The sequence below is a fragment of the Pristis pectinata genome, chromosome 28, assembly GCF_009764475.1.
Source record: "Pristis pectinata isolate sPriPec2 chromosome 28, sPriPec2.1.pri, whole genome shotgun sequence".
NCBI classification, from domain to species: Eukaryota; Metazoa; Chordata; class Chondrichthyes; order Rhinopristiformes; family Pristidae; genus Pristis; species Pristis pectinata.
In genome coordinates, this window is record NC_067432.1 from 8,134,730 (window position 1) to 8,403,615 (window position 268,886).

Sequence of the window (268,886 nt, forward strand, 5' to 3'; positions counted from 1 at the left end):
ACAGACTGAATAAATTGAACAAGTGTACTTTGCTTTGACTATGCCATTAGCAGGAAAAATAAAAGGTCCGGTGATTCACTATCATCTTTCAGACCCTTTCTGCTGCAGATTATTTCAGCTGCATTCATACTGGGAACAGTTCCACAACTGTATATTCTGACTGAAGCAGCACAAAGAAAAACATTGCGTGGATTTCTGGACAGTTATTGATGGTGTGGATTTTCCAACAATAACACAAGAACGCAAGAAAATAGGAGCATGAGTAGACCTCTCAGGCCCTCACGTCTGCCCCGCCATTCACCGTGACCACAGCTGATCTGTGCTGACCTCATCTCCTCTTCAGTGCCTGTTCCTCGAAACCCTCAGTTCCTCGGTCTTTCAAATATTTATCCATCTCCACCTAAAGTACATCTAACGATCTGGCCTTCACCACCCATCCAGAGGTTCACCATCTCCTGACAGAAGAAATCTGACTTGCATTCTGCTGTATTATCTTGTTATTTAAAAGATTCATAATTTTAGTGCTTGCGTCAAGCTGGTAACCCTGTACATGCATTAAATCAAGAGTGTTGGCAAGCTCTTTAACTCTGGGGTGGAAATGCAAATGAGTCCAATCCTCCAATACCCTTCCACTGCTCCCCCACTGCAATCAGACTTCTGAACCAATCACCCCTATCACATCCCCTTCCCGGTGGTGCTGCCATGATCTCAAACTCTTAATTCTACCTCTTCCATTCTGTCACTTTCGCATTTCTTTTTGCACCACCTCAGTTTGCACTATTATACTTTGCACCGTTCTGTTGTTTTTACATTGATTTATTGCTATGTTTATTATTTTCATGTACATTGTTTACACTATGAGCTTCAAGCAAGCAAGGAATTTCCCTGATGTATGTGAAAATAAACTAAAAAAACTAATTAATCCATACTTGCAAATAAAGCCAATTCTTTCCGACTCACTTTCAACATCGAACCCCTCCCCTGTGAGCCTGGCTCTTTGTAATACTCTATCATCACTGTTGCTAAGAATGGTAAACAGGAGATACCAGGGATCAAGTCTCAGGCTTTGTTGTTTATGCCTCAGTGTCACCAGAGGAAGTGACTATGTCCTCCAATCCAGTGGGAAGCTTTTATCTGCCCCATATTTCTACCAAAATCACAAATAGAATCTTACAGCACGGAAACAGGCCCTTCAGTTCTCCATGCTGACATTCAAGCTTCCATTTTCACTAACCCACTTTTTCGTCGCCCATCCCAATTAAGTCCCTCTGATTCGCCCACCAGCCATCCACATTACTCGGCAGGAGCCAATTAACCTATCTCCATATCTTGGGGATATGGGAGGAAAGAAAAGCACTCAGAGGAATCTCATCGGGCAGTTACAGGGAGAATGTGTGTACTGACATGGACAGCACACCCATGGTCAGAATCAAATCCAGATCTTTGGAGACAGCAACGCTAACCGCTACACCAATGTGCCATCCAAAAGGGAGTATTAAAAACCTTAAAAAAAATCATATGCATCATTGAATTTACAGTTAGTAAGATATCTTTATTAGTCACATGTACATCAAAACACACAGTGAAATGCATCTTTTTGCGTAGAGTGTACTGGGGGCAGCCCGCAAGTGTCGCCACTCTTCCGGCGCCAACATAGCATGCCCACAACTTCCTAACCTGTACGTCTTTGGAATGTGGGAGGAAACCAGAGCGCCCATCTACATGCAACTTGTAGATATATTTGATTAGGGTTGCATAGTTTATGCTTCCATGGGTGAGTAACTTGAGAGATCAAGATCGTTCCCCTTTTCAAGTGACAAGTTAGGTGAAGAGAGGCAGTCAGGAAGAGTTCTTCACTGGGTTGTAAAGAGCAAAGAAAATCTTCCCTGGTATACTTTAATGTGTGCAAAGTAACATGCTGCCTTTTACCTTGTGGTTGTGATTAAAATCTTTGATAAACGAGATTAGATGAATCCATTTATAAATCAGGCATGAAATCTGTGTTTAATTGTGATAAATCTGCAGGGCTGCTTGCACTGAATAATATTCCACACAAAGAAATAATGAAGAGAAATGTAAAATGATATAGACAAATCAACCCTGCACTCCTGATTGATGATTGACAGCTCCTGTACAGACCTGTAGACACCATGCGCTGACATCATTGCAAAGTGCAATAGGAATCAGCTTTGACACTGTCAGAGTCTCCTTATCACTTGAATGGGTAGAAAATTCATTGGAGTGTGGCAAATAAATAGGAATCATTTTGGTACAAGGGTGGTCCGTTTTCCATTGCTTCATTTCAGCGTTCCGACAGAGTTTCACCAGCTTATCAGGAAAACAATGTGATGATAACTGAAGCATTTCGATCCCTCAGTTGTCTGGAATCATGAGAGGACTACTTGCATCGAGGTGCTTTTCAACCTTGGGAGTCTGGGATAATTGCAAATGCATAGTCCTCTTGACATTGAAAGCATATTGCAGCATTGAAGCCAATCTGTGTGTCTGCTTTAGTGCTGCGCAACCTTCCTTCAGCTTGCAAGGAGAGTCAAAGTGTGAATATTTGTGAAAATGTGAATGTAAATGTGAAAAATGTGAATACCACTATCATCCTGGTACCAAAGAAAAGCAAGGTAACATGCCTCAATGACTAATGACCAGTGGCTCTGACATCCACCATCACGAAGTGCTTTGAGAGGTTGGTCATGGCACGCATCAACTCCAGCCTACCAGACAACCTGGACCCATTGCAATTCGCCTATCGCTGAAACAGGTCTACAGTGGATGCCATCTCCCTGGCACTTCACTCAGCTCTGGAGCATCTGGACAGTAAGGACACTTACGTTAGACGATTGTTTATTGACTACAGCTCTGTCTTCAATACAATAATACCAAGCAATCTTGTCATCAAACTCTGAGACCTAGGACTCAACACCTCCCTCTGTAACTGGATCCTTGACTTTCAAACAAACAGACCGCAATCAGTGAGGATAGGCAGCAATTCCTCCAGCACAATTATTCTCAACACTGGTGCACCTCAAGGCTGCATCCTCAGCCCTCTACTCTACTCCCTATACACTCATGACTGTGTGGCCAGATTCTACTCTAACTCCATCTACAAGTTTGCAGATGATACCACCGTTGTAGGCCGTATCTCAAACAGTGATGAATCGGAGTACAGGAAGGAGATAGAGAGCTTAGTGGAATGGCGTCATGACAACAACCTTTCCTTCAATGTCAACAAAACTAAAGAGCTGGTCATTGACTTCAGGAAAGGGGGCAGTGTACATACACCTGTCTACATCAATGGTGCTGAGTTCGAGAGGGTTGAGACCTTCAAGTTCCTGGGAGTGAACATCACTAACAACTTGTCCTAGACAAACCACGTGGATGCCACGGCCAAGAAAGCTCACCAGCGCCTCTACTTCCTCAGGAGGCTAAAGAAATTTGGTTTGTCCCCTTTGACTCTCACCAACTTTTACCGATGCACCATAGAAAGCATCCTATCAGGATGTATCACGGCTTGGCATAGCAACTGCTCTGCCCAAGATCGCAAGAAGCTGCAGAGAATTGTGGACACAGCCCAGTGCATTACGGACACCAGCCTCCCCTCCTTGGGCTCTGTCTTTACCTCCAGTTGTCTTGGTTTAGCAGCCAGCATAATCAAAGACCCCACCCACCCGAGACACTCTCTCTTCTCTACTCTTCCATTGGGTAGAAGATACAGGAGCCTGAGGGCATGTACCACCAGACTTAAGGACAGCTTCTACCCCACTGTGATAAGACTATTGAACGGTTCCCTTATACAATTAGATGAACTATGACCTATGACCTCACGATCTACCTTGTTGTTACCTTGCACCTTAGTGACACTTTACTCTGTACTGTTATTGTTTTTTTTAACCTGGACTACATCAATGCACTCTGTACTAACTTGATGTAACTGCACTGTGTAATGAATTGACCTGTATGATCGGTATGCAAGACAAGTTTTTCACTGTACCTCGGTACAAGTGACAATAATAAACCAATACCAATATTTTGAGACTCAGGTTAACAAGGAGAAGCAAACTACAACGCGATAGACTCTGCAGTGATTAGGTGCTCCAAGGTGTCTGCCTCTACAATCCAGAAGACTGGAGAAATATACAAAGCACAGATTTTGTGTCTTAGAATGGCTTCCACCAAACTTGCACTGCAGACTCTTGAGTAATTGATGATCAGAACGGAGGTCAGAATTCACAATTTAAAACTACCCAGTCAGTACTCTTCTGGACCTCTTATAGGATAAAGATGAACTCCTGATCTCTCAGTCTACCTTGTCATGGCCCATGCACTTTGTCAACTTGCGCTGCACTTTCTCTGTAACTGTCACGCTATATTCTTCATTGTTGTGGTTCCTTTTGTACTACTTCAATGTACTTATGTACAGAATGATCTGTCTGGATGGCATGCAAACAAAGGCTTTTCATTGTTTCTCAGTGCATGTGACAATAATAAACCAATTACAATTACTCCAGAAATGAAAGATTTCCCCCCTAGAACACTGTTACACAATTCAAGCCTTATCTGAATACTCAGCCCTTTTGCCCATCACTCTGCCTTTGTCAACTGCCATTGGTTCCTTGCCATTTAGCACACACAGGTCAGAGTCTGCATCCTCACCTATTAACAATAGGGGCGGCACGGTAGCGTAGCGGTTAGCGCGACGCTATTACAGTGCCAGCGATTGGGGTTCGATTCCCGTCGCTGTCTGTGAGGAGTTTGTACGTTCTCCCGTGTCTGCGTGGGTTTCCTCCGGGTGCTCCGGTTTCCTCCCACATTCTCAAAAGAAAGACGTACGGGTAGGTTAATTTGGGCTTTAAAATGGGCGGCACAGACTCGTTGGGCTGAAAGGGCCTGTTATCACGCTGTAAATAAAAAAAAAACACTACGTCAGGCAATGAGGAAGTGGGAAGGTGTGTATGATCCATGGCAATCAGTCTATTGGACAGCAAATGAAGTTAATTTATAAAGGAGCAAGTCTATTTAAAGAGAAGAGGAATCAAAATCTGAAGCAATTTCTCCCAATAAAAGCAAAGTATATTTTCCAGAAAAATGCAGTGAGCAAAAAAAAGTTACATATAAATTACATGGATAAAGTCAGTCTCAGCCTTTTACAGGAGAGTAGTCAACAAGTTTGATTGGCAAGGGAACTACCCAATCATCCCCATTCTGGCTGGCTATAGCATTGCCATACCATGCCAGCATTTAACAATTTCTCTACAGACTTCCTTCACCTCTGTAATTCCTTCCAACTCCTCATTCCCATCTCCAGCTTTTGGTCAACCACTGCCTTTCACTCCGATAGACCAAGGGATTTCAGACACTATTCTTCCTCCCCAAAGCCTATCCCAAACCCACCACTGCTACACCTCTTCGACAACAACAACAACAAATGTTGAGATTTTAAAACCAGGAACCACATATAATAATAGTCACTGATAAAGCTAATGAATAATTCAGTATAAACCTCTTTACCAAGAGAGTAGAATTTGCTACCACATTGAGAAATAGACGTGAATAACAAAACTGCATCAGACAAGGAAGATGGATAAATCATGAAAAGGGAAGGGACAGAAGGAGATGCAGATAGAATTCAGAATAGAATGGGTGAATGCTTGAATTGAACATAAACACTGGTTTGGATCGGTTACTTCGATTGGCCTGTTTCTATACAGTAAATCCTATCCAGGATCCCCCTCAAAACTCCTTCCCATGGCTTTGTGTCAAACATTGCCAGGAAACTCTGCCGTGAAGTACTTTAGAATCTTTTGATACATTAAAGAGGCTATGCAAATACAAATGTTTGTTGTTTGGAGGCTAAACACTGATCTAGGAGGGAGAGAGAGAAGGAAAGAAAAACAATTTAATTTATTGAGAATATTTTAGCTATTGATACTCTAAGTTAATTATCAAAGGTTTTCAACTAACAAGGCAACATAGTGCTTTTGTTAACTCTGAATTAATTTAAATAATTACTGAGCATTTCCTGCATTATCTGCCTTCTTGTAGAACATACATATCATTAGCTTTCTAATTTACTGTTATGCAATACTGCCCATGGGGGAAAGTGTGTGAAAGAACTCAAGGTGACACTATTGCTGCTGCAGTAATGGTGAAACAGTGGCCTTCTGTTTGATGTGTATGGGCCATTGCAGCATCAGTGACACAGAATGAAGTGATGTGGGCTACATGAAGAACAGGTGACCTAACGAATTTTGCTGTTCAAGTTTTCCAAAAATACCTATAATTTATAGAGACACTTATAATGCCTTTCACATCTCTTCCAGAAATTCCCAAAATGCCTTTTACAAGCTATAAAGAACTTTGAAATATCGCACTGTTGTAACATAGGGAACACAACAGCCAATTTGGGCATAGTATGCTCCCAGTAACAACATTGTGATAGTGACCAGAAGATCTGTTCTTTCAAAGAAGTGTTGACTGGTGGGGATGAATATTAGCCAGGACACTAGTGTTAACTTCCTCGGTTTTCTAGTGCCAAAGAATCCCATTCATCCTAAACATTTTGGTGGTGTCAGAGTTGCTGAACCTTAGTGGGCCAATGGGGATATTCACCTCTTGGATAGTACTTTAATTTCAGTCTTGGTAGCTTTTTGAACATAACTTTTCTTAACAACTGCGTTGATCACATACACATCCATCTCATTCAAAAGACGGCATATCCAACAATGCAGCCGTCCTTCTTACAGCCTGGATTATTGCACTCAATTTACATACTTACATGCTGTATTATACCCCACCCACCATAGACATTCCCTTTTCTCCCCCCTCCCACTGGGCAGAAGACACAAAAGCTTGAAAGCATGTATCACCAGGTTCAAGAACAGCCTCTATCCCACTGTTAAAAGACTATTGAAAAGTCCCCTAGTATATTAAAATAGACTCTTGACCTCACAATCTACCTCGTTACGGCCTTGCACTTTATTGTCTGCCTGCACTGCACTTTGTCTATAACTGTAACACTTTATTCTGCACTCTGTCATTGTTTTCCCTCGTATGACCTCAATGCATTGTTTGTAATGAAATGATCTACACCGATGGCATTCAAAACAAAATTTTTCACTGTACCTCGGTACATGTGGCAATAATAAACCAATTTAAATATGCTGTATTCTTACCTACAAAGATTATTAATAGTTTTGATCTTCTCCAGCCCCTGACTACTTGTGGCATTAGAATAAACAAGGGAACCAGTATATGACATTTCATCTTTCAGCACAATCCATCTTTGTATAAAACTGCTGAAGATTTTACTGTCAGTTACAGATAACAACTTCATACATTGAAGTGCAAGTGTCTGATGGAAGGTGCTTTTGGCCTAGAACCTATCTTAAAAGTTAAAGTCCCGTCATCCCAAGAAGCTCCTCAATCATCAGAAGATTAATCATTCATAGGAATATTAGCTATTTGATTAAAGTAAAATAGATTTGGTGAGGCTGAGCAATAAAAATCTGGTCACGAATTCCATTACGCTGCAAATTATTTTTTTTCTATTTTAAGTTAGCTTCAAATCCTAAAGTTCCGATAAGATTGATAATTCTCAGTGGTAAAAAAAAAACCTTTGATGTTAAAGGAGCGTTAGATTTAAGGAAAACCATTCGGCTAAAGTTTATTTTTGCAGATGGAAAAAGTTTTATTTGCAAATGAGAATGAGTGAGAATCTTGCACCATTATTTGTAAGACACTGCAGGATGGGCAAGGACAATGGATTGTCCACTGCAACCATCTACTGACGTCGGATATGAATAGCATCATTTATCTTTACCAGTTCCTTTCTCCCTAACCTACCCAGTAAGACGATCGATGCCACTTTAACACTTCAATCACCCTTCTCGACAAGCGATTCTGTTCCTTCTGTACTTGTCCATTGAACACAATGCAAGAATAAAAGTTGCTTCTCAGCCTTTTACCTGAGACTCATGAACTTTGAACAAACTCCAATTATTTTAGTTAAAGGGCAAGATTTTCTTTATCCCTTTAATTCATTTCTTAACTATTCACTGGGCAGTGTTTTGTATACCTGTTCATGTAAAGTTCTTCAATCCTCCACAGCCCCAAGTCTCTTGCCATGAAGATCATATAAAAGGTCCCATTAAATTTCTTTGAGGATCCACGGTGTTTAGATGTGAAATGCTGCAATGCAGCAGCATCAAGGTCATTTCTTCCATGATACACTTGGCTTTTGCAAATATCATTGGTTTCACAACAATTCATGCCTTTCACTATAATGAGCAAGTTGTATATTTTTCGATAATCTATCCTTCAATGAGTTTCACAACAGAAGAGATGTTTTACTCAGCGACAGTATCCTGCAGTCAAGCTTATTGCTGCCATCAAATCTTGAATTGTCAAAATACCAAGATATATATTTATAATGATCAGTCCTAGAGGCAACTAGCAGTGCAAGGATTTCACTTCCCATTTAAGTCACTATTCTGGAAGTTCTAAGGAAACATTTTAAAAACCACAGTCACTGGATAAGTCAATTTGTCAATCACCTAAGATTCTCCATTTTTCACTTGCCTGGGATTCTCAAGGTCACAAGGTATGATAATACCTGTTACCAGCTTTACTATAACAGTAATTACATATTCAGAGTTCAGGACTCTGGAACATAAAACTCCCTTGTATCTTCTTTGCCTCCCCTGAAATGACATACAAGACAAAATTATCAAGGAAATCTTCTTGATGAGGGCTTTATTGAAACACTCAATGGGATACAATCTACAAGCGGGAAGAGCGCACTTAATCTTTTGAGAAATTATCTACGACAGAATCAGGGACCTTACCACATGGGAGGCCCTTCAACCCATCGTGTCTGTGCTGTACTCTGAAAGAGCTCTCAATTAGTCTCAATATTTCCCCATAGCCCTGCAACTTTTTTTCCCTTAAGAATTCAATTTTTGCAAACTATTACTGAATCTGTATTTCATCATTTCATGGAACGTAGTTTCAGCTCATAACAATTCATTCAGCTCAGACTTTCTCCTCCCTCTTCTCACCACCCCACCACCACTAACGATATCCCGTTTTGTTTTGTTAATTAAGTGAAATCTTCATTTCCTGCTCACTGATCTTCATGCCATTGCAAACAGGGTCTCTGTTTACTCCATCAAAACTCCTTAGAGTCAAATCTCCCCTTAACCTTTTCTGTTCGGAGAATGTCCCTCATTTTCCCATCTCATCACGTAACTCAAACATCTCATCCCTGGTACCATTCTAGACTTTTCTGTGCTGCCCAGAATTACACAGAATGCTCTGATAGAAGATAAACCAGTGACCGATGAAGGTTTAGCAATACTTCCCTGCTTTGGTACTGTATATGTACTAAATTTCTTGCTGGACCCTTGTGGTTGTTTTTAGCAGAGCACAGTTGTTGGTCTCTCCATGTGTACAAACATTCAGATCAACACATTCAGCTTAATATGCAACTTTCCAGCAACTAGCTCCTGAAATTCCATGGGATTTTCCATTATTCCCACTGTAACTCTGGATGAAATTTTACAGGAATCCTAGAGGAGTAACTTTGGTCATTTTTGTTGTTCCTCCCAGGGTTCTGCTGTTGAAGACTCGGGGAAATCCAAACTTGGGATTTTGACAGAATTCCGTTTTGGAATCACAATCACCTCTTTAACAGGAGGTAGAAAAATTGCAGAGCTTTTTGTGACTTCAGGATGTCCTACATATTTCACATCTTATTAAACATTGTGTGGCTGTACCAGAGGACAAGGTGGCAGCCGTCGTGTGCACAGAGAGATCCCATAAACAAACTGTTAACGTATTTTTACTGCTATTTGTTGCAGACAAAATGCCCGCTGAGGCACCAGGAGTAATCTTACTCTGCTATTTTATCCCATGGTACCCAAGGAAAAGTCCAGAGAAATTAGTGTGCAAGGAAGTGAAGGAATTCTGCAATTACAATAACAAGCAGAAAAGGAGCAGGCCATGTACAAACAAGGACAAGAAGTATTTATTCATGAGTGTGTTAGGTGGAAGGGTCTTGGCCTAGAAATTGAACCCAGCAGCATCCTTTCTTGTGCACAAATCACAAAAAACAGGTGGCTTAGATCCTGTGAGAAATCATTCCCAGTTGAAACCATGCCCACTGCAAGACCAACACAGGCACTTGTGTGTGCAATTTATAGCATCTAAACTTCTTCCTAATGAAGTCCCTAATCACACATCACACCATGTTTCTTGAAGTCATGCAGCACAGAAACAGACCCTTCAACTCATCCAACTCATCACTAATCCAACACAGCTCCTATTTTATTCTCCCCACATTCCCATCAGCTTCCCCCAGAGTGTACTACTTACCTACACACTAGGGGTGATTTACAGCAAATAATTAGCCAAAATATGTGCAGGTCAATAGGTTGTGGGAGGAAACCAGAGCACCCGGGGAAAGTCCACATGGTTACAGGGAGAACGTGCAAACTTCATACAGATAGCATTCGAGGCCAGGATTGAACCCAGCTTGCTGAAGCTTTTCCAGCTGCAACACTGTTCCTCCTCTATCACCATAAACCTGAAGATTTTGAACAGGCACAGCACAGCAAGGAGTATGTTACATAACTCTGTTGCATTTGAACCTGTTTATAAAGGATGCTACTTGCATTGGGAGACCTGATTGGGCAACTTCTAAACTGACTACAGGTTGGTCAATTACCTTCCAAAATCTACAGAACTATCAAGGCATGCTCATTTCAACATCTTGCTGCTGACATATTCAATCAATGGGTGTCTCAGTGACGACACTACTGGCAGCACTCCATCACCGAAAGCCTCAGTATGTCAATCATTGACTAATTAGAGTCCCTCAGGGACCACGTGGCAGGAGACAGGAGACAGGAAACACTCCCATCTGTGGGGAAACTACACCCACAGTGTTCAAAGGCATCACATCCTACCTGGTCCTCTTTGATGCATGATATATTCGCAAGGTTCTCCAAGGCAGTCTCTGGCTGGGTAAAGGATTTAACTTCCCAGTTAAGTAACACTTCCAGAAGTTCTAAGAAAAAGTTTGAAAACCACAGTCACTGGTCAAGCCAATTTTTCACTCATGCTGAATTATCCATTTTGGACCGCTCTCTCTGTAGACGTCAAGGTCATCTTGACTCTCAACTTGCTCATCACAGGATCATTCCAAGTGGCCATGGCAGATCTTGGCAATATCTTGCACTACCCTCGCCTTCCCTGGCTGGTCCTACCATAGCTATTGAGCATAGCTACAAGAGCCGTGCAAGAACCAGAATCATTGTGGACAACTCCACTAGTCTAAAAATGAGTCACCCACCCAGAGTGCCACATAGCACGTACACAAAGATGGTGTGCTTTAATGTTGCACATAAGAGTAATCTTAAGACAGCAGTCAGTGCCAGAGAAAGAGAAGCACATTCAGCCTGAGGAATGCGAGATAGAGGCTGAACAGCAACAGAAGGAGAACGAGGAACGAAATCAGGGAGAAACTCCCACCAGAACATCACCAGCCTCACCTCTCAGTGGACTGGAAGAGGAAGACACTGGCTGCACAGTGAATAAGGAGCTCCCTTACAGATATTTTCATAAAGAACTAACCTGATAGAAGTTTATAAAATTATGAGAGGCATAGATAGGGTAAGACAGTCAGAATTTTTTTCTCTCAGGGTAGAACTGTCAGGTACTAGAGGACATGCACTTATGGTGAGAGGGGAAAAGTTTAAAAGGAGATGAGTGGGGCAAGTTTTTTTTTAAAAAGCAGAGTTGTGGGTGCCTGGAATGGGTGGAAGCAGATACGATAGTGACGTTTTAGATGGACACATGAATATGCAGGGAATGGAGGGATATGGACCATGGGCAGGCAGAAGGGATTTAGTCTGCGCTTGGCATAGACACTGGAGGCTGAAGGGCCTGTTGCTGTGCTGTACTGTTCTATGTTCTAAGAATGCAGCACACGTTTAGCACATCGAAAAAGGGTGCAAAAATCATAGTCGCCAGTACAAAGAAGATTACTCTTTCCACACTATGTTCCTTAAACACCAACATAGTTTACCAGTAATTAGCCAAAAGGCACCCAGCTGACTCATAATATTCCCTCACATCCTCTTTAACTGGAGCACCTGCCACTGATCATAACACATCAATGAGCAAATCTCTGATCCAATTACCCAACTGGCTTGCTACAACTGTTTTCAGTAATGTGCAGCCCATCTTCTTGGGAAGACATGAAATTTATTTCTGCCTTGCTCGAATGAGTGGGGATTTGCACAGCTGGAGGAGACAGCTGGAGCCACCTCCTGCCAGGCTCTTCCTACAGTGGCCCTGGCAGGTCTCCTGGCCTCCTTGGCACACAGGACTTCCTTCCTGGTGTTTATCTCACTGATGAGAACGCCAGCTCTCTTTAACTAAATCTCAGGAGTCTCAATTTCTCCTCTGCAGCCTTTCCTTCTTCCAAAACAGGTGCATTGGTATTGGTTTATTATCGTCACTTGTACCGAGGTACAGTGAAAAACTTGTCTTGCATACCGTTTGAACAGGTCAATTCAATACACAGTGCAGTTACATTGTGTTAGTACAGAGTGCATTGAGGTAGTACAGGTAAAACCAATAACAGTACAGAATAAAGTGTCACAGCTGCAGAGGAAGTGCAGTACAGGTAGACAATAAGGTGCAAGGTCACAACAAGGTAGATTGTGAGGTCAGAGTCCATCTTATCGTCTAAGGGAACCGTTCAATAGCCTTATCACAGTAGGATAGAAGCTGTCCTTGAGCCTGGTGGTATGTGCCCTTAGGCTCGTGTATCTTCTGCCTGATGGGAGAGGAGAGAAGAGAGAATGATCCAGGTGGGTGGGGTCTTTGATTATGCTGGCTGCTTCACCAAGGCAGCAAGAGGTAAAGACAGAGTCCAATGGAAGGGATGCCAGTTTCCATGATGCGCTGGGCTGTGTCCACAACTCTCTACAGTTTCTTGCAGTCCTGGGCAGAGCAGTTGCCATACCAAGCCGTGATGTATCCAGATAGGATGCTTTCTATGGTGCATCGATAAAAGTTGGTGAGTGTCAAAGGGGACATACCGAATTTCTTTAGCCTCCTGAGGAAGTAGAGGCGCTGGTGAGCTTTCTTGGCCGTGGCATCTACGTGATTTGACTAGGACAGGCTACTGGTGATGTTCACTCCCAAGAACTTGAAGCTCTCAACCTTCTCGACCTCAGCACCGTGTTGCAGGTATCTCACCACTGTGTGGAGTGTACTTTTAAGGACTGATTGCTCTCCTCAAACTGGTGCACCGTGCATTGTTGGAAGCGGCCTTCAATTGTGCCTGACCCCACTGAGACCCTCAGGAAGTCCCGTTCTAATGGGTTCAACCATTAGAACATAGTCTTAAATGTAGTTTTGACCAATTTCATAATTTTTGCCAGAGGTCCAAAGGGATATAAGCCCTCCATGCAACGCATGTTTAGCACAGCAAAGAATGGTGAAATTCAACTCTTAGACTTGTGAATTCTCTTCAAGGGAAAACAAAAACAGCAAGATGCCAGGTTACAACACAATTAACAATGTTTCTTATAATTGGCCAAATATATTTGACCATCATTTTGAGCCAAACAGTTTAATTTATACCCAAACAGGTACATGTTTTCTGTTGGGTAGGTGGAATAAATTAATAATGCAAAAGAGGCGCAAATGAACAGAAAAGGTTTAGAGGGATATGGACCAACCTCGGCTCATCGAAGAAAGTTCTGAAGCATGGATGGCTTGCATTATGCAGGATGCAGGCTGATTCCTCAAGCAGGGAACATATTGAAACACAAAGGCATTGGAAATCACTGCGAGGCACGAAGATAAATGTGGCTCTTTTGAAGTACTGGAGAGAGAAATAAAGCACAGCCTCCAGGCACAGGGGTAAAGGATTTAACTTGGGAGTTGGGGTGGGATAAATGAAGAATAAATCCTTTAAACTTTGGGGAGAGGGGAGGGGGAAAATCGATGAACCAATACACAACTCCATAATTATGTTTCTTCCTGTTGACAGATTTAAAAACAACTTCTGGATCTGGAATGCATAATTTTATAGTTTTATTTTGATAGACTCTTACACCAATTTTTGTTTCAGAATATTGTTTTGTGCTTTTAATCTATTTTATGGCTTTGTTTTAGATAAGACTAAGATAAGATTTCTTTATTAGTCACGTCTACATCGAAACACAGGGTGAAATGCATCTTTTATCGTGGCGTGTTCTGGGGGGCAGCCCGCAAGTGTCGCCACGTTTCCGGTGCCAACGTAGCATGCCCACAAATTCCTAACCTGTACGTCTTTAGAATGTGGGAGGAAACCGGAGCACCCGGAGAAAACTCACGCAGACACAGGCAGAATGTACAAACTCCTTACAGACAGTGGCCGGAATTGAACCCGGGTTGCTGGCACTGTAATAGCATTACACTGACCGCTACACTACCGAGCCTGCGCTATCATTGATCTTGAAAGTTACATTAAAATGATTTTGTTCTGATTTTAATATTGTTAACAAGATACCAAATGACATTTCAAGGTCATATTATTTAGTTACCAAGTCAGTCTGTGCTCTATCAATATGGGTGCTGTCCCTAGAAGATCGATGATCCTGATCAAATAATCTGCCTAAAACTACTTGGGTTGAGCTTTTGTTGCTTTGCTGAACAAGCCATGTGAAAATGTGGGAAACTGCATTCTCAGGAATGTGTAACGTAGTGTTATAAAATTTAATTTTTCTCATGGCTTGATTGATAAATTATAATTTTCATGGTCATAACGTCATGCAGCACAGAAATAGGCTCTTTGACCCATTGAGTCTGTTCCGACTACCAACCACTTACACCATCCTACCTAAATCCCATTTTATTCTCCGTATACACTCATCAACTTCCCCCAGCTTCTACCTCTCACCTACACATTAGCAGCAGTTTATAATGGCCAATTAACCTACAAACCCCATGTAGAATTGGTCCAAGGAGGCCAAAACACTTCAGGGGTGACTTCGATGAGCTTTACCAAGATAGTCCTGGAGTTGACCTTTGAACCCTCTGAGCTGTGGAGACAAAGTTCCTATTCTGGTCACCATGGTAGTGATCACTGCACTAGTTAAGAAGAGCAAGACCAGGGGAATAGCATCAGAAGTCTTGCACAGTATACTAACTTACCCAAGCTCATTCAAGGCCACTATTACAGGGCTGCTGAGTGCATAAATATATATACGCATGGAGTTTATGCTGGACAAGTGTGAGGTGCTGCACTTTGGGAGATCAAATGAAAGGAGAAAGTATGCAGTTAACGGTAGGCCCCTTAATGACATTGAGGTACAGAGGGATCTTGGGGTCCAGGTCCATAGTTCACTGAATGTGGCTACGCAAGTGAATAAGGTGGTAAAGATGGCGTATGGCATGTTTGCCTTCATTGGTAGAGGTGTTGAGTGTAAGAGTCAGGAAGTCATGCTGCAGCTATATAAAACTTTAGTCAGACCACACTTGGAGTATTGCGTGCAGTTCTGGTCACCCCATTAAAGGAAGGATGTGGAGACTATGGGGAGGGTGGTGAAGAGGTTTACCAGGATGCTGCCTAGATTAGACGGTATGAGCTACAAGGAAAGGTTGACAAACTTGGGTTATTCTCCCCAGAGTGTCGGAGGCTGGGGAGAGACCAGGTAGAGATTTTTTTAAATTACGAGAGGTATAGATAGTCGGAATATATTCCCCAGGGTAGGAATGTCAAACACCAGAGGACATGTTTTTAAGATTAGAGGGGGGAAGTTTAAAGGCAACATGAGGGGCAAGTTTTTTTTAATTAAAAGCACAGAGAGTGGTAGGTGCCTGGAATGGGTTACCAGGGGTAGTAGTGGAAGCAGGGAGTTTGGTGGCGTTTAAGAGGTTTTTAGATAGACACATGAATATGAAAGGAATGGAGGGATGTGGATGAGACAGGAGGAGGATATTTAGTATAAATTAGAACATAGAATAATTACAGCACAATTCAGGCCCTTCAGCCCATAAAGCTGTGCTGAACATGTCCCTACCCTAGAAATTAGTAGGCTTACCCATAGCCCTCTATTTTACTCAGCTCCATATACCGATCTAACAGTCTCTTGAAAGACCCTATCGTATCAGCTTCCACCACCATTTCCGGCAGCCCATTCCATGCACTCACCACTCTCTGTGCAAAATACTTACCCCTGACATCTCCTCTATATCTACTCCCCAGCACCTTAAACCTATGTCCTCTTGTGGCCATCAATTCAGCCCTGGGGAAAAGCCTGGGGAAATTAGCGTCAAGATTGGCACAACATTGTGGGCCGAATGGCCTGTCCAGTGCTGTACTGTTCTATGTCTATAAAGGAATGTACTCAGAAGGAAAAACTGCACCTTTAGCAGAGAAGGGGTGGGGGTGGGGGGGAGTGATAAAAGATCTTGGTCTCCTTGGTGTCAAATCCTCCCCGAATGCACGTTCAGTGTAAGAATTTCTTAATGACATTGGTACCCCTCTTAGTGCTTTCTGCAGAGCACTGACCTGTTATAGTGCCCTTGGTTTTCCACTCTGAACATCCACAGGTACTTAACTCACCCGATGGCCAATAACCACTGTTGGGTTTGTTACCATGGAGAAAGCTATAGGCTGTGGAGAGCTACGTAGCCATATAAAGATAGTGGGAAAACAAGTGGCTTTCAACTGCCAACCATATGACTGAGAGGGGAAAGGTTTACCAGGAACTTAGGGGGCAACTTTTTGTTTTTACACAAATGGCAGTGAGTATGTGGAATGAACTGCCTGGAGGAAGTGGTGGAGGCAGGTACAATAACAACTTTTAAAAGACACTTGGACAGGTACATGGATGGGAAAGGTTTAGAGGGTAATGGGCCAAATGCTGGCAAATGTGACTAGCTTGGATGGGGGCACCTTGGTTGACATGGACCAGTTGGGCTGAAGAGCCTGTTTCTGTGCTGTATAACTCTATGTCTCTGTGACTCTATGACTGGCTGGTCAACATATGGATTAGATGCTGGTCACCAGCAATGGTCCACAACTCGCCCTCAGGGCCAATGTGTGGCCTTTTGAGCCCTGCATCTCATCACTGAGTGGCCATAACACTCACCAAGGCCTAGCCAACAGCATTCCTCATTATGCAGACACCCCTCCCGCTCCCTCCCTCACTTGCTAGGCATGGACCAATTTGCATGATATTCCCAACACAACAGCATGCAGTAAAAGGGAGGCAGGTCTTTGGGTCAGGTTCCAGGTGTCACAGTAGGGAGGGTGGGGGTTCATGCCATGATCCCAGCACAGCAACACTGCCAGTAGTGCATCTTTCTCTCTACATAATGCTTATAATGATCCCTTTGTGCTAGTTCTTCTCATCCCTGGAAACGCATGCTGAGTGCATGAGAGGTACCAATGAAGTCTTTCACAGTGTCACTATATGTGTCAAACCATTGACCAAAATCAAATGGGGAAGAAAAAAAAAGTCTAATATGAATTTGATTCGATATAGTTCATTGACCCATCTGTTTACTTTCCATTCAACTGGGCAGTTGCTATAGCAACAGCTGGATTAGTTTGCAGACTGACTGGTATTCTATGGTAAATGATCCAGAGATTAATAGATATATCATCCTTTCTCGGAGAAGCAAGCTTCTGAAACCAGACAGGTTTTGTGATACTATCGCAACACCTTAGTCACCTTGAAGAAAAACCCTTAAACATCCTGAACATTCACTCCTCCGAAGCACTGCCAAGGTAGAAGTGTGATAGTTCTCAGAATATTTGTTTCTCTGCCCCCACTTAACAAAATATAAAGGAGCATTAGTTTCTGAAAAATTGCCCCCAGTGGCTCACTTCGTAAAACCAACCCATTGAATTACGTAGATTACTGGACAGGGAACATAACTACTCCTGGAGGAGGTCAAAGGCCAAGAATTCTTGGGCAACTGTCTCACTTCTTCAATCCCTGAAGCTTCCCCACATCTTTAAGGCACAAGTCAAGGCGTGAAACAATCTCCACTTGTCTGGACGTGTTCAACCGCACCAACGCTCGTGAATTCCTCACCATTCAGGTCAATGCAGCCCATTTACTTTGCATCCATCTCCCACCTTAAGCGTCTACTGGTGCAGCATGGACCTGAGGTGCACCATATACACAACATACTGCAGCATCTTCTTTAATTGCACATCCAAACTGTGACCTACACCAGCTAGAAAGAGGAGAGCACTGAGTGCATTGGGGCACCATCACAGCCAAGTCCACCTTCAATTCCTATACCACCCCAAGGCATAGAAGGCTACAGACCTAGTGCAGGTAAATGGGACTCGTGTAGATATGTACAATGGGTGGCATGGACACAATGGGCTGAAAGGCCCGTTTCTACACTGTATGAGCCAATGACTTGCACATGTGCATTCATTCATTCCTTCATGGTTACTGATTCAAATTCCTGAGATTCCTTGCTTGGCTCTATTATGGGATTCCATTCCTATCACCAGCAGTTCAAGGAGGCTCACCACTACCTTTCCCAGGACAACTTGTGATGATCAACAAATGTTGGCTTTGCCAGTGACACCCTCAGTTAAAAGACCAAGGAGATCTCTGGTCCATTCCCTAGTATTGAGGTGGCTGACCTCAGCTGGGCATTTACTGGAGACTGATAAAACTGGTTACAGTAACACCACTCCTGACCACCATCCACATCAGTGAGTGCCAGGTTCCAAAACCTATTACTGTACCACCTCCCACAGTGGAGACCTACCTGACCGAGCTCATACATGAAGTAAGGCCACTGGAAAGTTTCATGAAACTGTACCACAGAAAACACTGTGGTTTTGGGCAAAACATGAAAATTAAAGAAAATTAAAAGGGGGACCCGATGAATGTTGGAACAATCACGTCATGCCATCCTTTGAGGATGATGGTTAAGTATAAAGTTTCACTGTCCTGGCCCTGCGTAGTCAGACGTGCACAACTTATTCTCTGAAAGAACCATGTGGAACCAACAGGATTCAACTGGTGACTTAACCTCATCATCATCAATGGACACAAAATAACTAACAATGCCCAGAAAACTGTAGCTCAATGATTTTACTTGGCATCACAGGCCACTAACTACAAGGATGGATGAAGAATTTGGAGATTCCCCTAATATCCAAGGAGATCATGGAACACTCAGTTAATATTCTTTAGGAGATCAAGTGGAGTAGAAATGATGATGGCTCTGGATACGTTCAAGTTGTGGAAAGGGCAGGGCCAGAGCTGAATTGATTGGAGAGACAGTGTGATAGGAGAGGGTAGCCAGGATTTTATAGAGGGTGGACAATACAGGCTACTGTTCTGCTCTCCTCAGTACATTATCAGGAAATATTATACACATTGAATAGCAGACGTTTGGAAATCTCTTTCCTGGAAATAGCTGGATCAATTGTTAGTTTCAATACCGAGATTGATGGAATTTCGTTAACCAAATGATGTTAAGAGGTGTTACAGGCCAGAGGAACGGAGACAAGAGACTGCAGATGCTGGAACCCAGAGCATAAAACAAACTGCTGAAGGAGCTCAGTGGGTCAAGCAGCATCTGTGGAGGCAGAGGGATGGTCAATGTTTTGGGACCCTGCATCAGGACTGCTCCCTGACCTGCTGAGTTCTTCTAGCGGTTTGTTTTTTGTTACAGGCATGGAGAGGTGGGTCACAAATCTGCAATGATTTCTTTGAACAGTGGAACAGGGACTGATTGGCCCCTTCTTGTCCCTGTACATCTGATCCTCATGACAAATCAGAGGGAACCTGTACTTCAGAAATCCTACAAGGAGTGTCAAAACAACTCGAGTTCTCAACAACAAAGCACATCTGTCACATCACAGCAGCAAATCAATGATACCTTCAGGCTCAGCTCTTCCTGTCCCACCTCATGCCTTCTCACACTGGTGCTCTGACCAGTGACAGACTCAGACACACAACGTGTAAATCAACTGCAGAGCACCCATCCACTCTAATGTAGGCAGCTTGAGTTGAGCAATTTTTCTTCTTCGCCCAAGCCATAACTCAGTCCTTCTACAATTCTTCAAAGGAAGTCTACTAGATGGTTGTGAGGGCTTCTCAAAGAGTCACATGGTATTCTGCACAGAAACAGGCCATTGAGCCCAACTAATCCCTACCAATATATAGACTCCACCCCAGCCTCCTCCTGTCTTTCCTTATCTCAATCTATCTGAGTAACCTACCCTTCCATTCTCCCTCATATTTGTCCAGCCTACCCTTAAAACGTACTCACACCATTCACTCCAACCACTTCCTGTGGGACTGAGTTCCACATTCCCATTGTCCTTTGAGTAAAAATATTCCTTCTGAATTCCTGTTTCTCTTCCCACAGATGCTGCCTGACCTGCTGAGATTTTCCATTTTTATATCATGTTAACTTATCCTACTCATATGCCTGAGTTGCTGGGCAGGTCCCAAAACATCAACAACACATTACACAGACCAAGAAGCTTAATGTGCTGGTAACTGCTCCCACGATGGCACTTTGACTCACTCTATCACAGACATTCTCCTAGTTCTACACTTCCCTTCCCCACCTTCTCTCCTACTGAAAATTAACTTTGACCATCCCTCTGCCTCCACAGATGCTGCTTGACCCACTGAGCTCCTTCAGCAGTTTGTTTTATGCTCTGGGTTCCAGCATCTGCAGTCTCTTGTCTCCGTTCCTCTGGCCTGTAACTCTTTTTCCCCAGTTCTGAAGGGTCGCAGACCTAAAATGTTGAGTCTTTCTCTTTCCGCAGATGCTGCCTGACCTGCTGAGTTTCTCCAGCAGTTTGTTTTTATTCCAGATTTATAGTATCTGCAGTTCTTTTTAAAATTTTCCATTACTCGTCTCTCTCTCTTTTTCCCAGTTCCATTTCTCTTCCCACAGATGCTGCCTGACCTGGTCAGTTTTCCCCCAGCATTTACTGTTTTTAAATTCCGAATTCCCTAATGGATGCAGGGTCTTGACCCAGAATGTCAACAATTTCTCTTCCCCCACCCCCACCAATGCTGCTTAACCTACTGAGTTCCTGCAGCAGTTTATTTTTTGCTCCACATTCCAGCCTCTGTGGTCTCTTGTGTCTCCCTGTTGGATGCCTTCGTGATTACCTTATATTGACAACCTCTGATTATACTCTCCCCCACATTTCCTCTCTATCCACAGTGTCAAATCCCATCACATGTTTGAAAACACTCCCATTAGATCACCCCTCAGACTATTTTTTTTCATTTTTTTCTTCCAGGTCACCCTCTGTGAGCTCTACACTGTGATGAGCCTTTTTGTGGGGCCTCTGACAGAGAGTGTAGGGATTGGTGTTTTAAAATATTTCCTCATACAGCCAACAGCTGATTCTAAGCAACAAATTACCAGAGGAACTCAGCAGGTTGAGCTGTATCTATGGAAAGCAAGTGGCCCACAGGACCCGAACTTGCATTCATCCTGTCCCTACAGAGGGACTTGCTACTCCAGCCATTTCCTTCCCTTTCTACCAACCTCAGAGACAAAACCCTTGCCTCTTCTCCCCAATACTATCCAGCTGTTTAACTGTCATCTTATTGCATTTCACAACTCATTTAGTGAATTGGAACTCATCCTTCATTGGATGTAAACTGATGTGTCAATTAGCAAGAGTGAGTTCTCTCACAGAATTGTAATAACCCCACAAAGTGCATGCTGATAATAACAAGAGATAGAAACAATAGCCCTGCAAATGAATATACAAAGGAGAAAAATATTAATGAGTTCAGGAAAAGATCAGGGAACAATAATTAGAGAGGAATTAGTGTGAGTATCAGCTCTATAAGACCAGTGAGCTCTCCTCTGAGTTGCCATTTCACCAGGGATTTCTTGGGGACTCCCAGTCATGAAGGAGTAATCCCCAAGACACCAGTGCCTGAAGAGAAAAAGCGTGGTGATACTCAAAAAGAGTATTTCATTTTTTGACAACTTAATTTATTACTTTAAAAAAGGTCTGTGGCAGATTGGGAAGGAAGTGGTTTAAACCTCTCAAGATCATCCAATAGGGTAACGGAGGCTTTGTGGGAGCTGGCAGTAGTCAGTGAGGATGGGGGAAGAATAAGTTTATGAATGGCAGGGTCTGTGGTAGGGTCTGAGGTAAGAAAGCACGTGATTAAACTTTCAGGGGAACATCCCGCCAAAATCAGCAACACTACAGTGACTGAATCAAGTTCACTACCATATCCTTCTGAAATAGCTGACCAAACTTCAGAGCAGGTCATTCACAAGGTCAGTGAGAAACACAAGAACCATTTCTCTTCTAATAAGAAAGTGCTTAAATAATCGCAGAATAACTCAACCTGATTTACAAACTAACCTGAAGAAAGAATTTAAGGCAGAAATCATTTGAATTCAGCCTGTGAATAGAAACATGATTTTTTTAAGATCCTCTATCAGTTCTCTTGACCTATAAATTTATTCTGCACGTTTACTGCAGAATAAAGCTCCGTCTACACGGTCCTAATAACGGGCCTCAATTCACAAGATCAGAAGAAAAACAAATATTATGAAAATTATTTTCTAATTTTTTAAATTAGCTAGCCTATGGCAATTCTGGGTGACAATACCGATTTAATAAGAGTTACATTATGGACGATGTCAACTAAAATTGGCGGTTAGACTCTGACATCTTAGCAGGAAACCTTAGAAAGACATTCAACCTCAATTACATCTATCACATAATGCTCCATGTATTATGTAAAGTCAACTTAAAACATAATAGCACTTAAAGAGTTAACAGGTAGTGAAGAGAGAAAAAAAGCATTAAGATATTTTACATCATTACCCATTACCTCACCATCCATTTTATTTGACATTAACACAGATCTATAATGGCAGAAATGAAGATCTGTTTTGAGTTAAAATGACTCTGGTTCTTATTTAAAACCAAACTCAAAATTGCACTGAGCAGTTATTAGTTTCAGGAACTGTTTTGTCCATGATATTAAACAGTCCTGCTTAACGCAATGCCATCTTCAGTATAGTGGGGATGGATGGCGACATTTCTTCCCAGATGACACTTTAAACAACTCCACTCAGGAATGGTTTAGAATTTGGCAGAAGGTAAAAAATTACGCCTTTGCAAGTCATTCTGAGCTTAAATCCTGCCCTAAATGATGAGATTAAAACTGTTGTCAGTTCTAAGAGTTACTATGAAACGAGTGTAAGTCTAAGAGTGTAAAGCGTCAGCTTTGTTGAGGAACAGCTGTTCAAATATCAAACTGTGCAGCTAAGGAATAGTGAAAGAGAAAGTGAATCCTGGGCAAGTACTTCTTCGTAAGGCTTGTAGAGCTCTTTCATGGCAGGTTTGAAGGTACCATGCTGGCAGAAAAGTGGCAAGTGAAAGTTGATCTGAAATTCTTCTTGTTACCTCGGTAAAGCAGCCAGCATAACTAAAGACCTCACCCACCCTGGACATTCTCTCTTCTCCCCCCCTCCCATTGAAAAGAAGATACAAAAGCCTGAAAGCACGTACTGGGCTCAAGGACACCTTCCACCCTGCTGCTATAAGACTATTGAACGGTTCCCTAGTACGATAAGATGGACTCTTGACCTCTCAGTCTACCTTGTTATGACCTTGCACCTGTTGTCTACCAGCACTGCACTTTCTGTGTAACTGTTACACTTTATTCTGCGTTCTGTATTGTTTTAGCTTGTACTACCTCGATGCACTGTGCAATGAATTGATCTGTATGAATGGTATGCAAGATAAGATTTTCACTGTACCTCAGTACAAGAGACGATCATAAACCAATTCCAATTCCAATTCCATTCAAGGAGGGCAAATAAAGTAGGAGGTGTACACAGTAACTGATGGGATACGGAGAAGATAAAAGGGACCTTGGGGTGTATACCCACATGTCCCTGAAGGTAGCAGCAGATAAAGTGATTAACAAAGTATACAGAGCGCTTGATTAGATAAGGCGTGGGAGAAAAAGACCAGGGAGAACTCTTAAGAAGCACTGTTTGAGATATTGTGAACAGGTATGATCATCATATTATGGGAAGGATGTGATTTCTCTTGAGAGAAGACAGAGGTATACCATGACATTGTTTAGAAAAGAACTTCAGTGCCAAGCTGAGGCTGCATCTGGTGGGGTTGCATTCTTTGGATGCGAGGAGACTGAAGAAAATTGGAATAGAAGTGTGTGAACTTTTGATGCAATGGATAGAGTCATCGAGTCAAAGACCGATACAGCAAGGAAACAGACCCTTCAGCCCAACTTGTCCACACCAACCAAGGTGGCCACCTAAGCTAGTCCCATTTGCCCACGTTTGGCCCATATCCCTCTAAACCTTTCCTGTCCATGTGCTTATCCAAATGTTTTTAAATATTGTTATTGTACCTGCCTCAACTACTTTCTCTGACAGCATGTTCCATATATGCACCACCCTCTGTGTGAAGAAATTACCTCTCAGGTCCCGTTTAAATCTTTCCCCTCTCACCTTAAACCTACGCCCTCTAGTTTTTGATTCCCTTTCCCTGGGAAAAAAGACTGGGCCCTATCTATGTGCCCACCCACAACCCCCCCACCCCCGATGATTTTATACACCTCTGTAAGATCACCCCTCAGTCTCCTATGTTCCAAGGAATAAAATCCTAGACTGCCCAACCTCTCCCTATAACTCAGGCCCTCAAGTCCTGGCAACATTCTTGTAAACCTTTACACTCTTTCCAGCTTAATGACGTCTTTTTTCCAGATTAAAGACGTGTACTTCCCTCAGCACAGATAAATGGGGCATAGGTTTAAACTAATCAGTAGAAGGATTAGAGGGGAAATGCCAAGAATTTTTTCCACCTAATGCGTGATGGGTGTCTACAATTCACTGCTTGAGAGGTTTATAGAGGCAGAAATACTTATTACTTTCAAAAAAATACCTGGATGAACACTTGAAGTGCCATAACCTGCAAGACTACAGACTGAGCTGGAGAGGGGGATTCGGCTGGGTGTTTGCATGGATGGCATGGATACTCCGGGCTGATTGGTCCCCTGTGCTTTAAATTTCTATGATTCTCTGATTTCAGCATGGCATTGACTTTAGGGTAATAATATTTGTCGCAACCTTCACGGAATGCCAATCACAAGAAACCCGCAGGAAGTAGGTACAACAGTGAGCTGCGATAATCCCACTCAGCGAATTCCACGGAATGCAACTCCAATGTCACAGGTTTCAGGTGCTGGTCCCACTAAACATCTGCTATTCCCTGCACCATCTCTGCAAATCAGACCCGCCATCCCAACCCCCGTCACAGCCTGAAATTCCCCTTCCTTTGAGCCTTTCCCCTTTGGTAGCATCTTGGGCTCCACATCCTTGAATTCCCTCCACAAGCATCTCCACCTCCACAGTTCCCTCTCATTGAAAGGGCCCGTTAACACACACGTCTTTAACCAGGCTTTTCCTCACCTCTCCTAATGTGTCCTTTCGGCTTGGCTGATTTGTCAATATGGCACCTTAGGATATTTATTATGGTAAAGTCAATACAGATTATTATTTATATTTTCAGGCTTTAATTATCTCAATAATCTGGATTTATTAACCTGGAGACCAAAAATTGAAAGGTTAACTTGGTTGCTTGTTATGTATCTTCCTAGAACACAGAACACAGAACAGGCCTTTTGGCCCATGATGTCTGCACTAAACATGACGCTGAATTAAACTAAATCTCTTCTGTCTGTGCATGATCTATATCCCTCCATTCCCTGCATATTCATGTGTCTATCTAACAGCTTCTTAAATGCAACTATCATATCTGCCTCCATCACTGCCTCTGGCAGCCTGTTCCAGGCATCTACCACACTCTGTGTTAAAAACTTGCCCTGTACCTCTCCTTTAAACTTTGCCCTTTCACCTTAAATGCAATTCCTCTTGTACTTGACATCTATGCCCTGGGAGAAAGATTCTGACTGTCTACTCTATCGATGCCTCTCATAATTTTGTAAACTTCTATCAGGTCTCCCCTCAGCCTCCGACGCTCCAGAGAGAACAACCCAGGTTTGTCCGACCTCTTCTTATAGCTCAGTTACGCTTTTTGGTTGCATTAAACACGGAAACTTCACTTTGCCTCTAGCCTGGGCTATTCCTTGTTTGGAATCCATAAAAGTCCAAGTCTAAGAGACATCCTGTTTTTCAGAATGACCGCCCTTTACCTGATGGATCCTTAGTTGGAAATATTTTAAGACGTTAACATTTGCTTTTATCAGAAGTAGCCTTGCAAGACTCTCAGTCTTGACAACAGTAAGTGCAGTAGTGGTGACAGGACCCATCAGTATAATTTAGCAGCTCTGTGTAGAAGCAACAAAACCTTACAAAATCACCCACAGCCACTAAGAGAAAATGCCAGGTCCTGAAGTAATTTAAAGGCCAATGGAATATTAAACAATATCACAAAGTGCTGGAATGTGAAGTGATCTGCAGAAATCTGGCTAGGCACATTCACTTCTCGGATTGGACCTCAGGAAATAATGAATGAAGTAGAATTATTCTTTTGAATTTATTCATTCACAGGATGAAGGTAATTAACCAAGGCAGGTACACTAACAACATTAAATGACACTTGAACAGGTACATGGATAGGAAAGGTTTAGAGGGATATGGGCCAAACACAAGCATCTTGGTTGGCATGGACCACTTGGGCCAAAGGGCTTGTTTTCATGCTGTATGATTCTATGACTCTTTGTGGATATCACTGAAGGTGCCAGCAGTGTCTATCCCTAATTGTCTCTAGTCTGAGGAGGCAGTTAGGAGTCAACCACATCGGTCGTATATAAGTCAGACCTGTCAGGGATGGCATATTTCCTTCCCTGAAGGACATTTGTGAACCAAATGCATCTTTGTGACAACCTAGCAGTATCATGAATGCTTTTACAGGCAACACCATGCTTCCACATTACAGAAAATCACAATACGGACTGTTTTCTAGGAATGCAACCCCTCTGTAATGTGGGCGTCACTTATACTGAGGCCTGCTTTAATCTCAGAACTACTTAATTAATTGAATTTAGATTTCCTGGCCACCATGGCTGGATACAAACTGTTGGTCCAGAATTCTGGCTGCACCTTGAATAACTTAACCACTACGCTGCTGTACGCCAGGATGATACCAGCTCCAAAAGGGTTACACTGTTTATGGACTGGACTTGGACTGGAAAACTGACAAAGAATCTGTGAGAAATTGAATGGATAGACGCAGGAAAACGGTTTTCATTGGTCAGGAACAAAATTGGGTGGGGTGGTGAATTAGGGACATAATTTTAAAATCAGTGCTTGGCCACTTATTGGTGATGACATACAGCATTCCTTCACACAAAGTTTAGTGGAAGTATAGAACTCTCTTCTTAAAAAAGCTGCCAATGCCATAATTCAACAGAAAACTTCAAAACTCAGACTGATAAGATATTTGAAAATCAAAAAACTGGAAATGTTGCAAAATACTCAGCAGGTATGGCAGCATCTGTAGAAAGGGAAAAAGAGTTAACGTTTCAGATTGAAGAACTTTCACCAGAAGTTCTGATGAAGGGTCTTCAACCTAAAATATTAACTCTGTTTCTCCTCATAAGATTCCTGTTAGGCACAGTTATGAGAAAAGTGAGCCAATCTGGAACCAGCTCCGGGGGGAATGGGCTACTTCTTTGTTTGTCTTGAACTCTTAATATTAAATGGGGTGGGTGAACGTTAATTGGGAGGAGGATTGGGCCCTCTTGCAGTAGAGTTGAGAATAGGGATACAAGGATTAAGGAGGTAACACTAACAACAATGCAGGTTGTAGTTGAGGCTGTTCCAGGGTTGGTTCATTGAGCTAATTCCTTATAATAATGAATTTTATGTCATTGTGCTCCTTAGGAGAGTATTTGTGTGACATCATAATCACATTAGTTAATCAATACTTTGCGTAATGCAGTTTTCCAGTGTCTGTAATGTTGAATGCTATTACTTATGCCAGTGACTAACTAGTGAACTTTATGGCAATTAATAATTGGATTAAATGAACACAGGTTTCTGAATCCAAATTATTTCCTGGGCTATGAGGAAAGAGGCTGAGGAATGTTTAAACTGAAGAATGGTGGCTCGGGGGATCTTAGCTAGGATAAAGAAGCAGTTAAAACAGAACATCAAAAAGCTCTTTGATGTATCTACAAATTGTGTCCCTATGGGGCATAAATTCAGATGTATGGTGAACAGTTAACTTTATTGAGCAAGCTCGCACAGAGAATGGTTGGCATGCACAGCTGTTGGCACAGAAAGAATCTGGAAATCGTGGATCATGTTGACAAATCAACAGGGAGCTGCATGGTTGTGAAGGAAGAAATCCTGAAAAAGATCTTCTCAAGTAGAGGAAATAAACTATGGCATATAGAAGGAGCTCAGGGTAAAAGCATTACGAACATTGGGGGAGAACGGTATCGAGCAAGAGTCTGATCAAAATTTAGTACAACCTAGTCTGTCTCTGTGTACACTATCTGGGGCAATGGGGAAGGGGTTTTCTACTTTAAATGCCAATGATGGTACATCTCAGGCACTTATGAATGTGAGTTTTGGGGGCAGGGCAAAGAGTCACTCCATTATCTCCCACCTTCCTCTCCGCTTCCAAAGGGTTAAAATGTCACATGATTTACTCTACATGTGATTCTTTTATCTTCGTGAGTGTTCAGCATGAAGCCTTGGAGGTTACATAACAAAATTGTCCCACTAACTTCTATCGATCTCATGTTGCTGATACTATCAGATTTTGAAGTACAGACTAACAATGGATCTAGCAATGAGTCTCTTTGCAAACTTGATCCAACAAATTTGATGAACTACAATCAAAGGCAAGAGTAGGCATTCAGAAACAGATTTCCCAAGCTGGAGATGGCTCTCAGAAGTCTCCAGAGATCTGAGTATATAATCCAGTCTGATATTGCAATAACTGTGACAACTTGCTGAGACTTCATTAATAGCGTGCCCCAAACCTGTAAGCCTTACCACCGAGAAGGACAAAGGCAATGGGTATTCAGGAACATCACAACCAGAAAACTCCCCTTATAAACATACACCATCATGATTGGAAATATATCGCTGTTCTTCCAAGATCTGAATCCCTCTCTAACATTATGATGAGTGTGCTTCCACTCCCTGAAATACAGCGTAAGGACATATGAACTAGGATCAGGAATAGGCCTCTTGGACCCTTCAGCTTGCTCCAATGCTTAATGATATCATGGCTGATCTGATTTTAACCTCAATGCATTCCTATTTACCTGTAGTGACCTTCCACCCTCTTACTTAACAAATATCCAAAACCTTTGCTTCTACTGATGAAGAGATTTCGAAAGACTCATGACTTTTTGAGAAAAAAAAAATCACTTCAGCTGTCTTAAGTGGGTGACCCCCTAATTTCAAACAGTGATTCTCTCCACATCCACCCTGTCAAAGCCTCTCAGGACCTTGTATGCTTCAAGAGGGCAATTCAAGAGAGTGGCTCCTTATGATCTTTTCATGACTAGTTATGTCACTTAAGTAGGCAAGGGCATGGTCCTAATGAGGGCAAATGAAATTAGTGTAGATGGACAAAGAGATCAGCATGGATATGGTGGGCCAAACAGACCGTTTCCGTGCTGTATGACTCGGTGACTCTGGTCAGGATCTCAGCGATGGTAATAATAAGGAATGTGGTTGACTCTCAGTTGCTGGAGATGGTCATTGTTTGGCATAATTACTTGCTACCATTCAGCTCCAAACCTGCTGCATGCAGGCGTAGGCTGCTTCGTTATCTGAGGAACTGCGAATCAAATCGAACATTATGTTAGCTCGATGGATTTTTCCAGCCTGTCTGGTAACTTGCTGGGTTAGCACTGCGAAGGAGCAGCTGTCAGGGTTTGGATTATCCATAATCAAAGATGCTGTCAGGGGGACTTCAAAGCAGCAAATGAAGTACATCTTTTTAAGTGATCACTGTTGTAATGTCAGAAATGCAGCACCCAATTAGTACACAGCAAGCTTCCACAAACAGCAAGGTGACAATGACCAGGAAATTTGTTTTTTCCAGAAATGTCGATCGAAGGATAAATATCAGCCTGGACATCAGGGATGACTCACCTGTTCTTCTTCAAACTGGTACCACCGTATCTTTTACATCCACTTGAGAGAACAGAGCTTCAACAACTCATTTGAAGGACAACACTTCCATCAGTGTGGCACTCCATCAGTAATTCATTGGATTATCAGAACACCAGTCTAGATTATTGTAAATACCTATGATCGTTCACCCCAGATGGGATGGACTCCACACTCAACCCTTTCCCTTGCCCACCCCCCCAATTATGCACCCACCCAATCTGATTTCCTGAGATCCCACACCATGGCAGTATACTGCCAAATTTGAGTAGCTGTGACTAATGGAGTCACAGAGTCATAGAAATAGGCCCTCTGGCCCAACTCGTCCATGCTGACCAAGATGCCCATCTAAGCTCGTCCCATTTGTTCGCATTTGACCCATATCCATCTGAACCCTTCCTTTCCATGTACCTGTCCAAACGTCTTTTAACTGCTGTTATTGTACCTGCTTCAACCACTTCCTCCAGCAGCTCGTTCCAAATACGTACCACCCTTGGTGTGAAAAAGTTAGTTCACGTCATTTGCAACCAGCTAATATTATTCCTCTAGATGCTGAGACAGACTCATTCAAGAAAACTGTCAATGTCAAGGAGAATCAAGTCGACAGCCATCCTACAGGGTTGTGTGTGGGGGAGATAAGTTGAACCTGACTGTAATTTTGAACCAAATTGATTCACACTCACAATGATTACAAATTTCATAGCTGGGCAGAGGATAATGACACCCAGATATGTCTGCTGTAACTGCTTTGGTACAAGATTCATTCAGTTTGTTCTGAAAATGTTATTTTGACATTTCATGCCCTTGAGGTCCTTAATCAGCAGACTAAATGGGTAGAAGACCTGTTTCATTCTTTTTTGATCAGAAACCTACTGCCAACATTCTTCTGTTTTTGATATTGTTTTATAATTTGAAATTATTTAGATAAATTGCGTGAGTGGGCAAATACATAGAAATGCAGTTTAATGCAGGAAAATATGAAATGCAGCTTAATGCAGAAAAATATGAAATTATCCACTAAGATAAGAAGAAACAAAAGGCAGAGTGTAGCGACTCACCGCACTGGCATCGAACCGGCTCCCGACATCGTCAACGTCGTCGGAGGCCCCGATCCAAGATGGTACGGAGCCCTCCTTCTTCCCCATCATCAGGCTAGGAAAGCCCGCACGCGGGAAGGTCAGGTGACCCACGCGTGATGTCAGCACGGGAAGTTTTGGGATATTAAAGGCGCACCGCGCCCTGTCGTTCATTCGACTTCTGATTTCGAACCAGCGACTCTGTGTCTTCATTTTGTAGTGTGTAGCTAGCCGCTACAAGAGCATGATTTAAATGGAGATATTCATGTACAAAGGGACCTAGGTGTCCTTGAATACCAGTCACAGATAGAAACCATGTAGATGCAGCAACCAGTTAAGAAAGGCAAATGGCCCTCATTGCAAGAGGTTTTGAGTACAGAAGCAAGAGTGTCTTATACAATTACAGCGGACATTGGTGAGACCAGTCCTGGAATATTGGCTGCGTTTTTGCTCCCTTATCCAAGAAAGAATAGAAAAAGTGCAATAAAGATTCACCAGACTGATTTCTGACATGGCAGCAGTGTTATCTGAGGAGTGATTAGGTTGACTAGAGCTGTATTCACCAGTTCAGAAAAGTGAATGGAAGTTTCATTGAAATGTACAAATTCCTGTCAGGGCTTACAATCCACCGGAGGAGTTCAGCAGGTCAAGCAGCATCTGAGCGAGGAAAGGAATTGTCGACGTTTCAGGTCGAAACCCTGCATACAGATTCCAGCATCCGCAGTCTCTTGTGTCTGCCAGGGCTTGACAGGTTGGATGCAGGGAGGATGTTTCCTCTGGATGAGGAGTCTAGAACCAGGGGTTACAGTCTCAGATTGCAAGGTAAGTCATTTAGGGCTGCAATGCAGGGAAATGTGCTCACCCAGAGGGTAGTGAGCCTGTGAAATTCTCTATCACAGAGGATTGTGGAGGCCAAGTTCCTGAATACATTTTAAAAAGATGGATAGATTTCTGAATGCAAAAGACATAAAGAGGTAATGGGGAGAGAGCTGGAATATGGTATTGGAAGAAAGAATCTATCATGATCAGAATGAATGGTAAAACTGGCTCAAAGAGCCAAATGGTCCATTCCTTTTTCTATGTTTTTATGTTTCGATATAACATACTGGTTTGGTGGCTTTTACTTGTATGGTTATGACTGCTTGTCTTCGGGATGTTGATTGTACAACCACATAGCATTCTGTACTGCTTACGGGGGCTACTAAAAGACATTGAGGTGAAGTAAAACAGAAAATGGTGGAACACTCATCAGGTCAGGCAGCATCTGTGGAGAGAGAAACAGAGTTAATGTTTCAGGTCAAATACCCTTTGTCAGATCTGTGAAAGAAAACAAGTTAATTTTAAGTTACAAAGAGGATAGAGGGGAATGGATGGAGCAAAGGGAATAGCTCTGATTCGGTGAGGCCAAGGTTGTTATAGGGATAAGCTGTAGAGGGAGTCATCCAGTTGATAGGTTAATGAAGGTAGTTAAATTGGTAAATTGGTAATTTAAAATTGGTTTATTATTGTCACATGTGCTGAGATTATTTTGCATGCCATCCATACAGATCATTTCATCACATCAGTACATCGAGGTAGTACAAGGGAAAAGCAATAACAGATTGCAGAACATAGTGTTACAGTTACAGAGAAAGTTAGAGTCAGAGAGACAGCATGAAGAAAGGAGCAGAAAAGCTGTGATCAACTGTGTAACTGAGGGAACTGACTTCAGGCCAAGCTGTGCCTGTGTGTTTATGGATGCGTGGAACCATCTTTGTTTCAGTCAGATGGTGGCTCCTTCCCTCAACTCCTTTTCCACTACATCAAAGATTGCATTAGTACTGCTTCCTGTACACATACAGAACTCAAATATTTCTTGCCAAATTCCACCTCCTCTCAGCTTCACAAGTTTCACCTCTATTCCCATTCCTTTCTGGATCCCTCTGTCTCCATGAAACAAGCAAACCCACAGACCCCTACATTTATCTTGATACTTCCTCCCACCCTGCCTCTGTAAGGACTCCAGTCCCTTCTCCCAGTTCCTCTGTCTCTGATGACAAGACTTTCCACACAGGTGCCTCTGAAATATCTGCCTTCTTCCTGAACCATGGCATTCCCCCCAGTATTCGAGTACAGAACCCGTGACTGCATCTCGTCTATTTTCCACACATCTAAGATAAAATAAGATTTCTTTATTAGTCACACGTATGTCGAAACACACAGTGAAATGCATCTTTTTTTCGTGGAGTGTTCTGGCGGCAGCCCACAAGTGCCGCCACGCTTCCGGCACCAATATAACATGCCCACAACCCTAACCCGTATGTCTTGGAATGTGGGAGGAAACCAGAGCACCCGGCGGAAACCCACGCAGACACGGGGAGAACGTACAAACTCCTTACAGACAGCGACGGGAATCGAACCCCAATCGCTGGCGCTGTAATAGCGTTATGCTAACCGTTATGCTACCATGCCTGCCCTCATCCTCACTCCTCCTGGTCCTCACCTTCCACCCCACCACGCTCAACATTCAACAGATCATCCTTTGCAATTGCCACAATCTTCAGTGAGGTTGCACCACCAAACACATCTTCCCTTCCCCTCACCTTACACCATTCCCTTCTTTATTCCTCGGAACAACCTTCCAGCTCCACCAACTATTCCCATCCTCTGGCACGTTCCCATGCGACGCCAATCTCTTTACTTCTTTCCGTCTACAGGTTTGCAGATGATACCACCGCAGTGGGCCATATCTCAAATAACGATGAGCTGGAGATAGAAAGCTTAGTGACATGGTGTCATGACAACAATTTTTCCCTTAGTGTCAGTAAAACCAAAGAGCTGGTCATTGGCTTCAGGAAAAGGGGCGGTGGTGCACATGCTCCTGTCTACATCAATGGTACTGAGGTCAAGGGGGTTAAGAGCTACAAGTTCCTCGGAGTGAATGTCACCAGTAGCCTGTCCTGGTCCAATTGCGCAGATGCCATGGCCAAGAAAGCTCACGAATGCCTCTTCTTCCTCAGGAGGCCAACGAAATTTGGCATGTCCCCTTTGACCCTCACCAATTTTTATTGATGCACCATAGAAAGCATCCTATCTGGATGCATCACAACTTGGTATGGCAATTGCTCTGCCTGTGACCGCAAGAAACTGCAGAGAGTTTTGGACACAGCTCAGCACATCATGGAAACCAACCTCCCCTCCACAGACTCTGTCTATACCTCACTGCCTCAGTAAAGTAACCAACATAATCAAAGACCCCCCCCCCCCCCATTCATACAGATCAATTCATTACACAGTGCATTGAGGTAGTACAAGGTAAAACAATATGGAATGCAGAGTAAAGTATTGCAGCTACAGAGAAACTACAGGCAGACAGTAAAATGCAAGGTCATAACGAGGTAGATTGTGAGGTCAAGAATGCATCTTATTGTACTAGGGAACCATTCAATAACCTTATAACAGTGGGATAGAAGCTGTCCTTGAGCCCGGTGGGACGTGCTTTCAGGTCTTTGTATTTTCTGCCCGATAGGAGAGGGGAGAAGAGAGAATGTCTGGGATGGGAGGGAGGGGGGGTCTACCTACCTGTGCACATGACAATAAACTCAACTTGATTTGACTTCTATGGTTCCTTCTCAAATAAACCAGGTGGGTTTCCACAGCCAACAGCCAAATGGCAATACTTATTGATTCCAATTCTGTAACAACTCTGGTAGTGTTTAAACTATTGATGGTTGGATTAGCGAAACCAATATGCAAATATATCCATGCAGCTCTAAAACACTGGTTAACTGGGGGACTGAAGCAGGCAGCAACATCACTGAAGACCCCCTAGAGATGGCTTTGTTTATTTCATTCATCCAGTGCTTAATGTAATGGTTCTATGGGAAGGGGTTAGATAGTCTTAGGAGTGGTTAGAAGGTCGGCACAACCTGATGGGCCAAAGGGCCTGTATTGTGCTGTATTGTTCTATGGAGATGGTGGCTCAGTGGCAAAGTCAGCATGCTGAAGGAATATTGTTCCTTCAAATATAAAATCCACTCCTGCCCAATGATTTCCAATAACTTGAAAGGCAAGGGTTGCATCCAGTGCTCAGGGAGTTGTTGGGAATGTTCACCTAAATTGGTAAATCTCATCTGTCCCTGGAGCTTACATCAGGAAATCTCTTCCGCAACAGTACTAACTAATATAATACTACTACCAAGAATACGAACACTAATCCCAACATTTTCTCCAGTTCTGATGAAGGGTCTCGGCCTGAACCGTCGACTGTTTATTTCCCTCCATGGATGCTGCCTGACCTGCTGAGTTCCTCCAGCATTCTCTGTGTGTTGCTCCTTTTTTAATCGTGCATTTGTTTGTGGGCTGTGAGATCAGCAATTACTGTCAATCCCTAGCTGACCCATGAGCTACAAGGCTGAGTGGGCCATTTTAGAGAGTCAAACATATTGGTGAGTCTGGAGTTACACATAAACCTGACCAAGTAAAGATTTCTTTCCCTGAAGGATATTAGTGAACTGCATGGGTGCCTGTCTCAGTTGGCTCTGATGGAAGAGAGGTGAGGCAGGGAATTGACAGAGGTGTTCAACATCATGGAGGTTTTTGATGGATTAGATAAAGAGAAACAAGTGGCAATGCAGAAATGTCAGTAACTACAGGGCACAGAATTGAGGCCAGTGATTAGAACTGAGGCATTCTTTAATGCAGTGAGTTGAAATGATCTGCAATATACTGCCTGGAAAAGAAGTGGAGACAGGCTCAATACTTGGATAAAGGAAAAACATTTGCAAAGCTGTGGTGATTGGGATCCAACTGTTAGCATAAATTTGATGGGCTGTATAACCTCCTTCTGTGCTGTGATTGGCACATTTTATGATACTAATTGTTTGAGAACAAAAGTGTCCAGTGTTACTTCCCCCGTCTTTGGTATTCAGTTGATAGCAGATACCAACACCCTCCTTCCGCCCAATCCAGTTGTTTATTTAGAAGGAGAAAATCATGTGTCTGTACCAGTCAGAAGTAAAGTGGCCTTGGTGTGATTCTGTTTGCCTGAGGCTCCTAATTACTCTGTGTTAAGTGGTTGCAGTACTGTTCCATAATCCCAACAGGCAATTGTCCTCACTAACAGGAGGAAAACGAGGAAACATATCATGAACACAGGTAATTAACCCAGAAAAGGTAGGATTCATAAACCCAATTTGGCCAGAGTGTTAAACATTAAAATGATTCACTCTCCCAGTTTTAATTTAAGAAACAAAATTCACTAATTGTGTTCGTAATTACCAATTAGATGAAAACTGTAATCACTAGAAATGTTAATCACATTCGTTGTGAAACTGCCTCAGCAGCAAGGCTTTACACGGTGCAGAGAGATGCTCTGAGTCTTGGTGTCGTGACTGAAGGCACATGAATGGTTTGAAAGTTCTTCTTGAATCATCTGCTGGACAAATTGCGTTCTGCACATCCACAGATGGCAGGGGACTTACCTGCATCATCCTTCCTTTTCTTACAGAACAGAAAACAGGCCCTTCGGCCCTACTCATCCATGCCAACTAAGTTGCTTAACTTAGCTCGTCCTATTTCCCTATGTTTCGCCTGCATGCAAAAAAGTTTCTCCTCATGGCTAATGGCTGCCAATAGCCATGGCTAACACAAGGGGACATAATTTTAAGGTGATTGGAGGAAGGTATAAGGGGGATGTCAGGGATAAGTTTTTTTTACACAGAGAGTGGTGGGTTCATGGAACACACTGCCAGCAGAGGTTGTGGGGGCAGATACATTAGGGACATTTAAGACACTCTTAGATAGACACATGAATGATAGAAAAATAGGGGGCTATGTGGGAGGGAAGGGTTAGATAGATCTTAGAGCAGGATAAAATGTCAGCACAACATTGTGGGCCGAAGGGCCTGTACTGTGCTGTAGTGTTCTATGTTCTATCTTTCCCCTCTCACCTTAAACCTGTGCCCTCTAGTTTTGGACACCCCTTCCCTGGGGAAGAGACTGTGGCTATTCACCTTATCTATGCCCTCATGATTTTATAAATCTCTATAAGGTCACCCTCAGCCTCCTATGCTCCAGGAAAAAAAGTCTGCCATCTTCTATGAGTATTGCAAGTTGCTCAACCACAGAGAACCAATTATATCCTGATAAATAAAACTCAAAAATGACAGGAGGTGGTGTAAGCAGATACAACAGAAGCATTTAAGAGGCATTTAGACAAGCACATGATCAGGCAGGGAATGGAGGGAATGGACCATGTGCAGGCAGATGGGATCTGTTTGGGTTGGCATCATGGTTGGCACAGACATTGTGGGCTGAAGGACCTGTTCCTGCACTGTACTATCCTAAAAATAAACTTGACACACACGTTGCCTCAACGCTGGATCTGCTAGCAGTTCCTGGGAGTACCTGTGACAACCTGAACTCCTCTGAAGGAGTGACCTGTGGCATTGTCAGACACTTTGTGATAGAGGGGGTTGGTGAAGGGTTGCCTTTATTTAACCCAGTGGGAATAAGTGGGGAATTCATTCACAAAGGTGAGGAATCCCTGGGCTAGACTACCGAGTAAACACTGAAGTGTCGATTGGGTTCCATCGTGGAACATTTGGATTTCGTATTTACTCTCTCTATGTTTCTCTACATCTTCGTCTTATCTTCAGACAACGGTGGTTGTTGAAGAAGCCCTTGCTCACGTTTCACCTTATGGCTTGCGGAACTGAACTTTAAGAACCATTCCGGAACTGGGAGTTTTGGACTGCATTCTGGGAGAATAGTCCAAAACTGGGAGTTTTGGACTATTCTGCATTCTGTTATTGTTTATACTACCTCAATGCACTTGCATTTGGAATGATCTGTCTGGATGGCACGCAAACAAAAGCTTTCCACTGTATCTCCGTACACATGACGATAATAAACTAATTACATAAAGAGTGAGACATGCCCTAATAGTATAAATAAATGAATAAACTCTAAAATATACTTCATGAATAAAGTATAGTTTTGAAAAAATGGATCAACTCAAGTGGGGTTTCTAATATTAATGTTGATCCAGCACGTGTGACCTGAGAGAAGGTCATTTGAGGGAGCAATTACGTTACCCTCCACAGATTGAAATGGCCATTGTCACCTACTCATTCTTGAGACCTCTAGTTTCTTCACTTGTCATCACTTGTATTAAAATGTGAACATTAGCTTGTGGCAGGCGGAGACAGATTTCCTCAGAGCAAGTCCACCCCAGTCGGCCCAACCATCGATCCATTTACACTGATCCCACTTTATCGTCCCCATATTTCCTTCAACTCCCTGCAGATTCCTCCCACGCACAGGGGGTAATTTACAGCGGCCAATTAACCTACCAGCAAGCACATGGGAGGGAAATGGAGTACCCGAGGGAAACACTGATCACGGGGAGAACGTGCATACTCCACACAGGATTGATCCCGGCTCAGCAGAAATGTGAGGCAGTGGATTGCCTAGCTGTGTCACTGTGCCACCCATTAAACTTCAGCATAGGGTCCTCTCGCATTTGGGACAGATCTGGGGATGAGACCACTCCAGTGTTGTACTGAGGGAGTGCCACACTGTGAAGTGCTGGCTTTCACATGAGCCAAGAAACCAAGTCCACAGCTGCACTGTGAAAGATCCAATGACATTACTTCCAAGAAAATGGGTAGATTCCCAGTTCCCTGCTTAATATTTAACCTTGACCAGCGTCATTAACAATGAGATTGCCTGATCATTATCTCACTGTTTGTGGGAGCTGGCTGCATGCAATTTTTCCAACACCTTTCTTAGAGTGTCACAGAGTTATACAGCACAGAAGCAGTCCCTATGGCCCAACTTGTCCATGCTGACCAAGTTTCCAAACTGAACTAATCCCATTTGCCTGTGTTTGCCCCATATCCCTCTAAACTTTTGCAATCCATGTTGCATTACAACAGTGCCTACATTTCAAAGGTAGTTCATTACCTGCAAAGTGCTCTGGGATGTCCTGAAAAAAAAGGGAAAGGTACTATAGAAATGCAAGTCCTTTTTTAAAATAGTTCAGTAGATCAAGTGATTGGTCATTTGAAAAATCCGTTAATCAATATCTGTCCAAGATAAGGAAGAGGTTTCACAATGGCTTCCCTGTTTTGTCGTTACTAACAGGCAATACAGTCCCATACCTGAATGTAAACCAGTAACACCTTCTGGAAAACATCTGTGGGGGTGAAGTTGATTTTTGGGCAGAAGCGCAGGACAGGGGGGAGTAAATCTACCACTCAGGGACTTCAGGTTTCTGTACTTCCTGCCTTACGGTAGCCATGGGAAGAAGGCATGACCCAGATGACAGGGATTCTTGATGATAAATGCTGCCTTCCTGAGGCAGCGCCTCCTGTAGGGCTGTGCCCGTGATGGTCCTGCCTGTGTCCACTACTCTCTGCAGCCTCTTGCATTCCTGTGTGTTGGAATTGCCATGCTAGGCCAGGATGCAACCAGTCAGTTTTTCAATTTATTGATTCACGAGATGTGGGTATCACTAGAAAGGTGTCATGCATAGACCAGATGAAGGTATGGGGAACAAATTTCCTTCTCAAACGGATGTTAGTTGTCCAGGTGCTTTTTATGCTCATCCAGCAGTATTATGGTAACTATTACTGATAGTTTTTAACTATAGATTTATATAACTAATTGAATTTAAGTTTCCCAGCTGCAATAGTTGAATTTGAAGTCATACCTCTGGTCAATAGTCTAAGTTTCCCAACTACTCCAGCCACGTATCCATATTGCCTGTACACATGCATGAATGTGCATGTTTTAAGTTTTATGTGTGTGGATGATGTTGACTTATGAGGTGGAACAGGATTGGGTCCAAATATTAAGAAAGACAAACTTAGTGCACATTGGAGGGTGTCCATGAGGCTAAGAATTAGTAAGAAATCAGGAGCTTTAATAGAGGAGGAAAGGAAAGTGGTGGATGAGAAAGAAAATCTCCATAATGCAAAACAAAATAACACAAGGATTTTGAATAACATGTTAATGTCATAGTGCAAGAGCCGAATTCTGGAAAAACATTCCAACTGCAGAAAATACAGGAGTTAAAATGGCTGAGCCCATTTGATCTATATCCCCCCAGCTTTAACACTAAACTGTGTGCATTAATAAAGTCTAACTGAAACAGATAGTAGCACATGTGAGGTATAAATTGATATGTCTCAGTGCTAGGCAACGGCAAAAAATAACAACGGCTAAGATCCACTTAATGAGGTGGAGACACAATGCAGCGGAATAAAGTGGGAGAGAATTAAAGATAATCCTCTGTAAGTATGACTATGTGCATTAAGTCTAGTAAGTGCTTGAATTATATTTAATGCATTTGGCTATCTCTCCCTGACACCATGTGACAAAAGCAATTTTCCCATCTCTTTATAGAAAGTATAAAACTAAATGATTTTAATTTAAAAAAAAGAAAATTGCTTTTCTGAAAAGACCAGGTGTAAATAGAAAATGCTAAAGATCCAAATGGTTCAATTCCAAGCATTCGTACTTCTGGAGCAGAAGGGGGTGGGGATGGGGTTCAAAGGAGCCTTGACCTGGGTATTTAAAGTGACACTCCATTACAGCAACAATGAACCTGTGCTTCAGATGAGGCATTAACCTGAGAGCTATTCCTTGTGGTGCAGATGCATGTTAATGATTCTACACCATTATTTGTAGAACTATGGTAACCCTGTCTTTCTCTTTCCCCTCCTGAGGAAAGTTTATTGAACCAGGATGTTAACCCTTCCTTTCCTCTCTCCATGGAGCTTGCCTGATCTGCGGGCAGCTGCCAATATTTTCTGCTTTTGCTTCCAGCTCCACTGGAGTTTTAGCCGACATTCTCCATTCAAACAACAACGCCTAAACTAAATTAGTTGTTGACACGTCACAGGACTGTTTGTGAAAATGGAGCAGAGCAGCAAACACCCACCAACATATTTGCAGCTCCAAGTAATTGATTAAATACAAAAACATTTATCCTGTGACTCTCTCTGAAAGGCTCAGCTGCTGAGTATATTCAAGGCAGGGATCAATAGATCTTTAGACACGAAGGGAATCAAGGGGTATGGGATTAGTGCAGGGAAGTGATATAAAAGATCAGCCACGATCTTTTTGATTGATTGGGTAGGTATGAGGGCTTAAGCTTTTATTCCTAAATTCTTATGATATTGAGACAAACCTGATGAATTGCAAGCTTAGAAAAGAGAGTTCAGCTTGGGAGTACTTGATGTAGACATGGGTGGAAAATAAGCATTAGAATTTATAGTCATCATATCCATCTTGAATGAAGATAGAATTACTTAGGTTACCCTCACTACCCAGCGCTCAACATATAGCCTTGTTGATTACTGTTCTTCAGATGTCCATCTAGGTATCTTTCAAGTGTAATAAAGGTTTTTGCCTCCATCACCCTGTCAGGCAGTTAGTTCCAGACCCCATCACCGATATCCATGACCACACATACAACAAGCAGCTTTTTTCTTAAAACCAGGTTAGTAAATTGAATGTCATTTCTATTTCAGATGCTCTTTCCTGGAGCAATGGACTGGTGAGATACAAGGGTGGTGCAGTAAACAGCTCGTACGGGACTCAGCAATCTGTATACAGGTGCTGCCTCTAGTTGAGAAAAAAATTAAAACCTGCTGCATTCAGGTTGAACACTGAATATATTTTTCCAAACCTTGAGTGGTTTAGCATAGAAATAGGCCATTTGATCCAACTAGCCGGCACTGACTGTCAAGCACCCATTAACACTAATGAACGAATCATATTTTATTCTCCCCACATTCCTGTCCACTTCCCCAGATTCCACCATTCCTCTACACACCAGGGACAATTTACAGTGGTCAGCTGCCAACCGACATGGCTTGAGATATGGGAGGAAACCAGAGCACCTGGAGGAAACCCCCGCAATTACAGGGAGAACGTGCAAACTCCACACAGGCAGTGCCGGAGGTCAGGATTGAACTGGAGTCATTGGAGCTGTGAGACAACAGGTCTTCTATCTGTGTCACCGTGCCACAGTCAATGTTGCCTTAAACAATACATTCCTTTGGTATGACTGAAGAATTACAGCACTGGAGTGGGTCTTGAACCCCTGGAATTCTGGCTCAGAGAGAAACTATTGAACTATGCCTAAGAGTTATGAAGGATTGTGCAGTATGTTTGCTCCAATTACATTGACCCTGGTGAGGCTGTATTGTGTGCAGGTCTGGTTTCCCTATCTAAGGGAGGATATACTGTACTTGCTTTAGGTTGGAGGTGTAACAAAGGTTCACCAGAGTGATTCCTGGGATGGGAGGTTTATTTTATGGGGTGAAGGTAAGCAGATTAGGCCAATACCTCCAGAGTTCAGAATAACCTATGGACATCCCGATCTCCTCCTTCTCTTCCACAGGGGCACTGGCAAAGTGAACCATTACCTCTCCCAAGCCCCTGATGGCTATTCAGGAATGTCTGAAGTCTTAGACCCCAGACCACACTCAATAATATCATTGACACATCGAACATTAACCATATTACATGCCTACACTGATGGGATGTGAACTAGCCTCTTTGTCCCTCATGTTCTCCATTCTATAGTACATGCACAACTTATCATTTTATGGAACAGATCCAAGTTTAAAAAGGATTATAATAAATTGCCATTTTATTGGCCCTAGTTGCACATTGAGGAAATGGCCACTGCGTAACTGAATAATCTGTCTCTGAAGACCAAAGCCACACAGTGTGAGACCTCAAGGTGAGGCAGTCTTCCAACCACTGGGCTTGGCACATCAGAAATTTTCACTCCTTTTACAGGAGGAGGCCATTTAAAAGATCATGGCTGATCCTTTACCCCAGCAACACTTCCCTGCACTGACTCCATATCCCTTGATTTCCCAAATTTCTAAAATTCTGTCATTCTTTTTCTAAAATATACTCCGTGACTGAGACTTCACAGTCATCTTGTGTAGAGAATTCCATAGATTCACTACTCCCTGGGAGGAGGAATATTTGCAGCTCAGTCACTCATTCTGAGACTGTGACCCTTGGTCCTAGATACCACAACCAGGGGAAACATCCTCCCTGCATGCACACTGTTGAGCCCTGTAAGAATTTTCTATGTTTTAAAGAAATCACCTCTCATTCTTCCAAACTCTAGAGGGTATAGGCTCTGTCTGTTTATTTTCTGTTACACATTCTCCTTCACATTTTATGGAGCACCTGAAGGAAAGTATGCCATTTGGGAACTAAGGTTTAGGGAGATGGGGTGAGGGGAAAAAGAGACTGGCAGTCAGAAGCTCAGCCAGGGCCTGGGATGGTGAGGAGGGAACATGCAGTATGTTGCAACAAAGGCCCATTAGGTGCTTTGGTGGGGTCATCGTTCAGTTTGCCAGCAACTGAAAGAAGGAGATCGAGAGCTCCAGGAGATCAGTGAGTGTCAGGGAGTTCCAGGCTGACATTCCAATGAAGTAACGAGAGAGCTGCACTGCCAAAGAAGCTCTCTTTTGGACTGGCTGAGCTTCTGACTGCCAGTCTCTCTTTCCCCTCACCCCATCTCCCTAAACCCAGCCTTAGTTCCCAAATGGCATACTTTCCTTCAGGAGCTCCATAAACTGTGGGCTAAGCTGCTCTCTCAAAATTCCCATGTACTATTTCAAGGAGCAGTGGACTTCTTCTTGGTGTCCTTGACAGTATGTATTCCTTGCTCAAAACAGATAAAAACATCACTTTACTCTTTTGGGAATTTGCTTTGTGAAAATTGGCTGCTTCATTTCCCACATCAAAACTGGCTACTCTACAAAAAAACATTTCATTGGCTGTAAAACACTGTGGGATGTCCTGAAAGGAAGGTGTTGGGCACTATAGAAACGCAGCTCTTTTCTCTCCAACAGATGCTGGATTGCTAATTGTTAGTTGTACGATAATGATTTACAGCTCTCCTTACTAATAACAAAAAAACTTCCTTCCCTTACTATGGTGTGTTATGCAATTTGCTCAGCCAGCATCCTGCCCCAGCAATCTCGAATTAGATTAGATATGATGAAAAGACAGCTGTGTTTTTCGGAAGAGATCCTACCCAACAGCTGAAGTCTACTTTCGATGTGGAACTCACCCATGCAGACCAACCATATCTCTGCTTCAGTCCGAAGTCCAAGCTGAGTTAGAACTGAACAACATAACAGCCTCAGTATATTAAAATATCACAAGCAATTCAAAAGTTAAAAGCAGCTGGCGCTGGAAATCTGTAATAAAGACAGGAAATGCTTGAAATATGCAGCAGGTCAGGCAGCATCTGTGGAGTTAAGGTCACAGCTTGATGATATATCGTCAGAATTGTACCATATTGAACACTGACTGTCCATTTCCCTCCACAGATGCTGCCTGACCTGCTGAGTTCCTCCAGCATTTTCTTTGTTGCTCCAGATTCCAGCATCTGCAGCCTCTTGTGTCTCCATATCGAATAATGCTTTGTTTTTTTATCTTAAAATATACATGCCTCATTTCAGATCCAAGGGTTTCAGGAACGTCTTAAAGGAAGAGTAAAAGCTAGAAAGGTGGAGAGGATTGGGGAAAGAATGCCAGATCTTAGGGCCTTGGTAATTTAAGGCACTGTTATCAGTGGTGCAGAGATGAATATCAGGAATGATCAAGAGATTAGATTGGAGGCATGTAGACTTCTCGAATAGTTTAGACAGTAAAATCCCAACATCGGTCAGACAGTCACATGAACACAGGCTTGTAGGCCAGGTAGATAGGTTCAGAAGCTTGTGCCATTTTGACTGTCCCAAAGTAATCCTTAATATGCAGGGTAACAAGACACACTCCTGGTCACTGTGCCAGCAAATCCAGCTAGGAACACAGATTCTGAGGAAGGCAGCATTGGATGTGGCAATCCAAGTTCAATCCTGACATCCTGTGCTGTCTGCATGGAATCTGCATGCTTATCCAGGTGCTCTGGTTTCCTCCAGTGACACCTGGGTTGGTAGGTTAATTGGCCACTGTACATTGACCCTAGTCTGTAGCTGGGTGATGAGAATGTAAGTTAGTGCAGATGGGCTCTTGATAGTTAGCATTGACTTGGTGGGCTCAAGGGCCTGTTTCCATGGTGTATGAATGACTCTATGACTCTATGAATATAGCTCTTTTGATTCCCCTCCCTGGCAGTCAACCCGCCAGATTCACATGTATCTTAGTCTAGGTACTGGATGCCAAACAGTGACAGTGGTCTGCAAACATAACTCTGCAACGGTTAGTGTTAACGCCAGGACCTCACAACTATATCACCCCAAGTTACTGATTTGACCCAGAACATAAGAAATAGAAGCAAGATCAAACAATTTAACCCTTCATGCTGGCTCTGCCATTCAATAAAATCATGGCTGATCTTTTACCTCAGCACCACTTTCCTGCACTAATCCCATATCCCTTGATTCCCTCAAAATCCAAAAAGTCTATCAGTCTCTTCTGTTACTATGCTCAGTAACACCTGCCTCCACAGCCCTCTTAAAAAGTGAACCCCAGAACTTCCAGTAACACCTGCCTCCACAGCCCTCTTAAAAAGTGAACCCCAGAACTTCACTAGCATCTGGGTGAAGACATTTCTTCACCTTCCCTGTATACCCACCCTGACAATGAGAATTTTGTACATTTCGATGAGATCACCTCCCAACTCTTCTAAATTCTAGAATGTATAGATCAGTTTGCTAAATCTCTCCTCACGGAATTACCACCCCTTCCCAGGAATCAATCTGATGAACTTCCAATGCACTCCTGCTAAAGCAGGGATAGCCTTCCTTAGGTATAAGGAGACCAGACCTGCACACAATATTCTAGGTACAATCTCACCAGGGCAGTATATAACAACAGTAAGGCATCTCTACTCCTGCACAAGCCATTTGCCTTTCTAATTGCTTTCTGTGCCTGAACTTTCGGTAATTTATCTACAAGGACACCCAGTTTCAATCTTTCACCATTTAAAAATTACTCTGCATTTCTATTTTTTACAGCCTGAGTGGATGACCCCATATCTTCCACCTTATATTCTATCTGCCGTGCCTTCACCCATTTACTTAACCTGTCCACATCCCCCTGCAGCTTCTCTGCATCCTCCTCAAAGCCCACACTGCCACCCAGCTTAGTTTCATTAGCAAACACACATCAGATCTGGTGTCCTCAGACAAGTTATTGATATGGATTGTGAACAACCTGTGGACCCAGTACTGATCCCTGTGGCAGTCCAGCAGTCAAAAGCTTAACCCCAAAAATGACCTGTTTATTTTTCTTCTTTTTTTGTTCATTAACCAATGTCCATCCACAGCACCATATTACCCTTGATACCATTTTCTCTAATTTTGTATAGTAATTTTTTTTGTGAGAACTTACCGAAAACCTTCTGAATGTCCAAATGCACCACATCCATTGGCTCCCTATTATCCATTCTGTTACATAAAACCTCAGAAGTCTCTAACAGATTTGCTAAACATAATTTCCCTTTCATTGATCCATGTTGACTGTGCCAATCCTATTATTTACTAAGTGCTCTGTTACCACTTCCTCAATTACAGATCCTAGCATTTACCCGATTATTCCTGTCAGGATAATGGATCTATAGTTCCCTGTTTTCTCTCTCCGTCCTAGAGCTGGGGATAATGGAATGCAGGTCAGCAGGTCCTGGGACTTATTTCCTTTCCATCTCATTAATTTCTCCAGTATTATATTTTTTTTATTGATGACAGTTTCTTTCAGTTCCTCTTTCACTCTGGTCCTGTTGTTCTTCACTATTCCTGTGAGGTTTACTGATACTTCTTCTGTTACATTGTCCATCTCCATTCCTCCTTCTGCTGCGAAACCCTCATCTTCACCTTTACCAGCTCTAGACTTGACTGCATCAATGCTGGTCTCCCTTCCCCTACTCTAAGAGAGCTTGTCATCCAAAACTCAGAGGCCCGTGACCTGGCTTTGCACTTTGTCACTAACTCATCGTTCCTGTGCTCACTGATCTGTGATGGCTCCAGTGACTTGATTTCAAAATGTTGCTCTTCCTCAGAAGGCTCTGAAAATTTGGCACATCCCCAATGACCCTCACCAATTTTTACAGATGCACCAAAGAAAACATCTTGTCCAGGTGTATCAGAGCTTGGCGTGGCAACTGCTCCACCCAAGACCACAAGAAATTGCAGAGTTGTGAACGCAGCCCAGTCTATCACTCAGACCAGCCTCCACTCAACTGACTCTGTCGACACTTCCCGCTGCCTCGGGAAAGCAGCCAACATAATCGAGAACCCCTCCCATCCTGGTCATTCGCTCGTTTCCCCTCTTCTCGTTACTACCATTGGGGAGGAGGTACAGGAGCCTGAAGACCCACACTCAATAATTCAGAAACAGCTTCTTCCCCTCTGCCATCAGATTTCTGAACGTTCCATGAACAAATGAACACTACCTTGTTATTCTTTTTGCATTATTAATTTAATTTTGTAATTTATAGTAATTTTGCCTCTGCACTGTACTGCTGCTGCAAAACAACAACTTTCATGTCATTTAAGTCAGTATTAAAAATCTGATTCAAAAGCTACAAAAGCTTGAGAACACGTACCACCAGGCTCAAAGACAGCTTCTATCCCACTGTTAGCAGACTCTGATATGATAAAGGTGAACTCTTGATCTCTTAATCTGCCTCGTCATGGCCCTTGCACTTTATTTGTCTACCTGCACTGCACTTTTTCTGTAACATTATATTCTGCATTCTGTGTTTTTCCCCTTTATTATACCACCTTGATATACTTATATGATGGAATGGCATGCAAACAAAAGCTTTTCACTTGATACATGTGACAATAACAAACCAATTACCAATCTATGGTATTAGGACAGACCTTGATATCATATTTTTGATTTAACCTTCAGAAACAACTCCCAAGTCAACAAAGCACAAACAGGGTTCTTTTCAGAACCAAACTTACCCAGTCACTGTAATCCTGACGTACATACCATGTCAATGACCCATCTTTTCTTTCAGTGCATCTGAATCGGGGTAGAGGTGTGGTAAATAGTTCAATTATGTTTGTTAGCAGTAAAAACCCTTCAGATGACCAACACCCCGTTCAAATGATAAGGATAGTCTCGGGTTAAAAGTAATTAAACAGCTCCAAGAGTGCTCGATCCCAATTGGCTATCATCCTCCGTTATGGCGCCACCTCTTGATGCAAGACTATTATGAAAATACCCGGCAATATACATTTTTGCTTTAGACATAATTCTAGGGTTATTTGGTCACTTTCAGCTCATTATTGTGGTTGACGTAATTTGCACCGGGGCCCTTTCTGACAGTGGGATTGCAATTAATGCCATGTTTTACAGTGATAAATTCGATCCCCTGATCACTATTCTGCTTTTATCAAACTTATTGGTTGGAAGTATTGAATCTAAATAATTCCTTAATGTTACACACTTACCACCCTCCCCTCACACGCCCCCACCTCATATAATCTGGTTACAAAATACAACAGTCGTATCGAACTGTTCAAGGCAGATGCATAACTTGAAAGTATTGTATTTGTAATATTTAATAACTATTAAACAGCTGTTGGAATGAACAATCAGACACTGCAATTAAGATATGAATTATAATTTCCAAAATATTAATTCTAAACAACTATTCCCGTTTTAAATTTCAATTGCAATGGTTTAGGAAGGGTGGTTATTTTTGCAATAAGGGGCAAAGTAGGTCTCGTGTTACGCAATGCAGAGTGAACCTATTCCTTCTGGATTTGGTGAGCTGGTGTGGCAAGGAATTGGTTGGACTGCAAGTTTCTCGGTTGCGCTGTGAATTCACATACAGATATTACACCAAAGAGTAGCCCACAAACGTTGAACACAGCAACCGCAGGCTGCAGCATTGGGACACTTAAAACAGATTGTGCCATCGTCAACTTTACAATAGAAAGAATTTTTCAAGACAATATTTGAGAGAAGCTATGCATTGATTATTGATATAAAAATTGTTCAAATGTTGAATCAGTTTGACTTAAATGTTAAAGTGGATGAACAGTTACTTGTATTAAATTCAAGTAACAAGAGATATATATTTGGAGATTGCTGTATTAAGGTGCAAATAGCCAGCATCAATCAGACCAGCGGAAAATGACAAGGCGTTTTCCAGCTTTAACTAGGCTCGCTGCCCGTCTCTCTCCTTCGCTGTTGAGGACAACGGGAAGAGGCACCCCCTCTCTCCTTTATATGCAAATCCAGAACTAAAATAACCCCCCTTTGTCACACAGTGTGAACTGCAGGCTGCGTGTTACAGGTGAATGCACGCTCGGCTGCATAACTGTTCTTATCACCCCCCCCCCCCCCAACACTCCGCCCTTCCTGGTTGAGGAAGCGGTTGAGTGGCAGCCAGGGGAGGATTAAGGAGAGCGATGGAAGCTCTCTGCCGCTGACGGCCTCCCGATTCCCAGCCAGGAGAAGGGGGGAGAGATGCAGGCAGTATCCAGGGTCCGCAGCTCGGAGGATTAGCATGCCTCTTCCTTCCCCACGGAGGCGAGCGCCCTTCCTGCGGGGAGGGTAAAAAGAGAGAGAGAGGGGGGGTGGGTGGGTGGGTAGGAGGGGGAGAGAGGAGGTTGTCCTGTGTGTTGGAGAGGAGGAGGGTCCCGAATGAGGTGACAATGGAAGGACATCAGTGATGAGCAGGATCTTGGAGCGGGGTGTCTGAGAAGGACGGGGAGACCGGGGCAGGATCGGGACGCTCTCTCTCTCTCTCTCTCTCTGTTTCTGTGTCTGTCTAAGGGAGAAAGCGCCTGAGACAAGCACAGGAGGATGCAGAGTGGACAACTGCGGAGTAGCGGCGCCAGCAATGTCCAAAAAGGCGAGAAGAAATCTTGCTTTTCCAACATCAAAATCTTCCTGATCTCGGAGTGCGCGCTGATGCTGGCACAGGGGACTGTCGGGGCTTATCTGGTAAGGAGAATTAAGTATCTGTGGGACGAAATCTTTCGAGAAACCCCCATTGTTACTATCTTTTTTAAAAAAAAGTTGATGTGAGACTTTGAGATCTCAGGCACGAAGCTGTACCGAAATGAGATAGAAGGTTATCTTACACAACCGTTTCGCAGAAATATGGTTTTGTAAATTTGTTCAGTACTTCCGAATTTTGCAGTGAGCAGATTAGGTGTTTATTTAGAAGTGAAATCAGGTAATAATGTGCCCGCACATGAGATGCAGAAAAGGATTGGCCTGTATAAGAATTTCATATGTTAATATGGATAGCTAAATCCTATTATTAGCTGAAGCGTTATAGTTCAGTGACTGATAGATGTTAAGCATCTGATAGGGTGATCTGTCAGCAACTGGTTTAAATAGCACCTTTAATAGAGAAAGCCCAATTCAATATAAAATTCATTGGACTACATTGCAATTTTATTTGAAAAGACCTTAAGCCTTATTTCATTCCCAGTATCCTACCGCAGTGAAAGGAAAGGCTAAACTGATTTAATTCACTCAGTCCAGGTAATGCGATTCTGTTAAGATTTTCACTGTATATAATGCGTTCATGCATGTTCAGGGACATGACACATGTATGGTTACATACAAACACGAGGAAACACAATCATTTTGGAACAAAGAATTGGGATAATCGTTAGCTAAAGCATGATAGATTGCTGTTTCTATGGAAACATACAGTGGTTGCTGGGGACTCTTACATAACTGTTATCAATCAGCTACAAAGTATGGTCCCAGGGTTTGTATCTCATCATTTTGTACTATTTTGCTTTCTGTTTGCATTTCCACAGCTCACAATTGTATCTTTTTAGAAGAACTGAATAATGTTTATGTTAGGATCATTTGGTAACTTTAAATTCAGGATCGTTATATGCCTGTTTATCTGCAACACTGTCTCTCTCTGTTGGTCTCTCTCTCCCAACCTGTGAGTGCCTTTCTGTTTTTCTCTTAATATTCTACTCCTTGTATCTGTCCCTGTGCGCACCTTTTACTGTATTCCTTCTCTTGCTGGCCTGCTCCCTCTCCCATCTCCCCTGACTCTGTGAAAGGTGCATTGAGTCATGGCGTAATACAGCAAACAGGCCCAACTCGTCCATGTCAACTAAGATGCCCATCCAAGCTAGTCCCATTCGCCTGCATTTGGCCCATATCCCTTCAAAACCTTCCTGTTCATGTACCTGTCCAAATGTCTTTTAAGCGTTATTGTACCTGTCTCAACCACTTCCTCTGGCAGCTCATTCTATATACCCACCACCCTCTGCAAGAAGTTGCCCTTCAGGTGCCTTTTAAATCTTTCCCCTCTCACCCTAAACCTATCACGCACCTTACATGAGGAACCCTTGCTGTTTTAAATTTGTCTCCAAGATCTGCTCAGCAGTTTATTTTGCATTTGCTTGCTGCCAGTCTGAAGATGCTGCATTCAGCAGAGTTATGGCCTTATGCTGATCTCCTGAAGAACCTGAATGCTTCAAGGGCCTGCATGAAAATACCCACAAGAAGTAAGACTTTGACAATGATAGCAAATGGCCCTCAAGCTAAATTTTCATATCACTCACGTGTTTAATATTGGATGACTTGACCTTTATCCAGAGTGATAATTTCACAAATCTGAACAATTATCTTCACTTCCTATTTCTGCTGCTGCTTTCAAATAATACATGAAGATTTTTTTTAGATCACCAATGCTGTCCCTAGGTGCTGCTTTTGTTCTTTGAGGTTCAGGCAGTAAGGCTCACCTACCTCTGAGTCAGAAACTTCTCAGTTCAAGTTCTCTTTGACACTTAAAATGAAAGAGCCATAGAGCCATACACCATGGAAACAGGCCTTTGGCCCACCATATCCATGCAGATCATCCATCCATGGTAATCCCATTTGCCAGCACTTGGTTCATAGCCCTCTATGCCTTGGCAATTCAAATGTTCATCTAGATCCTTCTTAGATGTTGTCGTAGTTTCTGCCTTGACCATCCACCACCCAGTTGTGCTTTCCAGATTCCATCTACTCTTTGGGTGAAAAAATTCTTCCTCAGTCCCTCTCTAAACCTTCCGACCTTACCTTAAACCTATAACGGAGACACAAGAGATTCTGCAGATGCTTGAATCTGGAGCAACGCACACAAAATGCTGGAGGAACTCAGCAGATCAGGCAGAATCCATAGAGGGATTTCCCCCCACAGCTGCTGCCCAACCTGCTGAGTTCCTCCAGCATTTTGTGTGTGTTGCTCTTAAACCTATAACCTCTGGATTTACAAATGGCAGCTAGGGAGAAACATTTCTTACTATCTAACTTGTCCATGCCCCTCATAGTTTTTTTTATACCTCAATCAGCACCCACTCCCCCTGCCCCCCCCACCCTCCCCCCCCCCCAGCCTCTGCTCCTTGAAAACAAACCCACCCCATCCAGTCTCTCCTCATTATTGAAAAACACAAGGACGCTGGAGGAACTCAGCAGGCCAGGCAGCATCTGTGGAGAAAAGCAGGCAGTCAACGTTTCGGGTTAGGACCCTTCCTCAGGACCTGTGGCCTCCTCTACATTGTTAAGACCAAATGCAAACTAGGTGACAGTTTCGCAGAACACCTGCGCTCTGTCCGTAACTGTGATCTGCATCTCCCCATTGCCAGTGACTTCAACTCCCCCTCCCACACTATCACTGGTATGTTAGTCCTCGGCCTCCTTCACTACCAGGAGAATTCCAAGTGCAAACTGGAGGAACAGCACCTCAGTTTCCGTTTTGGAACCTTGCAGCCTAATGGCATGGAGATTGAATTCTCCCACTTTAAGTAATCCCCACACCTCCCCCCCCCCCCCACACCTACTATACCTCTTCTTTTCTTCCCTTTCCTAGCCTATCACTCTTTTTTCTACCCCCCTTTTCTCTCCTTACCTTTGACCCATCCCCCGGTGGATCTGCCCTCCCCTCCTCCCCCACACCTGCCTATCACTATAAGTTACCTGCATCTACAGTACCTATCACCAGCCCGTACCTACCCCACCTCTCCTCTTTTGTCCACCTATCACTGCTCTGCTTTTCCCTCCTATATATCGGGCTTCCCCTTTTCCTATCTTCAGTCCTGAAGAAGGGTCCTGACCCGAAATGTTGACCGTCTGCTTTTCTCCACGGACGCTGCCTGGCCTGCTGAGTTCCTCCAGCATCAGAGTGTTTTTCATCTTGATTCCAGCATCTGCAGTCCTTTGTTTCTCTCCTCATTATTGAAAAGGTCCATACAAGGTAGCATCCTGGTGAATCTAGTATGACACTGCAGTGTGGGACTGAAGGAGCCCTACACTGTTGGCGGTACTGTCTCTCAAATGAAATGCTAAAATGAGATTCTCTTTGCACAGTCAGGTGGAGAAAAGGGCCCCACAGCACTGTTTTGAAGAAGTGCAGAGTTTAGAAGAATGAGGGGTGATATGAGCATTACAGCGTGGATGTTGAGATGTTTTTACTAGTGGGTGAATCTTGAACGAGGAGACACACTTACAAGAGTAGGGGGCCATTGTTTAACATGAAGTGTGTAGGAACTTCTCAGAGAGTGCAGTGAGTCAAGAATATAAGAATATAACATAAGAAATAGGAGCAGGAGGGGGCCATATGGCCCGTCGAGCCTGCTCTGCCATTCAATGAGATCATGGCTGATCTGGCTGTGGACTCAGATCCACCTACCTGCCTTTTCCCCATAACCCTTAATTCCCCTACTATGCAAAAATCTAACTGTGTCTTAAGTATATTTAATGAGGTAGCCTCTACTGCTTCCCTGGGCAGAGAATTCCACATTTACTACTCTCTGGGAAAAGCAGTTCCTCCTCATCGCCATCCTAAATCTATTCCCCTGAATCTTGAGGCTATATCCCCTGGTTCTCGTCTCACCTACCAATGGAAACAACCATCCTGCCTCTATCTTATCTATCCTTTTCATAATTTTATATGTTTCTATAAGATCCCCTCTCATTCTTCTGAATTCCAGTGAGTATAGTCCTAGGGGACTCAACCTGTCCTCACAAGCTAACCCCCTCATCTCAGGAATCAATCTAGTGAACCTCCTCTGCACCACCTCCAAAGCCAGTATATCTTTCCTCAAGTAAGGAGACCAGAACTGCACGCAGTACTCCAGGTGCGGCCTCACCAGCACCCTGTACAGTTGCAGCATAACCTTCCTGCTCTTAAATTCAATCCCTCCAGCAATGAAGGCCAACATTCCATTTGCCTTCTTGATAACCTGTAGCACCTGCAAACCAACCTTTTGTGATTCATGCACAAGCACTCCTGAGTCCCTCTGCACAACAGCATGCTGCAGTCTTTCACCGTTTAAATAATAGTCTGATCTTCTATTTTTCCTTCCAAAGTGGATGACCTCACATTTACCAACATTGTACTCCATCTGGAATTCTCCACCTTAGAGGGTTATGGAAATAAGAGCACTGGGGCATTTAATGAGGAATTAGGTACATTTTGGAAACATCAGGGTATTGGGGGCTGTGGGGAACTGGCACAGAAGAGGAGAAGATCCTTGGGATAAATCAGCCATGCTCATATTGAATAGCAGGGCAGGCTTGAAGGATCAAGTGGCCTTATATTTTTACATTATTCCCAGTGGCCTAACCAATAAGTATCACTATGAAAAAGATTATCTGGTGATCAATCTGTAATAATGTATAAGAGCTTGCTCTGTGCAAATTGACAGCTATTGTTCCTTATATAATGGTGACCACACTGCAGAAGGCTATAAAGTATTTCAGGATATTGTAAAAGGGTTGATATAAAGCATGTCTTTCATTTTCTGTTTCGTAAACATTAGAGTCAAGTTCTGATCCAGAGGAAAGATGTGATAACATCATGCTTGATATAAACTATAGGAAGTTATGAGGACCCTGTTCCAAACTTCTGTTGGTCCTGCTTGATGTGCCATTAACTTGTTTGGATCAGAACGGCTCATTGCTAATCTCAGTTAGAATGGTGATAGAGATGTTACTGAAGGCAGCCTGAGATAAAAGAGTGTATCGGAAATAAAAACAAAAAATGCTGGAAACACTCAGCAAGACAGGTAGCATCTGTGGGAACAGAAACAGCATTAACATTTCAGACTCAGGAGCCTTCATCAGAACTGGAAAGAGATAAAGCAAGTTAGTTTACAGTAGCAGAGAAGGGATGCATGGAACAAAAGGAATATCTCTGAGAAGTTGAGACCAAATGGGTTGACGGGGACAATTAGAGCAGCAGTTACAAATACATTATGCTACTTTATCTGTGTAATCTGTTGTTAATGGGGTGAGAAATGCCCAGACGGTACTAATAGAAAAAGAACTGAACCAAAATGATGGGCAGCCAGTCCTGTCTGCATCAGAACAGCCAGTTCGATACAGACAGAAAGAAGGAATGAGTTATTTAAACTTGAGGAATTTGATATTGAGTTTGGAAGACTTTACAAAGTGCCCAGTTGGAAGTTGAAGTGTTGTTCCTCAAGTTTGTGCTGGGCCCCATTGCAACAGTACAGGAGGCCACACGCAGAAAGATCAGAGTGGGAGTGGGATGGTGGGAAGGGACAGGCTGCTCAGGATCACTCCGGCAACTGAACCATCCAGTCTCCTCATAATATGCACGGTTACCTAAATTCAAATTACAATCACAGAGAGTGGCCAGTGGACCCATCAGGCATGTGGTGAATGCTACCGATTAGTCCCAGCACTTAGCCATCATAGAGTCAAGCAGCACAGAAGCAGGCCCTTCGGCCCACCACGTCCATGCTGACCATTGAGCTCATCTATTCTAATTCCACTCCTGAGCCCTGTCAGTGCGTGCTTGTTAAGTACTCTTGAGACTTCAAACTTTGCTCATCACATCACTCAGTGAAGCAATTTCTCCTTGTGCTTCCTCCTCTCGCTATCCTGTCAATTATTTTCAACTTGTATTTGTCGGTTGCTAATCCTGATGCCACAGAAAAATACAGTCACAAAAAATTAACAACACAGAGGAGGCCATGTGGTACATTGTATCCATGACGGTCAAGAAATAGCTACCTCCAGCACTTGACCCATCGCCTTGCGAGTCAGGGCTCCTCAAGCACAAATCCAAGTGTTTTTAATGTCAATAGAGAGGGTTTCCATCCATGTGCACTATTAAAACATTTTAAATAGCTCCACTAAATTCTACCTTTACCTTCTCCTCTCAATTATTAAATGAAGTGCATTGCTCCTTTTTTTTAAACTGTCAAAATTAAACCAGAAAATACTAGCAACGTCAGTCAGCACCTGAGACAGAAGTACAAGCAGAAATGTTTTGCACTGTTACTCCAGACCCACACAGGGACCATATCTGTGAATTCCCCAAGGGTTCAGTTTATTGCCCAGGAATGCATTGGTTGCAATGAGTAGCTCCAAGTCATTATTGACTCATTCTCTGAAGCATACAAGTGAACTGACCTGTTCTTAACATCCACAAACTAAAGGTTCTCTAACAGCCTGTCCCCGCTGCACAACACTGTCCTCTGACAATAAAGGTCCACAACAAGACCTTGGAAAACGTGGACCATTTCCCATTAGTCGGGAGCCAGTTCTCACTGAAGGCAGACATTGATGATTCCTGTAGCTTTTGGCTCTCTGAGGTGAAGAATGAAGATCAAAGCCTCAGACCTGGCACAGAATTTATGGTCTGCTGGCCAGCAATGATTCATGCTTTCTCATAGGCTTCTGAAACTTGGACGATCCACAACAGGTATCTCAAGCCACTGGAGAGATGTCACCAACAATGCCTCCACAAAATTCTCACAGTCCACTGGCAGAGTGCATCCAACAACAGCTCCTCTCCCAGGCCAGTGTACTCAACTTTGAGGCCCTACCTCTGTTGGCTCCAATTGTCAAGCTGTATCATTCACATGCTCTACACTCTATAAGATTCTGAGGGGGATTGACAGAATGTATGCCGGGATGATGCTTCCTCTGGTGGGAGTATCTAGAACAGAGGGGGGGCCATAGTTTCAAAATAAGTAGTTGCCTATTTCAGATGGAGATGAGGAGGTTTCTTCTCTCAGAGGGCAGCAAATTTTTGGGATTCGATACCTCCTGAGAGCTGTAGAGGTAGAATCATTGACAGACACTTAAACCATGAGAAACTCAAGAGGTATGAAGAGAGAATAGGAGAGTGGTGTTGAGGCCAAGATTGGATCAACCATGATCGTGTTGTATGGCGGAGCAGGCTCCAGAGACTGATTGGCCGACCTGTACTCCTGTGTTTTGATGTTCATGTAGACTTCTGAAATAGAGACTCTGTTCCGAGATCCATCATGGCAAGAGATTATCAGGAAGGCAGAGGATACGATTCTGGGATGTTCTCAAAGTCCGCTTGAAATAGTGGAACATCCCCACTGACATGGCAGCTTCCAGCTCATGATTTCTCGAAACAGAGAAGGAGCATACAGGCTTGAACACTACAAGTCTATTCATCAGGAGTACACAGAAGCCTGGTGTAAACAGTTGAAGAGACGCAACATTGCCCAATCTACCCACCCACCCAATTCCATCAAGCATCTCTTCCCCCATTTGTGGCAGAGTCTGTGGATCACACTTTGGCCTCATCAGTCACCTCAGAGCCCAAGGGATTGAACTGGAAGTAACTCATTCTCAACCCCATGGGACTGGAGAAGAAGAAGATATTCAAATCTGAGCTCGATAGATTTTTGGACATAAGAGGATCAAAGGATCTAGGGATTGTGTGGAACAGTTTTTAAATTTTATTTTCACCATATTAGTACTCCTGACCATCCTTAACTGCACTTGAGAAGATGGTGGTGAACCACTTTGCTGAAGTTCTGCTGATGAAAGGACTGCATTGAGTGAGAAGGAAGATCCAAAATTTAAACCCAGCAGTGACGAGAAAGTATATCCAGGGGTCCATTTTAGAGAGGCACCCAAGGATAGTGGTGGTCCTGTGTGGCGGCTGCCCTTGCTCTTCCTGGTGATCAAGGTCTCGGTTTGGGAGGTGCTGTCAGAGTAGAATGGATGAGTAACTGCAGCGCGTTTTGTGGGTGGTGCACACTGCAGCCATGGTGCACTTGAAACACGGGGTCACCCATGCTCTTATCGAAAGGTGTGTCCATTCGAGGGACCACGTGGCTACTCTCCTGCTCCTGTTGCTTAAGGTCTTGTCCTTTCAAACTGGACGCTAGAAACACCAGGGGAGGATTAATGTCTTGGGTAAGACCACTCATCACCATCGCTTCTGACAAGAGGCACACCGTAAAGGTGAAGTGGCTCTGCGGACACTGGAAGGAAACATTTGCAGCTTTTCTTTCTGGCTCAGCTACGTGAATATTACGCCTGTTATTTCCAGTTTACAGGGTGTAGATGGTGCAAGTACAAAGGGGGCATTGTTGCCCATATATGACCTGCTGAGTACAAAGAGATTTATGTCAAGTGGGTCTGGAAGTGAGTGGTCAGGAAGTAGGAGCTCAGCTTTACTGAGCCCTGAGCCAGAAATACTCAACAGGTCACAGGTCAGGTAGCATTTGTGGAATGGGAAATGGAATTAATGATTCAGGTCAAAGATATTCACCTGAAACATTAACTCTGTTTCTCTCTCCACAGATGCTGCCTGACCTGCTGAGTATCATCTGCATTTCCTGTGTTTTATTTTAGATTTCCAGTACCTGCAGTTTTTTAAAATTTCCATTTGAGCAGTCTCCACCCAGACTACCGCAGTCTCCACCAGGACTACCGCAGTCTCCACCCAGACTACTGCAGTCTCCACCAGGACTACCGCAGTCTCCACCAGGACTACCACAGTCTCCACCCGGACTACCGCAGTCTCCACCCAGACTACTGCGGTCTCCACCCAGACTACTGCGGTCTCCACCTGGACTCCTGCAAGTCCAACTGAGTTGCCTCTAACTGCATTATGTTTGGAGCAGTGAACCTCAGCAACAACTTAGTGACTTTGAAACGGGGCAGAATGCAGATCCACAGATTGATGCTGGGCCTCAAAGGATCAAACTCTGCGGGCAGGTGACACAGATAGGTTTTGTTGCTGAGTTTAGGAGGTTGAGTAATGAGTTACTTAAGATTCAGGGATTTGATTGGGCAGGTGCAGAGTAGCTCTTTCCTCTGGTGATGGAAACAGGGAAGTTTACAGAAGAAGCCGATCAACTTATCTGTACCCATGCTGGCGAATAATGGACTTCAGTGAAATCCTACTTTCCTGCTCTTGGTCCACAAACTCAAAGTGTATGGCTGCTCAGAAGCTCAACCACATTTTTTAAATGTGAAGGTTTCTGCCTCGACCACCCTTCCAAACCGAGAGTTCCAAAAGACCGGCAGAATTGACTGGAATCATTTTTACTCATTTGCTCTCCAATCTTTTGACCAATCACTGCCCCTATTAACAGACCTCTCTGCAAAGGGAATTAGGTCCTTGCTGTTTATCCTCCTTTGGCCCTTTATAATTTTCTTCACGCTGGTCTCCTTTGTTACAACCCTAGCCCAGACAGTCTCTCCTCATAACCATAACTCTCTAGCCCTGGCAACATCCTTGTAAGTTCCCTCTGACGCTCCAGAGAAAACAACCCAAGTTTGTCCAAACTCTCCTTTCAGCTCACATGCTCTAATCCAGGCAGCATCCTGGTAAACCTCTTCTGCACCCTTTCTGAAACCTCCACATGCTTCCGGTAAAGGGGCAACCAGAATTGCACACACTACCCCATGTGTGGCCTAACCAAAGTTTTAAACAGCTGCAAACTCCAATAGTAAAACTCACATAGTAAAACAGACAGTAATACTCTGATAATCTGTCCTGCAGATACTACAGATGGTGGGAAGGAATGTGCCCGTGATGTATTGAGCCCACGACTCTCTGCAGCTTCTTTTGTCCTGTGCATTCGAATTGCCGTACCAGACCATGATGCAACCAGTCAGGATAACTTCAACAGTACATCTGTAGAAGTTTCTATGTTTCTACGTTTCCATGTTCCTGACCCCTTGTGTGTTTTCAACTGCAACCCTGGCTCCTGCCACACATCCTGCTGACAGTCCTGACCCAACCCCAGCTGCACTCCAGACCCCGTCTCCAGCTCCACACCCCACTTGCACTCCACTTACTCCAGGTCACATTCTGGACTAATGAGTGAGCCAGATGCCAGACCATCAGAATTTCTGAACAATCAGATGCCGGACATTTGGAGTTTTACTAATCGGGTACAAGCAACCACAGGCTTGCTATAATTCTTGTTTTGAATTGAGTCACGGGATTAAAGCATCACTGTCAAGGCCAAGGTTTGTTGCTCCTAACAGGGTGGCTACCAAAACCATTTCAGGTGAGAGTCAACCTCCAGGTGTGGGCTCAGGGGCACATATAAGATGTCAGCTTTTCATCCTCAAGTGTCATTAGTGAACCAGATGGTATATTCCTGATCGCCATTACTAATGATAGTTTATTTTTATTCTGGGTTTACTAAACTACTTGAAAAGACATTTCTAGTTCTTGCAGTGGGATTCGAACTCATGCCTCCTATCAGAAGCCCAAGCTTCTGGATACTAGTTCATAATTTAACCAGTAGTCCACCACACTCGTTACTGTAATGATAGAACATAAAACAGTACAGCACAGGAACTGGCCCTTCGGCCCACGATGTTGTGCCAAACGAATTAATCTAGTAATGAAAAGCCTACTAAACTAATCCCTTCTGCCTACACAAGTCCATATCCCTCTATTCTCTGCACACTCAAATGCCTATCTAAGACCCTCTTAAATGCATCTATTGTATCTGCCTCCATGTTCACCCCAGGCAGCGCATTCCAGGCACCCACCACTCTCAGTGTAAAAAACCTGCCCTGCACATCTCCTTGGAACTTACCCCATCTCACCTTAAACGCATGCCCTCTAGTGTTAGACATTTCAACCCTGGGAAAAAGATTCCGGTTCTCTACTCTATCTATGCCTCTCATAATCTTATAAACTTCTATCAGGTCTCTCCTTAGCCTCTGCCGCTCCGGAGAAAACAACCCAAGTTTGTCCAACCTCTCCTCATAGCCCCTGCCCTCCAATCCAGGCAGCCTCCTGGTAAACCGCTTCTGCACCCTCTCCAAAGCCTCCACATCTATAATTGCTCATCCATAATTCAGGTTACCAAGTGGTAGTTAGTGTGAATTTTAAATGGGAACATAAATTCAGGTGGTGACACTGTTTAGGAGACAGTCACAGAGGGACAAAGTGTGTGAATTTCACTCACAGTATTGCACTGATGAATGGAGAGTGCTGAGGGTAGCTGCATCAGCTCTAGTGTTCCTGACAAGTGAGTATTGGAACAGTGCCAACCGCTGAGCTTCTCTGGCCCTGATTTATGTTAGGTTGGTCGCCTGGCACCTTCTCCGACATTTTCGAGGTGGAATATGCTCATCCAATCAGGCACATCTGCAAAGCCCGATGGGATTTGCCCAGTCCATTGTCAGGGGCATTTTATCTTCGTGATGTACAATTGCAATAATTCAGAAATAGTTAATATTCCCTCTGGGGTTATTTATGTATCAGAGCTTCTGGTTTGCAGTCACGTGGTCAGAATCTCTTTGGGGGTGGTATTTTGTGTACATCATCTAGATACTTGTGGTGATTCGACCTCTTATCCCCCGCCACAAATTGCCTAACAATTAAAATCACCACTATTTTGCCTGCAAATCTTTGTCTAACTTAAAGATCAGGCTGCATGGACACAGGCGAGTAATCCGTCCTGATCCATGCAGTGGAACTGAACTTAAACAGGCAGAATCTTCAGGAAATAGCTTGTAAGATTATCTTTGTTTCCTCGCAAACAGCATAATTAAGGTGAACTGGGCACAACATGCCGAAGAGGTTTGCTTTTGGTGCATTTACTGGGATAGTTCCAGAGAAGAGGGATGAGGATATTTGGACGTTGCAGCAGGATATGGATCAGTTGAGTGAGTGGGCAAAATCTTGGCAAGTGGTGCTTAATAAAGGAAAACGTGAGGTTGTGCAGTTTGGGAGGAGGAATCAAAAGTCAGACTATTATCTAGCTGGAGAGCGATTGCTGATGAGTGGAGTACAGAGGGATCTGGATGTTCCTGTACATGAAACACAAGAGGTTAGCAACATCGTGCAGCAAACCATTAAGAAGGCAAATGACATATTGGCCTTTATTGCTCACGAGTTGGAGTTTAAAAATAGAGAAGTGTTGTTATAACTGTACAGGGTATTGGTGAGGTTGCGTTGGGAATAATGTGCAGTTTGGTCCCTTTATTTAAGAAAGGATATACTAGCATTGGAGTCAGTGCAGAAGAGATTCACTTCGCTACTCTTGGGATGAGAGAGTTGTCCTGTCACAAATAGCTAAAGGAGTTTGGAGTTTAGAAAAACAAGGGTGATCTTATTGAAACATATCCTAGAGGGCATGGCAGGGTGGACATTGAAATATTTCCGCCAATGAGAGAGTCTCAAACGTGGATCATGGTTAGAAGTTAAGGAATTTCTTCGGTAACAGAGGGCAGTTAATCTCTGAAATTCGCCAGTTCGGAAGATTGTGGTGGCTAGATCACTGGAGGTATTTATGAGAGGTATATTTGTTTGATAGATCAGGGAATTGGCACAGAAGAAGAGTTGAGGCCTGAGGTAAATCAGCTGTGATCATATTGAATGGCAAGGCATGCTTGTGGGATCAGGGCCTACTCCTGCTCCTAGTTTCTTGTGTTCCTCTGTTCAGCTGCAAGGTCAGACTGGGGAAGCAGGGGCTATTCTGGCAGTAATCAAAGCTGAGAGGAGATTTGCTAAGGGTGTGGAAGACTGTGGCTTGTATAGGGTTAAAAGAAAGAAGCTTTATCCTATTAGTGGATGATTCAAAGAACAGGTGGCACAGATTTACAGTGCTGGGCAGAGATACAAGGAGAGTGTGTGGAAATACGCTGTAACTCAGAGAGTGGTTATGTCCTGAAACTCAATGGCTGAATTGTGATAGAACCAGAATCAGATTCAATTCTAAAGGGAATTTGTGCAGGCACTTGAGACAGTACAATTTACAGAGTTATAGGGAAAGTATGATCTGATCAGATTGCTCCATCAGGACCCAACATAGTGATGGGTGGAATGGCTTCCCTCTAAGCTGTAACAATCCTACGATCCTCTGGTGCATCTGTGGGGCACATCACTCCTCTTCCCAGGAAATGGTGCTGCCAAAGCCTCACAGAAACAGTCGAATTGCTAATTTTCGGGAGGTCTGCTCCCATTAAAATTACGTTGAAATTGAACTTGCTCTTCACTTCCATGCAGCGTGTGACAACGTTGTTTAAATCAGGCTGAAATAACACCATCCAGACCACCATAGTCACTTAGATCACTACAGCTTGGCTTTGGTGGGCTGAGTGTGCAGAAATTACAACAGCAATACACTGACAAAGAGCAACGTTGCTGCAGGGTATCATCTTAATGTTGCTGTCTTCCTTCTACATTTTCCTGGTCAGATTGATTGCAGCAGAAGCTACATTTTTGAAAGTTTAATATAATGTGGATGGAGATGGTATTTTTATATTTCTCACACTGCTAAATTCGGCAATCAAGGTAAGAAAAAACATAGTGTAATCCTTCAAATATAGTGGCCCCGGGGGTAACTGTTATGTTATTCTGATATCAATCACAGATGAAGTTCTTCTTAAATCCACATTTCCCAGTAAAAGCTTCAAGTCATAGCAAGACAGCCACAGAAGTGTTCATTCTTGTATTAATTCAACGTTGTGTTTATTCAGCGTTAATAATCTTTGACTCTTTTGTGCCAGGTTTATGAGTTGGGTCATGGTAATATTATTTGACCCTTGTTTATTTTCTGGAGCTCCTCAAAATTAATAACCATTTGGTCTCAGGAACAATCAACAGAGATAAAATGGAGCTTTAGAAAGGTTCCAACCAATTTTAATTAGAAAGTGAGCCATATGCTTGGAATAAAAATTAAAAGGGTAATTACTTTAAACATGATTATTGTTACACTGTCACAGATCAGTTGAAGTTGCTGTAGAAGTTATCTGCAATTGAATATGCAATTTAATCTTGGCACGTGCGAGATGATGCATTTTGGGAAGTCACGCAGGGGCAGGACATATACAGACAATTGTAGGGCACTAATAAATGATGGTGAACAGAGGGACCTTGGGGTTCAAGTCCATTGTTCTTTGAAAGTGGCACACACAAGTAGATAGGGTGGTGAGGAATGTATATGGCCTGCTTCATAGAACGTATATGACCTTCACAGGTCAAGGGAAAGAAGATAAAAATTGGGACGTTATGTGACAACTTTACAAAAACACTCCTAGTTCTTGATTCCCCAACCCTGGGAAAAAGACTAAGTGCGTTCACCCTTTTTATGCCTGTCATGATTTTATACACCTCTATGAGATCACCTTTCAGTCTCCTACACTCCAAGGAAAAAAGTCCTAGTTTATCCAACCTCTCCCTATAACTCAGTCCCTTGATTCCTGGCAACATCCTTGTAAATCTTTTCTGTACTCTTTCCAGTTTAATCACATCTTTCCCACAGCAAGGTGAGCAAAACTGAACACAGTACTCCAAGTGCAGTCTCACCAGTGTCTTGTACAACCACACCATGACCTCTCAACTTCTATACTCAGTGCCCTGACTGATGAAGGCCAGCGTGCCAAACACCTTATTCACCACCCTGTGATTCACCCTTCCTCCTAACTTTTCATACTGGCTTCTCCCCTGTTTCTTTCCAGTTCTGATGAAGGGTCTCGACCTGAAACGTCAACTGTCCATTTTCCTCCATAGATGCTGCCTGACCCTCTGAGTTCCTCCAGCATTTTGTGTGTTGCTCCAGATTTCCAGCATCTGTAGTCTTTCTTGCGTCTGGTATTCACCACTCGGTCTACCTATGACTCCACTTTCAGGGAACCATGTACCTGAACTCCAAAGTCCCTCTGTTCTACAACACTTCCCAGGGCCCTACCGTTCACTGTGAAAGTCCTTCCTTGATTCGACTTTCCAAAATGCAACACCTTGAATTTATCAGAATTAAACTGCTTTTGCCACTCCTCGGCCCACTTACTCAGCTGATCAAGATCCCCCTGTAATCTTTGATAACAAAATCAAGACCAGGTTAACTGTGTGTACAGTTTACAAAATATAAACTTCTTTGTCAGGATCTCCCAAACGTGTGAACTCCACTAACTCAGAATAGAAGGGCAGAGGTATACGGGAAAGCTACCATCTACAGATTCTCTCCCAAGTAATGCAGATTCTATACAACATATTACCGATCCTTTATCTTTGCTGGATGTAAACAATCAAACTCCCTACTTCAGCATTGTGGGAGAACCATCAGTACATAGGCAGCAGCAGTTCAGGGATGGCTCGGTAGCATCTTCTCAAGGACAGTTTGGGAAAGGCAATAAATGCTGGCTTTAGTGAATAAAAAAGATCTCTCAAGACAATTCCACCGTTCAACTTGTTTATGGTCCTGGGGCTCAACTCCCATTTACCCCTCCTTGACTAGTTAATCCCTTAGTACCCTCACCTGACAAAACGATTAGTGACTTCTGCATTGTTCATTTTAAACTGGGATTGATTGATTTTTGTTTATTAATGGGATCAAGGGACAAGATCATAGAGCCACGATATCAGTGAGTGGTTGAGCAGGGACTGAATAGCTTCCTTCTGTTGCTTTATTCCTGGACCCTCTGTAGAGATGAAATTGGGGGGTGAAGTTCTGAGGAAGGGTCTCCGATCTGAAACATTAACTCTTTCCACCATTGCTGCCTGGCTTGCTGAGTGTTTCCAGAATTATTTCAAATTTCCAGCTTCTGCAGCTTTTGATTTTCATTCAAATGTGGGGAGAGAAGGAGTCTGCAAATTGAGAGCCAATGGACAAGATAGTGACAGATGGAGGAGAACGTGAGGCTCTTCATGTCGTAGGAAGGGTAGAAAGTCAGAGTACTTCTTGGATCAGGAGAAGTAGAGGGTGGGATGGTGGCAGTTTGCGTTGTTGCCCCACAGCTCTAGAGATCTGGGTTTGACCCTGACTTTGGGTTCTTACTTTGTGAAGTTTTCTCATTCTCCCTGTAACAGTGTAGGTTTCCTCTGGGGGCCCCAGTTCCCTCCACATTCCAAATATTTGCTGGTGGTTCGATGGCCACCGTCGAAATAATCCATTAGTGTGGGCGTGTGGCAAAAGAATCAAAGTGGGGTTGATGCAACACACAAGAGGTGCTAGAGGAACTCAGTGGGTCAGGCAGCATCTATGGAGGGAAATAGACAGTCATGTTTCAGGTCGAGATCCTTCATCTGGACCCAACCCGAAACATCAACTGTCCATTTCCCTCCATTAAAGTGAGAGGGGGTAAGTTCAAAGAGATGTGCGGGACAAGTTTTTTACACAGAGACTGGTGGGTGCCTGGAATGCGCTGCCAGGGCTGGTGGTGGAGGCAAATACGATAGACGCGTTTAAGAGGCTCTTAGATAGGCACGTTAATGTGCAGAGAATGGGGGGATATGGACACAGTGTAGGCAGAAGGGATTAGTTTAGTTGGGCATTTAATTACGTTTAATTAGTTTGGCACAACATCGTGGGCCCAAGGGCCTGTTCCCGTGCTGCACTGTCCGATGTTCCAGATGGCACCAGACCCTCTGAGTTCCTCCTTCTCTTTGTGTGTTGCTCTAGATTCCGGCATCTGTAGTCACTTGTGTCTCCAAACTGGAGTTGTTGATCCTCTGAGAGAGAGAGAATGTGGCAGGGTCATGGAGAAACATGGAGGAGGCGATTGGGACTGATATTGCTCCAGTGGGAGGTGGCATGGACTTGATGGGCTGAAGATCCTCCTTCTGCAATAACTAAATAAACAGGCAAATGTCAATGGACAGAATGATCTTGGTGCTCTTGTTCAGGTGCCACAGAGAGTAAGCCTGTAGGTTCAGCAAGGCAAATGGAATATTGGACTTTGTGTTGGAGGGGTTGGAGCAAAAAAGTAAGATTGTGCAGGGCTTTCATGAGGCTCCATTTGGAAACTGCATGTAGTTTTGGCATCTGCACCTAAGGAAGGCTATACTGCCCATGAATGGTAGAAATAGTCAGCAGGTCAAGCAGTTGCCATGGAGAGAGAAACAAAGTTTGTATTTCAGACTGATAATCTTTCATCAGAGTTGAGAATTGATTCACAAGAAGTTTAATGATGCAGAGATAAGAATGAGGAGAGGAGGGAACAGAAGGCAAGGGCTTAATTTATCTGAAATACAAGCAGTTTTTCTGCATTTATGCTTCATCCAAACTGATCCTTATTACCACTCTCTTTCTCCTCAGCCCTTTAGTCATTTAATCTCTCCCTCCTTCTCTCAAACCTTCCCTTTTGTTCTCTCCTCCCCATCCATCTTTATTTGGGACCTGTGGAGGGGATGCATGTTGGCAAATTAGGACTTCAATAAGAATTTCTTTTCAGAGATGCTTGTAAACGGTCAGAATTCTCTGCTCCATAGGGCTGAGGATGTTCAGTCAATGAATGTGTTCAAGGCTGAGATCAATAGGTTTTGGACATGGTCCACAGATTGCTACTGGACTTGAAAGCCTGAACTAATAATCTGGAATTTAAAAGAAGGGCAGTCATTAGTAATGGTGGCCACAAAACTACCGGATTGTCATAAAACTCATCTACTTCACTAACATCCTTTAAGGGTGCAAGTCCTCCGTTGTTACTGGATCTGGTCTATATGTGACTCCAGACCCACCAATATGGTTGACTCTTAAATGGTCTCTGAAATGATCTGGCAAGCTTCTTGCTTCAAGGGTATTTAGGGGTGGGAATAAACAGTGGCCTTGCCGATAATGCCCAGATTCCCCCTGCCCTCCCCCAAAATATTCTGGATTTGCCAGCATTGTCTACATTCTGAGAACACGTAAATTCAAAGAAAATATCTTTGAACTTGACAAGATATTGGTAAAGTTGGGGAATTAATCAAAAAATTCTCCTTTCCTGGCTTTGCATATACTTAAGTTCCTGTACTCCTGGGAACAATAACTTCCGGGTTTTGACCTGAGATGTTGACAATTCCTTTCCTCCCACAGATGCTGCTCGACCCGCTGAGTTCCTCCAGCAGATTGTTTGTTGCTCCAGATTCCAGCATCTGCAGTCTCTTGTGTCTCAACAATAACTTCAACATGTATTTATGGAGCATTCTGTAACTTTCCAAGGTCCTTTGTGAGAACATCATTGGGGAAATTATGACACCGAGACACATGAAGAAGTATTGCGTCTGTGATCAAAAACTTGGCCAAGTAGGTCAGTTTTAAGGGGAAATTTAAAGGAGGAGAGAGAAGTGGAGAAGTTTAGGGAAGAAATTCTATTTTCAGATGTACAATACCTGACCAGTAAGCCGTGTCTAATAATGACAGTTTAATGCAAAGAAAATATCTGTGTGACTGGGATTCCTTGAGTGGGATCATTAGCTCAGGCTTGGGATGAATCCTCCAACCTGTGTCCTTTGCACATTATTCAACACTTCAGAACTTAAGATAACTGATCTAATTATACCTCACGGAACAAAACAGTGCCTCGCTTTCACAATGGAAGCTGCCATGTTGTTCCTGATGTCTGAAAATATTAAAACAAAGAAACAAAATACAAGGTTTCTGTGCATTTTAGGTCAAGAAAGGGAAGAATGCACGATGAAGCCTGTCAACTTTCAGAAGAGTAAAGGTTAACATTTTCCAACAGCTGCTCCATTGAAGGGTGATACCAAGTTCGATTGCGCTCTTCCCATACACCGGTATGAAACTCAACAAGGATAGAGTGAGGATGGTTATTGTGTATCTTACTTCAGTCATGGAGAAGATTTGAGAGGATGCTCTCATCACATTCCACAACTGCTTCTTGAAAGATCCCAGGGATTTTGCTTCCACTAATCTACTTTGAGGTTGGTCACCATAAACAGATTACAGAGGAGGATGACCTTGTTAACAGTTTCAGGAAAAGAATAGTTCTGTTCAAAACTGAGAAGCAATACAATTTTGGTCAGTTTTATTCCAAAGAGATATACACCAGAGAAGGTGCTAAAAAAGGTTTATAAGACAGGCCTCAAAACCAGAGATTGTGGCTCTTTGGAAGGACAAAATAAACTAATTTCCATGTTGGATAAAGACCGTTCTCAGCATTTTATTTTCGTCAATATATAAAATAAATGATAATAATCCAAAATAAAATTGTCCATAATGTGGCACTCAGAAGCAAAAATGGCAGTCATATCTTCCCTAAATGGGGCAGTCACCCACAAAGGACCATTAGACATTTGAAAGGTGATTTTAAAGCATTGAACTTTTGTAGAAACCCACTGAGTTTTATTAATGTAGCCTGGATGGAGATGCATTTAAATGCCCACGTATGTCCCAATACACTACTCGCTCTGGTAGATCATTTCAAACATATATCGACATTTGAGAAGGTTATAGTTTAGGAAGAAGGCATTTGGCCCATTATGCCTGGAATGGTTCTTTGAAAAAACTATCCCATTAGTCTCATTCACTCTTTCCTTGAAGCCCTGCCATATTTTATCCACAGAATATATTTTGTTCATAAAATTTGCAATTACACAAAAGGACATTCATCCAATATCATTTACTTTACCATATTATTGCATTATCTTACAGTATTTACATTAGGTCAAGATAGCATCAATTATTCATTCTGAAACATTCCATCAAAGGTAAGAACAGAAAAGTTAGAACAGTACAGCACAGGAACAGGCCCTTTGGCCCATGATGTCTGCATCAACCATTATGTCAACCTACACTAATTCTATCTGCTTGCATTTCCATCCATTTCCTGTCTGTTCATGTGCCCGTCTAAATGTTTCTTAAAAGATGGTATTATATCTGCCTCCAGCACTTCCCTGTCAGCACATTCCAGACACCCACAACACTATATTCTGCATTCCGTTTTCTTTTTACTACCTCAATGTACTTAGGTGTGGCATGATCTGTCTGGATGGCATGCAAAACAAAAGTTTTTCACTGTATCTCGGCACATGTGAGAATGATAAACTAATGATAAGCCTACCACTCTCTTTGTAAAAATCACCTTGCAAGGTTCCTTAACTCCCCCGCCCCCCCCCACCCCATCTTAAATCTATGTCCTCTCACATTGACAATTCCATCCTGGGAAACAGACTGACTATTTACTCTGTCTATGCCTCTCATTATTTTATATACTGCTATCAGGTTGCCCCTCATCTTCCAGAGAAAACAATCCCAGTCTGTCCAACCTCTCCTTATAGCTAATACTTACTAATCCACGCAACATCCTGGTGAACCTCTTCTGCACCCTCTCCAAAGCCTCCACATCCTTCCTGTAATGCGGTGACCAGAACTACACACGGTACTCCAAATACGGCCTAACTAAGGTATTCACAGCTGCAAAGTTTGAGGGGTTTTGGCATATGTTCCATGCTCTCAGTGTCCAGTGTTGAAAAGGGCCCTAATCTGGTCTTTTCCTCATAGTGCCTCAGGTCCAATGTGTCTCTGAGTGTAGTCCTGTACCTTGGAATGTGCTGGTTTGCAACACTGAGTTGGAAGACCAGTAACTTTCAGGCAGGTTAGAGTACACCTTTCCAGCAGTAGATGACGTTCAAATCAGTGTATGTCTCTGAGAACAGCCCATTTACTTTTGAAGTATTGATCCTTTAACTTTTTGAAAGGCATTGTTGAATCTGGCTGTATCTTCCAGATACCAACAACTCACTGTGTTTTAAAAAAAATCCCCCCCGTTCACTTATTATTGATTTAGTTCCACTTTTCACTAATTTATGTCTTGTAGACAATTGTCCTTGATGTAATATTCAAATTTCTCTTTATCAATACCATTTGATACTTGTCGGCCAGGAAATTAAGATGCATCGCCTCATTTCTTCCAGTTACGTGGCTGAAAACATTTTCATTTCTCAGACCAATCATCCACTTCAGAAATTCCACCAGACACTTCCAGTCCCAATCAACGGACTTCATGCTGGGGAAATCAGTACCAAACTCAAACCAGGATCCACACAAACTGCTGAATTAATCAATGACTTTTTGCAACTTACCAAAGATGTTACACCACTATATTCTAAACGAATCTTAACCGTAATGGAGACACATGAAATTCTGCAGATGTTGGAATCTGGAGCAATACACAACAAGTGCTGGAGGAACTCAGCAGGTCAGGCAGAATCCATGGACAGAAGTATAGTTCTGATGGATGTGCCATTCAGTTGCTGTCAACTCCCCGTGATCCAGTGGACCAAGAGGACCTATGACCAACTACAACCCAATGCTCCAGTTGTGATGCGCAAGTAGCTTCCTTGGTCTCTTCCATACACCTTGCTTAGTTGTCTTATTTTCCATTTCCTTCCAGGGATGTATTATTTGCCCACATTACAATTTCAAACCTTGTCATCTTCTGTGAGAGCATCATAGCTCAAGGGACCCAGTGAGATTTGCAGTAATTATTGTAGGCAGCACTTAAACATAAAAATTAAACTAACTTTGAATGAAAGTGTGGAAAAGATAGCCCAATTCAGTTTTCAATCAATTATCCCATATCAATCTACTTCAGTATTGCTGATTTTGACGGCCTAGAATTCAAAATTAATACCATTGAGGATACTCATAATTAGCAGAAGGGGATAATTGATGGAATAACTAATAGAAGGTTACAGAGGCAGTTTAGTTACATCTCGATAGTTCTGCATTAGTCGCTTCCTGATTTAATTTGCAGTTGAGATCAGTGTTCAAGACACATATAAATTGGAGAGATTAATTTAGGATTAAACACCACAGATAGCTGATGTTAACAGCAACAGATAACCGGCCGATTGGCTGCATTAGATTCTGTATGCTTGAAGTCTCCAGAGCTCACACAGCCTCACCCTTAGGAGTTGGCTTGCTGCCTTTAAGCTTAACAGATGGAGAATCAGGGGACATGATCGTCTACATGATCAGTGTGCACCAGCTACTGGCAAACCACAGTATTAGGAGCAAGATTTCCTGAGATGGCTTCTCCGGGCCAAGTATTGTGACATGCCTCTGCTTTCAATGGGCTTTGGTTGACTGCAGTATTCAAGAGGTATTCTGGTGAAATCGCCTCACAGTCCCATGGAGTCTTACAGCATGAAACAGGCCCGAAGTCCAACTTGTCCATGCCGACTGTGTTGCCCAATGAGCTAGTCCCATCTGTCTGCATATGGCCCACAGCCCTTAAACCTTCCATGCACTTATCTAGATGGCTTTTAAACATTGCTAATGTGCCCGCCTCAACCACTATTTCTGGATTCAATGAAACAAGTTTGATGAATGGTTTGAATTTCAAGAGACCTCCCAATCTTGACAATACCACATTTGGTGGCATCATTTAGCTCCTAAGAAGCACCAGTTGCTATTTTCTTGTTATTGTTAACTAGAACATCAAGAGGCAATTTCAGTGAATGGTCTAAATAATCAACAAATTATACAGTCACCCAAACTTTTCTTGGGTTGTGGTCGGTGTTGTAATGTAGGCAGGCATTTGTACACAGCAGAATCCCACAAAGAACAACAATGGTCAATTCTTCTATTCGCTTAAGTACTGAAGAGATGCATAAATGTCAGTATTAGACATCTGAAAACTCACCCACTGTACTTGATTGCTTACATCCACCTGAGAGGACAGGCTTTGGCTTCTTAGCTTATCCAAAAGACAGCACCTCTGATAGTGTGGCGTCCCCTCAGTGTGGGGATATCTGTCTTGAATATTTGGGTGACTGGGACTCTGTGGGTTGGTCTAGCATGAGCCAGTATGAACCAGAAGGGCTGAGTGGCCTCCACCAGCGCTGTAACCATTCTGTGATTCTGTGTATTTAATACATGCAGGTTCTATCAAGGAAAAGGCCATTCAACCCAGCCAGACTGTGCCGGCAGTTATCCTCATTAATGAGTGGCGCAGCTGGTAAAGCCGCTGCTTCACAGCACCAGGGCAAGAGTTCAATCCCAACCTTAGATCCTGTTTGTGTAGAGTTTGCACGTTCTCCCTGTGACTGCCTGCGTTTCTTCCGGGTGCTCCGGTTTCCTCCCACAACTATAAGGCATACAGGTTAAATATAAGTAGAGAGAATCCAACTATGTCTTTCTGGCTCAGGGATGAGGAGACCATAACTCAGGTGTACTGATCACCTTGGTGGCAGAGTCCTCTGGTAGAGAGCCTGGCATTGTCCATAGTGAGTCTGTGAGTGGCGTTGGTGGAACAGGGCTGGCAGTGTGCTAGGAAGTTTCTCAAAGGGCCCCGAACTGCAAAGTAGGCCCCATTTACATAGGCAGTGAGCCAAAAGCTGTCTCACAGTGATGACTTTCAGCCGCACCAACCAGTCTCACTCACTGCGCTGTTCTGACAGACACCATGTTGGACCTTCAGCAGCCATTTTCCAACTGCCCGACAGACACATCATGATCCAAGGTATCGGCCTCTTTAAGAGAAGGGAAGTCTGATGCATTTATACGAGAAGGACTTTCTTTTGAAGGTGTTTTTATGGGCTAAGCACTTTGCAGCAGTTGCTATAGAGACAAGAACACGCCAGTGATGTTATTTGGTGACTGCAAGCAGTATTAGCAGGCCAGCAAGCCTATTGAATGTGTCACCGAAGCTGCAATATTACCTCCCATTATAGCTGGTGCTTGAATAATCCAAGGCGGAAGCTGACAATAATAAAAACAAAATGTACTCAGGGTTTAAAATATTATAGTCTGCAAACAATATTCATAATTTTATGTTCTCCCATAATGAACAATTGCTAATGTGCCCTTTTCAGGAATGAACATTGATGCAATAATGTGGCATCAAGGACGTTATGAACACATGCATTGATGCATACATTCGTGCATAATGTTCTGTTCAGATTTCTGCTTATCAGGGTGTTTGACCCTTGAGAATGAAAGTTCCCCCATTTCAAACACCCTGAACTTTTAGTGGCAGCAACTTCAGGATCATCACCAAGCTAGGTATCTCACGCCCAGTCTGGGTATCTCACCCCTGACCTGGGTAGAGTATCTCAACTCCCACTGCCCTCTCCCACCAGCTGAATATCCCACTCCCAGGCTGGGTATCTCACCCGTCAAGATTGGGTATCTCACCCCTTTGGCTCTGTATCACAGTCCATGGCTGGACATCTCACCCCCAGCTAGATAGCTTACTCCCAAGCTATTCATCTCACACCAGCCCCAAACTGAGTACCTTACTCCAAGGCCGGAAGCTCAACTCTAACCTGGGCACCTCAAGTCAAGTAAAGTCAAATCAAGTTGAATTTATTCTCATGTGCCCAAGTACAGTGAGGTACAGGTGCAATGAAAAACTTGCTTGCAGCAGCATCACAGGCGTGTAGGTACACATAACAAACAGAATATAAAATTATACAAGACAGTGAAGAGAGAGAGAAAAAATGACTGTACAAAAACAAGATCTCAGTGCAAAAAAAAAGACACAATCAGAGACACCCTTGGATTAAATATCTTGGAATATTTTTCCATTCTCTGCATTGGCCAACCAATTCCATGGTTTTCTGGGTTCCAAACTGTCAGTTGAAAAGGACAGATCACTTACAACATTTGATTTCTATGATAGGTGTTTTAATGTCGTTCCAAGTATTAGTGAGAAGGCCATTAGTTCTGTCCTTCATCTGAAGGAAGCCAGCTCCAGTGTTGCCCTTGTGTTACGACTCCAGCTGGGGTGTCAGAATGGGGGCTTCAATTCTCAGTGCATGGCTGAAACTTCACACTCCAGTTTGATTACAGAGAGAGCACTGCCTAATCAAGGTTACTAAAACAGCTGGTGAGATCATTTTCAAATTACTCTTTGTGGGACCTTGCTGTGCATAGATTGGCTATTGCTTCCTACAGTGTTCCGTATGCACACATCGAAAGTACTTCATTGTCTGTAAACTGCTTTAACATGTCCTGAGTGCTGAACTTTGAAATGGCCACGCTTTGGAGGAGATGATATACTGAGGCTCTCTCAAGAGTATGTCAAGAGGGAAAAGCTGAGATATTGTCCCAGTCGCCAGTTTCTCCTAACCCTAACTTCCCCCACGTATCACCAAATTGCTGCTATTGTGAGAAGCTGCTCTGCTCACATTTGTCTTTCAACAATAGTAAATACACCTCAAAAAATAATCCAGTAGCTCTGAACTGCTTTGGGATATATTAGGGTCAGGAAGAGACCCTTTAACCTTAATTTAAGCAAATGTGGTTGACAGTTAAGCAGTTACAAAGACCAATGGAATTAAGGACCAGGTAATTTAATTACAGTGCTGTTATTTGGAAAAAGAATGTTGCCTAGAAACAGCAAGATCTCTCTTCTATTCTTTAAGTAGTGCCTTGGGATCTTTTATATTCATCTAACTCATAAGGATGAATAGACAAACCATTGCAGTTTTAATCCGTATCACATTGTCGGTGCTTTCAACAATGCTGCAAACCTTTAATATGGCTTTGGCATATCACTCCGAACTGGGAATTAATTGACATCCATCGGGAGTGGCACAGTAAGTGGAGCTGCTGCCTCACAGTCCCGGGTTCAATCTTTACCCTGGGAGCTGTCGGTGTGGAGTTTGCATGTTCTCCCTTTGACTGCGTGGGTTTCTCCTGGGTGCTTCAGTTTCCTCCCACATCCCACAGACATGTGAGTTGGTAGGTTACTTGATTACATTGTGAGTTGCCCCTAGTGTCATGAGAGTCTTCAGGGCAGTTGATGAGAATGTGGGGAGAGTAAAACATGGGATTAATGTATGATTCGTGTAAATGAGTGTTTGTTTGCTGGTGTGGATTCGGTGGACTGAAGCACATTGAGTGGTGTATGATCCTATGACTATGAGATTCAGAGGGTAAGTGTTTCCAGTTTAGTCAAGGTGGTAAAATAAGAAATGCTGGAGATATTTGTGGGAGAGAGAGATAAGAGTTAATGATTCACGATGATGATCTTCCATCAGACCTTCAGGCCATTTCAGTCTGATGACCTTCTGATGCAAGGTCATTGGCCTGAAGTGTAGCTCTTTGTCTCTCTCCACAGATGCTGCCTGACCTGCTGAGTGTTCCTAGCATTTCTATTTTTATCTCAGATTTGCCATATCTGCAAGTTTTTGCTTTTGATTTGCTATTTTGATGGCATTTTCAAGAGGTGATTCAGTGCTGAAACTCTGTCGCATGTAAACTAGAATTGATGTTTCAGAATGGATCATGAAGGGATAAGTACTGACTTGAGACTGAGTTCCATTCTTTGGATCGTTCTCTGGGATCTTTTAATGTACCCTAAAGTTCAGATCAGCAAGGCAGAGCCATTGGTTTTGTGCCAGGTGTAAAGGATATCAGCTCCAATAGTCCTGCTCTGGAGTGTCAGACTGTTCTGGAATGAGACAAAATCACAGGCGAGTGGGCTTCATTCCACACTCTAGGCTGAAACCCAAGTTGCTGTGGTGAAAATCAGTAGCCAGTGTGACAATTGTTTTAGTCCCAACACCAGACTTAAGGCCATTTCCATGAATAAGGGTGCCATGTGGTGAGAAATTAGGTGTGGCCTTTAATTAAATGGGCATTCGGAGTTAGAAAAGGGACTGACCCATCTTGAATCATTGTTGCATAATATACCAGACAGGACAACGTGAAACTTGGGTTCGCGGTGCTTCATTCTGTCTCAGTACAGTATGGAGCTCGTCTGTGTGAAATGACTGTTAGCATTTTGTTGTTGAATGCTTTGTGGTAACTCCTTTGTAACTCTGGACATTTTCTTCAGGTGAGCGTGCTGACGACATTGGAAAGGAGGTTTAACCTGCAGAGTGCTGATGTTGGAGTCATAGCCAGCAGCTTTGAGATTGGGAATTTGGCCCTGATTTATTTGTGAGCTACTTTGGGGCGAAAGGACACCGGCCACGTCTGATAGGATGCGGGGGCATCGTGATGGCCCTGGGGGCTTTGCTGTCTGGCCCTCCAGAGTTCCTCACCCACCAGTATGGAGTACGAATCTGGGGAGATTCCCTGGGGACTGGAAGGAAAGGACCTGTGCGTTGGGAATGTATCAGCCAGCAACCAAGGACCAGAGGCAAAATAATCTGCAGGAACAGGACTTCACAACAACAGATGTACCTCCTGTTAAGTGGAGCCCAAGTGTTACTGGGTATGGTGCTACTCCTGTCCAGCCCCTGGGAGTCTCCTACATTGATGACCACGTTTCAAAGGAAGGACTCCTCCCTGTACATAGGTAAGATATTTGGATATGAACAGTATTGGGGAATACGAACTTAGCTCAGGAAAGTGCTGAGATAAAAGGTCAGCATGAGGGACCAATAACCTACTCCTGCTTCAATTTCTTATGCTCTGAGATATATTAAAGTTGTTAATTAAGTTCTATTTAAGATATTGATGCAGTGATTCTGAAGGTAATGATCAGTGCTCATTGCCACATCTTGCTGTTGTGGAGCGGGAGAATCACTTGTACAATTCATTTTTAGGTCAACCACGTATTTATTTAATCAAGCTTTCATGTTGAGGAGGGAGAGAGAGGCCTGTTCATCTTGTTGGTGTGGTCCACATACAACCTCTCTCATTCTTGTGCAAAGCGTGGCATTTTTATGTGCATTTGGAAACCAATGTGTAGATGTTCAGTTATCACTACTTGACCAACCCAAGACAAGAAGGTGCCTGGATTATCCCTTCTGACATCACCCACCAAGCATGATTATCTTTTGCCTCACAGACCCCTGCCTTTGGTAAAGGTCTGGTGGTTTCATGTCTAAAAGCCATCTTTGTTCAGCCAAGGCATTGGTTATCTGGTGATGGTACTAGCAGGCATTTAGCTCTAATTATGAGATTTCTCATGTGAGCTTTCTAGTATACCTTAAGATATATTATGTTGCATGAACCAGTTCTGGCCTATTTACTTGGGTAGAAGTACATTTTGTCTTATACTGTACTTTATAATATTACATATTATGTAAGCTAACCCAACATTTCAATACTTTGGTATTGCGAAGTTGACAGCTTTGAAATGAGGTTTACTAAAGTAATATCAGTCCTCTAACTGGAGAGTTAGTTCTTTGTCATTATAGAGAATTCTTTTTAACCATATCCATCATGACAAAGACCATAAGACCATAATTCCATAAGATATAGGAGCAGAATTAGGCCATTCTGCCCATCAAGTCTGCTCTGCCAATCATGGCTGATTTTTTTTCAACCTCACTCTCCCGCCTTCTCCCCGTCACCCTTAACCCCCTTACCAATCAAGAACCTATCAATCTCTGCCTTAAATACACCCAATGACTTGGCCTCCCCAGCCCTCTAGGGCAATGAGTTCCACAGATACACCACCCTCTGGCTGAAGAAATTCCTCGTCATCGCAATTTTAAAGGGACGTCCCTTTATTCTAAGGCTATGCCCTCGGATCCTAGACTTTCCTACCAATGGAAACAACCTCTCTATGTCCACTCTATCCAGACCTTTCAGTATCCGGTAGGTTTCAATGAGATTCCCCCCCATCCTTCTGAACTCCGTTGAGTACAGGCCTAGAGCCATCAAACGCTCCTCATACATTAAGCCTTTCATTCCTGGGATCATTCTGGTGAACCTGCCCTGGACCATCTCCAGGGCCAGCACATCTTTCCTTAGATACGGGGCCCAAAAAGAATGAGTTTGAACTAAATCAAATGTAATTTGATATTGTTTTACTATGGGGCTAGAGTCAATTGTATAACCATGGTCTTTCACGTTTCTTTGAGTGTCCCAAAGTGTTTTCCAAACTATGCTTGAAATATTTAGGAGCTACTGTGCATTAGCAGCTGATCCTCGCAATGTTTGCACATTCTTTCCTGTGTTTACCTGAAGTGCAAAATTTTGAAGTTTGACCCCAGCTGAAGAAACACCATTTGGAAAAAATTCAGGCAGCTCTCCAAATGAGAACAAATTTCTGCCTTGCTGGCAGTGGCCCTCAAACAACCTGGGATTAGACTCCAGAGTTTAATCATTAGTACTTTAGAATCCAGGTTAGCACACCTCATGAACACCCTTTGTTCTATCTCTGACAGCATTAAGACAGGGTCAGCTGAAGTCCACACACAAATTATGCTATGTTGATCTCCACTTCAAATACATGTTATCCAAAAGCATCCAAAGCTTCATGAATCAAGGGAATATATCCAAATGTTAACAAATTCAATTAATAAATATAAGGAATTTTTAAAAAATCCAATATGGCTTCACAGTATTTATTTACTTGTGAAATATAATGATACATACAACTGATGTTTGAAAATCAAATTGAGTGCAGAGAAACACCAATAATCCGTAATCTAAAGATATCTGTAATCTGGATAATGCCTGGCTCCAAGGATTTTGAGCCAGAAATCTTCTGTATTCTCTTTTTCGCACCAGCGTCTATCCATGTGTGGTAAATAGTTCTGGGATGGTTAGATTTCTCTCTCCATTTTGGTCTTCATGGTTCCTTGAATGCTGGATCATTTTGGCTACATAAAATAATTTACTTTTTACTTGGTACTTTTAATGTGATATAACCCTTCAAGGGACTTCACAGGGTTATTAGCTTATGCATCTAAGATTTTGACCCTTAAATGCATAAGGAGATAAGCTTGGACAATGAACCTTCAGGATGTAGAGGGAGGTCAAGAGAAGTGAGGACGTTCCTTAATTTAGGGCCTTTACAGCTGAAAGCATGGTCACTGGTTGTGAAATGGTGAACTTTGACAATCCTCAAGAATCCCAAATTTGGAAAGTTCGAAGAATCAGAGCCAGAGGGAGGATTGCCCATGTTAAACTGACAGTTGGGAAATCAAGAATTTGTCCAAACAGTGAGCAACCTGTCGATATATAAGGTGACTTGGACTGACTTATTGAATGAGATGCTAAGTTCATGGTGTGGAAGGTGGTGAGGGCTTGACAAGCCTGAAGCGATATTTAAACCCAGTAAAGTTTAGAATTTATGTAATATGAGTTAATTACTGATAACATGAGCTTTAACTGTAAATAATCTGTGATGTGCCCCAGAAGCAAAATGGTCAAGACTCCCATATAGAATTGAACAGTATTGTGTGTACATGATACTGGGTCCAGGTTCCGAAACAGGGAGGATCTTCGAAATGCGGCTTAATACAAGTAGATTCTGTCTCTATGCTTTCTCATAATTTCTATTAATGTTTGCTTGCCTGTGTTTATACTTATCTTGTAGCATAAATTTTTTGAGTAAATGTCTCTGATGCGGTTTTCAGATATAGCACAGAAATTTTACTGTTGCTAGTGTTTAATAATATTTATGTTTCTAGATATTTAGATAATCTCAGGCGCCTAGTGTTGAACACATTTGCAAAGTGCTCTCTTAGCTCCACTTATGCCTAGGGGTTTATCCTTATAAATCCAGAGGGTCCCAGGTTCAATGTTTGCTCAGTGGTGTGCTCATTAATATTGTCCAGGTTGAATGGTGAATGTGCTAGTGGTAACATGCAATGGTTGGAGGAAGGAGAAGTTCCTACTTCTGATCACCACCCAGCAACAACAGGGGTGTGGATCTCATCAGAAAATTGTCCTTGGCGATGACATCCTTCACAGTCAAGGAGTCTGATGTTACTCCAGCAGTCCTCCGGTTATGAACAACACCCTCAGCTGAGAGGACAAGAAGAGGAGGCTGGTAAGAAAAGTGAGGAGAAAAGTGGCTGAGCATCTGCTACTTAAAGAGCATAACACTGCTGGCACAGTGCCCTCATGTGCTGGTGTTCTGTTCCACAAAATAATAGGTGGGAATTTAATCTTCAGGACCCCACGTGTTGAGTTTACAGTCTCAGTTATACCATGAGGAATATTTGAAGAATGGCATTGATGTGTATTGATGTGTATTGATGCAATAGAGGGCAAAGTTCTGACAATGAATTTGGGTTTACCTTTATCTTCACACTGACCTATGCTGGAGTATGCTTCAGATGGTGTCAGCAACTCTGAACTTTATTATGTAATGTACAATTTTGACAATTAAATTGATTTATGTCTTGTTCTACCATATGCAAGAATGGGCTGGGATGGGGCTAGTGGAGTTCAAGGTGCAGGATAATTGATCCTTCTTTTGTCTTATCCATGATGTGTGCAGTCTAGCAAGCGATCACTTACTGGACGCTGCCTGATTTATGTTTCTCCTCAGTTCTGTTCCATGCATCTGTGGAGATTGCTGTCCCCAATTGCCCCTCCAACAGAAGTCGGCTAACCCAATATATTGTCAGACATTGGTGGCTTGGGCCATCTGAGTGCCACTGACTGGTTGAACCAATCCAGCTTGCTCACAAGCACCTTCACGTAAAATAATACAAAGAACCAGAAATAGGATTACAGTTAACATCTGAGTCAGAGCATGAGCAAAGATAGCAGAAAACAAACAATAAGTGGGTTAAGTCGGAAGCGAAGTCCCCACATTCTCTGCTAAAATATATTGAACTCCCTAAAACCACATGAATAGCCATTACAAATAATGGAATTCATGTGGCTTTAGGGAGTTCGAATTGCATTTGTATATCAGTGACCAAGTGTAGGCTTGCCTTAACACTTGGATTACAATGTAGATATCTTAATTCCTGTGTTAATGTGTGATTGTGACCTTTATCAAAACAAGTGCTCAAATTGGTTCCAGATCTCTCTGTTAATCAGAGATTTTCATTTTGATTACATCTCCAGATATTAGAAAACGATAGCCATGCAGTACTTGAGGCCATTCCACCATTCAAGTATATCAAAGCTGATTTTTAACTCCAATAACTCACCATGGTTCAATATCCCTCAATGTCCTTCAAAGTCAAAGTCAGTCCTGATGCTTCTGCAGCAGGTTATCCACTATTTTAGATGCTGCAAAGTTTTTTGCATCATAGGTGACCGTGCCCATTTCCTATCTGAGTATTAATACACCTACCTAACAGAAGTCTGTTCATTAAAAAAACCTCAACCTCCAAAGCTTCTTTAGAGAAAAGAGTTGCAAATCTCCAGTCCCCTTTGGTTGTAGTTGTGCCTCTGGACATCACATTGAATAGACTTGTTCTAATTTTAATGTTATGCTCCTTGACTCAACTCCTACCAGTTTTTTCTTTATCCCTTCTATTAGAACATAGAATAGTGCAGCACAGGAACAGGCCCTTTGGCCACGATATCTGTGCTGACCATGATACCAAATTAAACTAATCCCATCTGTTTTCACATGATCTATATCCCTCCATTCCCCGCATGTTCATGTTCTTGTCTAAATGCCTCTTGAACACCTCTATCATGTCTGCTTCCATCATCACCCATGGCAGCGCATTCCAGGCACCCACCACTCTCTGTGTAAAACACTTGCCCCACACATCTCCTTTAAACTTTCCCCCTCTCATCTTGAAGCTATGTGCTCTAGTATTTGACACTTTCGACTATCGACCTTGCATAATTTATGCTCTCATAATATCAGGTCTCCCCTCAGCCTTCAACGCTCCAGAGGAAAGAATCCAAGTTTGTCCAACCTCTCATGGTACCCTCTAATCCAGGCAGCATCCTGGTGAACCTCTTCTGCACCCTCTCCAATACCTCAGCATCCTTCATGTAATGGGACGACCAGAACTGCGCACAAAACTCCAACTGCAGCCTAATTAAAGAGTTATACAGCTGCAAAATGGCTTCCTGACTCTTATAGTCATTGTCCCGATCAATGAAGGCAAGCATGCCGTATGCCTTCTTTACCATCTTATCTACTTGTGTTGCCACTTTCAGGGAGCTTTGGACTTGCACCCCAAGATCCCCCTGTATATCATTGCTCATAATGATCCTGCCATTTACTGCATACATTTCTCTTACATTTGACTTATTACATGTTTTATATATCTTAGACACTTCAGTTTTGATCACTGCATATCCTTCAGTACTGAAAGATGTACAAGCCACAGTCTGTGTTACCTCTTCTCATTATTTTATCCTTTAACCCTGACAGCATTCTGGTTAACCTACACTACACTCTCTCCAAGTGGGTTTGATTAGATGACCCTGGGAGGCCTAATACTAAATGATACTTGTTGTGCAGACTTGCTTTACCAAGCCCAGTGCAGTTTTTCTAGGCCAGTCGGGTTTAAAGCATGTTCCAACGATAAAGGTTATTGTGCATAATCAGCCTTCAAAAAAAAGGGGAATTCCAAATTTAGCATGCAACCTGCATCAATGCTGCTGCGGTTCTGGTATAGATCACAGACCAGCTGTCTCTATCTAGTGTAAGACATGGTTCATCTGTCTAATCAAACAGGCAGCACTAATGTTGAGCACACCTTTGTCTGCTTTGATTCACACCTAGCGGAACAAAGTTTTGCAGGTGGGTGTCTCTGCTCCTGACAGAAGCGAATTCCCTCTAGCCTCAAACTTTTGTGCAGATATTTTAGTCACAGCTCCCAGCATCTACATCCTAACTAAAGCTGGAGTTTTCTGGTTGTGAATTTTTGTTTCATTTTGGACTGAAATAACCCGCAGAAGTTGCTTGCAGCTGCTTTGAAGTGAATTGTGGAAAAGAATTAAAACTGGAAAATCAACAGGGCCTTATACAAGAAATGTGTGTTTGGTCCAAATGAACTCAATATGAATAGGTGCAAAGTACAGGAAGCCTGCATAGTGAATTGGATGCAAGGCACACTATGTGATATACATTATTCCATGTATAACTACTACAACACATACACACACACACAAATGCAAAAGTACAATGTTAGATATATTTCCATATGTGTGAATTAATCATACTTCACCAAGTTGTATTACTCACTAACAGTCATGAATTAGCACATAGTAACATCCAATATTAGAATTTGGTACTTTGTTATTCCATTGCAAGGTTGAGGGATTGTTGTGTTGTCGGGAGTTCCATCATTCCGATAAGTATTAAACTGAGGCCCCATTTCTTTAGTCAAGTGCATATATTTCAAATAGGGGTCAAGCAGTTTATATAAATGTTGAGTGTTTCTGGTAGGAAGTGAGAATACTATGTGATAGAACTTTTGATACATCTTCGTACCAGGCATTGCTTTCAGTTAAGAGTTGATGCTTTCAATCAAGGATTTTTGTTGGTAGCTCTAACCCTGTTAGTTTCTTTTGCAAACAGCAATACAAAAGAGTCCAGAAATACTACAGGATATGTTAACTAAATAGTTAAGTTACTGGACTAGAAGCTGGAAGTGAGTTTGTATCTCAGTGTGGCAACAGGGAAGTTTAAATTCAAGTAATTAAATAATATGGACCACACTCGAAAAGATTGTCTCAGTACTGCTGACCACTTAAATGCCTTGGGGGTAAGTTAGGGATGGACAATAAATGGTGTTGACAATAAATTGACAAGGTGTTCTATTTCCATAAATGGATACATGTATTAAAATGCAGTGGAGTTTTACTGGGGTCCTGGATATTGTTCGCCCCTCAACCACAGTTACCAGCATAGATTAACTCAGTTTGCTTGTGGAACTTTGCTGTGCAAATCCACCTGCAATATTTACTGACACTGCGCTGCAGAAATAATTAATTGACTGCAAAGTGCTTGAGGGAATGTGAAAAGGGCAAATTTTTTGTGCAATAATTTGAAAATGAAGGACTTTGTTTTGAAATGGTAAAACTTTATAGAGATGTATCATGGATAGCTAATAAAATTGGCTTGCTTGTGATTTTTTTCTGTTTTATAGATCTGATATCCAAGGAAAAGGAACATAGAAGGAGAAAAGTCAGAGATTTAGGAAAGTGATTAGCTAGGCTTCTGGTAGAACGTCTCTGAGCTGGTGTCAGAATTCATCAGTCATTCCCACCGAACCTCTCACACTGCATGACTACTGATAACCTGGCTCACAGACAGCTTCTGTAGGTAACCAGCTGAGGAATGAAACTTTGATATCAGATTATGTCTCTAAATTATTTAAAAAGTAGTTTTTTGAAAGCTGTGGGATTTTAATAATGAATAAGGAGATAACGTGCAGAGGACATAGTTCCAACCACCAGGAATCAGTTGCTACATCTGCAGTTCAGAACAATGTAGTGTTCAATGTTGTCTAAAAGTGTTGAATGTGGCAGGAAGCCCATTAACAGTTGAAAGGCAATGAATAGGTTAAAGTTTCAGATGCTGATTTTTAACCAGGGTAGACTGAGCTTCTCATATTGGCACCTTATGTTTCAGATTTTGAATGTCCGGAATTCATTGGATCAGCCAATGTATGGCATGGCAGGAGACTGTTCTGCCCACCACTGCTGTGCCAAATCCACGAAAGCACTGTCCAATTAATTCCCTGACCTTTCTTTATAGTCACACAAAGGTTCACCTTCAAGAGTTTGTCCAATTCCCGTTTGAAAACCACTGCTCAATCTTCTTCTACTGCCCTTTCATAAAAGCATAATAAGCCAAAAACAGAAGTAGGCTTCTTGGTCCTTGTACCTGCTTTGCCATTCAATAAGATCATGACTGATTTTTACCTCAGTGACGCTTTCTGCATTAATCCCATATCCCTTGACTCTCTTAATATCTAAAAAATCTATTGATTCCCACCTTGAATACACTCAATGACTGAGCTTCCATTGCCTTCTTGGTAGAGAACTTCAGATATTCACCACCTCCTGGGTGAAGAAATTTCTCTTCATCTCTGTCCTGAATGGCCAACCCCTTATTTCGAAAGTATGCCCCCTGGTTCTATCCTGAAAAGACCCTTTCAGGATTTTGTTCTTTCAGACCATGCATATCGATCAGAAGAGCTTGATTTTCTATGTTTTTTTTCAGCACCTTTCATCAGTTCTTTCCTTTCTGATGTGTTTGAACATCTACAGTAAATAACTTTCCTTTGAAATCTCTTTGATGAACTCAGTGCTTGAAGCAAAGTGTTAGAATATGGAACGCTTTTCCCATTTTAACTACCTGTTGGTTAGATATTGATTAGTTACTTGCAGAGTAGTACTTACTTTAAACAACCCCAATGTGATATCTTAATCCAAAGAATGATATTTTTTAACCTTCTGCACTCACACCATATTCTCCATGTCCCTTTTAGTGAAGTTACCTTGAAAGAGGTAAATTAAGACGTCGAAGCTATCACCCACAAGATCCTTGCAGTTGACAAACAGAGAAGACTTTGGAAATCAACTACATCTTATGAAATGAGAAAGGAAATGACTTGAGTCTAATTCAAATTGTTACTGTACATCGCCTCTCTCCTCTTCCCTCACCTCTGGCCCCTTACAAGCATATCTAAAAAGTTGATTTCTACATGAGTAGTTACAATAAATTTATTTGCCGTGTTTCTTTTAGTTCCTGTTACAGGAAAATTCCTAGTTAACTCCGAGTTTATTCCTTAACCAACACTAACTTTGCAAAGGGAACAGATGATTTGGCCATTACTTCTTTGCTGTTTGAAGGAGTTAGTGTCCAAATTTGCAGCTCTGTTTTGTAAAGTACAATGATGTCTACATGTCTAATAAGGTGCACATTGAGGTTGGGAGAAGCACCTGGTTAATGCAATTCTTTCTTTATACATTCTTGAGCTTTCTCTGTGCATTGGCATTTATTACAAAAGGGTTGGAGTTTAGAAACAGGAAAGCATTGTTACAATTGTACAAGGTATTGGTCAGGACACACCTGGAGTACTGTGCACAATTTTGGTACTTTATTTAAGAAAGGATACACCGGCAATTAAGGCAGTCTAAAAGAGATTCACTGGAGACACAAAGAGATTCACTTGGCTAATTCCTGGAATGCCAGCTTGTCCTACCACGAGCAGCTATATTGGATCCTACCACAAGCAGCTGTATTCACTGGAGTTTAGAAGAATGAGGGATGATCTGATTGAAATTTATAAGATGCTCATGGGACATGGCAGGTTAAATGTTGAGATTTTTTCACTGATGGGAGACTTCTGAATGAGGGGCATAATTTCAAGATTAAGAGGTTTTAAAACTAAGGTGCATAAGAACTTCCTGCAGAGAGTAATGAATCTCTGGGAATTCCCTAGCCCAGAGGGTTGTGGAGGCTAAATCTCTGGGGGTATTTAAAGAGGAAGTAGATACATTTTGAAGAGTTAGGGAATTGAAGGCTAAAGGGAACTGGCACAGAGGAAATAAAGCTTGGGGCAGATCGGCCACAATCATATTGCATGGCAGGGCAGGCTTGAAGGGCTGAGTGGCCTCCTCCTGCTCCTTTTCTCTTATGTTCTAACTCTGTCCTAACCGCAGCAACCCTCTCCTGACCACAGTAACTCTCTCCTGACCGCAGTCACTCTCTCCTGACCGCAGTAAAATCTGACCACAGTCACTCTCTTCTGACCGCAGTCACTCTCTCCTGACTGCAGTAACTCTCTCCTGACTGCAGGAATCCTGCCCTGACCACAGTAACTCTGTGGTGGAGAGGTCCCACATTTAAGGTAAAATATCTCTGCCAAGAACGATAGGAGCTGCAGTTTTACCTTTGATCTAATACTGTTTTCACGCAGCCCTCTGACATCTTGGATCTCCAAAGGAGCCTCTGTTTTAGGACAATATTGTGAATGCTCATACTTTGGATACACTTGTAACCCAGGTGCCCAGAATTGCTAATCCTCACTACCGCCCTGTGCTTCTATTCCTCACAGCTCACAGCCAGAATTCAAAGCCTTCTAATGTTTGGTTCATTCAGGTATGATGGGAAGGGAACTCCTGGGTCATTTTCTGGACTGAACATCCAAACTCTCTCATATTGTGCACTGTTTGTACAGCCCTCCAGTCCTATTGATGTGGGTACAGTCAGCCACCCTTCCTGCAGGTTTTGATACAGAAGACATCAGTCTTTTTCTCTGTTAGTATTGTGGAGTGTGCTGCAGGTTGTACTCAGCAGGAAGGAGGCAAAGGAACTTACAGTATATCATTTTATTTTAGTAGAAAGAAGCAGTAAAGGCTTAACTGAAGAAATAAAGAGCAACGTTCTGAAGATTTCTTCTCAACATTATCTTCATCTGTCTTTTTCAACAGTGAATATCTTGGACTGGAAATAGTCTTTCCAAGATGATGATGGGATTACAGTTCACATGTGTGTAGTGTACGGAAGGACATCTCAAAGTGACCAATAAAGTAGTCGTGAAGAGTTGACACTGTTGTAATGCAGGAAATATGGCAGTCAATTTATTCACAATAAACTCCTCCAATCACCAAGGTGAAAATGGGCAAATAATATGCTTTTAGTGATCCCTCGCTCTACACTGAACTAGTGCCATTGGCTACTTTGCATCCATTTGGGAGAGGAAGTGGAGGGTCAGTTTAAAATTTAACTTGACAAACAGCTCCCCTGACACAGCAGCACTCCTTCAACACTGCACTAGAGTGCCAACTTTGATCTTCAAGCTCAAGTCTCAGAACAACAAACAATCTGCGGGTCCTGATGCAGGGTTTCGACCCAAAACGTCGACAGCTCCTCTCCCTCCCACAGATGCTGCTCGACCCGCAGAGTTCCTCCAGCACGTTGTTTGTTGCTCCGGGTTCCGGCATCTGCAGTCTCCCTTTGGACCAGAACGTCTGACTCAGAGAGATAAAGAAAAGTCAGCAGATGATGCAAATTCACTGAAATGAGAAGTTCCTGTGAATGTCTCACAGCACCTACTGTCCTATTACCGCTTCACTCCTGCCCCCTCACTTTCAGCCCCTCACCCTTCGCTCACTGTTCCCCTGGCTGCTCCACCCACTGCAACCACACTACTCCATTCCACCCTCAAAATGACACCGATGTTACCCACAAGACAGAAAATTCAGGAAGTGCTCAGGAGCTGGAGTGTTGGACCATTGATCCAGGGAGATGAATACCACCAAGGTGGCTGGGATTTAAATTCAAGGAATTCAATTAAAGCTAATCTCAATAATATAACCGTGACGTGACCAGATTGTTGTAAAACCCTTCTTCCCCTCCCTCTTTGGGGAAGAAAATCTGCCTTCCTCACCGTCTGCCCTGTGTGCCCAGACCCACCAATGTCTGGTGGGTCTCTTATTTCAGGGGCAGTGAGGGATGGGTAGTAAATGCCAGTGACATCCACAGCCTGTAAGTGCTTTTTTTTTTTGACAGAGGAGTTCCATAGCGTTTTGGGGGAGAATTTCATTAACTGTTGCTGGCATTGTAGTGAAGCTGGAAGACACACTCCATGTCCTGGCTCCCCATTATGGCTTGCATTGGTTAGGAACCTTTCTGTCTTGGTGTCGGCCTCAGCCCTGGACTAGTCAGGCTGCAAGCAGACTAAGTTTGGTTGAATGAAATTAGCTGTGCAAAACTTTGGTTAGGCCGCTTGTGTCCAATCCTGGTTGCCCCATCACGGGAAGGATTGTGGAACCTTTGGAGAGGGTGCAGAAGTGATTTACTAGGACGCTGCCTGGATTAGAGGGCATTGTGCTATAAGGAGAGATTGGACGAACTTGGGTGTTTTCTCTGGAGCGTCGGAGGCTGAGGGGAGTCCTGATTAAGTTTATAAGATTATGAGAGGCATTAATTGGGCAGACAGTCAGTCTTTTTCCCAAGGTAGAAATACAAGTACTAGAGGACATGCATTTAAGGTGAGAGGGGTAAAGTTTAAAGGGAATGTACGGGGCAAGTTTTTTACACGGAAAGTGGTAGGTGGCTGGAACGGGCTGCCAGGGATAGTGGTGGAAGTAGATGCGACAGTGGCATTTGAGAGTTTGTCAGATAGAGACATGAATATGCAGAGAGTGGAGGGATGAGGATTATGTGCAGACAAAAGATATTTAATTTAATTCAGCGTCACGTTCGGCACAGACATCATGGGCCGGAGTGCCTGTCCCTGTGCTGTACTGTTCTATGTTCTGTGTCCAGACCATGGTTGCCTATGGTTAGGACGGCCCAACAGGCATGTGGAACAGGAGAGGGATTTAGATCCTATTTCAGGCTTGAATGAAGAGCCCTTCAGCATCACGGCAGGCGGTAACGGTCTCTCATGTGCTTGCAAGCCCCAGATGGCATCCTGGATGTCTAAGCGCTGATTCTGCACCTGAGAAACAGATGCTGCACTGTTGAATTTCTTGGCCTTTGTGCCTACGGGCCTTTCAACTGTGGGAGGCATTGTGGCTGAGCTTGAGCCTGCTCCTAGCTGATGCAGTGTGGATCAGGAGCAGGAGCCCTGGCTGATCGTTGTCAAGCCCAGAAGCACAAAGGGCAACTGTAGTACCCTAAGCTCTTTGTTTCACTGACTCAAAGCAAACCAAGTGACACAGTCCATTCACAATCTATTCCTGCACATTTGTCACTGTGCTGCGTTTGACCTGAAGCTTCCTTCATCCACTGTCTTTCCCTCCCCGTGCTCAAGTTGGCCGTCCACTATTAAGTGTTCTCCCTGACAACTGATGTGATCGAAAAAGACAACTGAACTCATTGCCAAACGTACCAGATGGATCATTGAGGAGAGCATCGAAGATAAAAAAGATATTGCCCAATGTGAGTTCTCGTTCAGTCCTATGTAGTGTTAAGAGATGCAAACATATGATGGTATTTTAGAATTTAATCTCCTAACCAGTTACTGTGAGCCTGTAATCTGCAGAATGAGCCATTAATAAACACAGGGTGGACAGTGAGGTACGTTCACCTACAGGTTATGTTAATGACACTAGCAACCTTAAGAGTCAGGGTCAACCACTCCAATTCAATAAATCTGCAGAAAATTACATAGAAAGCTGCCACAAGCAATTGCACTGTGCAGTTTCTGACCTGAGTTGCCTGTTCCCACTCAATGTTGTGCTGGATTCACTGTAATTGGCAGTCTTGTGGGTAAGGGAGGAGAGAGCTGTCTGCATTCTGTATACAGCTGAGAAGTCAGGGTTGTTAACATGGAGAATGAGTACATGGTTCCCTGAAAGTGGAGTCACAGGTAGATAGGATAGTGAAGAAGGTTTTTGGCACCTAACGCCAGGACATTGAGTATAAAAATTGGGAGGTCATGGTGCAGTCGTACAGGACACTGTGATGCCGCACTTGGAGTATTGTGTCCAGTTTTGGTTGCCCTGCTGTAGGAAAGATGTTATTAAAGTAGAAAAGAGTGCAGAAAAGATTTACAAGGATATTGCCAGGACTTGAGGCACTGAGTTATGGGGAGAGGTTGGACAGGCTAGGACTTTGTTCCTTGGAGCGTAGGAGACTGAGAGGTGATCTTATAGAGGTGTATACAATCATGAGGGTCATAGATAGGAAGAATGCACTCAGTCCTTTTCCCAGGGTTGGGGAATCAAGAGCTAGAGGGCATAGGTTTATGGTGAGAGGGGAGAGATTTAATAGGAATTTGAGAAGCAACTTTTTTTTACACAAAGAGTGATATGTATATGGAATGAGCTGCCAGAGGAAGTGGTTGAGGCAGGTACAATAACAACTTTTAAAGGACAGTTGGACAGGTACGTGGTTAGGAAAGGTTTAGGTTATAGGCCAAACACTGGCAAGATGTGGATGGGGCATCTTGGTCAGCATGGACCAGTTGGGCCGAAGGGCCTGTTTCCGTGCTGTATAACTCTCTCTCTCTCTCTCTCTCTGTGAAAACCCCAACTATCTCACTGATGTCATTTAGACAATGAAACATTTCACTCATTCAGCTGCCCTCAACCACATTTTTACTTGTGCGTTTTTCTGGATTTGGGTGTTGCTGGCATTTATTGACCATCCCCAGTTGCTCTTGAGAAGGTGGTGGTGAGCTGCTTTCTTGAACCACCACAGTCTCTCCTGTGAAGGTGCTCCTGCAGTGCTGTTGGGGAGGGATCCAGTGAGGATGAAGAAACAGTGATGTATTTGCAGGTCAGGATAGTGAGCAATTTGAAGCGAATCCTATGGGTGATGGTGCTCCATGAAACCGCTGCCCTTATCCTTTCATGTGGAAGAGGTTACGGGTTTCGCTGGGCAGCACAGTGACACAGCTGGTAGAGCCGCTGCCTCACGGCTCCAGTGACCCAGGTTCAATGCTGACCTCTGCTGCTGTCTGTGTGGAGTTTGGTATTGGTATTGGTTTATTATTGTCACTTGTACCGAGGTACGGTGAAAAGCTTGTCTTACAAACTGATCATACAGGTCAATTCATTTCACAGTGCAGTTACACTGAGTTAGTACAAAGTGCATTGCTGCAGTACAGGTAAAAACAGTAACAGTACAAAGTAAAGTGTCACAGCTACAGGGAAAGTGCAGTGCAATAAGGTGCAAGGTCACAACAAGGTCGATCATGAGGTCATAGTCCATCTTATTGTATAAGGGAAACGTTCAATAGTCTTATCACTTAGTTTGTAAGCTCTCCCAGTGACTGCCAAGGTTTCCTCTGGCTGCTCCAGTTTCCCCCGCATCCCAAAGATGTGTGGGTTTTTGCTTGTGTGGTCAGCTTTCCTCCCGTCCCAAAGATGTGCTGGTTGGTAGGTTAATTAGCCTCTGAATTGCCCCTAGCATGCAGGTGAGTAGAATTCACCTGGGGAAAATAGGTGGAAGGGAATATGAAGTGGGGAATGGATTGCTCTGTGAGCCAGCATAGACACAGTGGGCCAAATGGTCTTCAATTTCATAAGGAAATATGGAAATTTGGTTTGGTAGGTGCTGTCGGAGTAGTCCAGGTGAGTAAATGCAATTCATTTTGTTGATAGTGTGCACTGCAAGCACAGTGCACCACTGCTGGACAGAATGAACATTTAGGGTGGTAGATGGAGTACTTGTAGTACAGTGCTCACAATCGATAGAACCAGATGCAGAGAGTTGGTGGCTAGTACTCTTGCACCAGTATAACACTGGTGACCAAAGATGAACTTTCTCCCGTGTTCCTGTTCAATTTATTCAATGATTTCTTTACCTGCCTTACACAATTGTCTCAAGTACACAGCATCAGTTCTGTTTGTCACAGAGTAATACAACACAGATACAGGCCCTTCGGCCCACAAGTCCACACTGACCAACAACCACCCATTTGTACTACTCCTATGTTAATCCTATTTTGGGAAATGGACAGTCAACGTTTCGGGTTGAGACCCTTGGAAATGGAAACGTTGGCTCCCCATTTCCCCCCACAAATGCTGCCTGACTTGCTGAGTTCTTCCAGCATTTTGTTTTTTGCTCCAGGTTCCAGCATCTGCAGTCTCTTGTGTCTCCTTTTGTTTATTCTTCCTCCAGCAGGTGAGCTGAGGCTTGGGCAGAATCAAGGTCCTTTATGGAGATGGAAATGAACCATCCCCTTGAACAGAATGGAGATGCTTCATTATTTTAAGCTCCACGGTTGCATCCTAACAAAGTCCACTTTGTTGCAAATGAAACGATGGAAAGCTGTTCTGTTAAATGGGCATCAGTGAAGTGGCACTGCTCTCCAAACCTTACCCAGGACTGTGAATTCCCCCTGCTGAAGAGGATGCTGGTAAAAGTAGCCTGTCCTGGAGTCAAGAGGGTTTAACAATATGAATTAATTCCATTGACAAAAGATACAGATCAGTTCATTACAGTGTTTAAGCAATAGATTAAGGTGCTGAACTAGATCTGTGTTACCTGGTCAGAACTGGACTGTGCAACTTGCAAGTGGCTGCCTTCTTTGTCTTTACTACCACGCCTATTCCTTGCTGCTATGACTATTCATGCTGTTATCTCCCCAGACCCCTGCCTGCTGATCTCTTTATGCCATCCGTATTTCCCGCCTGGCCCATTATCCTGCCTTGAGATTAAAGACATCGATTCCTGCTTTGTCTCTCATCCATCGAACACCTCTAATTGGTTAACCTAGGTCTATTGAGAAGAGCCATGTTATCATCCCACTGTAAGCCTGCTCTTTGTCAACCAGGCCCCAGAATCCCCAGTCTCTGATATATATTGACATATGTACTTTTGGTGAAGCACCATGACCATTGCGGGCAATCAATAACAGAGATTTTCTAGCCACTAACTGGAGCACAGTGGTGGGAAATGTAAGCCTGAAGGTCCCATGAGTGAGTGTTGAGGGAGATGAGATTCATAGAATAGTTATTGAACGAAGGAGGCTATTAAATCCTCTATGCCAGCCCCCAGTAGAACAATACCATAATCCATACCTTGCTCTTTCCCCACAGACCTGCACTCTGTTATTGCTTTTCCCTTGTACTACCTCAATGTACTGATGTTGTGAAAAGATCGGTATGGATGGCATGCCAGACAAAGTTTTTCTCTGTACCTCGGTACATGTGATAACAATAAACCAATTACAATTACAGATTAGAATCATAGAGAGAGACAGCACAGAAGCAGGCCCTTCGGCCCACTGAGTCCCTGCCAACCATCAACCAGCCATTTAGACTATCCTGCACTGATCCTGTTTTTTTTTGTTCTCCCCACGTTCCCATCAACTCCCCTCAGATTCTACCACTCACCTACACACCGGGGAAAACTTACAGTGGACAATTAACCCATCAATCAGCAGATCTTTGGGATGTGGGAGGAAACCAGATCATAGAGCAATACAGCACAGAAACCGGCCCAACTCATCCATGCCGACCATGGTGCCCATCTAAGCAGGTCCCATTTGCCCGGGTTTGGCCCATATTCCTCAAAGCTTTTCCTCCCCATGTACCTGTCCAAGTGTCTTTTAAATACTGTTATTGTACATGACTCAACCACTTCCTCTGGCAGCTCGTTCTATATACACAACTACCCTCCACGTGAAGAAGTTGCCCCTCAGGTCCCTTTTAAATCTTTCCCCTCTCACCTTAATCCTAAGCACGTGGATGAAACCCACGTGGTCACAAGGAGAACGTGGAAACTCCACGCAGACAACACCCAGGGTTGGGAACTCGGGTCTCCCATGCAGTGAGCCAGCGGCTCGACTAACTGCACCACTTGCTGTGTTATCATTCTCCCTTGTGCCTTTTGAAGGCCTGTATTGATCCCCACTTCCATTATCTTCACAGGCAGTGAATTTCAGAAGACAATCATCTGCATAAAAAGATTTTCCTCACACCTTTCCCCTGCATCATTTTCCCAGAACTTTAAATAGATATCTCCTGAAAGCGGCTTCCGTCTGTTTACCCTGTCCAAACCAGTCATCATCTGGCACACCTCTATCAAGAACAGAGAAGTGGAGACCCTAACAGGACCCCCACTTCAGGTTGTTAGAGGGACAGGTGGCTGGCTTATTCTCCAGGGACAGGCAGACAGCAAGGAGCCTAGGGTTCCAACTCTGTTGCAGATTGACACCGGCTGGCAGTGCTTGGGCATCACAGCAACAGAGGGCAGTAAAAGTGACTGGAAGGGACAGCTGAGTGCTGCTTATGGGTCAGAGAGAGCAGGAGCGCATCTCAACCCACTCCCTTCCATGCTGCTGATCACTTCACCCACATAGAACATATAGAACATAGAACACTACAGCACAGTGCAGGCCCTTCGGCCCACAGTGTTGTGCCGACATTTTATCCTGCTCTAAGATCTATCTAACCCTTCCCTCCCACATACCACCCCCTCGCCATTTCTCTATCATTCATGAGTCTCTTAAATGTCCCTAATGTATCTGCCCCCACAACCTCTGCCGGCAGTGCGTTCCATGCACCCACCACTCTCTGTGTAAAAAACTTACCCCTGACATCCCTCTTATACCTTCCTCCAATCTCCTTAAAATTATGTCCCCTTGTGTTAGCCATTGTCGCCCTGGGAAAAATTTCTTGACTGTCCACTCGATCTATGCCTCTTATCATCTTGTACACCTCTATCAAGTTACCTCTCATTCTCTTTCTCTCCAAAGAGAAAAGCCTTAGCTCACTCAACCTATCCTCATTAGACGTGCTCTCCAATCCAGGCAACATCCTGGTAAATCTCCTCTGCACCCTCTCTAAAGCTTCCACATCCTTCCTATAATGAGGCGACCAGAACTGAACACAATACTCCAAGTATGGTCTAACCAGAGTTCTGTAGAGCTGCAACATCACCTCGCAGCTCTTGAACTCAATACCCCGACTAATGAAGGCTAACACTCCATATACCTTCTTAACAACCCTATCGACCTGCGTGGCGACCTTGAGGGATCTATGGACGTGGACCCCAAGATCCCTCTGTTCCTCCACACATGCATCCATCCTTCTGATTGGACTGTCCAAGATATTATACTTCTTATATCGTCCAACATAGATGGAAGCTTTTCAGCCCGTCGAGTCTATATATTGGCTCTTGGAGCAGTCCCTTCAGTCCTATCCCCCCACTTATTTCCCTGTAACCTTCTCTCTCACATGCCCATCAACTCCTCCCTGATTCTCCAAGCTCCTGCCTACACGAGGAGAATTTACAACGTCCAATTAACCTACCAATCTGCACGTATTTGAGATGTGGGAGGAAACCAGATCACTCAGGGAAATTCCCATCGCTACAGGGAGAACGTGCAAACTCCACACAGACAGCAATGGACGTCGGGATTGAACGCAGGTTGCTGGAGCTGTGAGAGAGCAGCATGACTAATTGCAACATTGTGCATTCCCAACCCAATCCCCTCTCTCCAAATCTCCAGAACCTGGTTACTGTAGAACAAACAACTATTTTCCTCCTGGGAAAAGATGAAATTTTTGGGAAAAGATGAAATTTTTTGAAAAAGATTCTGCTTCTAAATTTCTTTCATCTAAAGTCCTGTTTCAGAACATTTCGTTCAAAACTGGAGAGCCACTTCCACTAATCCATCCAAAGTCAAGGCTTTTGAGACTGCGGTTTTCAACATCTAAATACTCTCTTGGTTCGTCACTCTCTTCTGCCTTTTCCACTTAATCAGGGTTTCCTGCGTTTTGGGTTTCAGTCTGAGTCCTTGATTTCCCAACCATCTAAAGATGTAACTTTGCTGTACTTGCAAACAGGAACATTGCTGGGCAACTGTCTGAGGGACTTCACTCTAAAAGACTTTATCTGCGGACAGAAAGATGCTTCCATTGAGAGTCATTTGTGTGGTGGCATTATCTTAGCCTGAATGTGTAGAACTGCCAAGAAGTCTGGAAGTAAAGGATTAACAGAAATCAGTATGAAATGCTATTTATATCACCCAATGGGCTATTACCTAATCTATTTAATTTGTGTGCGTTATTGCTGTTCAATGTTTCTAACTCACTAATGTACTCATCAGAAACCACAATTGGATTTCCCACATGCATTGTTTGTTGTGTAGTGGTTTGCCAGAATCTGTGAAGCAGTGAGTGGATTTATGTAAGAACACCGGAAACAGGAGTGGTAGTGGGCCATTTGGCCCCTCAAGCCTGTTCTTCCATTCAATGAGATCACAGTTGACATGATCTTCTGTATTGACTCCACTCTCCATTAGATCCTGACCACCCAACCTGAGCCTGCAAGGACCTGGCTAAAGCTGTTGGGGTTTAGAGTCATAGAGTGATACAGCATGGAAACAGGCCCTTCAGCCCAACACGTCCATGTTGACCAAGATGCCCACCTAAGCTAGTCCCATTTGCTTGCGTTTGGCCTATATCCCTCCAAACCTTTCCAATCTGCCTACACGGTTGAGTGGTCAGACCAGACACCTTGCGTGTGACCTATCTAAGCACATTTGCAAATTCAGGACAATCTTCCACTGTGGAAAAATCAAGACTGCCGACATCAGAGCCACAAGAAAATAGAATATTTTGGGTGAGCACATTGGTGCAACAGGTGGAGCCACTGCTAACAGCTCCAGAGACCCAGGTTCAATCCAACCTCTGTTGCTATCTGTGTGGAGTTTGCACGTTCTCCCTTTGATACCATAGGTTTCTCTGGTTTCTCCAGTTTCCTCCCACAACCCAAAGACGTGCAGATTGTTGGTCGTTAATTAGCCCCGTAAATTGCCTCTCGTGTAGGTGAGTGGTAGAATTTGCACAAATTGATGGGACTGTGGAGGGAATACAATATGATTAGTGCCGGATTAGCTGCATGATCAGCACAGGCTTGGTGGATTGAGGTGCCTAATTCCATTCTGTATGACTTCTTAACAGCAAAATATTGAGCTAATCTAATTGTCCACGATTACTGGTTGGTGTGACAGGGTTATTGTCAACTGGTGCGTGTTTGGCAATGAAGTGAATTGTCATGAAGGCATAGTGGTATGTCGGCTCTCAATCACAATTTGAGCCCAGCTCTATTCAGTGGGCTTTGCATATCCCTGCTGCAGTTCTGAGAGATCGTAAAATGGTACCACAAGGACATTAGGAAGGGCAGGAGTACTGAAGGATGAGTCATCTCAAAGCTAATCTGGTGAGTTACATTGTGATCTTTGGGGAAACCTGGGCAGAAAGCACTAGCGTGGTAAATGTTGGCAAACACTCTCATATCCTGATTTAAATGAGCCTCAGTGCAATTTTGTAATGTACACTGAAATGGTGTTTCAGATTGGTGTCACTGGTGTGAAAATGATGCAAGTGTCCTTTGATTCTTCACCAATCCAAAGAAAGGTTTGCAAAAATATCTTGAGATTATCAAAATCTTTTAAAATGGTGCCTATCATTCTGCGTCCAGTTGCCGTGCCTTCAGAATAATGCAGAAACTTTTCATGCCCTCACATAAAGAACTGAATAAATCTTCAGCCCCACACTTTGCTCTCACTTACAAAACACGAGGCAGATTTGAGTCCTGCTCATGCACTTTACCCACTGTTCATCGAGAGCAAACGTGACCAGTCACTACTATGACTTCCTGTCAGCAGTCTGAGTATCAGTTCACTTTGTTAACCCTTACACGGGTTACAGCAGCAAGGGAACCAGTTAATTACTATTGCCTTTGCTATGAAGGAAGGGTTGGGAGTTGCGGGGTTTGTAGAGAGGAGGCTTGTAATCAATATTCTCATCTGCCTGCTCTGTGCATTTAATTACTTGACATACCCCTGGGAGATCTCAGTCACGCTTACCCAGGTTCAAGTGTAGGTCAGTAGAGTTCAGTAGGAGACTAACAGTATTCTGAATGATGGAATAGAATTTCAAGAGCATTCCTAAAGTTCAGTCATTTTAATTCCTTTGAGTGGTTTTTAAGAGCTGGGGTTATTATTTTATAGGAGCATGTTCTTTGTATCATTCATATAAACAAGGAGAACTGCAATTTAAGGGACCTACAAGTAATTGCACTGTGCAGTTTCTGACCTGAATTGCCTGTTCCCACTCAATGTTGTGCTGGATTCACTGTAATTGGCAGTCTTCTGGGTAAGGGAGGAGAGAGCCGTCTGTTAATAGTCAGATCCTTATTGTTAACTTGGAGAACAAGTACATGGTTCCTTGAAAGTGGAGTCACAGGTAGACAGGGTGGTGAAGAAGGCTTTTGGCACCTAAGTCAGGGGCGTTCAGTATAAAAGTTGGGAGGTCATGGTGCAGTTGTACAGGACATTGGCGAGGCTGCGCTTGGGAGTATTGTGATCAACTTTGGTCGCCCTGCTGTAGGAAAGATATTACCAAATGGAAAGAGCACAGAAAAAGATTTACGAGGATGTTGCCAGGACTTGATGGACTGAGTTATAGGGAGAGGTTGGACAGGTTGGGATTTTATTCCTTGGAGCAAAGGAGACTGAGGGGTGACCTTATAGAGGTGTATAAAACCATGAGGGGCATAGATAGGAAGAATGCACTCAGTCCTTTTCCCAGGGTTGGGGAATCAAGAGCTAGAGGGCATATGTTTATGGTGAGAGGGGGAAAGATTTAATCAGACCTTGAGGAGCAACTTTTTTTACACAAAGAGTGATATGTATATGGAATGAGCTGCCAGAGGAAGTGGTTGAGGCAGGTACAATAACAAATTTTAAAGGACAGTTTGGACAGGTACGTGGTTAGGAAAGGTTTAGGTTATGGGCCTAACACTGGCAAATGAAACTAGTGTGGATGGAGCATCTTGGTCAGCATGGACCAGTTGGGCCAAAAGGCCTGCTTCCATGCTGTATAACTCTCTGACTCTATGTTAGCACTCATCGTTTTTCTTATTACATCAGGGAGAGAAAATTGTGAGCAAAAGATAGACTGATTACCCACTGGCTGAAGACACCAACAGTACAAAATAGGACTGAATTATATATCCTGATAGAAGTTAATAAGATTATGAGGCATAGAGAGGGTAGACAGCCAGGAATCTTTGCCAGGGTAGAAATGTCGTGCTAGAGGGACATACATTTAAGGTGGTGGTTGGGGTGGGGTGGTTGTTTAAAGATGTGTGGGGCAAGTTTTTTTACACAGAGAGATGGTAGGTGCCTGGAACAGGCTGCCAGGAAGTGTGGTGGAAGTAGATATGATAGTGATGTTTAAGAGAGTGCTCGATAGACACGTGAATATGCAGGGAATGGAGGGATATGGATCATGTGCGGCAGAAGAGATTTAGTTTAATTCGGCATCTTGCTCGGTGCAGATATTATGGGCTGAAGGGCCTGTTCCTGTGCTGTACTCTTCTATGTTCTATATATCCCCTGAGTCATAAAATAATGGCCTTGCCATCAGTGTCAATATCATGTGTTTGAATGAAGAAGATTCAAAGCTTTTCATGGTGTCGAGAGCACTTGCTTTTGGCAGGTTACCAACATCTTTATTGTTGCTTCATGGCCACTCCTGTGAGAGTCTTTGATGAAAAGAATCTTCTCTTGGGGCACAATCTGATCAAGTATTGAAGCTTCAAGACAACAACATTTCCCACCAAGTCCCCATCACAGTGTCCTATTATCTGAAGAATTTACTTGAGATTTTTTTAAGCACACACGGAACATTATTTAGACATTGTCTTGAGGTGACAGTAATGTGTATTTCTTACTGGTGGGGTTGTATCTCTAACATTGCCAATTTAACCCCCATTTGAACTGATTGTGCAGCACATTTCTCACCAGTACACCATACTACCTGCACTGGCTTAATTTCACCTCCGCAATGACTTCCTTTTCAGTGTCTCCCACCTTTTATCATCAGCTTTTCAGATTCTCTTTATCAGCTGAGAAAAATCTTGTGCAAAAATTCCCGATGATGGAAGGTATTGCCTGCTGTTGTAACATGCATGAGGCGTGCATCCTAGAAGGGTTCGATCCACAAGATGTCCTTGACCAAGAGGACATGCCTTTGACTGGCCAGGTGCTTTGGAAAGTAGCAGCAATGTAGTCAAAAGCTTCCAAACTCTCTCCCTCTCTCTCTCTTTCTGTTTCTCTTTCTCCCTCTTTGCCTCATGCTTCTTTCACTCTTTCCCTCTTCCCTCTCTCTGTTCCAGATCGCTCTCCCACCACATACTCTTCGTGATCCTCACTCTCTAACCCATTCTTTATCCTACTCTCTTTCCAGCCCATCTCCCTACCAACTCTCTCTGCCACTACCATCTCTCTCCACTAACCTCCCCTCTCTACCACTCTGTCTCCACTCACACTCTAATCTTACTTTCTACCCCATCTCTCTCTCTCTCTCTACCCCTGCTGTCTCTTACTCCTTCTCCGCCCCATTTCTCTTGCTACCTCCTTTCTCTGTACCCTTCCCTCCTTCTAAGCTGCTTTCTTTCTCTCACCCATCTCTCTTTTTCCTGCCTTTCTTTCTACCTTGTCTCGACTTTTCTCTCTCTCACTTCTCCACACCCCTTCCCTTTATTCCTCCCACCTATGCTTTCTGTCACAGTGCCATTCCAGAAAGAATTGAGGCACTATTCCTATCAGAGTATAGCAGTCTGTTCGCACTCAGTTGCATATGTAAGGTTATTGCACATTTGTAACCCTGATTATTGATAGATCTGCACATGTTCCTGTCTAGATCAATGGGTCTGAGGTCGAGAGGGTTGAGAGCTTAGGAGTGAGCATCACGAATAGCATGTCCTAGTCCAACCACATAGACACCACGGCCAAGAAAGCTCACCAGTGCCTCTACTTCCTCAGGAGGCTAAAGAAATTTGGCATGTCCCTTTGACCCTCACCAATTTTTATCAATGCACCATAGAAAGCATTCTATCTGGATGCATCATGGCTTGGCATGGCAACTGCTCTGCCCGTGACTGCACGAAACTTCAGAGAGTTGTGGACACAGCTCAGCACATCATGGAAACCAGCCTCCCCTCCATGGACTCTGTCTATACTTCTCGTTACCTGGTAAGCAGCCAACATAATCAAAGGCCCCACCCACCCCAGACATTCTCTCTTCTCCCCCCTCTCATCAGGCCAGAAGATACAAAAGCCTGAAAGCCGTACCACCAGGCTCAAGGATAGCTTCTATTCTGCTGTTATAAGACTATTGAAAGGTTCCCTAGTACTTTAAGGTGGACTCTCGACCTCACGATCTACCTCGTTAAGACCTGCATCTTATTGTCTACCTGCACTGTAACTGTAACACTTTATTCTGCATTCTGTCATTGTTTTGTGTTGTACTTTCTCAAATGCACTGTGTAATGAATTGATATGTATGAATGGTAAGCAAGACAAGTTTTTCACTGCACCTCAGTACATCTGACAATAATAAACCAATTTACCAATCTTGCAAAGGCTTTATACACAAATAAAATCCAATATATCAATGTGATCAACTTAGAAAGCCTGTGAGCTATTAACCCTTCATTCATAACTCCATGATGTTCCTTTTAAGGACGTTTGATAACCAGAGCATCAGTGGCAAGTTATTTTCACTTGCATTATTGAATTTGCAGTTACGGGGTCACTACTTCTTTGCCCACTTGAAAACGTTCTGGATAAGACCACTGCATTAGCTGCCCATATTTTATGTTGAACCTGAGACGTTATTTCCTGCAAGATAAATTCCTCCAAACTAGAATAAATGACTTGTGTTATAGATTTAACCAGAGCTACAATCCTTATTGGCCAATGACATTTAATTTCTCTGCCCTATTTCATGAGAAAGACCTTTACACTGACTGATGAAAACAGAGAGACTCTGAGCTTTTCTCTAATACCCATTTAACCCATTGATTGCTGGACTGTTTGATCCAATATGCTGGCAGTAATTTTCGGTGAAAATACAGAAAAAAGCAAATAGGTGCTGGCTATTTTAATTTTGGTTTGCAATTTCCGACAAATCAGGGAGGTTACTTACGACTACAAGATGGAAATGCTGAAACAGTCAAGAATGTGTCATCTGCAGAAATTAACCTTTGATTGACCTAATGGTACACCTACTGTAAAAATCAGTCTATAATTTGCACTAGTCAATGAGTTGTTCCCCATCATTCAGAGACCTCAGTTTAGGAGAACACCTTATCTGGGGTTAAAGTGCTTTCAGCTTTGCCTCAATAAATGAAAATCAAAACAGCTGCAATAAAATCAAATCAGAAATAAACTCAAAAAATGCTGGAAACCACTCGGCAGGTCAGGCATCATCCAGGGAAAGAGAAATGGTGTTAACATTTGGGTCTGAGCCCTTTTTTCCAGTTCTGACAAAGGGTCTCAGGCATTAAACATTAACTGTTTCTCTTTTCACAGGTGCTGCCTGACCTGCTGTGTGTTTCCATAATTTCTGATTTAATTTTAGTTTTTGCTTCTGCAGTTTTAAAATCAAAAATGAAAAAAGAAATCAATTCAGCTTTGAAACTCTATTTATTCCATTAAGAATGTACTGTTATGTTTTACAATTTCATTGCTTCAGGTAAAGTTTAGTAAAACATGAATGATGTGAAAAACACAGACACCAATAATTTGTGTTTTGAAAAATAAGCTTTGAATTCTCCTTGCTTAATTTCAACAGATGAAAATACCAGTGCACAAGTCTCTCTTTTGGGTTCCTTCTAAAAATTTGTCAGAAAGTAGATTTGAGCACCAATCTTTACAGTATTTATTTCCACTTCTGCCTTGTAGCTGTCAACAGATCTGTCCATTTTGTAAAGAGATCTGTGACCTCACTGTTACAATGCTGAGTGAGTTCATATGAGTAAGTTTGTTTACTTACATTGTTCCACAGAGTTCTTGGCTGTGTCTCTATGAAAGTAGTAAATAAAGCAGTTTGCAACACCTCATTTTTCTTTATAGAACATAGAACGTAGAACATTACAGCACAGTACAGGCCCTTCGGCCCACAATGTTGTGCCGACATGTTATCCTGCATTTTATCTAACCCTTCCCTCCCACATAGCCTCCATTCCTCTATCATTCATGTGTCTATCTAAGAGTCCTCTTAAATGTCCCTAATGTATCTGCCCCCACAACCTCTGCCAGCAGTGTGTTCCACGCACCCACCACTCTGTGTACAAACTTACCCCTGACGTCCCCCTTATATCTTCCTCCAATCACCTTAAAATTATGCCCCCTCGTGTTAGCCATTGTTGCCCTGGGAAAAAGTCTCTGACTGTCCACTCGATCTATGCGTCTTATCATCTTGTAAACCTCTATCAAGTCTATTATGTCATAGAGGTAGGCCATTTGGCCCATCAAGTTTGTGCCAGCTCTCAGTACAATGACACTGAGTTCTTCCAGCAGATCGTTTTGTTGGTCCAGATTCCAGCATCTTGTGTCTTGACATTACTGTGTGTCTGGAGTCGCATTATTGCCAGACTGAGTAAGGATGGCACTTTTCCTTATTAAATCTGGATATCCAGAACCCTTGGGAGGCAGGAAGTTTCAGATAGTCCATGAGTGTCGGGGATATGATAGGAATACCATCCAAAGGGGCCTTTGGAGACAGAGAAGAGGCTACATTGATGAACTGGTTACTTAAATCAGAGTTTAATTCTCCAGTCCAAACCCTATGAAGACGTCTCTGTTTTTGGCTTCCTACACTATTCCTCAGCTTCCTACTTGGCACATAACACCCTTTAGGATTCAACGTTCAATTCAATTATTTCAGATAATCAGCCATCCTCAATGTAATTACAGATTTGCTTTTTTTCTCTGTCTCCTTCCCTGGTATTTTAAATGTCACACATCTCCTCTTTTCTCCCCCAATCCCCTCTCCCCCACCTCCTCCAGAGAAGCCTATAAACACTGTCTTTCAGCTGGCTCCGTAGCAACCTGTGTCATTCAGACTCTCTTGGTCTCCATCCTACCACAGCCCTTTCCTTTGTTCCTTGCCCTGCCCGCCCCATTTTGTTGCTATTTAAAATTTGTTCCATTTCTAACTTTCCTTGTATTGATGAAGTGTCATATATCTCGCTATGAGGCAAAAAAGAAGAGAGCAGAGAAAGTGACCCAGTTGAGGTGATGCAGAGAAATTACAAAATAGTATTAGGTTAAAGGAAAAGGCTTATAACATTTCCGAAAGAATCTTTAAGCCTAAGGTTGGAAAACTGTCAGAATTCAGCAAAGAATGAACAAGGCATTGGTCAAGAAAGGGAAAGTCAAAATAAGAGTCGGTGAATGAAAAACATAAGAACAGTCTGAAACAGTTGGAAACAGAAAAGATGAGCTGCAGATCAAGAAAATTAAGGAACTGCAGATGCTGGAAATCTGAATTAAAATCAGAAAGTGCTGGAAACACTCAACAGGTCAGGCAGTATCTGTGGAAAGAGAAACAATTACAGTTTCAGGTCCGGAACCCTTCATCAGAAGTAGGAGAGAGTGAGAAGTTAAGTTAGTTTTCTGTAGCGAGAAAGGGCAGGGAGTTTGATGTGCAAAACAAAGGGAATATCGTTGGTAGGGTGAGACCAGATGACTTAACATGGCTGTTAAATAGCATCTGATCTCACCCTATCAAATTTACTCCCTTTTCTTCTACCCATCCCTCACCCATCATCTCTACTACTTAAAACTATCTTGTTTCTTTTTTTCCCCATTCTAATGAATGATTCTGGAGCTGAAGCTTTAATTGTTTCTCTTTCCACAGATGCTGCCTGACCTGATGAGTGTTTCTCGCACTTTTTTGTTTTCATTTAAGCTAAAATAAAAGACATAAGATGCTGGATCGACTTATTACTTCAACTATAATCATTTCTACTCTTTTAAATTTAAATTCTATGTCACTAAACTATACACTGTATTCTGTTATTGTTTTTACCTTGTACTACCTCAATGTACTGTGTAATGAATTGATCTGTATGAACAGAATGTAAGACAAGTTTTTCAATGTACCTCAGTACAAGTGACAATAATAATGAACCGATACCAATACCAACACTCAGCAAGTCTCAGTGTGGGCCCCTTATATACTGAGGCAGGATAAATTACGTTGGGGAATAAAGAAATAGCAGCAACATTAAGCGTTGTGTCTGCCTTAAAGGTAGAAGATATAGAAAACCTTCTGGACCCAATGGAGGACTACAGGCCAAAGTAAATAGGAAGGTCACAAAATAAGCATTATCAAGAAACTAGTATTAGAAAAATTAAATGGGGCTGAGAGGCAAAAGATCACCAGGATCTGATGATCTGCATCCTAGGGTTTTGAAGAAGGTGGCGATGGAGATCGTGGATGCACTGGACAACTTTCCATAGATCCAAGAGTGAGTGGTTCCCACAGAGCAGAAGATAGCAAATGTAATGCCAGTATTTAAAAAAGAGGAATGGAGAAAACAAGACTTGTAGACAAGTCAGCCTAATATCAGTTGTAGGTAAAATACAAACAGGACACTTGGAAACTAATGGTTGGATTGGGAAGAGCCAACATGGAATTATTAAAGAGAAATCATACTTGAAAAATCTGGTTGGAATTTTTTGAGGTTGCAACCATCAGAAGAGATAGGGAGAACAGTTGATATGGTGTATTTGTACTTTGACAAGGCCTTCAATAAGGTGCTACACAGGAGGTATTAAACAGAATTGGTGCACACTGTATTCGGGAATAATATATTGACATGGATTGGGATTGGTTAATGGATGGAAAATATAGAGGAAAATATAGAGGAGGAATAAACAGATCATTTTTTTGGGTGGGAAGTTGTGGATACCACAGGGATTGGTGCTGGGGCCCAAGCTGTTCACAATCTACATCAATGATTTGGATGGAGGAACCAAATATGATAATATAAGTTTACTGATGATCCTACGCTGGGAAGCAGTGTGGTCTGTGAGGAGGATGCAGAGTGGCTTCAGAGGGATACGCAAAGTGAATGGGCAAGAATTTAATGTGGATTACGTGAGGTTATCCACTTTGTTGGAAAGTAGAAATGTGGAATTCTTTTATAGATGGTGAGAGATTGGAAGGTGTTAGGATTCAAATGTACCTGGGTGTTCTCATACACAAATCACTGAAGTTAACATGCAGGTTCAGTAATTAGGAAGGCAAACATTAGGTTGGCCCTTAGTGCAAGAGGGTTTGAGCACCAGTCCATAATTATATAAAGCACTGGTGAAACTGCACCGGGAATATCTTAGTCTGGTCTCCCAATCTGGGGAGGATATGTTTGTAAGGGAGGGATGGCTGGTCCATCGTATAGATGACTTGGATGGCAGGTTTGTCATTTGAGGAAAGTAAGTAGACCCAGCTTATATTCTCTAGGATTTAGAAGAACAAGAGGTGATCTCATTGAAATGTACAAAATTCTTAATGGACTTTGCAGGGTAGATGCAGGGTTGTGGCAGATGTTAGGTGAGGTTGATGTGGTACATGCATAGATGAGGTAGATGTGGTAGGTACATGCATGGATGAGGTGGATGTGGTATATGCATGGATGAGGTAGATGTGGTGCATGTGCAGATACAATAGAAGCAGAGTTGATAGATGGTGTGTTTAGAAGCAGTGATCATAGTCTCAAAAGGTGGCCATTCAGGGCAAGGGTTCAGAAGATATTTGTTCCCCCACAGAGTAGTAAATCTTTGGAATTCTTCACCCATGAGGAAACGTGGGAGGTTCAGTCGTGGAAGTCGGAGAAGGGAACCAAGGCACTTAGAGTAATTGCAGGAAAAGTGACGCTGGGGTAAACATCAGCCCTGATCTTATATTGAAGCAGGCATACGGTGTCGAATGACCTACTCTGCTTTTATTTCTTGTGTCATCAACCTGAAATATTCAGTCAGTATCGTACTTATACTTACAGCCAGGGTCTGCTCTGTATTCCTGTTTTCTGATGGTGCTGGGTGGCACACTGTGGAATTGCTTTTACTATGCAAAGTAGCTGCCTCCATTTGAACTGGGAATGAGTGGTGTCCAACACAACACCCCTCCCATTAAAGACCAAATGTAATTAGCATTTCTTCTATAAACAACAGAACTCTTTATGTGGGCCGGTCTGTTGGGAAAGCGATTGGATCTGCAAATCCAGTGTGATTAATGAGAATTGCATGTGATCCAAGATATATTCCTTGATGGATGATTCAGCGAAAGTGGACGTTAATAGCCTACCAGATATTTCAAGTATTCCACGAGTGACAAGATAGAATGTGCAAGGTCATCCTAATTATAAATTACATGCAAGTAAAAGATGGCTGTTCGTAAAATGCCGTCACATTGAGAACACGGTCTTGCATTTTATCACCACCGATGTCAAAAAGGAACCACTGGAAAGGTTGAGTAGCAATGATTACTCTTTGACCTTCAAAGACTTGAATTGCAAACAATACTCCAGATAGTGGCACAGGATGAAGGGACTGTACCCTGGTTTTTTTCCCTAAAAGAAATCAGGCTCCATTTAATTAGATAACACAACATTCAAACAAGGGCATAATAATTAACAGAAGGGTGGAAGGAGAGGGTTGATGATCTCTGCCTGCATTCCTTTCCATTCCTTTTATAAGGTTTTTTATATGGAATACCGATATTTCCCCTTTTTTTATTTCTACTCAAACTTTAAATGCTTTCATTCAGGCCATTTTCTATTATGGACTATCAAAATACAGAATGATTCAATATAGACTGAGCTGTAATATGGGGTCAGTATTTTCGAATTATTCTCTCTCTCTCTCTCTCTCTCTCTCTTCCCCCCCCCCCCCCCCCCCCCCCCCCCCCCCCACCCCCCCCCCCCCCCCCCCCCCCCCCCCCCCCCACCCCCCTTCCTTCCCCCCCCCCCCCCCCCCCCCCCCCCCCCCCCCCCCCCCCCCCGTCTCTCTCGCTCTCTCTCTCACTCTCTGGAGTTAGATTGGACCCATGTGCTCCCAGTTATTTCTGTTAGGTCTCATGACTTTTGGTAGCCTACAAAAATCAGTGAGTGAAGAAATTGGTTGCCCAAGGTGTTTTGGACTAATGCATACCCACACCAAGTGCACACACATTCACACTCACACATGTAGGCATGCACACAGACACGCTCACACACACATATGTGTGCACACACATTCATACATGCTCACATACGCACATGTGTATGCTCGCTCTCACGCACATGCACATGCATGCACACTCACACATGCACATACACGTGTATACATAGAAACATAACTGCATGCAAATATATATGTACATACATATACAAACAGACTCATTTGCACAAGTAACAATAACGTGTTTAACTTGCATTTTTAAGATTCTAAAACAGAGCACTTTACATGGAGTTTTCAAGCAAGATTTTGATGCTGTGCCACTTAAGGAGATGTTAGGACACATGATCTTAAAAGAGTAAAGAGAGTTAGAGAGGTAAAAGGTTTAGGGAGGGTATTCCAGAGTTTAGAGTTCAGTATGAGCATCAGTGATGGTGTGATTAAACTCTTGAATGTCTAAAGAGCCATAATTGGATGACTGTGATGGATACACCCACATAAATACACACACAGTTCCCAACAGAGATTCCCAAATCTTGTTCAAGTGGACACTGAAACGATGTCTATTTTTCTTCTCTCCTATCTCTTGCCCAGGGCACAAAAGTCATTTGTTGCGTGCCTGTAGCCATGTCTTCTATCATCAGGACATTTCAGAGGTTTGGCCGAGATACTGTGCGAAGCACAGTATCATGCAGGATGATGCTTTAACCCACTGAGGAAGTGCCTGAGAAATGCTTATTGACTAAGCAATAAGCATTAATATCTCACAAGAAGTAGCAAAATGATTTTAAATGACTGGTCGGTCAGTTTTTTCAGCCCACAAGGTAATACATTGTCATTACACTGTAGGTCCAAAAGGATTAACTAAACAGTGCCCACTCAGAAACTTCAATTAAGTACAATTGCTGATGGCAGAACAATTTTTTGAGAGTAATAATATCCTCATTTCAACGGGTAACATCAATTTCAGGTGGATTTTGTCAATTGGAAGTTGGTCATCCTGTGATTCCCTCTTTACTGGGGCCCATTTAGAGCAGTGAACCCAATGGAAGATTGACCACAGTCTCCAACCATTCTCAGAACATACATCGTCAATGTCCCTCACTGAATCATGAAATATTTACCCTTCTGGGGACTCGATTGCATGGAATAATTGCAAATTTTCATGTCAACTACATTTTCTCTGCTACTTCTTCCTATGGTGAGAGCTTCAACTTGTGGTAGGACAGGCAACTCAGGACAAGGGTTCAGGGTAAGCTCTTTCAAAGTAAGAGAACAGAACAAATACAATAAAATGCAACAATGATGCAAGAAACAGGAAAGCATTTTACTCTGGCGTCAGTGCAAGTACAAAGTCTGTTTGGTGATGGCAAGCTTTCCTCCTATGTATCAGTGACAACCTGTCTGATCAGTAACATTTTGCTTTGCAACTGTACTTTCTATAACCCTCACATTGGCTGATTACCCACATAGCTAAGTGACCCAGTACAGATTGTGTTTTTCTTCGATTCAGTTTTCATTATCACACTCTGAGATGATGTAAGCAGTAGACATGAACATTCGTTCTCTGGGGAGGCTTGAGGTCAATGTCTTGGAGCTGTAGTAATTATAAAGTCTGTTTTGCCACATTCATTTGCAAAAGCTCTAAGTCATAATTCTCAGAACATGATGGTTAGTTTGCAGAAAATATGCCCACTATTAGTGTAAGAACAGCACTACATGATCAACAAAACAGAAAAAAATTAATAGTATGCTTAATTTTGCCCAAAGCACTCGGTGAGTGGAATGATGACCACAGTTGGAGATGTCTTGTTGTTTTCTTAGTGCCAAGAGAGTGATTGCACTTCTGCAATGGATTAAGGTTCTTGCCAACATACTGCCAATGGCCATAATGTCAATTTACACCCTGCTCGGGAATGCAGCAACAGACAGCTTTATGTAGGGATAGGGTGGAGAGACTGTAGAGTTGGGGCTGGGGGTCCACACTGCCTGGTTTTAACCATACCATAGTGGCCATTTACCACATGGAGGCCTTGCTCCCCCTACACAAGAAGTGAGAAAATGCCCAGGGCCAATTCTTCTGTGTTACTTAGGACCCTTATACTTGCTGTCCAGAAGTTGGTTTAACTTCCCAATAACTCTCTTCCCTTCTTCTACTGAAAGAGTGTGCTTGAGCACGATCTTGTATAAGACCAATGAAGTAATGTCTACCCAGAGTCATTGGAATAGAAACCTCAGGCCATGAATTTTCCTTCATTTGTATGATGAGTATTTTTAAAATTTCATTTATAGGAATGATCAGAGGCCAGCATTGATTTACACCTCCAACCCTGAGAGTGCTTGCTGGGGTCATTTAAACAGGCCAATGAAGAGTCAACAACATTGCTGGAATTGGAGTCCCATATAGAGTCATTGAATCATGCAACATGGAAACAGGTCCAAGTCCACACTGGCCATCAAGCGGTCATTTACTGTCATCCTACATTAATCCTATTTTATTCTCCCACATTTCCATCAACTCTCCCCAGATTCGATCATTGTAACCCAATGGGCAATTTACAGTGGTGAGTTAACTGACCAACTCCCATCTCTCTGGGCTGTTGGAGGAAACAGAGCAACGGGGAAAACCCATACGGTCACAGGGTGAATGACAAACTCCACACAGGCAGCATCCGAGGTCGGGATTGAACCCAGCAGCTCTACTAGCTGTGCTACTGTGCCATCCCCATATAGATATAGATATTTATTTACTAGTCATATGTACATCGAAACACACAGTGAAATGCATCTTTTTGCGTTACTGAGAATGTGCTGGGGGCAGCCCGCAAGTATCATCATTGTTCCAACGCCAATGTAGCATGCCCACAGCTCCTAACCCGTACGTCTTTGGAATGTGGGAGGAAACCGGAGCACCCGGAGGAAACCCACGCAGACACGGGGAGAATGTACAAACTCCTTACAGACAGCGGCGGGAATTGAACCTGGGTCACTGGCGCTGTAATAGCGTTACGCTAACCACTACACTACTGTGCCGCCCCCCCATACTACCAGACCAAATAAGGATGATAAATTTCCTTCTCTGAGGCTGAATGGAGAACACACATTTTTACATCAATCTGGCATTTTCATGGTCACCATTACTAATTAATAGAGATTATTGAAAAACTTGAACTTAAATTCCATAGCTGCCATTCTGAGATTCAAGGTGCCGTTTCAAGATCAACACCAACCCTTAGAAGCTCGTCCAATCACTTAACCATGGTGTTACCAGACCCAACCAGGCCTCAGTAGCCACAGGATGTCTTGCCGGTTCATTTCTTCTTCACACCACCGTCACAGTTAATCTGATTAATTCACTGAACTATTGGAGAGGATGGGCCTGCAAAACAAAGGCCTCTGATCAACATGCCCTGGGTGTACAACACTGTCCTCCAACAATGAAGGTCCAAGGTTAGATACTGGAAGATGTGCATCACCCCATATCTCAGAAGTCACTTCTTATTGAAAGCAGACATCATTGACAAAATGCAACATTGCCTTCAGTACACCAACCCAAGCCTTTGGTCAACTGAGGACTTCATATCTGGAGCAAAGCTCACAGTCTACCAGGCAGCAGTGACCTCTGACCTCCTGTACACTTCTGAGGCATAGGTTATCTACACAAGCAACTCCAAACACTGGACAGGTACCACCAAGCATGCAAAATCTTCCAAATTCAACGTCACTGTCAACATCCCCATCATCGAGACCCGAGTTATACTCAGTCAGCCCATTTGGGCAGGCTACGTCACTCACATGACCAACACAAGACTTTTGAAACAGACCCTCGATTCCGAGCTCCGTCAAGGCAAGAGATTATCAGGAGGACAAAGGAAAAGCTGCCTCGAGCAATGTGTGACATTGATGTCAACATGTGGGAATTCCTTGTCCATGTCTGCTCAAAATGGAGAAGGGCCATTTGGGATGGCATTGAGGATCTTGAGTCGTCGCATCAGAAACATACAGAAGTCCAGAGTAAATGTTGGAAGGAGCACGCCACCTCCCCAATTACCCACCTGCCTCCCCCATCAAGCACTTTGTCCCACACTGGGGCAGACTCTATACGTCCCATTTGGCATTATCATTCACTTCTCTGCCCACAGAACTAGTGCGGAACCAGGTTATCCTCAGGCCTGCCTCAGAAGCAGAAGATAATGCTCAAATACTTTCTACTCAAAAGAAACGAGTGGAAAGCTTAAAATTCAGGTAGAGAGTTCACTTTGCAAGCACTATGTCTATTTAAGCCACACAAGCTGAAAATGACCAATCTGCCAGGTGACAGGGTCTGATGTAGAATGGATTTGAGCCATTGTGATCCATTACCAAACTTGTTTTCTTTCTCTGCATGGGACTACTCCCAATTCAGTAAGAGTCAATAGCATGGGTGGTGTGGGATTAGGAGAACTGTCACACTGGTGCCCTTATGTATTTGGGGCTGGTCAACAATGTTCAGCCCACAGAGAAATGGAGACACAGACATGACTGGAACTGAATGCGTAAACCCAAGAACACACGAAAATAGGAGCAGGAATAGGCCACTCGGCTCCTCAAACCTGCCCCACCATTCAGTAAGATCATGGCTGATCTGCCCCAGGCCTCATCTCCTGTGCATTTCCTCTTGCCCTCAATTCCTCGATCTTTCAAATATTTATCTATCTCCACCTTAAATATATCTAATGATTTTGCCTCTACCACTCTCAGGGGCAGAGAATTCCAGAGATCCACTGCCCTCCGAGAGCAAAAATTCTATGCACCTCGGTTTTAAATGGCCAGCTCCTTATTTTGCTGCTAAGTCCCCTTGTTTGTGACTCTCCCACTTGTGGAAATATATCAATGTCTTTCCTGCCAAGCCCTCTTAGGATGCTATATGTTTGAATCAGGTCACCCCTCATTCTTCTAAACAAACTGTACAGCCTCTCCCAATAGGACAACCCTTTCACCCCAGAGTCAGCCTGGTGACTCTCCTTTGGGCTGCCTCCAATGGTACAATTGTGGTGACTCACTGCACCGGCATCGAACCGGCTCCCGACATCGCGACGTCGTCGGAGGCCCCGATCCAAGATGACACGGGGCCCTCCTTCTTCCCCAGCTTTGGGCTGGGAAAGCCCGCGTGCGGGAAGGTCAGGTGACCCGCGCGTGACATCAACGCGGGAACTGTAGCGCAGGAAGTTTTCGGCTACTAAAGGCGCACCGCGCCCAGGTCGGCATTCGACCTCTGATTTCGAAACCAGCGACTCTGTGTCTTCATTTCGTAGTGTGTAGCTAGCCGCCGCACAATATCATTTTTCAGGTAAGGAGGCCAAAACTGTGCACAGTATTCCAGGTGTGGCCTCATCGATACTCTATACAACTGTAACAAAACCTCCTTATTTTAAGGGGACACAAGGAACTGCAGATGTTGTTTGTTGCTCCTTCTTATTAAACTCCAACCCCTTTGCAATAAAGGCCAAAATGCCACTTACCTTCTTAACTGCTTGTTGTACCTGCCTGCTAACCTTTTGTGATTCATGCAGTGGAACACTTCGTTCCCTCTGAACTCATTTGTAGTCTGTCTCCATTCAGATAATAATCCGCATTTTTGATTCCTCTTACTGAAGTGTGTGTCCTTATACTTCTCCACATTAAACTCCATTTGCCAGATTTTCACAGAATCACAATATCCTCATCACAATATGTCCCTTCACCTATTTCAAGTGAGAGGGTTTACATGAATATAAATGTATTTATATAGTGCCTTCAACATTGTCAAACAAAATTCAATGCTGACCTATTTAAGGAGAATGGAACAAAATCTTTCAAAGAGAATCTTAAATGATGAGTCAGAGAGAGAGAGAGAGAGACAGAGGGGTTTAGAGGGAATTCCAGAGGTTAGGTCTCAGCAGGCATGGACATTGATAATGGTGGAATGGAAATTAGGTACACACTAGAGCCATAAAGGTGACCGTACAAAGATGTCAGAGGATTACCGGGCTGGAATAGAATACAGCAAAATGGAGAGGTGAGATTATGGAAGGGTTTGAAGGGAATGAGATTTTTAAAATTGATGTTTCATCAGACCAGCAGCTAATGTAGGATAGAATAGAACATTCACACTCCAGCACTAACATCACTCACTGCCTGTATCAGGCGCTTGCTAATATTGTATTTAATTTACAAGCCCTGACTATGACTGATTATTTCTGTCATATCAACGATGATCTTTGCAGCAGTCACCTTTGAAAGAACTGGACATTTCTTCAGCATGCAGTAAAATCTGACGGACATTGAGTCTCTGTGCAACATCTCACTTGGTCAATTAGCTTTCCACGTGAACTCTGCTGTATAACTAATTAGTGGTTCATGGTGACTGTGGCAATATGTTCCTTTATTCATTCATGGGATGTGAGTATTGTTGGCAGAGCCACTTTGTAATACCCCTCTGTAATGCAGTGTGAGACACCATATTGAACTGCTGCTATTTTCACAGGGTAGTTTGGTGCACCTTAGTGTCTTGTTGGAGAATTTCAAAACAACATTCAAGAGCAGACCAAGCAAGGATGCCGAACTTCTTTCATTAAAGGATTTTAGTGAACCTACTGGAATTTTACAATATTCCTGCAGTTTCATCGTGGATTCGTTCTTTTAATCTTGAGTTGTACCACATAGAAACAGGCCCTTCGGCCCACCATGTCTATGCCAGCCATCAGGCCTGTCTATACTAATCCCACATGCCTGCATTAATGCCGTTTTCCGCTATACCTATATTAATTTAAGTACCTCTCCAGATGCCTCTTAAATGCTGCTGTTCTTTTAAATGTTCTCTTAAATGCTTAACTGTTCCTGCCTCCATCACCTTCTCTGGCAGCTCACTCCAGATACCAGCTAGTCTTTGTGAGAAAAAAAATTACCCCTCAGATCCCCTTAAACCTCTTCCCGCTCACCTTAAGCCTATGCCCTCTAGTTTTAGACACCCCTACCATGGGAATCAGACACTGGTTATCTACCGTATCTATGCCTCTCATAATTTTATATACCTCTATCATGTCACCTTTTTAAAAGAATGAGAGGCGATCTTATTGAACTGTGCAAAGTTCTTACCAGGCTTGCGGGGTAGATATGGGGATAATGTTTTTCTTGACTGAGATGTCTAGAACCAGGGATCACAGTCTCAGTAGTAAGGGGTCAGCCATTCGAGACAGAGGTGTGGAGAAATTTCTTTACTGAAAGGGTAGTGAACCTTTGGAATTCTCAACCCATGAGTGTTGTGGAGGCTCATTCACTTAACCTTTTAGAACTTAAAGGGATGAAGGGACATGGTGTTACTGCAGGAAAGAGTCACTGAGGTAGAAGACCAACCATGATCTTACTGAATAATGAGTAGCCTACTCCTGCTTCTGCTTCTGCTTCAGAATCAGTCAGGTTTATTATCACTGACATATGTCGTGAACTTTGTTGTTTTGCAGCAGCAGTACAGTGCAAGACATAAAGAATTACTATGTTACAAAAATAAATAAATAGTGCAAAAGAGGAATAATGAGGTAGTGTTCATGGGTTGATGGACTGTTCAGAAATCTGATGATGGAGGGGAAGAAGCTGTTCCTGAAATGTTGAGTGTGGGTTTTTAGGCTCCTGTACCTCCTCCCCGATGTAGCAACATGAAGAGGGCATGTTCCGATGGTGAGGGTCCTTGATGATGGAGCTGCCTTTCAATCACCTCTGGCAATTTTCCTCCTCAATTATAAAGAAGGACTGTGACTCATTCCTTCAGCCAGCAGTGACGTTCTCCAGTGTACCTGTAATTTGGGAGCCACCTTGGTTCTTTTATGTGTGTCTCCATCATTAGACCATGTAATGTTTGTTCACCTTTGCCAGCGTCACCAGGGAAGGGTGAGGGTCATGTTCAGTGCTTAATGACGTGTTGGCTGACATTCTTTAACCCAGATACTTCCTTTGACATAAATGTCAAATTCTTTCAAAAATAGAATGCTATTACGGGGGCAATCAAACAAATTTAACCTTCTTATGGCATTTTTATTCAATAAGATTGTACCACAAGAAGGTCAAATCATCCTGTTCCCAGCATGTCAGTTTAAAGCATATGGGTTTTCATCATTATATTTTCCTTCTGTCTTGCTGAATCCTGGCTACACTGTGGCCCTCAGAGACACCCCAATTGGCTGGTCAGAGCCTCAACTGTCTTGTAATACAGTCACGTGTTCTTGCAGACTGCATTCTGCCTTCCCCTAAATATCCCATTTGTCCTCATCACCATCCTGCTGCCTTGAGTTGTGGACCTTATTTCCACCACCTCTTCATTCCTCCTGGTACCTCTGTGGGTATCTCTGAGACCACCAACCCCACCCCACTGTCCAACTCTCTCAGACTGTGCCTCCTGCTTCCCCGGGTCTCCATTTTGGTTTCATTCATTCCATCAACAACCTTGTGGTTAAATCAGCGGTGATATCACGTCCCACAGGAGATGGAGTGGGAACGATCTCTGGCAACAACTCCTAAGCACTTTGTGCTGTCACCTGCAGAAATGACCCTGGAATCCCTCGCCAAGGCATGCATGTATCAGAATTTCTGACATTGAAACACACAGTCTTACATTTATAGTTTGCTTATCACTTTGTTTGTCATATCATAAGACTAAACACTGCAGTGACTTTACATTCGACAAGTAAACAATATTTCTGCTGCAGGTTCTTCTCATCTTGAAAGGGCTGCAACAGCCCTTAAAGTACTTTGCAGAATGCTCCAGAAATCAGTCTGTATGTCCTCCCACATCACTCACAGGAACTCACCTTGAATTTATAACTTGGCAATGAGCTGAAACGTTCTGCCTTGCATCTTTCATTTCCTTAGAATTTGTGTCAATGATTTCTTACCCCAGGTGTTTTCTTTAAAACTTCACAAACCAGTCTATTAGGAACTTTACTGAGGTTAAGTTACAAGGACCGATTACACCATCTGGGATTATGTTCCTGGAATTTAGACCGTTAAGAACTGATGATTGAAGTTTCCTAGATATTAAGTGGATCACATAAAATAAAAGCTATTTGTGCTGGCTGTAGAGTTTAGAACCAGGGGAAAAAAAAGGTAGAGCAAGCCTTTTGAAACTGAATTTGGGAAACATTTCATGCATAGTTGAAATTTGAAATTCCCTCCTTCAAAAGTCTTTGGATGCTGGGTTAATATTTTGTCTGAGAGGGAAAACATTTTATGATCCAAAAGTATTAATGGATACAGGGAGCTAAGTTGCAAATTAACAATTCAGTGAAATGTAAAGCTTCTAAGGGCTGAACAACTTCATATACCCATTTTACAGGCTCTTATATTCATTTGATTTAGCTCCATATAGTTTTCAAATGCTGATTAATTCACTATAGTTTTGGCATAATTAGATTTCTTTTAGAACTGATTTTACATTTTCCAAAGATCTCCGAAGTACAAAAGGAAATGAAATGCTTGGCAGATCATTTGTGCTTTCTCTCAAACGTGGAACACAGATTCATATAACTATTGATATGATATTGTTTGTTTAACTCTATCACTGAAAGCCAGTGGTAAGCGAGAAAAACAGCCAGTGAAGATAAACCCAACCTTAATCCAGTCTTATTTCCCTTCATTTGAGGATAAAACTAGTTTCCTCCGTGCCTTTGATGCTGTTGTCTCACAGAAATGTCAAAATCTTTGCAGTCTTCAAAACTCAAGGATGAAATTTCATTCTTCTGCCTTTAAGTCGTGTTCACAGCGAATCTCTCATCACTGATTTCACCTTGTTTCTGTTGAATTTCAGAATGACTCAAATGTGCAATGGTCCAACCACAGGTTCTTTAACCCTTCAGACGTGGAAAGAATTGGTTTGAAAACACTTAATATTTTAACCACTTCAGTCTTCTTGAATGGACTCTTTCTGTCCTTGTTTTCTCTCTCTCTCTCTCTCCCTCTCTCTCTCTCTCTCTCTCGCTCTCGCTCTCTCTCTCTCTCTCAGGCACAGATGCTGTGCATCTTCTGCATATTCTCCTGTATCTTCCCTCTCTGTCTGCCTCTTCCTCTTCTTGGCTCTTGCATTTTCTGTGCTGGGTCAACTAGGCACCAGCTCAGTGGGCAGTTTCTCCAGCCAAACAGCTTGGATAACTCAGCAGGTCTGTCCTGCTCCGTTGATACCATAAGGAGTCCACCAGCTCAGCGTAAGTGGAGACACAGGAGACTGCAGATGCTGGAATCTGGAGCAGCGCACAAAACGATGGAGAAACTCAGCAGGTCGAGCAGCATCTGTGGAGGGAGACGGGCAGTCAACGTTCAGTGTAGGTGTCCAAGGATCAGAATTTAGCTAGTTGAGAAGGCCACACTTCAGTCTGTGCTTGAGAGATCTACACTCTTGCCCATTTGAATGGGTATATTCATATTATTCATATTTCCAAACAACATAGAAGAGGCCATTTGGACCATTAAGTCTACGCCAGCTTTCAGAGTATTCCCATCAATGCCATCCCCCCCCCACTTATTTTCCTGAAACATTTTCCCATGCCCATCAACCCCACACCCACCTACATTTGGGGTAACTTACAATGCCCAATTAAACTACCAGCCTACACATCTTTGGGATGTGGCAGAAAACCGGAGCACTCGGAGGAAACCCACACAGTCACAGGGAGAAAGTGCAGATTCTACACTGACAGCACCGGAGATCAGGATTGAACCCAGGTCACTGGAGCTGTGAGGCAGCAACTCTGCAAGCTGCACCACTGTGCTATCCACTGTAAAAGTTGGCAGGTGCCCACAGATCTGCTGGTTTTACGCAGAAGATTCAATAGTTATTTATGTAGGATGCGAGATAGCTGGATGAGGAACAGACACTCTCCAGATTCATCTGAAAGGCACACACAGGCTATTGAGCTCAGTCCTTTGTAACTACATCAGGATTCCCGAGGAGAGGCACAAAGCCCAGCAATCTGACATGAACAAGGCAGCACATACAGAGCTAGCTCTGCATTCATCATTCTCCGTAAAAGGCTAATGTGAAATTTAAAGCTGAGGTAACAAACTGGTAAATACTGAGCTGCCCTGGACACTAAATTGAGTGGCAAAGCAAATTATGCAAAGGATACAGAGAGTCTGCAGAGAGCTATAGATAGGTTAAGTGAGTGGGCAAGGGTCTGGCAGATGGAGTACAATGTTGGTAAATTTGAGGTCATCCACTTTGGAAAGAAAAATAGAAGATCAGACTATTATTTAAATGTGAAAGATTGCAGCATGCTGTTGTGCAGAGGGACTTGGGACTGCTTGTGCATGAATTGCAAAAGGTTGGTTTGCAAGTGTAACAGGTTATCAAGAAGGCAAATGGAACGTTGGCCTTCATTGCTGGAGGGATTGAATTTAAGAGCAGGGAGGTTATGCTGCAACTGTACAGGGTACTGGTGAGGCTGCATCTGGAGTGCTGCGTGCAGTTCTGGTCTCCTTATTTGCAAGATATACTGGCTTTGGAGGTGGTGCAGAGGAGGTTCACCAGGTTGATTCCTGAGATGAGGGGGTTAGCCTATGAGGAGAGATTGAGTTGCCTAGGACTATACTCACTGGAATTCAGAAGAATGAGTGGGGATCTCATAGAAACATATAAAATTATGAAAAGGATAGATAAGATAGAGGCAGGAAGGTTGTTTCCACTGGTAGATGAAACTAGAACTAGGGGACATAGCCTCAAGATTAGGGGGAGTAGATTTAGGACGGAGATGAGGAGGAACTGCTTTTCCCAGAGAATAGCGAATCTGTGGAATTCTGTGCGTAGGGATGCACCAGAGGCTACCTCATTAAATATACTTAAGACACAGTTAGATTTTTGCATAGTAGGGGAATTAAGGGTTGTGGGGAAAAGGCAGGTAGGTGAAGCTAAGTCCACGGCCAGATCAGCTATGACGGGCCAGATGGCCTCCTCCTGCTCCTATTTCTTCTGTTATTATGACCTGATCCACAGGGTCTGATCCACTCTGTTCTCTCAAAGCCGGTGGGAAGGGCAAGGTGGCACAGCAGTTGGTGCTCCTGTCTTACAGCTCCAGCGATTCTGATCCCTGGGCACCTACACTGAGCTGGTGGACTCCTCATGGAACTAATGGGGCAGGGCAGACCTGCTGAGTTATCCAGGCTCCAGAGTTTGCCTGTTTTCCCTGTGACTGCATGGGTTTCCACCAGGTGCTCCTACTTCCTTCTCAAGGCATGTTGGTGGGTTAATTGGTTTCTAGGAGTCACCCCTTAGTGTAGGTTAATGGTAAAAAGAACCAAAGGCAAGTTGACACACACATGTGAGAGTGATTAGTTGAGTCGAGTTTATTGTCATGTGCACAAGTACGGTGAGGTAGTACAATGAAAAACTTGCTTGCAGCAGCATCACAGGCACGTAGGTACGGACACACAGAATATAAATTATACATAAATTATGCAAGACAGTGAAGGGAGAGGGAAACAAAATGCTGCAAAAAGAAGACAGTGCAAAAAAAAAGAGATACAATCAAACAAGTCCATGGTGGTGCAAGAAGTGGTTCATAGTGTTCCATTACTGAGGTAGGGTCAGGGTTGTGCAGATGGGTTCAAGAACCTGATGGTTGGAGGGAAGTAGCTGTTCCTGAACCTGGTGGTGTGGGACTTCAGGCTTCTGTACCTCCTGCCTGATGAGAAGATCAGTTGCAGGGGTACAGGGAAATAAGGAGAGGGGGAATGGAACAAATGGGATTGCTCATCTGGGAGTGAGCATGGACTAGATGGGGTGAGTGGTCTCTTTCTTTGTCTATAAAGATGAAATCCCAGAAAGACATAAATCCATTTTGCCTGCCAATCCCATTAATATTAGTAGCACACCAAGACCTGTTGGAAGGAACAACTTGAGAATCTCGCTTGGAGCACACAATAGTTGGTGAGTGACGTGATTACATCACTCTGATAAAACTAGAGGCAGATTTTACTGGGCTTGAACCTAGATTATTTTATTCCTTTTATACTCACCCAGAGATGTCAGGGCGCATTTTTTCTGTGGGATTCATGTGTTGGATTTTTCACTCACTGGTAAAGAGAGAAGGTATCTAGAGTTAGTGGGAAACAGGAGGAGTAGGGTAAGTTTGGATGTGGCGATTCTGTGATGTTAAGCTTTGCTTTTTAAAGGATGAAAAGGGACGGGAATTCTGGGCAAAAGAGGTATGGCAACTGCTCTGCCCAAGACGACAAGAGACTGCGGAGAGTTGTGAAGGCAGCCCAGTCCATCTCACAAACCAGCCTCCCCTACATTTGCACTTCCTGCTGCCTCAGTAAAGCAGCCAACATAATCAAGGCCCCCTCCCACCCCAGTCACTCTCTCTTCTCCACTCTCCCATCGGGAAGAAGATACGAGCTTGAGAGCACATACCACTAGGTTCGAGGACAGCTTCTATCCCACTGTTATCAGACTCTTGAATGGACCTCTTAAACGACAAAGATGAACTCTTGATCTCCCAATCTACCTTGTCGTGGCCCTTGCACTTTATTTGTCTCCCTGCACTGCATTTCTCCGTAACTTTAACACTATTCTGCATTGTCTTTTTCTTATTGTTACCTCGATATAATTATGTACAGTATGGAATGATCTGTCTGGATGGCATGCAGACAAATGCTTTGCACTGTATCTTGGTACATATGATAATAATATTAAACCAAACCAACCCACTGGAGATCCTGGAAATCAATAGATCGCTTGAGTCTCAATTTCAAAACTGTGAGGATTTATAGAGGTGAGAAGTAATTGGAATGGAAGGACCCTTCCCATTGAGAGCGACATATTCCTAGTAAATTAAGTAGGCAGAATATTCAGAATAGATGGAAAATAATCTTTCAATTCAATAGATTAGATAAGGTAACAAAATCAAATCAATCCACAGTTTTCAGCAGACACCCACGTGATAAGGCACTGAGCCTTGTTTGTAAATCTGGGGAAAATATGATTGTTCTCCAGAGTACAATAGATGTATATGTGTGCTAACTGAATGTTTTGTGGTAGAGTATCTGTAAAAGAGGGTAAATTTGATACAATTGGGTGATTATAATATCCATCAGCTGGAAACAGTGAGAGGTGCTGCTGGGGCCAAAGACATTTATACTTACCTCCTTTCCTGGTGTATCTGAGCCCTTTAACACACCTGCTATGAGTAAGAAACCAAGGGCATGAAAATCACACAAGGTGTCTTCAGAGAGTAACAGAGAAAATGTGCATTGGGTGCAGTAATCCTGAGGGCAATCTGGATACTTGTGTCTCAGTCATTAGACTGAAGCTGTATTTGCCTAAATGTATCTGGCTTTGTGTGTGTATACACACACATGCATACACATGCGTGTGCATTTGTGCACACACATACATGGACATATATACAAACACATGCCCAAACACATGCACGTGCAAACACACACATGTATATACATGTACATGTGCATAATGTGAATATACAGATACACTGATGCATGCAAGCATACGTGTGCAATCATCAGTTTCAAAACCAAGGCCAGGGGTGACCCTATCTCAGGACAAGGGTAATGATTACTGAGGAAATTACATTCACCATTGTAAAGAAGAAAAATATGAATAATATAGAATATAGTTTATTTTGCGTCTTTCACATCCTTCAGATGTTCCAACACTGATCAGCTACTTTGTGAAATGTAGTTACATTATCTACACAACATGTGCACACAGCAAGATCCCACATGAGCAGAAAGATGAATAAGTATTTTTACTTTCTGACTTTAGTTGAGCGAAAACAATTTACTGGGGCTAAATTTTACCTCTTCTTCATGTAGTGCAATCACAGTGGACCTCTGCAAAACTGTCTAAGATATTCTTCCTGTAGTGTGAAGACCAGAAATGTACAAGGCCTCTAACTGTGGCCTCACTAATAAGAACATCTGTCAGTGACTTTCCTTCTCTTATGTTCTACACTTCCCTGCATCAGATGTTTGCTCTGTAAACAAGGATTCTCAAGTTATTTATAACAGCATGCTCACACTGAAGTAATATAACACCTTTATGTTTTATGACTTACCTCTAATAGCTAATCATGTTTTAATGCACTCAGTATGTGTCTTTACAGTGATGGGGAATAGTTTGTATCTGTGCAGTGTCAAACATCACACGTAGGATAGACACTCTGCAGTGAGAACCAGACACTAATATCTGTGCACAAATACCTGTTCCCTTAAAAGAAAGCAGTCTTATTCTGCAGGACTTTCTTCTACAGGGTCATATATAGGGAAGTCCATCATGTCCATTCTGACCTTTTTGCCCATCGTGTTATATTTTGGTCGGGAGCTCCCTGATTTCGAAGCCATTTGACAAACTTCCTTCACTTGGAATGGTCTGAGAATTGTTGTACAATGGGATCCTTCATATCTACCAGGGAGGACTTCAGCTTATCATTCTATCTCAGGACAGCCCCTGCAACAATGCAACACTCCTTAGTACAGAAAGGTCATATTTCCAATGACCTTTCTCAATATCCAATGTGCTCAACAACCAATGAAACTTTTATTTTAAATATAATCCTTTTTGCAATTTAGTACATTGAAACATAGCTTGTCTTCTCCCAGAATGTGAGAACCCATGAACACAACCTTGTTGTTCCTTTTTTGCACTACTTATTTATTTTTTGGAACTTATAGTAATTTTTTATGTCTTTATGTCTTGCACTGTACTGCTGCCACAAAACAATAAATCTCATGAAATATATCAGTGATAATAAACCTGATTCTGATTCTAGTTTTTCAGGTGCTAATGAGAGAATTGTCTTTCTCTTCTTCAGATAGGGCCATGGCTTCTTTTATATCATTTTGAAACTTCAGATAGAACCTTAGTTTAACATCTCACCTGAAAACAGGAGTGGAAAATTCTTGTGTATGCTAAACACACAATGCACTTTGAGCTTTGCTGCTGAAATTCAGTTCCCTGGATCTCAATGTAACTCAATGTGACAATGTGACAGGTTAATAGGGTTATTAAGAAGGCTTATGGTGTGTTGGCCTTCATTAGTCAGGGTATTGAGTTCAAGAGCTGCCAGGTAATGTTGCAGCTCTATAAAACTCTGGTTAGACCACACTTGGAGTATTGTGTTCAGTTTGGTCCCCTCATTATAGGAAGGATGTGGAAGCTTTAGAGAGGGTGCAGAGGAGATTTACCAGGATGCTGCCTGGATTGGAGAGCATGTCTTATGAGAATAGGTTGAGAGAGCTTGGGCTTTTCTCTTTGGAGCGAAGGAGGATGAGAGATGACTTGATAGAGGTGTACAAGATGATAAGAGGCACAGATCGAGTGGACAGTCAGAAATGGCTCACACGAGGGGCACAATTTTTAAGGTGATTGGAGAAAGGCATAGGGGGGATGTCAGAGGCAAGTGTTTTACACAGAGAGTGGTGGGTGCATGGAACGCACTGCCGGCAGAGGTGGTGGAGGCAGATACATTAGGAACATTTAAGAGACTCTTAGATAGAGACGTGAATGATAGAAAAATGGAGGGCTATGTGGGATGGAAGGGTTAGATAGATCTTAGAGCAGGATAAAATGTCGGCACAACATCTTGGGCCGAAGGGACTGTTCTGTGCTGTAATTTGCTATGTTCTATTACAAGTTTAGCATACACAGCAGTAGACTAGTGTCAAGCCCAGCATTTCTAATAGTGCACATCTCCCTTAAAAAAATACTCTTAAAATGTACAGGTCTTTCTTATATACAGTTATATTTTGGCTCTGTGCTCCATAATCACGAAGCCATTTGACATATTTCCTTCACTCACTTAAGGGCAGGAGCAGGATTTGAACACATCTTCCTGAGTTAGCGGTTTGAAAGCCATCATTAAGTATAAAGGAGCAACACACAAAAAGCTGGAGGAACTCAGCAGGTCAGGCAGCATCCATGGAAGGAAATGGGCAGTCGACGTTTCGGGTCGAGACCCTTCATCAGGACTGTCAACTGTCCATTTCCCTCCATAGAAACTGCCTGACCTGCTGGGTTCCTCCAGCTTTTTGTGCGTTGCTCCAGATTTCCAGCATTTGCAGAATCTCTTGTGTCTCCATTAAGAATAAAGGACTCGCTTGGTTTGCAGTGCTATTGTCCCTTGCCTGTTTAATAGGCTTCCTGAAGAATTAAGCCCTATGGGATGCTAACCATTATTTTGACATAAATTTTGCAAAGAAAAAAGCCAGTTCTAAACATCAGGCAATAAAAGATTTATTTTCATAATTATCTTCATTGTTACCGAGATGCGCATGCCTCTGGGGATCTTTAGCAATCGTAGAGCTAGGACAGAGATAGGAACAGGCCATTTGGCCCCTTGAGTCTGTTTTGTCACTCAGTAAGGTTAAGAAGATACCTTTATCAGTCACATGTACATCGAAACACACAGTGAAATGCATCTTTTGCGAAGAGTGTTCTGGGGGCAGCCCACATGTGCCGCCATGCTTCCGGCGCCAATATAGCGTGCCCACAACTTCCAAACCCATACGTCTTTAGAATGTGGGAGGAAACCGGAGCACCCAGAGGAAACCCGCGCAGACACAGGGAGAACGTACAAACTCCTTACAGACAGCAGCTGGAATTGAACCCGGGTCGCTGGCACTGTAATATTGTTATGCTAACTACTATGCTACCAATCACAGCTGATGTGCCATTCAGCGCAATCACCCCACTTTGAACTATATTTCTTGATTAACTTAGTATAGAGATGGAAGAATGTGCTGGTTTTATTTACAAAGCACATGCCCTCAAAGAGCTCAGTGGCCTTCAGAACTTCCAACAGTGTGTAATTTCTGATCCTGAAACAACTTTAAAAATAAATACCTGAGTTTAGAAAATGAGGTGTTCCCAAGTGGAACATGAGCACAATGTGGGTTAAATTCATCCACTGGTGTAAAGGTAAAACTGACAGTGAATTGGCTACCTGCTCTACGCTCATCTTGTCCAAGATGAACTTCACCCGCCAGAGCGTTTCCTGGCTTCAGACATCCAACTGAGGTGCCCATGTTGTTGGACAAAGGTGAAATCACTGTGGTCCATTATATCGTTCTCACAGATTCAAAATCAAATATTATTCAGTCCTAGTGGACTGACACACCAGCCGCAGTGGTTCTGAACCTCATGGATCTGTAAGATCCGCTTTTGGTTCTCTGTTCTTCACTGAGGGAGCTGCTCATAGTTGGGAAAGTTGAGGTGTATAAAATCGCGAGGGGCATAGATAGGGTAAATGCACTCAGTCTCTTTCCCAGGGTTGGAGAATCAAGAACTAGAGGGCATAGGTTTGGGATGAGAGGGGAGAGATTTAATAGGAACCCGAGGGGCAACTTTTTCACCCAGATAGTGGTCCGAATATGGAATGAGTTGTCAGAGGAAGTGGTTGAATGAGGTACATTAACAGCATTTAAAAGGTACTTGGACAGGTGCATGGATAGGAAAGATTTAGAGGGATATAGGCCAAATGCGAGCAAATGGAATATGTTTAGATGGCAAACTTGGTTGGCATGGACCAGTTGGGCCAAAGGGTCTGTTTCTGTGCTCTATAACTCTAAGATAAGACAAGATATCTTTATTAGTCACATGTACATCGACACACACAGTGAAATGCATTTTTGCGTAGGGTATTCTGGGGGCAGCCCGCAAGTGTCGCCATGCTTCCGGCGCCAACATAGCATGCCCACAACTTCCTAACCCATACATCTTTGGAACGTGGGGAGGAAACCGGGGCACCCGGAGGAAACCCATGCAGACACGGGGAGAATGTACGAACTCCTTATGAACAGTGGCAGGAATTGAACCCGGGTCGCTGGCACTGTAATAGCGTTACACTAACCGCTACACTACCATGCCTGCCCTGGTTAGGTGCTATTGAGCTGTGCTGCAAAGAATCAGCTTGGAATCCCACTTGTGATCAATGAAGAGTGGGTACAGAACCAGCACATGGTTGGATTTGTCTGTAGGATCCCCTCATCACCAGCCCTCCCACCCTGAGCCATAATTGAAGAGCCAACTTCAACGCATCCATGAAGATTAACATTTTTATTCATTTTCAGGAGTTGGGCTTTGCTGACGAGGCCAACATTTATAGCCCCTCCTGAGCTGCTCTCGAAAAGGTGGTGGTGAGAAGATGATGGTGAACCTCCTGGTGAGGGTTCTCCCACAGTGCGGATGAGGGTGAAGTTCCAGGATTTAGACCCAGCGAAGATGAAGGAGCTGCAATATATTTCAAAGTTAAGATGATGTGTGGCTTGGATGGGAACCTGCAGGTGGAGGTTTTCCAGTGTGGCCACTGCCCCTGTCCTTCTTGGTGGTAAAGTTCACTGGTGTGAGAGGTGCCATCACAGTAGACCAGATGAATGACTTCGGTAGATGTACACAGTGCGCCAGTGATGGAGAGTAGTGAATGGAGCACCAATCTATTCAAGATGTGGTTGGATTTCTTAAATATCTCTGGAGCCCTCATGACCTGCACATCTGTTCCCCACCTCCTTCCTTTTCCTCCCTGGTCTACTGTCCTCTCCTACCAGATTCCTTTTTCTTCAGCCTTTTGCGTCTTCCACCTATCACTTCTCAGCTTCTTACATCACTCCCTTTCATCCCCCCTCCCCCATCCATCTACCTTCCCCCTCTCACCTGGACTCACCTATCACCTGCCAGCTTGTGCAGGTGATAGGTGAGTCCCGAAATGTCGACTGTTTATTTCCCCCCCGTAGATGCTGCCTGACCTGCCGAGTTCCTCCAGCATTTTGTGTGTGTTGCTCCAGATCCCAGCATCCGCAGAATCTCTTGTAGCTCTGAAGCTTCAGTCTTCCTGGAAACTGGGGAATATTCCTACACTCTCCTGATTTGTGCCTTGCAAACAGAAAAATGTTAGGATGTCAGGAGGGAGTCACTTGCCAGAGGACACCCAGCCTCTAAGTTGCTCTTGGTTATGTGACTGGTCCATTTGAGTTTCTGGCCAATGGTGTTAACTGTCAAGGTTAAGTGGTCAGGTGCTCTCTTTATTTGGAGATGGTAACTGCCCAGTGATCTAAAAGAAGTACTGAAGGTGAGTTGATGCCTTCGAGCCTTAACACTCCCTGAGTCATCATCACAAGGACCAAGGGGAGGTGTGCTGGGGAGAGTATTGGGGGAAGATTTAATTTGACTGAAGGTGATGGAGATTTTGGAATTGGGTGGGGAAGATCTATAATGGAGATGTGTACTTCAACGGTGAAACAGTGAAACATTCACAGATATTCTGGGGTCCACATCCGTGGCTCCCTGAAGTGGCTGCACAGGTTGATGAGGTGGTAAAGAAGGTGCATGGTGTGCTTGCCTTTATTTGTCATTTCAGGCATTGCGTTCAAGAGTCAGGAAATTATGTTGTAGCTTTATAAAACTGGTTAGGCTGCATCTGGAGTATCGCATTCAATTCTGGTCGCACCGTTATAAGAAGGACGTGGAAGCTTTGGAGAGGGTGCAGAAGAGGGTTACCAGGATGTTGCCTGGGTTAGAGGGTATGAGGAGAGGTTGGACAAACTTAGGTTGTTTTCTCTGGAACATCGGAGGCTGAGGGGAGACCTGATTTATAAGATTATGAGAGGCATAGATCAGGTAGATGCTGCCTGAATTAAAATTATGAGGGGCATGGATAGGGTGGACAAGCAATACCTTCTTCCCATTAGTGAGTGATCCAATACCAGAGGGCATGAACTTAAGGTGAGACGAGGTAGGTTCAGAACAGATGTGAGGGGGACTTTTTTACTGAGAGAGTGGTGGATGCCTGGAATGCGTTGCCTGATAGGGTGGTGGAGGCAAATTCATTGGGGGCTTTTAAGAGGGGCTTGGATGGGCACATGAATGAGAGGAAAATAGAGGGATATGAGCATTCTGTAGGTAGGAGGGAATAGCTATGTTGGCACAACATTGTGGGCCAAAGGGCCTGTTCTGTTCTGTACTGTTCTATGTTCTGTGTAGATAGCCAGTATCTTTTTCCCAGAGTTGAAATACCTAATACTAGAGGACATGCATTTAAGGTGAGAGGGGGTAAGTTCAAAAAAGATGTGCGGGGCAAGATTTTTTCACAGAGAGTGGTTGATGCTTGGAATGCGCTGTCTGGGGTGATGGTGGAGACAAATACGATACGGGCGTTTAAGAGACTCTTAGATAGGCACATGCATGTGCAGAGAATGAAGGGATATGGGCCTTGTGTAGGCAGAAGGGATGAGTTCAGTTAGGTTTAATTAATTAATTAAATTAGTTCAGCACAACATCGTGGGCTGAAGGGCCTGATCCTGTGCTGTACTGTTCTACGTTCTATATTCATCATAGGTAACTTTGATCACTATGTTCTAGGTTTAGGACAATGTGCTAGAGGTGGTAGGAGATTTAGAGGGGGTCTGAGAGCGGTGAGTACCCTAGGATGCATTGCCGGAGGGAGTGGTGGAACCAGAGTCATTGACAGCATGATCCATTGAATTGGCTTGGTAGTGCAGTTAGTGCCTCTCCCTCACAACACCAGCACCCTGGGTTTGGTCCTAACCTCAGGTTGGATCTTTGTTGGAGGTTGCATATTCTCCCCATGACCACACGAGCTTTCCCAGGTGATCCAGTTTCCTTCTTCATCCCAGAAATGTGACTGCTGGTTAATTAACTGCCGTAAATTATCACTTAGCGTCATTAAGTGTCAAAAGGCTCAAAGGAGAGTTGATGAGCGGGAATAAATTGAAGAACAGGACTGATGGGATTGTTCTGCTGGGAGCTGGCATGGACCTGTTGAGCTGAATGGCCTTCTGTTCTGTAGTAAGTAAGTAAGCTCTTTGGTTCAGTAATTCCTTCCATCGATTTCCTTGCTGAGCTTATGGATTTAGTGCAGAGTTTGGAACTTTGTGTTGATAAGATGTGGAGCAGGCTAAGGTATTGTGACCCTACTCTGTCTTGTGAGAGCTAAATGTTCGTTTAATGTCTTGCTGTTAGTGGTTTCAGCTTATCTCTGCCTGGCTGCATACAATGCTGAATAATGTCCCCAGTGTTATACAAGATGCCTAGAAGGAAGAGAGATTCTGGAATACTTACATTGTACAAGACTGATTCTGCCGTTACAATAGCTGGAAGCATGCAACAGTTCATCTGCTCAATTTGACATGGAAGAGGCCAAAATGAAGCCGGCATGCAACACTCTCCAGTAGGTGCTGTTGTACACTGAAGACTTGGGAATACAACTGACACAAACAGGCTGGTTCTAGAAGCAGCAGGTACCCATCGTCTGGATCTGAAATTACGCAAGTGAGGGCACAGGAACAACATGAAGCCATTTAACTCATTGGTATTACTATCCGTATATCATTCTCACATGTACCAAAATGCAGTGAAAAGTTTTTGTTTGTGTTCCATCCAGCTGTATCCAAACAAGGCTCAGTGCCTTATCGTGTAATTTAATGTGGGTATTTGCTGAAAACTGTGGTTTGGTTTGATGTTGTTAGCTTATCTAATCCATTGAATCGAAAGATCATTTGCCATCTATTCTGAATATTCTGCCTATTTAATTTACTGGGAATATGTTGCTCTCAATGGGAGCGGTCCTTCCATTCCAATTACTTCTTCTCACCTCTTTATAAATCCTCACAGTTTTGAAATTGAGACTCAAGCAATCTATTGATTTCCAGGATCTCCAGTGTGTTGGTTTGGTTTAGTTTGGTTTATTATTAGTGTCACATGTACCAAGATGTACTGAGAAGCTTTTGTCTACATGCCATCCAGATAGATCGTTCCATACATAAATACATTGAGGTAGTAAAACAAAACAGAATGCAGAATATAGTGTTACAGTTACAGAAAAAGTGCAGTGCAGGCAGACAAATAAAGTGCAAGGGCCACAACGAGGTAGATTGGGAGATCAAGAGTCCATCTTTCTTGTATTGGAGATCCATTCAAGAGTCTGATAACAGCAAGATAGAAGCTGTTCTTGAGCCTGGAGGTACCTGCTCTCAAGTTCTTGTACCTTTGCCGACGAGAGGGAGGGGAAGAAGAGTGAATGTCTGGATGGAAGGGGTCCTTGATTATGTTGCCTGCTCTCCTGAGGCAGCGGGAAGTGTAGACGCAGTCAGTGGACAGGAGGCTGGTCTGCGTGATGGACTGGCTGCATTCACAAGTCTGAAATTTCTTACAGTCTTGGGCAGAGCAGTTGCCGTACCAAGCTGTGATGGATCCAGATATTGATCTCAATCTGACCTTCAGTTCAATTGAGATTGATCTGCATCTGAACTTTATCCACCTATCTTGATCCGGTAACTCGGGCTATCCTCTTATAACAAAAATCCATCAACCTCAGTGTTGAAATTTTGAGCCCAGCCACAATTACTATTTAAGGGAACGGAAATGAAACAATGAGCCAATTGTGCAGGCTAGAAAAAAATCCAATGGTGGAGAGTAGGTTATCAGCACAAGGATGCAATAAAGCTGTCTAAAACCTCAGTGTTCTCTGGAGAAACTTGCTGAGCCATGTCTTTTAATGTTTCAGCTTCCTTCTTGCACTTTTTAATTGGATGTAAGTCATCGTGTTGGTTTGAGTAGAAACCAGTTCCCCAAACGACCAGCTGTTGACTCATCATTAGGTAAAATCACGTCATTGAGATTCAACATTCCCAGCTCTTTTATTGCTTTCATCTGCCGGAGGTGTGGACCATTGCTGTAGCTACAATTCAGCCCCAGAAGCTCTCCCAAGTCACCAGCGCCTCTACTTCTTCAGGAGGCTAAAGAAGTTTGGCATGTCCACTTTGACACTCACCAGTTTTTATCAATGCACCATAGAAAGCATCACGGCTTGGTATGGCAACTGCTCTGCCCGTGACCACAAAAAACTGCAGAGAGTTGTGGACACAGCTCAGCACATCATGGAAACCAGCCTCCCCTCCATGGACTCTGTCTATACTTGTTGCTGCCTTAGTAAAGCAGCCTGTATCATCAAAGACCCCACCCACCCCAGACATTCTCTCTTCTCCCTTCTCACATCGGGCAGAAGATACAAAAGCCTAAAGGCATGTACCACCAGGCTCAAGGACAGCTTCTATCCTGCTGTTAGAAGACTATTAGAAGGTTCCCTAGTACGATAAGATGGACTCGACCTCACAATCTACCTTGTTATGACCTTGCACCTTATTGTCTACCTGCACTGCACTTTCTCTGTGGCTGTGACACTTTATTCTGTGTTCTGTATTGTTTTACCTTGTACTGCCTCAATGCACAGTGTAATGAGTTGATCTGTATGAACAGTATGCAAGACAAGTTTTTCATTGTACCTCGGTACAAGTGATAATAATAAACCAATTCCAATTCCAATGTGTGAGCAGCGATACCTATATCAGGATATGTAACTGAGGGTGTGCACATTGCATAGTGACTGGTATAGATGTGACAGTGGCTGATGATGGATTCTTGACCTGTGTGTTTAAATGCCATAAGGGTGGTCCAGTCACCCATTGTCTTGAACAGAGGGAGTAAGCAGCCGGTCAGATTTTTTGTTCCAAGAAATTGTCTCAGCTTTATTCAAGTCTCTGTCATGCAGATGGTATGGGTGCACAATTTTAAATCAGTACTCCTGTATGTTAAACATCACTTGGAAGAAGAACTGAGTAAATTGGTAAATTGGTTTATTATTGTCTTATGTACTGAGGTACAGTGAAAAACTTTTCTTTGCATGCCATCCGTACAGATCATTTCATTACAACAGTGCATTGAGGTAGTACAAGGAAAAACAATAACAGAATGCAGAATGAAGTGTTACAGAGAAAGTGCAGTGCAGGCAGACAATAAGGAGCAAGGTCATAACAAGGTAGATTGTGAGGTCGAGTCCATCTTATCGTTCTAGGGAACCTTTTAATCATCTTCTAACAGCGGGATAGAAGCTGTCCTTGAGCCTGGTGGTACGTGCTTTCAGGCTTTTGTGTCTTCTGCCCAATGAGAGGGAGGAGAAGAGAGAATGTCCGGGGTGGGTGGGGTCTTTGATTACATTGGCTGTTCTACCAAGGTGTAACAAGGGCACAGAACATACCTTGGTGTGGGACTTGATGTCCGTCACTAAAAGTAGCTCAGTAAAACTAAGTCAAGTCAAGTCGAGTTTATTGTCAAGTGCACAAGTACAGTGAAGTACAGGTACAACGAAAAACTTGCTTGCAGCAACATCAGGTTCAGACAACACACAAAACATAAATTATACATGAATTATACAAGACAGTGAAGAGAAAAAAAGAATGTGCAAAACAAATTAATTGGTAAATTAGTTTATTATGGTCACATGTACCGAGGTACAGTGAAAAACTTTGATTTGCATGCCATCCATACAGATCATTTCATTACAACAGTGCATTGAGGTAGTACATGGGAAAACAATAAGAGTGCAGAATAAAGTGTTCCAGTTACAGAGAATGTGCAGTGCAGGCAGACAATAAAACAAGATATTAGTGAAAAAACCACAATCAGAGACAAGTCCATGGTAGTGCAAGAGTAGTGTTCCATTGCTGAAGTAAGAATATGGTTGCGCAGGTCAGTTCAAGAACCTGATGGTTGTCCAAGCTGGCAAAATCCCAAAGGACATAGCTGTCAAAGTGGGTCTGTGGCTGGTGCAGAGGTAACCAACACAGGATAAATGTCACCCTCACCAATCTACCTCTTCCAGGCGCATCTGCCCTTGGGGGTGTCGGTTGGAGTGACCACCACACAGTCCAGGGCTTCCGTCCTAAACATCGACAATTCCTTTCCCCCCCAACAGATGCTGCTCTACCCTCTGAGTTCCTCCAACAGATTGTTTGTTGCTCCAGGACCCAGCATCTGCAGTCTCTTGTGTCAGGTACAGGATTAGAGTAAAGTTTCGTTTACATTGGTTATGCAGATACTCTGGATCAGCTACCAGTTATGTGATCAGAGAATGTGAATGAGAAGGGATGAAGGAAAAAAAATCAATAACAAGAAGGGGGACCCTTATCTATTTTGAATGGGGCAACCAACTTTTCATTTAATTACACATTTGCCTTGTGAAAGCAAGATGCTGTGAACCCAAGGTGCAGCCTGTTCTGGATGCAAGGTAACATTCTCTATGATTACCTCAGTCACATACTCCAGATCAGATAAAGTAAGGGTTAGATGCAGAGTTAAACTCCCTCTGCACTGCACTGTCAAATATCCTTACAATATCTATCAATGCAGAATAAAGCTCCCTAATCCAATCTGTTTTGGAGACCATCCTTAATGGACCAAGATGTTTTTTCCCACTTCTAGCTTTGGTTAACTTTGTGGTTTTTCCAAATAGAGTTATCAACTGCAGAGAAATATTCAGATTCAGAGTTGTGACCGAGAAAGGTCAGGTCACAAACACATAGAAACACAAGGTGTTGGTTCATTTTCCAAGAGTGAAATATATCTTCAGTGACAACATTAAATTGACAAGTGGGGAGGTCTGGCCCTGGATGATATTGTGAACTCATTGCTGAATGAGGAATGGTTTCTGCTACAGACCCGTGTTGACAGTAAACAAGATTGCCTCTGTCCAAGTTCATTTGAAGCAAGAACAGAACTCGCAGCAAAGAGAGCTGATGTACATCCTATCGCAATGGAACAGTTTCAAATGTGATTTGTAAAGACAGTGTGATAATGTCTCATTTGCAGACAAAACAATGACATTGCTAACAATTTCAGACATTCCTTTACTACCTAGGCCAGCCATTTTGTTACTGCTTCATCTCATTGCCTCTTACAATATAAAGAATAGAGTGACAGGAAGCTTAAAACACAACTGAGTTACAGCAGTATCAGTGTAATAGTTCAACCCTAAAAAGGGACTTACTTGAAAAAGAAGAATCTCACACAACTGATTTTGCTCTGCTTGTTTGCATTTTCTTCCATGCTTCTCTCCGCTTCAAGTTCTATTTTATAATACTTCAGCATTAAGGATTATTACTCTGCTGTACGCCTTCATTAACTGCCTTCCTGTTCATTAAACCTGATCCCAGATTGACTGGGAAGAACGTTGAGTAGCTCTGGGCTTGGCCTTTGTTGGCACATCTGCCCTTCTGCCCATAGCAGGATTTACCGCTGGGGCCAGTGGTGAAGTTCAAGTGCACTGTGACAGGGGGTCGGGCACTTCCTTTACACTTTCCCTCAGCTGCAGTGTTCAAAGTTTAGTCCTACTCATTGGAATGAGGCTCCCCACCCTGTAAACAGAGGTATATAAAGGCATTTAGTTTACATTTAAATCTTTTGAATTTTCTTAATTATTTGCTAGCATTTTATAATGGCATTGCTTTTTGTTACTCAATTTTAAATTATTTAAATCCATTTGAATAGTTTTTAAATGTCACTGATTACCAGAAACATTTCAAAACAGTTCCAAAAGTCTCTGATAGCATTGAATTAGCAAAGGCATTCAGAGAGTTCTGGTGGGGTTTGATGGGGTGGTGTTGGGGAGGTAGGATCTCAGGGTTTGGCTCATGAGACTTGTCTAAAGTATGGAGCCTGCTCCACCTCAGAAACCCCTAATATATGGGGGTGTTGGGGGAGGCTGACAGGTTGAAAGGGGTGTAAGTGGTCAACCTGTTCCAAATTTGGAGGGTTATGACAGGCAGGTGGGTATCATGCACGGAGGTTTTGGGGAGCGGGCCAACTCTTGGAGAACCCAGCCCTTTCTTTTTCTCTCTATAATATTGACATTTGGCCAAATTTACTGAATGAAGGTGATCAGCTCAAAATCTGACGCAATTTCTCTTGACTGATGAAGACACGAGAGACTGCAGACACTGGAATCTGGAGCAAAAAAATAAACTGATGCAAAACGTCGACCATCTCTTTCCCTCCACAGATGCTGCTGGCCTGCTGAGTTCTTCCAGCAGTTTGTTCTTTTGACTGATGTTGGTGTTGTGGTGTATCTAGTTGACATCTCATTGCCATCCAAATGGTCAAAAGGCTAATTTAAGGTGGTTAGAAAGTTCTCTGCATATGGAAAGGTCTAGAATAAGTAAAGTGCAAAAAAAAAACAAATAATTTTCATTCCAAGTTGAGACACATTCTGGATATAGATTCAGGATTAGTTTAATACATTTTCTTAAGTGCATCTTGTGATACTGAGTACATTGTGTTGAGTTGTTTGCAAACATACAAACATGAATCAGGAACAGGAGCTGGCCATTCAGCCCTTCATTCTTGTACAGTCATTTAATAAGATCATGGCTGATCTGATTTTAACCTTCACTCTGTGTTCCTGTGTCCTACGACCCTCTTTCTTCACCCTCTTTCTTATCAAATATCTATCCACCTCTTAGTATTCATTCCACTTTGAGAAAGCTGGTTCTGAAGACTCACAGCATCCCAAGGAAAGAAAAAGTTGCTTCATATCTGTCGTAAGTGGCCTCATATCTTAAACGGTGACCCCCAAGTTATAGAGCTACAAACAATCTGCTGGAGGAACTCAGTGTGTCAGGCAGCATCTGTGGGGGGGGGGGGGGTAAAGAATTGATGTTTTGGGTCGAAATCCTGTATCTGAGATCATAAAATTATGTGGGGCAGAGATAAAGTTGGACAGCCAGTATCTTTTTCCCAGGGTCGAAATGTCTAATATTAGAGGGCATGCATTTAAGGCGAGGGGTGGGGGGGAGTAAGTTCAAAGCAGGTGTGCAGGGCAAGTTTTTTTTTATACAGACAGTGCTGGGTGTCTGGAATGCGCTGCCAAGGGTGGTAGTGGAGGCAAATACGATAGAGGCGTTTAAGAGGCTCTTAGATGGACACATGAATGTGCAGAGAATGGAGGCATATGGACATTGTGTAGACAGAAAGAATTAGTTTAGATAGGCATTTAATTATTTGTCTAATTAGTTCGGCAAAACATCATGGGCCAAAGAGTCTGTTCCTGTGCTGTACTGTTCTGTGTTCTATGTTCTATATTCTGCCTGGACCCCCAGTTCTAAATTCTTCGACAAAAGGAAACATCCACATTCACCTTGCCAACACCTCTCAGGATTTTATATGTTTCAGTCAAGTTCCCTTTGCCTCTTCAAAACTCCAGCAGACACAAGTGTAGCTTGTCCAACCTTTCCTCATAACGACAACCTGCCCACTGCAGGTATTAATGTAGTCAAGCCTTCTCTGATCTGTTTCCAGCTCATTAAAATCCTTTCACTGAAGGGTTGCAGTTCTTTGACATAGAATTTGGAGGCAGATTAGGTCTTTGGACCCATTGGGCCTCTGTCAGTCTTAATGCTTCACACAGACCTCATTGCAGATTCTAGCCCCGTTAGCTCTTCCTGTTTCTTTCTCCTTTATCACATGACTCATATTTTCCTATGACATAGAAGAAGGCATTCAACCTGTCAAGTCTATGCCAGCTCTCTGTGCAATCCCATTCCCTCTCTTATTTCCCTGTAACCTATTCTCTCCCACATATCCATCTATTCCACCCTGCTTCCCCTACCATCTAGCTACACTCCAGATTTACAGTGGCCAACTAACCTACCAACACCTGTTTGAGATGTGGGAGGAAACCAGAACGCCCAGGTCAAACCCAGTGAGAACATGCAAACTCCACGCAGACAGCACTGGAGGTCAGGATCAAATCTGGGTAGCTGTAGCTGTGAGATAGCTGCATCATCTGCTGCTTCACAATGTCAGTCGTAGCTCGCTTCCCAATAAATAAGTCAATTCTAATTCTGTGTGCGAGCAATTTCCCATTTACAGACATTTTCTGGACAAAGAAGTTACTCCTCACTTCCGTGTAAGATTTCATTGTGACTGTCTGTTTCTGACCCCTAATTTGGGTGTTGCCTGCAAATGAAATCCTTCATAATCACAGTCACTGCTTAATCAGAAATAGAGTCCAAGCCTGTTTTGTTCATTCTATAGAGGGACTGAATACAATGCAGCTTTAAATTTTAATGTAATTTAAAGTTTCGTGTTCCCAGATAAGATGACCTGGTTCAGGTTTGGGATCAGAAACTTTCCCTTGTGATTTAGGTTTACACCATCCTCCACACTCTTCCTGTGATGTATCTGCACTTACTCTTACCCTGCTGTTAACACAAAGAGTGGGCCAAACATGGGCAAATGGGACTAGTTTGGTTGGCATGGATGAGCTGGGCAGAAGGGCCCATTTGTGTGTTGTGTGACTCTCTGTGACTCGAAATAGGTTCTTACTTATAACGGTGAATAACCTTTGTTGAAGCTTCTTTTCCAGGCAATTTTCTGCATTAATAAAGCTGAAAAATATCAAATTGTGCTGCCAGCCACAAACAATTTTACTTTGGATAAACCATATTAAAAACCTAAGGCACATTTCCTTTATGCCAGTTGATTATTCTAACTGTCTACTGAAATCTAAAAGAAAATGAATTTTCTGCTGAGACTATTTGAAAAAAATGGAATATTTCTGTAAACTTAGTTCAATGACAGAAGCAGTTTTTAAAATAGCAAGGGTAACCCCAGCCATTGCACAAAGGAACATGTATACTGAGTGGAAGTTCGGTGAAGTATTGGTCATGGAAAGGAGATCAAAACCATGATTGAAGATGGAAGTTCAAGGCAAGATTTTTGGAAATGTGGAGATATTGTGAAATAAAGGAGTGGTGGACAGACAAGAAAGATAAAAAATAAATTTTTGATTTTCTGTAGCTCCTTTGATATCCTCTTCTAGGCAAGACATTACTTCACAGCCAATGGAGGACTTAGGAAGTGCAGTCACTGAGGTGGTGGGAAGGGTTTTGAGCTTAGCTGAGCTCTAAATGTAACATAATGTTTAGTTCTGCCTAAGACACAACAGAGAGGTGAATGGAATCATTGTCCAGGGAATGGGAGTCTGTTGTTGGAGCCAGTTACTGGTCTTCAGACAAAATTGGAGGCAGAGGTAAGGTGAATGGTCTTTCCTCAGTGGAGGGGAATCCAAAACTTGAGGGCATAGGTTTAAAGTGAGAGGGGAAAGATTTAAAAAGGACCAGAGGCGAAACTTTTTCAGGCAGAGGGTGGAGGGTTTATGGAATGAGCTGCCAGAGGAAGTGTTGTTTTAACTTGTAAGAGGAATCAGAATCAGGTTTGTATTCACTGACATAGGTCGTGAAATCTGCTGTTTTGCGGCAGTAGTACAGTGCAACACATAAAAATTACTATAAGTTACAAAAATAAATAAATAATGCAAAAGAGGAATAATGAGGTAGTGTTCATGGACTGTTCAGAAATCTGATGGCAGAGGGGAAGAAGCTGTTCCTAAAACATTGCGTGTGGGTCTTCAGCCTCCTGTACCTCCTCCCCGATGGTAGTAACGTGAAGAGGGCATGTCCTTAATGATGGATGACGCTTCTTGAAGATGTCCTCGATGGCGCGGAGGGTTGTGCCCATGATGAGCTGGCTGAGTCTACAACCCTCTGCAGCCTCTTTTGATCCTGCACATTGGAAGCCTCCATACCAGGCGGTGATGCAACCAGTCAGAATGCTCTCCACCATATATCTGTAGAAATTTGCAAGAGTCTTTAGTGACATACCAAATCTCCTCAAACTCCTAATGAAGTAGAGCCACCAATGTGCCTTCTTTGCATCAATGTGTTGGGCGCAACATGTGTTGGGTAGAGAGGGGTACAATTATGACATTTAAAAGGTATATGGACAGATACATGGATAGGAGAAGTTTAGAGGGATATGGGCCAAATGCAGGCACATAGGATGAGCTGAGTTAGGCAACGTAGTGGCACAGATAAGTTGGACCAATGGGCCTGTTTCTGTGCTGTATAGCTCTACGACTCTACGGAGGAAATTGTGACTCATCATTTATACCAATCTGATTTATGTCAGAGGGATAAGGCAGGGAAGGGAGGGGGCGGCTAAGAATTAAGTCACGGGGGCGGTTTACAGTGTGAGATGGAGTGATAAAGTTGTGGGGGAGGCATCAGCAAACTATTGGAAGATCACCCATACCGCTGGGTTATGTTGGCACTGGGCCAGAATCAGAGAATGATCCTTTAGGGACTCAGAGGATGACAATGTGGGGAGGGACAGGGAGTAAAAGGATCTTAGTTAAGGACAATTCAGTTGCTTTGGTAAAGATGCCCTTGCGATTATCTGCATTTACAAACCTTTCAACATGGGTTGTGAAATATCATATCATGAGGACAAGAGCTCTTTAAGTAAAGCAAAACTGGCAATTAAATCGAACAATAGTATTTGTCAAATTAATGTATTTTGCAGTAGTTCCTTTCAGTGCTTATGAATAATTCAACTAATTAACATCCTGCACAACTGTATATTTTTACTGTTCAAATGAAAATTTGCTCAGTGGCCAGATTCCTTTCCAGCTCAGTGTTATTTAATAGGGTTCTTACATAACACTTCATTACTGTTGCCAGAGAGAAACCACCTAGAGCTCTCAAAGACATTCTGCAGAAGCTATGTGGTGGCCTAAATTTATTTCATGTGAGGCCTAGGGTTAGCCATCTTCTCTGTGTTACAGCGAAGGAGTCCTTGATACCGAAGATAGTTCCAAAATGTATGACAAGTACGAATGTAGCAGAAAGGCCCAATGTCCCAGCATTTATTGCTGTATCAATTTCTCTATCCTTGACATCTGACCAGCACCCCAAACACTTGTTTCTCCAGGAAATTAATGTAATTGGGGTGGAGAGGAACGTTCCCCACTTTCCCAGCTGGTGGTGACTCCAGCAAAACTTGAGATCCGTACTACGCAGGGAAAAGCCAAATTGACTGATTTGCACCCCAGCCACTACTCTAACCATTCATTCCCCCATTGCAATCTACTGCAGCTTCAAAATGGAGACACAAGAGACTGCAGATGCTGGAAATCTGGAGCAATACACAAAGGCACTGGAGGAACTCAGTGGGTTGGGCAATATCTATGGAGGGAAATGGACAGTCGACGTCTCGGGTTGAGACCCTTCATCTGGACTGGAAAGGAAGAGGGGAGATTGCCTATCTCCCCCCCCCCCCCTTCACTTGGATCCACCTATTACCTGCCAGCTCTTGCTCCACTCCTTCCCTCCATCTTTTTATACTAGCCCTTCCTCCTCTTCCTTTCCAATCCCGATGAAGGTTCTTGGCCCGAAATGTCAACTGTCCATTTCCCCCCATAGATGCTGCCTGACCCGCTGAGTTCTTCCAGTGTCTTTGTGTGTTACTGAAGCTGTAATCTGTATCACCTGAAAATCACTGGCACCAGTATCAACCACAGCAACCAAGGTGCAGTAAATCTCATTAAAGCTTGGTACCTTCACCCAGATCTTTGTTGTTTGTTATCTTCCAGTTAGCTGCTGTTTCATACATTGCAACGGTATGACACTGGCTGTAAAGTGCTGGGGCTGTATAGGTGAAAGAAACCTCAGTCAGTGGTCAGCTCAGGAACCTGCTACAGTTTCTGCGGTTGGAACAGATGGCTGAGACACAACACAATCCATCTGTGACAGCACAGAAAATCATCCCCAAGTCAAGGGATTACTGTTCCAGCCAAAGAAACACAAACTCTTCTCTATGTAACTAACAGCGCCAGGGGAGATGAACAAGCCCACGGGGGAAGGAGGTAAGATGGTGTTGTACCAGTTGTGGGACATCACAGCCTTCACGGGCTGCTGTGTGGAACGATGCTGAACATTTCACCAATGCACTGCAGTGGAGAGGTTCCACTGGGATGAGAGATAATTCCACATTGTGGTGCAGCTACGGCAGGTCCATTCCAGACAGCAGCTTGTCAGGCAGTTTACAAACGTATAATAACGTAGAACATAGAACAGTACGGCACAGGAACAGGCCCTTCGGCCCATGATGTTGTGCCAAGCTAATTACACTGGCAATTAAATGCCTGACTAAATTAATCCTTTCTGCCTACACAATGTTCATATCCCTCCATTCTCTGCATATTCATGTGCCTACCTGAGATCCTCTTAAACACCCCTATGATATCTGCCTCCACCACTACCCCTGGCAGCACATTCCAGGCACCCACCACTCTCCATGCAACAAACTTGCCCTGCACATCTCCTTTGAACTTACCCCCTCTCACCTTAAATGCATGCCCTTTAGTATTAGACATTTCAGCCCTGGGAGAAGTGATACTGGCTGTCTACTCTGTCTATGCCTCTCATAATCTTATAAACTTCTATCAGGTCTCCCCTCAGCCTCCACCACGCCAGAGAAGACAACCCAATCCTGTCCAACCTCTCCCCATACCACATGTCCTCTAATCCAGACAGCACCCTGTTAAAACTCTTCTGCACCCTTTCCAAAGCCTCCACATCCTTCCTACAATGGGTTGACCAGAATTGAATGTAATACACCAGATACTCTTGTTGAAATTATGGAAGTTCATTGAGTGTCGTGAAGCGAGTGCACTTCACACCTGGCGGCACGGTACCGTGGGGGCGGCACATTAGCGTAGCAGTTAGCGCGACGCTATTACAGCGCCAGCGATCGGGATTTGATTCTCATCGCTGTCTGTAAGGAGCTTGTATGTTCTCCCGTGTCTGCGTGGGTTTCCTCCGGGTGCTCTGGTTTCCTCCCACATTGCAAAGACGTATGGGTAGGTTAATTTGGGTTTAAAATGGGCGGCACGGACTTGTTGGGCCGGAAGGGCCTGTTACCACGCTGTAAATAAAATTTTAAAAAATTTAATATAGGAAAAAGTTCAAGTTCAAGTTTATTGTCAAAAGCAAACATGCCCAACAAAAGCAAACATGCCATGAAAATTAGTGTTTTACAGCAGCAGCACAGTACATTAGGAACACGATAATGTAAGTTGACATAAACTTAAATTAACATAAGATGTACATAACATACATGACAAAATAAGCATAACGACATCAGTACAAGTTTGCGAAAGAGAAGAAAGAAGTACAGTCCGAGGTGGTGTTTGGATTTGTTCAAGAACCTGATGGCAGTGGGGAAGAAACTGTTGTTAAACCTTGAGGTGTGGGTCTTCAGGCTCCTGTACCTGATGGCAGCATTGAGAAGAGAGCACGGCCCAGATGGTGGGGGTCCTTAATGATAGATGTCACCTTTGTGAGACAACGCCTCTTATAGATGTCCTCGATGGTGGGGAGAGCTGTACCCATGATGGAACTGGCTGAGTCCACCACTCCCTGTAGCCTCTTGCATTCCTGTGCATTGGAGTTGGACCAGGCCGTGATGCAACCAGTCAGAATGCTTCCCACAAAGGCTTTATATTTCCATTGCTCTGTCTCTGTCTGCCATTCCCCACCCTGCCCCATTCTCTAGCTGGAGGACCACAGGATGAGATCGACTACAGATCGGTCTTTGATCTTTGGCCCAAGGTGTCTGCTGTTCAGAGCACTTAAGGCAGAACTGAGGACCTTGAGTCCACGTGTCGGAAGCACACAAAAGCAAAGTATGAATGGCAAAAGGAGCACTCCACAAACCACCCACCCAGTCCTCTTAACAGCCACCTCCTGCCCTATCTGTGGAAGAGTCTGTGGGGCCCGCATCGGCCTTGGAGCCAGAGTGGAAACAAGTCACACCTGATCCTGTCGCAGATGAAGGGCACAGGGCGAGGGACACAAGAGACTGCAGATGCTGGAGTGTGGAGCAACACACGATCTGCTGGAGGAACTCAGCAGGTTGAGCAGCATCTGTGGAGGGAGGGGAATTGTCAACAGCCCTACACCAGGACTCTAGGCTACTCTTTCCTCTGACAAGTTGCTGTGACACCATAGGACAGGGATATTTTAAAGTAATTAGCAATAGAAACCGAATTTTCTTTTGAAGTTGTGCTCTGCAATGTCAGGATTATGTTAACAAAGGAATTGAATGAATAGTCGTAAAGGAAAAATTAGCAAGGCCATGGGGAAATAGGACTGAGTTTACAACAGGCTAACCCTGGAGTGATGGAGCGAATGGCCTGTCTTATGCTATGATTAAATAATGTGCTTTATTAAGATGATATATGATGGTTGTCACTTATTGGAAATGTTGCTTCATCTCCCCACAGTAATGCTAAAATACTGTAGGTTTGGGTATGTAATTAGTATGGCAAGTAATTGGTATTATCACTGCCTTTGGGAACTTCTATGCAAGTTGTGACTCCATCAATGAGCCAGGGTCTGCTTGTTCTTTCCACAAGCTGCTGTGTTTGCTTATCTCTGTGAGAGTACTAGTAGAGACCCCTGGGGAAGGGAGTGAAATCACACACCAGGCTCCAGCTGCTGCTAACTAACTGGCAGAGAATTGCCCAGATGTGGTCTCAAACCAGGTACAGCTCCCATATCCTCCACAGATAAATGATCTACTCCAGCTCAGAATTGTCAGCACAGATGTAGAGACTCAGGCTGAGGTCTCTAAGGACCTCGGGGGAGGGTGGATAATTGGGAAACCGTGAAGTGATATCCACAATAAAGCAATTCACCGTGCCACAGTTGGTGACACACTCTTGCCTGAAGGTTTCAGGTTCAAGTCCTGGTCTGAACTTTGCGGACAAAATTCCCAGTTGAAATTCCCCTGCAAATGCTGAGGGAATGCTGCACTTTTGGATGAGGGACTCCCTTCTCTCTCAGGCCAGTATGAAGGATGTCACGGAAAGAGCAGGGGTGTCGCCCTGGGACCAGTATTCATTCTTCCAAATCACTAAAACCGATTATTTGGTTGTCACTACATTGCTCTAAGTGGGATCTTGTTGTGTACAGATTTGTGGTTGGGTTTCTTTTGTTACAATAATGATGACTTTAAATAAATTCATTGTCAGTAAAGTATTAAAAAGGGGGTGAAAGTTACTTTAGCAAATCTTTATTTTTTGATAATCGGTTGCCTTTGATAAAACTTGGGCAAAACTCTGTTTCTTTCAGACAGATTTGCTTGGCTGTAGATAGAGCCAATTCCAATTGGAATTGGAATTGGTTTATTAGTGTCACATGTACCAAGGTACAGTGAAAAACTTTGTTTTGCATGCCATCCATACAGACATAAATACACTGAGGTAGTACAAAGGGAAAAGCAATAACAGAATGCAGAATATAGTGTTACAGTTATAGAGAAGGTGCAGTCCAGGTAGATAAATAAGGTGCAAGGGCCACAATGAAGTAGATTGAGAGATCAAGAGTTCATCTTTATCATAGAAGAAGTCCATTCAAGAGTCTTATAACAGCGGGATAGAAGCTGTCCTTGAGCCTGGTGGTGCATGTTTTCAAGCTTTTGTACCTTTTCCTGATGGAAGGGAGGAGAAGGCAGAATCAGTAGGGTGGGAGGGGGTCTTTGATTCTGTTGGCTGCTTTCCCAAGGCAGCGGGAAGTGTAGACAGAGTCCATGGAAGGTAGGCTGGTTTTCCTGATAGACTGGGCTGCATCCACAACTCTCTGTAATTTCTTGCGGTCTCGGGTGCAGCAGTTGCCATACCAAGCTGTGATGCACCTAGATAGGATACTTTCTGTGGTGCATCTGTAAAAACTGGTGAGGGTCAATAGGGACATGCCAAATTTCCTGGAGAGAACTACAAAATTAAGGTGATCCTGAATTTAACATCGACTTTATCACAGAGATAAATGCACCAAGTATGAATTCATTTGTAGCCTCAGGGGTTGCTTTGACCTGGAAAAAGTCTAGTCTGTTAAAGTGTGATTCACCCTTTATATAATTTAGATTTCTGGATTCAGCTACAGTGCCTGACTTCGCCTAGTATTAAAGGGACCTCACTTCAAGTGACATGTGTCTGTTAAACCTCCATCATTGATTCACAAACATACAAGCCCGGAACTCACCCGATTTTAGTTCTGGAACCATGCTGCAGTTCGGAGCTCCCAGACAAGACCCAGCGAGCACTAATTTCCTGAACTTTGCCAAGGCTAATGGCCACCAGCAAATCCACTTCATTTTAACGCTGGACTGCTCTGACGAATGATCTTTCACTTGAAATGTTAGCTCTTTTTCTCTTTCCACAGATGCTGCCTGACCTGCTGAATGTTTCCAGCATTTTCTGGTTTCATTTCAGATTTCCAACATCTACTGATTTGTTGATTTTCATTTAGTTGATGACTTTGCCATGTAAGGAACCCCATGAATAAATTCACATTCACACCCAATTAGATCTGTTCAGTTTAAGATGAGGCCCCCTGAGGAGATCAAGCCATTGCCCGCCAGCACTCATTCAACTTCTGCTTAAAATAAGCCATGGTGAATTGAATCTCAACTGTGACTATCTGATTAGAATCTAAAATTAAACTGGTTTTGTGCCCTTTGAACAGAAGTTGGCAGTTTCATCTGTTTTATAACTTTGCAATCTGTTGGCAAGAACATTGTAATCAATAGGCATGTGGAGCTCATTCCACCAGTTTTTCCATACAAGGAGATATTATCCCAGTAGGAAAGAATTTTCCAATCTAATGCTGCAAACTATGCACAGACAAGAGCTCATTTCTACTGGAGCAACAAACAATCTGCTGGAGGAATTCATTGGGTCGAGCAGCATCTGTAGGGCGGAAAGGAATAGTGTACGTCAGGACTGATGAGGGCTTTGTCCCAAAACGTGCACATTTCCTGTCCCCCCTCAGATTTGCTGAGTTCATCCAGCAGATTGTGTGCTACTCCAGATTCCAGCATCTGCAGTCTCTTGTGTCTCTGAATTCTATTGGAGCCTACAAATGAACACTATCATTATTGCTCTCAACATGAGTAAAACCCTCATGTTTGGTTCTGCCACTTCTATGCTCAACATCTGTTCTCTGGGCAGGCACGGTAGTGTAGCAGTTAGTGTAACGTTTTACAGTGCCAGCGACCCGGGTTCAATTCCGGCCGCTGTCTCTAAGGAGTTTGTACGTTCTCCCCTTGTCTGCGTGGGTTTCCTCCCAGTGCTCCGGTTTCCCCCCACATTCCAAAGATGTACAGGTTAGAAAGTTGTGGGCATGCTATGTTGGCGCCGGAAGTGTGATGACACTTGCGGCTGCCCCCAGAACACTACGCAAAAGATGCACTACACTGTGTGTTTCGATGTACATGTGACTGATAGATATCTTATCTGATTTCCTAAGATTGACACCACCATTCAGAACCCTAACAAACCTACCTGACAGAAATCTTTCCTTGCCCCAAATCCCCGAATCTGTTGACTGCCCTTTCCATATTGCACTAGGTATGAAATCTCTCCTCCAGATCAACAGAAGCAGAGTACATGTACCATATGCAACTAGTTCAAAAGAACGAATTTCCACCCTATTGATAAAAAACCCATATCCTTCTTTACGAATCACAAAAGCCATGATGTATCCCATCCCTACATCCTACATTGTGCACTACACACTGAACACAGGAACAGGAGTGGGGTCACTGAAGCCCTCAAGTCTCTTTCATGACAGATTTGCATCAAGTATCACCCTCATTGATCTGCCTTTGCTTCATATTCCTTGATACTAAAATCAGCAAAAATTGATCTCAATCTTGAAATCCTGAATTTTCCCGGAGTGCAGAACCTCTTGAAGGAGAGGGATGCAAATTTCCTCCACTGGATGTGTGGAAACTGAAAAATCAAGAACAAAAATACTGGGAATCTGAAAGAAAAACAGAAAATGCTGGAGGCACTCAGCAGATCAGCATTTGTGGAGAGAGAAAAACAGTTAACGTTTCCAGTCCAGGACCCTTCATCAGAACTGGGGAAGGAAATGACAACAAAGATGCTGAAGGAACTCAGCAAGTCAGGCAGCATCTGTGGAGGGAAATGGACAGTTGACGTTTCAGCTGCAGGCTCTTTACCTGGACATCATTTGCATGTTAAAGATCCCATGGCACTATCTTGAAGTAGGGGATATACCTCCATGTCCTGGCCAGATTGTGTTCCTTAATCAACATTCCTAACAGACCGCAAAACTGGTCATTCATGCACTACAATTTGTGTGAGCTTAATGTGTCCACTTTGATAACTTTGTCTCCTATATTGCAACACCATTTTCCGTTTTTACTTCAGATTTCCAGCATCTGCAGTTCTTTTTCTTTGATTTTCCGATTAAATGGCTATTCATTTCATTTTCAATTTTTGGGTTGTGTGCAAATTGGCTGTAATTTTTTTTTGATTAATAATCAGTTCAGCCTGGATTTCCAATATAGACTATAGGAAACTGAAAACCCCACCCGACTCACAAAAGTAGGGAACCAAATTCCTAAAAAATGTTTTATGCTTCTTCTGCTTGGAAACCTACTTGCTTCACAGCTTCAGCAACTCAGGTTCTATTGTGATCTCGGGTGCTGTCTGTGTGGAGTTTGCATGTTCTCCCTGTGACGATATGGGTTTCCACCAGGTATTTCTGTTTCCTCCCATGTCCCAGAGACATGCTGGTTGGTAGGTTAGTTGACCACTGTAAATCTGTAGCATCCATGGAGGGGAATAAACAGTCAATGTTTCAACTCTAGACCCTTCATCAGGACTGGAAAGAAAGAGGGCAGAAGCCAGAATAAGGAGGTCAGGGAAGGGGAGGAGCACACGCAGGCAGGTGAGAGGTGAGTTCAGGTGATAGGCGAGTCCAGGTGAGAGGGGGAAGGTAGGTGGGCGGGGGAGGGGGGAGAAGCTGAGAGGCAATAGGTAGAAGAGGCAAAGGGCTGAAGAAGGAGGAATCTGGTAGAAGAGGGCAGTGGACCATGGAATAAATGGAAGGAGGGAGGGAATAGATGGGCAGGTCCTGAGGGTGGGGAAGGGGAAAGAGAAGGGGGAGAGGGCCACAGGAATGAGGGAAGACAAAGGGGGAAAGGAGGGAGATAAAAGGGGGGATAAAAAGCGGAATGGGATTGATGGGATAACTCTGAGAGCCAGCATAGACTCAATGGACCAAATGGCCTCTGTCATTGTTGGAAGAAGATATGAAAATGTGTGTATCCTCCCTCCAAGGTTCAGTACCAGATCCACAGAGCCATAACCAGAGTGAGATCACATTCCACTGACCTGTAATAAATTTGATGTCACTTGCTATTACAGTGTGCTGCAGTTCTCACCAAAGCATCATAAATTGTGTCAAAGTACGTTCAACTTTTAAGCTCTTCAAAATTAAAAATTCTTGGGATGGTCATTACATATGATGGATGATGAGCCACCCTCCTGGAGCACTGCAGTGTGCACGGAGAAGCTGTTCCATGGTATTATTCCATAAGGAGTTCCAGGATTTTGAGCCAGAACCCATTTTGTTTTTCATAATGTATTCATGGGACACTTCATGCCAGTTTTGATGCCCATTTCTTGTTACCTTGACTGAGTCACCAAGTAAGAATCAACCACATTGGTGGGTCTGGAGTCACGTATAGGCCAAGCCAGATAAAGACTGGCTGATTTCCTTTCTTGAAGATATTGAAGAATTAGATAAGTTTTTACAAGAATCAAATATCCTTATAGCTCCTGGATCTAATCATTAAGTTCAGGTTTTCAGTGGAATTCTCCCACTTTAAGTAATCCCTACATCCCTTCCCCACACCTCCCCCCCATCCATGCTTCTTCTTTTCTTCGCTTTCCGTCGATCTCTCTTTTTCTTGAGCCCTTTTTTTTTCTTTCTCCCCTTACCTTTGACCCACCTCGCAGTGGATCTGCTCTCTTCCTCCCCCACACCTGCCTATCACGATCTCTTACCTGCCTCCGCCCATCACCACCTTGTGCCCACCCCGCCTCCCCTCTTTTGTCCACCTATCACTGCTCTGCTTTTCCCTCCTAGATATTGGGCTTCCCCTTTTCCTATCTTCAGTCCTGAAGAAGGGTCCTGACCCGAAACGTTGACCGCCTGCTTTTCCCCACAGTTGCTGCCTGACCTGCTGAGTTCCTCCAGCATCATTGTGTTTTTCATCTAGATTCCAGTACCTGCAGACCTTTGTTTCTCAGGTTTTTAAGTTAAATTTAAATTCCTCAGTTACCATGGTAGGATTTGAACATGTCACTGATTCAAAGGTCCAGAACTCTAGTCCAGTAATTTAATTGCTGGGCCACTTTCTACTGTAAAAGGATAGCAACATATTTACACTGTGTGATCGGAATGGGACTTGAAGCTGATGGTGCTCACATAAAATAGCCACATACCCTCAGGAAGAAATACTTAACACTTGGTGAATCAAAACTGACCACAAATTGACTGAAAATTCCATCCCAAGACACTGTGCTCAGCCCATTGTCAGTGTTGAAGTTTAGGAAATCCTGAAATGTCTATTTAGACAGATAGAAAAATTTTTTCTGGACCTCCACGATGTGGTAATGTCTTAAATAAATACAGGTCATTGCACAACTAACAAGATGACTCCAGTGTGTCTGCCTCTCTCCTCAAGAGGCTTTTAAAAGTGGTAAACATAAAAAAAGTCATAACCTTTCAGAAGGCTGATCAGCTCAAACCTTTTTCAACCTCAAAGCATCGTTGTTGGTTGGACATCAAAGATTCCACAGTTCATCACAGCAGGGAACAAGATGAAGATGGTGCAATCAAAAGGGGAACTTTGCATCAGTTAAGAAAGTCATGGGTATAAGTTATTGATTGTAAAATAGAGACAGTTTGCAATAACCTTTGGTAACTTGGAGTACTGTGCTCAGTTCTGGTCGCCTCACCACAGGAAGGATGTGGAAGCCATAGGAAGGATGCAGAGGAGATTTACAAGGATGCTGCCTGGAATGCAGAGCATGCCTTATGAAAGCAGGTTAAGGGAACACGGCCTTTTCTCCTTGGAGCGAAGGATGAAGGGGGACCTGATAGAGGTATATAAGATGATGAGAGGCATTGATCTGGTGGATAGTCAGAGGCTTTTCCCCAGGGCTGAAATGGTGGCCACAAGAGGACATAGGTTTAGGGTGCTGGGGAGTAGGTATAGAGGAGATGGCAGGGGTAAGTTTTTTACTCAGAGTGTGGTGGGTGCGTGGAATGGGCTGCTGGCAACGGTGGAGGAGGCGGATACGATAGGGTCTTTTAAGAGACTGTTGGATAGGTACATGGAGTTGAGAAAAATAGAGGGCTATGGGAAAGCCTAGTAATTTCTAGGGTAGGGACATGTTCGGCATGGCTTTGTGAGCCAAAGGGCCTGAATTGTGCTGTAGGTTTTTTTATGGTTTTCTAACTTGCAGGAACTGTAGACAGAGCTATCCTACATTCTTAGAGTTTATCAGATGAGCTAATTCCAAGATCATCGAAGGATATCAAAAACAAGAGGGCGTCGGTTTAAGGTGAGAAGAAGGAGTTTTAAAGGGGATCTGAGGGGATAGTTTTTTTACACACAGAGTGGTTGATCTCCAGGATTCGCTGCCAGAGGAAGTGATGGAATCAGATACAATCACATTTAAGACATTTAGACAGGCACAAATCAGCAAAGCAGAGTAGGATACAGTCCTAATGAAGGCAAATGGGACCAGTGTTGATGGGCATGGAGATTGTGGGCCAAAGGGTCCAGTTCTGTGTTATCCGCACACCTCGCCCCCTCCCCCCCCCCCAACCATGTTTCTTCTTTTCTTCCCTTTCCTAGTCTATCTTTTTTTCTACCCCTTTTTTACCCTTTCTCTCCTTACCTTTGACCCATCCCCCAGTGGATGTGCTCTCCCCTCCTCCCCCACACCTGCCTATCACTATCTCTGTCCAACTCTTATGTCTCCAGGACTTTAGTCAAAGAGTGAGTATTATCTACATTTAATGAACAGCTTGCAAGGAAACTGTGCATGGGTTGATCTCCATTGCAGAGGGGCAGGACTGCAGAGGTGATATTGGTGTGTGACAATTATCATGGAATGGTTGTAGCATTGAAGGAGACCATCCTGCCTATCACGTCTGTACCAGATCTCAACTGGTACAACTTTCAAATTCCATCCCCTCCCCTTTCTCTGTCACCTTACAAATCTTCACTAATTTCACATAACATCATGTGTTATATTATTTGTAGTTTTTGTACTTATTATTTTCTTTGTGGAGTTTGCTCAGTTTTAATAAACTTCTAAATGAGTTCTGGGTCATGCTGCCTGGGAACCTTAACTAGTTTTACCCCTTCTGCAGGTTCAGGTTGAACTCAGATGAAAGGAATCAGAATCAGGTTTATTATCACTGACATATGTTGTGAAATGTGTTGTTTTGTGGCAGCAGTACAGTGCAAGACATAAAAATTACTATGTTACCAGTAAATAAATAAATAAAATTGTGCAAAAGTGGAAATAATGAGGTAGAGTTCATGGGTTCATGGACTGTTCAGAAGTCTAATGGTGGAGGGGAAGAAGCTGTTCCTAAAATGTTGAATGTGGGTCTTCAGGCTCCTGTACCTCCTCCCTGATGGTAGTAATGAGAAGAGGACATGTCCCAGATGGTGAGGGTCCTTAATGATGGATGCCAACTTCTTGAGGCACCGCCTCTTGAAGATGTTGTCGATGGCGGTGAGGGTTGTGCCTGTGATGGAGCTGGCTGAGTCTACAACCCTCTGCAGCCTCTTTTGATCCTGCACATTGGAGCCTCCATACCAGGCGGTGATGCTCTCCACCATACATCTATAGAAATTTGCAAGAGCCTTTGGTGACATACCAAATCAAAAAGCACCTCAGGTTGTAGTCACAGGTTGGGACGTGCTGTTCAAACAGACCCATGTGTAGCTGCAGGCAGGCTACTGAAGGCAAAGAGAGGAACAGCCCTCCCCACCATGGACAGCATCCACAGGAGGTACTGCCTCAAGAAGGCAGCATCTATCATCAAGGATCCCCACCATGTCTTCTTCTCATTGCTACCTTCAGGCAGAAGGTACAGAAGCCTCAAAGTCCCACACCACCAGGTTCAGGAACAGCTACTTTCCTACAACCATCAGGTTCTTGAACTGACGTGCACAACTCTAACCCTACCCTCAGTAATGGAACACTGTGACCACCTCTTGCACCACCATGGGCTTATCTTCGATTGTGTCTATTTGTTGCACTGAGCTCTTGCTTTTGCACAGTCTTTTTCTCGCACTTTATAACTTATGTATAATTTATATTCTGTGTTGTCTGTACCTATGTGCCTGTGATGCTGCTGCAAGTTTTTCATTGTACCTGTACCTCACCGTACTTGTGCACATGACAATAAACTCGACTTAACTTGAGAATACAAGACATCCACTGAAATGAGGGAGAGTTTTACACTGTCATGAATGGCTTCAGAGATTTTTCCAAACTGAATTTCCACATTCTCTGCATGAGTCATCACTCCTAATCTCTTTCAACTTTCACTAAATGCTCTTAGATGTTCTTGGACCCTTCTCCCAATGTTACTTCTGGTGATTGAATGGATCCCCATGGAAATAATCTGACCACGTCTGCATTTTCGATTCATAATTCTAATTGTTTTGTCGTGCAATCCATGATAATGATAACTGCCAAAAGTGCCAGGTTCTGCTCGATTCTGGCATGAGGCAGGCACCACTGAGCTCCATCTCAACCAACTTTTCAACATGTTTGGTTCACTTGTCTGTAAGAATCTAGTGCAGAAAATTGGGCCAAATGAGACATAATCACATGTCAAGCGTGTGCACAAAATGTCACAATTCTAATATGTAAAAATCCAAGAGAATCAAGGAGAATTTTAAACTGAGAGAACCATTTTCTTTTTATAAGTGATGCAGCAGCAAGCAGCCCTAGAATTTATGTTGGTAATTGGTAAAGATTAAAATTAATGATCCCTTCTTTACTTCCAACTGCATCTCAGAGAATGAACAGTTGTTAAAACCACCAACCAGAAAATGTTCTTGTTCACCTTTGAACTACCTTAGAAGGCCTCGGTGACACTTTAGAAGTCTTGCTCTCGGGAAAGGAACCCATCTCAGATTTATCTTCTTTTTCTTTTACGTGGGAACAATCTGCTTGCCGAAGCCTCTGCACTTCATGGCACAACTGATAAGTCAGGAGATTCTTCATGGTCACTCAACCATGGTGCCGTAGGCAGACAGTGAGACTCCAGTTCTGCAGCTGCATCGGTAGAACTCTGCTCTGTAATTTTCCAGGGGTGACTCATTTTGTATCTATGATAAAATAAATCTGCTTTATTGCCTCTCAAACAACATCTATTGCCATTCCCGCTCCCATTGTCATCCCCCAGGCTTGGATTCTTCACCTTCAAGCTGGGATACACTTCCTGCAAAGATCTACTGCAATGGATGTTGATTAGATGCTTGCCTCATTGCTTGTCCTCCATATATCCTACAGCTCCTCCCCAAGTTACGGCACGGTTCCATTCCTATGAACTGTTCGTAACCCGGACTGTTTGCAAGTTAGAAGTGCGGCTGCAACCGAGTTCCCATGTGGCAGAAGATGCCTGCAACCCCGCAGCTGCAGGCAATTCCATCCTGCCGGTCTCCCAAACGCTCGTTCGTATGTCCCAAGTTGGTGTTCGTAAGCTGGGGTAGACCTGTACAGAGATTTGGCATACATTCATTCACTCTTACTCTCCAGAGGCCTTTAACTAAAGGGAAACAACAGTTATTGCACTGTACAGCAGCAAGAAGACAATGCTGATTATATTAAAAGGGAAAATATACAGATGATATTTATTTATTTATCACACGTACATCGAAACACACAGTGAAATGCGTCTTTTTGCGTTACTGAGAATGTGCTGGGGGCAGCCCGAAAGTGTCGCCGCTCTTCCGGTGCCAACATGGAAAGACATAATTAATGACACAAAAGCAGGTCGTTTGGCCCATTTGGTTCACCCTGCTGTTTATGTTCCCCAAAGGCCATCATACGCAGCTCTTCACGTTCTTCTCTTAAATGTTTCTCCTTAACTACCTCTGTGCTGGTTGCCTGAACTGTTCCATGTGATCACTTGTTCCACGTTACAACCAGTCATACAGTGGAACCCTCCCCACCATCGACAACACCTTCAAGAGGCGGTGCCTCAAGAAGGTGGCATCCATCATTCAGGACCCTCACCATCCGAGACATGTCCTCATTATTACCATTGGGGAGGAGGTACAGGAGCCTGAAGACCCACACTCAATGATTCAGGAACAGCTCCTTCCCCTCCACCCTCAGATTTCTGAATGGTCCATGAACCCATGGACACTACCTCGTTATTCCTTCTTTTTGCACTATTTATGTATTTTTGTAATTGTAATTTTATGTATTTGCACTATACTGCTGCTGCAAAACAACAAATTTCACGTCATTTTAGTCAGTGATAATAATTCTGATTCTGATAGGTAAACAAGGATTCTCAGAAATTTGTTGTTAGATTAATTGGTGGTGATCTTATATTTATGGACTGTCCCACAAGGGACTCCGATATCCTTTGTAGACATTAGGATCTCCCAGTCCCAATTTGAACAACACTGCACCACATACACTTTGAAAACATGGTAGCCCTCAAAGATAAGGATGATCCCAGTGTTCATCCCACATATCACACACCCACTGGTTACAGCAGAAGTCACAGCAGGATGCAGCTCCACAAAACTCTGGTTAGACCACACTTAGAGTACTGTGTCCAGTTCTGGTCACCTCATTATAAGAAGGATAATAAGACAGCTCTGCCTTCAATACAATAATCCCAAGCAAGCTTGTCACCAAACTCCGTGACCTAGGACTCAACACCTCCCTCTGTAACTGGATCATTGACTTTCTAACCAACAGACCGCAATCAGTGAGGATAGGCAGCAATACCTCTGGCACAATTATTCTCAACACTGGTGCCCCACAAGGCTGCGTCCTCAGCCCTCTACTCTACTCCCTATACACTCATGACTGCTTGGCCAGATTCTGCTCCAACTCCATCTACAAGTTTGCAGATGATACCACCGTTGTAGGCCGTATCTCAAACAGCGATGAGTCGGAGTACAGGAAGGAGATAGAGAGCTTAGTGGAATGGTGTCATGACAACAAACTTTCCCTCAATGTCAACAAAACAAAAGAGCTGGTCATTGATTTCAGGAAAGGGGGCGGTGTACATACACCTGTCTACATCAATGGTGCCGAGGTCGAGAGGGTTGAGAGCTTCAAGTTCCTGGGAGTGAACATCACCAACAGCCCGTCCTGGTCAAATCACGTAGATGCCACAGCCAAGAAAGCTCACCAGTGCCTCTACTTCCTCAGGAGGCTAAAGAAACTTGGCTTGTCCCCTTTGATTCTCACCAACTTTTATAGATGCACCATAGAAAGCATCCTATCTGGATGTATCACGGCTTGGTACGGCAACTGCTCTGCCCAGGACCGGAAGAAACTGCAGAGAGTTATGGACACAGCCCAGCGCATCACGGACACCAGTTTCCCCTCCTTGGACTCTGTCTTTACCTCCAGTTGTCTTGGTGAAGCAGCCAGCATAATCAAAGACCCTACCCACCCGGGTCATTCTCTCTTCTCTCCTCTTCCATCAGGTAGAAGATACAGGTGCCTGAGGGCACGTACCACCAGACTTGACAGCTTCTACCCCACTGTGATAAGACTATTGAACGGTTCCTTTATACAATGAGATGGACTCTGACCTCACGATCTACCTTGTTGTGACCTTGCACCTTATTGCACTGCACTTCCTCTGTAACTGTGACACTTTACTCTGTACTGTTATTGTTCTTACCTGTACTACATCAATGCACTTTGTACTAATGCAATGTAACTGCACTGTGTAATGAATTGACCTGTATGATCGGTTTGTAAGACAAGTTTTTCACTGTACCACAGTACAAGTGACAATAATAAATCAATACCAATACCAATAGGATGTGGAAGCATTGGAAAGGGTGCAGAGGAGATTTACCAGGAGGCTGCCTGATTTGGAGAGTATCGATTATGAGGAGAGACTAAGGGAGCTAGGGCTTCACTCTTTGGAGAGAAGGAGGATGAGAGGAAACATGATAGAGGTATACAAAATATTAAGAGGAATCGATAGAGTGGACAGCCAGCGCTTCTTTCCCAGGGCACCAATGCTCAATACAAGAGGGTATGGCTTTAAAGTAATGGGTGGGAAGTTCAAGGGAGATATCAGAGGAAGGTTTTTTACCCAGAGAGTGGTTGGGGCATGGAATGCGCTGCCTGGGGTGGTGGTGGAGGCAGGTACATTGGTCAAATTCAAGAGATGCCTAGATAAGCATATGGAGGAATTTAAAATAGAGGGATATGGAGGAGGTAGAGGTTAGATAGTCTTAGGCGAGGTTTAAAGATCGGCACAACATTGTGGGCTGAAGGGCCTGTATTGTGCTGTACTGTTCTATGGTTCCATGGTAATCAGGAATAGCACCTTGGCCCATTTCCCCTACAGCCCACCCAAGCTCAGAGATGTGAAGGTCGTCACAGACAGAGAACTTGGTGCCTGACTGAGCCTTATAATTAACCTCAGCTCTAGACATTGTACTTAAGAAAAATGTCATGAGGGAAGCTATCTTACCTGGTCTTTTATTGCTGCATCTCATTTTTAGCATTCTTTTAAAATTCTTCCTAAATGTAAGGGCACTCTCTCCTACCCACTCTTCAGGCAGCAGAATAAACAAATAGCAAAACCTCCATTTATGTGATGTGTATAAAGTCCCACGATAATTCATTCAAGCAGTCATTAAAGTTTCATTCCAAACAACAGAAGGAAACTTTAAGGCAAATACCCAAGAGCTTGACCAAATGAAACAGGTCTAAGGTTTTAAGGCTTTAAACTAAACTGTAGGGTTAAGGGAAATTTAGAAAATTAAACAGAAAGGACAAGGTAATAGTGCAGGGAACCAAAACGGGTAATGCTGACCAGAATAGGTCAGAAAAGGATAGAGTATACGAATGTAAAAGTATATCTCCAATTAGAGCCAGAGCAGGAAAACATGTCAAAAAGGCAAAATTGAAGGTTCTATGTTTGAATGCACAGTGGCGCAGCTGCCTCACAGCACCAGAAACCTGGTTCAATCCTGACCTCTGTGTGGAGTTTGCAAGTTCTCTCCATGAATGTGTGGGTTTCCTCCGGGTACTCTGGCTTCCTCCCACATCCTAAAGACATGTAGGTTAGAAGGTTACTTGGCCACTGTCATTTGTCCCCAGGTTGAAGGCGAGTGGTAGAATCTGGGGGGAATTATAAGAATATGGGGAGAATAAAACGAGGTTAATGTAGGATTAGCGTAAATGGGTGGTTGATGGTCGATGTGGACTAGATGGGCCAAAAGGCCTGTTTTCATGCTGTAATTCTATATGACTCTAATACAGATGAATTAAGGGCACATATAGAAAAAAAGGGTACAATTGAATGGCAGAGGCATGTTTGCAAAGTGACCAAGATTGGGAATTAAATATTCCAGGATACTTAACTTTTAGGAGAGATAAGTAAAAATGGCAAAGGAGGGGTTGCCCTGATAATGGAACATAGAACAGTACAACAAAGGTACAGGCCCTTCGGCCCGCCATGTCCGTACCAACCATGATACCAATCGAACTAATCCCAATTGCCTGCAAATGGTCCGTATCCCTCTATTCTGTGCCTCTTCATGTGCTTGTCTAAATGCTTCTTAAATGTTGCTATCATATCTGCTTCAGTGTGTTCCAGGCACCTACCACTCTCTGTGTAAAAAAAACCTGGCTTGCAAATCTCCTTTCAACTTTCCTCCTGTCACCTTAAAGCTAAGCCCTCTAGTATTTGACATTTCCACCCTGGAAAAAAAGACTGACTATCTACCCTATCTACGCCTTTCATAATTTTTTAGACTTCTTTCAGGTCTCCCCTCAGCCTCCAGTGCTCTAGGAAAACAATCCAAGTGTGTCCAACTTTCCCTATAGCTAATACTCTCCAAACAGGCGACATCCTGGTGAAACTCTTCTGCACCCCTTCAAAGCCTCCACATTCTTCCTGTAGTGTGGCAACCAGAACTGCACACAATAGTCCAAATGTGGCCTAACTAAAGTTTTATACAGCTGCAACATGACTTCCCAGCTTTTATACTCAATGCCCCAACCAAAGAAGGCATGCATGCCATATGCCTTCTTTACCACCCTATCTGCTTGTGTTGCCACTTTCAGGGAGCTCTGGACTTGCAACCCAAGATCCCTCTGTACATCAATGCTCCTCAGGGTCCTGCCATTTACTGTATACTTTCCTCTTACATTTGATCTCCCAAAGTGCAACACCTCACGTCCGTCTGGATTAACCTCCATCTGCCATTTCTCTGCCCAGATTTCCAACTGATCTACAGTATATCCTGTCGTGTCCTTTCATAACCTTCCTCACAATCCACAACTTCACCAATTTTCATGTTGTCTGCAGACTTACTCATCAGCCCAGCTAGATTTTCATCCAAATCATTTATATATATCACAAACAACAAAAGCCCCAGCACTGATCCTTGTGGAACACCACTGGTCACAGACCTCTAGTCAGAGAACCCCCCCCCCCCCCCCACCACTAATCCCTAATGAAGGGATAGGTTCTGAGCTGGGAAAGTCAAGAAATAGAATCAGTTGGGTGGAGCTAAGAAAGACCAAGGGGCAGAAAGCATTTGTGAGAGCTGTACATAGGCTCCTAAACAGTAGTGGTCATGGAAGGCAATGTATACATCAGGAAATTAAAGGCACATGTAATAACAGTAATACAATAATTTTCAGGGACCTTCATCAACATATAAATTAGGTAAACCAAAGCAACATTAATACTGTGGAGGATGAATTCATGGGATATATAAGAGATGGTGTTCCAGATTTGTAAGTTGAAGAATTAACAGGGAACAGACAATTTTGGATCCCATACTGGGTAATGTGAAATAGTTAATAAACAATCTGGAAATAAAGAGACTTTTAGAGAAGAAAGATGATAATATGTAGCAGTTTGTACTTTATAAGGCTGAAAGTGATTTAGTTCCACCTGAAACTAGAGTCTTAAATCTAAAGAAAGGAAACTGTGAAGGCATGAAGTATGAGTTGTTCATGATAGATTGGGAAATGCAGCAAGAGGTCTGACAGTAAATGAGCGATGACTAAATTTAAAGGATTAATACATAGCTTACAACAAATATATATCCCTTCGAAGCAGAAAAACCCAACAGTATAAGTGGTCCAGCTGTGGATATCATGAGAAGCGAAAGAAAGTAATAGATCAAAGGAAAAGGCTCATAATATTACCAGAAACAGCAGTAAGCCAAGTATTTGGAAAATATCAGATTTTAGCAGAGGTACAAGAAACTGATAATAAAAGACAAGCCAGAATATGAGACCTGTCTCGTGAGACTGCAAAAGTATTTATCGACGTATAAAAAGGAAAATTAATATGGGTCTCTTACAGATTGCGATAGGAGAAAATATATTGGGGAATAAATAAATGGTAGGGAAATCAAATATTTTGTGTGTCTTTATGGAAGAAGACACAAGAAAAAGTTGCCAGAATTAGGGGAGAACTATGGTCCAGAGTAAATGAGACACTGAGTGAATTTAGCATCAGTAAAACAAAACAAAAAGTACTGGAAAAATTAATGGCACTGAGAGGCAATAATCCCCAGGACACGATGACCAGCATCCTAGTGTTTTGAAAATGGTGGCAATGGAGAAAGTGAATACACTGATTGTCATCTTCCAGAATTCCTTAGATTCAGGAATGGTTCCCTCCGATTGGAAATTCGCAAATGGAGCCCCACCAGTTCTGACAAAGGGTCTTCAACCTGAAGCATTAACCGTTTCTCTTTCCACAGATGCTGCCTGACTTGCTGAATGTTTCCAGCATTTTCTGTTTTTATTTTATATGAATGAAAGCAATAATTTAAAGATAATTTTTTTTAATGATGCACTAAGGACATCCATGAGGCCAAATAACTGTCACATATCTTACTGGATAGGACAGGCGTGTCTATTGGTAAGGTCAGCCGATATGGAAAGAGGTGAAGCCAATCTAGGGTAATAATTTTCTGCAGCATTTTACTCTTAACTCAACAAGGATGTGTGGTCCATATAACGCACCACTGGAAACCTGGGGAAAATGTTCTTGGTAACTGCCTTATACATACTAGCGAGAGACAAATGAATTGCAATTAAGAAGCTTGGACTGCAGTCCTGTTAATCAATAATTAAGTGCCAAACTTGGTTACCTTTGACAATTTAATCTTCCAGTTCGAGTTGTTACTTGGTAACATTTGCACATTTCCTGTTGCAGAAGTGAAGACTACCCGTCACAGAGAGAAAAAGAAATTAAATCAGAAGTACTGAGTTGGCTTAGGAGTCCCCAGTGAGGTTAATTTCAGGGGGGAGGTGCTGGTGGTGGGGAGGATGAAGATCCTTTTTACCACAACATTCCTTTAAACTTCATCGAAAACACATTCTCTACAATAATGTGTTACTTTACGACATACTTTTAACTTACTTGGGAGTTCAAAGTCCTGTTTGAATCTTATCTTGATTTATTCTTTAGTGAAGCTGCTGCATTTATTTTTATCGCCCATTCCATGTCAAACTTAGAACAGTTCCATTCACCATGGTTGGTGATTGAAATATAAACCTATTCTCATGATGGTTAACTTACTGGACTAACAATGACACTGTGTTACGGATAGTAGAGATGGTGCCTCATCACTCCGGTGACTTGGGTTCAGTCCTGACCTCTGTGTGGAGTCTGCCTGTTCTGCCTGTGGGTTTCCTCCAGGTGCTCCTATTTCCTCCCACATCCCAAAGACGTGCAAGTTGGTAGGTTAATTGGCTGCTGTAAATTGCCCTTAGTGTGTAGCTGAATGGTGGAATCTGGGAGGAATTGATGGGAATGGAATTGATGGGAATGTGTTGAGAATAAAATGAAGTTAGTGCGGGATTAGCTGTAAGTGTGTGCTTGATTGTCAGAACAGATTTTAAAAGCTAGAATTCTGAACCATTGATCCAGAGATATGAGTTCAAATCCCACCATGACCACTAGGAATGTGGTTTCCAGGATTTAGACCCAGCGATGAAGGAAGGCGACATATTTATAAGTCAGGATTGTATACAGCTTTGCGGGAAACTTGCAGTCGGTGGTGTCCCCATGCACCCTGAAGCCTTTGGTCTTCTTAATGGTAGAGAAGCTGGGTTTGAGAAGTGCTTTCAGAGTAGCCTGGGCGAATGACCTTGGAGGAGGTGGTCATTGCCTGCACTTTTGTGGCAGAATTGTAATGTTTCCATTATCAGCCCATGACTGGACGTTGTCTGGTTCTTGCTGCATTCAGCCACGGACTGTGTCACTTGCTATAAGGAATTGTGAATGGAATTGAACATTGTGCCATCATGAATGATCCCAGCCTCTGGCTTCACCATGGAAGGAAGATCATTGATGAGGCCACTGACAGTGGTTCTGCCTGGGACACTGCCCTGAGTATAAATCATTAAAATTATTTTAAAAAACATTTAAAAGTTCACATATAAAAGTGATTGAAAATACCTTAAAAATAGGAAGTAAATTATTAATATGGAATAAGTAAAAAGCAACTTAGCTTTTTCCTCTTTTCTCCAGGTCAAAATCTCTATTCAGGTGAATGGAGATTCTGATCCTATGCCAGGCTTGGCCACTGCAGGATCCCAGCGGCAGATTTCCCTGCATAATGCTGGGAATCCTTGCATGATTTGGCTCCATGTGGAGTCCAGCACTGAGCAGAGTGACAGATGTGCTGTTCGCTCTGTCCAGAATGTATTTACCTGGGAGCAGCTGAATGCCAGCCAGTGGGGTTTGATCCAGTCTCGTACAGGGTACACACTGTATTCAATTTACCATTCACATCCATCGTAACCTTAATACAGTGAGAGTATTGCTCAGTCTGATTTTTTTTGAGCAGCCTTGGATCTGTTGTGAGGTCCTCAATCAGCTCCAGAGCATTGCTTCTACAGAGGGAGGCGTGACGGGATGAGAGGGAAGATGAGTTTAGTGTGATCTTCTTTAGACAATACATGAAAGCTGATCCAACAAAGCTACCTCCTCAGAAAAGTAGGGGTAGGCCTTTGTGAGGAGACCTCACTGACCACCCCTCTCCCATTACACTTGTGAGAGAGTGCAGCAATAGCATTTACAGTGAGTTCGTTTCATGAGATGCCGTGGGAACAAAGAATTGCATGCTATATAATGAGGGAGGTTTGGAAAAGAGAAGCAATTTGTTTGTCTATTCTTTATTGGTAAGGGAATTTGACCTGGAGAACAGAGGATAAAGCTAAGTTGCTTTTTACATATTTTATATTAATACATTAAATTATTTAAATTGTTTAAGGTGTTTTCATTCAATTCTATATATTAATATTTAAATATTTTAAATAGTTTTTACTTTAATGATTTATACTGCAGGGGTTCCTCGGGGCAGTGTCCCTGGGCTGGATCCCTTTCAGCAGCCTCATCATGATCTTCCTTCCATGGTAATGGCAGAAGAGGGGATATTCACTGATGATCACACAATTCCATTCACATGAAGGAATATCGCAAATTAATGGGTAGCAAATAATTAAAACAGGGTAAAGTTATTTGTCCTAAAGACTTGACATCAATTAAGCTTGAGCTTTTGCTAAAGGTGACCTGTAATTGATGTTACATTGAAGCTGGATTACTTCCAGCTTTCAGTGCAGGTTATCAAGAAGCTTGACAGACTATTGAAAGATCATTAATCTTAGTTTTTAACAGGTGCCCCTAGAAAACTTCCATCACCACTGAAATCTGACAAAAATGTTGACATAATGCCATAGACATTTCCATTGCCCAACTGCCTCCTTTTCCAAAACCAGCCAATTTTCCCAACTTCCCTGAATATAACATGCTCACAGGAACTTCACAGGAACATCATCAAACAAACATTGATGATGACCTCCAATAAGGAGGCATCCAGGCATTTGACCAGAATCTGAGCCAAGGAGAGTCTTCAAGGAGAACAGGGTGGTGAAGAGGTTAGGAAGGGGGTTCTGGGGCTTAGGGCTCAGGCAGTTGCAGACTCAGCCACCATTGGTCTGTCATCACGGATCCCCACCGTCCAGGTCATGCCCTCTCCTCGCTGCTACTGTCAGGCAGGAGGTACAAAAGCCTGAAGTCCCAGGTTCAGGAACACCTACTTTCCTACAACCATCAGGTTGAATACTATGGACTACCCCTTGCACCACCATGGACCTGTCTCTGAAAAAGACATTCTTTGTTGCACTAATATTATATTTTCGCACAGTCTTTTATAATTTATGTGTAATTTATATTCTGTGCTTTGTCTGCAACTATGTGCCTGTGATGCTGCTGTAAGCAGGTTTTTCATTGTACCTGTACCTCACCGTACTTGTGCACTTGACAATAAACTTGACTTGACTTGAAATTCTTCAGATTCTATGTTGCTCCAGTTTCAGAACAACCTGCTGTACAGCTGAAAAGAAGCTTACTCCCAAACAAGGTGATCGTTTGCTCATTTTTAACTTCCACCCTTTTATTCTTACCATTTAGTTGTGAGTCAATTGAAGGCATCAATAGCCTGCTCCTGTTTCTGATATTAAATGGGAGCAGAGTATTTGGATCTGAGTACCAGGATGCAGATTGGCTAAAGGTCCTGCTATCCGAGACAGAACCAGGAGAGGGATTATGTTGGAAATCTTCCAACCCCCACTGAAGCCTCAACATAAAGCCATAAGCCATCACCCAAGCCCTTCAAAGGGATTTAGTTTCCTTTTCCCTAACAACCAGTTCTCCACTCAAAAACAACTTCCCATTGTACAGCACCTTTGTTGAAACTTCTCTGCAGCATCATCAAACAAAAATAAGTAAACGTTAGGGCAGTTAACCAAGAACTTAGCCAAGGAGGCAATCAAGAAAGGTAGAAGAGAGGGGAGGGGGTGGAAAGGTGAGGAAGGGGATTTCGGATTGAAGGGTTTAGCTCACCAATGATGGAGTGATTATTTTTTTTATTTATCAGGCCTTAACTTTCTGTACAGCCAAATCTGTATAACTAAGGCACAGCTTCCTCACTTTTTTTATATCTCACTGAATCTTTTTCTTCAGGTCCACTCTTTGCTGACAAACTTTGCACTGATGCTGCTGCAGAGAATTTAATTCAGAGGCAATATCAGATTGTGTTTGTCTGGCATTCTGCGCCCTCTAATCACTGTCAGTTACTTCCCTCTCTGTAAGCTGCATTATCCTGGCAGAATCACTACACTGCGGCTAACACGTCAGTTGGAGAAGGCATCCTGGACCAAAGGACTAGTGAAACTCATTGAGCTCTAATGGGATGAAGGTCATAGAGAGACTTGGTACATTGTTCCTTAGACCATTCTGCAGCACTTATAATGCCTGATTTAAATCAGGTTTGGATTCTGGTGCAGGCCATTGTTAAACTGGGATACAGAAGTTTTAAACTGATTGCCTGAGTCACAGCTCAGTGCAGGTGTAATCATCCATTACATGGAGAATTCCAAATGTTATCTAATATTCCCCTGAATTTAATTCTCTGTAGCACCAGCATCAATGTAATATTATGTTTTATTGTCAATGTTTTTGATCTCATTGAGTCTACAGCACAGAAACAGGCCCTTCGGCCCATCATGTCTATGCTGACAGTTGTGTACCTATCTGTACCTTTTATGCCTTGGTGATTCAAGTGCTCAACCAGAAGTCTCTTAAACGTGAGAGTTCATCCCTCTGCCACCTTCTCAGGCAGTATGTTCAAGATATCAACCATCTTCTGGATGAAAAGAATTCTTCCACAGATCCCCTTCTAAACTTCTCACTCCTCAACTTAAACCTGTGCTCTCTGGTCTCAGAGACCTCTGCCATGGGAAAAGTTTCTTACTATCTACCTGATCTATCATGCTCATAATTTCTTGTACCTTTCTCAGGTCCCCCCTCAGCCTCCTCTGCTCCAAGGAAAACAAACCCAGCCTATCCAGTCTCTCTTCACAACTGAAATGTCCATCCCCGGCAATATCCTGGTGAATCCTCTCTGCAGCCTCTTCAGTGCAGTCACAAGCTTCTCTCAGAATGTGAAGAAGAGGTAAAGGGTATTCTGCACCTGGAGTGTGCAATGAGAAAGTAGAACAGTACATCACAGGAACAGGCCCTTCAGCCCATGATGTTGTACCAAACTAATAATGATGCCTAATTAAACTAATCTCTTCTGCCTGCACGTGGTCCATATCTCTCCATTCTCTGCATATTCATGTGCCTACCTACCAGCTTCTTAAATGCCTCTATCGTATCTGCCTCCACCACCACCCCGGCAGCACATTCCAGGCACCCAGCACTCTCTGTGTAAAAAACTTGCCCCGTACATCACTTTTAAACTCCCCCCCCCCTCACCTTAAATGCACACCCTCTAGTTTTGGACATTTTGATGCTGGGAAAAAGATACCGACTGTCCATCTATGCCGCTTACGATTTTATAAACTTCTATCAGATCTCCCCTCAGCTTCTGCCACCACAGAGAAAACAGCCCAAGCCTTCCTACCTCTCCCCATAGCACATACCTTCTAACCTAGGCAGCATCCTGGTAAACCTCTTCTGTATCCTCTACAAGGCCTCCACATCCTTTCTATAATGGGGTGACCAGAATTGAATGCAATACTCCGGATGCAGCCTAACCGGAGTTTTAGAAAGCTGCAACATAATTGCCTGACTCTTGAGCTCAATGCCTCAATTAATAAAGTCATGCCAACATAAAGGCAAGCATGTCAAATAAAGGTTGCCAAGTGACCATGCCAGATAAGTTTGTAGCTTAAGCCCCTTTTCTATCTTCTGTTCTATATTAAACACACCTCCCCAAATTGCATCTGAATCAGAATCAGGTTTATTATCACTGACATACATCGTGAAATCGTTGTTTTGCGGCAGCAGTACAGTGCAAGACATAAAGACATAAAAATTACTATAAGTCACGAAAATAAATAAATAGTGCAAAAGAGGAGTAACGAGGTAGTGTTCATGGGTTGATGGACCGTTCAGAAATCTGGTGGCAGAGGGGAAGAAGCTGCTCCTGAATCATTGAGTGTGGGTCTTCAGGCTCCTGTACCTCCTCCCCAATGGTAGTAATGAGAAGAGGGCATGTCCTGATGGTGAGGGTCCTTAATGATGGATGCTGACTTCTAATTATCCCTTTTGAGGGACAGATTTCCAGACTTCTACTACTTATGGAACAGTACAAACTTCTTCCTTATATTCACTCTAAACCTCTTATTCCTGACAAACCTATGATTATAAAGACCTCTGTAATGGGGATAAGTTTCCTACAGTTTACCCCATCTGTGCCCCTCATTTTGTAACCTCCATCCGTTTCCCCCTTCAGCCTCCTCTGCTCCAAGGAAAACAAACCCCGCCCATCCATTCTCTCCCGCTAACTGAGACACTCAGTAGAGACTGAATCAGGCTGTGGGTAAGTGAGGTGCTTCCAGCAGAGAGTAACGCCGACATCCCTGATGTGGATTTCTCAGCAGCTTACCTTGGAGGTCATGGAGTCAAACAGAACCCCCAGACCACCGAGCGCATGCTGACCCTGAAGTCCCTTAAAGAGGGGGATGGGCTTCTGTACCACCCACGTGGTCTGCCAGCTAAGAAACGGACAGGTCCAAACAGTGAAACAAAGTGTGCAAGAACAGGGGTGTTATGCTGGAGTTCCTACAACACGAGTTAAGCCACAACTTTGGTTCTGATGGTCACTTTACAGGAAAGACTGATGCACTAGATAGGGTAGAGAGAAGGTTTACAAAAATGTAGCCAGGACAGGAACATCTTAAGTATTAGGAAAGACTGGTTTCAACAGAGTTATTTTATTTGTAACAGAGGGGGTTTATAAGATTATGAGAGGCATGGACAGAGTAAATAGGAAGGATCTACTTTCCTGATGGGAGGGTTTGGAAAGCAGGAAAACAGATTTATAGAAACTGGTAGAAGGTTAGAGGGGAGATGAGGAAAAGATGTTTCACCCAAGAAGTGATCGGTCTATAGAACTCACTGGCTGAAAGGATGGTGGACTCAGAAATCGCCATCACATTTAAATGATACTTTGATGTGTATTTGAAGCACTGTGTCATAGAGTCAGAGAGTCATAGGTTATACAGCACGGAAACAGGCCCTTCAGCCCACCTGGTCCATGCCCCACCCAGGCTAGTCCCATTTGCCAGCATTTGGCCTATAAACTTCTAAACCTTTCCAATCCATGTACCTGCCCAATTGTCTTTTAAAAGTTGTTATTGTACCTGCCTCAACCACTTCCTCTGGCAGCTCGTTTCACATACATACTACCCTTTGTGTAAAAAAAGTTGCCCCTCAAGATCATGTTAAATCTTGCCCCTCTCACCATAAAACTATGCCCTCTAGTTCTTGATTCACCAACCCTGGGAAAAAACCCTGGCATTCCCTTTATCTATGCCCCTCATGATTTTGTACACCTCTATAAAATCACCTCTCAGTCTCCCACGCTCCAAGGAATAAAGTTCCAGCCTGGTCAACCTCTCCCTATAACTCAGTCCCTCAAGTCCTGGCAACATCCCTGTAAATCTTCTGTGCGCACCCTCCAGTTTAATAATATCTTTCCAGTAGCAGGGTGACCAAAACTGAACACAATACTCCAAGAGTGGCCCCACTTATGTCCCATACAAACACACCACGACTTCCTAATTCTTATACTCAATGCCCCGACTTAGGTGCCAAAAGCCTTCTTCACCACCCTGTCCACCTGTGACTTCACTTTCGGGGAACTATATACCTGTTCTCCAAGTTAACAACCCTGACTTCTCAGCTATATACAGGATATAGGATCTGACTATTAACAGACGACTCTCTCCTCCCTTACCTAGAAGTCTGCTAGTTACAGTGGATCCAGCACAACATTGGGTGGGAGCAGGCAGCTCAAATCAGAAACTGCACAGTGCAATTGCTTGTAGGTCCTTAAATTGCAGTCCTCCTTGTTTATATGAATGGTACAAAGAACATGTGATCTGCAGAGCTACAGACACAGTGCCAAAAAGTGGGATTAAATTAGGTAGCTCTTTTGTTTTGGCTGCCATAGATGTGATTGCACTGGAAAGGATGGGCCAAATGACCTCCTTCTGCATCTTAAATTGTATGATTCTATGAGTGAGGTAGGCAGGGAGGTTGAGGTAGGTGGGGGAAGGATGTTTGGTGGTACAATCTACCACTTCTAGTTGACACTTTGCCTTATAATGGAAGGGCTTGGCCAGTCATCTCTGTAGAAGGTTCTATCTTTTTAGTTGCAGGTTCTCATCCTTTGCCCATTCACACATCCAGAGAATGTAGCTACAACCTGACACATAATGACTTGTGGTCTCCCAAATGTGCCTGGCAAGCTTTAGCCATGAAGAACGGTCCTTAGGGTGAGGTGCTGAGAAGTCAGTGACTTCAGAAGAGGTGAGAAATTTAAGAAAGGAAAGTTTTCACTGACAAAAAAAGTTCAGTCAGGGAACAGCCAATAAACCACGGGAAAGGGTGATTCTTGAAAGACAAAGAAAAACTGCAGATGCTGGAAATCTAAAATAAAGCAGAAAATGCTGGAAAACTCAGCAGGTCAGGAAACATCTGTAGAAAGAGAAACAGTTAATGAACCTGAATAGTTGTTCTGTTTGGCAGGCACAGTAGTGTAGCGGTTAGCATAACGCTATTACAGCGCCAATGACCCGGGTTCAATTCCGGCCGCTGTCTGTAAGGAGTTTGTACGTTCTCCCCGTGTCTGCGTGGGTTTCCTCCAGGTGCTCCGGTTTTCTCCCCCATTCCACCAGTTGTGGGCATGCTATGTTGGTGCCGGAAGCGTGGCGACATCTGCGGGCTGCCCCCCAGAACACTCTATGCAAAAGGTGCATTTCACTGTGTGTTTCGATGTACATGTGACTAATAAAGGTATCTTATCTTAATCTTATCTTAAGTACAGGCCATCTCCTCTTCTGTGGCTGTTCCCCATAGCCTTCAATTCCCCAATGTTTCAGAACCTCCCCTTTCAACTCCTCCAAAGATCTCGACTCCACATCCCTCTGGATTAGAGAATTCCAAGGATTCACCACCCTCTGTGAGAAGAAATTCCTACACACCTTAGTTTTAAATGTCCGCCCCCTTATCTTGTACCTGTGTCCCTTTGTTCGAGACTCTACCACTGGTGGAAACATCTGAAAGGGATTGGGGAGCTATGGGGAACCTGTAGAGGAGAGGAGTCGAGGCCTGGGGCAGATCAGCCATGATCGTATTAAATGGCGGGGCAGGCTTGAGGGGCTGAGTGGCCTTCTTCTGCTCCTTTTTTCTTGTGCAGCCTCATTGGAGGTTACCACAAGCTGCTGCAGATAATATTCACTCTTCCTTTCCTGCTTTCATGCAAACGGGTCATAAAACCAACACTCCATGTGAAAATCAGACACTGCTGAACAGCAGACCAGATGTAGATACCAAAGCACTCTCTGAAAGTAAACCCCTGAATCCATTAGGTTTTGGATACTTATAACTATTAATATAAAACTAGATGATCTCTTGGGGTTCATGGAGTGTGGTATGTGAAGTCTTGTTGCTTTTTCTTTATGTTCAACATCAATAATGTAAAGAGGAGAGGCCTGGTGTCATGAATGCTTTGTTTCCCTTCTGCTGTTCTAGGTGACCCAGCTGCAATACATAAATCTCCTGATACTGCTTTGGGAGCTAGCATTTGTTTTCGGAGTTCTATCTCTCCCCTGTTGCCCAATGCAACACAGCAACAAAGGAAGAGTAGTGAAAAGGCTGCTTAATTTACCAACAGGCCTCTACCAGCATGTCCTACCCAGTGTCCAGCTACACAGTAAACACTGGACAGCTCGGGTTTCATCCCTAGTTTAATCTGCATGATCTCAGATTGAAAAATGAGCAGCTGGAGGAACTCAGAAGGGTCAGGCAGCATCTGTGGAAGGAAATGGACCATCGAAGGAGCAGAGGGGAGATAGTGAATATAAAGAGGTGAGTGGGAGGGGTGCGGGAAGAGCTGGCAAGTGATCGGTGGATCCAGGTGAGGAGGGGTTGACAGGCAGTTGGAGTCAGCTGGAGGAGGGCAGAGGGGATATAACAACAGAGGCTGGGAGGTGATGTGAAGGCTGGGCAGTTCAGGCAGCACAAGAATCAAAAGGATCTAAAAAGGCAAGTCTGTTTGGCTCTGGGCATGTCATTACTTCAGGAAGGCTGGGCTCATCCTTGGTCTGTGAACCACCCCCCCCCCCCCCCCACCTCAACACCTCGTGCTCCATCCTCAGTCTGTGACCCTCCATGTCCAAATTCCCTCTGTGTCCTCATCCCAAATTATTATTCATACCTTATAAGATAAAAGATAAGATTTCTTTATTAGTCACATGTACATCGAAACACACAGTGAAATGAATCTTTGCGTAGAGTGTTCTGGGGGCAGCCCGCAAGTGTCGCCACACTTCTGGCACCAACATAGCGTGCCCACAACTTCCTAACCTGTACGTTTTTGGAATGTGGGAGGAAACCAGAGAACCCGGAGGAAACCCACGCAGACACGGGGAGAACGTACAAACTTCTTACAGACAGCAGCTGGAGTTTGACCCTACAGAAATAAAGGGGCAGCCAGCATGTTTGCAAGTCAGTTGGTGTCCAAGTGGGTGGGGAACCTGCAGATGGTGGAAACTGTTTCTCTGAATTTATTCAATTATTAATTCTTAGCCGCTTTATTAACTCACCTCATAACCTTCTCTGGTCCATGGAGAACAAGCCCAGTGTCTCCCAGTGACTGAACAGAGTGCATAGTTCTTTGAAAGTGGTGTCACAGGTAGACAGGGTGACGAAAAAGGCGTTTAGCACACTGGCCTGGCATTGAGTTCAGGAGTTGGGACGTTATGTTGTATAAGTCGTTGGTGAGGCTGCACTTGGAATACTATGTACAGTTTTGGTCACCCTGTTTTGGGAAAGAGGTGGTTAAAATAAAAGCGTGCAGAGAAGATTTACGAGGGTGTTGCCAGGACTAGAGGTCCTGAGTTATAAGGAGAGGTTGGCCAGGCCTTGGAATGTAGGAGAATAAGGGACAACCTTACTGAAGTGTTTAAAATTATGAGAGGTATAGATAAGGTGAATGATAACAGTTTTTTCCCCAGCGTAGGGGAAAACTCGGAGGCATAGGTTTAGGGTGAGAGGGGAAAGATTTGAAAGGGATCTAAGGGGCAACTTTTTCACGCAGAGGGTGGTGAGTGTACAGAACGAGCTGCCAGAGGAAGTTGTTGAGGCAGGTACAATAGTATCATTCAAGATAGGTACATAAAGGGGCGGTGCTTGGAGGGATATGTGTCGAACACAGGAAATTGGGACTAGCTGGGTGGGCACCGTGGCCGGCATGGACTGGTTGGGCCGAAGGGCCTGTATCCGTGCTGTATTGCTCTATGACTGTAAGTTACTCACCCTCCTGCTGAATCTTTGCACCAATCCTTTATACCCTTCCAGTCAGCAACTTGTCCTAACTTGTTGACACTAGAGCCCCTTAACTAACGAACATTAGTGAACCAGATAGATTTTTAATGGCAATCGAGTAGTTTCGTGCTCACAATTACTGATACTGTCTTCAATTCCAGATTTATATTTTATTTGAAAACACAAATTGAAATTCTGCAGCTGCTGTGGTGTGATTTGAACACCTGCCCCTGAATCCAAGGTCGAGGTATCTGAATATTACTCAATAAATTGCCCACTATGTTAGTGCATTCTCATAAGTAGAACCTCTGAGATGCCAGATTTTTCAAAGATTTGGCATTGCTGTGATGGGTGAATGGTGTTTGTCTGCTTTAAGAGTTCCAATGAATATAAGCACACAGACTACTTTCTGTGACGCTGGTGTAACAGTAGGTAGCTGTGCATTGCAGTATTGTATTTCTGTGGCTCCCTCTGAGACCAGACTCCAGGTCTATTGATGGAAATCTATTCTGCTGTGTTCAACTTCCCCTAATTAATTAAGTCAAATCATTTTTCTTTTTAAAACGACTATTAAATCATACCACAGTAATTTATTTGCTATCTATAATGCCATTAAATCAGGCTCAGTACATAAAATCAATAAAAGGCTAATCTTAAATGCAAAATGCAAGAGTGGAGCATTGAAAATTGAGTTGCATTTTTGTAAATTTATGCTTCTTAAGCCAGATATTGCCACAGCTAAACTTAGATGAAACTTAGGGAATAAGACGAGGAGGTATAACTTGACCAGTTTTGGATTCATGGATCGTTTGTGGCACTTTCATAAGCTAATGGGTTCTGGCTGTGACCCAGCCTCTGCTCCTCTGCTGCTGAAGCCTTCACCCATGCCTTTGATACTTCGAGACTTGACAGTTCCAACCTACTCCCAACTGACTTTACTCATTCTACTCACTGTAAGCTTGAGGTGGTCTACAAACCAGCTGTCCCCTACCCTAACTCGCACCAAGCCCCACTGCTTGCTGGCTTACACTAGCTAATTAATGCTTCGATTTTACAATTCTCATCCTGCTTTTTAAATCCCTCCATAGTCCAGCTCCTCTCCCTATCTCTATATCCTCTTCCCACCCTATAACCCTCCAAGGAACCTGCTCTCCTCAATGTTAGCCTCTTGAGTGTCCTCTCACTTAATCCCTCCATCACTGCCTGGAACCCCGGCCTTAAAATTCCCTCCAGAAACTCTGCTTCTTTAAGATGCTCCTCAAAACGTAGGTGTTTTACTAACCTCTGGCTCATATCCATTAATATCTCCTTATGTGGGTGTTTCTTTGATAACTCCTAGGATGAGAGGGTAGTCCTAACACGATTAGCTGGAGATGTATTCTTTGGAGTTCAGAAGAATTGGGGGGGTCATCTGATTGAAACATATAAGATCCTGAGGGAAGTTGGCAGAGTAGATGTTTCTACTGGTGGGAGAGTCTCAAACAAGGGGACAAAGTTACAGGGACAGTCATTTAAAAACAAGAGGCATAGGAAGTTCTTCTTGCAGAGCGTGATGAATCTCTGGAATTATCTTCCAGGGTTGTGGAATATAGATCACTGGATGTACTTGAAGGGGAGCTAGATAAAATTTTGATGGACTCAGGGAATTGAGGGCTTGGGAGATGTGGCACAGAAGAGGAATTGAGCCCTGGGGGCCAAGTGGCCTATTCCTGCTCTGATTTTCTTATGTTCTTGTATTTTCTGTATTCCTGTGAATTACTTTGGGAATGTTATATAAGATAAGATATCTTTATTAGTCACACGTACATTGAAACACATGGTGAAATGCATCATTTGCATAGAGTGTTCTGGGGGCAGCCCGCAAGTGTCGCCACACTTCCTGCGCCAACATAGCACGCCCACAACTTCCTAACCTGTACGTCTTTGGAATGTGGGAGGAAACCGGAGCACCCAGAGGAAACCCACGCAGACACGGGGAGAACGTACAAACTCCTTGCAGACAGCGGCTGGAATTGAACCCGGGTCGCTGGCGCTGTAATATCATTACGCTAACCGCTGCACTACCATGGCTGTCAAATTAAATATTAAAATGTTAAATTAAAGATGCTAGATAAATGAAAGATATTATTGTTGAATCGCGCCGGCCTTGGGGAATGGTCCACTTTAACGCTGTATGTTTAAAAGCACAAGTTGATTTCATCTATACTGCCTCATTAAGCACTCACAGTTGAAGCTTAACTTTGATCCAGATTATATCTCTCTCTACATTGCACTGTTAAGCACTTCCAGGTCAGGGAGACATAGTTTGGACACAGTGTAAAAGCCTCTTCTAAGTGAACTAAACAATATGTGGAAGTTTGCCCCACTTCACGACTACCCTGTGTATAAAGAAAGCATCAGGAGATTCACAAGAAGAAAGTTTGTATAACAAAGAGTTAATGTGACGTTAGAAACATTCATATAACCACTGCTGATAAGTGACTGTCTCCTGTGAACCAACTGCTGACAAAGCAGCCTGATTTAACAGACCACAATGAACAGATCTGGTTCCTTTTTGGGCTGCAGTGTGACCCAGTGTCACGAGCTGGGGAGTGCACTGGGTGAATGGAGTTGGCTACTAGCCTTTGTCACAACGTGGTTACTCCCACGGATATCCATGGCCATTGTTGAAGAGTGAACCTGGAGGGTGAGGGTGGAGAAACTTAGTGATTAGTTATTTGCAATTTACACAAGCACAAGTATCTTAATTGATTGGACTATTAGTTTATTAATTGGATACAGTGAAAGGCTTTGTTTGCATGCCATCCAGACAGATCATTCCATACATAAAATAAGATATTTATTTATTAGTCACATGTACATCGAAACACTCAGTGAAATGTGTCTTTTTGTGTTGCTGGGAATGTGCTGGGGGCAGCCCACAAGTGTCGCCACTCGTCCAGCGCCAACATAGCATGCCCACAACTTCCTAACCCGTACGTCTTTGGCATGTGGGAGGAAACTGGAGCACCCGGAGGAAATCAACGCAGACACACGGGGAGAACATACAAACTCCTTACAGACGTCACCTGGAATTGAACCCGGGTCGCTGGCACTGTAATAGCGTTATGCTAACCACTACACGTTGAGGTAGTACAAAAGAAAAAAAGACAGAATGCAGAATATAGTGTTATAGTCTCAGTTAAAGTTCAGTGCAGGTAGACAATAAAGTGCAACTTTATTGGCCACAGGTTCCTTTTACAATCAGGTGTAATGAACGGCTGGTACTCTGTGCCTGCACCAAGTAAATCTAGAGCCTAATCAAGAACTCACTCAACATGTGGCCTTTGCTTGGACTGGAGAACCACTGGTTTAGTGAATAGTAATGACGTTGCAACTGATCCTCCGTTAATCTGGTTTCTCTGCGGCTAATTATGGTGCTTCCAGTATTACCTCAGGTGAATCCAGCCAACTCGGCACAAGAATCAGTACTGATCTGCATACCTGACACCGTTTTCACAAAACGCTGCTGAGGTGCCTTTTACAAAGCCGCAGAAGGCTCCAAATCACCATGGTAGCTTTGTAAGTAATTCAGAAATCTGCACTAATGATCTGAGAACAAGGGCCCAGAAGTTGTTGCCTGCCACTTTATTTTGGCGCTAAAACAGAGTTGTGTGTCGCCCTAACAATGTGTATGAGAGTTGTATAGAGAGCCAGAGCTTCAAATCTGAGCAGTTGTGTGTTTCCCAGTGTAAAGCCAAGCTGAAACAGACATCGTTGTTGCAGTCCAGCATTCTCCCTTGATGTGTTGCAAGTTGTCACTGTTGTTGCAATATAACACAGCAGGCGCAATGTTTGCAGGCAGGTCTTAAAGGAACATTACACTGTACAAGTAACACTTTTCCCAACAGCAGTGCAGGGTCATCATAAATGACTGAATGCTGTATTGGTATTGGTTTATTATTGTCACTTGTACTGAGGTATAGTGAAAAACTTACCTTGCATACCGATTGTTCAGGTCAATTCATTGCACAGTGCAGTTACATTGAGTTAGTACAGAGTGCATTGATGTAGTACAGGTAAAAACAATAACAGTACAGAGTAAAGTGTCACAGCTACAGAGGAAGTGCAGTGCAATAAGGTGCAAGGTCACAACAAGGTATATCTTGAGGTCAAAGTCCATCTCATTGTATAAGGGAACAGTTCATTAGTCTTATGGGAGGGGGCTGTATTCTGGGGTCAGAGAGTCATACAACACAGAAACAGGACCTTCAGCCCAACTGGTCCATGCTGACCATGATACTCATCCAAGCTAGTCCCATTTGCCAGCATTTGGCCCATTACCTTCTAAACCTTTCCTATCCATGTACCTTTTAAAAGTTGTTAATGTAAGATAAGATATCTTTATTAGTCACATGTACATTGAAACACACAGTGAAATGCGTCTTTTGCATAGTGTTCTGGGGGCAGCCCGCAAGTGTCGCCTCAACCATTTTCTCTGGCAGCTCGTTCCATATACACACCACCCTCTGGGTAAAAAAGTTGTCCCTCAAGTTCCTATTAAATCTTTCCCCTCTCACCTTAAATCTATGCCCTCAAGTTCTTGATTCCCTGACCCTGGTGATTCTGGTGATGTTAACGTGCTCACAGGAGGCTGTGGGGCGGGGGTGGGGGAGGAGTGGCAAGGAAACGCTGCTCAAGCCATCGTCAGGTACTCCCAGCTGCAGTTGTCAAGGGGGCTCTCTGTAAGGACTTGAGAGCAGTCTCTGAATGCCTGCACTTTGGGAAGCCTGCAGTGGAGGTTCATCACTGTGGCTGCTCCTGAGGACAGAGGAAAGGTAAATAAAGATCTCTCTCTGTGTATGGAGTTTGGGTGACCTCCATAATACAGCAGTGGGCAGCAGACTGTTAGGTGTGGCAGAGATCAGCAGCCTGGCATGATCCTGAGGCTTGGAAGCTGAGAGTCACCATGATCCATACCCGGCAGTGCGGTACAGCTCATAGAGCTGCTGCTTCACAGCTCCAGCGACCCAAGTTCAATCCTGACCTCTGGTGCTGTCTGTGTGGAGCTTGCAGATTCTCCCTGTGTGGGTTTCCTCCGGGTGCTCCGGTTTCCTCCCGCACCCCAAAGGTGTAGACACAGAAGACTGCAGATGCTGGAATCTGGAGCAACACACAAAACACTGGGAGGAACTCAGTGGGTCAGGCAGCATCTGTGGAGGGAAATGGAGAGTGGATGTTTCGGGTCGAGTTTGGACTGAAAGATAGAGGGGAGACGGCCAGTATAAAAAGGCGGAGGGAAGGGGTGGACCAAAAGCTGGCAGGTGATTGGTGGATCCAGGTGAGGGGGTAGGTGGTTGACCATTGTAAATTGCTCCTAATGTATTGGGGAGTGTTAGAATCTGGGGGGACTTGATGGGAAGGTGGGAGAATAAAAAATGACATGTGTGTTCATGGATCCTTGATGGTCAGTTCGGACTTGGTGGACCAAAGGGCCTGTGTTCAGGCTGTATTACTCTTTGGCTCCATGGCAACATGGACAAGGTACCCCTGAGATTGTATTTCAGATCACAGGGAATCTCAACGAGATAATTTGAGTGTGGCCCCTTTAAATATTCGTGAAGGCTGGAGACGCAAAAAGGCTGGTTGTTCGGTGAGTAAGTAAGAACTTTTTCTCAGACCGGCAAGGTTCTGCTAACCAGTTTTGTGTGTTTCATTACCTTTGATGCCATTTGGAGGAGCTTAGAGAAAAGGTCCCAGAGGCAACAAAAGTCCCTCCATAAGTAAGGAGACAAGTTTCCCAGTGCACATGAAGACACTCAGTAACATGCACAACACTGCTGTCCTCCGGGTTACTCAGAGTTGTCTACCTGAATTTTTAGGCCAAGGTTCAAGTATCACTGTGACAGCTGGAAAACAAACTCAATTCATTAAGTAACCTGGACTCCAGTCCCTGACACTCCAAATGGTGCTAAAATCCAATGGGTTCAATGATGACATTATGAACCTATAAGTGACTCTAGTCCCATTCCAGTGCAGTTAGACTGTTGTCTGAAACAGTCTGGCAACTCAGTCCCTTCAAGGACAATTCATGATGGGCAATGAATGTTGGCTGTGCCCACTGACACCCACATCCTGTGGGATCATCCTGATCCTCACTCCAAGTGTCTATCCACAACATAAAACAGCAGTCAAAGGCGCTGGAGGGACTCAGCGGGTCAGGCAGCATCTATGGGGGGAAATGGACAGTTGACATTTCGGGTCGAGACCCTTCATTAGGACTGGTAAGGAAGAGGGGAAGATAGTCAATGTAAAAAGGTGGGAGGGGGAAGGGATGGAGCAAGAGCTGGCAGGTGATAGGTGGATCCAGGAGAGGGGGTGAGTTCCTCAAGCACTTTTGTGTGTTGCTCCAGATTTCCAGCATCTTGTGTCTCCAGAAAAACAACAGTGTACTCCAAAGGGACATTGTTCAGTGATCCCTTTCAAAGCCTGGACACAGCCCAAAGAGACCGCGTTAGTATTCACATATAACATGTACCTTCTGCTACCTTCTCTCCATCCAACCCAATCAGCGAAACCAACTCAGTATAATACTGAGAGGGAAGTTGCACATTGATCCAGTAGCCTTTGGTACCTACCTAATCAACTTGACCATCTGCAACCGGAGGATAAAACTACCTGTTAGAACTCCTGAGATGGAGGTCTGTGGCTGCCTCCTGTCTGTGAAGGTTCCTCTTGTCTGTATCTTTAATCAAGGCTTTTCTCAATTGTAGTGGATGCTGGGATAGCTGCACCTCCATTGCTCCCTTTCGTTCGGAAAGGAAGAATTATGTAAGTGCCCCCTTCAAAGCTCCCACAGCCAGCTGAGCTCGGAAGTAAAAGGTAAAACTCTGATAATCCGGAATCTTTGGGACTTTGGTGGTGCCAGATTAGCGGATTTTCAGGACTATTGGGTGCTACTCCTACTAGTACCCAAAGACACTGTCATTTCATGTTTTTCACAAGCTGTGCAGTAGTATAATAAATTTTCCAATGAATGCAGTGAGTTTAAAGGGAGCTGGAAAGATACAAGTATTCCAGACTCTGGCTCCACCTTCTAGACTCCCGGTGTTCTGGACCCAACCCCAGCTCCATCCCTGGCCCACAGTCTGGACCCCCAGCTCTGGCTGCACACCCCACTTGCCCTGTGGACCCCCGGCTCACATTCCGCACTGATGAGGGAGCCAAACCCCAAACCATCAGGATTTCCAAACAATCGGATACCAGATATTTGGTAGAAGGAAAGGAGGGACAAAAATGAATGTGAAGGAAAAGAGCATGAAAGAAACAGTAAATGATCCTCGGATGCCCTTCGTGAATTTGGAGCTGCCTTTGATTCAATAGGTTGTACTTGACTGATAACTGAAAACCTTTCGGGGGTTCTGACCAACGTCTCCTTGCTCAAATGGTCCTGTGGGATGAGAATTCCAAGCAATGCATTCTTTTAGTGTTTGCATTATCGAACAGCTGGACTCAAAAGAGAAGTCTGTATTTTCCCCTCAGTCCCCTTCAACTGGGTCACCCTACACCAGCGTCTATTTTCAGCAGAGAGTGTCAGCGAAACCTCAGTGCACCAAATGTCCGTCCCGACAGAGGGAAACACTTCATCAAAACCTCTCCTTGTTAATGGGTCAAGTCATGTTCAGCTGCCCGTGTCTTTGCTGTGTTCTTACACTGCACCCTGCAGCCTCCTGCTGGAAATAACTATTAATCAGAAGTGAAATGCAGCAACTGCACTGTCTCATTTGTGTTGCAGAGAGACTGCAGTGCAGCCAAGCTACACCATTTGCACATGCACGTGCCCATCAATGGCCTTTCATCGTAACTGGAAAAGGAAAGGTGCAACAGGTTTTCAGTAAGTGCAGAGTGGGGAGGGGAGGAAAGGATGTAAGGGAAGGTCTATAGCTAAGAGGGAAGAAGGAGAGACACTGCCTCACAGCGCCACAGACCCAGGTACAATCCTGACCTCATGCCCTGTCTGTGTGGAGCTTGCAAGTTTTCCCTGTGACGGTGTGGGTTTCCTCTGGGTGCTCCAATTTCCCCCCCACCCCCCAACTTCCCAAAAAATGTGCTGGTTGGTACGTTAATTGGCCAGTGTAATTTGTCCCCCGTGTGAAGTCGAGTGGTGGAATCTGAGGGGAATTGATGAGAACGTGGGGAGAACGAAAAGTAAGGTTAATGGAGGACTGGTGTCAATGGGTGGTTGATAGTCAGCGTGGACTCAGTGGGCAGAAGGGCCTGGTTCTATGCTGCATGACCCAAGAAATGAAAAAGGGTGCGAGAAAAAGGGGGCAGCAACGGGAAATATCATGAAGTAAAAGAGATAAAAATGGCAGTGGCAGACCTATCACCACCAGCTGCTATCGTGGGGCCTCCTCTACACTGGCGAGACCCAACACAGATTGGGTGACCGCTTCATCGAGCACCTTTGCTCCGTCCGCCGCAACAGTCAGGATTCCCGGTGGCCGGCCACTTCAATTCCACTTCCCATTCCCACACTGACATGTCTGTCCACGGCCTCCTCTACTGCCACGTTGAGGCCAGACGCAGGTTGGAGGAGCAACACCTCATATTCCGTCTTGGTAGTCTCCAACCTGACAGCATCAACATCGATTTCTCAAACTTCCGGTAACCCCTCCCCTCTGTTTTCCCTTCCCCCACCACCTCTGTTTTCCCTCATTCCTGTGGCCCCCTCACTCCTCCTCTGCCCTCACGACCTGCCCATCACCTCCTTCTGGTTCGCCACCTCCTTCCCTTTATTCCATGGTCCACTGTCATCTCCTATCGGATTCCTTCTTCTTCAGCCCTTTTGCTTCTTCAATCTATCACCTCCCAGCTTCTCGCATCGTTCCCTTTCATCCCTCCTTCCCCCACTCAACTACCTTCCCCCTCTCACCTGGACTATCACCTGCTCCTCCCCCTCCCCCTACCTTTTTATTCTGGCTTCTGCCCTCTTTCTTTCAAGTCCTGATGAAGGGTCTCGACCCCAAAACGTCGACTGTACATTTCCCTCCATAGATGCTGCCTGACCTGCTGAGTTCCTCCAGCGTTTTGTTTGACAGTGGGCTGAAGGGCCTGTTTCTATGCTGTGTGTCTCCATGACTCAAGCAATGAAAAGGGGTGCAAGAGAAAGGAGCAGCAATGGGAAATATCATCAGATAAAATATTAGCCTGGAGGAGATAAAAATGGCAATGGGAGATTTATCACCACCAGCTGCTATCTTGAAAAGTAGAACTTTTTTAAAATTGGTAATTAATTGATAATGGGCTTATTATTGTCACATATACTGAGATACAGCGAAAAGCTTTTGTTTGCGTGCTATCCAGTCAGATCATTCCATACATAAGTACATTGAGCTAGTACAAAAGGAAAACAAGCAGAATACAGAATATAGTGTTACAGTTGCAGAGAAAGTGCAGTGCAGACAAATAAAGTGCATGATGAGGCACAATGAGAGATCAACAGTTCATCTTTATTGTATAAGAGGACCATTCAAGAGTCTTATAACAGTGGGATAGAAGCTGTTCTTGAGTCTGGTGGTACGTGTTTTCAAGCTTTTGTATCTTCCGCTAGATGGAAGGGAGGAGGGGGGAGGGAGAAGAGAGAGTGACTGGGGTGGGAGGGGTCCTTGATTATGTTGGCTGCTTTCCCAAGGCAGTGAGAACTGTAGACAGAGTCAATGGAGGGGAGGATGGTTTTCATGATAGACTACAGTGTGAAATGTTGAACTCAACGTTTAATCCAGGAGGCTGTAAGGTATCCAACTGGAATTTGAGCAGTTGTACCTTGAACTCTGTTGCAGGAGAGTTAGAAGTGGAGTGGGATTGGAAGAAAGTAAAATGACTCGAAGATCAAGGTCAAACCCTCGGACTGAAAGGAGATGTTCCGCTGAGTGATCACCCAACTCACGATCTCCTCAACCTAGGGGAGATCATGAGTGATGTCAGAGCGACAAATGCACTATGCTAAATTTAAAGGAAGTAGTTTGCTGTTCCACCACTGAAGAAAATTTGGGATCAAGAATAGCTGGAAAGGAGAAGGAAAGAAGATAGGTAATGCATCTCTTGCAGGGTCATGGGAGGACCCTGTGGGAAAATGAGGAGATCGGAGAATGGGACCAGGGAGTTGAGGGAGTCACCCCTTCAGGACACTGAAAGAGGAAGGCCTGTGGTGGTGGGGACTGGTAGGATGGAGAAAAGGATCAAGGGAACAGTTCTGAAAGAAAGTGAGTGTGAGTTCCTCATACCCAGTGATAAGGCACACGCTCTCCCCATCTTGAGGAAGTCCTCCTCCATCCTACTATCTTCCACAATTTTGAGTGTCCCCCCACCAGCTCACCGTAGGAAAGTAACGGACAGTATGGATGGTCAAGGTTTGGCCTTACACAACTTGAGCACTGGACTGAAGCGCAAAACAAATTGTGCAGATCAGATTTAATCTTCGAAGGTGGTTATTGCCCCTTTCATACTTGTTCTCCTAATGCCCAGAACATGACACCCCGTCACAGAGTCAAACAGCATGGAAACAGGCCCTTTGGCCCATATCCCTTTAAACTTTTCCTATCCGTGCACCTGTCCAAGTACCTTTTAAATGTTGTTAATGTACCTCCCTCAGCCACTTCCTCTGGCAGCTCGTTCCATATACTGACCACCCTCTGGGTGAAAAAGTTGCTTCTCAGGATCCTTGCATCAGAAATTAACTCCAACACAGTCAGAGCCTAAAACCCTGTCACAATTTTTCCCCTGGTGAATATAAATACAATTCGGGCTCTGTCTCTCTGTCTTTGGAAGGTGGAGAGCTTCTCCGACCTGTGTGTCACCAGATACGGCCTGACTGCAGGGAACTTTGATTCAGATAGTATTCCTTTCTCTTCAACAGAAAGCAGAGTTGGATATTTATGGCTATTGTTTTTGGGAAGCAAGATCATTTCTGTGCCCATTGAACACTGAAAGGGCAGTGATAACACTGCAAAGCATTACTGCATTAATCAATAGTACATTGGTAAAAGGTGCTCCTTAACCAAGAGGTGAATGTAACTGCCCCTCGTAAAGGCAGTTTATTCCGGCTCAGATAAAACCTACAGTTAATTCAGATGACCTGTCTCACAGAAACAAAGCTGAGTTTGCCATCACTTAGAATAAATCCAGAAGTGCCAATCAGAAGAACTCTGTGTCACATAATGACTAATTTCCAATGCTATGCATCGAGGGCAATGCTGACACAGTGAGACCTGTTGTAGGAGAGTGAAGCTTCATGTCTTTAGTCAATTCTTTAAAGTGAATATACCAGGCACTTCAGCAATTAAGAGCCAACCACATTGGTGGAACTGGTTCTTGTATCAGCCTAACAACAGCAAATTTGTTTCCCTGAGGGACATTAGTAAATGAGCTGGGATTTTACAATAATCCAGTAGTTTCACCATCACTAAGATTAAGTTTTTTTAAATTTAATTCCAAATTTATTTAATTAACCCAAATGAAATTCCCCACCTAACATGAACCCATGTCTCTGTAAATTGCCTTGTGTTAAGTGAAGTGTTTTGGGGATGATATTCAAGGCACAAGCTAATTTTTGTGGATTGCTTGCTGCCTATCACACTGAAGATCAGCCTGTCCCATCTGATTTCCTTTTCGTGAAGAAAAATCAGCCATGATTGAATGGCAGAGCAGAATCGATGGGCCAAATGGCCTAATTCTGCTGCTATATCTTATGGTCCACATGTAGGAATGGTGTTGGTAATTCCTACCATTTCCCTTCTCTTCCGTTCTGGAGAGTTTTAGTATATGGGTGGCTTTAACAGAGGGCTCCCAACAGCTCCATCACTCCTGCGGTAGATTGGCTTCCATTGCGGAATTGTGGAAAAGACAATAACAAGAAAGGCTAGCATTTCTATAGCAGCTTTTATGACCCCTGCAGCACTCCAAATTGTTTCACAAGCAACAGAGGAGTCCCGAAGGATCTTGACCCAAAACGTCAACTGTCCATTTCCTTCTATGGATGCTGCTTGACCTGCTGAGTTCCTCTAGCAGTTTGTTTTTCGACTTTCTCAGTCACTTGTAATTTAGGAACGACAGAAGCTTGTTTGTGTACAGAAACCGCCTGCAAACTAGTGATGGTGGTCGAGGAATATAAGGGTGAACATTGCACTTCTTTGAAGTAGAGCCACAGATCTTTTATGGGCAGCTGATGAGGCTAACAGCATCTCTGTTTAACTTTAATATCTGAAAGGTGGACCCTCCAACAATGTGGAGGGAAAGGTGAGTGGGAGCAAAGATGAAGGAATGCATTACCCTCACTGTATGGGAGAGGTGGCTTGCTAATGCAAGTGTTCTAAGCAAGACGATACAGCTTGAGAATAAAAAATCAACAGCTCCAAGCTTTGAGAAAGGCACAGAGGCACTGAGAATGTGTGCCTGAGCATTCTTAAATGGTAGCAGGACAAGTCAATAAGATAATTAAAAAAATACAAGATGTACAAGAGGCACGGTAGTGTAGCGGTTAGCGTAACGCTATTACAGCGCCAGCGACCCGGGTTCAATTCCGGCCGCTGTCTGTAAGGAGTTTGTACATTTTCCCCGTGTCTGCGTGGGTTTCCTCCGGGTGCTCCGGTTTCCTCCCACATTCCGAAGACGTACAGGTTAGGAAGTTGTGGGCATGTTATGTTGGCGCTGGAAAAGTGGTGACACTTGTGGGCTGTCCCCAGAACACTCTACGCAAGGATGCATTTCACTGTCTGTTTCGATGTACATGTGACTAATAAAGACATCTTATCTTTCCTTTATTTTCTAAGGTATGCAGTGAGGCTGAGAAGTTATGCAAGAGTTGTATACAATACTAGTTCAGCCCCAGCTTAAATACTGTGAATAGTTCTCGTCACCATTTACTTGTGACCAGAACTATTCACCGGAATAGATGTGACTGCACTGGAGAGGATGCAGTGGAGATTTATGAAAATGTTGTCAGGACTGGAAAATTTTAACTATGAGGAAAGATGGTATCAGCTTGGATTGTTTGCTGCGCAACAGAGAAGGCTGAGGGAGACCTAACTGGGGTGTGGGAGGCCTAGATGGAGTTATTGGTATTGGTATTGGTTTATTATTGTCACTTGTACCAAGGTACAGTGAAAAACTTGTCTTGCAAACCGATCGTATAATAGGAAAGGCCAATTATCCCTCAACAGAGAGGGAACAAAACAAGCAGCATGGATTCTGTGTAATTGGTAGAAGGGTTAGAGGGGAGGAGAGCAAATTTTGTTTCACCTGAAATTTGGAAGTCTGGAACTCACCACCTGAAATGATGAAAGATGTAGACATGCTCATCAGATTTAATAAGTGATTAGATGTACACATGAAGAGTTGTGACTGACAGGAACTATGGATCTAGTATTGGAAAATCCAATTAGATCATGTAAATTTTAAATTTTATTTACAGCATGGTAATAGGCCCTTCTGGCCCAGTGAGTCCACACCACTCATTTTGTGCCCAAGTTAACCTACCCGTACGTCTTTAGAATGTGGGAGGAAACCGGAGCACCTGGAGGAAACCCACGCAGACATGGGAGAACGCACAAACTCCTTACAGACAGCGACGGGAATCGAACCCCAATCGCTGGCACTGTAATAGTAGGTCTTTTTAAATTGATAAATTGCTTTATCATTGTCACATATACCAAAGCACAGTGAAAAACTTTGTTTTGCATGCCATCCATACAGATCATTTCACATGTCAGTGCATTGAGGAAGTACAAGGGAAAACAACAACAGAATGCAGAATAAAGCGTTACAGTTACAGAGAAAGTGCAGTGCAGGCAGACAAGGTATAAGGCCCTGATGAGGTAGATTGTGAGGTCAAGAGTCCATCTTATCATACTAGGGGACTGTTCAATAATCTTATAACAGCGGGATAGAAACTGTCCTTGAGCCTGGTAGAAGCTGATCCTTGGTCCTTTGAAACAACATGGACAAGGAGGGCCGAATGGCCTCCTTCCATTCCTTAAGTTTTCTATGACTCTTTGAATAACTGCTAGACTTTTTGCCTCAGCACACAAGATGCTGGAGGAACTCAGTGGGTCAGGCAGCACCTATGGAGGGAAATGGACAGTCGACGTTTCGGGAGTCCAGATGAAAGGTCTCGACCTGAAACATCAACTGTTCATTTCCCTCCACAGATGCTGCCTGACCTGCTGAGTTCCTCCAGCATCTTGTGTTTTGCTCCAGATTCCAGCCTTTGCACTCTCTTGTGTCTCCCTCAAACTTTTTGCCTCATTGAGAAGTAAGGACAAGTGCCACCTACTGGAAACATGCATCACTGTGGAGTGCCATATGGTGCGGTGTGTCATAAATTGCAAACTGTGCAAAATTTTAGAGGATTTTTCCCATTGCAGTTGTGTTTCTAGTCCCTTGCAATAGAAAACCATCGACATGTGTCATGTGCTCACTCTGTGGATTACTGTGCTTCTAAGGAAGAAGGCGCCTAACAGAATAGATAAATTTCATGCTGCATTCAATGCAGTTAGAAAAGCTTTGATCTCGAGTCTGGATAATCTCTGAATATTAAAAACCTGGCATTTTTAGGGCAGTCATAATTAGAAGCCTCCGGTTTTTCTAAACAGCTGTCATCCTCACATTAATATGCAATTTCTTTGATGGGATTGACACACAGAGAGAAGCAAATCAGAGCACAATTTTTGAGTAATGATCATGGAGGAGAGCAGAGGTTGGAGGGTAATTCTTCTGCTTTGATTCATGGACGAGCGCTGATCCATTAGGAAATTCTCTTGATTTAAGTGAACTCCAATATATAAGGAAGGAGTTGTGATATTCAGGAAGGTGATTTTGCCTTCCAGGATGTCAATCAGATATTCAATATTCTGAAAACTGCATGTGCCCTCAATTCCACTCGATATGACGGAATTAGGCAGAGAGAAAGACGAGGGTGTGAGTGTATAACCAGAAAGGGTGGGGGGGGGGGGGGGGAAGAGAGAGAGAGGAGAGAGAGAGGGAGAGGGGGAGAGAGAGAGAGAGATAGAGTGACAAGGGGGAGAGACAGAGAGAGATGGGGAGAGAGGGAGAAGTGAGGAGATTGAAAGAAGGAGGGGGAGAGTGAGAGAGGGAGAGGAGAGAGAGAGGGAGAGGGGTAGAGAGAGGGGGAAAGAACATGGGGGGAGAGAGAGAAAGAGGGAGAGGGGAAGAAAGAGAAGAAAAAGGAGAGAAAATTCCATTCCTATACAATCATGAGGAGAAGGAATTGGAATTACTTGTAGTTATAACAGAATGAAAAATGAAAATGCTGGAAACACTCAGCATCTGTGGAAAGCGAAACACATTTACATTTCTAATCAAAGACTCTTTCCACAGATGCTGCCTGACCTGCTGAGTATCTCCATGTTTTATTCCAGCATCTGTTGTTTTTATAGTTCCGCCTTTTTACAGTTCTGTACCTTGTATAACCACAGGGCGTCCCAAAGTGTTTCACAGCCAAGGAAGAACTTTTTGAAGTGCAGCCATTGTTGTTGTTTTAGAAATATGACAAGCAACTTTACACACAGGAAGATCCCACTATCACCAATGCAATAAGGTAGTGTGTTCGTGGTTGACACTTACTTATTAGCCCAGGACATTGGGGAAAACTCCATTTTGAATTCAAAATAGCACCATGGAGTATTCTTGTTCACTAGGGTCTTCAGTTTAATGGTGGCAGTATTATGAAAAGAGTATAAAGGTGCTGGAGAGGCTGCAGGGAAGATTTACAGAGATGAGACCAGAAATGTGATGGTATTTATACTGGGAAAGGATTAGACTGGGTCCTTTTTCTCGAGAGCAGAAGGCTAAGGGGTTACCTAGTAGAGGTCATTTAAATTATAAAGGGTTTTGGCAGAGTGATACAGAGGGAATGTTTCCACCTGTGGGAAAAGTATAACTAGAGGCCGTCAGTAATAACACAGAAGCATGAAATCTAACAGGGAGTTTATACCCAAGAGCATTGAAATACGGGGAACTTCCTCCCACAAAGAGTGAATGAGGAAAAAAATATTTGAGACACACACAAGAGGGAGAAGGGAATAGAGCACTTTGCTAATAGACTTAAAGGAGGAAAGTCAGAAGAAATGAAGTGCTGGAATGGACTAGATGGGCTGAGTGGCCTGTTTCTCTCCTGTATATTCTGTGCAGAAGTCTGGAATATCCCCATTAGAGAGCTTTGAAGTATCAATGCGTAAATCTCTAGTGTTCTACCACATCCTGTGACCTTCTGACAAAATATGGTAAAGTGGGTTCTTCGAACTCAAGTAGAAGCACTGCCCACTGGATGGACTAATGATCTGAAGACATGAGTTCAAATCCCACCATGGGAGCCAGAGAAGAAGTGTTAAAACCATGAAATTGCAATACAAAGTTAATGTCAGTGATGCTACTCCATTAAGTTGCCAGATTGTCATAGAGACAGCACAGAAACAGACCCTTTGGCCCACTAGTCTACGCTGACCGTCATACACCCATTTCTATCAATCCTACACTAATCTCATTTTATTGCCCATCAGCCACCCACACTTTCTACCATCACATACAAGGGGTAGTTTAGAGTGGTCAATTTACCTGCAAACCTGCAATCACAGGAGGAACATGCAAATTCCACACAGTCAGCAGCCGAGGATTAAACCTGGGTCACTGTAACATTGTGCCACCTTTGGTATTGGTATTGGTTTATTATTGTCACTTGTACCGAGGTTATTGTCACAATTTCACTTGTGAAAAACTTGTCTTGCATACCGATCATACAGGTCAATTCATTACACAGTGCAGTTACATTGAGTTAGTACAGAGTGCATTGAGGTAGTACAGGTAAAAACAATAACAGTACAGAGTAAAGTGTTACAGCTACAGAGAAAGTGCAGTGCAATAAGGTGCAAGGCCACAACAAGGTAGATTGTGAGTCCATCTCATTGTATAAGGGAACCGTTCAATAGTCTTATCACAGTGGGGTAGAAGCTGTCCTTAAGTCTGGTGGTATGTGCCCTCAGGCTCCTGTATCTTCTACCTGATGGAAGGGGAGAGAAGAGAGAATGACCTGGGTGGGTGGGGTCTTTGATTATGCTGGCTGATTCACCAAGGCAACGAGAGGCAAAGACAGAGTCCAAGGAGGGGAGGCTGGTTTCTGTGATGCGCTGGGCTGTGTCCACAACTCTCTGCAGTTTCTTGCAGTCCTGGGCAGAGCAGTTGCCATACTACTTTTAGTCATTAAACATAGTTGGTTCACCAATGTCCTTTAGGGAACAGATTCTACTACACTTGCCTGGCCTATCCTACAGCTGACTTCAAATCCCCAGCCTCCTGGTTGATTCCAACCTACTGTTCAAGGGCAATAAATGTTTGCCTAACCAGAGACACGTGCCTCTCTTGACTGAAAGAAAATAAGTTAACTTTATTTCAGGTGTGATCACCACCAATGCAATAATAAATACATAACTAATGTGGAAAATTCCCAGGGCAGTTTATCTAATAGAGGGCTTTTCCTACTGCTAGGAATGCTGGGTTGTCCGGGCTCCCTTACAGGAAACAGCACCTCTAATCCACAAGAGAACCATACAAAGGCACAAAACTACAGTACGAGAAAAAGGTAGAAGGACAGGGAATAAAAAAGAAAAATTATGTTTTATTGATGCAGACGAAGCCCATCTCTAGAATTCTGTGCCCTGGCAGATTGTGGAAGCTAGATCGTTGGGAGTATTCAGAGGAAGCAGATAGATTTTGAAAGATCAGGGAATTGAGAGTGTGGGTTGAGGCCTGGGATAAATCGGCCATGTTGTATTCAATGGCGGGGAAGGCTTGAAGGGGCAAGTGGCCTACTCCTGCTCGTATTTTCATTTATATATTACCTTACATATACATAGGACATGCCTTGTTTATACTCATAGAGTCATAGAGCAATACAGCATGGATATGGGCCCTTCGGTCCAATGAGTCCATGCAAGCCATGGTGCCCACCCATATCTCTCTAAGCCCCACCCCTGCATGTACCTAACTAAGTGCTTCTTAAATGATATTATTGTACCTGCCTCAACCACTTCCTCTGGCAGCTCGTTCCATATACTCACCACCCTCTGTGTGAAAAAGTTGTCCCTCAGGTCCCTTTTAAATCTTTCCCCTCTCTCCCTGAATTATGCCTCCTAGTTTTGGAACTTCCTACCCTGGGGAAAAGACTGTTACCATCCACCTTGTCTATGCCCCTCATGATCTTATAAACCTCTATAAGGTCACCCCTCATTCTCCTACGCTCCAAGGAAGAAAGATATCTTTATTAGTCACACGTACATCGAAACACACAGTGAAATGCATCTTTTGCGTAGAGTGTTCTGGGGGCAGCCCACAAGTGTCGCCACGCTTCCGGCGCCAACATAGCACGCCCACAACTTCCTAACCCGTACGTCTTTTGGAATGTGGGAAGAAACCAGAGCACCTGGAGGAAACCCACGCAGACACGGGGAGAACGTACAAGCTCCTTACAGACAGTGGCGGGAATTGAACCCGGGTCGCTGGTGCTGTAATAGCGTTACGCTAACAGCTACACTACCGTGCCTGCCTCTCCTAGCCAGACCAACCTCTCCCTATAACTCAGGCCCTCTAGTCCTGGCAACATCCTGATAATTTCTTTCTGCGCTCTTCCCATTTTAACCGTCTTCCCTACAACAGGATGACCAAAACTGTACAAAGTACTCGAGGTACACATTCATCCTCAGTCAGTGAATATCGCTGGTAAAGCCAGACTTTATTGTCTATCCCTGATCATCCTTGAATTTTGTGGACTTTATTAACAGTCTTTGCTTGACCAGGAATCACATTCTGACTGGATCAAATAAGGGCAGCAGATTGAAGGACCACAAAAACAGATGCTGCAAATCTGAAATAAAATCAGGAGAACGCTGGAAACACTCAGCAGATCAGGCAGCATCTGCAGAGACAGAAACGGGGTTCAGGTTGCAGGTCGATGAGCTCTCATGAGAACAGATGAGAGATCTGTTTCTCTCCCCTAAGGAGTGCAGGTTTCTTCCCGTGAAGGGCATCAGTGATGGGGTTTTAATGATGTGTTGGTAGATTCGTTATCAGCAGCCGGAGCTCAGCTTTCTTCTCATCTAAGTTCCTGACTTGAATTTAAATTCTCCATCTCCCATGTTAGTATTCAAACTCATTTCTCTGGCTCCTGGATGCAAATGATAAACTCCACCACTGTCCTAACATCCGTCATCAAAGATCCCCCCCATCTGGGCCGTGCCATCTTCTCGCAGCTACCATCAGGTAGCAGTTACAGAAGCCTGAAGTCCCACACCACCAGGTTCAAGAACAGCTACTTCCCTTCAACCATTCTGTTCTTGAACCAACCTGCACAACCCTAATCACTGGAGTTTAGCAACACTATGACCACTTTGATCATTTTGCACTAACATGGATTTTTGTTTTGTTCTAATTGTGTTCTTTCTTGTAAAATTTGTGTTTAATTTATATGAAATTTATGTTTTTCTTGTGAATGCTGCTTATATGATGCTCTGTGCCTGAGATGCTGCTGCAAGTAAGTTTCTCAATGCACCTGTGCATACATGGACTTGTGCATGTGACAATAAACTCAACTTTGACTTTGACTTTAATAAACCCTGTGCAAAGCTGAAGTGCAATTATCGCTGTAATGTAGAGGACACAGCAGTATGTGCACAGCAATCTCCCACAAAATGGCAATTGGGAAAATAATCAGAATTGGAATTGGTTTATTATTGTCACTTGTATTGAGTTACAGTGAAAAACTTGTCTTGCATACTGATCGTACAAATCAATTCATTACACAGTGCATTGAGGTAGCACAAGGTAAAACAATACAGAATGCAGAGTAAAGTGTCACAGCTAGAGAGAAGTGCAGTGCAGGTAGACAATAAGGTGCAAGGTCATAACGAGGTAGATTGTGATGTCCAGAGTCTATCTTATACTAGGGAACCATTCAATAGTCTTATAACAGCAGGATAGAAACTGTCCTTGAGCCTAATGGTACATGCTTTCAGGCTCTTGTATCTTCTGCCTGATGGCAGAGGGGAGAAGAGAGAAAGTTGGGTGAGGTCTTTGATTATGCTGGCCGCTTTACTGAGGTAGTGAGAAGTATAGGCAGAATCCATAGAGTGGAGGCTGGTTTACATGACGTGCTGGGCTGTGTCCACAACTCTCTGCAGTTTCTTTTGGTCCTGGGCAGAGCAATTGCTGTACCAAGCCATAATGCATCCAGATAGGGTGCTTTCTGTGGTGCATCAATAAAAGTTGTTGAGGGTCAAGAGGGACATGCCAAATTTCTTTCACCTCCTGAGGAAGGAGAGGCGCTGGTGAGCTTTCTTGGCCGTGACGTCTACGTGGTTGGACCAGGACAGGCTATTGGTGGTATTCACTCCTAGGAACTTGAAGCTCTCAACCCTGTCAAACTAAGCATTATTGATATAGGCAGGTGCATGTGCACCACTCCCCTTCCTGAAGTCAATGACCAGCTCTTTTGTTTTGCTAACATTGAGGGAAAGGTTGTTGTCATGACACCATGTCACTAAGCTCTCTATCTCCTTCCTGTACTCCAACTCATCGTTATTTGAGATACGGCCCACTACGGTGGTGTCACCTGCAAACTTGTAGATGGCGTTAGAGCAGAATCTGGCCATGCAGTCCTGAGTCTACAGGGAGTAGGGTAGACGGCTGATGATGCAGCTTTGTGGGGCACCAGTGTTGAAAATAATCGTGCCGGAGGTATTGCTGCCTATCCTCACTGACTGTGGTCTGTTGATCAAGAAGTCAAGGATCCAGTTGAGGAGGGAGGTGTTGAATCCCAGGTCTTGGAGTGATGAGTTTGTTTGGAATTATAGTATTGAAGGTGGAGCTGTAGTCAATAAACAATAGTCTAACGTGAGTGCCTTTACTGTCTAGATGCTCCAGAGATGAGTGTAGGGCCAGCGAGATAGCGTCCACTGTGGACCTGTTTCGAAGGTAAGCGAATTGCAGTTGGTCAAGGTAATCCTTTTCGGTGACGTTAAGTAGGGGATATATTATCCCCACAACAGGGAAATCTTCCCCTTCTTCAATGTAATGTCACAGAATCTTTTGTAATGAGAGAGAAGAGGACAAGATCTAAATGTAACATATCTTGCATGTGGTAGCAGTGCTAACAGTTCTGCACTGGAGTGTCAACTGAGATTTTGTGCCCAAGCCTCAGAAGTAGAATCCACAGCCTTGTGACTCATAGGTGAGAGAGCTACCAACTGCGGCTATAATTGAACTGTATCCTCGCTTCTGCTGTGAAGCAACACCTCTGCTACATAACCCTCACGGCCAGGGCTCATCCAGCGCTGACATCTCTGCATGAAGCTACTTTAATGAGCCAGTTAATTCAACACATGCAGCCTTTGACATATGGAGTAAAAGCTCTGTCGAGATGGGCCACTGCGAGCAGCAGGTAGTGACAGGACACTGTCAGATGTTGTTAAGTATCCTTGGTGAACCACCAGTTCTTGTATCCAGGAGGGATCTGAGACACACTCCATGGCTCCAGCTGCTTTAGTCAGAATCTCTCCCCAGTGCACTTAAAGTAAGAATTGTCTCAACTCCAAGAAGCACTGACTCAGTGGCACATCTAGTAGAAGCTGCTGCCTCATAGCTCTAGCGACCCGGTTTTAATCCTGACCTCTGATTGTCTTGTGTGGAGTCTGCGGGTCACAGGGTGGGTTTCCTCCGGATGCTCCAGTTTCCTCCCACACCCCAAACACATGCAGGTTAGTAGGTTAATTGGCCGCTGTAAATTACCCAAAAGCAAATGGTAGATTCTGAGTGGAGTTGACAAGAATGTAGGGAAAATAAAATGGGATTAGTGTAGGATTAATATAACAGGGAACGTGATGTCTGGCACGGGCTGAAGGGACTGTTTCTATGGTCATCGATTCATAGAGTAATACAGCACAGGAACAGGACCTTCGGCCCAACTCGTCCATACCAGCCAAGATGTCCATTTGCTTGCATTTGTCCCCAGTCCCTCTAGACCTTTCCTGTCTGTGCACCTGTCCAAACGTTGTAATGTTATGTCCTCTTCCACTTCCTCTGGCAGCTCATTCCATAAACCCACCAACCTCTGTGCGGAAAAACTTGCACCTCAGATCCCCTTTAAATCTTTCCCCTCTCACCTTAAACCCATGTCATCTAGTTTGAGACTCCCCTACCCTAAGAAAAAGACTGTATCTACCCTATCTATGCTCCTCATGAGTTTATAAACCTCCATCAGGTCACCCCTCTGCCTCCTTCACACCAGGGAAAACAGCCGCAGCCTGTCAACTTCCTCCTTATAATTCAAGCCCTCCAGTCCCGGCAACATCCTTGAGAATCTTTTCAACACCTTCTCCATCTTAATCATCTCCTTCCTGTACTGTGACGACCAGACTGCGCACAATATTCCAAGTGCGGTCGAGCCAAAGTTTTGTACAACCGTAATGTGACGTCCCAACTCTTGTACTCAGTGCCTCGACCAATAAGAGCGGGCATGCCAAACACCAACTTCACCTCCTTGTCTACCTGTGTCGCCACTTTCAAGGAACAATGTACTTGTACCCCAAGGTTTCTCTTTCAAGAACATGGTGTCTGTCTCTATGACTCTGGGACACAACAGGGGATCTGAAAGCATCGGAACAGCTGGAGATTAGGGACACCAGAAGATCACAGGTACCAGCTGGAAGCTAAGGCACCCACAGAAGGTTGGATGCAAGATAGAAGATTGACCTGAAACGTTAACTCTGATTCTTCCTCCACAGATGCTGCCCAACCTGCTGAGTATTTCCAGTACACTCTGTTTTAATTTCAGATTTCCAGCATCTGCATTATTTTGCTTTTGTTTGATAGAATGACTTGTTTTGATGCTTTGATCAGAAACGTTGCAAAGTATGATAAAAGTTCACTGCCAATATTTCGGTTTTCACCTCTGGAGAATGGTTGGAGGGATGATACAGAGGAGTCCAGTTGTTCATAAAAGCTCCCTTGCATTATTTTCAAAAAGCACAGAGGAGTCATCCCCACTGTTGTGGCAACATTTATTTCTCTGGCATTGTTGAAATCAGGTTTTACAGCCATCATTGTTGCTGGAGATACACGTGACTGCGGGTGCTAGAACCTAGAGCAAAGAACAAACCGCTCAGCGGGTCAGACAGTACCTGCGGAGGGAAATGGACAGTCGACGTTTCAAGACCCTTCATCTGGATGCTGACTGTCCATTTCTCTCCACAGATGCTGCCTGACCCACTGGGTTCAGCCAGCACCTTTGATGTTTCTCCTTTTGTACTGTGTGAGCAGATGGGGTGTGTAGAATTTAAATTGGTAATTTGGTTTATTATTGTCACATGTACCGAGGTACAGTGAAAAACTTTGTTTTGCATGCCATCCATACAGATCATTTCACTACATCAGTACATTGAGGTAGTACAAGTACTGGAAGGGGCTGCTGCTCAAGTTCTGACTGCACTTCAGCCCGACGCTGCTGATCTACAGTCACCCAGTGCGACGGGGAGGGGCAGGTCATGCGGGGGATCTCCTGATGGGTCTTCTCCTGGGCCTAGCCGAGCCGGCCATCCACGGGTCCAGGCGGCGGGCGGCCGAGGGTTCCGGCCGGTCCGCCTGCCTGCCTGTCTGTCTGTCTTCTGGGCTTACGTCCGCGCACGGGTGTCCTTGGAGAGGGAGCACGCTGTCTCCGCGGGCACCCTGGTTGAGTTCCGTGCTCGGTGGACCCCTCGGGATTGCATGTGTCGTGGATGATGAAAATGCGATTCTTCTCTGAAGTGTTGCGTGGTGCTTTTAGCGGGTGTTAGTTAGTGTTACTGCTGTAGTTATGTAGATGCTTAGTTTGTTTTCTTCTCTTTTCTGTATTAGAATTGTAGTATTTTGACACTGGATGTCCTTTTATAGTGCTTTTAGCTGGAGAAAGTGCAGTGCAGGTAGACAGTAAGGTGCAAGGCCATTACAAGGTGGACTGTGAGGTCAAGAATCCATCTTATCTGTGGTATTTTGGAGATCATTATTTAGCTTGAGGAAATTTCTGACCATTGTCTGGCGACGTAAACTTTTATCTCACACTGTTCTTGATTACCACTAGGTGACAGCAAAGCTCCATGTCAGGCAGAGGGGATCCCTGAATGCAGTAACCAGGGCTCAATCAGTAGTAACCACCAGAGGGCACAGCACTCCACATCACAGAGAAGGCTGCCTGCAGACGGGTAATGCTGAGCACATTCAGGGCTAAGATCAATAAATTGTAGGATTCGGGGAATTGAGAGTACTGGGATCTGTCAGGAATATGGAGTGGGAATCTAAATATTGGTGATAGGACAGGAATGTGGAGTGGGAATCAGGATATTGAAGATGGGGCAAGAATACAGAATGGGTATTGTTATTGGAATTGGTTTATTATTGTCACTTGTACCGAGGTACAGTGAAAAACTTGTCTTGCATACCATTCGTACAGGTCAATTCATTACACAGCGCAGTTACATTGAGTTAGTACAGAGTGCATTGATGTAGTATAGGTAAAAGCAATAACAATACAGAGTAAAGTGTCACAGCTACAGAGAAAGTGCAGTGCAATATGGTGCAAAGTCACAACAAGGTAGATCATGAGGTCATAGTCCATCTCATTGTATAAGGGAACCGTTCAATAGTCTTATCACAGTGGGGTAGAAACTATCATTAAGCCTGGTGGTATGTGCCCTCAAGCTCCTGTATCTTCTGCCTGATGGGAGGGGAGAGGAGAGAAGAGAGAATGACCCAGGTGGGTGGGGTCTTTGATTATGCTGGCTGCTTCGCCAAGGCAGCGAGAGGTATAGACAGAGTCCAAGGAGGGGAGGCTGGTTTCCGTGACGCGCTGGCCTGTGTCCCCAACTCTCTGCAGTTTCTGTCCTGGGCAGAGCAGTTGCCGTACCAAGCCGTGATGCATCCAGATAGGATGCTTTCTATGGTGCATCAATAAAAGTTGGTGAGTGTCAAAGGGGACATACCGAATTTCTTTAGCCTCCTGAGGAAGTAGAGGCACTGGTGAGCTTTCCTGGCCGTGGCATCTACATGATTTGACCAGGACAGGCTATTGGTGATGTTCACTCCCAGGAACTTGAAGCTCTCAACGGATGTTAGGATCAGGCAGAGATGTGGATCTGGAAATCCAGGGAGACTGCAGATGTTGGAATCTGGAACAACACAGGAGATCTGGAAGAAGTCAGTGGGTCAGGCTGCAGGACCTGCAGAGCTCCTCCAACATCTTGTGTGTTCCTGGAAGTCAGGATATATTGGGATCAAACAGGAACATGATGAGGTGAAGGATCAGCCTCGATCTTACTGAAAGTCAAATTAGGCTCAAGGACTGAATGGGCTCCTCCTGCCTCTACTTCAGGTTGGTGTGTGTGTCTTGTTGCTTCTTAGCCCCAGAATGTTTCTGAAAACAGAGGGTTTGTGGTGAGCCGCTGCCAAAGGGAGGGGCTGCTCTTTCTGCTAGACCCTTGGAGAACTTGGAATGGAGCTAAACCTTTCCAAACGTAAAAATTATCAACTACACCGTTCCAAATGTAAAACTTACGGAACTACACCGTTCCAAATGTAAAACTTATCAGGTGACCTCTCGATACCATTAAGCAGCTGGTTATAAGGGGATTCAGGATCACTCCACTGAGCAATTGGAGTAAAGCCTGACGTTGAACAGGCTGTCCAGAAATTTCTGGAAGGTAAAGTGCACCTTTAAATCCCTGTGCCTTTTCCAGCCACTCCCAACGTCTGGAACTGCCTCAGGTTTTCAGTCGATTCTTTTATCAGGCACAAATGAAATGGTGAACATCAAGCCATGGTCCAACTCTGGGTCAGCTCTAACCTTTCTGCCCATTACTCCCCTCTGAACTCTGACCCTGCCACCCCTCATTGACTTTGCCCTCCACAAATCTGCCCCATCGCACTTTGACCTCACTCTTGCACCTACCCTTGACTGTCCTCCTTGACACAGAATGACAAACTCGACCACCCTGCTCTCTGGATCCAGGAACTCTTCTCTCAGTAATCCCAGACTGTTTGTTCCCATTTCTTATCATTTCTTTTGTATCTTCTGCCCGATGGGAGGGGGAAGAAGAGGGAATGTCCGGGGTGGGTGGGGTCTTCGATTATGCTGGCCGCTTTACTGAGGCAGCGGGAAGTGTAGACAGAGTCCATGGAGGGGAGGCTGGTTTCCGTGATGTGCTGAGCTGTGTCCACAACTCTCTGCAGTTTCTTGCCGTCTCGGGCAGAGCAGTTGCCATACCAAGCCGTGGTGCATCCAGATAGGATGCTTTCTACCGTGCATCGATAAAAATTGGTGAGGGTCAAAGGGGACATAACAAATTTCTTTCTTGCATACAAACCTTCGTTCCTGTGAACTGCAAAACTGATTTCCTCTCTCTCTCCACTTGTCCTCTTATCAGCCTGGTGTGCTTTTGATGCCATTCATTACAACACTGCGGAAGTGCGGTTACCATATCGAGTGATTTTTGGGCATTTACCAGCTTACAGACAAAATTGACTGATAGACGTCTGTAAAAGCAGAACCTGTTCGTTACCTGGGCCGGAGGCAGTGCCTGAGGCCTAGATTTTTACTCCTTCCACTGGGAAGTTTCCCCACTGTTTTCACACTCATGTAACATCCCCATAGAAATGGCAGCTGATCCCAAAGCAGCCGCCCAGAAGTAGGGGTGGCAGACCTGGGGGTGGGGGAGGAGGTGAGGGGGGGCTGGGGGGGAGGGGATTTCGGATTTGTTTGGCCCTGGGGCTTATCAGATGAACAGTCTTACTGGGCAGAAGTGTTACTATGACATTAAGCGGATATAAGTCCTGCTGTGGTGGAGGGTTAGACCTTAAGACTATAAGATATAGGAGCAGAATTAGGCCATTTGGCCCATCAAGTCTGCTCCGCCATTCGATCATGGCTGATTTTTCTCAACCCCTTTCTCCCGCCTTCTCCCCGTAACCTTTAACCCCCTTACCAATCGAGAACCTGTCAACCTCTGCCTTAAATACACCCAATGACTTGGCCTCCACAACCGTCTGTGGCAACAAATTCCACAGATTCACCTCCCTCTGGCTGAAGAAATTCCTCCTCATCTCAGTTCTAAAGGGACGTCCTTGTACTCTGAGGCTGTGCCCTCAGATCCTGGACTCCCTGCTGATGGAAACATCCTCTCCACGTCCACTCCTAGGGCAAGGGGAAGTCTTCCTGCCTCCCCTGACCTAGAGTTTACTTCGGAAATGCTAGTCAATTACTTGAGACATTGGAGGAACCAATGGACTCCTCAGGAATGAATTGTGGTTGTATTGAAATAGTTGGCCAATAAGATAGAAATCCCCTGAGTTAATGTGGAAGACAAAGAACATAAGAAATAGGAGGAGGCCATCTGGCCTGTCGAACCTGCTCCGCCATTCAATAAGGTCGCGGCTGATCTGGCCGTGGACTCTTGATCCACCTACCTGCCTTTCCCCATAACCCTTAATTCCCCTACTATGCAAAAACCTATCTAACTGTGTCTTAAATATGTTTAATGAGGTAGCCTCTACTGCTTCCTTGGGCAGAGAAGTCCACAGATTCACTCCTCTCTGGGAAAAGCAGTTCTTCCTCATCTCCGTCCTAAATCTGCGCCCCCAAGTTCTCGTTATATCACAAAGCCCTGCTGTACTTGTGCTTGCCATGACTGTAATAGCACTTAGACAACCTCAAAGATGCTCCTGAGCACTTTACAGCCAATGAGAGACTTTTGAAGGATGGTCCCTGTTGTAATTTAGGAAGCAAGATAGCCAATTTGTGCCCAGCAAGATCCCACAAACAACGATGCAGTAATGAGAGTGACTTTGTCCTCTGTGGTACTGATCGAGGGGTAGGAACCGGCCAGAGTTCCAGACAGACCTACTCTGCTGTTCTGCAGAAGGTCCACAGGACCTCTTCCTCCACCTGAAAGGAAAGAGTCCCCGGTTTAATACTCCATCAAACATTTAGCGTCTCTGACACAGTACTGCCAATGGGCGTCAGCCTGGATTTGCAACCTCAGCTCTCTGGGGCTTGAATTGGGGGTAGAACTTCTATCCATTGAGCCATTGTCAAAGATCAGAGCAAAGCTCGCTACTTGTACCCCTGCTGAGTTTGTGTTTTCTCCCGATTTTCAGGAATTCTCTTCACCACCCTGGTCTTTGGTCCTGCCTGTGGCTTCATCCTGGGATCGCTCTGCACCAAAGTCTACGTGGATGCAGTTTTCATCGACACCAGTATGTGAGGTGTATGTGTGTGTGTGTGTGTGTGTGTGTGTGTGTGTGTGTGTGTGTGTGTGTGTGTGTGTGTGTGTGTATCTGTCTGTCTGTATACCTGAGTGTGTGTGTGAGGGAGTCTGTTAGAGCAGGCTGGGGGAAAGTCACTTATCCCAGGCACACAGAGGGAGGCAACGTCGCATCAGGTTCAGAGGGGAAATGGTGACAACAGCCCAGAGACTACACGTCCAAAACCACTCTGCTGCAGATGATAGAACAGGAATTTAATAAATCTTGCAGCTGAAGGGATCAAAGTTAGAGACTGACATAGAAATTAAATTGTTCTTGAATACTAACAACAAGTTGCACTTAAGTGACACCTTTAACTTTGCAAAACAGCACGAGGTGGGCAACATTTGACTCTGAACCACATTAGGGCAGGAGGGCAAATATTGAGGCAGGGGGGTGGTTCTAAAGAGGATGGGGTAATGACAAAGCATTTCCAGGGCTTCCAGTGGCTGAGAATTGGAATTGGTTTATTATTGTCACAGGTACCGAGGTACAGTGAGAAACTTGTCTTGCATACCGTTCGTACAGGTCAATTCATTACACAGTGCATCAATGTAGTACACGGGAAAACAATAACAGAATGCAGAATAAAGTGTAACAGCTACAGAGAAAGTGCAATGCAGGCAGATAATAAGGTGCAAGGTCATAACGAGGTAGATTATGAGGTCAAGAGTCCATTTTATCGTACTAGGGAACCGTTCAATAGTCTTATAACAACGGGATAGAAGCTGTCCTTGAGCCTGGTGGTACGTGCTTTCAGGCTTTTGTATCTTCTGCCCGATGGGAGGGGGGAGAAGAGAAAATGTCCGGGGTGGTTCAGGGTGGGATTAAGCTGGCTGCTTTATCAAGGCAGCAAGAATGTAAGGTCAGTGGGATGATCAGATTGGACGAGTTTGGAAATCTCGACAGAGGGTGGTTACAGAGACCCAGGAGGAAATTTGAGCGGAGGAGTGGAAATTGGTAAACTGGGACCCCCCCCAACAAAAGAAAGGCTAACAGCGTTGCAGCTAGTAGAGCTGCTGCCTTATAGCTCCAGCTACCTGGGTTCAATCCCGACCTCCAGTACTGTTTGGGTGGAGTTTGCACGTTCTCCCTGTGATCACTTGGGCATCCTCTGGGTGCTCCGGTTTCCTCCCACATCCCAAAGACGTGCAGGTCGGTGGGTTAGTTGGCCGCTGTAAGTCGCTCCTGATGTGTGAGTGAGGGGTAGAATCTGGGGGGAGTGAATGGGAATGTGGAGAGAATAAAATGGGATTAGTGGAAATAGGTCAGCATGGACTTGATGGGATGAAGGGCCTGTTTCCGTGCTGTATGGATCTGAGGGTCTCTATTCTAAGTGGGCAGGAGGTGTTGGACGGATTTGGTTGTTTCTCTGAGCGGTTCCTCTCAATCTGCAGGTAAACTGGACATATCTCCCGAGGACCCTCGCTGGATCGGGGCCTGGTGGGGAGGCTTCCTGCTCTCCGGTGCTTTACTCTTCTTTTCCGCGCTCTTCATGTTTGGCTTCCCGCAGTCCCTGGTCGTCAAGAGTGACAGGCTGCCGGAGAGCGAGACGGCCACACTTCCCCAGAGCATCCCGCAGCAGTTCGAGAGGTCCAAGCCCGGCAACGGGGTGATGGAAATGCGGCAACCAGCCCACTCCCTGTCCTGCTTCCAGCAGATGCGAGGTCAGTGAACATGCGCCCTCTCTACCAAACTCCCACCCCACCTGCCCCCACCAACCCCCCGAAGGAAGGAAACTCTGTTTGGTTTCCATGGGGGTTCATTCAATATTATAGATCAGCCAAAAGATACTATTTTATTCAAAAGCTGTTTATGGGATCTTTCTATGTGAAAGCTGGCTGTCACGTTTACTTCATTACATTAGTGACAGAAACAGCAACAATTACATTTGTGAATTGTATTTGATTGTCCTAAAGCTGCGACTCGTGTTATAGAAATTAAAGTGCAAACGTAAAGTGCTGGGGATACTCAGCAGATCAGGCAGCATCTGTGGAGAGAGAAACAGAGAAACAAAGGACTGCACATGCCGGAATCTCCCCTCCCACAATATCACAGGCGAACTGCACCTCCCCGTTGGCAGCCACTTCAACTCCCCCTCCTACACTATCACTGAGATGTCAGTCCTCGGCCGCCTCCACTGCCAGGAGAATTCCAAGCACAGACTGGAGGAACAGCACCTCATTTTCTGTCTTGGAACCTTGCAGCCTAATGGCGTGAACATTGAATTCTCCCACTTTAAGTAATCCCCCCACCCCTTTTCCCCACCTCCCCCCCCACCATGTTTCTTCTCTTCTTCCCTTTCCTAGCCTCTCTTTCTTCTACCCCCTTTTTCCTTTGTCTCTTTACCTTTGACCCATCCCCTGGTGGATCTGCTCTCCCCTCCTCCCCCGCACCTGCACATCACTATTTCTTACCATTCATCTACCTATCGCCACCTTGAGCCCACCCCGCCTCCCCCCTTTTGTCCACCTATCACTGCTCTGCTTTTCCCCCCTATATATTGGGCTTCCCCTTTTCCTGTCTTCAGTCCTGAAGAAGGGTCCTGACCCGAAACGTTGACCGCCTGCTTTTCTCCACGGACGCTGCCTGGCCTGCTGAGTTCCTCCAGCATCAGCGTGTTTTTCACCGAGGGAGTAACAGGGTCTCATTTTCAAATCTGATACCACCCAGAATGCGATGTTGATTTGAGATCCGGGTACTGTCTGAGAGAACTTGCCTCCTTCACAGGGGGTATTTTACATATATCTGAGAAAGTCAACTGAGAAAGATTGGGTTTTTTGTCTCAAAATTTAGGACCTTCCTGGAGCAGGGCTTGGGTCTGATCTTACACCTTAACCATGCTCTAGTTAGCAATCCCAAATCAGAATCAGATTTATTATCACCAACTTAGATGACATGAAATTTGTTTTGCAGCAGCAGGACAGTACAATGACATAAAATTACTACAAGTTACAAAGATAAATAAATAGTGCAAAAAAAAGGAATAATAAGGTCGTTCAGAATCAGGTTTATTATCACTGACCTATGTCGTGAAATTTGTTGTTTTGCGGCAGCAGTACAGTGCAAGACATAAAGACATAAAATTACTCTTAAGTTACAAAACTAAATAAATCGTGCAAAAAAAGAGGAATAATGAGATAGTGTTCATGGGTTCATGATCGCTCAGAAATCTGATAATGGAGGGAAAGAAGCTTTTTTCTGAAATGTTGAGTGTGGGTCTTCAGGCTCCTGTACCTCCTCCCTGATGGTAGTAACATGAAGAGGGCATGTCCCGGATGCTGAGGGTCCTTAATGATGGATGCCACCTTCTTGAGGCACTGCCTCTTGAAGATGTCCTCGATGGTGGGGAGAGTTGTGCCTGTGATGGAGCTGGCTGAGTCTGCAACCCTCTGCAGCCTCTTTTGATCCTGCACATTGGAGCCTCCATACCAGGCGGTGATGCAACCAGTCAGAATGCTCTCCACTGTACATCTGCAGAAATATGCAAGGGTCTTTGGTGACGTACCAGATCTCCTCAAACTCCTAACAAAGTAGAGCAGTTGGCATGTCTTCTTTGCGTCAAAGGCCCAGGACAGATCCTCTGAGATGTTGACACCCAGGAACTTGAATCTGCTCATCCTTTCCACCTCGACCCCTCAATGAGGACTGGTGTGCGTTCTCCCGACTTCCCCTTCCTGAAGTCCACAATCAATTCTTTGGTCTTGCTGACACTGAGTGCGAGGTTGCTGTTGTGACACCACTCAACCAGCCGATCTATCTCACTCCTGTACGCCTCCTCGTCGCCATCTGAGATTCTGCCAACAACAGTGGTGTAATCGGCGAATTTATAGATGGCATTTGAGCTGTTCCTAGCCACATAGTCACGTGTAGAGAGAGTAGAGTGTGGGTATTCAGGCTGTTGTACCTCCTCCCCGATGGTAGTAATGTGAAGAGGGCATGTCCCGAGTGGTGAGGGTCCTTAATGATGGACCAGCGGTGGTAACGAGAAGAGGGCATGTCTCGGATCATCAAAAATGATTTCATAAAGTCATCGAGATTTTGAATGTAATAGGAGACCATTCAGTCCATCTGTCCATACTGACCAAAAACTAGCTTAACCTTATTTCCCCACGCTTGGTCTGTAGTCCTGCATGTCACTGCTATTCAAGAATTCATTCAAGTATTTCATTAACATGGTGAGGATTTCTGCCTCTTCTGCCCTTTCCGGCAATGAGTTCCAGACCTTAACATTCATTGACTGAGATAATTTTTTTCTCAACTGCCCTGTAACCCTTCCACTGTAAATGTAATCCTATGCCCCCTAATTACTGACAGAAATAGTAGTATAGCGGTTAGCGTAACGCTATTACAGCACCAGCGACCCGGGTTCAATTCCGGCCACTGTCTGTAAGGAGTTTGTACGTTCTCCCCATGTCTGCGTGGGTTTCCTCTGGGTGCTCCGGTTTCCTCCCACATTCCAAAGACGTACGGGTTAGGAAGTTGTGGGCATGCTACGTTGGCGCCGGAAGCGTGCCGACACTTGTGGGCTGCCCCCAGAACACTCTATGCAAAAGATGTACTTCACTGTGTGTTTTGATGTACATGTGACTAATAAAGATATCTACTGACCCCTTTGCTTTGGGAAATCGGTTCATTCTGTTTTCCTTGCCTTGTCTTCACATCTTGTAATGTTACATATTCATGTTCAAAACTCAGGCCACTTTTTAGGCCGTGAATCTCATGTGGGCTGTACCTCTCTTATTGTCATGGTGAAAACTGGAAACACTCAGCAGGTCAGGCAGCATCTGTGGTGAAAGAAACAGAATCAATATTCCAGGTTCAGAAAGCATCTGTGGAAAGAGAGACAGAATTAACGTTTCGACCTGAAACATTAGCTGTTTCTCTTCCCACAAAAGCTGCCTGAACCTGAAATATTAACTCTGTTTCTTTCTCCACAGACGCTGCCTGACCTGCCAAATGTTTGATTTCAGGTTTCCCAGCATCTGCAGTTTATGGTTTTCTCACTGTTGGGGAACTTGCTTGTGTTTCAGTGATTCCGAAGGTCACCAAGCACTTGCTGTCGAACCCTGTGTTTACCTGCATCGTTCTCGCCGCCTGTATGGAGATTGCAGTGGTCGCTGGGTTTGCTGCCTTCCTGGGCAAGTACCTCGAGCAGCAGTTCAACCTCTCCGCTTCCTCCGCCAATCAGCTGCTGGGTGAGTCGAGCCTCAGGGTCGCCTGCAGTACCAGGCTGTGATGCCAGGGTTAGTTCAGGTGCTGGTGTGAAGTCAGAGGGTTATCACCGCCCGTAGTTGTATTGGAAAACCCAACCCAACCACAGCCAATCCCATAGCCTTATGACGACCCAGTCAGAACCAGACCCACACAATTGAGTCCCGTCAGGCCCAGACTGAGAAACCACACTCAATGTTATATTAAACCTTTTAGAATAAACTTGGTTAAAGTAAGGGGTAAGTTGCCTTTTAGAGACATCTCACATCTGATCTCTACCTGTTGTTAACTGGAGACACGAGACTGCGCGTGCTGGGATCTCGAGCAACAAACAAGATGCTGCAGGAACTCAGTGGGTCAGGCAGTATCTGTGGAGGGAAATGGACAGTCCACGTTTTGGGTTGATGCCCTTCATTTGGACTGAAAGAACGAGAGGAGATAGCCAGTATAAAGGGGTGAGGGGAAGGGGCAGAGCAAGAGCTGGCAGGTGATTGGTAGATCCAGGTGAGGGGGATGGCTGGCAGAAGGAGGAGGGAAGAGTGGATATCGCGACAGAGCCTGGGAGGTGATCGGTTGGATTACTAATGGCTTCACAAGTGCGCAGGACCGCAAGGGTAGCATACACCATCACTCCTGCCCATTCCCAAAAAATGAGGCGGAGGGGAGTGACTGTGTATGTTCCTGGAATAAGGACCTGCCCAGCCGCCAGTTTAACTGGCCACTGGCTTAAGCATGTCCGATCCAGAGAGGTCCCAACAGGGTGAAAGCAGGGAGGATGTTTCCTTATCAAAGAATCAAGTACAGAAGCTCCGCGGATTACAGATGATCTAATTTACAGAAACCTGACTTTATGCAAATTCTCCCATAAATTTTTTAAGCATTTTTCAAGCTCGTAATAATAATATCTTCTATGGTATTCATTAATGACAGGATACAATATATATTCTATTAGTTTAATTATGGGGAGTTAGAGTGATTAATCAATAAAATAAAAGATTTATAGCAAATGTATGTCGAGTGAGACGATATGGGTTACGATAGAAAATGGACATTTGTGATTTACAAAGAAATCTGCTTATGGACAGCTCTCAGAAACAGAACCCTTGTGTAACCTGGGGACTGTCTGTGCCGGAGCCACAGGTTAAAAATAAGGAGTTGTCCACTTAAGGGAAAGGATTTTTTTCTTGAGTTTCATCCGTCTTTCAAACTCTCTTCCTCAAAGGGCAGTGGAAGCAGAATCTGGAATATTTCTGAGGCAGAGATAGACAGATACTTGATAAGCAAGGGGGCAAATGGTTACTGAGGGAAGACAGGAATGCAAGGGTGAGATTACAATTGGATCAGCCACAATCGAATTAAATAGTACAGCAGATTCAAGGGGCCAAGTGTCCGAGCCCTGCTCCCAATTCATAAGTTGTTCTGATGTCACTTGTTGAGGCTCTTTTGGAACATGACCACCAGTTTGATCTGGTTGTACCACCAGCCTTGTTATTGTACTGATTTATTTTTTTTTAATTAATTAATCCAATTTAACTATCTCACCCACCAATGTGACCTTCAAACTCCTCTCTTCAGTTTGGCCTCCAGATTATAAGGTGCTGACCCATTACGTTACATACTTATCAAGTTATGAAAAACACTCAGGCAGCTCAAGTGGAAAGAGAAACAGCATTAATGTTTCAGGTTGCAGATCCTTTGTCAGAACTGGGAAAGAGAAATAAAAAGGAGGGCAGATATAACTGCAGAGACGGTGGTGGGAGGGGATGGAAAGGACAAAGGGGATATCTTTGAGCTCCTGGCAGTTCTAGGGTGAACTGCTTGGGACACCCAGTAATCTCTGTGTTCCCGGGTCGGGAGACGGTAACTCAACCAAAGGTCCCATCACTCCTTGTCATCCTGTGACTCCTTACAGAACGCATAGTGGTTGCTAAGGCAATGTTAAGCATCTCCCACCTTGCTCATTCCTCCTGAAAAGGCCCGCAGGACCAAAAGTTACGGTTGCAACTGTGTCTGGAACCACACTGGTTCAGCCATGCCCTTGGCTTAACACATCGAGCAATACTGGCCCCTACATTCTTCTCCCAGTATCATCAATCAGTTCACGCTTGTGATCAGGGTTGACGTGTTTTGACTTAAACTGGTTTTATTTTGATGCCTCTTGAGACATTTTTCTATGTTGCCGGTGTCATACACAAGTTGCATTTGTTGTCGGCAGTTGACTTTAAAAGGCAGAGAGGTTAGTTCCCCATCACTTTCACTAGGCACAGAATTTAGTCGCAAAAGCACGTCATTCTCCACTTCTGAAATTTGGTTCCATTGACTCCAATGCTGACCCCATTGACATAAACTACTATATCAAACATTTAGGGCAAGTGACTACAGATGAATTTTTGCCTTATAACCTGGCTGTCGTATTAATTCTGCACTGTGTTATAAACATAGAAAAACAGGAACAGGAATAGGCCATTCGGCCCTTCAAGTCTGCTCCGCCATCCAACATGTTGATGGTTGATCCTCTATTCCCAACGCCACCAACCTGCTCTCCTCCCAGACGTGGTGATGCCCTCTGTGTCTAGAAATCTACCTACTTTCTCCATAAGCATATTCAGCAATATGGTCTCCTCAGCTCTCTGTAGTAGAGAATTCCACAGGTTCACCATCCACCATGGGAAGAAATTAATCCTCATCTCAGTCCTAAGTTTCTTGTCTTATATCTTGAGTGTGAGACTGTGAGACTCCTACAACTAGACCCAGGAGAAACATCCTCTCTGCATCCAGCCTGTTACACCTTGCCAGAATTCGGTACATTTCAATAAGATCTTCTAAACCCTGATGAATACCAGCCTAGTTGCCCCATTCTCTCCTGATGGGACAGCCCCACCATTCTAGGAATTAGTTTAGTGAACATCCATTGCACTTTCTCTGTGGTAAGTATATCCTTTCTTCAGTAAAGAGACCAGAACTGTCATCATACTCCAGGTGTGGTTCCATCAAAGCCCCGTGTAACTGTAGTAAGTTTTCTCCTCCCAATCCCACAGGAATGACAGCCATTCCCTGTGCATGTCTGGGAATCTTCCTTGGAGGGCTGCTGGTGAAGAAGCTCAGCTTGACAGCCCTTGGTGCTGTTCGAATGGCCATGTTAGTCAACCTCATCTCCACCGGATGCTACATTTCCTTCCTCTTCCTTGGATGTGATACAGGACCCATAGCCGGAGTCACTGTTCCTTATGGAAACACGTGAGTAAAAATTGTGAAACCCATTGTGTTGGACCTGAGGATTTTGGAGGCTTTCTTTCTTAGATTTGGGGAAAAAAAGATAACATTGTTCTGCAAGCAAATGCATATTCAGAGGTATTCCTCAATTTACGAATGTTTGATGTATGAATTTTTGCTATAACGTCATTGACTCTTTGGGATACAAGTCTTTGGTTTACAAAGTGATTTTTCGCTATAACAAACAGTGCCCTTCTCCATGAACAGAAACACATTGTACCAAATTCCCAATAATATATTTTGCCCAGCCTTTCCGATTCATAAAACTTTGCTAAACAAAATGTTTTCCAAGAACACACCCCCTTCGTCACTAGAGGAATGGCTGTACTCCAGTGCCCTCCCGAAGACCCAAAATGAAGTTAGGGGAGGTGAGAGGATATTAGGTGGAAGAGTGTGACATACAAGAGCTTAGCTCAGGTCAGGCCCTAGAGTGAAGCGTCTGGATTAACATAGATGGGGCAAAACAGCTAGATTCCACTCAGCGCAGCTACCAGTAGTAATGCTGTACATGATCCTCCTCCACATGGCATAGTGTTGACACTTTGAGCCTCGACCCTGACTGGTGATGCACATGCTTCACCTGTCTGTAATGCTGGAATAGACCAGGAATGAGGGGTTACACACATCTGTCCCCATTGTGCATCTGCACAGTCATGAGCCCTCAATAGTACAACCTTAAGTGCAGCAGTGTTAGGGACATCCCGAGATAAGGAAAAGTGAAACTATCCATGGGCATGAGGAGGAGGAGACAAGTTGAATAGGAGAGGGAAGCTAAATGGTAATTTAACAAAAAAATTGGTATTGGTGAATTATTGTCACATGTACTGACACACAGTGAAAGGCTTTTGTTTGCATGCCATCCAGACACATCATTCCATACAGAAGTACAACGAGGTAGTACAAATGGAAAACAATAACAGAATGCAGAATATAGTGTTACAGTTACAGAGAAAGTGAAATGCAGGCAGACAAATAAAATGCAAGGGCTATGATGAGGTAGACTGAGAGATCGTGAGTTCATATTCATTGTGTAAGAGGTCCATTCAAGAGTCTTATAACAGTGGGATTGAAGCTATTCTTGAGTCTGGTGCTATGTGTTCTCAAGCTTTAGTATCTTCTGCCGAATGGGAGGGGGGAGAAGACAGAATGACTGGGGTGGGAGAGGACAGAAATTGACGGAAAGAGCATCTCAGGGCCAAGAAAGTTTAAGAGCGTGACTATAGTCCCCACCTTGTGTGGAACAGCCTGGGAGATTCACTGGCATATATTACTGGTTTGGAATCAAGCACAAGAAAGGAAATGTATTGATGTTATATCAAACTGAACTAAAAATAATAAACTCTGCAATTAATCTGTGTTGTGTAAATTTAAACTCTGCTTGCAAAAGTTAGATAATATATCAAATGATTATGGTTTGAAGAATGCAAATGATGTAGGATTCAATGATCAGATACCAGTTAGTATTTAAACTTTTGATATTCAGTGATAAGGGTTACAAAGGTACTAACACATCTAAAGTTGGATCTTCCTTGTATTGGAAGCAGGTATCTGTACGGTTGCCTGTTTGTTAATTTAGGAGAGATAAAGAAATACAGGGTGAGTACGTTACTGATAAAATAGAAGTGAGCATTTGCAACACAGAGGGGAGTGAAGAGTAAAGATTAAAGGGGGATTATTTAGTAGACAAATTAAAGATTGCCAAATGAGCTTTAGCCCTGGCCGTTACCTCTCTTAATCTATCCCATCACCTTGACAACAATTGCATTTATATCGAGCCCCTCATGGAAAATTAGCCTTCGGTGCTGCGTAGGGCTACAGAAGACAAAAATCAGAGAAACATAGACATGTATAGCACAGGAATGGGCCCTTTCGGCCTCACTCATCCATGCCAACCCTGATGCCCATCTACACTAATCTCATTTGGGTGCTGAGCAAAGAATTAGGCAGATTACCCCTGAGTTTGGTCAGTAGGGTGGGTCTTAAAGGGGAAGAGGAATGCAGAGCAGCTTAGGAAAGTTCAAGAGATTTGAGGCCCAGATATGTCAAGGTCTGTCCACAGCTGGTGGGGGAGACTGAACAAGGCAAAAAGGAATGGAGATCTCTGACAGAGCGGGAGGACTGGAGGAGGTTACAGAAACCATGACGGGATTTAAACTCTAAGCATGAAAATATTAAATCTGGTTCTTCAGTAGGTGAGGGTGAGGGGAACCAATAGACAGTGTGGATTGTAAGGACATCGCATTGGAGGCTGTACAACTGCAATCTAGAGACTGTCATTCAGAGGAGGGTTATTGCATTTCTCTGCTTTACTTTGCAGTACTGTGTCAGATGCAGATTTGGACCCTTATGCTCCTTGCAACAGTGACTGCAATTGCAAGACGACAGCTTACAATCCAGTCTGTGGGTCAGATGGAGTTACCTACCTGTCTTCTTGCTTTGCTGGCTGCTCCAGTGTGGTAAGTTAATACCCATTAACATCGAGAAAGGTAGTTGCAACGCGCCTCACAGCCAATAGAACTTGACAGCTGGCACCCTACAAGGCAGCACTGTCACATCTGTAACCAACTCACTGTCCACCAATTTACAAGCTTTGCATGGTGTCCATCAAGACCTATGACTTTGAAGCATGAGAATGAGAAAGAATTATCATCTAGGGAGTAGGTAAAATGAAGCCAGTTTGAACAATTACAACCAAGAACCACTGCAGGTAACATCTTGTAGAGCTGGGGCAAACCAGAGTGGAGTTGCTGGTCTGTTTAAGGTTTCTCCCCTGATCCATGAATCATCTACTGGTAACAACAGTTTCCTCTACATGATGTAAACTAGTTACAAGCTTGTACGCCTACATCTAAACTTTTTTACTCCAAGGAGAATAACTGCACAAGAGAGCGGGAGAGGGCTAGTATGAAGTATAACAGTTTGAAGCCACAAACAATCTGCTGGAGGAACTCAGCGGGTCGAGCAGCGTCTGTGGGGGGAGAGGAACTGTCGAAGTTTCGGGTCGAAATGCTGACATTTCCTCTCCCCCCAGCAGACGCTGCTCGACCCGCTGTTCCTCCAGCAGATTGTTTGTGGCTTCAGATTCCAGCATCTGCAGTCTCTTGTGGGTCCATATAACAGTTTGAATCTGTGTGTAATTTCTCTATTATCCCCTGAACTTAACCTCCAATCTGTTCAAAATAGAAAAAAGAACATCAGACACTGGGACTGGTTTTACTGAATTAATTGGGACTTATGAAACAAAATCATACTTTTTTTCTATTTTTATGCACAGATGAAAATTTAATCATAACACTTGGGCATCTGGGCCTCTCTTTGTCACATTGACTCACAGCCCTGATATTCATTTGCTGTTTTAAAATTACTTTCACACGTAATCAGAAAATTAATGAGCCATTTTATATTAAATTGCAGCTGCATGAAACCTTGGCATAAAAAATTATTCTCTTTGTTTCTATTGTTAAGTAAAATACTTAATTTTCTTTTTTTTTTGCTGCCTGCATCAGACAGTAGATGTGCATTGTTGATAATGCGATGCATCAGTATTCAGCAGCATGCAAACTTACTCATTAGCCAAGGTCAATGAATAGTTTAAGGCTAATATCAGCTTATGGAATACAAGAATGATCATCCTGGAATTACACTGAGAGGTTATTAACTGTCAATCCACCTGTTACTCAACAGGAATGCATTCACTCCTTGAAGGTTTATCATAACAACAGCAACACTACATTTATATAGCACTGTTAATGGAGTAAAATCTTTCCAAAGCACTTCATAGCAGTGTAATTAGTCTAAAAAAAATTGAATAACAGATTAATAAATGTAAAAGACAGATTTCTGGAGCCCCCTTCCAAATTCTCATGATGTGCCAAAGCTTTATATAGCCAATGAAGTATTTTTGAATCACAGTCTGTGTTGCAATGAACAGCACTGTCAATCTCTGCACAGCAAGCTCCCAGTTTGATGACGAGTTACTCTGATAACACTTGATTTCCCTGTAGAAATGTAAAAAAAACTTTTCCCTGTGAAAAAAGAACCCCCACAAACAATGAGATAAAAAGTAGATGTTCTATTTCGACAGTAAAGGGGAAGGTATTCACTACACAGGTTCCAGAGATATGGGTTTGCTATTGAGGAGAGGCTTGAGAGAATGAATTTCTTTTAATTTCTGGCAACTCAATGCCATGGGAACAGGAGTCGCCCAATCAGCTTCTCAAGCCTTTTGCTCCATTCAGTAGGACCACATTATATCTTTAGCTTTGGTTCCATAACTCATAATACTGCTGCCTAACAAAAATCTCAGTCTTGAAATTTTGGTATTGGTATCGGTTTATTATTGTCACTTGTACCGAGGTACAGTGAAAAACTTGTCTTACAAACCGATCTTACAGGTCAATTCATTACACAGTGCAGTTACATCAAGTTAGTACAGAGTGCATTGATGTAGTACAGGTAAAAAAAACAATAACAGTACAGAGTGAAGTGTCACAGCTACAGAGAAAGTGCAGTGCAATAAGGTACAAGGTCACAACAAGGTAGATCTGAGGTCATGAGGTCATAGGTCATAGTCCATCTCATTGTATAAGGGAACTGTTCAATAGTCTTATCACTGTGGGGTAGAAGCTGTCCTTAGGTCTGGTGGTACGTGCCCTCAGGCACCTGTTCACTGTTTTTCAGTTCACTGACAAAAACATAAAGTCACGGAATCAGAGAATTGCTGCCTGCAAGGAGGCCATTTGGCCCATTGAGGTTATGCCAGCTCCTGGTGGATCAATCCTGTCAGTCCTATTTCCCCCCTTCTTTTTCCCCACTACCCCCCCCCCCAAATTATCCTTTCTCGATCCCCAACAATGCGTATGTTGTTGGAGCAGTCTTTCTGTTATTCGCCTCTCTCTTTGTAAAGGAGTGTTTTCTGATCTCACTGCTGGTGGCCTAACTCCAGTTTTGAAATCTTGTCTTGGCCCCTTTCACCAGAAGAAATGAATTTGCTTGATCCACCTTTGATCGCCTTAGAACCCCTCGAATAGATCACCTCACAATCTTCAAAAGTCAATCCCACCAACCGGGCCAAGATTAAGAACTAAACTGAGAATACCAAATATTAAAATGAATTGATGTGGCTAACTTGAATATGTAGGACCTTCACAGAGAAGGGTTTGGATTTGAACCCTGAACTAAGAGACAGGTTCACACTTACCATGAAAATTGTCCTTCTTTGAATATCCTTCCATGGAATATGGGCACCACAGACAAGGCCAGCATTCAGAAGGATGAGAGGATTTCTCATTGAAACCAATAGGCCTGGATGGAGTGGGAATGGAAAGATGTTTCCATTAGTAGGAGAGTCTAGGATCTGAGGGCACAGCCTCAGAATAAATGAACACCCATTTAGAACTGAGATGAGGAGGAACTTCTTAAGCCAGAGAGTGGTGAATCTGTAGAATTCATTGCCATGGAGAGCTGTGGAGGCTAAGGCAGAGATTGAAAGGTTCTTCATTAGTAAGTGGGTTAAGGGTTACGGGAAGAAGGAGGGAGAATGGGGTTGAGAAAACAAAATCAGCCATGATTGAATGGCGGAGGAGACTCGATGGGCCGAATGGTCTAAATCTGCTCTTATATCTTATGGTCTTATTCATTTCCCACCCATAGTTGCCTTTAAGAGGTCTTTTTGAACTGCTGTGATCAAGCAAGGTCGAGTTTATTGTCATGTGCACAAGTACAGTGAGGTACAGGTACATTGAAAATCTTGCTTTCAGCAACATCACAGGCACCTAGGTACAGACAACACACAGAATATCAATTATACATAAATTATACAAGACAGTGAAGAGAAAGAGGAAAAAAACTGTGCAAAAACAAGACATCAGTGCAGAAAAACCACAATCAGAGACTAGTCGTTGGTAGTGCAAGAGGTGGTCCATGTTGTAATGCCTCTCCTGTAGTGCAGTTAAATATTTGGTGAGGTTGCAGACTGGTGTGCTGTTTCTGTAGTCTCAAGATGAACGTCAGGTGATCAGCACAACTTCATTCTTTTTTTTTGTCGTGGCTTAATGCACCGAGTGATTTCTCAGGTCATTCTCAGAACAGTTAAGTGGCAACCAGGCTGCTGTGGGTCTAAAGTCAGTATTGGCGAGACTGGGCAAGGACTGCAGACTTCCTTCTCCAGACTGAGTTCAAGGTAATTCAGTGGCTTCATTGCTGTTACAAGCACTCGTAACATTTCAGAATTTTAACCAGCTGAATTTAAATTCCTCAGCTGGTGTGATTTTAACTCAAGAAAATTTTTTAAAAACTGCAGTTGTTTGAAATGTAAAACAACATGCTAAAAATACTCAACAGGTCGGGAGGCTGAGACCCTTCTTCGAGCTGAAACTCTTACCTCCGTTTCTTTTCCCATAGATGCAGCCCAACCTGCTGAGTATTTCTCGCATTTTCTGATTTGAACTCATATTTCTCGATTATATTTTTCCACACCTCTGGATTACTAGCGCAGTAATATAACCATCATGTTAACCTATACAATGACTTGTGAAGCTGACAATGATTTTGCTCAGTTTTTTTAAAAAATGTTTAATCGGAGATCTACTCTATAATTATTTAGGGTAAAAGGTATTATGAAGAACATTGGTAGCTTTTTTAATTAATGACTACACACTATTGAAGGCTATTATTTCAGTGTCTCAACTGGTGACAGACTCATAATGGGTTAGTTATAAAGGATAACATGGAGAAAGTTCAGCTGAATAGTTCCCCTTTGTCGTGTTGATCACGGAATGCGTCTCTCGTTGGGTAAACCACATGAATATGCCATGCTACGCAAAGAATCGTTGTCGGTTGCTGTTCCAACTTCTGATTCTGCTCTTTGCAAAATATGAGAAACACTTCAACAAAGTACATTGTACCTGTATTTCCCTTCACACCTCCATGGAGTTCTGTCTTGCTGAGGATCCCCATCACTTACACTGGGCAATCAGCTCTTGCTTCCATCGATTTCAACGGGGAATGCAGGATTTCAGACATGAAAGAATGAGAAAGGAGAGTTCCTTTTCTAAATTATTTTGGCTTTGTTTATAGTACAACAATTGCTTAATGTTTAGCAGATTCTATTTTTCAAAATAAGTTAATAATTTTTAGTTATGTATTTCAATAGTATTTAAATACTTCTCAATGTCAGCGAAGTTCAGAAACATTTATAATCCCTGACACTGACAGCTGACGATGCTTTGGGAGTAGGCTTTGCCAGCTGCTAAAGCTCTTCAGAGGATTTTTAAACTTTACAGTTGTGCTGCTGGAGGCTTTATCACTCTCAGAATAACCTGCTGAAGACCAAGAGGGTTTGCGCCAGCAAGGGAGGACCCCCAAATCCGAATCAGGTACAATTGTGCTAAGAATGACCATGGGCAGTTGACCATGCCAGCAAAATCTGACCCAATGCTTAAGAGATTTTGTTTCCCTAATGGTGTTTGTTGTAATGCATAGAATCACAGAAAGTTATGGCACTGAGTGAGGCCATTTGACCCATTGTGCCCTTGCTAGCTGACAAGTTGAGACTAATATCACTTCCAACCTTAGTCCATAGTTGTATAAGGGTCATGTATGAGGGACCTACCAAATGTGGGGTAGAAAATGGACCTTTGTCCATCTGCTTTCAAAATGGAATTGGAATTGGTTTATTATTGTCATGTGTACTGAGGTACAGTGAAAAACTTGCCTTGCATGCCATTCATACATATCGATCCATTACACAGTGCATTGAGGTAGTACAAGATAAAACAACAACAGAATGCAGAGTAAAGTGTAATAGCTACAGCGAAAGTGCAGTTCAGGTAGACAATAAGGTGCAAGGTCATAACGAGGTAAATTGTGAGGTCGAGAGTCCATCTAATTGTACTAGGGAACCGTTCAACAGTCTAATAATAGTGGGATAGAAGCTGTCCTTGAGCCTGGTGGTACGTGCTTTCAGGCTTTTGTATCTTCTGCCCAATGGGAGAGGGAAGAAGGGAGAATTCCTGGGTGGGTGGGGACTTTGATTATGCTGGCTGCTTTACTGAGGCAGAGAGAAGCGTAGACAGAGTCCATGGAGGGGACGCTGCTTTCCGTGATGTGCTGAGCTGTGTCTACAACTCTCTGCAGTTTCTTGCGGTCACAGGCAGAGCAGTTGCCATATCAAGCCAGGATGCATCCAGATAGGATGCTTTCTGTGGTGCATCGATAAAAATTGGTGAGGGTTGTCGGATCCGGTTATTTTCGAATCCGCAGGTTCTTTCAAGAGTCCAAGAATGAGTTGAAAACAACTTGGTACTTCACAAAGTTTTATTGGAAAAGTTTAAAACAAAGAAACAGTCACAGAGCACACGGCACTAGCTTTACTGCTAGGAGATGAGCCGAGACGAACTAAAGATGAGCTAGGGCCAGGGTGGGGGTGGGGGGGGGGGGGGGGAAGGCGGGGTGGGAGAGAGCAAGAGAGAGATTAACAAAAAATGACACCTTTTATACCTGAGATAAGAGGTACTCCTTAGCTAACAATAGTCCAATCAGAAAACCTATTTGATACCTGTGGCCAAACCAACCAATGAAAAAGCACATATTCACTTGATGGACAAACCAATAAGCTAGGAAGCAGCCATTCCTTGTGCAGCTACCTGAGGTATATTAAATACTTTACATGTTTAAAGAAACTACTTAAAACAGTCGAATCCAACAGGGTGAATGGGGACATGCCAAATTTCTTTAACCTCCTGAGGGAGGTAGAAGCACTACTGAGCTTTCTTGGCAAATAATGGAAAATAAGACCAAAAAGACCAATTTTGTAAGACTCCTGTATCATGAAGATGTAAGAGCAGCAACCATTTATAAAGGACATTAACCATAAATTCTCCCTAAACTTTTCACAGAGGGATCGTCAAACAAAAGTTGTCACCAGGACAATATTAATGCAGTTGACACAAAGTAGTAGCTTTCTAAGAAGCACCTTAAAGGTGATGAAGCTCAAAGAAATTCCAGCCTGATACACTTCAAGCCCACATTTGTCAATATCTTTGTTTGGTCCCTAAACAGGGAATGTTTTATCCCAGGCAACAGATCTCCTTAAGTCTGTCAAGCCACACTCCCCTTATCTCCAAATTATCACAATCCCTTCCCCAAAACCCCCCCCCCCCCCCAAAGTACCATCACATTATCTCTCCCTACCACTTACCTGAAGGTCAAAGAGGGCAACAAGTAGCCAAGTTAGTTCAGGAAAAAACAACACACTGACTTTAATTTATTGCATACTTGAAATAATCATGAAAAATGAGGCTCAATTTTGGATGAACCTTAAGTCTCAAGGTTCAGATAGAAATGGAAAAAAATCCTGAAGTAATCCTTTGCAATCCTTGGCAATCTCCCGGGAATAAAACGCGGCTGCTGCCATCGTACCTAGACCAGTGGTGGATGAGTTGCCGTGTCGCATTTTGCTTGAGAAAAACCCCTAGGTCCAGAAGCAGGCACTGAGAATCCACACCTTTTGACGGCAAAGCTCTTTCATTTCAGCATTTAGGAACAAGCTCTCCTTTTCCCATTGTTTAGTCTTTGATCTTTCATGAAAGCTTTAAGAAGATAATGATAGGTTTTGTGCCAAGGAATCTGTCTGAATCTTCCCACACAGCTTGAAACCTGTCTTGGCAAAGCTCTCCCACACTAATTCTTCATATTTCACCCCTAAGTACTGCATCAGTCCAACTCTCTTTGCTAGTCCCAGACCTCTCACAGATATCTTTGCTTGTTCGATTCTGACATCCTACACATCCCCAGATTCAATTGTTCCACAAACAGCAGCCATGCCTGTAACTGCCAAACCCCTTGGCTCTGGAATTCCCTCCTTAAACCTCTCTGTTTACCTTTAAAATGCTCTTTAAAACTGATCTGTTCAACCAAGCCTTTGGTCACTTGTACTGGTGTCTTACTACATTCCGTTTGACAACCCTCCCTTGAAGGACCATCAACCAAAGGTGTCTAAATGCAAGTTATTACTAAATATTTGTAACTTTGCCTCCTCCATTCCAATATGGAACGAGCTGCCAGAGGAAGTGGTTGAGGCAGGTACATTAACAACATTTAAAAGACACTTGGACAGGTACACAGATAGAAAAGGTTTAGGGGGATATAGGCCAAATGTGGGCAAATGGGAACAACTTAGATGGGTGTCTTGGTCAGCATTGACCAGTTGGGCCAAAGGGCCAGTTTCCGTGCTACGTGACTCTATGACTGTCTGCTGTGTAATTCTGAACATCATTCTGTTCCAAAGCTGCATTATATTTATTCAGTCACAGGATAAGGGTTTCATCGGCAAGGCCAACATTTATAACCCATCCATAATTACCCTGAACTGAGTGTTTATTGGGCCAATTCAGAGGGAAGGTAAGGGTCAAATATTCAGCTGTGGGTCTGGAATCACACACAGGCCACACCAGACTGGGCTAAGCGACAGACTCCTTCCTGAAAGGACATTAGTGAAGCAGATGGGATTTTAACATTGGTTTAATGGTCACAGTGTGATACTAGCATTTTTTAAAATTGGTAATTGGTTTATTATTGTCACATGTTCCAAAATACAGTGAAAATCTTTTGTCTGCATGCCATCCAGACAGATAATGCCATACGTAAGTACATTGAGGTAGTACAAAAGGGAAACAATAACAGAATGCAGAATACAGTGTTACAGTTATAGAGAAAGTGCAGTACAGGTAAACAAATAAGGTGCAATGGCCAAGGCAAGGTGGATTGAGAGATCAAGAGTTCATCTTTATTGTATAAGAGGTCCATTCAAGAGTCTTATACATTTGTGTAACTAACTAAATTTAAATTCCTTAGCTATCATGGTGGGATTCAAATTCATCTCTCAGGATCATTAACCCCTTGCTGTTCCTGTGATAACTATGTTACAGCAAGGAAGTTTACCCTGAGGCAGCATATTTCCCAAGGGTTGGACAAGTCTTTCCCTGGTCTTGGTTTGTGTGTAATAGCATGTTCTGTGGGACTGGACGGATATTCCTTAAACGCTGTCTGGTTTTTAATTATAGGTTTTTTAAGGCTCATTGCTTTTTTACAGATGGGTTCAGATTTCTTTCCACTGCCACAGATAAACGTTGGAACATCAGTTGTAAGAGGAGCAGGACCAGGCCAATGGCACTCAAACCTGCCCACCATTTATTATGGCCATGTGTAGCAGTTAGCATATTGCTATTACAGCACCAGAAATCCATGTTCAATTCCGGCCGCTGTCTGTAAGGAGTATGCACGTTCTCCCCATGTCGGCATGGGTTTCCTCTGGGTGCTCTGGTTTCCTCCCACACGCCAAAGACGTAGGGATTAGGAGTTGTGGGCATGCTATGTTGGCGCCAGAAGAGTGACGATACTTGTGGGCTACCCCCAGCACATTCCCAGTAAGGCAAAAAGTCACATTTCACTGTGTGTTTCAATGTACATGTGACTAATAAATAAATATTAATATTAAAAGTCCACATTTTAGCACAATCTCCATATCCCCCTTTTGACCTAAATCCATTGGTCTCAACTTTGAATATACTCACTGACTGTGTATCCACAGCCCTCCGGAGGAAGGATTCTGCTTGTTTCTTTGGAAGTAGACTCCTTGCCATTATACAATTTACTCCTCAGCCTTTCTGTCTAAAAGTGCACCCATTCCCTGCATTCCTCCAAACTAGATCAATCTCACTCTTTCCTCTGTCCTATCACATAAATCATTGTGAGCCCTGTATCTGAGGAAGGATGTGCTGGCCCTGGAGAGCGTCCAGAGGAGGTTCACAAGAATGATCCCAGGAACGAAAGGCTTAAGGTATGAGGAGCGTTTGATGTCTCTGGGCCTGTACTCAACGGAGTTCAGAAGGATGAGGCGGGATCTCATTGAAACCTACTGGATACTGAAAGGCCTGGATAGAGTGGACGTGGAGAAGAAGTTTCCATTAGTAGGGGAGTCTAGGATCCGAGGGCACAGCCTCAGAATAAAGGGACGCCCCTTTAAAACTGAGAATGAAGAGGAATTTCTTCAGCCAAAGGGTGGTGAATCTGTGTAATTCGTTGCCGCAAGGGCTGCGGAGGCCAAGTCATTGGGTATATTTAAGGCACAGATTGATGGGTTCTTGATTGGTAAGGGGGTTACGGGGAGGCGGGATAATGGGGTTGAAATAAAATCCAATATGATCGAATGGTGGAGCAAACTCGATGGGCCAAATGGCCTAATTCTGCTCCTATGTTCTATGGTCTATAGTACCCCAGAAATGCACCCCACTCAGTCACTCACACACACACCAGTGGATGTGCACACACTTGCACACGCAAATACACACTTCTTCTTAGACAGTCCCTCAGGACGACATGTAAGTTCTTGGGGTGTGGATAGTGAGGAAGGTTGTCTAAGTCTACAGCAGAATATAGATTGGATGGAAAATTGGGCAAAGCCTTGGCAGATGGAATTTAATCCCGATGTGAGTTAATGTATTTTGTAAAATCAAATAGGGATAGGACATATACAGTAAATGGGAGGGCGCTTAGGAATGCTGATAAACAGAAGGACCATAGGGTTCAAGTCCATAGCTCCCTGAAAGTGGCCACACAGGTAGATAGGATGGTGAAGAAGGCATATGGCATGCTTGTCTTCACAGAGTTTGTTTCTACACTGTATGACTCTATAACTGAGGATGACTTATTACAGATATCTCTTCCACAGATGTATCAGGAGGTGGTTGATGGGGTGGACAGGTGGGTAGTGTGTGAGGTCATGCACTCTCTCCACTTCATACACAAGGCTCCTGTGCGCTCCTGATGCATGGCCTTAAGGTCTCAATATCATCCCGAATGCTCCTTCTCCACTTTCAGTGGTCATACGGCAAAGGGAATGTTGCATTTCTTCAAGGAGGGTTTGAGCGCGCCCTTGAATCTTATGCACAGACACAGACAGACACACAAAGACACACCCACACATGCCCACACACACACACACACAAATGCATGCATGCACACACAGACACACACAAATGCATGTCCACACACACAAATGCATGCACGCGCGCGCACACACACAATGATTGGGAATGTGGTATTTTGCCATTTTATTTTATTTAGCTACTAAGGGTAAAGTTATCAGTGAACACAGAAATTGTTTGTACAACATGAATGATGAATAATACAAGAAAAAAAAACATTTAAAAAGCTGAAACTTGACACATTGACAAACTAGACTGAGTGTAAATGAAAGATAGGCTTATCATAAAGAATTGTCATTTATACAGATGTTGAAGTTTCATCTTGAACAAGAAGTATCTTCCCACAAGAGCTTCTTGCCTCCTTAATACGACTGTATCAGTGGGATTCCTCAGAGGAGAGAGAGAGACAAGGTGCAAGGATGGATACCAACATCAGAAATTTAGTCTTGGAGGAAAGGATAGGGAAGCTGAACTTTTTGGAGGAACAGAACACTTTGAAGCAATCCAGCTGATGTTTTAAATATGACCAAATTAGTGAGATGAAAGCTTCAAATACTAGGGATCTGCAGGTAAAAATTAGATTAAAAATGGAACTTAATGACTGAAGATATTAATAAGCTGTAGGTCAACATATTAGGGAAGGCTCTGCCATTCAGTAAGATTGTAGCTGATCTTTTACCTCAGCCCCACATCCCTGCACTAACCCCATATTCCTTTAGTCCCTTTATATCAAAAAAAAATTGCATTCTGTCTCGAATGTACTCAACAATATAGTACTTGTGGATAGAAAATTGGCAAGAATCACTACCCCTGAGTTAAGAATCTTTTTCTCCTCTCTCTTTATGGCTACACTTTAGTTTGGGCAGTGACCCCAGTCAGAGGACATATCATTCCTACTGTCAAACCCTGTAAGAATTTTTTATATTTCAAAAGTAATGGAATTACCTTCCAAAATGGTAGAATGGAAAAGCTGAGTTATATCGCATGGACATTTCTGGTCACCGTGTTATAAAACAGACATGGAAGTGTTGGGGAGCATGCAAAATGGATTTACTGGGATGATATCACAAAGGCAAGCATTTGTTCATCAATGTGTTGGAATCTTTTTCCTCTTGAGACATAAGGGCTGTGGGATAACCTATGAGATCTTTAAAATTAAATATTGATGGAGTAGATACAGTACTTGTTCGATTTTGAGGATGAACAGAACAGAGCCCATCAATACTAGGTGGTCACCAAGAAGTGGCACAAGGAATTCACAGAAAGCATCTTCATCCCAAGTGGAGTGTTAAGTTTACTATCATATGTTTTCCACATAACAACTGACCTAACTTCAAAAGTGTTTCATTGGTTATAAAATGCTCTGAGTAAAGCAAAAGGGAGAAAGGGCACTATATAAATTTTACAGAGAATTATTGATGCATGTAGGCTGGTCGCATTTACTCAGCAGGCAGATGAGCATGTGAGGGAGAGGATTAAATTCACAGAGTTAATTTGACAAGATTTGAGTGGAGCATAAAATTAATTAATCATTGCACTCTATGTAATATTTACAGCTCAATAGTTAAATCAATTAATTAATCATATTGCTGGAATGAGCTATTCATTGGGGTTCTGGCATGTTTCTGTTCCTGAACATCCTTACCTTCCCTTAAGTCAAGCTTCTTTGAGTAAATAGCCAATGTGTGTACTGGAAACATCAGGATCATAAGGAGATTGTAGTATCCAACAATAGGCACGTCAGTGATGGAAAGGCTTACTGTGATTCCTTGGTACTGTGGTACTTTCTTTCATTACCTGCTGTGATTCTATGTTTTCAGAATCTCACTGCCTGTGCTTGTCTGAACACTGGCCCCGTTAAGAACGCCACTGTAATCCCTGGCAAGTGCCCAAGCCCAGGCTGTCAAGAGGCGTTCCTCACCTTCATGTGTGTGATGTGCGTTTGCAGTCTCATTGGGGCCATGGCCCAGACACCAGCCATCATTATACTCATCAGGTAGGACCCCTCTCTGCTGCAAAGCTTTAACTGTGAACGTTATTAGCTTATGGCCCAATGGGAAAACTACTAATGTTTAGTGTATTACGAAAGCCAAATAGACCAGGTGTCAAGTTCAAACACTGGCCTATCCTCAATGGTTTATTACAGCCAAGAGGAATGGTTTGTACATAATACAAAGTCCAGGATATCCCCTTGCTCACATCTGTAATAGGCCTCACATCCTCAACACCAACACACGTGCTTCACATCCCTGCACTTCTCTTGGGGCCAAAGGAAATCCATAAGTAGAATGTTAGAATAGATAAAGGGATCAAATAGTGGGCTAAATACAGGGCTTTTGTTTCTGAGATCTTGGTTCAAATCCAACCTCATCTGATGAGCAGTGAAGATACTTGCCCAATTACTTTGTGTGAAATTAGCCAGTTTCAGGACATTAATTCCAGTTCCTGAGGGGGCTGTAGGACCATCAATTGAAAATTGCCCGAATTATTTGTTGACCTTTAGATATGCCCCACAATGGCTGGAGGCAGCAAATGTTGTTATAACAACAAACAGTCTCATGCGTGTGGGGCTGGGGGACATTGTTGAAAAATATCTCCACACTGATTTGAACACGTTCTGTTTCTGACTGGTAGAACAGTACAGAGGGATCTTTAATCAACATCACACCATATACAGATTTTGGAAACCTTAGAAGCCTTAATGGCATAGTGCAAACAAGCTCTTTATATAGCATGCTGTACCTGAACTGAAGGTTAAGGCTGTTGCTTAGTGCCTGAAATTGAAGAGTATCCCATTCCTTTGATGCAATTATATTGTTGACACTGAAACCAGCTCAAACACTAAGATTTAATAATGTCATTGTAAACTCCAAAGATAAAGTCTCATTACGATTTTGAAAACTCTGCTCGTGAGTGGCAGTGGAGGTGTTGAACCACGTGTTTATTTTCTTAATTTGAGTTAATTCTTGGCTGCTCCTTTTAACACACACACACACACACATCTAAATCCGTCATTTTGTAAAGAATCACAGTGACAAAAGGTTTCAAAATATCTGAGATATCATAGCTGGAAATTAATGACTTAGAATGTAGCAAACATCCATTCAGAACCTTTGCTTTCATTATTTTATTCCCTTTGGCTTTGGGTCATTTAGTTGAAGTGGTTTGTAATTTGCTGAAGGATTAATAGCAATGGATATAACCATTTGCAGATAAATTGATGGTGAGCATGTTAATTAACTTCCATTCAGTCACCCACTGTATTTCCTGTTTCCTTGCAGGGCAGTTAATCCAGAGCTCAAGTCATATGCACTGGGAGTCTTGTTCCTCCTCTTGCGATTGCTCGGTGAGTTCCCGGTATATCTGCACCTTTTTTTAATAAAACTAAAAATTGAGAAAGTTAGGTGTTGAACCGAGACTGTAAAAAGTACGCACAAGGATGATGTAAAGCAAGAATTAGTGGCTAAGTGATGCCAGGTATGGTTATTACAATTGAAGGAGAGGCCAAAGTTGGGCAATGGTCTGGGCCTTGAGAAGGTCAATGAACAAAGAGTGGGAGATAAGGCATTGAATTTTGTTATTAACATAATGAGGAAGAGCTTATTCCATGATACATTGAAGGAAAGGAGGAAATCTCACAATGACCATAAACAAAGTCGTGAGAGAGACCGGAGATTTTAGCCAAGAGGGCTGGACATCAGGCAAAAAGCTTTTGATGCATCTTGGCCAGAAAAGTGAAAAGTATTAAACATGGGACAGAATTGGGTTTTATAGTGTGGAGTAGTTCAATGGCAAAAATGTATGTTGGTCAAAGTGGAAGCGAGTTTTTAGAAGCAATCCATTTGAGAAGTTAATCAGAAGGTAAGAAATATGTGTGAGATTGGTAAGAAGTCATCCCATGGTAAAAGCAGTCTCTTGTGCAAACTGACCCATTAGTTCAGTGTTAATACTTTGACCTTCAAATCACACTTCTGAAGGTTCAACCTACATACCAAAGTTTTGAGGACGTAATCTAGGCTGAGGCTCCAGTGACATGTTGATGGACCACTATGATGTTGGGGAGCTTGTTTTTCAGAGGAGGCAATGACCTTCTCGTGTGGGTGTAAGCAAGATCCCGTGGGACTATCCTGAGGCGAGCCAGAGATTTCAGATTGAGGTCCACCAGTGACACAGCACTGTCAGTACTAGGAGTGTTCACTTGGCTGTACTGTTCATCTATCTCTGCAGTAAGCTTCCTTTCAGTGAAATAGTAGGTTAGATTTAATGAATTTATCCTTTTTATTTCAATTGTTATTTACCAACTCAATTATACCACCTTCTCAATTATATTAACTGTGCCACATTATAAAGGTTAAAGACCTGATTGAAATCAATTACCTACATAAAGCTGTTAAAGGACATTTGCTGAAAGAATTCAACAATTTACATTATGCCCCTACAGTATTTATTAATCAATTCTAAATTATTTGCTTTATAGTAAAAGCCATTAAATAAACTGCTTACCACTTCAGGATTCCTGCTGCATAGCTTGGAGTGCTCCGTAATGTTTATGGATATGCTTACTTCATGTTGCCTGCAGAAGGACCAACATTTTCCATTGATTAATCAAGCTGATCCTAAAGTGATCGCTCACCTCCCACATTTGCAAGTCTTTTCCACTTTTCCCTCATAATTCAAGCATGAAGTTCAATGGGGACCTCTGGGATAACTGCATTTAACTGGCACGGAGACACACAGCACGGAAACAGGCCCTTCAGCCCATCGAGTCTGAATCTACAAACAACTACCCATCTACATTAATCCATAGACTCCTCTCAACCCCTCACCCCCGCTAGATTCTACCACTCACTTACACGCTAGGAGCTATCTACAGTGGACAATTCACCTACCACCCCGCACATCTTTGAGATGTGGGAGGGAGCTGGAGCACCCAAAGTAAATCCACACAGTCACAGGGAGAATATGCAGACTCCACACGGATAGCACCGAAGGTCAGGATTGGGCTCGGGTTGTTGGGAGCTGTGAGGCAGCAGCACTACTGGATGTATCAGCCTTCCTTGGCTGATTGCTCAAGCCAATCCTGTCTCATTAATCCTTAAATATTTCCCCCCAGTAAAATACGCAATGGGCCATTCGTCAACTCCAGAAAAATGGGGAGAGGTTCCTTTTGAATAAACAGCAGCATCAAGGAAGCTCATTCAACATGGGACAGTATCACTGAACAAATTAATGTAACATCAGGGAACTTAATTGAAAGTTTTTCCCTATCCTTGCCCAGCACCCACACCTGGGTACTTCTGGCAGGAGTGGGAGCATTGACAGGTATAATGTAAAGTGTTGAGGTAAACTGTAGAGACATTACCATCAATGTGGACAAGAATAGCAAACACAACACAAACTGATTGGCATGTTCTTTCATTAATATTGTCAGAGCCACTTTTTAAAATCTGGTCTCAATGCAATTAAATCATCCACAAGTCATCACTTTGGCCTTCAGATAAATAATGTTCCCCAGATGGTGGCTAATCTATCTGATTTTTTAACAAACTTTAATTTCATCTAAGCGAAAGCACACAGCTGCCTGTTTGCTGTGACTCAGAGTCACCCCTCAATCTCCTATGTTCCAGTGAGATTAAGCCCAGCCTATACAATATTTCCATGTAACTACAGCCCTCCATTCCAGGCAGCATCCTAATGAACTTCTTCTGCACTCTCTCTACTGCTACCACATCCTTCCTGTAACGTGGCAAACAGAACTGTACACAATACAGTGTTACTAATGTTTTCTGCAACTGCAATGTGATGTCCCAGCTCTTATACTCCTTGGTCTATGAAGGCAAGCATACCAAATGCCTTTTTCACTACCCTATTAATTGGGTCACTAGAGTCGAGCAACACTCAGAAATCATTGAATAAAATGTTGGTTGTGGAGACAGAAAAGGCTGATGGGACAAAGGGAATATCTCTGAAAGGGCAGGATCAGGATTGCCATGGTGGTAAACTTTGATGAAGCCACTTGGTTGGCAGATTAATGAGGAAAATTAGAGAGAGGTGACAAGGGCCTGTGAGAAATGCCCAGCAGATCAGACAGTGTTAATGAAGGGAGGGAAAAAAAGTAAGTTGCAGAATCATACAGCACAGAGGCAGGCCCTTCGGCCCAACTGGTCCATGCCAACCAAGACGGCCATCCAAGCAAGTACCACAGATGGACAAACTACAGCAGAACTGGCGGATCTGATAGAGAGAAGGAAAATTGCCTGAAATTGTTGAGTCCCCAGGGCTGTAACTTGCTCATTCAGAAGACAAAGTGCTGTCCCTCAGCTTACGTTGGGCCGTGTTGGAACAGTGCAGGAAGCTGCGGGCGGAAAGGTCAGAGTGGGAATGGGATGGAAAAGTAAAGTGAGCCTTTCCTCAGCCTGGGTCAGCAGCTCCAGTGGACTGTCAAGCAAGTTACCTGTTTGGTCATTTTTCCTGTCTGTTCTCATGTAACACCTTGCTTCCCTTCTACAGGTTTCATCCCTCCCCCTCTCATCTTTGGCGCTGGGATTGACTCAACGTGCTTATTCTGGACCACAATCTGTGGGGAGCTGGGGGCGTGTATGTTATACGACAACGTGGTTTATCGCTACCTCTACATCAGCATCGCGATCACCCTGAAGACACTTGCCTTCATCCTATACACAACGACCTGGCACTGTTTGAGGAGGAACGCCAGCAAGTACATCAGAGATGATGAAGGAAACCTCCAGCCACTGACGGCCAGTGACCTCTTTGCTTCAACCTTAACACTGGACACAGCAGGGAGGGACTCCAGTCATCATCAGTCACAAAAGACCAAATTTATCTACAACCTTGAGGACCATGAGTGGTGTGAAAATATGGAATCTGTCCTATAAAAGGACATTTCATTTTGTACATTTTTTTTGAACGGAGGAAAGAAGATGTAATGATGCCCAGACTTTTGAACAAAAACAAGTTTTTCTTCAAAGTTTTTGTTTGCAAGCCAAGAGCAGGGCCTAAAAAGGATTGTGAAATAACTATTGAAAACTTTGTTATATTTGCAAGTAAAGGGGTTAATCACTGATGTTTTGTCAAGGGCCATAACTACAACCAATGTCTTGCTCAAATGCCTTTGCGTGGAGTGCTGGGATACTCCATATCATAGAGTGATGTGGTGCAGGTCTGGTCCTGAGGCCACACTACACCAAGACCTCACCATTTCAACCATGCTTCTGCGGGTCTTTGCCGAGCAGAGTCCATGTACTTGCCCTTCTGTCAGTCTGTAGAGCCAATGGTTCAACCTTAACGGAGGTCCTAATGATGACAGAACGGGATAGTCCAGCCTCCTGCAAGTCTTCTTTCCAGGAAAAGCTTCAGGAAGAACACTGACTCCCAACTGAATGGCCAGGCTGTGAAGCCCATTGGAGCCATGACGAATAACCAGATCCACTGCAGTCCCCAGGGAAGGAGATCCGTAGATCATGTGTTAGATCGTGGCTGATGTTACATGTCACAGATTTGAATGGAACAACCTTTCCCGAATAAAGACCACAGGACACCTGAGAAATGAGATTCTAACAAAGTCTGTGAACACTCTGTCCTCTTGTAAATAAATTTGTGGACCTCCCTGCACTTGGCAGTAGACAGGAGAAATAATTTGTCTCCTTGATATCACAATCATTTGATTCCAATCCTTGATGATAAGAGATTTCCACCTTGACACATTACATCTTCCCTCTCATGCAATTAGTGTCTCTCATTTTGCAATTCCACCTCCCCCACAACAATTTAATCCTTCAAAAGTTGTGTTTCAGTGTTTTGCCTGAAAGAGTATATTTGAGTTTTAAAATAGCAAATTGTGAAGCTCCTCTTTGGCTCACTGAAAATCACCAACCTATGCAATATTTGTTTCTCTTTTATTTGGGTCACCAGAGTCCAGCACACTCGGAGATCATTGTTGGTTATGGAAACTGGAAGGGCTGAGAACACAGTTAACATTTCAGGTCAGTGACTTTTCGTGTTCTGAAGAAAGGTCATCGATCCGAAGTGCTGAATGTTTCTCTCTCCACAGGTGCTACCTGAACTGCTGAGTATTCCCAGCATTCTTCGATTATATTTCAGATTTCCAGTGCTTTGCTATTTTTGTTATAATTTATGTGTGTGAAAGAATCCCAATCTATTGTTCGTTCCTGTAACCTTTTACATATATTCTGATTCCCCCTTTGAGAGATACAATGAATCTTCTTTCAGTCCTTTTTCAGGCAATGTATTCGAGAATCATAACTTGTTGAGTATTTGCCAGTTGACTTAGATTTGTTTCCTTTGGTTATTGATCATTGGATTATTTGGTTATTGGTCTCTTTGCTGATGGAAATTCTTCCTCCCCACTTTTTTAATCAAAATCTCTTCTTATTAATTTCTTCTTAGAAGGAATTAATTATCAAACCACGTCCTCAGGAACTCTACACAGATAGAGATTTACTTTGTCCAACATAGAAGCTACACTTTCTTCCTGTGAGAACAGAACTCATTTACCCAGTTGGTTCAGAGAACAATGTAACTCAGCAAGAACCAAGGTTTTGGGATACTCAGGTACATACTGGACTAAAATTATACAGCCTACCAGCTTTGTTGGTTCATGAGGCATCATAGTAGATGCAATGTGTTGGCTTGCTGCTCTCTTCAACCACAGGGGCATCAGAGTTGGTCCTAATTTAACTACAACTTGGCATCACACACATGCTTATTATTTACAATGGGTTTTGTTTCAGTATTGGAAAACCTAATTCACCTTAACTCAGATGTGCTAAGTCATTGATACTCACCAAGTAATTCACTGGTTGAGGTCAACCAGCTCAGCATAGACTAGGGATTGAACCTGGCCCCTAATGCTCAGAATCAGAATCAGGTTTATTATCACTGACATACTGTATGTCGTGAAATTTCTTGTTTTGCGGCAGCAGTACAGTGCAAGACATAAAAATTACTTTAAGTTACCCAAAAATAAATAAAATAGTGTAAAAGAGGAGAGTTCATGGGTTCATGGACCATTCAGAAATCTGATGGTGGAGAAGCTGTTCCTGAAACATTGAGTGTGGGTCTTCAGGCTCCTGTACCTCCTCCTTGATGTTAGTAATGAGAAGAGGGCACGTCCCGGATGGTGAGGATCCTTAATGATGGATTCCACCTTCTTGAGGCACCGCCTCTTGAAAACGTCCTCAATGGCGGGGAGGGTTGTGTCCATGATGGAACTGGCTGAGTCTACAATGCTCTGCAGCCTCTTTCGATCCTGCACATACCAGGCGGTGATGCAACCAGTCAGAATGCTCCCCACCGTACATCTGTAGAAATTTGCACAAGTCTATGGTGACATACCAAATCTCCTCAAACCCCTAATGAAGTAGAGCTTCTGGTGTGCCTTCTTCGTGATTGCATCAATGTGTTGAGCCCAGGATAGATCCTTTGAGATGCTGACACGCAGAAACTTGAAGCTGCTCACCCTTTCCACCGCTGACCCCTCAATGAGGACTGGTGTGTGTTCTGTCGACTTCCCCTTCCTGAAGTCCACAATCAATTCCTTGGTCTTGCTGACATTGAGTGCGAGGTTGTTGTTGCGACACCACTCAACCAGCCGATCTATCTAACTCCTGTACGCCTCCTCGTCGCCATCTGAGATTCTGCCAACAACAGTGGTGTCGTTGGCAAATGTATAGCTGGCGTTTGAGCTGTGCTTAGCCACACAGTCATGGGTGTAGAGAGAGTAGAGCAATGGGCTAAGCGCGCATCCTTGAGGTGTGCCTATGTTGATTGGCAGCAAGGAGGAGATGTTACTACCGATCCGCAGTGACCGTGGTCTCCCGATAAGGAAGTCAAAGATCCAGATGCAGAGGGAGGTCCAGAGGCCCAGGTTTTGAAGCTTGTTGATTAATACTGAGGGGATGATGATGTTGAACGCCAAGCTGTAATCGATAAACAGCAGCCTGACGTATGGATTGCTGTTGTCTAGATGCTCCAAAGCTGAGTAAAGGTCCAGTGAGATTGCATCTGCTGTAGACCTGTTGTGGCGGTAGGCAAATTGCAGCGGATCCAGGTCCTCGTTCATGTTGCACGCTGGATAGAACATTCCCAGGTCGAGTCAACAAGGAGTCGCAATCAAAAGAATTGAGGAGAACAATGCCAGGTGCTCACTTTAATGGTAAATGGGAGCTTACTTATAATGCCCTACTTTGTATAGGCAAATACGAATAACAGTCTGATCAAGAACAGCAGTCTATTATTTTGGATATCACCAGAGGAGGACCAACTCTCTTATAAACAACGCCTTATAATTTAGTAAAGTGTGGTGAAGAGCCCCACAGATGACAAATGACTGTAACCACTGGCGTAGTTTTATCCAGAGGAAAGAGTTCTCCTGAAATGCTACCCAAGTGTCATTTCCTTTAAAAATGTCTACCTGTAGGAGTGATTCCATGACCCTTGCTATGAGCAGGAACCATAGATCAGAGAAATGGTATTACCCCATGCAAAGGGATACTGAATTACCCTTTACATGGCTGGAACTCTTACCCGTGAGAAGACTTTAGAGTTCAAGGTCCTCTCTAGAAAATGTACACAATCCCCAGGCTGACACACTGATGGGGTACTGAGGGAATGCTGCAGTGTCAGAAGTCCATCTTCAGGATGATTGATTAAACTGAGGTCCTGTCTACTCTTGGACATTGCATGACACAACGTTGTAGAGGGACAAAGGACCTTGCACCTTGTGTCCAGACAATATTTATCCTTCAACCCATTTCTGTGGGACAGATTATCTGCTCATTATTGCCCTCCTTTAGAGGGACCTTGATTTTCTTTTACGTTACCACTAAGTGGTCCTCCATCCCGCTTATCAGACTTTTCAGCTTTAAAGTGGTCTTAGAAGGGCATTATTTTCAGCCAACTTTCCTGCCGCAGTAAGCTTTTCCCCAAGCCAGGTTCCAACAGACGTGGCTCCCTCCTTCTTTCAATCAGTTCCCTCATTTCAGCTGTATTGCAAAGAAGGGAATGTGTTAGTGAGAGTGGGAGGGACTTGTGGAGGAAGGACCTAGGTCACTCAAAGTAAGGGAGGTCACACCTGGATCTCTTGTCACAGTGTGCAGAGTAACAGTAACAGGGGCCAGTGATAATTTCTCTCCTTACAGATTCAGGCTGTGTGTAACCTTGAAAAGACCAGAGGAAAGGAAAATGAAATAAAAGAGAAGGGAAAGTACCCTTTAAGATGAATATATTACGTGCCCAATGTGATATGTAGTCAGTACACAGGACAGGGTGGTACTAGTTGTCCTTCCAGAATTTCTGACAGATACTCAATTTCAGTGAGATTCATTGAGAGCTTCCTGCCCTTACAATGTATCAGTCATCTTTATTATTTCTTTTTTTGCCATGTCCTTAGTTTCTCCTAAGTGTGAACGATGAGTCAGGCATTTTGGCAGCCTACCTCCCAACAAGCAGGGTCGGTCATTCCCCCAAACGATCATCAGAAGACCCCAACAAGGTTATGGAGGCAAGCCCACGCAATTACCCAATGCATGCCCCTCTGAAGGGCAACAGCCTGAAAGTGCTGCACAACCCTTGAAGCTGTTCAATCCTTTAACTCCCCTGCTCCTCCATGTCTTGCCCCACAACACACCACGGACCTATTGTTGCAGGCAGTCTATGTTTCTTTGACGCGGTAGTTACTGTCAAGGGCAGCATCTGTCGCCCATCTCTGAGTGCCTGTGGGAAGTTGGCGATGAGCCATCTCTTGACTTTGCTTGTGGTGAGGCTGCTCCCACAATGCTGTTGCGTAGGGAGTTCTTGGATTGATACCCAGTGAAGATAAAGCAACAGCAGTACATTTTCAAGTCAGGATGATGTGCGACTTGGAGAGGAACCTCCTAACCATGATGTTCCCTTGTCTGAGTTGCTTTTGCCCTTGTGAGCTTGTGAGTTTGGGTGGTGCTGTCGGAGGACCCTAGATGAGCAAATGCTGTACAATGTGTAGGGGGCACACTCTCCAGCCGCAAGTGGTGGAGGTGGTGGATGTTTAACGCAATGAATGATGTGTCGACCAATTGGATGTTGAGTTTCTTGTAGTTGGAGCTGAGCCATGCAGACGAGTGGGGAATATTTCTTCACACTCCTGATTTGTGACTTGGTTATGATGTAGACAGGGCGTTAGAAGGTGAGTCGCTCACCACAGGTTACAAAGCCTCTGTCCCACATTTGTTATTTATGCAGCCAGTTCATTTGCTCAACGAGAACTTCCCAAGGTGTTGATATTGAGCAACATGGCAATGCCATTGAATGTCAACAGGAGGTGTTTAAACTCCAAATTGGAAGTGGTCAATATCTGACACTCCTGTGGCGTGAATGTTACTTGCTACTTATCAGACCATACCGAAAATATTTCCCAGGTCTTGCTACATGCAGGCATGGACTGCTTCATTTGCTAAGGAATTGAGAATAAAATTAAACATTGCGCAATCATCAGCGGACATTCTCACTTCCAACCTCAGGATGAAAGGAAGGCCCTTGACAAAGCAGCTGAAGATGGTTGGACCTAGGACACTGCCCTGAGGAACTCCTGTAGTGATGAATTAGGACTGGGATGATTGACGTCCAACAACCACAACCATTCCTTTGTGCAAGGGATGACTCCAAGCTTTGGAACATTTACCCTTTAGTACACATTCACTTCAGTTTTACAGGGCACCTTGGGGCCATACACAGACGAATGGTGCTTTTATGTCAAGGACAGTCACTCTCACCTCACTTCATTGGTTCAGGTTGGGACCAAGGCTGTGTTGAGGTCTGGCATCAGTGAGCTGGTTATTGGAGAGTGAGCACTGTTGACATCCCCTTCCCTCCACTTGTTGATGATTGAGAGCTGACTGAGTGGTAATAAGCCAGATTTGATCCGTCCCGCTTTTTGTGAACAGGACATACCTGCGCAATTTTCCACATTATTGGATCATTGCCAATACTGTGGAAGAGCTAAGCTGGGGATGCAGCTCATTCTGTGGTGCAGATCTTCAGTATTACAGCTGAGACGTTCTCTGGTCCAACAATCTTTGCTATTCCCAATTCTCACAGCTTATGTTTTTACATCACGTCCAGTGAATCAGATTGTCTGTGCTGGTGAGGATCTCAGGAGGGCTTGTCCCCATGCTTAGCCTTAGCTAAATCAATCAAGAGCTCTGGATCCAATCTATCACATTTGCAACCCCTGTTATGAAGCAAGTATATTCCCTCTGGTAAGCTTTGGCAGTCTCTCAACGCATGATGCTGGTTTGTCCTTATCCCTTAACCCTGACATTTTGCCATTTTTGCAGCTGCTCCCTGATCTCGGCTGGTAATTTAAGTGCCCAAACCGGCCCACTGTGATTGATTAGCTCAGGGATCTGGAGAATTCCCCTTCTTGAATGGTGTCCTTGAAGTGCAAGGTGGCAATTCCAACCAATTCTCTCACTGTATCTCTCTTTTCAAGCACTGAAACTCTCAAAGGCCCTCATCTGCCCAACAGCAAGGAATCTCAATGCCAGGAACTTATCAGGTTGATTCCACTTGCCCCTGACACAGTGAGATTCCCATTATGGCTGGCAGAGTCTCATACCTCCACTTCCTTCATAGGACTGAGGTTTGTAGACCTGCAGTGCTGCCTGCTATCTGGAGTGCTGCACACAGTCCTAGTATCCATAGTTAAGGAGGTATTAGGGACAGTTCAGAGAAGGTTCAGGTTCATTCCTGAAAATGAGGAGCAATTGAGCAATTTGGGCCTGTACTCATTCAAGTTTAGAAGCATGAGTGGTGATATTATTAAAACAAAATAATCTTCTGAGGGGGCTTAACAGGATGGATTTTGTGTGGTTGCTTCCGCCTATGGGGCAATCCGGAGCAAGGGGACATAGTTGTATTAATGTATTCCCCTATATAAGGTTCAAATTGAGCAATGCTGGTGAGTGTCCCTAGTGTGTAGTGAGTGGTAGAATCTGGGGGGAGATGATGAGGATGTGGGGAGGATAAAAAACGGAATTAATGTAGGATTAGTGTAAATGGGTGATTGGTGGTCGGCACGGACTCAGTTGGTCGAAGGGCCTGTCTCTGTGCTGTATCTCTCCATGACTTTAAGCAAAGTTCTGCTATAGCGCTGTGTGTAAGGACCCAAAGTGAAATGCCATGGGCTATTCTCAACCTAATTCCAAGCGAGTCCCAGTCCTTGCTTAATGATCTCAGACTGAATGGAGCTTGCATGGGTGACTGCAGATAAACTCCACTGGGGAATAGTAGAGGTTCCAAAAGTTCTAAACATTCTCTAGATCACCACTTGCCTTGTGCACCAACTCCTGAGGTCAAGGACAGATTTCAAAGTACACAAAATGAATTGCAACTTCAAAACTGTTTCCATGGACATATGACAGCATGGCAACCATTCTCCGTGAACAGAATCCTCGAATAGTTAATAAACTTATTCTTTTAATCGTATTTGCCATAAATTGTCACACCATGGCAGAAGGCCATTTGGCCCATCGAGTCTATGCCAGCTCCCAGTAGAGCAATTCCAACATTGCCCTTTCCCTGTTGTTCCCAGACTTCTGCAAGTTATTCCCTTTTGAAAGCACTTATAGGCTTTGCTTCCACCATCTCTAGAGGCAATGATTTCCAGCATACAAGGGCACTAAGATGTTTTCCCCCTTGAATCTTTTGCCCAGAATATTAAACCATGTCTTCTCTACTCTCTTTCCTCATCATGTTTATGGTCACCTCTATTAGATCTCCCCTCAGCTCCCTCTGCTTCCAGGAGAACATTTCCAGTGATCAATTGACAATGGCTCTGTGCTCAGCTGGGAAGTTTATGTGATCTGAAGTCTTCAATTAACCATATCAAGAACAGTTATAGAGTCATGGAATAATACAGCATGGAAACAGGCCCTTAGGCCCAACTATCCATATCAACCATGGGGCTCACCAAGCTAGTCCCATTTGCTAGTCACAGTCAAGAGGAAGCGGTGCTGTTCTTGAAGCCCGCACTGAGATTCATTGCACCGGTGAATCAGATGAAGCACGTGAGGAATGGCCAGAAAGTGACAACTGGCTGGAAGCTCACCAACAAGGTTGCAATGGCTCACCAAAGGGCATATCCACAGAGAAGTCTCCAACTGCATTCGAGATTCCCAATGTGAGCAGTGAATATAGTAAAAAAGATTAAAAGTAGTCCAAGGATCTGCTCCACTTGGAAAGTGTGTCGGGGGCCCCACAGCTGCGCAATGAAACCTTTCAAGTGTTTGTACAATGGCCTCTAATGCTAGAAATGGTTGTTTGGAGATTTATATTGGTCAAGGCATGGAAAATTCTCAATTCTTCTTTAAATAGTACCACAGAACTTTCCCCTAAACAGCCAAAATGACAACAGGTTGATGTCTAATCCAGAGGAAGCATCTTCCAGGATGTAACAGTCCCTCTGTGCTGTACTCAAATGGCAAGCTCCATTATAGGCTGAGGCACACAATAAGCTCACCACAAACTTTAAAAGAGCCAAGCCAATACTTTTTATAAAAAGGCACAAAGGTTTCGTTAATCACATATTTTTTTCTGAAGCCCCTTTAATGTTATGCTTTACTTACAACCTCTGTAATTTTGAATTATAGGTGCTATCTATTTTCCATTCCAGTTTTGTGCAAAACAGCCTCTTATGTTCAACTTCTAGGTTCCCTCAATAGCCAGTGATGTTGTGGCTCAAAAATTACTGTCATCTTCTGCATTGCCATTCACCGAATCCTTCCACACCCTCACTTGGTAGTATCCCTTGTGAAGTCAATATTTTTTACTCTAAGTAGTGAGGAACTGTGCTGATACAGAGTCTTCACTACAGAGGTAGACGCACTGAAGGAAACAAGTCAAGTAGAGTTTATTGTCATGTGCACAAGTACGGTGAGGTACATGTGCAATGAAAAACTTTCTTGCAGGAGCATCACAGGCACGTAGGTACAGACAACACACAGAATATAAATTATGCATAAATTGTACAAGACAGTAAAGAGAGAGAGAGAGAAAAAAAGAGTGCAAAAACAAGACAGTGTAAAAAAACAGAGACAAGTCCATGGTCGTGCAGGAAGTGGTTCGAAGTGTTCCATTGCTGAGGTGCAATTAGGGTTGTGCAAGTCAGTTCAAAAACCTGATAGTTGTAGGGAAGTAGCTGTTCCTGAACCTAGTGGTGTGAGACTTCAGGCTTCTGTACCTCCTGCCTGACAGTAACAGCAAGAAGAGGGCATGGCCCGGATGGTGGGGTTCATTCACCAAAGAGGACAAGTTCATCCCATTAGTCAGAACCAAATTCAACAAAGATACAAGAGATGAAAGGTCAACAAAAAAATATAAAAAATCTGAACTCCAAGAACTTTTTAAAGAGTGACCTTTTTTTTAGAAAAACAACCTTGCCATTTTGATTCATGAATGTGAAGGTCACACTAGGATAATAAGAACAAGTCATAAAATATTCAGTATTTTGGGATTCAAAACATTTCTGTTTGTGCTCTTGGTTTCAATGTCAGCTGTATCCAAAGATTAGATTGTACTTGCAATCATTTCTTGCTCTTAACTCTTTGTAAAGGACTTGGTTGAATAGATTTAGGATTAAATTTGTCATTTATTTAGTAAGCTCAGTATTCACTTCTGATTACTTCACCAGAATGCCCATTACTTGGGCATTAAGATATTAAATTTTACCAGAAGGAATTATTCAGCCTAAAATGGTGAATGCTAGCCTCTAGTTTCAACACAAGTCACCTCGTATTCCCTCTAACCTAATTATTTTAACAATTCTTCTATCCCTGTCTCCTGCATTTACCTAGCTTCCTCTTAAATGCATCCATGCCATTTATCCTGGTTAATCTCTGTGGGATACATGAGTGACCATCCCATAACCTCCAAGGTTCCTCAGAAGTAGACACATCTTAACATCTCCTCCAATGAGTCTTAAAGACATTACACCCTCAGCCTTCTTTGTTTGAAGAAAACAAGGCCCCAGCTAGTACTTGGGACAATTGCTCACTTCTGTTATTACATTTGTCAACCTTGCACTGTCTCCTGTGCCTCATTATGACTTCACATTAAAAAAAACATGATCAGAACTGTTCACAGCCCACCACATGGGCTAACCAAGGTTCAATTCAAGTTGTTTCCCTTAAGAAGAATACTATCTCTCAGACTATGGAGCCCCTTTTAAAGGGGCTCACTGGGAATTGAATTAGCACCAATGAACTCCAGATGCTTCAGCATTGGCTGTGTGAATTGTCCATGTCCTTACCCTATTGGTCATCTCTTTCTCCTCTTGTGATTGGTCATTTTAGACATGACCCCAAATGCATTGTAAATTAACAAAAGTTCCCTCTCCACACCCCTCATTTAAAGAGGCACCGATTATAAAAATCCAAATTGCAACTAAATACAGGGAAAGTAAATTCACTCATAATATTATCACTGTCCATAAAGCATTGAGAACCTCTCGTGCCAATCAGCCAGTCTCCCTCTCCAGGGATACTCCAGATGTGACCACAGAGGGGAGTTGGGCAGTCAGGGTGAATGATCCCATTGACCTTGCGATCTGTCACTTTGACCAGGACCAGAATCTGGCCCATTGGGAATTCCTCTCCTCGTTGCTCCCCTCCCCCTTATTGGGAAGATGTATGGAACAGCTCCTGCAAACCGGAAGAGAGCGAACATCCTCTCACCCTCCAATTAGACATGGAATAAGAACCCTGCAGAAATAGCAGACAGCATCAGAAGGTGTGAACTAGTTAACAGTGTATAGCAGAGACCATTCCACACCACACCCCCCCTCACCACCACCAACCCCCCACCATCCCATACTCAGGAATAGGTGATGAGCTCAGGCAACTTTCACTGTACACCCACCCAGTTTCTGTCAGGCAGACTGGGTTAAAACTACTTTCAGCATCTCTGCAGATATTTCAAATAATTGGTTTTAAGGCTTTGGGTCAGTGTTTATGCCACTGCCGTCAATTCGGCTGTGGGTGTCCAAACCAAATATGACCCAGTCCACAGGAAGCCATGGGAATTGTATGGCCATATACCGTGGTAATTGGTAATTGGTTTATTAATGTCACATGTACTGAGATACAGTCAAAAGTTTTTGTTTGTGTGCCATCCAGACAGATTTTGCCATACATAATTATATTGAGGTAGTATAAAAACAAAAAACAGAAGGTAGTTACAGTTACAGAGTACAGGTAGACAAATAAAATGCAAGGGCCTTGTCGGGGTCGGTTGATGTAAGTGAACAGGGGAGTGCGACATGTTCCCACAGACTGGGCCAGCAGTTATGGTATCTGAAAACAAAAGATGGGGGATTTGGTGTGGGACTGATTGCAAGTGGAACGTAAATGCTGTGGTGCATTTCTTGAGGCAAATAGCCTACTTCCACTAACTTAACCCAATTATTCGATGCCCAAAAGAATCGAAACACGAACCGTTCCTGGTGTTTTTCTTCTGTGATGCTACTGCAGGTGTTGCAATGGAATAGACCAGCATTAAATTGCACACAGCACTGAGGTTAGTCACAATGACATACGTTACTAAGACATGTCTCTCTCTGGCTGCAGGCAATCCTGCCTATCATTTAACCGCACGTGCAAATTCCTAATTAGCTGTCTGTCACACACAGTGAGCAGCACAACAAGGGATAAGTCAGGAATTATTTTCCCTGAGAAATGTATGAAGGAGTTGTTTATAGAACTTCCCCTCCCCCAAAGCCCTTCTCACCATCTCCCAACACAAACCATGGCAGTCTTTGCATTCCCCTTGTGACTGACACTAGGCTGCTCATAACTGAAACACCCTGAGTACATTGAAATAATGATGTGGGTAGTCAGGTGGAAAGCAATACTTACCTGGTATGAGATGGATTCATTAGTTTATCAGGTGTTTGGAAGAATATTCAACTTCAATAATTATGAGCAGAAGTAGGCTATTCAGCCCCTGAAGCCTGCTGCCCCATTTAAATAGGTCACTGTAAGACTGTACCTCACCTCCACTGGCCCACCCCAACACTTAGGATAGTTTTGCTTCTTCTAATGGTGAGGGTTGCTGGGCTACTCAGTGGCCTCAGATTAGGCAATGTGAACAGGTGATGTGCTCCCCTTTAAGTAACTTCCAAGGTAAGAATTCATGGTCTGAACCAGCGTCTGACGACACAGTCATAGCTGGGTGTTTTCCTCATTTTCCACAAGGTTGCAACTTGCATGACCCATTCTCCCTGGAGGGCTCACAAGCAGCCAGCACAGTCCTCACAGAGGGTAATGAATCACAGAGAACTGTGGAGGCTAGCTCATTAGAAGTATTTAAAGTGGAGGTAAATACATTTTTAGAAGATGGGGGTATTGAGTGTCATGGAGATCTGGCATAGAGGATGAGTTGAGGCCTGGGGTAGATCAGCCATGATTATACTGAAAGGTAGAAAAGAGTTAAGAGGCCTACTCCTGCTCCTATTTTAGAGTCATCGTGTTATACAGCATGGAAACAGGCCCTTCAGCCCAACTCAACCATGCTAACCAAGTTACCTACCTGAGTGAGTCCCACTTGCCTGTGTTGGGCCTACATCCTTCTAAGACTTTCCCATCCATGCACGTGGAGACACAGGAGACTGCAGATGCTGGAATCTGGAGGATCTCAGCGGGTCAGGCAGCATCTGTGAGGGAAAACGGACAGTCGACATTTCAGGTCAAGACCCTTCATCTGGACGGAGGTTCCAGATTCCAGCATCTGCAGTCTCTTGTATCTCCATTTTGCTACTCCCCTGTGAAGTCTCTTCAAGGTATGCCCACTTTGAAGAGGCTTTTCTCCAGTCCAGATGAATGGTCTCATCCCGAAACACCAACTGCCCATTTCCCTCCACAGATGCTGCCTGACTTGTTGAGCTCCTCCAGCATCTTGTTCGTTGCTAACCATTCACCTATGGAAATGTCTTGTAAATGTTATAATTGTACCCGCCTCCGCCACTTCCTCTAGCTGTTCATTCCATACATCCACCACCCTCTGTGTGAAAAAGTTGCCCCTCAGGTCCCCTATAAATCTTTCTCCTCTCACCTTAAACCTATGCCTTCTAGTTTTAGACTCCCCTACCCTGGTAAAAAGACTGTGACCATCCATCTATCTATGCCCCTCATGATTTTATATACCTCAATAAGGTCACCCTTCAGCCTCTCTCCTCCAGAGAAAGAAGCCCCAGCAAAGCCATAGTAACACACAAAATGCTGGAGGAACTCAGCAGGTCAGGCAGCACCGATGGAGGAAATGGACAGTCGACATTTCGGGTCAAGATCCTCCAGTGTCCCCAACAAATCCATCCTCTCCTTATAACTCAAGGCCTCCAGTCTCAGTAACATCTGCTTTCTTGTGTTCTTATGTTGTGAGGAAGAGTTTCTCCTCTCCGGGGGTTATGTGTGTCTTTGGATTTCACATGCCCAAGGAGTCATTCAAGGCTGAGATAGGTTTTTGGACTGTATGGGAATAAAGGGTTGTGGGGATCAGGCAGGGAAGTGGAGGCCAACAATTGGATTAGCTGTGATCTTTATGAATGGAGGCCATGTGGGTCCCATTGTCGATATTCTCAAACAGCTCAAAATGGGCCAGGTTTACAGAGGAAGATGAGTAGCCAGGCTCTTCCAAACCCTAGTCCTGTGTGGTGATGCTGCCAGTTAACCAACTTGCGCCATTGAGTAAAGAGGTCACCATGAGTCTAAAGAGTCTGAACTGCCATTTAAGGTCCACAAGATAAGATAAGATATCTTTATTAGTCACGTGTACATTGAAACACACAGCGAAATGCATCTTTTACGTAGAGTGTTCTGGGGGCAGCCCGCAAGTGTTGCCACGCTTCTGGCACCAACGTAGCATACCCACAACTTCCTAACCGATACATCTTTGGAATGTGGGAGGAAACCAGAGCACACGGAGGAAACCCAAGCAGTCACGGGGAGAACGTACAAACTCCTTACAGACAGCGGCCGGAATTGAACCCGGGTCGCTGGCGCTGTGATAGCGTTATGCTAACCGCTACACATTCATGGAACATGCGTAAGGCACTAGAGTCATAGAGTGATACAGCATAGAAATAGCCCCTTCGGCCCAACTGGTCCATGCCGACCAAAATGCCCATCCTATTTGCCCGTGTTTGGCCCAAATTTCTCTAAACCTTTCCTATCCATGTACCTGTCCAAGTGTACTTTAAATGTTGTTATTATACCTGCCTCAACTACTTCCTCTGGCAGCTCATTCCATATACTGACCACTCTGTGGGTGAAAAAGTTGCCCCTCAGATTCCTTTTAAATCTCTCCCCACTCAGTGACTAAGGTCAGTTGAAGGTCTACCCTCACTATTAGCTGAGAATGGTGTACTCAGTCCAAGCAGCTGCGAGTGATACATTTTGGTAAGCCATTGAGATATTTTCCCCTTTCTCATTCATGAAATTATTAAGATGAAAAACGATCCCTCATTATTATATAATCATTGAATGTTACATAGGGTAATGACTCAATGCTATAAAACAGTAAATCCCTCAATTCTAGGTCAGCAATGTTATTAGAGATCTGAGAGGAGATTGGAAATTAACTTCAGAATCTTTTCACCCTTGAATCAACAGCCTTTGCTTTTCTACCTCATAAGAGTAACATTTGAAGTTGCAGAGAAAGTCAACAAAAACTGCAGAAGTTGGAAATCTAAGATAAAAACAAAAAAATTACTAGAAGTACTCAGCAGCTCAGATCAGAACTCAGAGTTCTGACAAAGGGCCGTTGACCTGAAATGTTATCTCTGTTTCTCTTCCCACAGATGCGGCCTGACCTGCTGTGTATTTCCAGCACTTTGTTTTTATTTGAAGTTGTGGTGCTTTTTTTGACTGCTGGAGACATTGTGTGGGCCACTGTAGCCTGAATGTCACACAAGTGCTTTTAATTAACAATGAGAAACCCGACGATAGAATATCATTTGTCTCAGTCACCCTTTCTGGCAATCTCGAGGACAAAAACTGGGCCATGTGTTCTCCTGATCCTCAGTAAGTCATAATGAATAGTCAGCCCCGCCCCCTCTACACCCCACGCCTGTGCTAAATTACATATCAACTGTACAAAAAAAGGCTCTTGGTCCCAGATGGCCACTGCTAGCATTTATGTTCTGCACAGATTTTCTCCTACCCCCTTCCATCTAACGCTATCAATGTAACCTTCAACTCCTTCCATTAATTCTCTCTAACATTCCCTTAAATATATGGATGCTATTTGCCTCAAGCACTCTGTGAATGTAGAAGCTGTTGAATTTAGAACATAGAACGGTACAGCGCAGGAACAGACCCTTCAGCCCACAATGTCTGCTCTGAACATGATGCCAAATTGAACTAAATCCCTTCTGCCTGCACATGATCCGTATTCCTCCATTCTCTGCATATTCATGTGCCTATCTAAATGCCTCTTAAATGCCCCTGTCGTATCTGCTTCCACTACTACTCCCGGCAGCCCGTTCCAGGCACCCACCACTCCCTGTGTAAAATCTCGCCTTGCACATCTCCTTTAAATTTTCCCCCTCTCACCGTAAATTCATGTCCTCTGGTATTTGACATTCCCACCCTGGGAAAAGATTCTGACTGTCTACCCTCTCTATGCCTCTCATAATTTCATAAACTTCTATCAGGTCTCCCCTCAACCTCTCCTTACAGCTCATATCCTCTAATCCAGGCAGCCTCCTGCTGAACCTCTCCCTTACTCTTTATTGATAACTCTCTTATATTTAATCTGATTTTGGTCTTCCCACAAGTGACAGCATCTTCCTTATATTTACCATATTAAACCTCTTCATTATTTTAGAATACCCTCTCTTCTCTCTCAAGCAGAAGGTCATTCGGTTAACCAACAACCTTCTGCTTGTGAGATGAAAGAGCTAGAATATTTTCTGACGAGTATATCGTTAACTGAGATCTCAACTAGTTAGGGTGGGACAAACGGACTCACCAGTTATGAGCTTGGGTTTCTGTTCTTGTGCTCCACCTAGGTGCATAAGCTGGAAACACGACAACAGCAGGCCAAGGGCAATACATGTCTCAAGCTGTGGTGAGACAAGCATTGCCATCTGGACGTGAAATACTTCCTGTCTGCATGCTTCTCCTCTGCAATATCATCTGAAACTACCAGCAACAATTACCACATGTGAACTTACGATGGTTACCTCTCCACCACATCTCCTGTCTCCTCCATTGAAAGGAAATTGCCCAACATCCAGCACAGGATGAACAGAAGTTTCGTCCAGCTAAGTTCAGGCCCTCTCTTGGTTACAAAAGCCCAACTTCAGTGCAGCCTGTACGTACAAATGAGGGTTTCAGACACCGGCGGGAGGGATTGGCCAGCTTCTGTGGGGCTGTAGATATCTTCTGCCGGATGGGAACTCTGTTTGTGGCTGCATTTCTGACTTGCAAACTGTTCGGGTTATGAACAGTTCTCAGGATAGGAACCGTACTGTAACCTGGGGGAGGACCTGTATTGGGAAGTGGTGTCAACAGGCCGGATCACACTCAATCCAGTCCACACCCCCACCCACCCTCTCATCCCCCACCCCCTCCTCCCCACTGACTGCCCCACAGCCGCATTAACCTTTTCCAGCTCCCACTAACCTCAAGGCTTCACAGCTGTTCCCTTGGTAACCAGGCCTTTGGGCAACACATTGCCATTACGATATTTGATGGCTCTTGTTCTCAAAGACCTGATTCACTATTAAATGTCTTTGATAAATGGAGACTTTTAATAACAGTTAATATTGACCTAACTAATACAAATAAGTTAAAATTATCAAAAGAATTAATTAAATTCCATTAAACCACTTAATTAATTAACAACATAAATTTACACTGAGCTAATAAATAAATTTAGATAAACATATCTTTTTAATGAATGTCAGTGACCTCATTTAGATGAATGGGGCTCTGGTGGAAGGGTCAGGTATGGCTGATTTAAGGCTGTGGGGACAGCTATGATATGGAGAGATTGGATGCACCCAGGCACAGAAGTCCAGAATACGGTGACCCCTCTGCAGCGAGCCAATGGCTCGCTACAGAAATGCCAGCAGGTTGTCAGCGCAATTTACAATCAACATCTGTGGGAGGAAAGGAATTGTCGACGCTTTGGATCCAAACTTTGTATCAGAACTGAGAGCAAAGAGGGGAGATGGCTGGTATAAAGAGAAGAAGGGGAGCGGTGAGGTGGTGATTGAGGGACCTGCCTGTCATCCTTCACCCCTCCCCAGTCCACCAATCACCTGGGACTTCTGGCCCACCACTCCCCCTCTCCTCTTTATACTGGCCATCTCCCCTCTCCACTCTCAATCCTAATGCAGCATTTCAACCCGAAACATTGACATTTCCTTTCCTCCCACAGATGCTACTCGACCAGCTGAGTTCCTCCAGCAGATTGTTTGTGGCTCCAGATTCCAGCATCTGAGTGTCTTGTGTCTCCATCAATGTAATTCAGTCCTTTAACTTCAGTCTCCATCATTAACTTGCTTTGTAGCAGTTAGCGTAACGCTTTACAGCGCCGGCGACCGGGGTTCAATTCCGGCCACTGTCTGTAAGGAGCTTGTACGTTCTCCCTGTGTCTGTGTGGGTTTCCTCCAGGTGCTCCGGTTTCCCCCCACATTCCAAAGATGTACGGGTTAGGAAGTTGTGGGCATGCTATGTTGGCACCAGAAGCGTGGCGACACTTGCGGGCTGCCCCCAGAACACTCTACGCAAAGGTACATTTCACTGTGTGTTTTGTTGTACATATGACTAATAAAAGATAGCTTATCTTATCTTATCATAGCCATGTTCTCTCTCCTCCTCCCTTAAACTGAACCAGGTATTCCCTATTCCTGTGTCACAAACAGTAATGTGATTATAACCAGGCTATCTGTTCGCAGTGATGCTGATTAAAAGATAAATATCAGGGAGAATTGCAGGGAAAACTCTTCTGCGAAACAGGATCATGACATCCCTTCCTGTATGCCCTCATCCAAATGACAGCACCTTCCACCACCAGCTTATCGTCTGGTGGTCTGGAATATTATCGTTCATATTGCTCACACATGTAAACCTTCTGACTCAGAGGGAACGACTGAGAACAGAAAGTGTTAAGAAAGTCCTGCTCCTGCTCAAAGTTGTTTTACTTTATGCATCATAAAAGCTAACAGAGGAGATGTAATTTTATGAAAACCAACAGCAATCTGTTTGCCTCATGACATTTTGAAATGAAATCTCTCCAGAAGAAACTAAATAATTAAAGAACTGATCATATTTTTTTCACTGGTTGAAAAAGCTGAAGGTCAGGAGGCTGAAATCTGGAGGACGTAAAAGGTAGCCTGGTAATTTAACCCTGGATAGTATCACTGAATGTGGTCTACACAGTTTCTACTGCAGGTTGGATTATCACCAAAGTTCAGTGCCATTAACTTTGATGGCACTGAATTTAAGAGGGAGAATACAACATATTGGCACCACAAGAAAAGTGTTTTTATTCGTAAAGACCAGAGATTATTTTCTAGGCTTTGAGAATCAACAAACTGCAAATGTTGGAAATCTCAATTAAAAACAGAAAATGCTCAAAACTCTCAGCAGGTCAGCAACACACACAAAATGCTGGAGGAGCTCAGTAGGTCAGGCAGCATCTACAGAGGGAAATAAACAGCTGACGTTTTGGATGGAGACCCTTCATTAGGACTGGCAAGGAAGAGGGCAGAAGCCAGTATAAAAAGGTAGGGGAAGGAGCACAAGCTGGCAGGTGATAGGTGAGTCCAGGTGAGGGGCAAAGGTAGGTGGGTGGGAGAGAGGGGATATGAGAAGATGAGGTGGAAGAGGCAAAGGTCTGAAGAAGAAGGAATCCGCTAGAAGAGGACAGTAGACCATAGAATAAAGGGAAGGAAGTGGGGAACCTCAGAGGGAAGTGATGGGCAGGTCGTGAGGGCAGGAGCAGAGGAAAGAGAAGAGTTGAGGGGGCCACAGGAATGAGGGAAAAACTGCCCATCACCTCCCTCTGGTTCTCCACCTCCTTTCCTTTATTCCATGGTCTACAGTCCTCTCCTATCAGATTCCTTCTTCTTCAGCCCTTACCCTCTTCCACCTATCACCCAGCTTCTCACATCATTCCCTTCCATCCCGCCTCCCCCACCCACCTACCTTCCCCCTCTCACCCGGACTCACCCATCACCTGCTAGCTTCTGCTCCTCCCCCTCCCCCCACTTTCTTATTCTGGCTTCTGCCCTCTTCCTTTCCAGTCCTGATGAAGGGTCTCGGCCCGAAACGTCGACTGTTTATTTCCCTCCATAGATGCTAACTGACCTCTAGCACTTTGTGTGTGTTGCTCCAGGTTCCAGCAACTGCAGAATCAGCAGATCAGGCAGCATCTGTGGGAAGAGAAACAGAGTTATTGTTTCCCCTCAAACATCGACTCTGTTTCGATTTCAACAAATGCTGCCTGATCTACTATTTCCCATATTTTCTGTTTTCATTAATTACCAGGCAACCATGTCTCTATTTTGAAAAAGAGCAATTCAAGTATTCTTGGCCAATGTTTATCCCTTGCACATTGTAAGGAAAGCAGATCATTTGGTTGTTTTCACATTGCCATGAACTTACTGTGGACAAGGAGGCATTCAACCAGTCGCTACACCCCAAAACGTACTTCATTGGCCATAAACCAATGGACTACTCTGTCACTTGCTTGACAAAGGCAAGTACATTTTCTCCATGGAAATCCAAACCTTTGGAATTCCTCAGGAACTCCTGCCATTTGTTGACAATTCATAAGCTGCTCCAACCCATGTTTGGTGTCCTCTATCTGTTTTCAAGTGCAGAACCACCCCTGGGTACATACATCCTGAGGGACTTCAAGATGCCCTGAAACTAAGTCTCCGGCTAGAACTGAATGTTCCACGCAAGATGCCTGCAAGGCCGTCTCATCCAACATGGTCTTCACACTGAATTCAAGCTGCCTGCCTTGTTGACAGTTCCTTCAGCTAACTCTAGGGAGAGGGGGGCCACAGGAAAGCATTGAAGTACTAGGGGAAGCAGAAGGACTCACTACAGCCCACAGCAGCCACCAGAAGGAGACCTCCCAGCTTTTAAAAGTTAAAGACAAATTAGTTGCTAGGGTCTATCCACAAGAACTAGAACCCCGTCTTCCTCCACCACCTCCCCCCCCGTCTTCCTCCACACACCCTCCCCCGTCTTCCTCCACACCCCCTCCCCCGTCTTCCTCCACACCCCCTCCCCTGTCTTCCTCCACCCCCTACCCTCCCTACTTCATCCACCACCTCCCCCGTCTTCATCCACACCCGCTACCCTGCCCCCCGTCTTCCTCCACTCCTGCTCCCCACCTAACTTACTCAGGATGTCCAAAGGTAGATGTCAGAAGCATGTACAGAGGGCCTATTGTTTGTTTTAGAAGCCTGAACATTGTTTAATGCAATAACATGAAACAACAGTCAAGGTTACAGACCTACAGGTAGATGGAATTAGTGTAGGTAGGATTAATGGGGGGTGTGGACATTATGGGTTGAAGGGCCTGTTTCTGTGCTGCACAACTAAATTATTCACTCCACGCAGATGTTGATTTTTTCCATTTATAACTACCTGCAGTTCAAACAACTTCAGATCATCAAACATGTGCCTTATTTTGTTAGCTTGGCTACTTTTATTCCGTCTTTGATACTTCAAGGCAAGTCAGCTTCTATTGACAGGCTCAGATTTTAATCCCTCCAAAGAAGATCATGGGCTCAAGTCTTCTGACAGGACCAAATTGCTTTACCCATGAACCTTTACTTTGTTTAGGGTTAAATATTAAACAGAAGTCACAACTGCTTAATCAAAAGATCCCAAGGCACTGTCTAAAGAAAGCAGGAAGCCCTTCTGATATCCCGACCAATATTCCACTCTCAACATTTACCATCAACTGGTCAAGGCTGTTTGTGGAATTAAGTGGCTGCTGTGTTTGCCTGTGTAACTACTGTTGTGCTTCAGATGTGTGTCAAGTGCTTTAAAACTATGATAGGATACCACATAAATATTTTCCTCTTTCTTGTCTGTTATGCATCAGAATGTTGAACCTTTTATCCCTCTGTGCTTGACTGATTGAATACTTAAAAGGTTTAAAAGGTTTCACGGTTAATTAAATCCATCCCCATGTGTAACCTTTCAAACATTGCAGCAAGAAATTACCAAAATGGATCTGTAGTTCATTTTTAATACAGTAGTGGGTTTCAATAGCCTTGTAGGACTGAAATACTTGTGAAAACGATTCGAAAATTGTATTTTAACAGCCAGAAGGAAACAAAGTCAATTTTTTATCCTTGGTGATAAAATTTTATATTTATACAACCACCTGTTCAATAGACCTTGCAGAAATCACGCAGAAATTATCACTGGAGAGTATTAACAAGCAAAATAATTTAATTACTAGCTGGGTGTTGGAGGATTATCCCCTGACCATGTCATTAACAAACAATCCTCCAACAATATTCACTTTCATGTCTTGTGCAATGTGTTAATTCCGTTTTCTTTTCCCTGTTGCTCCAGTTTTCAGGGGAATCTAATTATTCATGAGAGTGTAATGAAACTCAGGTCAATATACAACAGTTGCAAATTGACACTTACTTCCGCCACTGCATTTCTATCAGGCATGTCACATGTTAGTAAACTGAAGAGCTTTGCGTGATGGGTGACAATTGAAGGAGCCTAGAAGGGAGTAAGGTCTGGGCACATTTACACAGACTGAGACTTAGAGACATTTGAAGAGAAAGGAGAGAAGTTGCAATAAAGTTGCAGTGGAGACTTAAGGATGTAATGAAAGATCAATCTCCAATGATGAAGAAGATGAGGGTCAAAAGATATAACTTGCATGTGGGATGCATAACAGTATTCAGAAACAGCAGCTTTGTGGTGTAGTAGTTAAAACTGCTGTCTCATAGCTCCATGACCCAGGTTCATTCCTGACCCTGGGTTTTATCTGTGAGGGGTTTGCATGTTCTCCTCATGACTGTGAGTTCCTGCCAGTTGCTTCAGTTTCCTCTCACGTTCCAGAAATGTGCTGGTAAGTTAATTGGTTGGCATAAATTACTTCTAGCGTAGGTAAGTGGCAAAAGACTCAAAGGATAGAAGTTGGTGGGTGCATGAGAGACAATCTTGTTGGGCTACAGGGGAGTAAAACAAGGGGGAAAGGGATGGATGGAGTTCTCCACTGGGAACTGATATAGACTTGATGGGCTGAATGGTTCTTCTGTGTTATTGTCATTTGCCCTTCCACTGTTAATGCTTCAGACTCCCCTCCGACCCCTCATCATCTGACTGGTCTCTGTAACAACATACATCATCCTGATGTTGTGTTCCTCAGGTACTCACTACATCAGCACGGGTTTTGTAGACAACCACCTGCTCCCACCTGAGCCTCGGCAGGTTTGCTGCTTCAGAGGTTCATGTGTCCGCATCAACAAGCTGTCTGCTGGGCAGTGGGAATAGTGATTGGTATACACGCCTGTAGACATATCTGTCGACAGGTGAAGTTCAAGGGAAAAAGAAAAAGATCGACAGATAAAATAGCTGGAAAGATAGAGAATGCCACACCTGCCATTTTACCTTGTGGATGGAGCAATGGCAGAAATAGTAAAGCCACTGCCTCACAGCTCCAGTGATCCAGGTTCACTACTGACCTCTGGTGATGTTGGTGTGGAGTTTACACATTCTCCCTTTGAATATGTGGGTTTCAAAGTCAAAGTCGAGTTCATTGTCATCTGCACAAGTACTTGTGTGCACAGATGCAATGAAAAACTTACTTGCAGCAGCATCACTGGCACAGAGCATCAGATAAGCATATACGTTTCCCCTGTGTGCTCCAGCTTTCTCCCACTTTCTAAAGACATTCAGGTTGGTAAGTTGAGGAGACCACTGCAAATTGCCCCTGGTATAGAGGGCAGTGGTAAAACCTGAGGAGAGTTGATGGGATTGTGGGAAACTTAAAAGGGGATTAGTGTAGGATTCATGTAACTGGGTGTTGCACAGATTTGGGACCAAAGACCCTGTTTTCATGCAGACTCTTAAAACTTTTCCCCTTCCAGCAACCACTTGGATCTGGGCACTTTGCAGTCCTCAGCACTCAATACTGAATTCAACAATTTCAAGTCATTGACATTTTATTTCCTTCCACAGATGTTGGATAGTTCAGATTCAGTTTGGTTTTTTGTTAGTTTCTTTTCCCTTCTGTCTCTAATTGCTGTTTTTTTTTAAATAATGTCAGGTTTGGTCCCCACTCTGCCAAAGACATTCCCTCTAATCTCACCACCTATCCCCTTCTCTTCAATGCTTGTTTGCTCACTTTGCCAGTTTTGATAGGGGCCCTTGATTTGAAACATTAACTGTTCTCTCCGCAGATGCCGCCTGACCTGCTGAACATTTCCACCGTTCTCTGTCTGTGTTTGTATTTCTAGCATCTGGAGAAAAGTATAAAGAGGGAAAAGAGAGAAAGAGAGAGAGGGGGGGAAGAGAGAGAGAGAGTGTGTGTGAAAGAAGGAGAGAGATAAAGGAAGGAAGGGAGGAAGGAGGGAAGAAAGAAAGAGATAGATAACGTGACAGCCAGGTGAACGGACTTTTATAGAAAGGGGAGACTTATTACTGGGGAACCTGGACACATGAGTTTCTCTTGGGCCATGGTGATCTCGTTCCATGTTGCAGTAGCCAGATATAGAGACTGGGGGCCCTGCTGGTCAGCAGGCATATGGCACAAGGCTGCAGTCAGAGAACAGAGAAGGCAGAGAGGATGTGGAAGATCAGAAGGTGGGGGAGGACACAGAACAAGACCAGAGGCAAGTTTGAAACCAAAGACTTCCAGTGTTGGTATCAGACACTCCCACTGGAGCAGAATTAGATGCAATGGAAACCTCAATAAAGTACCAGGCACCCATGTAATGGTTCACAGTATTCCCCACTGGACACCTGGAGAATTGCCAGTTTGTGCCAGTTTGGGAATGGTCTTTGCGTTGAGGGTCCACACCCAGTGGGAGATTAATGGAGACTGCACAAACTCTGCTCCAACAGGACAAAGGCAGGAATCCAGATGCACAGACCCTGATATAAATTTGCTGGGAACACTCAGGAGATGAGGTGGCCCCCTTGGTGAGATGAGGGCTAGTGGTTCAGATCCACAGATGGTGCCTGACCTACTAAATGATCCCAACATTTTCAGCTTTTAATTTCTAACTGGAACATTACAGGGAGTCTATAATCCCTCAATCTGTGCTGGATTTGAACCCAAGTTGCTGAGATAAAAAGCAAATATTTAGCTAACCGTCCCAGTTTGTTCAAATGCTCCAGTCTTAGAATCAATAAACTTTTCAAGCAGCTCTTTTTTTATCTTTCTCACCAGAGAATTGTGATTCATTATTTGCCAACTTTCTCTCTGTGAAGGTACCCCAGACATTCTCAACGCTGGTTAAAAGGATTGAATACAACCAAGCGGGACAATTGTGATTAAAGCTGTGTTGCAAATCCAAGTGAGCAGATGGCTAAGTAACATATTCCATTATTGCTACTTTTGTGCACATATTTTATTGATTATTTAATGAGTTAAAGCTGTATTTAGTTCATTCTGTTGCACAATATAACCAAGCAATTGATGGGAGTAAAAGGGGAGCCACAGCACTCAAAGATTGTCACAATGTGCTGAATGGAAAGCCCAGATGTTTCTCTGAGCTTCTCCTTCTGTGGTGAAAGCTGGGGTTTGGATGTTGGAATGGCAGCGGTCGTCTTCGAAATGGAGGTTAGCAGGCTGTCCAGCTGATGGAGAGCATCACAGTCCTGGCTGATGCTGTCCTTGCCCAATGGACACAGAGCACGCACATGCAAAAAACATGCATTCCCACATGCATGCACACGTGCACTGTCATGCATGCTTGTACACTGGCACTGACAAGTATACACATAAATACATGCTTATATAAGCACACGAGCACACATACACACAAGGCACTGGACAGATAACATGGATAGGAAAGGTTTAGAGGGATAGCAACCAAAAGCAGGAAAATGGGACGAGCTCAGATAGGCAGTTTAGTCAGCATGGAAAGTTGGCCTGTTTCCGTGCCATAAAACTCTAAATGCACAGATATGCATACACTCACAGATACACACAATGCACACCACTAGTGCAGATACAGATACAGGCACATGCACACATAGACATATGCCCACAATACATAAACACAAACAGACACATACACATAAAGATATGCACACGTAAACATACACACAGGCACCCACACAACATGCCCATTCTATTGCCACTAGGCCACCCAGATTAGAGCCCCAGTGCACCTTGGCTGTCACGAGCCCTCGTCCTGTTCGAGTAAGGTCTAGACACAGACACCTTTCAGTCATTCTCTCTCCTCCACCCTCTCAGCATTTCCTCACAGAGATCAGGCTGAGATCGGGAACTCAGCAGAACTGCACAAAAGAGCTGTGCACCCTGAGTTCCAGTTTTTCACCAACCATGTCAGCTTCATTCTCCACACGGATCTGTGCATTATAATGGAATGTTTCCTCACAAGAACATGACACAACAGAATGAATCACCCTGAAACACTAATGAGACGAGAATGACACTTCTCTTTCTGGAGCTATGGCTTTCTTTCCTCTCTCACCCACACAATTTCCAGAAGTAGAAGTTTTCCCAAACATTTTTCAAAGTAATGTCCTTTTAAAATCCAAAGTCTTGGACCAAAATCAAACAGCCACAACAACAACAACTTGCGGTTTTAACTGTTCATTTTTCAGGATGTGCATTCCCTGCCCATCACTTGAGAAACTGGTGACAAACTACTTCATTTAGCCTCTGGAGAAGATACTGCCACATTGTTGCTGGGGAGTAAGTTCCATGACTTAGACGTAACAACACTGAATGTGTATCCAAGTCAAGAGAGAGTATGACTGGGAGAGAAAACTGCTAGTGGTGTGTTCCATGCACCTACTGCCTCTAACCTTCTAGTGAGTAGGGGTGCTGTTGGAGTAGCCTAGGAAGTAACTGCAGGGCATTTTGTGGGAGGTACATTTTGGAACAGCCACAGCGCATTGGTAGTGGAGGAAAGGATGCTTAGGAGGGTAGATGAGGTGCCGATCAAGCAGGCTGCTGGGTGGTGTTGAGTTTCTTGAGAGCTGTTGGACCTGTATTTATCCTGGGAGGTTTCAACACACGCAACAATCAACTGGAGGAACTCAGCAGGGCGAGCAGCATCTGTGGGAGGAAAGGGATTGGGCAGGCACGGTCGTGTAGCAGTTAGTGTGACACTTTACAGCGCCAGTGAACCAGGTTCAAATCCGACCACTCTCTGTAAGGAGTTTGTACATTCTCCCCGTGTCTGCATGGGTTTCCTCCGGGTGCTCCGGTTTCCTCCTACATTCCAAAGACATACAGGTTCAGAAGTTGTGGGCATGCTATGCTGGCGCCAGAAATGTGGCGACACTTGCGGGCTGCCCCCAGAACACTCTACGCAAAAGGTGCATTTCACTGTGTGTTTCAATGTACATGTGACTAATAAAGATATCTTATGTTTCGGGTCAAAACCCTGCATCAGGACTGAGAGTAGAGAGGCGAGATGGCCAGTATAAAGAGGAGAAGGGGAGCGGTGAGACAGGAGTGTGAGGTGATTGGCGGACTGAGGAGGGGCGTAAGATGACGGGCTAGGTAGGGGAGGGGAGCGGGGGTGGAGTTGGGAGATGGAGGCAGACAGAGAGAGAGAAAAATTATTGAGAGCAGATGAGCAAGAGGGCAGGGGAGTGTGAAGGTTAGAGACAGTTGCTGGAGGGAGATCAGCAGGAACACAAAAGGCTCCCAGTGCTGGACTCTGATAGTAAAGGAGGTGAGAATGGGAACCATTAGGGGAGAGGTGTATGGCAGATTGAACCAGAACCAGATAGGGGAGCAAGGAGAGTGAACTGTGTGTGTGGTGAGTGGTTGGAACCAGGAGAGGGAGGGCGATGAAGATGGGTAATGGGGGCTGGGGGAGGAGTGGGCGTTTGAGGGAAAGGGTTCAAAAATGGTAAAAGAGGGAAGATTGGAGGGACAGAGTGGGGGAAAGGCGAAACTACCCTCCAAGGGGGAAGGTAACCTAAAACTGGAAGACTCAATGTTCATCCCATTGGGTCGTAAGCTTTCAACACATTCCTGATTTGTGCTCAGTTGATGGTGGAAAGACTTTGGCATGTTAGATGGTGAGTCAGTCAGGGTAAGATACCCAGCCTCTGACTGCTCTTCCAGCTACTGAATTTACATGGCCAGTCCCATTGATTCTCTAGTCAATGGTATTGGTATTGGTTTATTATTGTCACTTGTACTGAGGTACAGTGAAAAACTGGTTTTGCATACCGATCGTACAGGTCAATTCATTACACAGGTCAGTTACATTGAGTTAGTACAGAGTGCATTGAGGTAGTACAGGTAAAAACAATAACAGTACAACGTAAAGTGTCACAGCTACAGAGGAAGTGCAGTGCAGGTAGACAATAAGATACAAGGTCACAACAAGGTAGATTGTGAGGTCAAGAGTCCATCTCATCGTATAAGCGAACCGTTCAATAGTCTACCATTTGGTTGTTAATAGTAGGGGATACAGCATTGGTAATGCTATTAATTATCAAGGCTAGGTGACTAAACTCCTTCTAGTTGGAGAGGATCATTGCCTGGCACTTTTGTGGCATGAACATTACTAGAAAGTTATCAGCACATGCCTGAATATTGTCTATGTCTCGCTATATGAAGCTGCAGAAGCATCATTTGTTGAGGAGTTGCAAATGGAATTGAGCATTGTGCAAACGTCAGTGAAGTCCCCACTTCCGAACTCATCATGGAACGAAGGTCATTGTTGAAGGAGTTGAAGAGGAAACTGCCCCGAGAAACTCCTGTATTGATGTTCTGAGGCTGGGATGACCAAATAGCATCATCTCCATTGTGTAAGGTATGACACCAGCCATTGGACAGTTTCCCTTTGATACCCCTTGACCTCTGTTTCACTGGGGCACCTTAATGCCACACTCAGTCAACTGCTTGAAGCCAAGGCCAGTCTCTCTCATCTCACCCCTGGAATACAGCACTTTGGTCTATTTTATGGGACAAGCCGGTGGTGAGTCTGAAACAGAAGAGTTTTGGGAAAACCCAAGCCAGACATCAGTGAGCAGATTGTTAGTGAATAAGTGTCACTTGATAGCAGTATCGAAGTTACATTCCATCATTTTGCTGATGGTTGAAAGTAAACAGATTGGGCAGTGGATAGCCAGATTGGATTTTTCCTGCTTTTTGTAAACAAGACATAACTGAGCAATTTTCCACATTTTTGGGAAGATGCCACTGTTGTAACTGTACAGGAACAGCTTGGCTAAATGCAAGCTAATGGGCAGGTCTTCAGTACTGCAGCTGAAATGTAGTCTGGTTCCATAGCCTTTGCTGTATCCAATGTTCCCAGCCAGATATTGACATCAACAAACAATCTGCTGGAGGAACTCAGCAGGTTGAGCAGCATCTGTGGGGCACAAAGAATTGTTAACATTGACAGTTCCTTTCTCACTTCAGATGTTCCTTGACCTGCTGAATTCCTCCAGCAAATTGTTTTTTGCTCCAGATTCCAGCATCTGCATTCTCTTATGTCTCCGGATGTTGACATCACATGGGATGAATCAAACTGGTTTCTGTGACCGTGGGGATCTCAGGAGAAACCAAGATGGGTCATCCACTCATTACTTCTGGCTGAACATGGTTGCAACTGTGTCAGCCTTGTCTTTTACATTCACGTGTTGGGTCACTTCACTGTTAAGGATGAAGGATATTCTTGGAGACTCCCCCTCCTATTCACTGTTTACACTACCATTCATGACAAGATGTGGCAGATCTGCAGAACATTGATCTGATCTGTTGGTTGTGGGTCTAATGCATGCTGTTTTTTTCTGATCAGCACCCACACAGTCCAAGGGCTAGTTCCCAGTCCAAGTCCTGTGGTCAAGGACTCATCTACGTAATTCTTAAATATGGTGAGTGTACATGCCTCCACTACACCCTTGGGCAGCGCGTTCCAGATTTCAACTACCTTTTGGGTGAAAAGACTCCCTCCTCAAATCCCCTCTAAATCTCCTTGCCATAAACCTATGCCCTCTGCTCAAAGACTCCATTAAGGGAAAGAGTTTCTCTCTATCTTCTCTCTCAATCCCTCTTGTAATTTTGTACACCTTAATCAGGTCCCTCTCCCAGCCACCTCTGCTCCAAAGAAAATAAATCCAAATGATCCAGACTTTCCTCATCGCTGAAACACTCCATCCCAGGCAACATCCTGTGAACCTCCGCTACACCCTCTCCAGTGCAATCATATCCTTCCTATAATATGATGACCAGACCTGCACACTGTACTCCAGCTGTGATTTAACTAATGACATATTATTGTACCACTACCTCCCAGCTAATGAAGGTAAGTACCCCTTTTGCCTTCTTAACTACCTCATCTGCCTGTGCTACTGCCTTCAGGGATCCTTTAGCATACACAACCTGGGTCCCTTTTTTCCTCAGAACTTCCTAGGTCCTCCATTCATTGTGTATATCCTAGCCTCATTCATCTTCCCAAATGTATCACGTCACATTTTTTTCTGGTTTAAACTCCATCTGCCATTTTTCTGTCCAGCTCATTAACATCATACAACTGAGGCTTGTGGATCTTTTCAAAGGGTAGTTAAGAATCAACCACATTGTTGTAGGTGTGGAGTTTCAAATAGGGCAGATCGGGTGAAGGTGACAGATTTCCTCCCCAGTTGGACATGTGACAGTCTGGTAGTCATCTTTATTAAAACCAGTTGTGCTAATGTAGAACCTTTAAAGTAGGAAAATATCCAAAGATGCTTTACGGGAGTGCTATTGTTGAAGACAATAGAACCAAATTTCAGAAACAGAGGGCTTAAGGCTAGATCAACACCAACTTCTGTAATGGTAACCACTCCCCCCGTTCCTCCGCTTCATTTTCCCTTAACCCTCTGGCCCCTTTACCCCTTCTTTTTCCCCTCCACTGCCCTCATGACCTGCCCATCAGCTCTCTCTGGTTCCCCACCTCCTTCCCTTTATTCCATGGCCTACTGTCATCTCCTATCAGATTCCATCTTCTTCAGCTCTTTGCCTCTTCCACCTATCACCTCCCAGCTTCTTACATCACTCCCACTTCCCCCCTCCCTCCCTTACCTACCTACCCCCTCACCTGGATTCACCTGTCACCCGCCAGCTCGTGCTCCTATCCCTCCCCCTACATTTTTATTCTGACTTCTCCCTTCTTTCTTTTCAGTCCTGATGAAGAGTCTCGCCCCAAAACGTCGACTGTTTATTTCCCTCCACAGATGCTGCCTGACCTGCTGAGTTCCGCCAGCATTTTGTGTGTTGCTGCAGTGCACAGCATGTGATCAGGGATGAACTTCTCTCCCAAGGTCTCACTGTTTTGTTCTGTCAAGTTGGATGGAGCACATTTTAAACTTAGAATAAAGTTGCCTCTCATCCTCCCCCACAGCCCCATCACCCAAAGGGTTGAGCGGAGAGACAGATCCCTTCCAAAGATGTAAGATTATGGTCGTACACATAAGATCACCCCCATAACAAAAAGACATGCTGCCCCCTCCAAAAGCCAGGGAATTTGAATTCAGACAACAATTAGATGCTGACGTCCGTTAGCAGCCCAACTTACTTCTGACCCAGCCTGGGTACAATCCCTCCCACTGTAGCTAAAGATAACTTCATTGCCCACACTGACTGCCTTCCGGCAACTGCCTGTGGAAGTCAAGGGCAGGTTTGAAAGGTGGGCTGTGACTATTCTGATTCATTTCAGAGAGAAAAGGGACTGTAAGACGTATCAGAAAGTATTCCTTTTGTAAAATGGTGAATCAATTGCTTCTAAGAAGACCAAGGTGGACTCAATTAAAACAGTCAGATGCTGCGATGGGATGCAGGTTGAACTGGTATTCCATAAGGATCAGATCGGACATCTGAATCGCCGTCTTCATCAGAAATCTATGTGTGGATGACACACAGCTAGTGGAGAAATCATTTCGGTGTTCCTTAAGCTGGTTATTATGATTCACATTTGCAAATATTGAATGCTTATTAATTCATACCATTCTCAGCATTAGGCTGAAAGAACATTTGCAGTTTCAAATATGATAGAGAGATGAATCATCCCCTGGTAATGGCGAAGTAATTTGTCTGTTTACCAAGATATCCTGGAGGGATGCTCCAGTCCTTAGAGGTGAAACTTCAACAGGGGTAATTGCCTTGGTTGCCTTAGTGATAGTCAACCACTCCTGAGCAGTTCAGTGTCTTGTGTTGTTTCCACAAGCTTCAACATGCTGTGTACAACTAAACTCTGATAATCCGGTATCTGATTTTTCAGAATTTTATTGATATTTCAAAATTAAAGTTTATTCATAATAAAAAAATATATAGAAGAAGAAACATTTTTACATTCATGGTCATTACATTCAGTAGTGTAAACTTACATTTTATAACCATGTTTTTTTTTCCTTTTACAAAGGTGGTTTATTCAATGATTACAGGATAACATTAATACAATATTACAGTACTTCACAATACAAACTATTTACAGTTTTAAATTATAACACGGTCATCGTTATCCAGAACACCCTCGAGTTACGTGTCTCCCTGGGGTAATGCACCCTTTCGTTGTTTGAGGGGCTTCCCCACCCGACTCAGCCCCTCCATGTGTGGTAGTGGAAAGAGCCCAGACTGTTGTCCTTCTTCACAAGAGCCTTTGCATTGGCTACACTGAGCTTCAGTGCGTCCCTGAGCACGCACTCCTGCAGCCTGGAATGTGCCAGTCGGTAGCATTCCCTTACGGACATCCTGGTGTGCTGGAAGACCAACAACTTTCAGGCAGACCAAAGGGCATCTTTCACCGAGTTGATGACCTTCCAGCAGAACATGATGTCTGTCTCGGTGTGTGTCCCCGGGAACAGCCCGTAGATCAGAGAATCCTCTGTCATGCATCTGCTGGGAATGTTGCAACATCTGGTTCATCTGATACTTATTTTTAATTTCTATTCATAATAAAAAATATATACAAAGAATATTTTGTATATTCTTTGTATAAATTTTTTATTATGAATAGAAATTAAAACAGTGCAAAACCTTTATATTCGTGGTCAATGCATTCAGTAGTGTTTGCCTTTTTTTAATAAAAGCCATAGCACTGTTGCCACTCATGTGGCCCCCTGGGGTGATACACCATTTCAATATTTTGTTATTGAAGGGGCTTCCCCACATGACCCAGCCCCTCCACGTGCAGTAGCGGAAGGGGCTTAGACTGTCGTCCTTCACCACCGAGCCCTTGCATTGGCTGCACCGAGCTTCAGTGCGTCCCTCAGCACATACTCCTGCAGCCTGGACTGTGCCAGTCCGCAGCATTCCCTTACGGACATCTCGCTGTGCTGGGAGATCAACAAGTTTCTGGCAGACCAAAGGGCATCTTTCACCGAGTTGATGACCTTCCAGTAGCAGTTGATGTTCATCTGTATGTGTGTCCCTGGGAACAGCCCGTAGATTAGAGAGTCCTCGGTCATGCAGCTGCTCAGGATGAACCATGACAAGGGCCCTTGCATCTTTCTCCACACCCTCTTTGCAAACCCATAGCCTGAAAAGAGGTGGGCGACCATCTTGTCCCCAGAGCAGTTATCCCAGGGGCAGCGCATGTTGGGAGTGATATTCCCACTGTGCAGGAAGAATCTGACTGAGAGGGCCCCTCTCACCACCAGCCGTGAGGTCTTGGTGCTTGTTGGTGAGTTCAGGCGAAGAAGCGTTGTGCCAGATAGTCTGGACAGTCTGGTCAGGGAACCACCCCACAGTATCCAGTGAGTCCTTGTCCTGTAGTATCTGCAGGACGTTCCATGCACCTGGTGCTGTTTCCCATCTCCCTATATACTCACCAGGACTCTATTCCCAAGCTGGTTCACATTCTCTCTTTATGCTCATCTGGTTCACTGGAATATATGTTGCACTAATGCGTAACAGCTAAAAAGAAGTGAATTAAAAACATGTTGGTGTATTCATAGGAGTCGTATCCAACTGTCCCAAAAAATCTGCCAGTCTAACACCAGCAAAGTCCTGAGGGCGCCGGATTATCGGAGCTATACCGTACTTCCCAGCAGTTAACTGTGTGTTATTATTCACAATGTCACACAAGAACATTTTATCATTTTGCCACTTCCCAGAGTCTGGGCCACAAACAGAGCAAGATGCTTACAATGCAATTGTAATTAATAAATGATAACAGAGGACTAGATAACAAAGGAGTATTGTGATTGGTTGGCAAAGAGCCATTATTCCCAAAACAATTTGCTTCAAAAGATGCTAATTTCAATTCGCGATTGTAGGCTTTCTTAAAGGAACTTCTGCAGTGTCGATAGAAGAGCTATCTTCTCAAGCTGGCTGTGTGGTAAGTGATATGCCATTTGCATGGAATCATTTTCATTTCTGCATTAGGATTGGATGCTTCGTATCTTTAATCGGCTATGATGTCCTCCGCTCTTGAGTTACACAGACCAACCACGAAATATGATTCAATCCAGCCTGCCTCAGAATGAGACTGGATCTTGAGACCAGCTAAAGACAGTGACCGACAAGACAAAGATAAGGTTTACCTGACCCAGAAACCCCATGACTTGATAACTTGCATGCTAGAGTAGCAATGGAAATCGTGGATGTATCAGTTGTCATTTTCCAGAGTCCTACAGATTATGGAATAATTCCCGTGGATTGCAGTGTGGCAAATGTAACCTCATTATTTGAAAAAAAAGGGAGCGAGGAAAGGGGAACTGCAGATCAGTTAGCCTCGTATCAATGGTGTGGAAAATGCTAGAGTCTATTGTAATGCCTGAGCTAACCAGAGACTTGGAAAATATCAATGGGATTAGACAAAATCAACATGGATTTCTCGAAAGAAATCTTGTTTGACAAATCTACTGGAGTCTTTTGAGGATGTAACTAGCAGAACTGATAAAGGACAATCAGTGGATGTGGTTTACATGGATTTTCAGAAATCCTTTCATTGAATTACACGTAAAAGATTTGTGTGTAAAACTAATGTATTGCCGTGGATTGAAAATTAGTTGAAAAGCAGGACACGGGGTAAGAATAAATGGTCTTTTTCAAGGTGGAAGGCGCTAACTGGTGGGTGCTCCAGGGGTAAGGGCTTGGGCCCCACTTATTCATATTAACTATCAATGATTTGACTGAGGGAACCAGATGTACTATTTCAAAGTTTGTCATCCACACTAAATTGGGTGGGATTGTGAATTGTGAAGAGGATGCAAAAAGGTTCAAGGTGATTGATTGACCAAGTGGACAAAAGATACAATACAACAAGGATAAATGCGAAGTTATTCACTTGAACTTGGGAAAAACAGAAAGGAGGCGTCTTATTTAAATGAAATTAAAATAGGAAATTTTGATGTAAAGAGACTTGGGTGTCCCTGCATACCTGTGACTGAAACTTTACATGGAGGTGCGACAAGCAGTTGAGAAGTCAAATAGTATGTTGGCATTGATAGAAAGGATTTGAATACAATGGTTGTGATGCTGCAATTACGGAGGGTTTTGCTGAGACCACACCTGATGTACTGTGTGCAGTAAATGAAAATCCAAACACTGCAGATGCTGGAATTCTGAAACAGAAATAGAAAATGCTGGAAACACTCAAAAAGTCAGGCAGCATCTGTGGAAAGAGAAACAGAGTTAACATTTCAGAACTGGGAAAGAGAGCAGACAAGTATTGCATGTATTCTAGTCTCCTTATCTGAGGCTGGACACTAAATGCTGATCTCGCCAGTATTTCTCACATCCATGAAAGAATATAAATTAAATGTTCTGGAAATTACACAGGATAACATACTGCATAAATTTAAATAAATTCTTCCTTTCAAATAATTATCAACAAGATTGTGTTAACCCAGTAGCTGCTGTCAATTTGACAATATGTTTAAAACACAAAGTAGTTATCTGTTGATAATTGTGGGGATCAACTGCCTCTTCTGTACTAGTATATTCACTGTGCTTTAGACATATGAGGAACTGCTTATAGGATCTAATGGGCAGGACATTCAGAGCCTAGTACAATTGCCTTTGGAGCAAAAAACTATGGATGCTGGAAATCCAAAACAAAAACAGGGAATGCTGGATTCATCAGTATGTCAAGCAGAATCATGGAAGACAAACAGAGTAAAAGAGTCTTCCTCAAACAATGAGTACGTTTCTCTCTCCATTATTGCGCTTAAGAAGGAGGTGCTGGTCACTCACTTGAATTGTTGTAGTCCTTGTGATGAAGGTGCTCCCACAGTGCTGTAGGGTAGGGAGTACTAGGATTTAGACTCAGCAGCAATGAATGATTGGTGATCTATTTCCAAGAGAGGATGATATGTGTCTTGGAGGGAAACTTACTTAGGGGACCCTTGTCTTCTTACGCAGACAGCTGCTAATTTTGCAAGAGACACAAAGGACCGCAGTTGCTGGAATCTAGATGAAAAACACGATGATGCTGGAGGAACTCAGCAGGCCAGGCGGCATCCGTGGAGAAAAGCAGACAGTCAACGTTTCGGGTCAGGACCCATCTTCAGGACTGAAGATTGGAAGGCAGTCAATGTTTTTCAGGACCCGCCTCCCCTCTTTTGTCCACCTATCACTGCTCTGCTTTTCCCTCCTATACATTGGGCTTCCCCTTTTCCTATCTTCAGTCCTCAGAAGGGTCCTGACCCGAAACGTTGACCGCCTGCTTTTCTCCACAGATGCTGCCTGGCCTGCTGAGTTCCTTCAGCATCATAGCATTTTGCTAATTTTGCAAGGTTCTTAAAAGAAGAAATAGCACATCATGTTTCAAGGTTTAGCGATAAAGTCAATTTGTTTAGTTCATTTTAATGGTAAGTTATTTAGCTCCCATTTAAGTCTTCTTATTTACATTCAAGGCTTTTATTTCTATCTTTGGGTCCAATGGCAGGAACAACAGGCAGGATTGGTATTGGTATTGGTATTGGTTTATTATTGTCACTTGTACCGAGGTACAGTGAAAAGCTTGTCTTGCATTCTGGAGAAGGACGAGGACTTCTTGAGGGAACAGCTGCCTTTGCCCTTCCTTTCTCCTCAAGAACTGCTCATCCTTCTCCAAATCCAAGAATGTCCCTGGAGTCACCAAAAGCAACTCATCTCCTTACCACTGTGGTTGCTGGACTTTGGAGATAAAACAAATGGAAATAGAAAGACTAAAATGGGAGCAAAATAATATACCAATGAAAATAGCAAAACAAATCTGCTTTATCATTGAACTTTGAAACAAGGCACATTTAAGCATCACACATTCTCACCTGCATTTACTTCCTCAGAAAGTGCAAATGAAAGGCAAGTAATCTTCACGTTTTCACTGCAGCAAGTTCAGGGACCAGACCGACGGACTGGTGCCTCAGTGAGGGCTCCATCAGGCAGTTGTAGATTTGCAACTGAATTAAGTTTTTGAAGAGATTGTACCATGACATATCAGTTAGTGTTCCTGCTGCAAGGCTCATGCGTTTGATCATGACCTCTGCTGCTGCCTGTGTGGAGTTTGCACATTCTCCCCATGGCCGTATGGGTTTCCCCCGGGTGCTCCGGTTTCCTCCCACATCCCAACCACAAACTGATAGATTAATTGGCCACTGTAAATTACCCTGTAATGTAGCTAAGTGAGAAAATAATCAAAATTAACCAAAAAAGTTAATGGTAATGTGAAAGAAAGTAATTTGCAGAATACAAAGAAATAAAGACGGGGAGATGGGTTTGATAGGATTGCTCAACCTAATGAGCCCAAAAGGCTCATTCTAACTCATAAGTAAGAACCACCATATTCTTCCAAAATACCAGCAGTGACATGTAGCTCGAGTTTTTCACAGATGGTTTCGCCCCAGTACTAATGGCATTTTTTGGAAGGAACACATTCATCACTGTCCTTGTTTAAAGACTGCTTTAGCATCATGGTACAGAATTGCTCCTGGTGGAAATGTTTCTGAGAATACAGAGATTCTACCATTGAGGGAACGTTCTTCGACCCGATGGGCAGTGTGGCCTGCTCTCCATGAGAGGGTGAGTGAACCTGGGTGTCAAGAGGGAGCAGGTCAATACCATCATCACTCAGAAAGTTAGGCATTACTTTCTCCTGCTCCATCTCTGATCCACAAGCATTGCTTGATGCCTTACTTTGTGTCTTCCTTCATTTTATCTTCAACAACAAACTCACGTTATAGTCCTATTCACCCATCACTCATGTGTTACTGACAAAACACACACACACACACACACACACACACACACACACACACACACACACACACACACACACACACACACACACACACACAGAGTAACAGGTCTAGTTAAGCAATACCTTAACTTAAAATTAATTCCTACCTCTGTAATCATCTGCAGCTTCCAAGCAATTCACATCTGAGGTCTTTTGCTATTGCAACATTCTGTGCATTGCTAACCACCACTGGGTTTAATTGCTACACCTTGGCATCTGCAAAGCCATAAACTGTTGACTCCTTCTCTAAAGTTCTCCATCTCTCTCTTTCCTCCTTTATGTTGTTCCTTAACACCTAGCTATTCAGTAAAGAATTTAATCGCCTATCCTAATACATGGCTTGCTTGCAGTTTTTGTTGGATAATGCTGCAATAGAACCACCTTGAAGCATTTTGCTATGTTAAAGGCAATAAGTTGTCATTGTGGTCACATTTATATTACACCTTGGCCAGGCTATCATGGACAGATACTTCTTGTTCTCCCCCACCATTGCCACACACCCACTCACATGTGTTAGAGTCACAGAGTCATACAGCACGGAAACAGGCCCTTCAGCCCAACCATGATACTACTCCCATTTACCCTCATTGGGTCCATATCCCTCTGAACCTTTCCTATTCATATACCTGTCCAAGTGTGTTTAAACCTGTTTGGGTTTTATTGGGTTGTTTAAATGTCATTATTGTACCTGCCTCAACCATATCCTCTGGCAGCTCATTCCAATTATGCACCACCCTCTGCGTGAAGTTGCCCCTCAGATTCCTCTTAGATCCTTCCTCTCTCACCTTAAACCTATGCCCTCTAGTTTTTGATCCCCTTTCCCTGTGTGCATGCACCCTCTCTATGCCCCTCATGATTTTACACACCTCTATTTTGTCACCCGTCAGACTCCTCTCCAAGGAATAAAGGCCTAGCCTGCCCAACCTCTCCCTACAACTCAGGCCCTCAAGTCCTGGCAACTTTCTCATAAATCTTCTTTGCACTCTGTCAAAGTGACATCCCATCCCATTCTATTGTCCCCAAACTCCGCTCAATTCCTCTTGTTCTGCCACTCACCTACTCACTGGGGGCACTTTTCAGAGGTCAATCAAACTACTCACCCCCCCCCCCCCCCACCACATCTTTGGAATGTGGGTAGGAATGGGAGACACAAC

At 43.7% G+C, this 268,886-nt stretch overlaps 1 protein-coding gene across 1 annotated transcript; it reads left to right on the forward strand.

Moving 5' to 3' along the window:
- The first annotated feature begins 49,903 nt into the window (after positions 1-49,903).
- On the forward strand, positions 49,904-231,057 carry slco3a1a (solute carrier organic anion transporter family member 3A1a). The gene is given in 15 exon segments (XM_052040509.1): positions 49,904-50,207; positions 77,013-77,106; positions 77,109-77,230; positions 77,232-77,316; positions 77,319-77,393; positions 77,396-77,448; positions 77,450-77,477; positions 201,676-201,774; positions 203,220-203,489; positions 206,856-207,020; positions 210,075-210,273; positions 212,627-212,765; positions 225,116-225,291; positions 226,577-226,641; positions 229,806-231,057. Coding segments are annotated over 15 exon segments (2,097 nt in total). The 5' UTR covers positions 49,904-50,066; the 3' UTR covers positions 230,192-231,057.
- Positions 231,058-268,886: the final 37,829 nt, after the last annotated feature.